We start from the raw sequence: 272763 nt of genomic DNA on the forward strand, positions 1-272763 counted from the left end.
ATAAAGTTAGGGTGAAGTCAAAAGATTTTGAAACCAGCAAACGGCTGCAGCTTTAGAAATCATAAACGGAAAATTCCTGGGATCAAAAAATTGCTGAATTTGATTTTATTTTGATAGCATCTCAATGCAGGCAAATGTTCTGGATACCAGCCACAAGATATTGCAGTCCTATTTTGGAATAATCAGTATGTCTTTGTCCTCTGCTGCTATTGGCTTTCTACAAATCTGGCCTGAGGCAAACATGTTCCCAGGTATTCATTCAACTGACTAAATCACTGCTTTATTTTTGTTAAGTTTCTACATCAGTTTAGGAAGATCTCAGGTAACCAATTTAATACCAAGTTCTACACCTCCTGTAGCAGCCTTTCCATAGTCCTGCAGCTCCAACAACACTCAAGAAGCTTGACACTATCCACCAAAGCAGCACACTTGGTCAACAACCCATCCATTGCCCTCAACATTCCCTTCACCGCTGATGCACAATGACAGCTGTGTGTACCACCTACAAGATGCACTGCAGCAACTCACCAAGGCTCCTTCAACAGCACCTTCTATAAACCTGTGACCTCTACCACCAAGAAGGACAAGGGCAGCAAATAAATGGGAACACCACCCCTACCTGCAAGTTCCTCTCCAAGCCACGCAGCAGCCTGACCTGGAAATATATCACTGTTCATTCACTGTCACTGGGTCAAAATCCTGGAACTCCCTCCCTAACAGTGCTGTGGATGTACATACACCACATGGACTGCAGCGGTTCAAGAAGGCAGCTCACCATCACCTTCTCATGGACAATTAAGGATGGATATTAAAGGCTGGTCGCGCCAGCAATGCCCACATATCCCATGTAAAAAATGTTTAAAATGCTACAGCAGCCTTTTCACATTGCAGGTGCACTGGTGACTAATTGATTTGAAATGTTATGTTGCCATAGAGCGTTTTGCCAGATTCTAGTTACACTTCATTCACAGCTGGGGTAATCCTCACCTCATAGAATCATAGAATCCCTACAGTGCAGAAGGACGCCATTCGGCCCATCGAGTCTGCACCGACCACAATCCCACCCAGCCCCACATATTTATCCTAGCTAGTCCCCCTGACACTAAGTAGCAATTTAGCATGGTCAATCAACCTGACCCACACATCTTTGGACTGTGGGAGGAAATCTGAGCACCCGGAGGAAACCCACACAGACATGGGGAGAAAGTGCAAACTCCACACAGTGACCCAAGCCGGGAATTGAACCCAGGTCCCTGGCACTGTGAAGCAGCAGTGTTAAACACTGTGCCACCCCCCTCAACTGCACGTTTGTGATTTCAGTCAGTTTTTTTTCCTAGTGTGCTCCAATCTTTATCATTCAACGTTGTGTGTCAGGTAGATATGATTTTCATGTTGAAGTTCCAATCATTAAGTTGCCCATTAACTTGTGGCACTGAGCCCAGGATACAGTCTAATCTGTTGAATTCTGTCAGGGCAACGCTGGCGACACATTCATCATCGTCAATGCTCCTGGACTAGGGAGAGGTAAGATCATTAACATTCCTGTTCCTGATTGCTATCCAGTGATTAATGCTGGAAGGCATGGCGGAGATCTTGTCAGGATGGTGGTGGCTATGATAACAAGCTGGAAAGCTGGGGTGGGGGGGGGGGGGCAACCCGGCCACAGCCACAAATGGGAGCCCCAAACAGATTTAACACCCATTGTGCTGCTGGTTGTGCTGCCATCAGAGCTCCTGCCATTCACTGACTCAGCTTGCACAGGAAGAAAGACCATTTTTTCACCAACTTCAATCATTGTTCGCAGGATAGGGAGGAGACATCTTTATTGTGATCATTGCACAAACCTAAGACGCAAATAATGGAATTAATTTTATTGACAATTAAAACAGCGCCACCCTAGGTTTCTGCTCAGAGTTCAGGAAATTTGAACTTGTTTATTTATCGACAAACACCACACATGCAAATGGCAGCTTCAGCAATAAGACCACCTTGAATAAGGCAACGGAAATTATCCGACATTAACTTACCCTCAATATTAATACTGTAGGAGTAATTGCTCCCTGTAAGACCACTCCATTAGGTGACATATTTGATATATGTGAATGTAAAACTCACACACGCTCAGGAAGGCACTAAATTATGCAGTTTTTGTAATGTGCAAATTTGATGCTTTAAATTAGGAGTTCTATTTGGAAGAAGAATTATCTTTGGGGAATACAAAGACTCTTCCACACTTGAATTTTAAAAAGAGTAATTTCAAAAACTGCTATAAATGAAAACGTTCTTTATAATTTTGTTGTCTTTACAATCGAGATGAGGGCATGGTTAATAGGGATAATAACTTACATTTTCTCAGGTACCTGTTGATTTCCAACACAGATAAATCAAATTGACGGACTTTGTTGCAATGAGATACTCATAGCTTTATTTCCTCAGTTATCTGATATTGAAATCAAATTTTTTTTTGTAATTGTAGTGCTAATTTTATTTTATATAGCATGTCGTATTAATCCCTGTTGCTGAACAAGTAAGCCTATAACACTTCAGAAATGTGTACTTTTAAGTTGAAAAAAAATCCATAAAAATAAAGCACAAAATTACATGGTTAAGTTTGTTTTGAAATCATTGGATTATTAATATTGCAATGAGCCAACATTATATTTATCTGAAATTCATTAACCACTGTCCATACTGTATTATTTAAGAATAATTTAGCTATTTTCAGTCTTCTCTTGCTGTGGTATTATGAAGTCGAGTTTTCAACTATAGAAACAAAAACTCTGAAATAAAATTGTAATGGTTACTAAGAAAGATAGAAATTATTGTGACAAGAAATCTGTTTTATGAAGATTTTAAAATGTCTGTTGGATGATGGTTGACGTGATTCTGTAGAAAATGCCATGAATGATTATTTTTGGGGTTTTTTTGCATTTTATTATGATATGGTTATGAGGAAAAATATCAAATCACAGCTTCTTAATATTCCTGAGATTCTACCAAAAATGACATTTCGAACTTCATTTAATGCAGTGAAAATATTTATTTGAAGAATCAGTTTCCACTTGGGAGACCACAATGTGATTAATCCCTGCCCCATTGCACAGATAGTTACCATTCATTTTTAAGACTGAAACATTGCATTCTATGGAAACTATGGGTGGAATTCTCCAGCCGCGCTGGTCCAAGAGCCGTAAATTCCCACCCGACTATCAATGGGGTTTCATATTGACCGCAACCAGGGGTTGCGGTCAATATGAGGGCTAAAATTCCAATGGTGGGTGGGATGGGAGAATTCCGGCCTATATGCTCCATGTATAAAAACAGCAGTCTTTATCTGTGTCTGTCTCTGTAAGAAACTTTATTGAACTGGCTGGAAATGGCAGCCTACAGTGCTTGCCTCGTGGCACAGTGATATGACTATGGCAGGCCAGCTAGTTGCATTTCCAATACCCAAACACCCCCCTTTCATAGAAAAATAAATACAAACATTCCTTTATCCTGGTGACCAAAATATACATTTGCATGTATGATCCTGTGTGACTGAGGGTTACTCAAGTTACCCACTATACACCCACTGTTCTTATGCATTAACCACTATTTGTTCCACCAGTCTCTGCACTTTAAACCATCCAAATCTCTTAATAGAATGCATGTGTGTTGACATTGGCTGTTCAAATCGCTGATGTTCCTTATCTGGAGAGTGTCATGTCATTCCTGTGGCCTTTGCTGCTTTGGTGACTTGTTCCATTGTGGTTGTTGGGGCCTCATGGACCTCTGAGATTGATAGTAATTCTGTACTCAGTCCAGGTGGTGAGATCCCTTCCTCCTGGCTGGCTGATTGCTGTGAGAGAGCAGCTTCACTAATTGTTCCGATATGTCTGTGCTTGCACTGGTATGTTTGGTCATTCCCTTCCACTGCGTACAATTGAAGTGATAATTTCTCCATGCATGTGCCACGTTTCCACATGGGGTGACTCCTGTTCAGTGTGTTGAAGGTTTGCATCCTCTCTGGCTCTCTAATACTCAGCTCTGGCAATGGGTTTGGCAGTCTTGTCAAACTGAAATCTGACTTTTTGTCATTCCATTTTGATCTTTTCACTCATGACTGTGACTATGTCTGGTTTCAGTAACTTCTTTGCTGTTGGAAGAGTAAGACATTAGTCTCTGGGCAGGATTACTTTCCGTGCATTCAATCATTGTGTTTTTCCACTCAATGATTGCCTTGTATACATATGACTGGATTTTCTCAATTTCTTGATGAGCCCTTTGGCAACTTTCATTGCTGTCCCAGCCTTTCCAGAGATTATGTGTAATGATTGATTTCACAATCCTTTGTGAGTCCTTTGTGACTTCTTCACTTGTGAACCGAGGGCCAATGTCACTCATTACAATATCTGGAATGCTGTACCATCTGATGTGTGCTTTCAGGTATCTAACTATTTCTCTTGTAGTCATTACGTCAGTTGGTCTAACTCCCATCAGTCAGAATAGTAGTCTACAGTGACAAGATACTTAGTTCCTAATATAATGAAGAGTTCTACTAGCTTTATCCATGGTCTATATGGAATGTCATGTGTCAACTGCTCTCTAGCTTGTTTAGCTTCTTACTCATTATATGCATCGCATTGGCCAAAGTGGTCTTTAATTTCATGTTTAGACAGTTGAGCACTTCTTTTGCCTTCCTCAGACTCGATTCAATTCCTTGATGGCTTGCATGGATGCATTTCGGCATCTTTCCTCTCATCTCCTATGGAATGGTGACTATTTCCTTTGTACAACATGTCATCTTGGCTGTTAATTCATCTTGGTGTGTCTAATCTCAGGACATCCTTTCATCACTAATTCTTGTCGTGCCTGTAGAGTTGCATCTTTTTGGGTAGATCACTTGATTTGAGCAAAGTGCTTGCCTGTCAGATTTAATGGCGGGGGGAGGAGGGGGGGGGGGGGGGCATTCTTACCAAAAAAATTCTAAGTCCAGAATGAGCGTTGAAAAGGGGAGAGTTTCAGATCCGTTTTTTTGGCAAGGCCACCAGTCGAATCTTATGGCATTGTGTGCAATAAGAAACCCTCAATCTATTTTCCACCAGTAGGGGAGTGGGTGGGGCTTAAGTCACCTGAAAGCTGGCTAATAGCAGCAGAGGGTGCCATTACGCATGTGCAGGTTTCTGTGCCCTGAGTATAACTAGATATGTCACTGCCTCTACTGCCATCAGCCGGCCTTCATGGCTGAAACCTGCATCCCCTGCTACTTTGGGGCCCTGCGGCCAATTGCGAGCTCCCCCGCCTGAATCGATCGCCACCCCCCCTCCACCTGGACCGATCGCAGCCGAAACCACCAAGCCTCCCCCACCCCCCCAAAGACCGATCGCTGTGTAGCGTGACTTCACTTCACAGGAAATTTCCATGTTCTTCTTCCGATAACCCCTCCTTTGTGTCTACCTGACCAGGCAGGAGGGGCTGCATTCTTATAACTCAGCTCAAAGATCTTGTTAATACAGTAGATTTTTCGTACAGCATTGAAGCATCCGTTTAACTTATATCCGCTGGGCTAGTGTTTGAACTCACAGCCCTTTGACTCAGAGGCATGAATATCACTACAGGGTCAAGTACAAAAATATAATTTAATCTCATTTTTATAGTATACATTAAAAACTTGATTAGTACTGAATTTACCAGAATACTATGCAAAATACTTCCTTTAAACTACATTTTTCCACATTACTTTTGTCACTGCATACTATCAGTCCAAGAAGCATTGGTCTGTAGGGGCTGCTCAATATTTAACCTGCTAACGTTTTACTACTATCAAAGATGATTCAGTAGCTATCAAAAAAGATGAACTTGCATGTTTTCATTCATGCTGAAAGCTCAAATAACTGTTTCTTTCAAAACACAGAATGCCCTGAATGATACAGTTACACAAGTTAAAGAAGATGAATGATTCCTGTCTCGCTGCAGAGAGATCAGATCACAATTGATATTAATACCCGGGAATATTTGTTTGAAATAAGAAACCTAGCCCTGTGAGTCCTTCACTTCGGAATTCCACTCGTACATCTCTGAAATATTTACAGTGGAACCTGCAAAATCGCTTCATGCTGCCAGTATGAACAAATAAACAGCACAATTAACTGAATTTAGCCGGATCAGCATCGTTGGGTTGCGAGAAACAAGTGGAGGTAGAGAGTGGGGATAGGGTGAGTTAAAAAGAGAACAGGCTGACTGAGGTATGCATTTCAATCCGATTATAGCAGTGCTGACCTGCTTGTAAAGGAAATCTTCACCGTCTCAGATTTATTGCCTCCCCCCTATTTTGTGATCTGCTTCCATAATGCGTTTTTAGACAAGTCGCTAGAAGCACTAACAACTTGAAATCTGGTTCCAAAACTATGCCAGGTCAAGCAGGTTAGCTACCCTGTGACAGAAGAAATTCCTCCATCATTGCTGATGATCCAAGGATAGGTAGAAAAGCAAATTGTGAAAGCAGGAAGGGCTGAATTCTACGGCCTCTGGGAGGCTGGAGAGCTGGTAGAATTGCTGGGAGCTGGGTTGGATTGGCTCTTGAATATGGACATGTTGTCAAATCACAAAGGGCAGTTCGGTGGCACAGTGGTTAGCAATGCTGCCTCACAGCATCAGGGACCCGGGTTTGATTCCCGGCTTGGGTCACTGTGTGGAGTCTGCACGTTCTCCCCATGTCTGTGTGGGTTTCCTCCGGGTGCTCCGGTTTCCTCCCACAGTCTGAAAGATGTGCTGGTTAGGTGCATTGACCCGAACAGGTGCCGGAGTGTGGCGACGAGGGGAATTTCACAGTAACTTAATTGCAGTGTTAATGTAAACCTTATTTGTGACTAATAAAATAGACTTTAAACTTTATTTTCGAGACAAGGAGACCTCTTATTTTGCACCTGTGCCCCCTAGTTCCAAATTCCAAACAAGGGGATACATCCTCTCAGCACTCATCCTGTCAAACCCCGTCAGAATCCTACATGTCCCAATAAGATGGCCTCATTCTTCTAAACACCAATGAGTATAGGCCCAACCTGCTCAAACTTTCCTCATAACCAACCTAGTGTACTTTTCCTGAACCGCCTCTAATGCAAGTATATCCCTCCTTAGGAGACCAAAACTATACACAGTGCTTCAGATGTGGTCTCACCAGTGTCCAGTTAGAGCAAGACTTCTCTTTTATATTTCCATCCCCTTCCAATAAAGACTAATGTTTAATTTGCCTTCCTAATTATTGCTGTACCTGCATGCTAACCCTTTATGATTCACATATGACGACACCCAGATCCCTCTGTGCCGTTGCACTCTGCCAACTCTCTCCAGTTAATTAACATTCTGCTTTTCTATTCATCCCACCAAAGTGGACAATCTCACATTTTCCCACATATATGTTCCATCTGTCAACTTTCTACCCACTCAACTTACCAATTTGCAGCCACTTTGGGCTGGATTTTATCAGCTTAGTGGGGACCCCAGAGTTGTGATGAGTCATTCTAAGTCCTTGCTGGCAGTGAGACTCACTCAGCAATTTTATCACAGACAGCCTCCAGTTAAGACTGGTTGACAGACTATCCATGCTGATGGCCCAGAGGGTCAGCAGATCTGAAAACCTAGCAACGTGAGAGGGTGCGGTAGTCACTGCGAGGAATGTCGAAGGCCTCAGAATCACTGACAGATCAGTGAATTTATTTTTAAGTATTCACGGGGCCAAAGGTTAGATGGGAAACCCCTTCATGGAAGTTGTTGGGACCGGAGATGCAGCTTTCCCTGCCTGCAGTCCCTTCTTCGGGCCATGAAGCCTTACCCCGGGAGTGCTGCTGGAAAGGTGGTCTCCTCACATGGCAGGAGGTCACTCCGCTGTTGATAAAATGCCAACGGCACAGTATTCGTTAGGAAAATTGGCTGCTCACCTCCTTGGGGAGAGCAGCCAGCCTGCATTCAATCTCTTGTCAGGAAAATACTGGAGAAGATTCTGAAGGAGAGAATCTATCTCCATTTGTAGAGGCAAGGTTTGTTCAGGGATAGTCAGCATGGTTTTGTCAGAGGGAAGTCATGTCTAACAAATTTGATTGAATTTTTTGAGCATGTAACCAAGTGTGTGGATGAGGGAGTGCGGTTGATGTAGTTTACATGGATTTCAGCAAAGCCTTTGACAAAGTCGCACATGGGAGACTTATTAAAAAGGCTAATGCACATGGGATACAGGGTGATCTGACAAGGTGGATACATAATTGGTTTAGTGGTAGGAACAGTAAGAAGTCTCACAACACCAGGTTAAAGTCCAACAGGTTTATTTGGTAGCAAATACCATAAGCTTTCGGAGCGCTGCCCCTTCATCAGATGGAGTGAAAATCTGTTCTCCAACAGTGCACAGAGACACAGAAATCAAGTTACAGAATACTAATTAGAATGCAAATCTCTACAGCCAGCCAGGTCTTAAAGGTACAGATAATGTGGGTGGAGGGAACATTAAACACAGGTTAAAGAGATGTGTATTGTCTCCAGACAGAACAGCTAGTAAGATTCTGCAAGATCAGGGGGAAAGCTGTGGGGGTTACTGATAATGTGACATAAATCCAACATCCCGGTTTAGGCCGTCCTCATGTGTGCGGAACTTGGCTATCAGTTTCTGCTCAGCGACTCTGCCCTGTCGTGTGTCGTGAAGGCCGCCTTGGAGAACGCTTACCTGAAGATCCAAGGCTGAATGCCCGTGAGAGGTAGGAGACAGAGGGTGGTGACAGATCGCTGGTTTAGTGACTAGAGGCCAGTGACCAGTGATGTACCACACGGATCCGTGCTGGGCCCCCTATTGTTCATAATTTATATATATGACATAGATGACTATGTGGAGGGTAGGATCAGTAAGTTTGCTGATGATACAAAGGTTGGCCAGGTGGTTAACAGTGAGGTTGAGTGTCTTGGGTTACAGGAAGATATAGAAGAGATGATCAAATGGGCGGATAAGTGGCAGATGGAATTTAACCCTGAAAAGTGTGAGACGATGCACTTTGGAAGGAGTAATTTGACAAGGAAGTATACTATCAAAGGTCTGACACTGGGAAGTTCCAAAGAACACAGGCATCTTGGCGTGTTTGTCTATAGATCTCTGAAAGCGGAAAGGTTAATAGGGTAGTGAGAAAGGCATATGGCACACTCGCCTTTATCAAATCGGGTCATAGATTACAAAAGCAGAAAAGTCATGATGGAGTTGTATAGAACTTTGGTGAGGCCACAGTTGGAGTCCTGGTAGCCACATTATAGGAAAGATGTGAACGCACTGGGGCGGGGGGGGGGGGGGGGGGGGTGCGGCTGCACAGAGGAGATTTACCAGGATGCTGCCTGGGACGGAACATTTAAGTTATGAAGAGACGTTGGATAGGCTAGCGTTGTTTTCATTGGAGCAGAGAAGACAGATCTGATTGAGATGTTCAAGATTATGAGGGGCATGGACAGGCTGGATAGGGAGCAGCTGTTCCCCTTAGTTGAAGGGTCAGTTATGAAGGGACAGAAGTTACAAGTGAAGAGTGGGAGGTTTAGGGGGGATTTGAGGAAAAGCTTTTTTACTCAGAGGGCGGTGACGGTCTGGAATGGACTGCCTGGACGGGTGGTGGAGGCGGGATGTCTCATATTCTTTGAAAATTACCTGGATGAGTACTTGGCACTCCATAACATTCAAGGCTATGGGCCAAGTGCTGGCAAGTGGGATTAGGTGGGCAGGTCAGGGCATTTCATGCGTCAATGCAGACTGATGGGCCGAAGGGCCTCTTCTGCACTGTGGTATTCTGTGAAAATGCAGACATGTCTATGTTAGAGTCAATCCAACACAGTTCCCAGCAAGTCTACCAGCTCTCCAATCTCCCAGAGGCCATAGAATTCAGCCCTTTCTGCCCTCCTCACAACTTGCTTTGCTACCTATCCTTGGATCACCAGAAAATTTGGATACAAAACACTCAGTTCCTTCATCAAAGTCATTAATATGGATTGTAAATAGTTGAGGCCTCAGCACCCAAGTGAAGTCATGAGGTTCGAGACAAGGCACATTCTACTGGGTCAATAATGGCTGTCATCAGAACAACAGCAATCATTGGCCAAGTAGCCTGTTAGCCTACACACCTGTTTGGCTCCTTTGAACACTGACCATCCTGAATGACAGGTTACATGGCTAAGGAGTGGCAGGCCCACTTTAAGAGCCCAGCCTCCCCCTGTCATTTGTTGGGCGCCAAACTGACAGCTGTCATTTTCCCATAACCTTGGCCCACAAACACTTCTGACATTTATAGATTTTTCCCACAAACCCTCTGAGAGTTAACGAACACCCCGCCCAAGGGCGTCGTGAACCACAGTTTGAGAAGCAATGTGTTTTGAGGACTGTAGTTTACAAAAGCAACACGGCTGTTGATGGCTGACTAAAGTTGGATTGGGAAACACTTAATGAACAGTTTTTCAAAACACTTTGAATGAGTGGAACTACTTCCAAGGCATTTCCACTACAGCTTCCAAAAGTTAGTGCGGTCATACTGCATGGAAGGTTTCATCAGCTACAGTTTAAATACGTCCACTTATATAAACACTTACCCAAGTTCTTCCTCCCTTCTCCATTACTCAGTTTTGGGACATTTTATTTCAACTGAAACATTCTGAATTGGGAAAAGATAAAACTTAGTCAATTGTCCAGGGAGATTGAAAAAGGATGGTTACGTAATTACACAATTTACCACATTAACAGTTCATTTCTACCATTGTTAAGGCAGACATTCAATACTACAGGACTGGAAAGGGTTCACTGCACAGGGAGCGCAGCAGAAGCTGCAATCACACTTATGTAAGTTATTCTTTAAAACTGTAGCCCATACACGGGTATGCAATTTAATCATAAGAAAATAAAGTTTATTTATTACTGTCACAAGTAGGCTTACATTCACACTGCAATGAAGTTACTGTGAAAATCCCCCTAGTCACCACACTCTGGCAACTGTTCAGGTACACTGAGGGAGAATTTAGCACGACCAATGCACATCTTTAGAATGTGAGAGGAAACCAGAACACCCAGAGGAAACCCACGCAGACACAGGGGGAACATGCAAACTCCACACAGACAGTGACCCAAGCCGGGAATTGAACCCGGGTCCCTGGTGCTGTGAGGCAGCAGTGCTAACCACTGTGCCGCCGCCCTTTCAGGTTGGAAGTCAATTGGATTTCAGTTTGTTACAATTTCAGCAATGACACTGCAAAGTTTCATTCTGTTCAAAATAAGCCTTAGAATCGGCGATGAAATCATCCTTAAAAGTGAAAATTAAAAACAATTTAGTACAGCCAGCTGATTTTCTGCAACACCCCACATGCACTTTCCAGTATAAATGTTGTCAATGTAAAAATATATATCTGACAGTTTTAGGAAGTAAACATGCAGGATAGAGCCAGTGGAATTGCAAAGTGCTTTGTTTCCCTTGGCTGGACAGTCCAGAACTGGGGGTGAGGGTGGGGGGGGTGGGGGCATAGAGTCAGGATAAGGGGATGATTATTTAAATCTGAGATGAGGAGAAATTTCTTCATTGAATCTTTGGGATTCTCTGATGGCTAATGAGGTTCAGTGGTTGAGTATATTCAAAGCGGAGATCAATAGACTTTCTCTAGAATATGGGAATTGGGCAGGAAAGGTGAATTGAGGTCAAAGGTCAGCCATGACCTTATTAAAACGGTGGATCGGGCTGGAGGAGCCCACTGCTGCTTATTAGTTTCTCCTTTGAATATATACTTTACAGCAATTTATGATTCTGAAATTTGCCTGCATTGTGTAGAAAGACCGACTAAAACTTTTTACGCAGCCTTTAAAATATGGTACATTACTTGACAGAGGCACCGGTTTGATAATCCACACACCTCAGCAGATTCTGGACCCATGCCACCAGCCTAAAGCAGTGTTTGGCTGAGTTTCCTACGGATAGAATTTATTGACCTGACAGGAACATTCAGTAAACCAACATCCAGAACCGACATCTTCCCCTCTTCAGCACACAATGCATGACAAAAAGCCGGTACGATGAATCTTTGTGTTGGATTAAATTGACAAACTTATCATAGTATTGATGTTAGGAGATCGTAACTTCTTCTGTGGCTGTATTCAATATGGTTTATCCTCTACAAAATCCAACAATGAACATGACAGAACTAAATATTAATACCTGATTTCCTAGCCACATGCATAGCAAGGACACACTACAGATTACTAACTATTCTTAAAAATTATGAAAGTAAATTTACTCATATTATGAAATACAATTTTAAAACATTTTCATTTTTACAAATCTTAGTTTTAGCTCTCAGCCACTAATAAAGTTTCATTGATAGTCAATAAAGTAAAGTTTATTTATTAGTCACAAGTAGGCTTACATTAACACTGCAATGAAGTTACTGTGAAAATCCCCTCATCGCCTCACTCCTTCGCCTGTTTGGGTACACTGAGGGAGAATTTAGCATGGCCAACGCACCTAACCAGCATGTCTTTCTGGAGGAAACTGGAGCACCCGGAGGAAACCCATGCAGCTACGGGGAGAACGTGCAGACTCTGCACAGTGATCCAAGCCGGGAATCGAACTTGGGTCCCTGGAGTTGTGAGGCAGCAGTGCTAACCACTGAGCCACCCAATGGTGATGCTACCTCACAGATCGAACTTTCAGATGGGACCGCTGTGTCCACTAAAGTAATAAGACAAAGATTTGTTGTGAGGCTCACCATCAAAGTTATTGATCTCAGCTGTACTATGAGAAGAGATTGTTCTGTTTCCCATCGGAATGAAGAAAATAACTGAAGGATAGAACGAGGCACCCCGATTCACCCTTCACGTCTGCTAGCAAGCTGATCAACAGTGTCATCCTGGGAGAGTAAGTGGCATAACAGGTTGGCACACCCAGACTGCTGTCTGCCAGCTGTTAAGAATTGCTACTTTGGAACGTAACCTGTTTCTAGTGATCATGGCTCCCATAAACCAAATCTCCCCTTAATTTCTACAAAATGCAGTCTTACTCAGAGAGAACATTCAGAATGCTGGTGTAGGGTAAATATATATATCGTGAGTAGAGATGGTGTGGTGAAAGTGGAGAGTTCTGTTTTGCACTTGGCCATGGAGATAATTAACACTAAAAACCAAAAATGAAATTTTTCCCCCTGCCCCATCCCATCTCCTTACTCTCCAAAATATAACCTCCCCGCCAAGAGATTAATTCAATGCATAAACTGGAGTTGGCAGAGTTCTGGAATGAGTGTCCATCCCACTGGATGGGAAATGGTATGTTACCTGTGGGGGGGGGGGGGGGGAGGGGAGAAAGCACAATAAATAAAAGAAAAATACAACGTTAAAGAAAAGGCCCAATCCTCTTGTATTACACAAAATTTAAACTTTATTTTTAGGGCCTTTTTTGTTTATTTTTTGTAGAATTTTGCTAACGGCAAAATGATAAAATAAAACAACAACAACTTTGTTTGGTACAACAGAAAAACATGTTCACATAAGAACAAAACATAGCATATAGAGTCTTAAAGTCACAGATTCTCATCCCTTTTTTCATGCTGTTCTGCACTCTGCAAGAGGCGAGCTTGGCACAGGTGTCATGGTGAGTCAGTCCATCACAGCTCCTTCCTTCTTAGATCCGTGTCAATTGATGCCACAGGCTAGAAGGTAAAATGCTTTCAACCTTCTCCATCACAAAATTTAATGGAGCAAACAGTGTGCTGAGAAACTGGAGAAACAAAAAGTGGGGAAAAGAAAAACGCTCACTTCAGGAGAGAATTTAGAATTAAGTACAGTACACAAATGTTCAACAGATGCAGTAAGTGAGCCTCAGAGACTCTGATTTAAAAGGATATTTTAGCAACTAGTCATTTTCAAATATAAAATCCCCACAGTGCAGGAGAAGGCCATTCAGCCCATCGAACTTGCACTGACAGCAATCCGACCCAGGCTCTATCCGTGTAACCCCACGCATTTACCCTGCTAATCCCCATGGCACTAAGGGGCAATTTGGCCAATCCACCTAACCTGCACCTCATTGGACAGTGGGAGGAAACCGGACCCCGAGGAAACCCACGAAGATACGGGGAGAACATGCAGACTCCACACAGTCACCCAAGGCTGGAATTGAACTCGGGTCCCTGGAGCTGAGGCAGCTGTGCTAATCACTGTGCCACCTGAACAATTACATGCTCTTCTCTGCTGCCATCAGACTTTTGAATGGGCCTATCATATATTAAGCTGATCTTTCTCTTCACCCCATCAGTAACTGCAATACTATATTCTGCACCCTATCCTTTCCTTCTCCTCCATGTCTGTATAGCATGCAAGAAACAATACTTTTCACTGTATGCCAATACATGCGACAATAATAAATCAAATCAAAATTGAAAGTTTGCTTTAACACACATTTAAAAAATGCAGAGCCTTTACAGATTTTTCTTTGACGTTGCCAAGTGCAATCTGTGCCAATGTTGCATGCTTGAGAGAACATTGCAGTTCCATGTACAATATTTCAATGGGATCCAGGTCACAAGGTCACATTTAATGATAGCCTGTCTTTGGTGCAATGGCGAGGGAGCTGTCAGCTCAGTTGGTAGTAAGTTTTGGTTGAGGTAGCGCTAATGGAAGAGGGGTATAGAGCTCTCTGGTATCCTGGCCAAACGTTCTCTCTTCAGCAACATTACCAAAATAAATAAACTGGTCACTCATTTAATTTGCTGTTTGCGTGACCTTGCTGCGCACAAAATGGCCTCCAATTATCTTCAAAAGCCAGAATGATGGCACCTCAGGTAATTTCCACTGGATGTGGAGGGCTTCAGGATGTCTGAGGATGTGATATGCTCCTACTTAAATGCAAATTCTTTTATTTCCCCTTCATCTGATGCATTAATGGGTAATCTCTAAAAGATTTAGTCACAATTGTCAATTCATAGAATCATAGAAACCCTACAGTGCAGAAAGAGGCCATTTGGCCCATCGAGTCTGCACCAACCACAATCCCGCCCAGGCCCCACCCCCATATCCCTTCACATTTACCCGCTAATCCCTCTAACTTACGCATCGCAGGACACACTAAGGGGCAATTTTAGCATGGCCAATCAACCTAACCCGCACATCTTTGGACTGTGGGAGGAAACCGGAGCACCCGGAGGAAACCCACGCAGACACGAGGAGAATGTGCAAACTCCACACAGACAATGACCCAAGCCGGGAATCGAATCCAGGTCCCTGGAGCTGTGAAGCAGCAGTGCTAACCACTGTGCTCCTGTGCCGCCCTTTTTGTGCTGCCTCCTCAATTCAACGAGATATTAGCTCATACTATTTCGAGTCACCAAATCGAATTCATAAATTCATTGTTTAATCAACGGATCTACCCTACTGGGAAAATACAAAGAAGAAATACAAAGTGTAAAAATTAAGGAAAGATTGCATGTGGGAATTAGTTTGTGCGATTGGGTACATTCATACAGTATTTGCAGATGTGGGCCACAATTCTCCTGAATTGGGACTAAGTGCCCACACCAGAGCTTTCCCGCTGGCGTTAACATAATCCATCAGGTGGGATTCTCCCAGCTGATAGATGTTAATTTATTCATAGTGGATAACCCATTGGCCAGTCCCACTGTTCAGAGACCGGGTCGCCATTTTAAAATGGTGACCTGATCTCCGTGCTCGGAGACAGGTCCCCTCCTCCCATAAAAACATAAATGGTGGCCCCATACTGACCAGGGGAGCACTGCCAACCCCTCATCAAAGAGGGGCATCCTATCCACCCCATCCACAAAAAATGGGCAATGCCCCCACCCCCACACCATGCAGGTATGAGGGCAACCTGATTGGACCTTGTCCCGCTCTCACCCCACTCAGGCCACCTCCTCCCACCCCCCAGACCACCGAGTCAGACCACCTTTCCTCTCAGACCCCCACTCAGGCCCACTCCCCCTCAGCCCCCCACTCAGTCTCCCTTCAATCCAAGCACCTTGGCAATGCCAAAAGTGCACTGTCCCCAGGCACCATGGCACTAACACCCTGGCCTGGTGCCTTGGTACCTGAGAGAGTTCAAGGATTTAGGTTCAGTGGCCATTTGCCCCTCTGTTGCTGCCAGGCTGCAGAGGAAGGGTCCCTCAAGAGTCCTGGGGGTTGGGTGGGCTTGGGCTGGGAGCAAGGAATTGGCCTCGCCACTCTCTGTCGGGATGGATGTGTGGTGGCTGGACTGCTTTCTAATGGAAATATTTCACCCATAGTCAGGCATACTGCTGGAAATGTGAATCAACTGCAGAAGAGGAAGAGAAGCAGCGTTATGGTCCTCTATACTTCATTCTCTGCTTCGCAATGTGTGCATGCATAAAGCAGAGGAAAATTGTCTCCATGTTTTTCCACTGAATTCTGTTCAGAATATCAGAGTAGAGTGGATGGAAACCAGCCCGGCAGGTCTGTATCTGATCTGTGAGCGAATTCTGGCGAATTAAACACCCACTGAGACACTGAAGCGGGAATGAGATCTCATGGAAAAAAATGTCTGATCTTATTCAAAGCGACTGTTGTTTCCTCAGTCGCAGGCTGGAAAGCTCCATATCTTTCAGACACCATTCAAAAATAGATTATCAGATAATTGCTGGACCAACAGTTTTCCAGCATGAACTGGCCACGGGCAACATTGACACTCATAGAATCCTACAGTGCACAAGGAGGCTATTCGGCCCATTGAATCTGCACCTGCCACAATCCCACTCAGGCCCTATCACCATGCATTTACCCTAGCTAATCACCCTGACACTAAGGGGCAATTTAGCATGGCCAATCCACCTAACCCGCACATCTCTGGACTGTGGGAGGAAATCGGAGCACCCGGAGGAAACCCACGCAGACACAGGGAGAATGTGCAGACTCCACACAGACAGTGACCCAAGCTGGGAATCAAACCCGGGTCCCTGGCACTGTGAGGTGCTAACCACTGTGTCACCGTGCTGCCCTTAATTCCACCCCTGCACTGTACAGCTAAACATACCCATTTTAAAAGTAGGTGCTAAATGACACACTGTGTGCCAGCATCATTCCTTTGCAGAAAGCAGCAAACCTAGTGTAATTAAATGCAAAAGGTGGTTAAGGATTTATTTTTAATGCTGAGGATAGATGAAGAGCTTTTACTCTTAACAGCTAATCCACAGTAGTGACGAAACTTCAAAAATATTTCATTGTCTGTAAAATACTTTGAGATACCCTGTGACTGTGAATGGCACGATACCAATGTGAATCTTTCATACAATCACACAGTGCATAAGAGGAGCTTTGGCCCATTGAGTCTGCACCCATAAAACTACCCGAATCTCACTTTCGAGCACTTGACCCATAGCTTTGAATGTTGTGATATTTCAAGTGCTAATCCATATACTTTTTCAAGGTTGTGAGGTTTCCTACCTCTACTACCCTCCCAGGCAGTGCATTCCAGACTACCACCACCCTCTGGGTTAAAACACCTTTCCTCAAATCCCCTCTAAACCTGCTGCCCCTCACCCTAAAAATATGTCCCTCGTTATCGGCCCTTCAACTAAGGGGGACAGCTGTTTCCTATCAATCCTGTCCATGCCCCTCATTTAGTGTTCACCCCAGTCCAACGCTGGCATCTCCACATCCTCATTATCTTATACAGCTCAAGCATGCCCCCCTCCCATAGTCTTCTCTGCTCTAAAGAAAACGACAGAAGCTTATCCAGCCTCTCTTGATAGCTCAAATGTTCCATCCTAGGCAACATCCTGGCGAGTCTCCTCTGCACCCTTTCCTGTGCAATCACATCCTTCCTATAGTGAGGCAACCAGAACTGCACACACTACTCCAGCTGTGGCCAAACCAAAATTTCGTACAGCTCCAAAATAATCTCCTTGGTCTTATAATCTATGCTGCAACTAATAAAGACTGTCCCACATGCCTTCTTAACCATCCTATTAACCTGTCCTGCTGCCTTCAAGGATCTGGGGACAAGCATCCCAAGATCCCTCTGTTCCTCTGAGTTGCCTGGTGTCCTGGCATTCATTTCTTTAGAAAAGTATCATGGCACATTTCAGTAGATGTGGAGAGAATCTGGAAACTCTGCGCAGTCACCCAACTCTGGAATTGAACCCGGGTCCCTGGCACTGTGAGGCAGCAGTGCTAACCACAGTGCCACCGTGCCGCCCATCAAGAACAACTTAAGTGTATCTCCTGCATTAACTCTAACCTAAGAATGACCCTCTAAACAATGTTTCTTAATTCTATCATGGCCTACTGAAACCGCTAGGCCCTCTGACCAGGCTCAATGTGACAGCTGCAGACTGACTAGTGAACTGAGGCCAAGCCGTCAAATCGAAACCTAGAAGTCAAAGCTCTTGAGTGCACAGCTGTCCATCAGAGAATCAAAAAGAAATCCCTGGAGTCAATCACACGGCATGTCTGAATTGAAGACTTCACTCACTGCCTGTGAACAGGCTATCCGGTCCTACTGGGGAGGGGAGGCGATGGCCAAGTGATATTATCGCGAGATTATTACTCCAGAAACTCAGCTAATGTTCTGGGGACCTGGGATCAAATCCCACCATGGCAGACAGGTGGAATTTGAATTTGATTTTTTTTTAAATTCTGGAATGAAGAATCTACTGATGACCATGAAACCATTGTTGACTGTCGGAAAAAACCCATCTGGTTCACTAATGTCCTTTCGGGAAGGAAATCTGCCGTCCTTACCTGGTCTGGCCAACATGTGACTCCAGAGTCACAGCAATGTGGTTGACTCTCAACTGCCCTCAGGCAACTAGGGATGGGCAATAAATGCTGGCCAGCTAGTGATGCCCAAACCCCACGAATGAATAAAAAAATACAATGCAGCAGAACAATTATTATTATCTGCTTTGAACAGATGTCAGGTACAAAACAATGTGCCGAATATAAATATCAAGGAGAGGGAGACAATCGTAAGGCATGATGAGAAAGCCTATTCTTGCTTTCTCTAAGCACAGCTTACTTTTAACCATGTGTTGTGGCTATTGAGGTAGAATCAATAACCAAGCAATCACAGATACAAGTGCTTTATTTTATCATAGGTTTCAGGTGAAAGGGGAGAGTTACAAAAGGGTCCAGAGGGGCATTTTTTCACACAGAGGGTGATGAGTGTCTGAAACAAGCTGCCAAAGGTAGTAGTAGAGGCGGGCACAATTTTGTCTTTTAAAAAGCATTTAGACAGTTACATGGGTAAGATGGGTAAAGAGGGATATGAGCCTAACACGGGCAATTGGGACTAGCTTAGTGGTTTAAAAAGAAAAAGGCGGCATGGACAAGTTGGGCCGAAGGGCCTGTTTCCATGCTGTAAACCTCGATGACTCTATAAGAAGCACACTGGAGAGAGAGGTAGATGGGCGAGGGAACTGATAAGAAAAGAGAAAGTCACTAAGGAATCATTTCTAAAATATTACGACTGACTTATGGTCTAATTATTCAATTCAGTCATTACTCAAACCCATTTTTAATTCTCGACCGGCAGTTGGAAATCTTATCAATAATGAAGAGCAGCTTGCACTTACATGGTGCCTTTAGTGCAGTAAAACTTTCCAAGGCGTTTCACCGGAGTATTCCAACTAACCTTGACACCAAGTCACAAAAACAGATATTAGGATTTTGCTTGGTCAGAGGTAGGGTTCAAGAAGTGACTTATAAAGGAGAGAGAGGGGTGAAGAGGTTTATTTACAGAGGGAATCCCTGAGTCCAGGGCCTAGACAGCTGAAGGCATTCTGACATTAAATCAGAGGATATGAAAGAATTGCAGGACCAAGAGAGTACAGAAGGTCATATAGAACCAAAGGAGATTACGTAGATAGGGAGGAGTGAAAACAATAAGAAAAGATCTGGAAGACAATGGTGAGAGTTTTAGAATTGATACGTTGCCAGGTTGGGAGCCAACGTAGATCGGCGAGCACAGGGACCACTTAGTGTCCATTAAAATCCAGGAAGCAGAGTACAGGATGTACTCAAGTTTATGGACGATGGAATTTGGATATTAACTATTAAACAAATTACCTGCGTTTTCTGCTTCTGTATTAAACAATCTGTGATATTTCTTCTAAAATGTCAAGCATGAAGTGTTTTTTTCAACACAATATTTTTTGCGCATGTGGGTGAGCGTGGAAATCGCTGTTTTTGGATTAGTAAACCAAATCAAAAAGAATATGGGAAAGCCCAGATCTAAAAGCACTTGCATCTTAAAAGGAATGTGTTCATGCAGGTTTGCTTCAAGAAGGACCTGGACAGAGCAAGGCACATGGAAGGCAAGAATGGTTTGGATGGTTTTTCAGGAGCCACGTCTCAGCTTGTCACCACTCAGGACCTGTGATAGAGATGAGAGGGGGGCGAGTGAAGATTGAAGGCAAAGAGGCCCAAGGCAGTCTGCTACTTTGGCCCAGAAGGAAACTATTTTTTTTTAAAAAGGAATTTAGCTTGCTGGATCTCTTTCTGCCCTTGATCAACTCTCAGCAGGTTTAGCCTAGCAGGCAAGCCACCACTGCCCCATTGCTCAGGCCTCAGGATAAAATATGGCAGTCAGACCTTGACTGCCATTCCCACCTGTGTATTTAATGGAGGACTCCACCAACTTCAGTACTCTTGCCAGCTCACAAGACAAGAAGCCAATGAATACGTCTCCAAATCCATTTTAACTGCTCCAAAGTCTGCTTTCCACAGGTTTGTGGGGGCAGCAAGTTAGGTGTCAGGCTGGAGAACATTTAAACTGGCATTAAGAATGGGCTACAAGGTATCTACACTTCACTGAAACTTGAACCTATGCTACTGAGAGTTAATAATCACTTGAACTGGGCATCTTATATCTTTAGTCATTTCCCTGAATTTGGGTACTTAAAAGCTATGCAAGAAAGTAGCAAAAAAAAACTGGCTCTCTCTGGCAACACCGCGTACATATTATATGGAGCACATGCCCCATGATTTTAAAGATAAGTGGGGTCTGGCACCCACAGAGCCAAAATAACCAGCTTGCATTATTGAGGCTTTGAACAATATTCTACTCAAAAATCAAAGCTCAATCTACCGACTGAGGATAACCATTGCGCACAGGTGAAAATCCTTTGATCTGAGTTCGCTTGACCTTTCCAACTGCCCCTTTGCATCCGGATTTCATGTAAAGAAAAATAAAAACAAAAATAGCAATTAAGCAGTCCCCGGATTGTTAAAAATCAGATGATTTTGTAGTATTTCCTTCCGACACCTTTTGCACATAAGGGTGACCTAACAAAGCCTCGCTTCATTCTTAGCAAAACCGATCAACAAGATAAGGGCAAGATCAAAAAGGACTTGCATCTTAAGGATACAAAAGTAATTCTGCATTGTTTGCTCATTCCATCTTCTAATACCATTGATCTGCAAAGGTATTAAATCACTCTTAAGGCCAGGTGCAAAAAGTGCACTTCAAAATAAATTTTGGAAAGTGAGTGTAATAATGTACATTAAGTGGTTAAAGGGTTCTGCCCATTTTTATACCAGAGCAATCCCATTACTCAAGCAGATGGTCAGTTTATCGCGTTGTGTACTACACAAGTGCTAGATAGATACATTCTTAACAACAGCAGTGGTGAGTCAACAGCCATCTTTCAATACTTGTCAATGTAAACTACCACTTCAGTCACACTGCTGCCAAATCAGATCTTAACTGTCGAACTCAAAAGAGGCATTTGTGCCTGAAACAAGTTTAGTTCTACTGGAACCCGTGCTATCAGCCAAGGTAAGGGTCAGAGAAAGATCAAAGAATTGCGATTTTGATATGTCTACAGTAGTCACAGGGGTCCTTTAGGCACCCACACACAAACATCATCACTTTGGAGTCAAGGGAACTTCTATCATTAGACTTATTGAGTAACACAATGGACGAACACTTCTCCGGACAAGAAAGTCAGAAACTATGCACCAGGGGCTCAGGTGGTTCAATGCGTTAAGGTCACAGACTTTCATGTTGTGACCTGGGTTCAGATCTTGACAAATCTTTGACATCAGAGCACAGCTGTTACCTGAAGCCGAAGACTTTGCAAAATAAGTTTGTCAGCTCAAGGTTCTCTGGCTCATACGATCTGTCCATATTACTAAAATTAAAGATCTGAAAGTTCCGGCAGTTCTTCGCAATACCTCAAAAGTGCGACGGATTTTATTGTTTTTTAAAATTTCCCTCCCAAGAGGCAATTTGCTGTAAGCACTCAACTCCAGTCAGTGTGCACAGAACTGTTATGACTGCAACACTGCGACTGACTGCCATGATTTGAAAATGTCATTTTCTACCTTAGTCTGCTCACCCGAGCACAAAAAGGTGCAGTGGGGCTTGCTTCCTTCATTTACTGGACCAACTGTAAATCTCTGCAAGTCATCCTCCGTTGGAAACACAGAATCTGCCATGCAATTTTGCAGCTTTCTGCTTGAAGTCATGGCTCTACTGAGTGAACTGCTACGCTCGCAATCAATGTTGGCTGGATTGTTCCTTCCCTTTAACATCAGTTGCAAAAGCATGGGTGGGATTCTACCAAAAAATTCTAAGTGTCGAATTCGCGTAAAAGCTGAAGCAAATTATGCTGGGTTTGTTTTCAGCGGGAGTTTCAGAATGAATCTCCCACAGTCTGTGCACTGCAGAATGCCCCAGTGGGATTCACTCCAGAAGTCAGTGGGCAGGGCCTAATCCTACTGGAGAGATCGCCAGCATAACGCTGGGCGGGCCACTGCGCATGCGCTGATCTGTCAGCGCCGAGATCTGCCCGTCTGCCAGCCTCCCGATTGCTGACCAGCGGCAACCCCCCACATCGCCCATCGTGCGCCCCCCAAACGACCCAATCGCTGGCCCCCGAACATGCCCGGGCCCAGCCCTGACCTCCACACCCCCCCCCCCCCAACACCCCCGCCCCCCACCCCCCCCCCCCCACCCCCCCCAACCTGGCCTGCCTCAATCTCTCTCCCCCCACCGGCAGCCCTGATCTCCCCATCCTCCCATCACCAGCAGTGTCGACCATCCCCATCCTCCGACCCCACTCCGATGGCCAGCCCCGATCACTGGCCTCCCACCCTCCCCCACCGATCCTGACTGCAGAGTGGCAGTGGGACACCTCACCCCCACCGATCTGCCTCCTCAGAGGCCCTGCCCCCCATCAGGTCCCCCCCCCCCCCAAACAGGCCCTTCCCCCCTTGGCACTACTTGATGCCCGATTGGCAGTGCCAAGGTGCCCCAGGGCATTGGCACTTTGCCCCTTGGGCAGTGCCAGGAGCCCAGGCTGGCAATGCCAGGCTGGCAATGCCCAGGGGGCACCACCCCACCATCACCCAACCCTCTGGGGGGGTCTCAATTGCCCCCCCTTCACTCCAGCAGGGTGGGATACCAGCTCTCCACAAGTGGGGAGCTATAGTAAACCTCACTGCAGTGAGCCACTCCTGGTGGGGAGTAGAGGCTAGCGGGCCTGGAGATTTCAGTCCCGGGCCTGCTAATGGGACGCTAACCGCGATTACCGTAATCCATACAGCTCCACGCCAATTTCCGACACGGAGCTTACGGTGCTGGAAATCCAGCGCTGGGAAATGCACGGAGGCCGTGGACCCAGCGGGGAGCCCGCGAAACGGCCTCCACTAGAGTCTCCCGGCCCAGTGCACTAAAGAAGCAGTGCAGCAGGATGGGAGAATCACCCCCCGCCCCATGTATTTCCATACTATTGGGACCTCTAAAGTAAAGTTCTACCTTGTAGAAAAAAGTGTTATAAACACAGAAAGAATTTCCCACCTTCAAAACGGGCAAATATAATGTGCAATGGGCAAGATTGTTCACTGATCCCCACTAAATATTAGAGAATTATGAGTTCCTGATTCACACTATTGTTCGAAATCTTCATGAAACTTTTTGATTTGGACAGAAGACTGAAGGTTGGCAGAGTTATCTTCGTCTTCTGCTTTTCGAAGTACTGTGCAGTTGCTGTGATCCAAGATTCAAACATGACTTCATGCTTGACTTCTTTGAGGAGGCAACGAAACATGTAAAAGACTTGTCTTACTTAATTGAAGAAATTATCTAATTTGTTTCTGGTTTTATTATAAAGTCAGATTAACCTGCATTTATATAATGCTTTTAGTGTTGCTAAAGGTGCATCACAGGAGCCTTCAACATTAGAACAGGTGACCAAAAGCTTGGTCAAAGAGATACATTTTAAGGAATATCTTAAAAAGAGTTGGTAAAGCAGAGCTTTAAGGAGGGATTTCCAGAATGTAGGGCCTAGGTGGCTGAAGTTTCAGCTGCCAGTGGTGGAGCTATTAAAATTGGCAATGAGCAAAAGGCCAGAATTGAAGGAGTGCAAAGATCTCAGAGGGTGGTAGGCCTGGGCAAGGTTACAGAGGTAGGAAGGGACAAGGCTGCGGAGACAACTGAAAACAAGAAATCTGAATTTTAAAATCGAGGCGTTACCAGACTGGGATGGGATTAGAGAGGCTATGTGAGATCTCAAGATCCATACTGGTAGCGGAGTTTGTACAAAGGGAAAGATTAAGGGAGGAGCTTGAACTCAGAGGAGAGAGAGCATACTGAACTATAATGGATCTTGAAGTCACTGAGAATGAGAAATCACTCGGTGCAGAGGTTGAGAAGGAAAGCAATGAAGATACTTCAGTTAGAAACTTGGCATGGTACTAACAAGTCTGCACAGAATGAGGATTTTAAATGACAGATGAGAGGGGTCAAAGAAGGTAAGACGTTCAAAAGAGGAAGGCTTGCCAGAGGACTAGGAAGGTAGACCAAAGTATAGGTTGGTAATAAGAGCCACACTGTTAATGTGTGACTTGAGTAGGACAACGGGTGGAAATATAGAAAAGGGGGCATCATTAAGAGTGATGGTGTTATTACCCCTTAGCCATGCTTCTGCCAAAAACATGATGTCAATATAATCATCCATAATAAGCTCAGGGATGACCAGGGCCTATTCACAAGTGGACAGGTATTGTGGAGGGTAATGCGGAGAGGGTGGTGATAACTGACCTTCTAGCATAGTCCTGGGAGATGTGAGAGGGATGGGAAAGACATTGGCCAGATTAGCCCCTGCTGGTACACTGGATGAAAAGGTCAGTGAGAGAGTATAATGTATGCTGCTCAAAAGGAGGTGGCTTTCAGAGAATGATTAAAGAGGTACAGAGAAAAGCTGTAGGCTTAGTTAGGAGGGAGTCAAGCCTGGGATAATGGCAGGAGAGTCAGAAGGTTGAAGAGTGTTGAAGGATTTGGGTAGGGATTTAGGTGCCTTGGCCGCCTGAACTAGCACTGATGATGTAGACATTTATTTCACTGCTCTGTATGATTGCCATGCACAATTTGACTGCTGCATTTGTCTACATTACAACAGTGATTACACTTTAAAACTACTTCGTTGGTTACCAAGCGCTTTTGACATCCTGAGGTTGTGAAAGGGCTTTTCCAATACAGGTAAGAGGTAAGTCAACCAAAATAACAGATACACTGTGGCACTGTGTTCCCAAATGTAAGATCTTGATAATTCTACTAATTTTTAGAATGATTTTGTAGTACTTCCGTCCAATACCTTTTGCACATAAGAGTGACCGAACAAAGGAGAGAAACACCAAGGCAACTTGGCAACAACAAGAACTCCCAGAATCCTGAAAGATGAGAGAAACCTTTGTGTTATCGTCACTGCTGCTTGTTAAAATACTTGTAAAATCATGCTTAATAAATCATACTTGATTCATAAATACTAGTTATTCATACCTCATAGATTAAGCACAACCGAGGACCCTAGTGTTATAAGTGAAGAATTCGGACCTTGGAGTTTTTTTTGAATTAGAAGGGTTTTATATATCGCAAAACCCTAAACCTTACGCAAAGGGGGTGATTTTCTGGCTCCTTTCACTATGAATGCAAATCCCATTATGGCTGCTAACTCTTGCAAAAGGGCCAGAACAAATTTTGCGCTGGAGAGATCTCAGAATGAGATCTTCTCCATGCCACCCCTCCACTGCCCCCCGCCAACAACATAAGCAATCTCATGCCCAGCAAAGGGACCCTGATGCCCCGATGCTGGCATTGATGGGGGACGGGGCGTCTTTAACTTGAGATCGATCTCTGTGGGGCCAGGATTGCTGGCATCTTTAGACCTCGCCCCTCAGACATGATGGTGCCATACCCCCAACCACCCCCCTGCTTTTTTTTTTGACAAGGTGTCAGAAGATCTGGAGAGAAAACCGGTTTTCTGTCAGAACCTGACACTGCCATTTTTTGGGAGAATTCTGCCCAAAGTAATCTCAGAGAAATAGGCAAATTGACTCCCTCCACAGAAGGAACAGAACTGAAGAACTGAATGGACTACTTATGTTCCTAATTTCAGAATATGAAAAGAACAACTGTATAAAATACTTAGAATATGATTCATGCTACAGATCTAATGAATGTCTAAACTTGTGCTGCCAATAACATGCAAGGAAAACATTCTTTATGTCTGCAGAACTGGCAAGGTGCAAGGGACAGGTGTGCTGTGTTGTAGTTAACCTGAAGAGGTACTTACAGCTTTTGCAAAGACGCCCATGAGCTCTGGAAACTGATGTGTGAGGAGAGCCAACATGGCGGTGAAGGAGCACAGGCCGGCTGTGAAGAGGATGAAGAATGGCAGCTCCTTCTTGGGATACACTGAAACTTCATGAAACGCTGGATATGAACAGATAGCATCAGATAGGTAGACAGAAAGAAACAGAGAGAAAATAAAGTGAAAAGGAACAAAAAATAAACAGATTGCCAGGAACAAAGTGAAAAAATAAAACAAGAGACGGAAAGAGAGGAGAAAGAAAAAGGGAGAAATAAGGGCATAGCAAGGCAGGACAGAGACAGAAAGGAAGACAGATATAAAAATACATCTTTACTAAATATGTGCATGTAACATACTGCCATAGAATCCTTCCTGTCCTTATAAATGCAGAGATAAATAAATGCCCATCTTTGGATCCAAGCCATACAATTCAGAAGGAAAAGATCAAGAGATTCAAAATGGATGCTCATGCAGATATAGTAGTCTAATGGTTTTGTTACTGCGCTAGTAACCCGAATGTCTGGAGATACAAATTCAAATCCCACTATGGGAATTGGGGGGATTTAAATTCAGTTAATTCAATAAATTCTGGAATTAAAAAGCGAGTCTAGCAGTAATGCTGACATTGAAACTACTGGGATTATTGTTCACTCGGGAAGGAAGTCTGCCATCTTTACCATGTCTGTCTTATATATGACTCCAGACCTACAACTATGTGGTTCACTCTGAATTGCCCTCTGAAGCCACCCAGTTTATTCAGAAGGCAGGGCATCGTCATTTTCTTAAGGGCAATTAGTGATGGGCAATAAATGTTGGCTTTAATGGTGACGTCTATATTCTGGAAATGAATAAAAATAATAAGGAAATGGCAGAAGTGCTAAAAGAAAGGAGACAGGGGAATTAGGCCAACATGGAAGCTGTGGAGCTGAAAAGTTGCAGGGGTTTAGTGATACAATGGGGATGGTAGCGGTGACAACAACAACTTTCATTATTCAGTGCCTTTAATTTGAAGAAAATTCATTCAAGGGATGCGGGTGTCACTGGCTGGGTCTATGTTTAAAGGCATTCAAAGAGGCTTATGAAAAACAGATGACGAGTTAATATAGGAGAGATTAGAACGGGTGACACAAGGCTATTGAGTAGATAGCTTTCATTTGATTTTGAAAGAAAAGAGGCAGAGCAGATCAGCGAATCAATTTCAAAGAGTGGGATAAGCAATCCTGCCACCAATGATGGGATGAAGGAAAAGGGAAAGTATAAAAAGCCAGAGATGGAACATTGGAATATTCGTTCAGTGGAGGTCTAATTGAGCTGAAGGAGATTGCAAATCTTGAAGCAAGGTCATGGAGAATTCAAAGGTGACAGAGATTTTAATTTAATGTGTTGGGAGATTATGGGATCATAGAATGCAGGAGGCCATTCAGCCCATTGTGCCTGTGCTGGCTTTTTGAAAAAGATATCAAATTAGTCACACTCACTTGCTCTTCTGCTATTGCCCTGCAATTTTCTCCCTTTCAAGTATTTATTCAATTTAATTTTTGGACGTTACCAAATAGGGAGCCTATGAAAATAAGGGTGATGGATAAGAAGCACAGAATATGTGCAACAAGATTTTGAACAACTGGGAAGTGTAGAATATTTGACAAAGATTTTGATGGACTATAGGCGAACATGAATAGTGGATGGGTAGATAGATGATGAGAACAAACAATGCAGAAGATATAAGACAGCACACATAAATAAAACAGGGAAAGGAAATACAAAATGGTAAAATGTTACATGGATTTTACATGCCCACATTAAAAGACTCCACACGCAGGTTCTTGCCATGGGATGTACTGTGTGACAAGCATCCTCTCACTTTGAGAAACTGTGAGATGCTGCTGATTGCGGACATCATTCACGTCTAGGTCTAATCACAATGCTTAAGTCAATCAGAAACAAATCTGATATAATGAAGAATGAGTTAACCCTTTGCCTAATAAGAAACCAGCTTGGTTCATGTTAATTCTAAACAGGAACTTAGAAATAATCAACAGAACTATGACAAAAAGTGAATATAAACGTGATTTTCTTCATGAACTTACATGGCAGCAATTCTCTGTCTGCAGTCTCTGTGCAGATTGGATATGGATAAAAAAGATGACCTTTTTCCAAGGGATAGGGGATCATTCGGAATGCTGAGGAAAGAATGTTTTATTCCATTTCTGTTCATTGCAGTTGTAAAAATTGACAAAATCCAGTCTTTAAAAAACTGCAGTATAACGCATAAATTCCCCTGGCTAAGTCAACATTTATAATTCCATACTACCCAGAAACTGATAGCTTCCTTGAAATACGAAAAGCTACAATAGAAGGAAAGTATGTGGGACATTTAAAAGACAGTTCATATTATTTGCATGTTAGACTTGTTTCTTGAACTGCATGTACATAGTTAAAACTTTAACACGGGCCTAATTTTTTATTTTGCTTTCAGCGGCCCAGTACTTCTGAGGTGCTCAATTTTCCAACTTTTTCTATTATATAATCTTTGCAAATTTCCATTTTGGTAGGAATAACAGCAAAATGGACTATTATTTAAATGGTAAAAAATAGCAGCATGCTGCTCTGCAGAGGGACCTGGGTGTCCTGGTGCATGAATCACAACAAGTTGGTTTGCAGGTGCAGCAGGTAATTAAGAAGGCAAATGGAATTTTGTCCTTCATTGCTAGAGCGATGGAGTTTAAAAACAGCGAGGTTATATTGCAGCTGTATAAGGTGCTGGTGAGGCCACACCTGGAGTACTGTGTACAGTTTTGGTCTCCTTACTTGAGAAATGAGTACTGGCACTGGAGGGGGTGCAGAGGAGATTCACTAGGTTGATTCCGGAGTTGAGAGGGTTGGCTTATGAGGAGAGACTGAGTAGACTGGGGCTATACTCATTGGAATTCAGAAGAATGAGGGGAGATCTTATAGAAACATATAAGATTATGAAGGGAATAGATAAGATAGAAGCAGGTAAGTTTTTCCACTGGCAGGTGAAACTAGAACTAGGGCGCATGGTCTCAAAATAAGGGGGAGCAGATTTAGGACTGAGTTGAGGAGGAACTTCTGCACCCAAAGGGTTGTGAATCTGTGGAATTCCCTGCCCAGTGAAGCAGTTGAGGCTACCTCACTGAATGTTTTTAAGGCAAGGACAGATAAATCTTTGAACAGTAAAGGAATTAAGGGTTATGGTGAGCGGGATGGTAAGTGGAGCTGAGTCCACGAAAAGATCAGCCATGATCTTATTGAATGGCGGAGCAGGCTCGAGGGGCCAGATGGCCTACTCCTGCTCCTAGTTCTTATGTTCTTGTGGAGTGCATTTGTTGTTACAAACATAAACTACCAACAAAATTGATATTTTGAAAAACAATTATAAAAATAAAGCTAAAATGATTGTCTTGAGGAACATGGTTTCACATTTACACTCTGGCTTACTATTGAAATGATGTGGAGATGCCGGCGTTGGACTGGGGTAAGCTTCTTACTGGGTAGACTTCTTACTATTGAAATGCACTGAGTAGTGTAAAGTCATTGTACTTGCATGGCAGACGCAAATTTAACTTGTCACAGAAAGTTGCAGCTGGACTGAAGTGGGGGAGGGAGCTTGTTTTGAAGCTATGTAAGGGCTGTGCATATTTAGTTAAACTGGGATTAATTGCTGGAGATTCATTTTAATGATGTGCCAATAGTTAATTATTGGTCAATGAGTCTTGCCCTTGTTTTGACAGTGCTATAGGCCAATATTGCAGAATAAACATGAACCACAGATACAACCAACCAAGCAACTACTGATTATGTGACTGGCACAGGCTGAAGACCGATTTAGTTACTGGGCTGAAGTAAAGTTTATTTATTGGTCACAAGTAGGCTTACATGCACACTGAAATGAAGTTACTGTGAAAATTCCCGAGTCGCCACACTACGGCGCCTGTTCGGGTACAGTGAGGGACAATTTAGCTTGGCCAATGTATCTAACCTGCACATCTTTGGACTGTGGGAGGAAACAGGAGCACCTGGAGGAAACCCATGCAGACACGGGGAGAATGTGCAAACTCCACAGTGACCCAAGCCGGGAATCGAACCCGGGTCCCTGGCACTGTGAGGCAGCAGTGCTAACCATTTGGTAACGAAAGGGAGTAACTAATAATTTGCTCATAATGTTGAGCAGAACAGTGGCTTGATTTATGATCAGAAATATTACTCCACCAATAGGTGCGAGGAAAGCAAAAACTAATTACTCTGATCTTCTCGAGACTAAAGTGTGTTTTTGTTAAAAATTAAATGTTCTCCAGGAACTGTCTGCCCTTCACTGAGTTTTGTTAAACTGACCATTGCTCTCTGAAACCATAAAGCACATTTACAATGCCACCAAGTGGCAAAGAGGGGGAAAAGCCACTGCTGCAGTATCTTTTATCTTGAGGCATATTTGGGAAGACAGTAAAGCTCTATGTTTGAGATACTGGCAAAACCGGTTCTACATTTAGCCATTGAATGGGTATGCCAACATCAGCAACTACACAGGGTTTGTTTCCTTGAATTTTGCAAGGCAAGACTTTTACATTATCTGAATAATCTACCTGATCATGGAAGTTAAGAGCAGGGGGTCAGACATAAAAGGTGGATAGGACATTGATTACAAAACTGTACAAGTCTGCAGCTACTACAGAGCTACTCGTGGTACTTAAAAAGGCCTTCAGTATATACCTTCAGTTTTTCTGGAGCCTGATGGGAGCAGCAAGTTCAAAAATTGGTTAATGTTCAAAATGACGGACATTCTGCAGATTGCCATCCAGTCCCTAATCTACCTTATTCTGTTCCTTTAGATGAATATGAGTTTCAGGTGCCTTATCATTTAACTACTCAGATACTGAAAGTTTGTAATAACACCTGTTTAAACTTGATGAATGGTCCGTAATAGTTTGACTGCCATGTTGGTGAACCACTGTCTTGTAATCACATCCTTTCCACTCTTTATAGCCCTTTCTTTTATAGTAGATGAAATCCTCAGGATTAAAATTTATCTTGGATGTTTTATACAATGCCTTGGAGCTCTCTGAATTTTTTCCAAGGCTTCAGCTTTGATGAATGCTCTTCTCTCTGCAAGCAAGGCATTCAGGTATACAGGAAAAAAGTGAACTAACTGTGGTCCCTTCTAGAGCAGAGAGATATTACTCAACACAGAAGGTAATTTGTGATTCTTCACATAGACCAATTGGTAAGAACTATCGCCCCAACCATCTGAAGTGAATTGATTGCATGGACCGTCCATATTGGGGCAGCTGTTAACCAGCAGTTTGGTTGATCAGCTAAGATCTTATGGAGCATGATCATCTCATTAATCACCATATGATTTATTGGGAAGTGTGAATGTACAAAGGGACCTGGGTGTCCTTGTACACCAGTCAATGAAAGTGGAGGGGCAGGTACACCAATCAATTAGGAAAGCAAATGGTATATTGGCCTTCAATTGCAAGAGGATTTGAGTTCAGAAGTCGGGATGTCTTACTGCAGTTATACAGGGCCTTGGTGAGACCACATCTGGAGTATTAGGTGCAGTTTTCGTCTCCCTATCTAAGAAAGGATATACTTGCCACAGAGGGAATGCAGTGGAGGCTTACTAGGCTGATACTAGGGACTGTGTTATGAGGAGAGATTAATTTGTCTGGGCTTGTGTTCACTAGAGTTTAGATGGATAGAGGAGATCTGATTGAAACATATAAAATTCTAACAAGGCTAGAGAGCCTAGGTGCAGGGAGAATGTTTTCCCTGGTTGGGGAATCTAGAACCAGGGGACACAGTCACAGGATACGGGGTAGACCATTTAGGACTGAGATGTGAAAACATTTCTTCACTCTAAGGGTAGTGAAACCTTTCCTCATCAAAATCATTGATATATATTGTGAATAGCTGGGACCCAAGCACTGATCCCTGCAGTACCCCACTAGTCACTGCCTGCCACTTCGAAAAAGACCCATTTATTTCTACTGTTTCCTGTCTGTTAACCAATTCTCAATCCACGCCAATATATTACCCCCAATCCCATGTGTTATCATTCTGCACACTAACCTCTTATGTGGGACTTCATTAAAAGTTTTCTGAAAAGCCAAATACATCCACTGGTTCACCCTTATCTATTCTGCCAGTTACCTCCTCAGAAACTCCAGTAGATTTGTCAAACATAATTTCCATATCATATAGGCATGTTGATTCTCATTTAGTCACTGATGTTTGTGGGACCTGACTGCGCGCAAATTAACTGCAATTTTTTCCCACATCACAAGTCACTTCAGTACTACTTCATTAGCTGTAAAGCGTTTCGTTATGTCCTGAGGTTTACAAAGAACAAAGAACAGTACAGCACAGGAACAGGCCCTTCAGCCCTCCAAGCCTGCGCCGATCACGTTTACCTATCTAGACCAACTGCTTATATCCCTCAATTCCCCGTTTGTTCATATGTCTATCAAGATAAGTCTTAAATGCGGCTAACGTAACTGCCTCAACCACCTCACTTGACAGTGCATTCCAGGCCCCCGCCACCCTCTATGTAAAAAACTTCCCTCGCACATCTCCACTGAACCTTCCCCCCTTATCGTGAACTTGTGCCCCCTTGTAATTGTCATTTCCCCCCTGGGAAAAAGCTTCCAACTGTTCACCCTATCGATACCTCTCATAATTTTATAAACTTTTATCAGGTCGCCCCTCAGCCTCCGTCTTTCCCGGGAGAACAAATCCCAGTTTATTCAATCTTGCCTCGTAGCTAATACCCTCCATACCAGGCAACATCCTGGTAAACCTTTTCTGCATTCTCTCCAAAGCCTCCACGTCCTTCTGGTAGTGTGGTGACCAGAATCAGACACATTATTCCAAATGTGGCCTAATCAATGTTTTATACATTTCTCTCAAGCAATGTAATTTCATGGAAATGCTGGAGATATTTTCAAAGGCAATAATTGATTTCCGATGTATTTCACTTAACAAGAACAATTTGATAAATTGGGAGTATTTCATTTCAATAGGTACAAGCCAATTAGCAAGGTGGTCATCAGGACTGTGAAAATGACTGGCAATTTTACTGGGAAAGGCATATATCAAAGAACTGGTGAAGCACTCTGTGGTTGGACTAAATAACTCAAGATAGCCAACTTCTAAAAGACACTTACTTCCCTCCCAGGTACAATGTAATAGGTTGAGAGCTCCTTCTACCCGTTTCCAGTGCTGAAGATGGAAGAATGCATATGCTATTGCTTCACTGTCTCCTCGCTTCAAAATATGTTCTGGTGGCAGTATTAAACTTTTCATTTCTAATAAATACTAAAAAAAACAGAAAGATAGCAATTTTTAAAAAGACATTGTTGTAAGACCAGGAATTGTAAATACAGCGGTTGACATTCCAAAACCTTAACATGTTTTGCATGAAATATCTTTTGTCATGTAACTGAGTAATAGCCTATTTGCTATTTGACTTGTCAGGCACCAAGGCTGGGATTTTCCGGCCGCGCTCGCCCCGAAACCGGAAAATCCCGGCCGAGGTCAACAGATCTTTCCATGTTCTGTCCCTTGCCCGCTCCAATTCCCGTGGCAGCCGGAACGGGAAAATTCCTCCCTCCCCCCCAAGAGTTTAACAACATTATTTCAGAATTAATTTAACTGTCAGTTTTAGACAGATATGTCAGTCACAGAGATTTCCCTCATTGCCTTCCACTCGGCCACATTTACAAACAACTCCAGTTTCATGCCTTCGCTGTTGACAAGCGGTCAGATATTGCAAGCCAATTACAGATCACAGAAAGATTAAAATGAGCAATTCCAGACAAAGCTTTTAGCTTGCGAACTAATGGAGAAAAGAGCAGCCACTCACTTTGGGTACATGTGGGTTAAATTCTACTGCCCTGTGTATTGCTTCTACAGCATTCATCTCTGCAGTACTCAGCCCTCGCCTGGAGGCAGCCTCTGGTGAGAATCTACAACAATAGCAAAACCATTCATCACAATTCACATCATGATACCACACAACTCAGTGGACCACTGAGGAACATGCAAAATGACACAGAGGGCTCCCGGATACCTAGTAGCCAGGACAGGGGCTCTGTACATCTCACTGCACTCTCTGGTGATTGCTCCACCCTGACAAAGGTCCAAAAAGTATCAAGAGACGCTGTTGCCCAAAATACTATATTATGAGCTAATTTTCAGTTGGAGCACTGTTGGCAAATTGACAGTCGCGGATTAGCCACCTGCTCTACTGCCCATTTAATTTTCCTTTCCATTAAACTGTGATTTTATTTCTTGTTTTTCTCTCTCTTCCCCCTCGTTTTAATCCATCCTATAAAGGGCCTATTTACCTTACGTTATCAGTTCTGAGGGAAAGTCTCTATTTGAACTGTTAATTATCAGATAATTTATGTGTAGAAGATTGGATATTTGGGAGACATGGATAGGTGTAATCTCATTCTTAAATTCAAATGTCACAAAATCAGGAGCACAATGTTTAATGAATTTATGGGAGCTAAATTTGATAGCCCGCAAAAACAGCTGTGGGGTTAACCCAGGTTTCTGCTGCTCGTAGCCTGCCACATGTTGCCTGCTAATTAACACGACTTTAGGGTGCAGCCAGAGACTAGCATCAGTTAAATTCAGCCTGCACCTCTTAAAGGGGAGGTGTGCTGTGGCTGAAGCAGGTACTGAAAGCAATTCTAAAACAGATTCTGACCTGAGAAAGACATGAGAATTATATAACATGTGAAAGAGTGGGCTGCAAGATTTGGAGATCTTAGTCAGGGGGTGCAGGGAAGGAGAGATATGTTCTTCCAGCAAGGGGCCGATCCAGACAAGCTCTGAGGAGGCAGAGCAGTGTGGTGGGCAATTCCAGGAGTCAGACCATGCGAATCTGGATGCATGGCTGCAAAATTTCAACAGCCTCAGACAAATAGATGCGGTAATCGATTTCATCTTCAAATGCTACACTCTGTGAACTACCCTCTGACACTGTTCAATGTCTCACACACCCATCACTCACCTCTCTCCAATTTCCATCAGCCAGGACTCGTACATTACATTCACAGATTCACCTCACCCTCACAGACTTAGAAGTGTTCCAAGCCTCATACCCATATCTCACAGTCTGCACACATTGCCAGCTAATCAATCATGACAGCCACATCAGGCAAACAGATGGCACCATACTGACACACCTCCCTCTCTCCCACATGACTACTTAGCACACAACTGGAGGCATCAGGAACTACCCAGAGAGGGAGAGGCACGGCTACATGTCATTATCCCTTTGGAGGAGACTGTGGTGGCGATCATTGGAGCAGCCATTGACAAGTCCATGGCCAGTGACAGAGCTGAAACAACTTAAAGTGACATTACACTAATACATACTAATCCTTCTCACACTCCAGTATACAGTAGTTGAGTGTATAATTGTGTTCAGGTGGTGGCCATTAACTGAGGATTCACTTGAATAAACTGTAAAAATTAGACTCCAATTCTATCCTTCACTACGTGGCTATCTGGAGTACAACACTCACATTCCCCTCATTCCACACTTCCTTCTGATTTACAAGCTGTTGATAGTGTAAGTCTACGTCTCTTACTTTCTCCCCATTCCCTCACTATAACCCGACCCTTGTGACGTTCGCTTTTCAGAAACCAATAAAGTACAACCTGGCCAGGCAGTGATGGAAGAGTAATAGGTGGGTGGGTAAGGAAACTGCAAAGATGAAGCAACACTATCACTCATTCTCACACTTGCAGCCACCAGCTGAAAGGGTATACAGTATGTACTTTGGAGGATAGCACACAGGCTGGATATGAGGCACCAGGCATGACTGGCTTCCAGCTAAAGCAAAGGGAAATAAAGCACATCTGTCAATTCACCAGCCCTTGCTGTTGCCAGCCAGCCCAGACTGTTGCCACCCATGTCAAATTGGTGCAGTCCCAGGCCATCTGCACTCTCCACCACAGAAAGTCATCAGCTTTCAACAAGCCATGCTGCAACTAGTGGGGCAGCACTGTATAAGAGCTCCAGAACAAGTACACGGGAGACACTAAGGGAATGTACATGGACAATTAGTTGACGTTTGTATGTAATATTTGTATGTTTTTGATTGATAAATTTGTTTGGAGTATTTATTCGATGTTGTTCAAAGCTACGTGAAGGATTGAGGTACGAGACTCAACTTCATTGCCACATCTGATTGTTTCACGTTTCCATGTTTTTAACCTGATTATGGCTCACAAATAAATTTTTAATGCAAGTTACACCGCAATTCAGCCTTTAGGCTGCAAATGTGTGGTTTGAATAAACTACCATTGCTATTGTGGCTAGGCGGATGCAGTCATGGTTAACAATAGAGGGAAAGTGAAGGGTTATTGGTGAATGGGAAATTAGGGTTGCATGATTTTTTAATTGCAGTTGGATAAGTTCTCCCTGCATAGCTCACTTAGCAAAAGGCTCTCATGGTTGCGTTCTCTCTTCCCCCTCCTACTCCTTAACTTGTTGAAGTATAGCTGCTGTCAAAGGCCATGCCCCTCATTTCGGTGAGGTTGTGCAACATACAGCAGGTCACCCACTAAGTACTGTAGGACTTTTCTAGAGCAGTCCAGGCAGGGGAAGCATTGTTTCCAACCTCCAAAGTCCTGTTCTATTACATTTTATATGGCAGCATGACTTTCATTGCATGCTTGCTGTACATGTGTGTATGGGTTGCACATCACAGTCAACAGCCTTGTGATTAGTGGATCATTCTTATCACTTAGTAGCCACTCTCTGGGTTGTTGCGATGACTCGAATGTCGATGATACAGCAGACTGCCAAAGAACACAGGGACCATGACAACTGCCAGGATACTGGGCACTGACCTGCATTGACCAGCTGATCACTGAGTGAGTGAAATCCCCTCCAATTCCAGTACACTCAGAGTAGACATTCAGGCCGGAACTTTCTGGCTGCTCACACCGGTGGGATCTTCTGGTCCCGCCAATGGTGCCCCCCCCCCGCCCCCCCCCCCCCCCCCCCCCTGCGGGTGTCCCGGTGGCATGGCATGGTGGCATGGAAATCCGCACCTCCTGCTTGGAAAAATACACTGCGGGAAGGCCAGAGAATCCTGCTCCCAGTGTCAGCAAGTGATGTGTATGAGGTCTATGACACCACAGGGAAGCCTGCTATCACTATAGAGTTGCATGCTCACTCTGCCTGTTGCTCTCTGGCAAGAGAGAATGCAGTATACTCAGCTCCCTTTGAATAAAGAGTATCAGTTACCTCCCTTATGGGCCAGTGAATGGGGAACTGCAAGATGCTTTAAATATCTAACACCAACCCAAAAGGACATGATGTATAAAAGCTCACAACCACAGTCATCTTCAAGGTCACTGGCAACGCAGTCCTTGTCATGTTCTGAGGCTATAGTTGTGGCTATAACAGGTAGCAAAGTTTAGTGAAAACACCCTTACTGAAGCACAGAGGTCTCGCATATAGTTCCTTGCTGAGGTTCAGATAGGAGATGCTCCCAGTGTTGCTGTATTCTAAGTGGAACACCTACGGGTCCACCCATGTCTGGGAGCAAGTAGTTTGTGCAGAAGCCTTGAAGTCAGGACCAAGTCCTTTAGTAGGTGCCACACCACTCGGTGCAGGCTTTAACAACTTTAAACAACTTCAAAAAGCACCAAAGATTTGCACAGTCATAGCAACAGCCAATAGAAATTAATCAGAAAATAACCTAAAAGTAGTTGATGATCCCTTTAAATAATAATAGTGTCAGTTTTCTCCTGCTGCTGAATGCATGTTTAGCTGTGCATAATTGAGAGAGAGCTTGGAACTCCAAGATGGCAGAAATGGCATCAATCAGTGTTGTGTTGATTGACATCATGATCTGCCAATCCTGCATACTTTGGTGGACACTCGCTGAGTGCGCACTAACACTTTGGTCAATATGGCGCCCAGTGTGATTCGCACCAGAAGTTAGCATACGGGTTCCGCTTTGGACCTCCAATGCTACTCTTAGTGTGTATTTTATTCTGTGCCACATATCTGAATATTGTGCCTCACATACTTAATCTTTCAGTCTTTTCGATCAATAATGTCATTCTTGGCATTATGCTAATATTAGCTACATTGAGAATACCTACTTGTCAGAGACTGCTCTTGCTTTAAGTAGTGCCGCTGTGTAACATATTGTTGCTGACTTTGGTAAGCTAATATCTGTCACAAAAAAGAGAAGAAATCACGATTAAATGACTTCGGTACACCACAAAAATCAAGGCACTCCACTTCCCTCTAGAGTGGAATGACAAAACATATGCTCATAGCTAAGACTTCCTTTCAGAAGTTCTCTTTCTATTTTTTCTCAAATGATCCAAATCAGTATATCTTGCAGGCAGAATCCAATAGCTCATCTATCACAGACAGAATTGTTCAAATTGTTATCTATTCATAGGGCCGAGATTACTTTACATGGGCTTGACTGTGTTAGCATTCACATTGATTCATTTTGCTCTGCCAGGTTTTGGAAATCGTAAAAGAATTAAAAGTAAAACAGTAACACACATCCAATCAAGATGGTGCATGGCTTGCGGGGAACTTGGAGAAGATGGTACTGTCATGGGGTTGGCAGGTGCTGGAAGTAAGGTTAAGACACGTACTGGAGAAATGGGGTAGGTTTATTGATGCAAACATGAAAGGCTTCCTGGTGGCTCAACTCCAAACTGTTTCAGGATGAGTTCAGATAGAGGACATGAGTTATAACCCTACAGTCCACATTTCGTTAAACTCAAACACGAACAAGTATCATGAAGCTAATAGTTCTCTGCAAATACGAATTGCTTGAGACTAAATGCTAAAGATTCTGGAATAAGTGATTACTCCTGCTGTTGTATAAACAAGGCACAGAATCTTCTGCTCTCTCTGGTGGCGAGCTTGGGGGCAGGAAGGGCATTTACTTAAATGGGGTGGTGGCGTACTTGAAACCCACCGCCTTTCGGCCTCCTCCAGAATTAAGATGGCCTTCCTGCCTCTGCCGCCGACTGAGGGGTAGGGGTGGCCCTTGAGTGCCATGATCAAAGGCAATCAGTACCTGATTGAGGGACCAGGAACTGGGCATTGGGGAGGGGGGTGCTGAGAGCCAGACCTCTTCCCTGGCTTCTGATCCCCTTGCTCCGCCCTCTCCCTCAAATCCCCCATCCAAGTAACCTCCAACCCCCCTCCCCCACATTACTTACCTGTAGCCTGGGTTCTCTGTGATCCTGGGACTGAGCGGGAGTGGGGGTCTTCCAACAGCAGCCACAGCCTCCTCAGCAATGCTGCTGAGCACAAGAGTTGCTTAGTAGGTGAGACTTCTGCCCCCAGTGTCTATATTCCAGGGGAAGGCCCGTTGGTAGTCTCACCAATGCCTGATTGGTATGGTGACCTGACTAGCCCTTATGACTCCATTCAGGACCTGATAACCCCTCCCAAACTGACCCACCCCTACCCACGCACCACCTATCACCCTACCCAGTTGCCACTGTATCTGATTACTACCCTGTCCACCCGCCACCCTAACCACCTGCCACCCGACCAAGCTGCCACCCCACCCCTTTGCATACTTCTCTCTGTGGTTTTTCAAAGAAGCTTTGGGACATTTAAACTCTACTTCCCAGGACATAGCAGCTAGTGCCATGAAAAGGGAACGTGGCTAGCCTTCTGCTGACAATCTATTGCTACAAATAAGTAGTTCCATTTCAGGAATGCTCCGCACTTCTGGAGAAGCCAGGATTGGAAGTCGTGGCCAGAAACACGGAGCTCTGGTGTGGCACAGAAAAGTAGGATGGCTTTTGCTCCTCCTCTGATGATTTGAGCCACTGAGGTAAACATTAATGAGTATATACTGCATGTTACTATGTTGATACATTGCTTGTTTTTGCTGGCATCTGAGGCGGCATTAGTCTTCATGCATTAAAATAAGGTCAGGTTGGAAAATAGTTTGGGAATCACTGGATTAAAGAAAAAAGTGGAGCAAAAGCAAAATGAGGTGAAGATTAGCTTATCGCCTTGGCAATTGGCCCATACCAGCACGACAACAACTAATTGGCCCAGCAAACAGCCTTACGGAAAATACTGGTATTACACTGAATGAACTATGACACAAAATACTGGAGATGTAATGCTTCCCAAAATACACCAACATTTAGGTGTTTTAAGTGAAGGATATGGAGATGCCGGTGTTGGACTGGGGTAAGCACAGTAAGAAGTCTCACAACGCCAGGTTAAAGTCCAACAGGTTTATTTGGTAGCACAAGTTTTCGGAGTGTCGCTCCTTCATCAGGTGAGTGAAGAGTTGTGTTCACAGACAGGGCATATATAGACACAAACTCAATTTGTGTCTATGTATGGTCTATGTATGGGTTTCCTCCGGGTGCTCAGGTTTCCTCCCACACTCCAAAGATGTGCAGGTTAGGTAGATTGGCCTTGCTAAATGCCCCTTAGTGTCCCAAAATGTATAGGTTTGTTAGATTAGCCATGGTAAACGTACGGGGTTACGGGAATAGGTTGGGGAAAGGGCCTGGATAAGGTACTCGGTGAGAGAATTGGTGCAGACTCAATGGGCCAAAAGGCCTCCTTCTGCACTGGAGGGATTCTATGATTCTAGGAGAACATGCGAGGGAAAATCCTCTGGAAATGAAGGCAGCAACGTAAAGTGGTACAGCAGACTCTGACTGGAGAAAAAGCTCAAAGTATCTTTGCATTTATTTGCTATCAGCAAAATCGTTAACACTTCAGTGAAGCTTCGTGGGGTGTTTTGCATTGCTCATAGGCACCATATAGATACAAGTTGTAATTGCTGCTGTTAAACAAAACTCTGCCAACTATTGTCCCACCTTTACTCCAGCACATAAAAATCTTCAAGGACTCACCGTCATATTTGGCTAAAACTGCTTGCACATCAGCATAGGCCTGTAGCTCTAAAAGTGCCTCCAGTAAATTTTCATGAATGTTGAACATACTGAGAAGAGGGAACTCCTTCATCAACTGTAAAACAATCAAACTCACAGTTAAACTGAGAAGAACAGTCAGTAATAAGTTTGGAATTTGTAAAGAAAAAGACATTCAGGACACCGCAAAGTAAATTGACCCATTTGGATTTTGTCTTAGAATCATAGAATCCTACAGTACGGAAGGAGGCCACTCGGCCCATCAAGTGTGCACCGACTACAATCCCACCCAGACCCTATCCACATAACCCCATAGCTTTAACCCAGCTACTCCCCCTGACACTAAAGGGCAATTTAGCACGGCCAATCCACCTAACCCGCACATCTTTAGACTGTGGGAGGAAACCGGAGCACCCGGAGGAAACCCATGCAGATGCAGGGAGAATGTGCAAACTCCACACAGACAGCGACCCAAGCCAGGAATCGAACCCAGGTCCCTGGCACTGTGAGGCAGTAGTGCTAACCACAGTGCCACTGTGCAACAGATTTCTGTCCATTTGGGCTAATAGTTCAAATTTTAAAATCAAAACATGCAAGTTTGATTTTGGATTCTTTGCCGACCTCGCAACATCTGAATTTTGTTATATAACTAGTACAGGCTGCACGGTGGTGCAGTGGTTAGCACTGCTGCCTCACAGTGCCAGGGACTCGGGTTCAATTCCAGCCTCAGGTCACTGTCTGTGTGGAGTTTGCACATTCTCCCCGTGTCTGTGTGGGTTTCCTCCAGGTGCTCCAGTTTCCTCTCACACTCCAAAGATGTGCGGGTTAGGTTGATTGGCCATGCTAATTTGACCTTAGTGTCAGGGGAATTAGCAGCGTAAATGAGGATTGCGGGAGCGGGGCCTGAGTGAGATTGTGGTCGGTGCAGACTCGATGGGCCGAATGGTCTCCTTCCGTACTGTAGGGATTCTATGATTAATTTCAGCTGGTTTGCTGAAGTTCTAGAACCTAACTTCAATGATTAAGAATGGTTACATCAGTCCTTTAAAGATACTTGTGTACAATATTGATGTAGCAAACCAATGGCATATTGAAGGAAACTGATGCAATATTTTGCAAAGTAGGGTGGCAATATTTCTTATATGCAAATTTATTGTTCTATGGAGGAGCATAACATGCCTTGAATATTATTCTGGAGGATAATTTTTTTTAAAATTTGAATTCAATATTATGCTCATTTTGATATATTTGTGTTCTTAAATGATAAATAGTGCAGATGGAGAGCATCAAGTGTCAACAATGTCACACTGACTTTGGCGTATGTGGGTAACATTTCTATTACTGGACACAATCTGGAGTGTCCCAGAGTTTACTTCAGCTCCACATGGCTGGTGGAACTGATCATGTAGGGCTGGATTTTAGTTCTGGGGTTAAGGTCCTGACATTGGGTGCATTTCTGGGTCCTGTTCCCCACAGTGCACCGGTACCTGATTCATCCCACATGATTTTTTCAAAAGCTGGTCCATTGATGGCCAGGATGCCCTCACTGTCCAATTGAGGAGGTGGCTGGGTGGCACAGCCTGACTTGGAGGCATAAAGTGGCATGGGAGTTTGTGTGAGGTGAGGGGGTGTGAGGACTGAAGGGCCTTTGTGGTTTTTTTTTCATTATAACAGGGATGGAGTCCCATAGCATCGAAGCAGGTCTTTTAAACAGCCTACTTCAATACCTGGCGAACCCTGTGGCTGCCTCTGACCTCTTTCCCTGGTTGGCTAGCCCAACTGCAGGCCATGCCCGCCAACCCCACCAGCAATGAAGATCCTGCATTTGCAGGCATGTTCTCCCGTGGTGGGTAGGGGATTTTCTCCCGAGGCGAGTAGGGGATTTTCACAGTAAATGTAAATCTACTTGTGACTAATAAATAAACTTTAACTTTAACTTCAGGCAGGCCGAGTTGGGAATTTCCTGACGCCAGCTATCCACCTTTGGTGTTGAAAACTCAGACCATCGTCTCCAGATTGCTGACTGAATAGGAATAATCCACCTTCCTAATGATCAGTTCAAGCATTTCAAGCCCTTTTAAACTGATCATTACATACAAGCAGCCACACCGGCACTGTTCTGAGTGTCCATTTTTACTCACGTCTCGCATCATTTTTACTGCTTCTCTTGTCCTCCCCAGTTTTCTCGAACACATTGCCAATCTTCTTTTAATGTAAACTAATACGTTTGTGTCCCTCCCTGAAAGACAGAACATCTCATCTACGTTTTCAGTGGTGAAGACAACGATTTACCTATGAACCTAGCCGCAGAAATTGACCATTCAACCCCACCAACCCGTTCCACTGGAAAGTTAGAGTGCATCTTAATGTAATAACAGAGATTGATCTACCTACTCCATCCTTCAATTAATTTCCTGAATTTAAAAAAGAAACCTTTTTAATTCAATTACAGAATGTTATAAATTACACCTTAGGATAGCTAGAGAATATTTTACACTTTCAAAGCATAGTTTTCTTTTAAAATAATGCAGTGCGACAAACATTCAGTACCTTTATAAAAGGATAAAGATTATGTTATCATGTTAGCTAAAGTGATAGCTACTGAGAACTTCACTCAAACCACATTTTAATTTTAAAAAAATAATGTGATCCCAAGAGGATAGTTGGATTCTGAACAAATAGGTGTAAGGAAGTGGAGTACTATAGCTGAGTGGATTCACAGAGTCTGTGCTTTCTTCGATTCCTTCTTTTTTGTATGTATCTTACAAATCGGTATAAACCAATGTCAAAATGAATACAAAAAATGTATTGTCTAGACAGCTGCAAAGGAATCATTCCATGTACACTCAAGTGGATGTATGGCTCAATGGCTTCTTATCCCTTGATCTGAATCAACGGGGATTTGTTCAATAACCAATCTGGTACTACAGAACCGCCGGGTTTAACAAAGTCTCCATTTAACAATCTCCCTCACCTAATTATTCAGCAAATTACTCATTTGACAACTTGCAGGGATTAGAAGTGGAAAGCAAAATAAATAAAGGTGGGCATTATCGCATTATCTCTCCGATACATCAGCATTACCCCTCGCAGCAATCACGGCCACCTTTTCTTGTGGGGCGGAGGAGTGGATCGGGAAAGTTAGAGTGCATCTTAATGTAATAATAGAGATTACGGCCAGAGACATCAGACAAACTCTCCGTCTTAGATTCTGTCACCATTTCTTTGTTTGGCATTTGGCCTTATTCACTTTCCTAATTTCGTTCCCGGTCATTTTCTGCTACAAACCATTACCTGGGTAAAGCAACTACAGGCATCCTACTCCCCAGACTCCTGTATTATGTTGCTTCTAATTTAGCTGCCGGAGCAGGGGAAGAAACAAATGATTTTAAATAGTGTAAAATAAATACATGACATGCTCGAGAAGAAAATGAAGTAGGGCATTAATTCCACAAGTGAGTTATGCCTTGACTTGTAAGTAGTGATAAAATACTTATCGCCATCTCCCTGCAGATTCAATTTAGAACACTCCAATGGTTTTAAATTAACATAAAGGTTATTTAATTGGGCAGCTTTATTTTTTTTAGTTTTAATTGGGCTGTTACAAGCACAGCAGGTGCTTTAATGTTCCACATTAGGTCATGTTTCTCACCTTCCAAAAGGAATGACCAATAGCTTCCTTGCAAATCTCCTAAATGACGATTAAATGAGTACAGCTACCTCAAACCAATCTGCTGCAAAATTAGAAGGAATATGTAGCTGAGATTCAATGTTTTTTTTTGAATGAAAGCATTCTTACATTTCTTTGGACTGAGCCCTTTAAAGATTCAACACACTTTGCTTGCTATCCAGTCTGATACATAGAAAATCAATGTCTCAAACCATGCCCCAGTAAACTCCAGTCTATACTCTGAAAGGTGCAGTGCCTCCATCATAGAACTTCTACATTCTCTGATCCCAAGAGGGATAGTTGGCTTCTGAACAAATATTCAGAAGGAAGTTATTTATCTAAGTGAAGGATCTCCACATTCCAAGCCTTTATTTTAGGAGACATTGTTATTTTTCCCCATCCACAACACAGGACTACTTACGTGCCAAACAGCAGAAGCAGTATGCAACAGAGAGAGCTAAGTGATCACAACCAAGGGATCAGATTAAAGCTCTGTAGGCCTGCACATTGATTCATGGATGGTGGTGACACCAAGTAACCAGAGGAGGAGGCTCCACAAATATCCCCACCCTCAATGGTGGGGGAGCCCAACAAATCAGTACAAAAGGCAAGGTTGAAGCATTTGCAACTATCTTCAAACAGAAGTAGTTAAGTGGAGGATCCTTCACGGACTCCTCCCGAGGTTGCCACCATCAAAATAGGCCAATCTTCAGCTAATTTGATTCACTCCATCTGCTATCAAAAATCAGATTAATTTATTGAATATTGCAAAGGTTACGGGCCCTGACAACTTTCTGTCAGTAGTACGGAATGAGCTGCACCCCTAGCCAAGCTGTTCCCGTACAGCTACCTGACAATGTGGAAAATTGTCCAGGTTTGTCCTATCCACGAAAAAAAGGGCAAAGCAGACAATCACTGCCCCATCAGTCTACTCTCAATCATCAGCGAAATAATGGAAAGTGTTGTTGACAGCATTATCAAGTGGCACTTACTCAGAATTAACCTGCTCACAGAGTTTGCATTCCACCATGATCACTTGGTTCCTGACCTTATTAAGGCCTTGATCCAAACATGGATAAAAGAGCTGAACTCAAGAGGTGAGGTGAGAGAGACAGACCTTGACATCAAGGCAGCATTTGACCAAGCGTGGCATCAAGGAGCCTTGGCAAAACTGGAGTCAATGGGAATCGGGTGCAAAACTCACCATTGGTTGGAGTCATACCGAACACAAAGAAAGATGGCTGTGGTTTTTGGAGGTCAAACATCTCAGTCCCAGGATATTGCTACAGGAGTTCCTCAAGATAATGACCAGGCTCAACTGCCTTCATCTGCTTCATTAATGAGCTTCCTTCCATCATAAGGTCAGAAGTGAGGATGTTTGCTCATGACTGCACAATGTTCAGTACCATTTGTAACTCCTCAGATAAAGAAGCAGTCTGTCTCCATATGGAGCAACATTCAGGCTTGGGCTGATAACATGCGTGCCACACAAATGCCAGGCAGTGTTACCTCCAACAAGAGAGAATCTAACCATCATTCCTTGGTGTACAGTGGCCGTTCCTGAATCCCCCACTATCAACATCCTGGTGGTTACCATAAACTAGAAACTAGAAACTAAATTGAACCAGCCATATAAACACTGTGGCTACATGAGTAGGTCCGAGACTGGGAATTCTGCAGTGAGTAACCCACTTCTTGACTCCCCAAAGTTTGTCCACCATCTACAAGGCAGAAGTCAGGAGTGCGATGGAATACTCTTGCCTGGATGAGCCGAGCTCCAACAACACTCAAGAAGCTTAACACCATCCAGGATAAAGAACTCCACTCGAATGGCACCTCATCCACCATCTTAAACATTCTTTCCCTCCACCATCTGCACACAGTAGCAGCAGTGTGTACCATCTGCAAGATGTACTGCAGCAACTCACCAAGATTCCTTTGACAGCACCTTTCAAATCCACAACTTCTATCATCTAGAAGGACAAAGGCAACAGACACATAGGAATACCACCATCAGCAAGTTCCCTCCAATCCACTTACCATCCTGACTTTGAAATATGTTGCCATTCCTCCACTGTTGCTGGGTCAAAATCCTTCCTAACAGTACTGTGGCTGTACCTACACCACACAGACCACAGCGCTTCAAGATGGTGGACCCCACCACCTTTTCAAGGATAATTAGGGATGGATACAAATGCTGGCTTTGCCAGTGATGTCCACATCCCTTGAAAGAATAAAAAAAGACTTGAAGATGGAGTCCCATTCTCTTCAAACTAGAAAATGCCAGTTTCTCTTGAAGTTCGTGTTTCCATAGCCTCTATTTAACCAAAATAAGTGCAGTAAAGTGCCTTAAAGTTTTCTTTGACTTGTATACATTTGGTCTTCTTCAACTTTATACAACAGCTGAAAGTGTAATACGTGTAAGCTTCTGAACGCAAATAACAAGCAATGAGACTGGCGAAGCATTTCCGCATAAAACATTTTGTGCAATTTTTCTTTCAGTGTTGCCTGCGTCCTGCTGACATTCACATCTGTGATGCCAAGAGATTTTTTGATCTGATTTATTATTGTCACATGTATTAGTATACAGTGAAAAGTATTGTTTCTTGCACGCTATACAGACAAAGCATACCATACATAAAGAAGGAAAGGAAAGGAGAGGGTGCAGAATGTAGTGTTACAGGCAGAGCTAGGGTGTTGAGAAAGATCAATTTAATACGAGGTAAGTCCATTCAGAAGTCTGATGGCAGCAGGGAGGAAGCTGTTCTTAAGTCGGTTGGTACGTGACCTCAGACTTTTGTATCTTTTTCCTGACGGAAGAAGGAAGAGAGAATGTCCGGGGTGCGTGAGGCCCTTGATTATGCTGGCTGCTTTGCCGAGGCAGCAAGACGTGTAGATAGAGTCAATGGATGGGAGGCTGGTGTGTGTGATGGACTGGGCTTCATTCACGACCCTTTGTAGTTTCGTGCGGTGTTGGACAGAGCAGGAGCCATACCAAGCTGTGATACAATCAGAAAGGATGCTTTCTATGGTACATCTGTAAAGGTTGGTGAGAGTCGTAGCGGTCATGCCAAATTTCCTTAGCCTCCTGAGAAAGTAGAGGTGTTGGTGGGCTTTCTTAACTATAGTGTCAGCATGGAGGGACCAGGACAGGTTGTTGGTGATCTGGACACCTAAAAACTTGAAGCTCGCGACCATTTCCACTTTGTCCCCATTGATGTAGACTGAAGCATCTTATCCACTACGCTTCCTGAAATCGATGACTATCGCCTTCATTTTGTTGATATTGAGGGAGATTATTGTCGTTGCACCAGTTCACCAGATTCTCCACCTCTTTCCTGCACTCCGTCTCATCATTGTTTGAGATCCAACCCACTACGGCGGTGTCATCAGCAAACTTGAAAATTGAGTTGGAGATTGGGCCAACGGTTTCCCCCATGACCACCAACAATAATCCCCAAGTCACCCTTGAGGTACGATCTACACTTCCTACTCTCTCCCTTCAAATGGTGACATTCTGCAACTTCCACTCAGCACCTTCAAGAAATGAAGCAAGTGAAGCAAACTAGAATTAAGATTTCTGGTCATCAGAATGAGTGGTTTTAACTTTCTACTTACTGTGCTGCGCTTCATACTGAGCCCCGTGGTGCTGCAGTTGTTGACTACGTCTGTAACAAACCTCCCCTGCTTTTAGTGCTTGTTTAAAAAGTCTTTCTGCTTCAACAATGGTAGTGGCTTCCTCTTCAGCCAAAAGAATGTAGGCAGTGGCACACCTGAAAAAGATTAATCTCTGATTAGTCTTGGCCTCACTTGATGCTATGGTGCTGATAAAATTATAAAGTAACATCCATAAGTAGATTTTCTTTCCTGAAGATAGAAATGCAGCCATCTTAGACCTCAAATAAAAATTGCATTTTCTGCATCTAAATAATGTGTTCTACTTCCCATGTGCATTGATCACCTTGGCAGATAAACCAGTGGAAATTCAGTGGGGCACTCCCTAAAAGACTATTCACCCTGGTGAAAAAAAATCATCTAATTTATTCATGGCCATAAATAAGAAACATATAATTTATGCAAATTGGTGCATAATTGCATGTTTGCAACTACATCCTTATCAGTCTTAGATTTGCTTTCAATTGCATATGAGCAAAAATCTGTGAGGTTCCATTCCAAGTCCATGCCAAGTTAGCTGATAAAATATAGTAGCTGGCTAGCTAGAAATAACCTCAGTGCCCATCGAATGCAGAAGGAAGGAAATTAAAACAGGAATAAATCCTATGCCCAATGATTATCTAGCCCCACTATTGGAAAATATAAAAAGTCCACGTTGATAATTACATACTGGCAGGGCCATACATTCCTGCAATTTTCTTGGTTGTAGCACAGTGGGTTGATATTTATTGTCTACACACCATATATAAAATGGCAACTTGAGCAAAGCATTAAAAGCCATGCCAGCTTTCAAGGAACTGTAACCCGGGCAAGGGGCCAGCAGCTTTAAGAAAGGACAAAGAAAAAAGAAAAGATACCCATGGCATTTAATAAGCTTTACATTTTAGGCTGGAGATTTTGAAAGACTGCAAATGTCTGAATGTTTATTTATTGATTTGATGAAAAGCCACATGAAGGCTTGTCTTCCATACAGTAACATGGCGCTGCTTGAAAAAAATCCATTCAGATTTATTAGATCCATGACTGTTCATAGATAAAACTGCAATAATGAAAGAAGTCAGGTTGGTTTTTGAGCCAATCAATTATCTCCATCTTTGCTTATAGCTACATGTTGGTAAATCCACTATATGATATTCATCAATGTTTGTTTTTAAATTCAGTTATAGTTATTATAAATTCACAAGAACTTAAGAGATGGGAGCAGGAATAGTCCATACTGCTCATTGAGCCAGCTCCACCATTTAGTATGATCGTTGCTGATCTTGGGTTTCAACTCCCCTTCCCAGCCACTCCCCATATCCCTCGAGAGGCCATAAATCTGCTGATTTCAGCCTTAAATGTAGTTAACAATGGAATATCCATAATCCTCTAGGGAAGAGGATTCCAAAGATAACCCGTTGAGTGAAGGAATTTCTTCTCATCTCAGTCCTAAATGATCAGCTCCTTATTCTGAGACTTGTGTTCTTTATTCCCCAGCCAGCAGAAACAATCTCTTAGCGTCGGCCCTTTAGATTCTTGTATGTTTAAAAAAAAATCACCTCTTATTCTTCTAAACTCTAGTGAATATACGCCCAATTTACTCAGCCTTACATCATGGCACAACCCTCTCATCCCAGCATACTATCTAGTGAACCTACATTGTATTGTTTCCAATGCAAGTATATCCTTCCTTAAAAGTGGAGACCAAAAAAAAAGAAAATAGTTCATCATAAATTGGTTTATAATTTAACTGCTTAAGAGGGGAAATCTTATCCCACAGGTCCACTTTAAAGTGATCTTCTTGTATTACACAAGTGTGACATTAGCCATTAACAGATGGATACTAAATCAATCTATACAACATCATAATGTACAGCTCAATCTAAGCTTTAGGTTAAATACATTGCAATTTCAAATGTTTAATCGATCCTGTTTAAGCAAAGCAGAATCACAGCATAGAAAAGTATATTCCACAAGGGTAAAAGAGGTGGCAGTGAGTTACAGTGCAGTGATTCAATTAAACGTCGCAGAACAGTGGCTGAATCCCAAGAATTACTTTATTAAATACAAGTAATTATTGTCAGGAGGTGGGCAATGCTGAAAAAAAAACTGCATTTGTTACCCAATTGTGGTCACTCTGAATGGCTTCACAAAGCACCATATTGTAGGATTGGGGTCATGTAGAGGGCAGACTGGACAGTGATTTCAGGTTCCCACTTTGAAGGGCATTAGATGAATTTAGACAGGTTTTCATGATTTTTCTGGTTCATTCATCATGTGTTCTCTGCCCAAAGGCAGGTCCTTAGCGCATTGTCTCCAAATGCTTCATTCCTGGCAGTGGTGGTTTTGCCAATGCCTTCTGCTCTCAGAGATTGGGCAAGGAGCCAGGTCCTAAGTCTACACAAGCCAGAACGGGAATCAAACCCACAATTATGGCATTAATCTGAATCACATGCTATCTATCTAGCAGACTTGAGCTAACTGGCCCCCATTTAATTTAATTGAGTTTTTTGAAAGGGCAACCAAGAAGGTAGATGAGGGCAGTGCAGTTGATGTTATCTATATGGACTTCAGCAAGGCCTTTGACAAGGTACCGCATGGTAGGTTGTTGCATAAAGTTAAATCTCACGGGATCCAGGGTCAGGTATCTAAATAATTACAAAATTGGCTTCTTGACAGAAGCCAGAGGGTGGTTGTAGAGAGTTGTTTTTCAAACTGGAGGCCTGTGACCAGCGGTGTGCCTCAGGGATCAGTGCTGGGCCCACTGTTATTTGTCATTTATATTAATGATTTGGATGAGAATATAGGGGGCATGGTTAGTAAGTTTGCAGATGATACCAAGATTGGTGGCATAATGGACAGTGAAGAAAGTTATCTCCAATTGCAATGCGATCTTGATCAATTGGGCCAGTGGGCTGACGAATGGCAGATGGAGTTTAATTTAGACAAATGCGAGGTGATGCATTTTGGTAGATTGAACCAGGGCAGGACTTATTCAGTTAATGGTAGGGCGTTGGGGAGAGTTACAGAACAAAGAGATTTAGGGGTACATGTTCATAGCTCCTTGAAAGTGGAGTCACAGGTAGACAGAGTGGTGAAGAAGGCATTCGGCATGCTTGGTTTCATCGGTCAGAACATTGAATACAGGAGTTGGGACGTCTTGTTGAAGTTGTACAAGACATTGGTACGGCCACACTTGGAATACTGTGTGCAATTCTGGTCACCCTATTATAGAAAGGATATTATTAAACTAGAAAGAGTGCAGAAAAGATTTACTAGGATGCTACCGGGACTTGACGCATTGAGTTATAAGGAGAGGCTGGATAGACTGGGACATTTTTCTCTGTAGCGTAGGAGGCTGAGGGGTGACCCTATACAGGTCTATAAAATAACGAGGGGCATAGACAAGGTAAATAGTCAATATCTTTTCCCAAAGGTAGGGGAGTCTAAAACTAGAGGGCATAGGTTTAAGGTGAGAGGGGAGAGATACAAAAGTGTCCGGAGGGGCAATTCTTTCACACAGAGGGTGGTGAGTGTCTGGAACAAGCTGCCAGAGGTAGTAGTAGAGGCGGGTACAATTTTATCTTTTAAAAAGCATTTAGATAGTTACATGGGTACGATGGGTATGGAGGGAATATGGGCCAAATGCGGGCAATTGGGATTAGCTTAGAGGTTTTTAAAAAAAAGGTGGCGTGGACAAGTTGGGCCGAAGGGCCTGTTTCCATGCTGTAAACCTCTATGACTCTATTTCGTGGTGTCACTCACAGATCATCAAATTTTACTGAATGAATTTCATACCCTGCGATGGTGAAATTTGAACTCATGACTTCTGAGTTGTTGACCGAGTGCCATGACTACTAGGCTACAGTCACCTCAGCACTGTACTGACTAATAACTCACTACCACTCTTTACAATATTTTCTCTAATTTAATTTGAGACTATTCGTAACTCTTATGAATGCCCAGCGTAATGCAGAGGCACTGTGACTTAGATAAAGGGTAATAAAAATGGCAGTGAAGAAGATATATATAAGCATATATTTATTTATATTATATAAAATTAGATACGAGATATATTGCACACGAGGCTAATTTTGTTTCCTGCAAAATATGAAGAAGCCAAAAAAAATTCAGATCGAGGACAATTCTTTATGAGTTGCTGCTCAAGGACCTGTATACACCGACAACTAACCCTATTTAGCAAGTCACAGGTCTAAGAGATAAGGAAGGAATGAACTTAGAGCAAAATGTCCTGAGTGCCTGGTGGGTAGCAGCACTGTTAGAAAATGTCAAATAGGCTGCTGGAACTCAGACTAGCTCAGGGCTAGATTTTCCATTTGCTGTTACTTCAACAGGTCCAACCTGAAACTCTTAGCTTAACTGTCCCAAGCTCGCACTTAAAGGATGGCAACTTTGTCATTTTAATGAGAAAAATGATCTGCTGAGCCAGTCGCCAGTGGATTGCTTGACCTACAGATTACAGGGTTACCAGCAGTGTTAAAGTTTTCATCTTAAAATACAATGTTGAATGGGTATTCAACAGTGGGACTGTATTAACTGCCAACTGGCGTGGTCAATGTATGTTTTTGTGAATATTGAAAAAGATTAATCAAATAGGGGGTTATAAGGATATTAATTATGTTACATGTGCACACAGGGGCATGTTGAGGTCATGCCAAACAAGCTTTACCTTGCTGCTAGTTCTTAATGTATACATGTTCATGAGCAGCTAAGAAACCAAACACTGAAACCTTTCTGTTACTGCATGATGTCAGAAGTCTTCTGTGGAACAGGATCTAAGTGAGTGAATTAAACATGAGTGCCAGATTGTACAACTCTCAGCCTGGCTGATGTGACGCTAAAGCAAATAAAGTGAAATGGGGAATAATGGACACCCAGGAGTGATTTAGACACAGTCATTTCTTTGAGTAGTTCAGATAATGTCACAAATCACAAGAGCAGAGCTCCAGCAGTTTCTAACCACCATCTGACTTCTGAACTAAAATCACAGCCTTGAAATCACTCCCAGGTGACTTTTTAAGAACATACATTGTGAAGTTTATTCCATTTTGGGTCCTTCTTTTTGCTTGCAGCGGCTGTAGCAGTGGACGCCAATGGTAAAATATCCTGGATGAAAAGCGGACACGGGTCTCGTCAGAACACAGCAGAAATGAGAAAACTGCACAAAAGTTGATCATACTACATCAGCATTAAAACAAACATCCGTCCTTATGGCATCGGTAAAATATATTGCTTCAAAAAAAAAATACGACTGAAATAGCAGGTAGAAAGGACATGTTTGGAATACAGACCAAATTTCTGGAAGTGCTGAAGTAAAAAGGGATTCGAGCCCACAATGCAAAAAAAAGTCACTCACTCATTTAATTCTAAGGCTTCATGCGCCGCTGAAATTCTTGCTTGCGGGTTCCTCTCTCTCCAAGCTTTCTGCATTACTGCTCAAACAAAATAAGAGCACTTTTTAAAACAAGATTAATGTCCAGGATGGAACATATCACTGGGATTCGAAAGCTTTCCTACCCTTTCCCTTGCACTACGCTACAAACAAATTCCAATTGAGATTCATCCAACATCATAAAAGCAAAATACTGTGGATGCTGGAACTGAAACAAAAAAAGAAAGTGCTGGAAATTCTCAGCAGGTCTGACTGCATCTGCGGAGAGAGAATAGAGCCAACGTTTCGAGGGACGACTCTTCGCCAGAGTCTTTGCCTCACAAAGTCATCCAGACTCAAAACATTGGCTTTATTCCCTCTCTCTCTCCACAGATGCTGTCAGACATGCTGAGATTTTCCAGCATTTTTTGTTTTTGTTTCATCCAACATGACTTACTTTCAAAGAACAATACAGCACAGGAACAGGCCCTTCGGCCCTCCAAGCCCGCGCCGCTCCCTGGTCCAAACTAGACCATTCTTTTGTACCCCTCCATTCCCACTCCGTTCACGTGGCTATCTAGATAAGTCTTAAACGTTCCCAGTGTGTCCGCCTCCACCACCTTGCCCGGCAGCGCATTCCAGGCCCCCACCATCCTCTGTGTAAAATATGTCCTCCTGATATCCATGTTAAACCTCCCCCCCCTCACCTTGAACCTATGACCCCTCGTGAACGTCACCACCGATCTGCGAAAATTGATAAAAGTTTTGATAGTATTCCACTGAATGAAAAACTAAGTGATAACGTAGACTGCAGCAAAATTCTCAAAATAACAATCTCTCAGGAAAAATAAAGATGTGCTGTCCTCAAAAACAAAACAAATTCAAACCAGCTCTATAAGCCTACTCCCAATTGGCAAAGTGAAAGAAGGGGATGTCAACAGTGCCATCAAGTGGCATATACTCAGCAATATCCTGTTCACTAATGCCTTGAGATTAGCTTCACTGCCCTGGCTATAGCATTTCACTGAATCCAGCCACCCAATGCTGAGATAAACCTGCATCACTTACAGAAGATAAAACACTGTCCTGTAGGATAGCAATCTGGAAGTTAAGCATGGTCATTTTTGAGAAATGTTATAAATCAGATTCCGTTGGACAGAACTGGTTTTCAAATTTATTTTAGATGATTTGGGTATATGCTGTCCTCAAAAACAAAACAAATTCAAACCAGCTCTATAAGCCTACTCCCAATTGGCAAAGTGAAAGAAGGGGATGTCAACAGTGCCATCAAGTGGCATATACTCAGCAATATCCTGTTCACTAATGCTCAGCTTGAGTTCTGCCTGGACCTCTTGACTCCGGGCCTCATTACAGCTTCGATCCAAATGTGCACACAAGAACTGAACTCGAGAGGTGAGGCAACTGTAATTGTTCTTGATGTTAGAATTGCATTCGACTAGATGTTGCTCCAAGGAGTCCTAGCCAAATTAAAGTGGAAATCTCTCCCATGGCTCACCATGCCTGGCACAAAGCAAAATAGTATGGTTGTTGGAGGCCAATCATCACAGCCCCAGGACATCTCTGCAGGACTTCCTTGGGGCAGTGTCGTAGGTCCAACCATCTTCAGTTGCTTATCAATTATCTTCCCTCCTTGTTAAGATCAGAATTATTTACTCATAGTTGCACATTGTGCAGTTCCATTTGCAGTTCCTCAGGTGGTGAAACTGTTCATTCCAAGCTTGGGCTGCTAAGTGGCAAGCAACATTTTTATGCCGCATAAATGCCAGGTAATAACCATCTCTAGAATCTCTGCAACTAAAGGAACGGTAGCAACATTGATACAAAATTGGCTGAATAATAGGAAACAGAGAGTAATGGTCAATGGATATTTTTCAGGCTGAAGGGAGGTTTGTGCTTGTGTTCCCCAGGGATCGGTATTAGGGAATATTGATCCCTTGCTTTTCCTGATATATATTAATGATCTAGAACTTGATGTGTTTGCAGATGACATGAAACTTGGAAGCTACGAGGAGGACAGTGCAGAACTTCAAAAGGACATAGATAAATTGATGGAGTGGGCAGATAGATGGCAGACAAAGTTCAATGTGCAGAAGTGTGTAGTGATGCATTCTGCGTAGGAAGAACACGAACAAATAATCTAAAATAAGGGGTAAAATTCTTGCTGAGGGATCTGGGTGCACATGTGCATAGACCATTGATCAGGTGAACAGAGCAATTAATAAAGCATACAGTAACCTGGTCTTTATTAAAAGGGGCACAGAGTACGAGAGCAAAGTGGTTATGCTTGAACTTATACAAGACACTAGTTAGAGCTCAGCTAGAATATTGTGTACAGTTCTGGGCGCCACACTATAGGAAGGGTGTGAATGCATTGGAGAGAGTGCAGAAGAGGTTTACAAGAATGGTTTCAATGATGAGAAACTTCAGTTATGAAAATAGACTGGAGAGGTTGGAACTGTTCTCCTTGGAAAGAATGTGGTTCAGAGGAATTTGATAGCGGTGTTCAAAATTATGAAGGGGCTGGATAGAGTGGATAAGAAGAAATTGTTCTTGCTCATAAAAGGATCGTGAATGAGATGGCACAGATTTCAAATCATTTCAAGATTTTCAAAGGAAGGAAATATGATGTGAGAAAAAGCTTTTTCACACTGAGTGGTTTGGGTCCAGAATGTACTACCTGGAGTATGGTGGAAACAGTTCAAACGAGGCATTCAAGAATGCATTAGATGATTATTTGAATGGAAATGATGTGCAAGGGTACAAGGAAAAGGCAGGAGGATGGCACAAAATCATAAAGCTCATTTGGAGAGCTGGTGCAGACATGATGGGCCAAATGGCCTCCTTCTGTACTGTAACAATTCTGTGTATCTGTGAAGAGAGCACCTGACCATTTCCCCAAGGTAGTCAACTGCACTGTCAACATGGTCACCTATCACCAGTGGCTTCACCACTGATCAGAAATTCAACTGCACTATCTGCACAATTGCTGATGCTATCAGGTTGGGGATTCTGCATCGAGTGACTCACCTCCCGTTCCCCAAAGTCTCGTCACCACTTACAAGGTACAACAAAGGATGTTTGGCTTGGTACAGCTGCAACAACACTCAAGAAACTCGACATCATCCAGGGCAAAGCAGTCCACTTGATGGGCTGATTATCTACTTGCCTGGACTACCATCTCCAATGTGCCATGCCTCCAGTTTTTCCTCTACAGGACATCTTTTGCAGCACCTCCCAAACCTGCAATCTTCACCGGCTAAATGGTCATTGGTTAACGGGTGGATGAAAACACCATCATCTCCAAGTAATACACCATCCTTACCTGGACACGATGGGCCCAATTCTATATGATCAATGGGTGAAAATTGGAATTTCCTACTCAACAGCACTGTGGGAGCACCATCACCCTCACAGACCATAGAGGTTTAAGCAGAAAGCCCATTATCAACGTCTTACTGGCAACTCAGGGTGGGCAACAAAGACTGGCCATGCCATTGACACCCATTACCTGAGAATGAATTAATAAAATAAATCCTGACCAAGAGGATCCCAATGTACTACCACTAACAAATGTTAGAAACACACTCAAATATTTATTTGGCAATGCAGATGGATGCTGCATATTGCTGAATAAAACAGCAGCTTTGGTGCAGGGACATGGTCAATAGAATCCATCCCTGTGGTTTCAATTTACAAGTTATTTCCCATCTGGCAACTTTCCCCATTTTCAGACCTCTGAGCCTCTTTAATTTTTTTTGGCTTAGATAGTTTAACGTTGGTTACAAGTAGCATTAAAAATATTGATTGTTTCAAATCCAGATGTCAGGGTTAGGGGAGATTACATTCCACTAACTTGTGCATATGGAATTAATGGTCCAAATCTTGAGGTATCAATGATGGCAAGACTGTCAACATTTGCCAGCATTACTTCCCTGAAACTGATTATTTCTGGAGACTACATATCACTGTTAAACACGGGAATCCAGAAGTTGCTATTAGTATTCTATGCTGCTCCAGAGCACTGTTGAGGTCCCCAAGGTCCCTATAGTCCATAACCAAGCGGTAAGCATTGGAACGATGAAAGTTTGCCCTATTAGCCTCACTGTAAAAATCCTTTAAAAAGTTACACCTTGTCACATGAGGTAGAACTGGATTTTTAAGGGTGTACTAAGTTCACTGGCCCTGAGAAATTAATTTTATGTTTGCAGAATGTCAATTTTTTCCATTATGATAAAAAAAACACATTATTAAAATAATACATGTTTAAAAATAATTGGTTATGATATTCCACCTTCTACCTTAATCGCATCCAATGCTCCAACAACGTCACACTGGGTAAAATTAATTAAGAGTGCAAGATAAAATCAGTGCATTTTACTTTCTGCTCTGCTGTCTGTGAGAATGCTTCAACGTGAATGGCTGCTTACCTGTTTGATAATGTCACTATTGTTGGACACCTGGAGATCCCCTTGGCTGATTCAAACTGATGTCAGGGAAGGGAAAATGCATGTCACAGCGATTGCTAGGTTTTTGTAAGCAGCTTTCCTGGAGGTCAGCAGTGAGCACCATCACTTTGCTGCTGACCATGAAATCTGGGCCAATGCTATTGATTTTCAAAAGTGGATTGTGGCTTGTTGCATTTTTCAGCTTTTGCAAAATTCCAAATCAACTTTATGCTTCACTGTGTGAAATATTCATTTTTAAAATGTAGAGGTGTGCATATAACAGGAATTACCACTCCTCATGGACTAAAAACTGCATGGGTAAGATAAACAGAGAGAAGTTCTGGATCTTGGTCAACTGGGCCAGTGGGCCAAGGAACGTCAGATGGAGTTTAATTCGGATAACTGCGAGGTGTTGCATTTTGTTAAGACTGACCAAGGCAGTACTTACACGGTTAACGGTAGGGCCCTGGGGAGTGTTGTTGAACAAAGAGACCTAGGGGTGCAGGTACATAGTTCCTTGAAAGTGACGTCACAGGTAGACAGGGTGGTGAAGAAGGCATTTGGCACACTTGCATTCATCGATCAGAGCATTGAGTACAGGAGTTGGGACGTGATGTTATGAGTGTACAAGACATTGGTATGGCCACATTTGGAGTACTGCATACAATTCTGTCGCTCTGCTTTGGGAAGGATGTTATTAAATTGGAAAGGGTGCAAAAAAGATGGACAAGGCTGTTACCAAGACTGGGAGGGTTGAATTATAAGGGGAAGCTGGATAGGCTGGGACTTTTTTCCCAGGAGCGTAGGAGGATGAGGGGTGACCTTATAAAGGTTTATAAAATCATGAGTGGCATAGAAATGGTGGATAGCCAAGGTCTTTTCCCCAGGTAAGGGAGTCCAAAACTAGAGGGCATAGGTTTAAGGTGAGAGGAGAAAGATTTAAAAGGGATCTGAGGGGCAACTTTTTCACACGGAGTGTGAGGCGTATGTGGAATGAGCTGCCAGAGGAGGTGGTAGAGACGAGTACAATTACAACATCAAAAAGACATTTGGACAGGTACATGGAGAGGAAAGGTTTGGAGGGATATGGGCCAAACACAGGCAAATGGAACGAGTTCAGTTTAGGACATCTGGTGGCATGGACAAGTTGGGCTGAAGGGCCTGTTTCCATGCTGTATATCCCTATGACTCTATTTAAAACATCCAATTAGTTAACAGAAATGCAACTACTGATATTTGTAAATTTAGAATCTAATCATCAGAATGCACAAGACGGATCAGCATTTCGCTCAATACAATATCTTTTCAGATCATCACACAGCAAAGCAAGATTACCATCAGTCACAAATAAGGAGTAAATATTTGCTGTAACTGTACAAGAATCAAAAGACATTTGGAGAATGTGTAACAAGTAGAAGTAACAGAATCATAAATTACATACTGTAGCACAATCCTATTTGACTTTCGCAATTTGTGAGACAGGCGGTTGTGGGGCAGGGAATTGTTCACAGATACTTTAGGCAATAACGAATCTCTGAGATGGCCAAGATGTGGTCTTAAGCTGTAACATTGGTTTAGTCTGCGTTTAGTGCAAGACACCATCTTAGTTAAGAAATTGAAGCTTGCATTAGGAATAGTTGTCATTTAGCAGTTGATTGCCATTTAAATTGTCTGCTTGTGCTCATTGACGATGCTGCATGGTATTTTAGTGGCTGGTGCTTAATAACACCTTCTCTTAACACCAACGAGCAGATTGGAAATCTAGTCACTGGAGAGGGTGGAGCATTACCTAAAGGCATGTCACATTTTCCGGTTCAATGCCGCACGAGGTTTGAAGAAGATTGTTGGAACACATTTGGAGCTAAGATTTTGCCAAGACTTTATCAAGATTTATTCTGGAAATTATGAGGACTTCATCTAAAAAGAGAGTTCTGTATTATTCTATCTTACTGGGTTTCACCCAGGGAGAAAGGGGCTGCTAGGTCATCGACATATTGCTAAGGTCCCCACAAGGCATGCAGCAGGGATGGGAGGAGAACAAGAAAAGGCACGAAAGTGAATATAGGGGGACTAAGGGGATTCTTTCCCTCAGGTCCATCCCCCAACAGGGCCTCCAGTGCTCCTTCTGAGAACTGGTGCACTTCTCAATCAGCTCCTGAGTAATTCTGAAACCTCATGTTGTGGTCAGCCAATGCATTTCACAACTTCAAGGGAAGTGGATGCGCAATGTTCACATTACTGCTCAATTAAAAATAATTGTGTCTAATCAGCACTTGGGGACTAACACTGCAGCCTTTTGATTTAGCACATCCAGGCAAGTTCAAATTATGGTGAACATTAATTAGGCCCAAAATTGCAAATTAAAACCAGACTTTCAAACAAGCATGTCTTATTAGCACAGAATACATTTGGCGCCTGTTTTTCCTCTTCCATCAAAATAACCCCATATATCTTTAAATGATTGCCTCTGTGATGGCAATATCAATATCACCTACACCCTATCTTAGATAAGTTCCATTGCTCAGTATTATTACACATCTAAGTTCCATTTTGTGAAAATTAACCTCCTCGTATAATGACCAATTATTAATGTGACAATAAAAAACTACTGTAGAAAGAGGAATTCTAACTCCTTGAAAGAAGGAAAACTTTTTTCCCCACTTTTGCAGTGTTGTCATTAGGAATTTGACTAATAATGATAAGGTGTTTCACCAATGGCAACTTGGGAAATGCACAAGACTAGTATGGTACTGACCTATACAGAACAATAACATGCCAGGTTTGCTCCCAGGTCTACACCAAGATTGGCAAGAAGGACAATGACTGATCTGAACCTTTCCCATCAAGGAAAAAGGAAGAACCCCCATCTGTCAAGGATTTCCACTCAAGAGTAAGATCTAGGGTGGGATTTTCCAGCCACGCTCGCCTTAAAACTGGAGAATCCATCTGAGGTCAATGGTTCTTTGCATGGTTCCTCCCCCTCGCTACAACTCCCGTGGCAGGCGGGACGGGACGGGACAATTCTGGCCCTGGTCTCCTTCAAATAAAAGTGCAGATATTTAGCTATCAGGTGATGACAGAAACAAGCTTGGCTGAGATCTCCCTCAGTTGATGTAACAGGTTTCCACTATTCATAGATTAAGTAAGAACTTCGGCCAGGTCCCAGAGGGAGCTCACAGCCTGTGGAAATGTGCACCAACACAAACCAACATGTCTCATGGATGAAGGGAAACAATACTGAAAAGAAAATCAGTAGGAGAAAACAAATCAAGATTTTTTAAAATGTAGGCAAGCTCCTTCTTCTAAAATTGGAGGGTGTGGTACCTACTAAGCTTAAATAAGGTTAAAAGATTAATTAGCAATACCTGAGGAGAAACTGTGTAGATTTTTAGGAGGTACAAAAATAATGCTGATTTTTGAAATACAAGTCAGACAGGCAAACAGTAAATCAAGAAGACAATATTCATAAATGTCTGAATTCTAGATCTTACAGTCCTTCTTACTAGCGTCTGCAGGCCGTAAGTGGTCGGTCTCACAAGTGAAGAAGGTTTGATGATCTTGTGCAGAAAGATTCATATCATAATATGTCAGAGGCTCTCTTCCTGTTACCCACGTATACCTTCAAAAGAATAAAGCAGAGTAAAAGAGACCACTGAACGAACATCCTATAAGCTAGAGCCAAGGTAAGCTGAATAGTGGCAATCAATGCGTCCTTTACCTCCCAATTCTAAAGAACAGATGCTGGTGCAATTAATAACATACAGAGGTGATCATTAGAAATTCTACTGCAACCGAAAACAAAATTGCAAGTTAACCACAGAATGTGAAGCACTTGTCCCAAACATGAAAGCTCAGTTACTCTCCCTCCTCTTGAAGAATGAAAGCCTGATTTTCTATAATACTGCACCAACGGAGGAAAAAAATCCACGGAGGAGGCAAATCCTAATTGCAAAATTACTTCCTAGACCAAAAAAGATGTGTTTGTCCAGTCAGTGCTTCGGTCAGTATCGCACTTCTGGGACTTTTTATAGGTGCACATATAGCAAATAGATTCCTTTGCAATATTAAATATGCTGGCCAAAAACTGAGGAACTCAGGATCATAGCTGAACATTATAGCTGCCTCTTGTAATGCCACATGTTACAAAGGTATTCATGCAGCTTAAGGTTAATAAAATGAGAATCATCCACATACGCTGTGGTGCCAACCACTCAATGCAAAATGACTCACCGATTGTATTCTGCTCCTCTAAATAAATTCAGTGGATTTCGCCACACTTTGCATTCTGTCGGGATAAATAGAAACCAGTTAACAGTATGCGTTTATTGTCTATTGCTCTGGAATGAACATAACATATTATTGTCGTACATAAAACTGCACTACGTGTCGGAAAGGCCATTCAGAGTTTCTTAACTGCAGAATTCCCAATGGTGGAAAATATAACAACAACGTATATTGATGTAGCTCTGACGAAGGGTCATCCAGACTCGAAACGTTGCCTCTATTCTCTCTCCACAGATGCTGTCAGACCTGCTGAGTTTCTCCAGCATTTTCTGTTTTTGTTTCGGATTCCAGCATCCGCAGAATGTTGCCCTTATATTTATGTAACGTCTTTAACATAATGAAACATCCCTATCACAGGAACATGACAAAATAAGGCACGGCATCGAGCCATAAGGAAATGTTACATCAGGCAACCAAAGCTTGGTCAAAGAGGCAAGTTTTAAGGAGTGCCTAAAACGAGGAAAGCCAGGTAGAGAAGCAGAGATGTAAGGAGGGTATTCCAGAGCTTGGGGGCTTAGGCAACGTGAAGGCACGGCCGCTAATGGAGGTGCGATTAAAATTGGGGGTACGCAAGAGGCCACAATTTGAGGAATGCAGATGTCACAGACGGTTTTAGGGATGGAGGAGATTACAGAGATAGGGAGGGGCAAGACCATGGAGGAATTTGAAAACAAGGATGAGAATTTTGCAATCCAGATATTGCTTTTTTTGTACTCTTTCACAGGAGGTGAGCATCACTGACTAGGCCAGCATATATTGCCCATCCTTAAAATGCAGGGATACGGGCGGGTTTTAGTGGCCAGGAAGGGGTGGGCAGAGATTAGCATGGAGAGTATGAGTGGCCGTGGGTGATGGGTGGAGGGCATAAGTTGGCATGGAGGGTATGAGAGGCCATGGAGAGAATGAAAATCATGGATGGGGCAAAGGTATTGTGTGGGCGGGGTGAGGACTGTGTTTAATTTTATTCCTTTTTAATATCGTTGACAAAGTGCCAGAGCACCAAGGCAGATCTTCCACTCACCCTGGCTCCACACTTGACAGCCTCTAAACTCTTTCCAGGGTCGTCCACCACAACTCCCATTTTCACCTGTGCCCAACCACCTCGGAGTGAAAATTGGAACTGTTGGGACACTTTTTCCTGAGCTGGGAATTATCCAAATCTGTGCTCCCCAACCCGGGAGTAGAAATTCAGGCCTATGTGTTTGAACTTGATTGATTGGCAGCTCTTTGTTTACAGGCCTCTGGGCTGTGATTTAGTGCAGGTCTTTCTTTACATTTTCACTTCCATCTTAATATAATCAATCTCAAACGGCGGACTCAATGCATTGGGCAGTACTGTCTCAACTCACATCACTGAAGAAGTCTACTGAAGATTGCTTCCTCTAAATGTCTTGCATACGATCAAGCAGTATAATAAATACTATGTGGAAGATGTTACATTTCTGAATGGATTTGTTTTGTTTCCTAAGTAATTGCACATCACTAACTTGCCGCGTTTTACTGCATCAGCACAATTATCCTGTAAAATAAATCTGACTATTGATTTAACCTGAATGCAACGGTCTATCAATGTATGCACTGGCATTTGGAATACACACTAATAAATGTAGTGATCATCACACATGGCCCCGTCAGCCATGGGAATCAGAGCGGGCAAGGGGCGGACAATGGAAAAGTCCGTTGACCTTGGGTGGGATTTTACGGTTGCGGGACAAGCGAGGCAGTAAAATCCTGCCCGTGGTCTCTGGTGCACTGCATCCAATTCATGGCATAACATTGCAGGTTCTGGTTAATAGGAGACTAGTTCTACCTTTAAAAACTACCTTTGCTTGGACAGTAGTTAAATCTATTGGGAGAAACTGAATTATGACATCTAGGGCAAAATTCTCCTATCTGGGATCAAGTCCTGTGGCAGGGTAGGGACTGTTTCCAGTGGAGGCCAACATGAAACCACACCATTAGTTTTGTCCCCGACATCATTAATTATGCATTTGGTGTTTTTGTGCCACCTTTTGTGGTGGGGCAGGCCTGATGGCATGTGTCCTGGCATAACACCCGGGTGCCATGTTTGTAAAGATGCCCTACATCACTGAATCACCATTGAAGATAGAAGATGGACCCCCTGGAGTGAGGCTGGTAGTGGGACCTCCTCAAAGATACTGAAGCGAGAAGATCCATCTGATAGATGCTCCCCCACCCACTGCTGGGGTGCTCCGGAGTCGCTGGCGGCCTCCATCCTGAAATCCTGAGACAGCTCCCAGCCTCCTTCAGCTACATGCCGACTTCTCCACACCACATTGTTCCAGACATGTTCAGGACCAGCTTATTTTCCTGCTGGTGTAACGGAGAATTGGACGTGGGGGGAGGTTTCTGGTCCAGCCTGCATCAATACCCCATCAGCAGGATGCAAATCAGTTTCACTCCGGCCTCAGGGCTATGGGCCAAGTGGCAGATGGGATTAGGTGGGAGGTCAGGTGTTTCTAATGTGTCGGTACAGACTCGATGGGCCGAAGGGCCTCTTCGGCACTGTATGATTCTATGATTCCAGTAGGATTCCCTGAGCCGCATCGGAAGATCCCACTGTAAATTCACACCAGCGTAAAACCAATTTTTTGGCTCCCTATCGAATTCTCCCCCGCCCACCAGTGAACCTGCTAGCGGGGCATGAGAGAACTCCAGCTCTAGTTTTAAGCTCCCATTGTCATTAGGTGATAAATTAAGAGGTGAATTTCCATGGAGAATCTCTCACTTGTCCACTTTTCCTGGAAAATTATGTAAACACCATTCCGCAATTTCTCGGAGACATCATCCACTCTTCTGATGAGATTCCAGCAAATGAGTCGGAGAATCTCAATGGAAATTCATCTCTTTGTCCAATTTAATCATTTATGATTCTAGGAATTTTTCCCCCCCCGAATATATGGTTTGTTGCTTTCTAGGTCCATGTGGATGGCACATTCCCTTTCCTGATCAATGTCCAATGACTAACAAACCAAAGCCAAGTAAAGGCCATTTTTGAGGACCTCCTGAAAGATTCTTATCCATTTCACTCTATGCAGAATGGAGAATGAACAATATTGATCATAGTTTACACACGGGGAGAACGCACACCCATTTCCAACACCCTCCCATCTGAAAAGAGTGTGCGGACAGAGAAGGAGTGAGAAGAAAGGAACGTTCAATGCTGATTCGAGAGCTGCAAGACATAAAACGCAGCTGCTGACTCTTTCTATGCTGAGTTGACTACAGTTACCCGAGAAAAATGGCTTTTTACAATCTCATAATCACCACCCTTATCATCAAAACCAATTGAACTCCTTCAGGGATAATCTCTTAACAATTAAAGCACAGAAAAACTAATTTTCTATTGTGCACATTCACTGTGCTTCAGATCACATGCATCGCTGACACATCAGAAGTAGTTATTCAGCTGGTATCTTCAGTATCCAAGCCTCACAGTTCAGTTACTGTTTAATACAAGCACCCAAGGCACTGAAACAGCCACATATAATCTTCATCTCAATCACTTAACCGTTATAACTTGAGTCCAAATCTTTTCCTTGACTCCAATTGCAAACAAATCTGGATTTAAAAGATTAAAACTGATCAATATGCAAATCATCGCTGAAGTAGCCGACAAAGCCCCCGGCTTCCCCCGGATCAGTCTAACAAAGCCCCCTGGATCAGGGCATTTTAGCTGACCTCACTCCCGTCACAAGAGTGCTTACAAAAGCCTGTTAAATTGACTGTTGAATTAAGTTGCAGTGGAACAATAAGCCTAGCTTTCAAAATCCCAAATTAAACAGAAAGAGTCTGCTCGTGTTGTACCTCAGAAGGAGAGGTCCCAAAAGCTAAACGTCAGTGCACTGTTTATCAAGGACATCAGGTAAAATTACACTTCCAATAGGAATCTGCAACAGCTACAGAACTGTCTAGAAGCATGAACTTTTCATTAAACAGCATTGGCCTGTGAAAGATAACTATATTTAATCGATTAGGCAGGTTTATCCTGCAAAGTAAATAATATATCAGATACACCACTAGCGTTGACAGGGCACCTACATTAACATTTCTCTTTCACAATCCTCTTGTGACAAAACAGGCATTTTGTAGATTTCTCAAAATAGTTTGGGAGGCAGTCTGCTGTGTTATCTTAATTGCTAAATGGAGCCGAAGTATAAACTTCCTGGTGTTAATTTCAAATATATTAAACATAGGAAGACATTGGTGTCGTGGTAATGTCGTTGGACGAGTAATCCAGAGGCCCACATTAATGACCTGGGGATGTGGGTTCAAATCCCACCATGGCAGCTGGTGGAATTGAAAGCTAGCCTCAGGAATAGCGACCGTGAAACTATCGATTGTCGGAAAAACCCACCTGGTTCACTAATGTCCTTCCGGGAAGGAAATCTGCCATTCTCACCCCACTCTGGTCCACGTGTGAATCCGGACTCACAGCAATGTGGTTTTCTCTTAGCTGCCCTCTGGAACAGTGGGGCAATTAGAGATGGGCAACAAATGCTGGTCTTGCCAGCAAATTCCCATGAAAGAATGAAAAAAAGACATACCCTGTAGATAATACTCTACAGGACAATACTCTTCCAGTATTTGTTCACTAAATGACTTTCCGGACAGAAAATTAGGACATTTATGATTCGCTTGGCTGCCTGTTAATTCTCTCTGAACATTACTTCACCCCAGTCCAACAATATATATTTCTATAATGCTTTCCCACGTGTAAGGGACTATCTCGGAGTTTCACAGGATGGTGGGCAAATAGTAGTCCCTAAGGAAAAGACAGGAAAAATGTTTTGGGGAGGAGGCTAAAGATAATGGCAAAGAGAAGCACGTCAAGGAGACTTTTAAAAGCAGGAAGATGCTGAGGAAGGAAACTCTGATGTGGAGATGCCGGCGCTGGACTGGGGTGGGCACAGTAAGAAGTCTCACAACACCAGGTTAAAGTCCACAGGTTTATTTGGTATCACAAGCTTTTGGAGCGCTGCTCCTTCATCAGGTGAGTCACTTGATGAAGGAGCAGCGCTCCGAAAGCTCGTGATTTCAAATAAACCTGTTGAAGGAAACTCTGGGGAAGAATTGCCTGAAAAAGAAGCCTTGATTGGTGGAGAAGATGGAGCTTCATGTTCAAATTTTACATCAATGCATGTTTTGACCTCAAATATGGTCCTGTTTGCTATTAGTAATGCAGGATAGCATTACTGATAGCAAATAGGTCTTTTAATGGGGGAAAAAAACATCTTAACCAGGAAAGTTAGGTGATACTGAAAGTGCCCACAGCATTTTAAAATTAAATTAGGAATATTCTCAAGGAATGGTCATGCTGTGGTTACCTGATACACTTTGTCTGTTGGAATCGGTATCTCCGTTATTGGAGGTGGAGTTGCTGGGGGCAGTGTTGTCCACTCCACCAAGCAATGGTCTTAAGTGGCTGACTGAAACTTGCTCAATAAACGATGTCCCATACTTTCGAAAATACCACCATTCAAATATCTGTGGATCAAAAAGAAATAAAATTCAATATAGTGATTAAACCTGAAAATCTGGCATAACCTTTAAGATTGCTTCTGTAATGGACACCTGCCCTAAGTATCTGGTCATTGATCTCACTGATGCTTGTGAATCCTACACTGATGCACAAATTGACTCCTGCACTCCAATAGAGACTAGATTCCAAATCAATGTAACCGGCTATAAAGTTCTGAGTCATGAAAGATGCTATATAATGCAAGTCTGCTCTTGCCTACTGGTGGATAATGGTCAAAATGAGAATTCTAATACTCCATCAAATAAAAATGTCCTTAGAAACGTCTTATGTTTTCTTCTGCCGAAATCAGCATCCTTGAGGCATGAGCGTTCATATATAAGTAATGGCACACCAACAGAAGCAATGGGGTAGAATTTCAATGGGGGTCCTCACAATTGCCGAGTGCAACCTCAGCAGAAACCCTGGAGGAACAGTGTAGATGGTGGCTTATGCAGCTTCCCAGGGATTTCTGCCCCAGTTAGAGCAGATGACTGGAAGAACAACTATATAAATCCTAGCCATGGACTTACCGTTGCATTTTTAAACACTTGATAAGGGATGAAAGGAGGAAGGATTGTTTAAAAATACTCATCTATGTTTAATACATCTCTTTTCAGTTTGTGAGAGTGTGCACATGCACACACACGTGTGTGAAATGTGAGGGGACAAACTTTACTGCCATGCCACAATGTGTTGGATACACCCAATAGTAAACACCAAACTTCCATCCTCCATAATTAAAAGTAAAGTAAAGTTTATTTATTAGTCACAATTAAGGCTTACATTAACACCGCAATTAAGTTACTGTGAAAATCCCCTAGTCGCCACACTCTGGCGCCTGTTGGGGTCAATGCACCTCACCAGCACGTCTTTCAGACTGTGGGAGGAAACTGGAGTGCCCGGAGGAAACCCACGCAGACAGGGGGAGAACGTGCAAACTCCACACAGACAGTGACCCAAGCGGGAATCGAACCCGGGTCCCTGGCGCTGTGAAGCAGCAGTGCTAACCACTGTGCTACTGTGCTGCCCAGAGTGTGGCCAGAGCAGGGGCTGTTCACATTGCGAGCATGTTATTGGATTTCAGAACACAATGTGGTCCTGCAATAAAACAGACATTTCAAAATCACTTGGAAAAGCATTTGTATTGAAAAGATTCATGTGCAATTTCCTGACAGATCCTTCATTTATCAAAGGTCATTGAGGGTGGTAAGTGGTAAATTATCTACAGGAAAGAACTCACAGCACCATCCATATGACATGCAGAGCTGAGAACACAAGTTATGAAGCCTATCAGGTGGCACCTTATTATCTTTGATCCATCGCTTATGGATATGAAGTTTTCGTCTCATTACTGATAAATGTGACATGCTCCATTTCTCATGCATTACTGCCTTGTCAGCTCACCTTATGATCTCTGAATACAGAGGCATGTACAGTGAGCTTAACCAATCACCTGTCCCAACAAATGTCTTTAAATTCAAAAATATTAAATAAAAAAAAACACTTGGCGCAAACTTAAGTCTTGCTCACCGCACATTCGGTGCAGTGAGATAGATACAAGCTTAGTGAAGAGGTGGCTGATCACTCTACAAAATAAAAGCAAAGCTCTTAAAACCAAAAGGCTCAAGTTATCTTCGTGCAGATCGATTCCAAATTAATAGAAAAAACAAGCACAAGCATGGCAGCATGGTGGCACAGTGGTCAGCACTGCTGCCTCAAAGCTCCAGAAACCTGGGCTCAATTCCGGCCTTAGGTGATTGTCTGCGTGGAGTTTGCACATTCTTGCCATGTCTGCGTGGGTTTCCTCCAGGTGCTCCGGTTTCCTCTCACAGTTCAAAGATGTGCAGGTTAGGTTGATTGGCCAGGCTAGAATTGCCCCTTCATGTCCCAAGATGTGTAAGTTAGGAAGATTAGTGGGGTAATTACATGGGGTTACAGGGATAGGATTATGGGGTGGGGGGGGCTGGGTGAGTTGGTGCACACTAGATGGATCGAATGGCCTCTTTTTGCACGGTAGAGATTCTATGAAGAATGCCATACCTTCACATTCCAGCCCAAATCCTACAACCCATTCAAACAAATGAGTACATCGCAGACCAACTAGACAAACTCAATGAGAACTCAAAAGGGAAAATCTGTGCAAGCTGGAAATCTGGAAATGTCGGAAATACTCAGCAGGTCTGGCAGCATCTGTGGAGAGAGAAGTAGTTCATGTTTCAAGTCAAACATGATTCATTCAGAACTTTTTTTCTTTTGAATGGGAGTCATATATGATTTGAAATATTGGCCACAATTTTAACAGCTCACTCACCCATCAATGGGCAGAGCAAGCCAGTAAAATCGCAGGAGAGCTGAGAAATCAGGATCGCACCCTATTTCTTGGCTCTCGTGATCTTATCAGCACCAGATTTCCAGCGCGGTCAGCCTCTCGCCCATTTCCGGCAAGAGGCTGAATATATTATTATTTAAATTTATTTAAATGATCATTTACATCTGTTTAGTGAGCCCGGCGCTCAATCGTCTGGCCTCACTTGCCTTTGTGGTCTCGATGGGAGAGGCGCAGCCTATTGGTGGCCTTGCCAGGCCGGGACGGCCCAATCAGGGAGGGAGGGAGGGCTCACTGTGCACTTTCCCTGCGATTGGTCGGGGTATGCGGGGTGCGATCGGTCTGGGCATCAGGTGGGGCCGACGGGGGCTATATTTTCAGGCGGTGGGGCTTGCGATTGGGCCGCGGGTCCCCATGATTGCCCACGGGCCCCCGTGATTGCAGGGGGGTGAGAGGAGGGCTGAGTTCAGGCTGGCTGCAACAGCAGAGGCCTGACAACTCTCTCTCTCTCTCTCTCTCCATCAGGCCTCTGCTGTTGGAATTGCGCATGTGCAGCCACAGAGGTCTGCACATGCAAAGTAGCTCCCTCTGTTGGTTGATCAAGCTGGCTGGAGAGTTACGCCCCACCCACTGCCTCCAGTACCTAGAAACAGTCTAGCTTAAATAAGTAATGGCACATCAACAGAGGCATTGGGGTAGAATTTCAATGGGGGGCCCTCTCAATTTATTCGTGCAACCTCAGCAGAAACCCTGAAGGAACAGTGTGAATGGTGGTTTATGCAGCTTCCCAAGGACTTCTGCCCAAGTTAAAGCAGATGATTGGGAGAACATCTGTATAAATTCTAGCTATGCAAAAACACCTGATAAGAGATGAAAGGAGGAAGGATTATTTTAAAATATTCAAGCAGTACCATCTACGTTTAGTACATCTCTTTTCAGTTTGTGAGAGTGTGTGTGAAACGTGAGGGGGAGAATTTTGCTGCCATGCCATAATGTGTTGAATACACCCAATAGTAAACACCAAACTTCCACCCTACGTAAACAATCCAGGGTGTTACCAGAAGAGGGGCTGTTCACATTGCGACCATATCACTGGATTTCAGAACACAATGTGATCCTGCAATAAAACAGACATTTCAAAATCACTTGGAAAAGTATTTATATTGAAAAGATTCATGTGCAATTTCCTTTCCCTCTGCTGGTGGATCAAGCTGGCTGGTGAGTTAAGCCCCGCCCACTGTCTCCAGTAGCTAAAAACAGTCTAGCCCATTTTTTCAAGCACCATGTGCATAGGATTGGGAATAAAAACTCACCCAAAAAACGGATCTGCAACTCTCCCATTTTCACGCTAGCTGGACACTTTTTTTCTTGTAAAACTCCGCCCATTGGGTGGGAAAAGCGAGTAGCTTGCCAGTAGCACTGCCAGGTTTTCCCGCCGTATTTTGAAATATGTTGCCAAACAAAATGTGAACGGACGGGTCTCATGATTTCATAGTAAGTTTGCAAGGGCACTTTGATTAAAAAAATAATAGAAATGGAAACACTATTCACCATGGAATTCCCCCTGAAACTGCCCCTTCACACTTCCCAGATAGTGCCAAGGTACTTCCCGGATATGGCTCTCTCCGGCCATGGAGCTGATATCACCTGTCCGCCTCCTGGGTGCGATCTGCTCGCCAGGTGCAGGTCATGGGGGAACCTATCATGATTCATGTCGATGTGACCAGACAATTTAATGTTGAGGCGAGGGGCTATCAGGTGTGAAGGTCTGATAATGATATGTAAATATATGCAAATGAGCAGCCCAAATTTTAAAGTCAGGATTCCCGTTATGCCACTGGCGGGGAACGGAGATGTTCAATTGAGGAAATTATTCCAGCGTAAAAGTTATTTTGGGATTCCTGTGCTATTCCCCACCCCGCCCCCCGTTCCTGGTCCCCCAAAAACGGGAGCGGAAAGTCCGAATTAACTCTGTTTCGATCTGCACGGATGAATATTTCCAGCACTTTTTCTCTCAATGAGAATTTAAACAGGAGTGAAGCAGCAGCTGAATACAGCTCAACATAACAGCTGCCACCTGACCATAAACACTGTTCTTTCAATGCAGGGGAACTAGACTATGACAAGTTAGCGAATGACTAGTACAAGCAAACCATCACACCAGGCAGCTAACAATGCCGCAGCAGAGGAGGGGATGACAATAAAGTCAATGCCAAACTCCAGAAAAAGCAATGAGACAAGTGTTTGAACTGTGTGAAGAATTACGAAAAGTTAAAGTTTATTTATTAGTCACAGAGTAAAGTTTATTTATTAGTCACAAGTAGGTTTACATTAACACTGCGACGAAGTTAGTGTGAAATCCCCTAGTCACTACATTCCAGCACCTGTTCGGGTACACTGAGAGAGAATTTACCATGGCCAATGCACCTAACCTGCACATCTTTGGACTGTGGGAGGAAACCGGAGCACCCGGAGGAAACCCCCGCAGACATAGAGACTACGTACAGACTCCGCACAGACAGTGACCCAAGCCGGGAATTGAATCCGGGTCCCTGGCGCTGCGAGGCAGCAGTGCGAACCACTGCGCCACTATGCCGCCCCTGACAAATGAGTAATAATGAATAAGCAGGTTACTATACGATCTGCAGAATGGCTCCAAAAACATTGAATGTTGCTGATTACAGCAAGACTGGACTTGTGCAGCAACATAAGCATATATCTCTGGCATTCGTGCTCATGTTCCCTTAGATTGATAGATGTTAACGAGGATGTTCAACGATATAACACAACCTTCACGAGGCTCAGCTTCAGTCTGGATAAAAGGCTTCAAAATCCATTAAAGGCTGACCTCAATTTCTGCCGAACAGACAGTATGATCTCAGATGAACTGCTGCATTGTTTGGAAATGCATCAAAATATTACATCATGTTTCAATAAGCTAAGGATGGAGTGATGTGAAATCAGCAGCAGATGTGTAAAGGAGTACAGTAAATGCAATAATGTGCCAGTAAATACACTGTATGCATAATTCTTCTGTGAACTACATTAAAAGAACGGAGTGCTCTCCACTGCTGTGTCTCCTCCGCTTCTAATTATTCAACATCCTAAAGATATTTAGTTCCTTGAAAAAGGGAGAGGGGCCCATCCTGTGGCACAAATGCAAACACCCAAAACTCACAATTGCCAGCTGCAGCTCAGCTTATAATACGCTCACCATCTGAATCAGAAAGTTGTCAGCTCAAGTCCCACTCCAGAGACTCGAGGACAGAAATGTAGGCTGACAATCCAGTGCGGCACTGAGGGAGTGCTGCACTGCTGGAGATGCAGTCTTTTGAGCGAAATGTTAAAAACAAAGCCCAGTCCGCTTTCTCTGGTAACAAATTCCATGGCACGATTGTGAAGATGAGCTGGGGGGAGCTATCCGTGTTGTCCTGGCCAATACCTATCCCTCAATCAAAACCACTGAAATGGCTGATCCAATCATCAGCACATTATTGTTTGTTAAAGTTAAAGTTTATTTATTAGTCACAATAAGGCTTACATTAACATTGCAATGAAGTTACTGTGAAACTCCCCGAGTCGCCACACTCTGGCGCCTGTTCAGGTCAATGCACCTAACCAACACGTCTTTCAGACTGTGGGAGGAAACCGGAGCAGATACGGGGAGAACGTACAAACTCCACACAGACAGTGACCCAAGCCGAGAATCGAACCCGGGTCCCTGGCGCTGTGAGGCAGCAGTGCTAACCACTGTGCTACCGTGCCGCCCCGTTTTGGGGCTTGCTGTGTGCAAATTTGCTGCTGCAATTTCTACATTGTAATGTTTCACCATCACTACATTTCAAAAGTATTTCATTGGCTGTACAGTGTTTTGAAATGTCCCACGGTAATGACAGGTGTTGCATAAAGGCAAGTTTTCATTTCTATGCAATTGATAAAGAAAGCATTCAGCTTGAATCCAGGGACCTTGCAGTTCCAGTCAAGAAGCAGTTCCAAGAAACCCATTTAGGAACCTTTCGAATTTCAGCAGTAGGTATGCTGTGGGTGGAATTTTCCATTCTGGACACCAAGTCCGGTGGCGGGCGGGTAAGTTGGTGTGATTCCTGCTGGGCAACGGCACGACAGAACACACACGATCTTCCGATCAGCCCATTAATTATGCAGCTGCGTGAAGAGCAGCAAATCTCATGGCGGGTGGCAGGAAGTCGGTCGCCCCACTGTCGCCTCATGGGATCAAAAGTCCTGACGCCATTTTCAAAAGACACCCAGACAGGCGTTCACTCATTGCAGGCCAGGAGCTCTGCATTACTCCTCCAGAGTTCTTACGGCTGTAGCTCACACTGAGAAGCCAGCAGATGTGTGCAACCACATCCCAGGAAATACAAGGGCACTCCTGCAATGCCTTCCGCTCATTTCTAGATAAGAGCACTACCAGCAGTTGCACCAATGCTCGCCAGTGCAGAGATGCAGGTCCGCTAGCCTTTTAACTCTACAGAAACTCCGCTGCCTCTTCTTGCTCAGGCCCTTGCTCCTCTTGGCCTTGTGCCAACCAGCGACGAGCCCTCCTCTCCTCTTCTGGATGGAACCATTACCAAGGTAGGTTGCCTGCAGCCTGTATCATCAATGTTTCAGTAGATGTGTGAACAGATTGAACTAATACATTTGGTTAGCATGACCTTTACAGGTTTCCCTCCATCTCAAAGCCAGCAGGTCAGTGCTAAGCCTTGCGCCTGGCCTCCATCTAGACACGGCAAACCCATCCCATTCCTTCCAGGTAAAGGACATTCTGGAAGACCAGAGATGAGTGTTCCTTCCGCTCATGCACATCTGCATGTGGAGACATTGCTCTGTGACCAGGATGATGAGAGCCAAGTGCAAGAAGCTTCACTCCAACACTATTCTGCTCATCTCCACTACCTTTGAGACTCTATTGAGAGACCATTGCGCTGGCAGGAAAGAAAGACAAACTGCATGAGTCAGCCAAAACCATTCATCCAGGAGGATGGAGATGTGGAGTCACGAGATGGCTGCCATCCAGCAGCTTCTTTCGGAGGTATCCAATTCCCTGCCTCCGAATGCAGAATGAACAGCAGCTCCAGACTTTGCTGGGATCTTGATGTCATGAGTCGGGAATAAATCTGCTGCAAAGTGTGAGAACACAACTGTGCGTGAACAACATCCAGTTGTCTTAATTATTAGGGTTTCTCTTTTGTTGGCCACTTGTGCTGACTGTGAACCCACCCAAAAAGATCCTCCCCCCACCTCGTGAGATCTCACTGACTAAATAACTGTGTGCTCAAGGTCAGAATGGAAAAATGGTGCTCTTCACCTTTCAAACTCACTACATCACCTTCTAGGTGACATCAGGTGACATCACCTGTCACCTATCAACTTCTTCCCATCACCATAGACCACCCAATATCACTATTTCTCTCCTTTCTGTCACCCTTGAACCTCCTCCCATTACCCTGGACCCTATCACAATCTATCTCCATTTGCCTTTCATTCCCTCAGAATCGACACACGTTACTGTTGTCATGCCCACCCTGCTCCCTCCCAGTATCCAAGCCATCTATCTAGCCCCCTTGTGACCCTCCCGATAACACCTTCACTTACCACTCCCACCCTGGACTTGCCACCCCACCCCACCCCACTCCCCCCTCTATCTGTAACTGTACCTCCTATCACTGGTATCCTGAGTTCACCCCAGAACACCACCATTCCACCCCCCACCTGAATACTCTCCTCCGCTTCCCCAGTAAGCCTGCCTCGCGTGTCCAGCCACCACTGCTCCACCCTTCCATCCTACCGCCATACCCCTTCCTCCTTCCAGCCTTCACATGCCTCCTCTCTCCAGCCTTGGCATTGCTGTTGCTACCAGCACTTGAGTGAAGTTGTGTGAGGTCCCCAAGAAGGCAAAAGTAACATCTTATAACCTCAAAGTGTGGAAGAGATGAAGCTCGCCATTTATATACACTCGTAAATCTGAACATTCTAAATTCTCACTGTGGGGGGAACTTAATCCGGAGGATATTCTGGCACGATAACCTTCTAATTAGCATACATGAGACGCTAATGATTGCAAATGGAGTTCCCAACTTTGTTCGCCGGGAAATTCGATCTGCCTTTAGCCCGCCATTGAAGTCGGGAGAACAAAATTTCAAACTAATTCTCCTCCAGTGGCAAACTGACTTTTTAAGAAAATCACGCCAAATTAAGTGCCCCACCTACCCCAAATCCTGCCGTTGGCGGGAGCCGAAAATTCCACCCCATAACTGAAACTGTGAGCCTTCTTGATTATTCTTGCCTGGATTAGGTGGCATGCCTTATGAGGATAGGTTGAGAGAGCTAGCTAGGTCTTTTCTCCTTGGAGAGGCGAAGGATGAGAGGTGACCTGATAGAGGTGTATAAGATGTTGAGGGGTATTGATAGAGTGGATTCTCAGAGGCTTTTACCCAGGGCTGAAATGGTTGCCACAAGAGGTCACAGGTTTAGGGTGCTGGGGAGTAGGTACAGAGGAGATGTTAGGGGTATGTTTTTCACTCAGAGGGTGGTGGGTGCGTGGAATCGGCTGCCGGTAGTGGTGGTGGAGGCGGATTCGATAGGGTCTTTTAAGAGACTTTTGGATAAGTTCATGGAAGTTAGTAAGATAGAGGGTTATAGGTAAGCCTAGTCGGTAGGGACATGTTCGGCGCAACTTGTGGGCTGAAGGGCCTGTTTGTGCTGTAGCTGTTCTATGTTCTATAATGGAAGGCAAATACATGTGTTTAGTAATAGAATCTATAGAAGCATTAGTATCAAAACGCTTACAGAAAAAAATCAAGAAATTACAAGGGGTGGAAGAACCAAAAAGGTGCAGTATGTTAGACAGGATCATCAGCAGACTGGACAATCCTCCACCTTTATTTATGCCCATATTATTATTAATATTATTAATGATGATGATAATGACTCACCAGAATAAGCCCGGAGATCAAAGATGATGTGCCTGTCAGAGCAACGTAGAATTTGGGAGTTAACGTATTCAAAAACATACTCACTGCAAAAGAAAGAAGGGAAAGATGTATTAACATTCATCTTCAAAAGGCAAAAGCACAGTTCTACAGGATTTAAAAGCACTAATAAAGAGTCTTGAATTTCAATTCTATCCAATTTTACGATCTGACCCGATAGAATATGTATGTATGAATTGCAGGTTTCAATATATGATCTCGCAATTTACAATTATGAATAGTTTTCAGAAATCAGTGTTTGTCTCAGAGTTTAACTACTGGGTACGGTCGCGTGCAGATTCTGTCACTGAGCTTTCTAAAGCAGAGGCAAGGACTAATTAGATCGTGTTTGAGAATTTGAATTTAGTTTTCGAAAAGAGAAGGCCTGGAAATTAAAAATAAATTAGTATCAATAGACATAAAGCGGTGGAGATTGTTGTAAAACCCCAATTAGTTCACTATTTCCTTCTCTGGAAGGAATGAAACCCGGCTTGTGCTGACTCCGAACTGCCCCCTGAAGCAGCCGAGCAAACAACTGCTGCCATTCATGAGGAAAACAAATCAAATCACCCATATCCAAAGAATCATAGAATCCTTGCAGTGCCATTCAACCCATCAAATCTGCATCCACTCTCTGACAGATATCTTACCCAGGCCCACCACTCCACCTTATCCCTTGGCTAATCCACTAACCTACACATCTTGGGAAACAAAGGGGCAATTTAGCTTGGCTAATCCACCTAACCTGCACATCTTTGGAGTGTGGGAGGAAACCGGGGCACAGGGAGGAAACCCACGCAGAAACGGGGAGAACGTGCAAACTCCACAGTCACCCAAGGCCGGAATTGAACCCGGGTCCCTGGCGCTGTGAGGCAGCAGTGCCAACCACTGTACCACTGAAAATAATTTTTCAAAAATATTCAGCTTTATATTTACTTTCTTGATTTATCCTGTGCGTGAGAGGAACAGGTGCAGAAAGGTACAGAACGGTGAGATGGAGAATCTTTCAAGCTGAGCCACAGAAATAGTGATGCACAAACGTGCAAACAATCGTCACCCTTGCAGAGTTCCCCCACCACCCCCCTCACCATCCCTGCAGATTTCCTCACTTCCCTTCCACCCCCCCCAAACTATGGAGCTTCCGATCCCACCGCCTCCCCCTGCTATTTCCCCACCCCCCCTCAAGCCCCAACCCCCTCAAGCCATGCCCCCTTGGCCCTGTCCCTGGCACTGCCAGTGTGCCCAGTATGCAGTGCCAAACAGGCACAGCCAGGTTGGCATTGTCTCATGGGCACTGTGTGGCCCTGCCCATGACTACCCGTGGGCTGCAATGGCCTCCGAACCCACGGCGAGGCTATTACGTCTGGTCTAGACCATATGTGGTTCTCGCCGGTGAGGGCCGTTAAGCGAGCAGGTACGTTCAACTGTCCCCGGAGGAGAGCGCCCGGGAGTCACTAGTGATATTTCAATGATGTCATTAATATTGAGATCAGCTTTGTGCCATTTCTGGTCACGAAGCTGGTTTCACCAGCAAAACAGTGCCAGCATAATTGGGAGAGGCGAGAAACTGGGTGCGAACCTAATTTTTAACCTCTCACTCTGTCTTACCAGCTCACCACGACATTGCATCCAAAATCTCAACATTCGGTTCAGAGTCAATTATTCCCATTTGGTAATGTATTGCAGACTGACTTCACACAATGGATTTAAAACCTGGTGTTGTTAAACTTCTTACTTTAAAATTTCCACCACCTCATTGCCAACACAAGGGGGCACTAATGATCCAAGAATTGGGCAAAATAATTCTCAGGCCATTCCTTCCAGGCAATTTATTAGAGTAAGACATCGCTCAAAAATGTGAAAGAAGCCAACAAACTTCCAGATCTTTTTAAACTCTAGTAATGCTCTGCACTCTAATACTAATGCACTCTAGGGCGGCACGGTAGCACAGTGGTTACGGACGGCACGGTAGCACAGTGGTTAGCACTGCTGCTTCACAGCTCCAGGGACCTGGGTTCAATTCCTGGCTTGGGTTACTGTCTGTGTGGAGTTTGCACATTCTCCTCGTGTCTGCGTGGGTTTCCTCCGGGTGCTCCGGTTTCCTCCCACAGTCCAAAGATGTGCGGGTTAGGTTGATTGGCTATGCTAAAAAAAAAAATTGCCCCTTAGTGTTCTGGGATGCGTAGATGAGAGGGATTAGCGGGTAAAATATGAAGGGATATGGGGGTTGGGCCTGGGTGGGATTGTGGTTGGTGCAGACTCGATGGGCCGAATGGCCTCTTTCTGCACTGTAGGGTTTCTCTGAAAAATTACCAGGCACAGTACCAAAGTGCATAACTAATTGTTTCAATAAAAAAATAGACAATTTTCCACATTAGTTTATACAGTAACCCGATTACGTAAAGTCTTGAACATTCAGAGTAACATGCACTCAGTTTCAGGTTGAAAATGCCTAATGGCAGTCTACCTAGAGATCAAGCTTGTCATAAGTGCCATAGTCAGTCCTCCGACAAGACTTACTGATGTAAGTTCAGAACAATATTTTCCTAATTAGTTTGTGTTGCAGTAGGCCTTTCATCTGTACATTTACATGAAATGCAAACTGCGCTGATCTTGTCTCTATTCCCAAATTTAAACAAAGACTGTGACATCCTTCTTCATGGACTATCTTGGTTGCCTCATATTAGTTCTGCCAGTTAATAATCTCCAAATACTTGGCGCTCACTTAGGTCTGGACTGTCACAACAGAAAGCGCCTCCAAAAATAGCGAACAAGCTAAAAATCAGATGTGCCCCCACCCCCCCCCCCACCCCTGGAAAACAGGGCACCTCCACATCCGCAGGGTCAGGAATGAAGTTGGGCCGTGTTTCGCGCAGCTGCCTCCACTCGTGATTTTGGTTGTCCGAGAAAGCTGTCCGACACCCAACACGTGTAGATTAGGCCTGGTAGAAGTAGGTTAGAACTTTGTAGGATTGTTTGGACAATCTGGGTACCCTTTAGGATCTGTTCCCAGGACCACAGAACATAGAAAATTACAGCTCAGAAACAGGCCTTTTGGCCCTTCTTGTCTGAGCCGAACCATTTTTTGCCTAGTCCCACTGACCTGCACTTGGACCATATCCCTCCACACCCCGCCCATCCATGAACCCGTCCCAAGTTTTTCTTAAATGTTAAAAGTGACCCCGCATTTACCACTTTATCCGGCAGCTCATTCCACACTCCCACCACTCTCTGCGTGAAGAAGCCCCCCCTAATATTCCCTTTAAACTTTTCTCCTTTCACCCTTAACCCATGCCCTCTCATTTTTTTCTCCCCTAGCCTCAGCAGAAAAAGCCTGCTTGCATTCACTCTATCTATGCCCATCAAAATCTTATACACCTCTATCAAATCTCCCCTCATTCTTCTACGCTCCAGGGAATAAAGTCCCAACCTATTCAATCTCTCTCTGTAACTCAGCTTCTCAAGTCCCGGCAACATCCTTGTGAACCTTCTCTGCACTCTTTCAACCTTATTTACATCCTTCCTGTAACTAGGTGACCAAAATTGTACACAATACTCTAAATTTGGCCTCACCAATGCCTTATACAACCTTACCATAACACTCTAACTTTTATACTCGATACTCCGATTTATAAATGCACCAAAGGCACTCTTTACGACCCTATCCACCTGTGACATCACTTTTAAGGAATTCTGTACCTGTATTCCCAGGTCCCTCTGTTCAACTGCACTCTTCAGAGTCCTACCATTTACCCTGTACGTTCTACTTTGGTTTGTCCTTCCAAAGTGCAATATCTCACACTTGTCGGAGTTAAATTCCATTTGCCATTTTTCAGCCCATTTTTCTAGTTGGTCTGTTTGAGGTTGCGTGGTTGTTTGAAGGCAAGAAGTGGGGGTGTGGGGATGGCCTTGGCGAGATGTTCGTCTTCATCAATGACATGTTGAAGGCTCTGGAGGAGATGCCGTAGCTTCTCCGTTCCGGGGAAGTACTGGACGACGAAGGGTACTCTGTCCACCGTGTCCCGTGTTTGTCTTCTGAGGAGGTCGGTGCGGTTTTTCGCTGTGGCGCGTCGGAACTGTTGATCGATGAGTCGAGCGCCATATCCTGTTCTTATGAGGGCATCTTTCAGCGTCTGGAGGTGTCTGTTGCGATCCTCCTCATCCGAGCAAATCCTGTGTATTCGGAGGGCTTGTCCGTAGGGGATAGCGTCTTTAACGTGTTTAGGGTGGAGGCATCTCCACATCATTCTTCCATTGAGCCAGTGTCTAATCCAATTTACTACCTCCCCATGTATGCCCAGCGACTGAACCTTCCTAACTAACCTCCCATGAGGGACCTTGTCAAAGGCCTTGCTGAAATCCAGGTAGACAACATCCACCGCCTTCCCTTCATCCACTTTCCTGGTTGACTCTCCCTAATAAGTCCCTGTCTATCCAAATATTTGTAGATCCTATCCCTTATCACACCTTCCAATAACTTGCTCACCACCGACGTCAAACTTACTGGCCTATAATTTCCCGGATTTCTTTTGGAACCCTTTTTTAAACAACTGAACAACATGAGCCACCCTCCAATCATCCAGCACCGCCCCCGTGAATACTGACATTTTAAATATGTCTGCCAGGACAATTTTGGGGAACATCTGGTGCCCTTTGGGGAATTCAGGTGCCCGTTGGGAGAGGCAGGGTGTCCTCTGAGATTTCTAAAATTTGGTATGAATGTGCATAAAAAGTGCATAAACTCATGGGAACTGCGAAATTCATTGGAATTTGGGCAGCACAGTGGTAAGCACTGCACGTTCTCCCCATGTCTGCGTGGGTTTCCTCTGGGTGCTCTGGTTTCCTCCCATATTCCAAAGATGTGTGGGTTAGGTTGATTGGCCATGCTAAATTGCCCCTTACTGTCAGGAGGACTAGCAGGGTAAAAACGTGGGGTTACGGTGATAGGGACCGGGTGGGATTATTGTCAGTGGAGGCTCGATGGGCTGAAAGGCCTCCTTCGATACTGTAGGGATTCAATGAACTGTCAAAAACGACTATCAAAAATGTCAGGATGAATTGTCAAGGGAGCTGCTAGAAACAATTATCAAAAGTATCAAGGTGAACTGTCAAAAGGGAGCTGTCAAGACATTTAAAACTGCTGCCCTTTAACTATGAAAAACTGGAGTGTTAAAAAAAGATTGCTCGCTATTTCACTCTGTACCTGTGGACAACCATTACTGAATCAGTCCTGCATGACTGATTTCATGACCACCCATTATTACAATAGGATACCTCCCATTTTGCAGCTTGATTGACAACACCCCAGTGGCTATAGATTCTCTGTCATGGGCACACGAATGCCAATGTTTGTTTTTAGAGGGGATTATGCAATTCAATGAAATATTTGTTGTTATAAAGGGCAATGTAGTTAAAAGAATGTAAATATATCAAACAGGTCTTTATGAATGAGAGCATTTTAAAAAAATAAAGTCTGTAATAGATACTTGGAACTTCATTTAATTTAATCTCAGCATGGGTTCTGAGATCTTCCCAAGGTGGATACCAGCTAAGTTAGCATGGTGAGTGTGAGGGCAAAAGGTGGTGGCTGGGAGGCATGGGTTGACATGAGTTTTTACTAAGTTGGCATTGGGGCTATGAAGGGCCATGAGGATGAGTGGGGGCCATAGATTGGCACGGAGGGTATGAGGGGCCATGGTGGTGGGCAGACGGATTGGGGTTCGCATGGAGGGTGAGGGGGCATGGAGGTGGGTAGGGAGCATGAGGTTATGAGGTTGCATGGGCTGGCATGGATGGGACATGGTGAGTGTGAGAGGGTGCAAGAGGTCTGGAGAGCTGTCTTTATGTTTCTCTGTTTCTTTTTGAAGCTTTGACACTCATCTCCCTATCCGGCAGCTTTCACACTCATTCGGGGTCGTCCGTAGAACCTCGTCACCCCAGATCGAAAGATCTGACATTCTGGGCCATGTTCTCTGGGTTTGCAGAATGGGGTAAAATGTCTTGACTTTGCATTCCCCACCTGAGAGCAAAAACCCAGGCTTTCCATTTGATAGCCAAAATCTTCCAATTGAATTAGTTGATTCAAGATTTCAGTATTTCCCTTTGATGAATCGAGCAAGTTAATAGAAGACTGCTAATGTAAATTTTAGAATATTCTGGACCCGTTAATATAAGATGGCTCACATAAGTCAAATTCAAGCCTTTAATACTCTACAGCATGTAGGCAGTATATTCCCAGCTGGATGTTTCATGCAGTGTTACGGTCGAGGGTTTAAGAATTAAACCAGTGTGCTTTAATTAATATTCCTTATAAGGCTAACCAATCCTGTGATCTTACATGGGGGTGGGATGGGCAATGAGAGCAAGGAAGTAGATGTAATGGGGAGAAGGTGGTCTAGTGGTATTATCACTGGACTAGTAATCCAGAGATTTAGTATCCCAGGTAATACTCTGGGGACTTGGGTTCAAATCCCACCATGGCAGATGGTGAAATTTGAATTCAATAAAAATCTGGAATTAAAAGCACAATTGTGGCCATGAAACCATTGTCAACTGCTGTAAAAACCCATCTTTAGAGAAGGAAATCTGCCATCCTTACCTGGTCTGGCCTACATGTGACTCCAGACCCACAGTAGTGTGGTTGACTCGTAAAATGCCCTCTGAAATGGGCTTAGCAAGCCACCTAGCTCAAGGGCAATTAGGGATGGGCAACAAATGCTGGCCCTGGCAGCGAGACTCACGTCCCATGAACAAATAGAAAAAAAGATGGGAAGGGGAGCTGCTGAGGACTGCAGGCCACATTTAACCCAGCTCCCCAACAGGAAGGTGCAGCACCCAGCCATTGGGGGCTCCTTTCCCTGTCACACACAGCACCCCACTCACCACCCGCAACCCAAAAGCAATGAAAAAATGTGCATGGACGCAGAGGAAGAGCAATGCAAATACATCAGGCTGGCAAGACGGACATAATAGTCGGAACTTATTTGACAAAACAATGACGTAGTGTTCAAAGTAAATATGAACATCAAAGCTACTAAGAGTAAACACTGTTTTTCCCTCTGATTTACACCACGGACAGCTGACATTCATGGCAGTTCTCAGAAGTCTGCATGAGATTATCATTTACGATCGCTGAGTTCCCTCGAACTACAAACTCATTCAAGTAAGTCAGCAGTTTAAAACCGATTTTAACTCAACCAGAAATCTATCTTACTGCACGACAGATGGCAAAGACTTTATCCAATAAATCTCATTCCTCATAGCTGAGATGCGACTTCTTCAAGCTGAACATATACTGGTTGGAAAATCTCGTGGACCTTTCGACGGCTGCAACTCACATGGAGTTACGCACCACTGTGTTGCACAGATTAAAAACAGCTGCAGTATTCAGTCCATTGCTTCCTCACACTGTACAACGGCTGTATGGGGGATATAGTCTGCTCAGATGAAAACTTTAGTTGTGGTGGGAGCCCTGAGAGCACCCCAATCAAGAATACCTCCAGATCGGTGTCAACTTGGAGGCCACCAGGAACCACTTGGACCCACACAGTCTTGCAGGAGGATCTAGAAAAAAAAAATCAACCTTGGCTTCCAAAGGGCCTGGCACAACATGCAAGACAGATATAGTGTGCAATATAGCACATCCACCAATAGGTTCTTAACTGGTGCAGTAGGTGACCCTAATTATGTTTCCTCCTCCAGTTGTGAGGGCAAGGCAAGATGAAAAATGAACAGTTGTCTGTCAGTTCTCAATGGCTCTCGCATGAAACTGAAGGGTGACAGGGCTTTTGAGCAAGGGACTAATTTTCATTTTACTATTTCACTCACCACACCATTAAAGACAACTAAATTCTGCTAAAATGCTCCCTACCCACAAATGCCAATACAGCAATTGCTTGTGTAATTTTATTCTTAACATCTGTGGGCCAGCAGTGCCCTCAGCATTCTTCCTTGCGCCCCTGCCCATTGGTTCGTGTAGAATCTGGTTAGAAGCTGATGAAAATGAATGGTGACAAAGTAGGTTAAAACACTGAACTCTCATCTACGAGCTTGATTTGATGCAAGTCCTTTCTCTTCCAATCATCCAGGGGAACCAGTCTCTTCGAAGCTGGCTCCTCAATTCTGTCAAATTGTATCCGTCATCCTCACAGATCTACATTGACATCCTGTCCTGCAAAGAACGGAATTTAATATCCACATCCGCATCTACAAATCCTTATACAGACTCACACCATCTTATCTTTAGTCTCCTTGAGACCCATATCTCCTGTATCTTCCAGCCCTCAGATTCAGGCCTTGTCAGTTTCTCCCCTTCTGCTGTCTAATCATTGTGGGCAGAGCCGTCACAGCTGACAAGAAACCTCCCATGAACTCCCCCCCCCTAAACTCCCCACATCTCCAGCTTTAAAAACGTTCCCAAAACCATCTATTTAACCAGATTTCAGACATTCTTCCTAATAGCTCCATTCATGAGTCAACATTCATTCTCTTATCTGCCTCCACTGAATGGCACCTTGAGAAGCTTATCATCAGAGGTGCTATATGTTTTCAAATTGTTGTTACTTTGCTGCAATAGGTGCACTGGGCTTGACTGTTACAGAGTCACACATCTCTTGTTCATTTTATTCAAAGTTGCTTCCTTAATCCAACAACGAGCTGAGGGCGGCACGGTGGCACAGTGGTTAGCACTGCTGCTTCACAGTGCCAGGGACCTGGGTTTGATGCCCGGCTTGGGCCACTGCCTGTGTAGAGTCTGCACATTCTCCCCATATCTGCATGGGTTTCCTCCAGGCGCTCCAATTTCCTCCCACAGTCCCAAGATGTGTAGGTTATGGGGATTAGCCATGGCAGATGTGTGGGATAATGGGAATAGGGTGGGGGGAAAAGGGCCTCGATAAGTTCCTCTCCTCCACCCCTCTCCCCACATTCCCAATTGGAGCCAGCTTTTCTCCTCCCTACCCCCACTTGGAATCAGCATTTCTCCCCCCCAACCTCTTCCTCCAGATCAGAGCCGTCATTTCTCCTCTAGGTAAACCTGTTGTAAACATTTTTGAATATATAGCGGGGAGAGGGAGAGCGGGGGGTAATTTCATGTAAATAAATTAAAATGTATTTAAAGCAGGTTCACACCCTCAGGATCAGGATCTCGCCAGCGAGAAATGCGACTTCCGAGATATCACCAAATCTTGAGCCCCCGCCGCCATTCCCGGGGACGGTGAGTGTGGGATCAAGATCGCCCCCATTATAGCATGACATGAAAATCCAGCAACCAAACTGCAAACAGTAAGGTTCTACAAACAGCAATGTGGTGAATCCTGAATCAGTTTGTTTGATGCTAGGAAAACTATTGCCCAGAGGGCAAGAACTACTACCCTGCCCTTCTTCCGACTGGGGTAAATATGCTTCTTCCGACTGGACAATGAATAATCTGTATCCACCTAAACAAGTAGATAGAAACTTGGTTTTAATATCTTATTGGAAAGACTGCATTTCCAACAAAGCCTGACCACCTCTACAAGGCACAAGTCAAAGTGTGATGGAATACTCTCCACTGCCTGGATGAGTGCAGCTTCAACAACACTTAAGAAGCCATCCAGGCACAAGCATCCACTCCCTCTACCACCGACGCACAGTAGCAGCAGTGTGTCCCATCTACAAGATGAACTGCAGAAACTCACCAAGGATCCTTTGACAGAACCTTCCAAACCCTGGAAGGACAAGGACAGCAGATTCATGGGAACACCATGACCTGGAAGTTACTCTCTAAGCCACTCACCATCCTGACTTTGAAATATATCGCTGTTCCATCACAGTCGCTGGGTCAAAATCCCTGGAGCTCCCTCCCTAGCAGCATCAAGGGTGCACCCAAGCCACATGGACTGCAGCAGTTCAAGAAGGCAGCACCTTCTCAAGGGCAATTAGGATTGGGCAATAAATGCCAGCCTAGCCAGTGACGTCCACACCCCATAAATGAATGAAAAAAAATGCAGCATTTCCTCAGTGCTTTATGAAGCGTTAGTTCGAACATATCATCAAATGATTAAAGCAGGGCTTGACCCATCAACCTGCCGACTACAAAACCAAGCTGACACTCAATAGTTACTTCTTTTATTCAAAAATGGAAACAGCAAATGTTGCTGACAGAGTTGAAAAAGAAGGCTGATCAATTTGCTCTGTAAATGATTGTGCCAAGTGCATGCAGGTGAGCATGCGGCACATCTCACACAGCAGTGGTAGTCCCAACCTATTCAAATACCATCACAGACTCTTCAGTATTTTGCCCTTGGTTTGATTTTACTTCACAGTACCCCAGGTTGTGTGCCAATGCATCTTGAATAAATTTATGGGGCATTCCTCGCTTTTAGAAGAATGCAGAAGAGGAATCCAACACACTGGTGCATGGAATTCTCCAGGATTAGGCAGACGGTTTTACTGCAGATTACAACTAGGTGAGTAGTTCCCCGCTCCTTTACAAAATGCTTAGTGCAGCTTGACAAACAGAAACAGTACCCAATTGAAGAAGTCCTTGTTTCAAGGATTTCACCGGGAGCGTGCAGGTTGATGCTGCAAATCCCCCTCGAGGTCCCTGGCCGAGCATGATTAAAAATGATTAGTGAGATTTCCAACCTGAACAAATCCAAGTTTTCTCCTGACAACCTGCATGTGGAAGAAGGGAAGAACTCTGAGAAAGCTTCTTTGTAATAATTTGGACGTTAAAGGTTGATTCCTATCCTTAGGCTATTTCACATTTGAAAATAAGATATTTGCTAGCACATACCGAACACAGGCATCTTTTTTCTCAATCTGAGTTTGGGCATGAGACATTTTCTTCACATAATTGGCAGCTGCATATTCATCGGTATAAATTAACACAAGTCAGGAGTGGCATCATTATTTAACTTCGGGATCAATTGGATTAATCTGTTTAATCGCCCGCAATAAACTAGAAGGAGGCCTTTGATGGAATGCAAAATATTGCTACTTCTCAGCAGATTTAGCCTTCAATCAACTTGCTGCTCTTTCCTCGTGCAGCCGTCAACAAATATGAATTTCGCAGCATCCCCTACAAACAATTTTTAAAAAAACACAAGACTGGTGCTGTCGAAAACAGTGTCATTCACTAATTTCAACAGTAATCAGACCAAAAGTAACAAAGTTAGTTTATCTGCTTTGCCAGGTTTCGTTTTGAAGAAATGTATTTCCCATGGGTAAAGGGGTTCAGAATACAAGGAGAAAAATGGATAGAATCATCATTTTTGTAGAGGGAGAGATTTTTTTTAAGAATGTGTTTATATAGTCCCGTCATATATTGTTAAAACTCCACAAAGCTTTTCATACTGTGAACTGCATTTGAGGTGCACTGACTCTCGAGTAGGTAAATTCAGCAACCAGTATGTGACTGCAATATCTTCCAAACATAGAAACTAATGTCCTGTTAATGTTTGAGAGGTTGGCAGTAGTAAAAATGCCAGAAGGACTTCAAGTTCTTCTCTGACTAATAAATGAGATCTTTTTCTACTACGTGGAGAAACAGACAAGATCTCAATCATGTTTCATTTAAAAGATGGCACCACTAACAATACAGCACTCACTGAATAATGTATTGTAGAGTTAAGTGACATGCCAATAAGACAGGAAAGAAATCAGAAACTGTTTTCAAAAAAAAAGAAATTAGCTGATCCAAAGTATGCTGCCACAAGTCACCTGATGTCTGGAATTGTAAAGTGACCACAAAGGCATTTTATGGATTGCACTAGATGCATGCCCTGCCATGTTGCTCACAGAATCTCACACCTGGAACCGTCAAGATACATTTCAAAAAGGAATTATTGAAAGGAAATGGACATAATTTACATCTTTATAAACTTACTCCTCTATCAGAGTCTGATGGTCTACCAAAATAATACCTACACAGAACAGGTTTCCAATGTGGGTAATTACTCTTTCAGCAGCTGATGAGTGGGACATTATAAGTCACAAAAGAAAAGCCAGATCCAGATAAACATCGCTTTATGAAATCATTGTGGAAAGAGGTCACATGACTCGAGCGACCATTTTGACATCTCTATGGACAGTTCAGAACTTAAGCACAGTCAGTCTACTGATTTACCTCCAACCTGCAAACATCCGACAGCAGGACTCCAGGCTGACCAAGCAGCCTGCAACAAGCCCTCTTTGAAAACGGTTTATCTGGAAGCTGCTAGCTACTGCCTGCCGAGCAGATCACGTCTATGAACAGCAACATAATCTCACTGCGTCGCCATCCAATTTAAAGGAATTCTGCACTTCCTGCCTTCAGCCAGGAATACACCTGAACTGGATCTTCTCCATGAAGTACCTCCCCCCTCCCGCCCCTCCTTTGGGTTTTGACTTCCTGGACTCGGGCAAACCCGTGAGCTGATATCCATTCTGTGTTTTTTACTGTTATTAATAGTTATAACACAACCTCTATTCTATCCCCTTACTGCATACTCCTGTGTGCCTGTATGTGAAATTGCAATTATCCCCACTACCATCCTACCCCACTCAGGTTTGAATGTGTGAATAAATTAAACTTGTGATTTAGTGCGGAGAGTTTGCTGTGAGCAACTTTAAAACTTTAATGCCCAATCAAAGGGTTGTTGGAATAAGCGCCACAGGCTACTTTTAAAACAAAAAACAGGGTTAAGTGTTGCCTCTCTCTCTTGTCCGCAACATAAGTTTAAATAAGCATTGATCAATGACAGACTTTAAGAAATAATTTTAAAACAAAGGCTGTTTTGCATTGCAAATTTACATCCGCTTATCCTATAATACCAGGTCCTTTATCCACTTATGAATTGCATTACGATATCCAGATCCATGTACTTACTCTAGATATCTGGCCAAAATTGAACAAGAAACATTAAGTCTCACTAGATACAGCATGGCCTATCTCTATTAAAATAACAAGGGCTGCTCAAAAATAAGTCATGATGTGGACATGCTGGCTTTGGACTGGGGTGGGCACAGTAAGTAGTCTCACAACACCAGGTTAAAGTCCAACAGGTTTATTTAGTATCATGAGCTTTCGGAGCGCTGCTCCTTCATCAGGTGAGTGTCGAAAATAAGTCCTCTTCTACTCACACTTCCTGCTATGTGTTTTAAACCATAGATAACATTGGCTTCCAGTATCTCCTGATGGGCATATAGTCAGGAACAAAGGAACACAATCAGATTCTGCACATCAGGTCAGGAACAGATTCTTATGAAAGAAGGATAATCAGATTCACAGCTTTCACTGAAAGATATGCCATTATCAATCCTATCATATATAGGGCTTGTTCCATTCCATCAATGTTGACAGCTCAATTTAGATCACATCCCTAATCATTTCAACATAATTTCTCTCAATTGGGAGAAATTCAATGGGCCAGAATTTGTTGTCAAGATAACAGTGCAGCTAACTATGCTCTCTGATACTTAAGTATAAATGGTATAGCATCTTGGGGAAGGAACAGGTGTGCAGGTAAATACTATTATCCAAAAGATGAGGTCCAAGTTGTGCTGTTCTGTTTTTAGCTTTACAAAATAAGCAATTCACTGCCTGCCTTACCGCTGATATGCATTAAATGGTGTGAAGTTGCTATATCTGCATGGTGGATACAACCAAACCCAGCTGCAGATATTTAATTACAAGAATAAGTACCCTTTTAACGATGTGATAAATGTTAATTACTTCTGATCGACATCCATTGCACTGAAAATTAACTATTATTAGAGCAATGTCTCATTCCTTCATGTTTCCAATTTTCTGAGATTTAAAACAAAGTCAAAAATGTTTTCTGGCTTTGTCTCTTTCTCTCTCTCAATCGTATCTTTCCCTCTTTATTTCTCTTTCTGTACCTGATTGTACATGGATTCGCCCACTCTGCCCATATCAATTCTTCTGTTTATTTCCCAATCATTAATCCTCACTGATAAATGAGATCCCCCACTGGCTGACCTGTTCACACAGGTCCCTGATGCCCTGTCTCCCCTGCGGTGCCACTACCAGCTCACACATTGAGCATGCTTGGTGGGGAATGATCTGAACTGAAGGGTGCAGGGGCAAATCTAGCTAATGACAGTGTGCCATTAGATTACCTATTGCAACAAAATCAGGCTCATTAACTCTGTAATCCAAACCCCCACCTCCTTCACATCCTGTACTGCTTCATCCCAGAAGAAAAGATTATCAAACCTCCGTCTACAGAAATAGAATTACCAGAACCTTTTAGGAAATGCAAAAGACTCAAAAGTTAAAAACACTAATTACTATAATGATGTGCCAGAGGTATATTGTTTTAAATATATGGCCTTTCTTATTTCTTGCATAATTGCCCTTAAACTGAGTGGCTTGCTAATGCATTTCAGTGGCCAGTTAAGAGTCACATTGCTGAGGATCAGGACTCACATATAGGCTAGACTGGGCAAGGATGGCAGAATTCCTTCCCTAAAGGACATCAGTGTCACAAGTAGGCTTACATTAACACTGCAATGAAGTTACTGTGAAAATCCCCAAGTTGCCACATTCTGGCGCCTGTTCGGATACACTGCGGGAGAATTTAGCATGGCCAATGCACCTAACCAGCACATCTTTCGGACTGTGGGAGGAAACGGGAGCGCCCAGAGGAAACCCATGCAGACACGGGGAGAACGTGCAGATTCCGCACCAACAGTGACCCAAGCCGGGAATCGAACCCAGCTCCCTGGCGCTGTGAGGCAGCAGTGCTAACCACTGCGCCACCCAACAATTGATGGGGCTCGTTTTACCGTCCGCATTTATTAATTGAATTTAAATTCCAGCAGTTATGTGGTGGGACTTGAACACATGTCTCTAGAACATTAGCCTGGGCCTCTGGATTACTGGTCTAGTCATGTTACCACACACCAATCTCTCCCCCTACTGTCTTCTACTCAAGCAACAGACACATCGAACAAACAGGGCCATCGTCATCCTAAGTGCCCTTGCAGTAATGCGCTTTCAAGTGAGCCAAATAGAAAGCTCATCTGGTCCGGCTGAACACACTGTAATTATCTGTGAATTGACGAAGCAAAACTGGCAACCCAAGACAAACATAATGCATAACGATTTAACAGATTAAAACTACAGACGGAGTTGGCACGAATGGAGTGATTTAATAAACTGGGTTCTGGACAAACAAATGCACCAGTTGTGTGTAATAAATGAAACAGTTTAGCTGGCTGCTGACAACAAAGCCTTTTGTTTGCCATTGGCCTGCTCTGATTTCGTCAACCTGCAGCTTGACAATTTACCACACTAATTTAGCCTTTGCAATAGGTGTCACTTCCACAAGGTCATACTATACCAAAGCTTCTGTAAATTTTGTTTTGGCTTTAGTTTCATGGAGAGGTAAAAATCTAGCTCTTCACATTATCTGAACTCACTCAGCAAAATTAAACCCGTAAGAGAAGTCGTGGCTACCACCCAGCAAATCCAGCCTCCACTACTCATTTTCCCAAGACAAGCTGGCAAGTATTATTGATGTGGAGATGCCGGCGTTGGACTGGGGTAAGCACAGTAAGAGTTTTAACAACACCAGGTTAAAGTCCAACAGGTTTATTTGGTAGCAAATGCCATTAGCTTTCGGAGTGCTGCTCCTTCGTCAGATGGAGTGGATATCTGCTCTCAAACAGGGCATACAGAGACACAAAATCAAGTTACAGAATACTGATTAGAATGCGAATCTCTACAGCCAACAAGGTCTTAAAGATACAGACAATGTGAGTAGAGGGAGCATTAAGCCCAGGTTAAAGAGATGTGTGTTGTCTCCAGACAGGATAGCCACATTGTCTCCACTCACATTGTCTGTATCTTTAAGACCTGGTTGGTTGTAGAGATTCACATTCTAATCAGTATTCTGTAACTTGATTTTGTGTCTCTGTACGCCCTGTTTGAGAGCAGATATCCACTCCATCTGACGAAGGGGCAGTGCTCCGAAAGCTAATGGCATTTGCTACCAAATAAACCTGTTGGACTTTAACCTGGTGTTGTTAAAAATATTATTGACACATATCATGCACAGATTTGAATTATTTTGTTTGCCAACAGCAATATATACTATGACTTCTGAAACTACACCTAAAACTAACATACTTTTGCTCTCACCCTTTGTTTAACATCAAAAATCTAAAAGGAAAATACAGAGCCAGGTTATTTGACCCAACAGTTTTTCTTCCCCAGCTAAAACATCTAAATGCCTCTTTAGTCACTATTATATTGTATTTGTGCCACCAGATTATTTTCTGTAAAAGGAATTAGCGCATTAACCATCAACATGTCTATGGGCTTGTGCTTACAAGCCTGCTAAACGCTCCAAAAGATGAACTTGTCAGATTCACTAACACAGAAGCTGTGAAGAGATTTTTTGAATCTATTCTGCTTGGTGTAAGGCACACACTGGAAGGGAAAGTGGCACCACAAGTATACTGTGATTGCTGAAGAAGTCGCTAAAGATGAAAATGAAAGGAATTAGTCAAACTAGATAAGTGAGAGGAGGAGGGCATGGAGGAAACAGAATCCCAGACAAGTCAGGTCATAAGGAAAGGTCTTAAGCCGGTCCTCAGTGTTCGGGGTCTGAGTTATAAGGAGGTAGTGGGGCGGCACGGAACCCAAGTTCGATTTGCAGCTTGGGTCACTGTGTGTGTGGAGTTTTCACGTTCTCCCCGTGGGTTTCCTCCGGGTGCTCCAGTTTCCTCCCACAGTCCGAGAAATGTGCTGGTTAGGTGGACTGGCCATGCTAAATTCTCCCTCAATGTACCCGAACAGGTGCCAGAGTGTGGCAACTGGGGGATTTTCACAGTAACTTCACTGTAATGTTAATGTAAGCCTACTTGTGACTAATAAATAAACTTTAACTTTTAGTGGAGAAACATGGGTCTTTCAGCCGAGGTAAGAGTTTAAATGAGGTATAGATAAGCCCAACATGGAATTTTACTTCAGGAGTGGATCAAAAAACACAAGTTCAAACTAATAAAGGGTAACTGTGGGACTGGTATAGGAAATTCTTCTTCACATGAAGTGTACACACATAGAACAGGCTCCCAGGTAGAGTAATGGAGCCCAAAATCTGGAACTACTTTAAAAAATAATTGGATGTTCCAGTGGCAGAAGACGGAGGGTGGAAGGAAGGGGAGCTGTCTCACAGGGATCTCTCCAGGTGGATGAATTAAGATGGGCTGAATGGCCTTCCTTTTGTGGAAGAAAAGAATGAAGTATTATTTGAAAGAGAATAGGGAACGTCTTTTTAATCTTCACTGCCTGGATGATAATCTGGCAGGGCATTTCAATGAAGCGAACATTAGGCAGGCCCTATGAATGGTGTGTGACTCATTTCGCTGTATTATGGACCAGGTAGTGAAGATGAAAATCTATCAGTTTTAAAGTTTATTTATTAGTGTCACAAGTAGGCTTACATTAACACTGCAATGAAGTTACTGTGAAAATCCCCTAGTCGCCACACTCCTGCACCTGTTCAGGTACAGTTTGGGAGAATTTAGCATGGCCAATGCACTTAACCAGCACATCTTTCGGACTGTGGGAGGAAACCGGAGCATCCCGGAGGAAACGTGCAGACTCCGCGCAGACAACAACCCAAGCCAGGAATTGAACCCGGGTCCCTGGCGCTGTGAGGCAGCAGTGCTAACCACTGTGCCACCGAGCTGCCAAGAAGTGCTCAAATGTTTTTGCTCAGGAAGTGAGAATGGCAAGAAGAACCATTAGTTATTTTCATTGGAATGATGGGATCATCAAGTGATATATTACAATGTAAACTAAATCCTCACATGAAAATAAAGAAAGGGTAACCAGATCACTTTCACCAAAAGTCCTGCTTTTGTGGAGGAAAAAAGGAGTCGTGATAATGCTTGAAAAACTGCTAAATGGCTATATATGCTGAATCTGCTAGTTATTTGTGAAGACCAGTAGACAAAGTGTGATCTGTGGCTCTGGGGGCAGATATACTCAATTTGAGAAACTTCTTTCTTGAAATGTTGATCAACAAAGAAGCAAATCTTCTGATGCACAATAGTTAAATGCAGCATATGGTGTTGTCAGGTCAAAAGACTATGAAGGTCTTAGATTCAATCAATAGCCTGTTCAATGAGTTGATCTCAGCTGGGGCAGCTTTGGGAGTATTACATCCGTATTTAGCAGCCAAAGCCCTGAACAGACCAAATCAGTCAGGGTTTTTGCTACTGATCGATAGCTAGTTGTCCCTGCTAATGTTCATGTGTGGACAGGGACAGTATGGAGCCTGGTGCCTCCCATGATGAAATAGCTTTCCAATAGAAGTTCAGATTGGTAACTGTGGAAGTAACTCCAAACCACATCATCACCTTTGTTCCTACCAGCTAGCTATCACTATCCTCAGCAACACCCGTAATGCGGAAGGATAAAGTAAACCAAAGAAGCTTCGAAGAGTGAAAGTAAAGGTTAAGAAAACTAACCAGAAATCAAATTTTTAAACAAATCACCAACCTCTCCCCCTTCCTGCACTGCAGTTTAATCACCCAATTTACGGTCAGCTGCCGTTAAAATGGTGAGTGAATGCCTGCCCATCTATTTGCACCTAAGAAATAGATGCACAAGTAGATGCAGCTTCTTCCCTGCTGCCATCAGACTTTTGAATGGACCTACCTTGCATTAAGTTGATCTTTCTCTACACCCTAGTTATGACTGTAACACTAACATTCTGCACTCTTTCATTTCCTTCTCTATGAATGGTATGCTTTGTATAGCATGCAAGAAACAATACTTTTCACTGCATACTAATACATGTGACAAGTATGAATCAAATCAAAATCAAATCAAGGACTGGACTGCCATCATATTTTATGGACAAATGCCCTGAAGAATAAATGTCTTTTTCAAATTGTGTTTCATCTTTTTGTGCTCCTGGCTTCTTTAATTTCTTCCCTATAAAGCCCCAGTACTTTTCATTAGATTTAAACGTACTTAATGAACTCTGGGAGGGAACAGCTCTGCTTTGGAATTTCTTGAAAACATCACATCACATTGGTTTAAAATTGGGATTGTGTCCTGCGGTACAAATGCCCAATTACAAGCTACAACTGCTGGCGTATTTGGTAACAACCAAATCTGTGGACATAAGGGGCTGGATTTCCAAAGCGGGGTTGGGAACCTGAAACCTGGATGTGAATCCAAGGTCTTGACGGCATGTGTCGCTGCAACAAAGCTATTTATAAATATAAACAGGATGGTCATGGTCGGTGTCCAATTATAGGTGCCCCTTGGAAGCAGGAGCAGCCTGTCTGCTGTCAGTGGCAAAGGTAGGAGGCAGCCATGGTGGGGGCTGCTGCTGGCTTGCTGAGGAGAGCAGGCAACTCACGAAAGGATCAGGAGGATAAAGATGGCACAAAGTGCCCATGGGCGCGCCATATCGAAATTCAGCACTCAACACAGTGCTAGTTTGACCTCTCAAATTTCACAAAAAAGCACTTCCTCTTGCCCCATGGCAACCCTGACAGTTATGCACTAACATGCACCAGGCAGCTTGGTTCTGTCCAGAAGAAAGAATGAAAATCCCATTCAGTTCCAGTTAATAAGCTCCTTGAGGAGCTTATGGCACCGTTTATTGATGGCAAATGAGTTTCTCGCTTCCTTCCACCTGAAGGCCTTTGAAAATTACATACAGCACTGGAAGCTGTGCGATCCAGTGCCACCAGGTCCCCCGGGCAATTTACAAATTCCACCAGAACCACTCAAGCCTCCACCAGCAAATGAAAATCCAGCCCATGTTATTTGTGGAAGACACAGTGTCCCAAGCAACATTCGGTTATGAGCTGAGGAAGGAAGTCGATGAGTATTCTCATCTGTTTCTGGTTAGTGGGCTGTCTGTAGATCAACATTTCAGGGTGTGGGAAAATGTTCTTCAGTATCTACTGTTCAAAAGTGTTTGTTGTTGTTGGACTGAGCTTCAAAAAACAAAATGCTGTACATCTCATTAGTAAGGAGTTTATCAACACCAGGTTAAAGTCCAACAGGTTTATTTGGTAGCAAAAGCCACACAAGCTTTCGGAGCTCTTAGCCCCTTCTTCAGGTGAGTGGGAATTCTGTTCAGAAACAGAGCTTATAAAGACACAGACTCAATTTACATGAATAATGGTTGGAATGCGAATACTTACAACTAATCAAGTCTTTAAGAAACAAAACAACGTGAGTGGAGAGAGCATCAAGACAGGCTAAAAAGATGTGTATTGTCTCCAGACAAGACAGCCAGTGAAACTCTGCAGGTCCACGCAACTGTGGGAGTTACAAATAGTGTGACATGAACCCAATATCCCGGTTGAGGCCGTCCTCGTGTGTGCGGAACTTGGCTATCAGTTTCTGCTCAGCGACTCTGCGCTGTCGTGTGTCGCGAAGGCCGCCTTGGAGAACGCTTACCCGAATATCAGAGGCCGAATGCCCGTGACCGCTGAAGTGCTCCCCAACAGGAAGAGAACAGTCTTGCCTGGTGATTGTCGAGCGGTGTTCATTGCCTCAACCGGGATATTGGGTTCATGTCACACTATTTGTAACTCCCACAGTTGCGTGGACCTGCAGAGTTTCACTGGCTGTCTTGTCTGGGGACAATACACATCTTTTTAGCCTGTCTTGATGCTCTCTCCACTCACATTGTTTCGTTTCTTAAAGACTTGATTAGTTGTAAGTATTCGCATTCCAACCATTATTCATGTAAATTGAGTCTGTGTCTTTATAAGCTCTGTTTCTGAACAGAATTCCCACTCACCTGAAGAAGGGGCTAAGAGCTCCGAAAGCTTGTGTGGCTTTTGCTACCAAATAAACCTGTTGGACTTTAACCTGGTGTTGTTAAACTTCTTACTGTGTTTACCCCAGTCCAACGCCGGCATCTCCACATCATCTCATTAGTGACAGACAGCATGGTTTTGTAAGAGGGAGGTCGTGCCTTACAAATTTGGTGGAGTTTTTTGAGGAAGTGACAAAAACGGTTGACGAAGGAAGGGCCGTGGATGTCGTCTATATGGATTTCAGTAAGGCATTTGACAAAGTCCCTCATGGCAGGTTGGTTAAGAAGGTTAAGGCTCATGGGATACAAGGAGAGGTGGCTAGATGGGTAGAAAACTGGCTTGGCCACAGGAGACAGAGGGTAACAGTCGAAGGGTCTTTTTCCGGCTGGAGGCCTGTGACCAATGGTGTTCCGCAGGGCTCTGTACTGGGACCTCTGCTATTTGTGATATATATAAATGATTTGGAAGAAGGTGTAACTGGTGATATCAGAAAGTTTGCGGATGACACGAAGATAGCTGGACTTGCGGATAGCGATGAACATTGTCGGACAATACAGCAGGATATAGATAGGCTGGAAAATTGGGCAGAGAAATGGCAGATGGAATTTAATCCAGATAAATGCGAAGTGATGCATTTTGGAAGAACTAATGTCAGGGGGAGTTATACAATAAATGGCAGAGCCATCAAGAGTATAGAAACACAGAGGGACCTAGGTGTGCAAGTCCACAAATCCTTGAAGGTGGCAGCACAGGTGGAGAAGGTGGTGAAGAAGGCATATGGTATGCTTGCCTTTATAGGATGGGGTATAGAGTATAAAAGCTGGAGTCTGATGTTGCAGCTGTATAGAACGCTGGTTAGGCCACATTTGGAGTACTGCGTCCAGTTCTGGTCGCCGCACTACCAGAAGGACGTGGAGGCTTTAGAGAGAGTGCAGTGAAGGTTTTACCAGGATGTTGCCTGCTATGGAGGGTCTTAGCTATGAGGAGAGATTGGGTAAACTGGGCTTGTTCTCCCTGGAAAGACGGAGAATGAGGGGAGACCTAATAGAGGTGTACAAAATTATGAAGGGTATGGATAGGGTGAACGGTGGGAAGCTTTTTCCCAGGTTGGAGGTGACGATCATGAGGGGTCATGGGCTCAAGGTGAGAGGGGCGAGGTATAACTCAGATATCAGAGGGATGTTTTTTACACAGAGAGTGGTGGGGGCCTGGAATGCGCTGCCAAGTAGGGTGGTGGAGGCAGACACGCTGGCATCGTTTAAGACTTACCTGGATGGTCACATGGGCAGTCTGGGAATGGAGGGATACAAACGAATGGTCTAGTTGGACCAATGAGCGGCACAGGCTTGGAGGGCCGAAGGGCCTGTTTCCTGTGCTGTAGTGTTCTTTGTTCTATCTACAGAACAGAATTCTCAGAAACACCAATTCCATGGTTGAGTGTTGCTCTTCCAATTAGTTCAATTTGATTCACAAATTTTGATATTCATAGCTACCTTATATATATTACTAAGCTCAGTCAACATTATGCAAAATCAAACAGTGCACTGCACTATTAATATTCAAGGAATGCTCACAGAACTTTTGTGCAAGTGCTGGCAGTTGTCAAAAGCAACATGCTAGCTCCCAAAAGTAATTGTTCAAATGCGCTTATTTGGAGTACAGAATAACTCTTTGCCAATTATATTAACAGTTTCCTACAATGGTCGTTCCATGATAACCTGACCAGGGGATTAACTTGACACATTTCATGTTTTTTTTATATCATACTTTGTGGATCCATAGACATAAGGAACTAGTTACACCTGAAACAAGATCTCAAAACACTCAGCAGGTCGAACAGAATATTTGGAGAGAACAGGTGGCTTAACATTTCAGATGTAGACATGTTGTCAGAATTTGATGAAGGATTTACACCTGAAACATGAACTTACCTGTTCTTTCCACAGAGGTTGTTTGACCTGTTTCTCGCGTTTTCTATTTTTGTTTCAGATTTCTGACATCTATATTATTTTACTTTTTACACCGCACAAGTGATGTGGTTTTGCTCCTGTCAACTTTGATACAGACTTCAAATCTAATCTAAAACACCTAGGGGGCAAGCTTACCTTCTTGTCCAGCCGGTCGATGGGCGTGGCAAGCCAGTAAGGTCACGTGAGAGACGCAAAATTGGATTTGCGCCCAATTTCTTGCCTCTTGTGATCTTACTGGATATCCGGCGAAACCAGCCTCGTGCCCCCCCCCCCCCCAACCCAGGTGGTCAGGGGAAGGAGGGGCACCTTGGCACTGCCAGCCTGGCACTAATCCAAAAGACAATAGTACCATTGCTAACCTAGCAAATTATACTTTTATTTACTGCATACTTCAAGAATAACTCAAGGTCTATTCCAAGAATAACTCAAGATGCTTCATATTAACATACAACTAATAACTTATTTGTTCAAAGAAAACCTGATATTGTATTGTGTGCTTGGCGTCTCGACAGGGGTTTCTGGGATTCTCCCAAAGTATGCTGCTCGAGTCTATAGTTTCTTAAAACCATTATTCTCTATTAAAGCATGTATTTACACATCTGGGGATCTCGTGATTGGAGCTTTGCATCCTTTCAGATCCCCCTTACTTCACAGTCTTGTAATCTGATTTATTATTACATCTACATCATATATGCTTCTGATGGTTACTCTTTACTCTATATCTCCCCCAAAGTCTATCATATTTACATCCTTCTGCATCCCCTCTGCAAAGTCTCACGCCAACACAGGAAGAACGTGCAAACTCCACACAGACGGTTACCCAAGGCCGGAATCGAACCCAGGTCCCTGGCGCTGTGAGGCAGCAGTGCTAACCACTGTGTAGCCGCAGTACTTATACCACTTGTCCAAGTGAGTTTATGGCCAATGGTAATCCCCATGATGTTGACAGTAGGGGATTCAAAGATGGTGATACCACTGAATGTGAAGGGGTGACATTTGCTGGAGATGGTCATTGCCTGGCACTTGGCTGGTGCGAATGTTACTCGCCACTTTTCAGCCCAAACCTTGATATCATCCAGGTCTTGCTCCATTTTGACATGGACTGCTGCAGTATCTGAGGAGTTGTGAATGGTGCCAAATATTATGCAATCATCAGCGAATATCCTCACTTCTCACCTTATGATGAAAGGAAGGTCAGTAGTAACCCCAAGTTTCTAGTAGCCTTTTCCCCAATGATTTAAAGGCACTGTGGTTTCTTTATATAACTGGTCTGTCTCAATCCTGTACAATCTTCGCTGTAGAGCTTATTCAATGATTGCAACTATCTGCTGGTCTCAGATGCAAACTCTCTCCTGAGGTGCAACACTAGTAACTCACATGCTCTGTGCATGTGATTAAAGTTCTAAAACTAGTTGTTTCTCTGTTCTTCCTCACTCTGTTTTACCCTCTTGCAGTTGTTCGTGATGATTCTAGAATTTGAATTTTTGTGCTAGAGATGAAAGCTGTGTTCTGAATCCCACTATCCATAAGTGACTCTAATGGCGAGAAGCCATTTTGTAGTGGTGAGGTTCAATAAATCAGAAGAGTGAGATAAAGGTCTTTGCTTTTCTTCAATAAATCTTTAATGGTTCGCACTCCTCTCTCAGCTTCTCCATTCACTTGAGCTTAGCAAGTGAAATGGTTACATGAACGACACCACACAACCCTGCCACAGCAACCTCTGCAAGACGTGCCGGATCATCGACACAGGTGCCATCATCTCACGTGAGAACACCATCCACCAGGTACACGGTACATACTCTTGCAACTCGGCCAACGTTGTCTACCTGATACGCTGCAGGAAAGGATGTCCCGAGGCATGGTACATTGGGGAAACTATGCAGACGCTGCGACAACGGATGAATGAACACCGCTCGACAATCACCAGGCAAGACTGTTCTCTTCCTGTTGGGGAGCACTTCAGCGGTCATGGGCATTCGGCCTCTGATATTCGGGTAAGCGTTCTTCAAGGCGGCCTTCACGACACACGACGGCGCAGAGTCGCTGAGCAGAAACTGATAGCCAAGTTCCGCACACACGAGGACGGCCTCAACCGGGATATTGGGTTCATGTCACACTATTTGTAACCCCCACAGTTGCCTGGACCTGCAGAGTTTCACTGGCTGTCTTGTCTGGAGACAATACACATCTTTTTAGCCTGTCTTGATGCTCTCTCCACTCACGTTGTTTTGTTTCTTAAAGACTTGATTAGTTGTAAGTATTCGCATTCCAACCATTATTCATGTAAATTGAGTTTGTGTCTTTATATGCCCTGTTTGTGAACAGAATTCCCACTCACCTGAAGAAGGGGCTTAGAGCTCCGAAAGCTTGTGTGGCTTTTGCTACCAAATAAACCTGTTGGACTTTAACCTGGTGTTGTTAAACTTCTTACATGAATGAAGCCATGTTCATCTGCGAAAGAAATTGTGGAATAGTTCATTAGCAAAGTTCGGCCCACTGTTGGACACTATGATGTCCAGGATGCCATGTGTTGTATAAATTCTCCTGAGGGATTGGAAAACTGCTTCTGCTGTACTACTATGCAATTATTCAAATAAATCCATTCCCAGGTATTGATATAAAAGTAGAAAGTGATAGTGGTTCTTTTTGTTTCTGGCTGTTTATGGCACAAGTAAAACAGTTGGAAATCATTTCTTCTATAGAGCAGGTAATGCCTCATTACCAGACTGATTGATGCATTCTTGCATAGCATTTTGCTATTTACAGATGGCCTTGCTGAAGGTTTTGAAGAATATCAAATCAAAGTGCTCGGGGTATCACTATTCTCTCGTTGAAAGCCAGTAAGTCATCAATGATGGTGAGATGCTTGCACTGTTCAAAGTACTGCTATAGTATTATATCAGTGGGGATACAGCCTGGGCATTTCCCCAGACAATATTCTCAGATTTAGAGACATTCTTCACCTTGTTGCTGGGCTTGTTTTATTTCCTGCAATTTCCATGCAATAGCTGTGGAGTGCTGAGTGATTATAGATGTATGTGCATCATATGATGAAGTGCAAATCGTCTTGCTTAATTCTTTCTGATGGTATGTGTGATAATGGCCAGAGTTTTACCGCCCCATTGCCACGGGAATCGGAGTGGGCGAGGGGTGGACCATGGACCTCAGGGGGGATTTTACAGTCTTGAGGCAAGCGAGACCATATAATCCCGCCCAATTGTTCGAGTCTGATACTTGCCTTGCACATACTCAATGATGGAGTCACATCTCATCGATCTTAGTCTGAACTGCCGGATTCTGGGTGGCATCTTAAAAATTACATTGATGTTCAGAAGAGTGACATGTGACTTATGGTCTGTTTCGATTTTGAAGCACAATCCCATAACTTGTGATAAATTTTTGCACACGCATATTATTGACAATGCTTCTTTTCTATTGCGGCAGAGCGTTATTCTGTTTCTGTTAGTGACCTGGAGACATAGTAGACTCGTCTATGCTTGATATCTCTTTGCACTTGAAATAAAACTGCCTTTAGACATGTAAAGGAAGCAACTGTTGCTACTATGGTCAGCAATTCTGAGTCATAGTGTGCTGATATGTCAGAAGAAATTAAGAGTTGTTTAATCCGTTTAAAAGCATTTTGCTGGTCCACATTCCAGCACCACTGTTGATCTCAACAACTGTCTCAAGTGCTCACTGATCACTGCTAAATTTGGTAGGAACATTCCAACTTGGTTAACCATCCTGAGGAATCTTTGAAGCTCAGTCATGTTCCTAGATTGTGGAAATTCTTGGATTTTTTCTGATCTTTGTGGATCAGATGTCATTGCAGTGGCTTGTACTATGTAACCTAGGTAAAGTAGGTTTGGTGAACTCACATTTTTCATTCCATGTTAGGTCTGTACCCTTTAAGATTTTCGGGACTGCTCTGACCCTGTGATCATGCTCTTCCCTCGTGGAGCCATGTACAAGTATGTCATCCATATGACATATTACTCCTTCCATGCCTTCTACAGAATGAGACGTTGTTCTCTGGAAAATTTCTGGAATGGGTGCTATTCCAAAGGGCAATCTATTGAAAAACTAAAGCTCCGAATGATGTTATAAATGTGGTCAGCAATCTGGATTCTTTGCCCAGAGACAATTGCCAAAATCCACAGTTCACATCTCGTTAGGTAAATAAAATATTCTTGGGCAAGTTTGGCAAGAATCTCATCCACTAAGGTTACTGGGTGGATCCCATGTTCCACTGATTTGTTTAGTTACATCTATGCAGATTCATATCGAGTTATTTTGGAGTGTAACCATTTCAGAACATAATTTTGTTACCATGGTGACCAGTGAGATAACCACTCGCTGCTGCATCTTTTCAATCTCACCCTTGACTTTGTGCAAGACTGGGTGAGGGACCTTCCCCAGTGTAAAAGTGGTAAACTGGATTAGCATCAACTCGAAGGGTGATCTGGTACTCGATCTTTATGGTCCCTACGTCTGGACACAATTCTGGAGGTTTATTTCAAAATGTATTGCTGTAGTTCTCATCTGCAACATTGTCCACTTTACAGAATAACTCAGCTTTAGGTATGCGTCTCTGCTTAGTAAAAAAACAATCTTGGGGGGTGATTCTCCCATCCCGCTGCACTGCTTGTTTAGTTGGAAGTCGGCAGAGCTGCATAATATATGCAGTGCCTAATTTGCATACTATTTAAATGTCATTAGCAGGCCCGGGACTGAAATCTCTGGGCCCGCTAGCATCTCCCGCCTCCCCGCCAGGAGTGTTTCACTCCAGCAGGATTTACAATAACTCCCCACTTGCGGTCTGACCCTCTTCATATCTCTACCTTTCTCTTTACTTTAAGGGTCTTCCTAAAATCTACCTCATGGACCAAGCTTTTGATCACTTGATCTAATATTTTCACATGTGGCTCAGTATCAAATATTGTCTGATATCCCTCCTGTAAAGTGTCTCGGGTCATTTTGCTAAGTTAAAGGCACTATATAAAGGCAAGCTGTTGTTTTTGCTGCATTGTAGTCATTTTTCAATCCTCATTTGATTGTCAAGAAATCCTAGCCTGACAGAGCTACTTCTTATACTGCTGAGAAAATTGTTCAATTAAGATGACGCCTACAAAATAGAAAAATAAGGCTGCCGTTCATGTGTAATTCTTCAAAGCGAATTCTGGATTGGCGTTTGTGAAAGCTAACTGTTCAGATTTCAACTACTCTTTACCCCCAAGCATAGTCAAGGTTAATCAGCAGAAATCTGATCCACATCAATCCAATTACACTATTAGATTAGCTCCTTTAGGCACATTAGGGGATTTGCAGAGAATTGGGTCCTTTAATGATCACATCAAAGTCTCAGAGCTACATCAAAAAATGCCACCTTTTAAAAAGAGGAACTTTACTCAGACGCACCACTGAGTATTCTCCAGGTGCCCTTCATTAACTAATGGGTGAAGAACTGTCTGGTGTATGTCTAAACAATACGGGTCAGATCATTCCCAGATCTGATTCTCCGTTCGTGCAGTTATCTCATCTCAGCCAGGATAACCGCAAGGTCAATACAGTTAACCACACGTCCATGAGTGGAGTGGGAGAAGAAATCATTAAGGGTTCCCGCTCCTGATTGATATCTAGTGGTTGTCACTAAAAAGGATTCACAAAAAGCCTCCAACTCGGTGAATTCTCACAAAAGCCTACAGTTCAGTGAATTGAACTGCCCTTTGGAAGGTGCTACAGCATATTGACGTCCAGCTATGTTCACAAACATATTTTGTCTCCTACATGACAAGAGAAAATAACAATACTCTGCAATGGCTCCACTATAGAACCCTTCAGGACAACGTCAGAAGGGTTGTAGTTCACCAAAACTGTAGTTCACCAAAACTATTCTCTCTCTCTCGCAGTAACTTATTGCTGACGAACTTACCCCAAAGTATGGTAATGACTCACTGCACTGATGGTAAACTCTTCAACCTCAACCAGCTGAAGGCCAAAAACAAGACAGCAACCACTTCTATAATATCATATAATATCTTAAAACTACAATAAGCTGATGATGCACAAGTTAGTACTGACTCTGACGAATAGCTACAACAGATAGCTCATGCATTCATCGAAGCCTACAAGAGCATGGCAACTACCCTGAGCACCAGGGAAACTAAAGTCCTCTCCCAACTCACACTAAACATATCAAATCCAACACCTTTAATTGCGATTCAGGGTGAAGTGTTGGGAAATGGTCCTCACTTCCCATGTCTTGGAAAGTATCTATGACATCGATGAAGAGGTAAACCACCAAATCCAGTCTGCTAGCTCAGACTATGGTCCGTTACATACTCAGGTTTTTGAGAATCACAATATCGGACCTGACACTAAACTCAAAGTCTATCGGGAAGTGATTGTCTGAAATATCGAAGCTTGAACAACTTATAGATGGCATATTAATGCCCTAGAGCAACACCATAAACACTGGCTTAGAAGGAACTTGCAAATCCAGTTGGAGGACAAAAGAACAAACACAAGCATCCCCCAAGGCACAGATATGCCAAGCATCGAGGTCATGATAATCCCACATCAGCTGAGATGAATGTTGTTGGAACGTCCAACTCAAGACTGCCCAAAAAGATGCTCTACTCAGAGCTACGCCAGGGACCAAAGGAAACATTTTGAAGACAAACTAAAAGCCTCCATGAAGGTTTATTCCATTAACACTTTCAGATGGGAAGTAGTCAACCAATCATAACCAAAAAGACAATTCTTTATCAAAAGCAGTGCCAGGGCTTTCCAATCAACAAGAGCAGCCACAGAGAAAGTACTGATACAGGTTAATGAGGCCATAAAAAAGCCAACAAAGCGCTTGGATTCATTCCAAAGGTATTGAAAAAGGAGAAATATTACTGCACTTATTTAAAAAAAGGATAAAGAGACATTGGAGAAGGAGCAAAAAGATTTAGTAGAATGTTAGCTGAACTAAGAGGTTTAAGGCAGCAGTAAAGATTGAGCAAGGTGGGACACTTTTCTATAGGAAACAGAAGACTGAGGGGTGGTCTGCTAACAGTCCATAAGGTTTTGGAAGGGTTTGAGAGGGTACATTTGCAGGCCAGACCCGATGGACAGGCAATAGATGCAAGACAGTCACAAAGAAATCCAATGAGAATTTAGGAGAACTTTCTTTAACCAGAAAGAATATAGAACATGCTACCATAAGGTGTAGTTGAGATGAAAAGGCTAGATGCTTCTGAGGGGAATATAAATTAGCACATGGGAGAAGACATGTGTGGGGCATAAATATTGGCATGGACCAGTTGGGTCAAATGGCCTGTTTTACTGCTGTAAATACCCTACCTTGCTTTGTAGTGACATGGCCTACAATGCAAAAGCTGGAAATCTGACCAAAATTGCTGGAAATACTCAGCAGATTGGACAGCACCTGTGGAGAGAAAAACAGAGTTAGCGTTTGATGAGGGGCCATCAACCTGAAACACTGGCTGGAATTTTGTCAGATCTATGGGGTGGTGGTCTCACCCACCAGTCAGAGAGCTGGTGGCGAGTGCCAGTCAATTCTGTGGGGGAGGCACAACAGAATCAAGTGCCTTTCAGACTGTTCTGTAATTGAGGACCCATCAGTGGAGGTCTCACCCGCTAAGATCTGCTGGTCAATCAAAGCCCAGCAGCTCCTCATGTCGACAGCACCAATAGGAGCGGTGGTAACTGGTGGCAATGTGCCCACCAGAAGCCCAGGATCAACATGGGACCCCTGGCGAAAGATGAGTGAAGGCAGGATGGCAGTCGTGGGCAGGGGGATTAGAAGCAAGGGAAAGGGGGTCGTTTTCAGCAGACAGGACCACGCTCTAAGAATGTAACTCCGTGGCATTGCCCCTGGTGTTTGTTGTATTTGTTGATGTGAACTAAGATAATGACCTTTATATGCCAGTAAGACTATTAAACTATTAGTCTTTCAGCCGGATGTTCAATCATTGGAACTCTTCACTTAGTTCTTCATTGGTCTTCCCAATGTCAGGTCCCTCGATCATGCATTGAACGCCTGATATCAAGCTGTCCCCACCACTCCACTGGCCACTGACAGGACTTGCTGGACAGCCTTCAGTGGCATGGGTAAGTCTTGTTGCTCTGCATTAATCCCTGAGCCACCATTGAATTGCGGTGAGTTCAGGGATTAATGAGCCAGAATGACATCCCTCTGCCGGTGGTGGGAATCCCGCATCAGCCCTTTCCACTCCCTGAATTAACTCGGGGGAGGTTTTGGTACTACCGCAAGACTGGAGCAGGGCCCTTCCTGCAATTATGTTGGCCCAGATGCCATGGTTACATTGGGCATTAAGGTAATTATGAGATATGGGGATAGTGCAGGAAGGTGGAATTGCTGTCGAAGATCAGCCATGATCTTGCTGATCAGCAAGGCAGGTTCAACGGGCCAAATAGACTACTCCAGCTCCTACTTCTTGCAATCTTTTGTTCTCTCTAAAAATGCTGCCTGACCTGCTGAGTATTTCCAGCATTTTATATTTTGGTTTACAGTGCAGTTTATCATAGGTGTAGAATTGAAGTAATGAACTGAAAGTTATTGAATACATTTGTGGAAATAGTGTCTCAAACCCATTTGCCTCACTCACTGATGACTCCCACAACTTTTCACTAACTAAATGAAGAATTCCAATGATTAAACATGCAGCTGAAAGACTAATAGTTAAATAGTCTCACTGACGTATAAAAGTCATTATCTTAGTTCACATCAATAAATTCAACAAACACCAGGGGCAATGCCATGGAGTTACATCCTCAGAGCTTGGTCCTCCTATAGGAAATCAAAGGAATAGATCCGATTGCTCAGCAAGTACTGTATTTGAAAGGGACCTTAGAAATACTGTCGCTTCAGACACTACTCGATAGCATTGAAACTGTGCCAACTCTAAATGTACTACTTGTAATTTAAGAACTACTAATGCAATGTAAAATTTTAGGTTTTATTTCATTCCAAGTAACACAGGAGTCATTCATCAGCTGAAGGTGCGTTGACAAACACGAACTGTGCTAATACCTGAAAGAAACAAAATTTTAGTTGGAGACAAGCCTTAAATGCAGAACTGAGAATTCACTGGCCCATAAATCAGGCCTTGTATATCTTGGAACAACAAAATTAAGGTACTTAAACTGGCACTCCCAAAAGATCCCCTTGCTTCCCATACTAAAAAGAGCCAGTAAGGTTCAAGGTCCACAACAGAATTTTTTCAAAAAGCAAAATTAGAATAGGTCTATTTTGTGCTGTTTCTCCAGTTAAAGTAACTCTGGCGCGCTATTCTTCGATTACAGCTCTGCAAACAGGATAGCAGTAATTTAGCTCTTACTTTCCCAACCGAAACACTGAGGATTACAATCTCTCAGCCTTAAATTTCTGTCAGCAATGCGAGTACAACTCTGAAATCATGCGAATCAGCAGTCAAAAATGTCAGAAGGGTCTGTGTCAGATATGTCAGATAGTCTCAACGCATCCACGGGATATATGAGACTACATTAACTGTGTGTTCTGGTTTGATACCTGGAATATTATTTATTTGTAGATAAATCAAATCTGTCATTTACCATTCTGTGCATGACTATTAGATTCCAAATATAACAAGACACTGATCTGCATGTTATAGACAATGAAAAGGACGTATTCTGCGTGGAAATAATCAAATTAAATATTACGTTTGCAACTGCAGTTCTAGAGTTAGAGTTTGCTATTAATATTTACAGTATATTTATTAGTAAAATTCCTTCAATCACTTAGCAACAAAATGGCTGAACTGCAGAGTCCAGGAGAATTATTTAGCGATAGGAGACCAAATGCAAAATGACAGATCTCAAGGTTTCCTCCTGTTTTTCAAAATTTGCTGAACTATTCAATCAGCATCGTAAACATCCAGGGGGGGATTAAATTGCATAGCCCCTGAAAACAGGGTTGAGAATCATGATGTGTAAATTATCCTGCACTTGTTCGATATAACGAAGACACGGCTGCATCTGCATTTTGGCCTCCCTGTCGATTGCTTGCACAAATCAACAGGGAGCCCTAAAACGTAAAGTGTTAGCGCCACTTAAGGCTTCTTAAAGTAGAGGTGCACTCTGGCTGCTGCTGCTGCTGCTGGAGGACTTTAAAAGCTGAATCTGACCTGAGAAAAAGGAGAAGAATGGTCAAATAGGAGAAAATGGGCAGCCAGGTTTTCCAGTGCTGCACAGGACGTCTTAGTGGAGGAAGTGAAAAGAGATACCCTGCATGCGCAGGAAGTCCTCCTGACATGGCGAAAAGGCACTCGGAGCAAATAGTCATGGAGGTCAATGCCACAAGTGAAGCCCCAAGCACCTAGATAAGTGTCGCAAGAAGTTTAATGTCCGCATGAGTGGTCAAAGTGAGCCAATGCATCTGCAAATGCCACAATACTGCCTGCAATACCACCAATCTCCGCCAGTGCTCAAATCACAAGTCTCCCATCAATCACCTTCCAGAAACCTGTCAGTCAGGATCATACTGACATTCATACACCTTGTCTCAAGTATGTATCACTGCGATCATACCCACATCTCACAACTTGTATCAACTGCCAGCTATTCAACCATGACAACCGCATCAGACAAACAGATAACACGACAGTAACTGATACGTACCCCTCAGTCTTGTAGGACGAGGTGGCAAACAACCGGAGACAGCAGAAGCTAACTAGAAAGGAGAAGCTACATGCTTTAATCCTTGTGAAGGAGACAGGGCACATGGGTCATTGTCGAGGCAGTCGCCAGAGGCGGGTCTGAATCCACTGAAGATGGGAGTTTCTCTTCATGCACCTAAAGATGCACAAGGCGGACTTTCATCTGATTCCATAAGGAGTTTTTACCTGGAACAGGTCGCTAACCTCTCACCAGAAGCTTATAGATTGAGAGACACCACTCCACACCAAGCATGGCTGACCAGGAGTCTCTCTCACTCTTACTGCCTGCCTGCCATTGGCATGTTTGAAGGATTTTGCAGGTCAATCTGTTGGCTGCACGATGAACGCACTTTTCTTGGCCATCAGTTCCTGGGGTGGAACGCGAACTCACTGCGTCACAAGACCTCCTCCAAGACAACTGTATAGCTATACCTAATCCTCCTTCTCAGATCTCATTCCCCCTCATCCTACAATCTCTTTAGATTCACCAGCTGCAGATGATGTCACCAAGCATCTTCCACTTTCTCCCTCATATCACCACAAAGTTTCTCTTCCATTCAGATACCCAAAAACTACAACCTTGCCAGGCAGTGTAGAAAGACTAAGAACGCAGTGACAATGAAGGCACACTCTCACTTGATTTCAAACTCGCAGCCATCAGTTGTTACTGACACTGCATGAAGCTTAGATGATTAGAGACAGAATCTGCACATTGTGAGACATGTAATGGAAATGCTCTATAGCCAGGAACGGGGTTAAAGACAACACAGTGTCAACTCAACAGAGGGCAACGTCACACAAGCTTCTGCGGCAGAGGACTCCTGTGGAGACCTTAACATGGAGCAGGCTACAGGAAATGGCAATGGGTCTCCATCACAAAATGCTCAGTGTATTGGAAAGCCTATCAAAAGCCTCTGGTCAATGTTTAGGAATAGGAAGGAGTCCACCACCCTGCAAACAACTTTGCACAATGTTTGAAGCCTGTCTTTTGCCAGTATGGGAGTGGTGACCAAGGCTATTTGTTACTTGTAGACATCTTATGGCCAGTGTCTCGGCTTCCAGCGCGCAAGTAACTTCCACCAGAAGTCTGGAGTGCTGCAGCCGAAGACATGTGAGTACAGAGTACAGCCATCATGGCTGTAGATTTCAGTTTCAAAGGGACCTGAAGGGGTGTCACAGCAGTCCAGCAATCTGTCCTCCAAAGGATTACTATGATAGCCAACACACTGTCCTTGGGAAGCGTCAATCTCTCCATGGCACACAACCTGCTGTCCTCTCTTGGGATGATAGCATTCATGTTACAATGGTCCAGTTTGGAAGATTGTTCTGTTTTGTGGCTGTGGCCTTAATTTAAAATAAAACGAAGGGGATCATGTGACCTGTTTTGATGTCTGCCTCTCAGCAAGCCTGGTCAATTTGATTGTTAGAATTTAAAGGGGGCTCAGACTGTCTTATTGGGAAGATGGTGCAAGGGGTTTACACTTGGGAGACAATGGCAGCAGTTTGCGTGCTAACAGTGGAGAGACCATGAGTCTCCAAAAGAAAAAGTGTTGAGAATGTCGTGTTATAAACAGTGCTTTAAGTGCCCATTTACCTCCAAGATAAATGAGAATTGGGGTCTCAAGGATGGTTAATCAGTATTTCTACCTGGACGCAAGACTCATGTGATTCACATTGTCATGGAGATGGGCTCAATGTGACAAAAACAGATTATGCTGTCGTTGTCACATTACTGTTTGTAGGAGCTAGTTGTGAGTTTCTACATTTCAGTGGCGACAACTCTTCAAAAATGTTAGAAAACTCTTTAGTCCTGATGCCCTGAGGTCATGAAAGGTGGCACATAAGCGTAAGTTATATGGAGAGGAAGATTATGAGATATCCCTGAGAACTTTTAGACAAGGTCACTTAGGCAGGATCCGGGAGAGGGAGAGCAGCTTTTGGAGGCAAGACATTGTGGTTTGCCACACAGGAATGTGGGTGGGAGCACGTGCTCTGATTGAAAAGCATGAATTCATGATCAGATAAAACATGGATGATATTTTCACCTAGCCTGGGCTGGAGAAAAGATCCGCAGGGGACAAAACAATCTCACAGTGAAATACAGTTCTGCGATTAAAAGACTGAGAAAGGGAAAAACAGAACTAAACCTCCAGGAGCTAAGAATCACCTTGTGGTGGCTTTGGGAGAGTTGGAGAGTATATCTGTGAAGTGTGTTTTTAATTGTGCTAAAAAATAGTTTGGATGGGGCAGTTTTTGTGCAGTGTGTGCAGGACGGTTTCCTGACACAATATGTGGATAGGCCGACAAGAGGTGAGGCCAAATTGGATTTGGTACTGGGAAATGAACCGGGCCAAGTGTTAGATTTGGTTGTAGGAGAGCACTTTGGAGATAGTGACCACAATTCGGTGTCTTTTGTTATTGCAATGGAGAGGGATAGGGCCGTACGGCAGGGCAAGGTTTACAATTGGGGGAGAGGTAATTATGATGTGATTAGGCAAGAATTAGGGGGCATAAGTTGGGAACAGAAACTGTCAGGGAAAGGCACCAATGAAAAGTGGAACTTTTTCAAGGAACAAATACTGGATGTCCTTGATAGGTATGTCCCTGTCAGGCAGGGAGGAAATGGCCGAGTGAGGGAACCATGGTTCACGAAAGAGGTGGAATGTCTTGTGAAAAGGAAGAGGGAAGCTTATGTAGGGATGAGGAAACAAGGTTCAGATGGCTCGATTGAGGGTTACAAGTTAGCAAGGAACGAGCTGAAAAAGGGGCTTAGGAGAGCTAGGAGGGGACATGAGAAGTCCTTGGCGGGTCGGATCAAGGAAAACCCCAAGGCTTTTTACTCTTATGTGAGGAATAAAAGAATGACCAGGGTGAGGTTAGGGCCGGTCAAGGACAGTAGTGGGAACTTGTGTATGGAGTCAGTAGAGATAGGCGAGGTGTTGAATGAATACTTTTCTTCAGTGTTCACCAAGGAGAGGGGCCATGTTTTTGAGGAAGAGACGGTGTTACAGGCTAATAGGCTGGGGGAAATAGATGTTCGGAGGGAGGATGTCCTGGCAGTTTTGAATAAACTGAAGGTCGATAAGTCCCCTGGGCCTGATGAAATGTATCCTAGGATTCTTTGGGAGGCAAGGGATGAGATTGCAGAGCCTTTGGCTTTGATCTTTGGGTCCTCGCTGTCCACGGGGATGGTGCCAGAGGACTGGAGAGTGGCGAATGTTGTTCCTCTGTTTAAGAAAGGGAATAGAAATGATCCTGGTAATTATAGACCGGTTAGTCTTGCTTCGGTGGTTGGTAAATTGATGGAAATGGTCCTTAGGGATGGGATTTATGACCACTTAGAAAGATGCGGATTAATCCGGGATAGTCAGCACGGATTCGTGAAGGGCAAGTCGTGCCTCACAAATTTGATTGAATTTTTTGAGGAGGTAACTAAGTGTGTTGATGAAGGTAGGGCAGTTGATGTCATATACATGGATTTTAGTAAGGTGTTTGATAAGGTCCTCCATGGTCGGCTTATGATGAAAGTGAGGAGGTGTGGGATAGAGGGAAAGTTGGCCAATTGGATAGGTAACTGGCTGTCAGATCGAAGACAGAGGGTGGTGGTGGATGGAAAATTTTCGGATTGGAGGCAGGTTGCTAGCGGAGTGCCGCAGGGATCAGTGCTTGGTCCTCTGCTCTTTGTAATTTTTTATTAATGACTTAGAGGAGGGGGCTGAAGGGTGGATCAGTAAATTTGCTGATGACACCAAGATTGGTGGAGTAGTGGATGAGATGGAGGGCTGTTGTAGGCTGCAAAGAGACATAGATAGGATGCAAAGCTGGGCTGAAAAATGGCAAATGGAGTTTAACCCTGATAAATATGAGGTGATTCATTTTGGTAGGACTAATTTAAATGTGGATTACAGGGTCAAAGGTAGGGTTCTGAAGACTGTGGAGGAACAGAGAGATCTTGGGGTCCATATCCACAGATCTCTAAAGGTTGCCACTCAAGTGGATAGAGCTGTGAAGAAGGCCTATAGTGTGTTAGCTTTTATTAACAGGGGGTTGGAGTTTAAGAGCGTGGGGTTATGCTGCAACTGTACAGGACCTTGGTGAGACCACATTTGGAATATTGTGTGCAGTTCTGGTCACCTCACTATAAGAAGGATGTGGAAGCGCTGGAAAGAGTGCAGAGGAGATTTACCAGGATGCTGCCTGGTTTGGAGGGTAGGTCTTATGAGGAAAGGTTGAGGGAGCTAGGGCTGTTCTCTCTGGAGCGGAGGAGGCTGAGGGGAGACTTAATAGAGGTTTATAAAATGATGAAGGGGATAGATAGAGTGAACGTTCAAAGACTATTTCCTCGGGTGGATGGAGCTATTACAAGGGGGCATAACTATAGGGTTCATGGTGGGAGATATAGGAAGGATATCAGAGGTAGGTTCTTTACGCAGAGAGTGGTTGGGGTGTGGAATGGACTGCCTGCAGTGATAGTGGAGTCAGACACTTTAGGAACATTTAAGCGGTTATTGGATAGGCACATGGAGCACACCAGGATGATAGGGAGTGGGATAGCTTGATCTTGGTTTCAGATAAAGCTCGGCACAACATCGTGGGCCGAAGGGCCTGTTCTGTGCTGTACTGTTCTCTGTTCTAGAAGAATTTATCCCAGTAAAGTTTTTGAAATTTATATTTGGAATCTATGCTCATCAGCTGAAAAGTTTCAAGATGTTGAATCATCCAATTTCTCATGATAGGTTCTAGTAATTTCCCAACAACAGATGTTAAGTTAACTGGTCTATAATTGCCTAGTTTCCACTGCTCATCTTTCTTAAATAGCGGAGTAAGAAATGCAATTTTTCAATCGAAATGAACAGCTTCCAAATCTAGGGAAATTTTAAGATTATAGTTCCAGCATCCGTAATATTCGCACCTGGTCCCTTTAAAATCCTGGGATAGAAACCATCTGGTCCTGGAGGTCTGTCACTCTTTCATGCCATTATTTTCTTCATCGTTGTTATTTTGTCTACATTACTTTTGGTGAGTCCCTGTCCCTGATCATAGAATCATAGAATCCTACAGTGCAGAAGGAGGCCATTCGGCCCATCGAATCTGCACCAACCACAATCCCACCCAGACCCTATCCCCATAACCCCATGCATTTACCCGAGCTAGTCCTCCTGACACTAAGGGGCAATTCAGCATGGCCAATCCACCTAACCTGCACTGTGAGAGGAAACTAGAGCACCCGGAGGAAACCCACGCAGACACGGGGAGAATGTGCAAACTTCACACAGACAGTGACCCAAGTCGGGAATCGAACCCGGGTCCCTGGCGCTGTGGGGCAGCAGTGCTAACCACTGTGCCGCCCGTGCTGATTCAATGTTAATTTTCATTTATCACTGTTATCAGTTAAAAGGGGGCCTACATTGCTCCTGACCAGCTTTTGTTTCCTTATTGATGTGTGAAGTAAAATTGTGATGATTTTTATATTCCTTGCAGGTTTCTTTTTTATACTTTATTTTTATTCCTCTTAATGTGCTTTGGATCTCTCCATTTTGCTAGGATTTGTGCTATTTTTGTATTTGTATATGCTTTTTCTTTTTAGTTACATGTTGGGACTGATTTTACCAAATCGGGACTAAGTGCCGGGTCCGGTCATCAAGTGGATCCGCGCCCGGCAGCCGCGCTCCAGCGCGCCCATACGCCTTTTTTCGGCGGCCGGAGTTCCAACTACGCATGCACAGTTCGGAACAGACCGCAGGCAGCGCGCCCGGGCACGAAAGGCAAAGCAGCACAGACAGCAGAGAGGATGAAAGGAATTCCTTTTGGAGGTTAATGTCCAAATCACAGGAACTAAAAACCTGACAGTCCAAAATCTGGGATAATATTTCAGGACAGGGATGGGGGGGATATACATTTTGAAATATTATCCCAGATTTTGGACTGTCAGGTTTTTAGTTCATGTGATCTGGACACTTTCCTCCAAAGGGAATTCCTTTCATCCTCTCTGCTGCCTGTGCTGCTTTGCCTTTCCCTCGGGGGGGGGGGGGGGGGGGGGGGGGAAATGGAGAAGGGGAGTGACATGTCTCCCCTGGGGGGGTTTGGGGGATGGAGAAGGGGAGTGACGGGGGGGGGGGCCTCCCAGGGGGGTCCGATCGGGGGGGCTGCCGGGGTGGTTCGCAGGGGGGGGCCCACAAAGAATGGTAGAGGGGAATTGGCTTTGGCGATTCCCCTGCTGAATTAGAGTCCCATTCGGACTTTTATTTAGCAAGTCGTTTAATGCGCGGACGCGAAATGGGCCACAACCTGGTAAAGTCGGATTTGTCGGTAAAGTTGGGCGCGAGCTTCATTAAGTCGATTTAAATGCATGCAAATGCATTTAAATCATGGCGCCGGCCGATTCGGGCGCGCGCCAGACCCGCGCCCGGTCGGGGCTCGGTAAAGCCGCGATGTGCCATGAGTCAGGTGCAGATTGCGTTTTAGGCCTGATGCCCAACTTTACCGCAATTTCTCGCCCGTTTTTGGGCGCGAAATATTGGTAAAATCGGGCCCGTTGTCTCTGTCGTCATCCAAAATTATTTATCTCACTTGTTGGTTCGGGACATACTGGGAGCAATTCTCCAAAAAGAATTCTAAGTGCCGAATTCGTGTAAAAACTGGAGTAACTTCCGCTTTGTTTTTTTTAGTGGGATTTTCAAAATGAATCTCCCACACTCCGCATCACAGAGAGTCTCAAAGAGATTCACGCTGAAAATCTGGGGGCAGGGCCTACTATCGCTGGAGAGGTTGGCAACATAGCACTGAGCGGGCCACTGCGCATGAACCGATCTGTCAGTGCCAAGATCAGCACATGCGCAGTGGCCCCACACTGCCAGCCTCCCGACCCCACATCGCTGGTCGTGAGACCCCCCCCCCCGATCGCTGGTCTCCCAGACCTCTCTGGTCAAGCCCCGATGTCTCCTCCCCACCCCCCTTTCAGTCCTGGGCCTGCTAATAATATGACGACGCCGGACGCCGGAAATGCTGTCCCAGGGATGCGCAGGAGTCATGGCGCCCAATAGGGAGCCTGCTAAACGGCCTCCGCTGATGTCTCCTGGCCCGTTGCGCTGTTAGAGCAGCGCAGAAGGCTGGGAGAATCGCCCCCATTGTTGTAGAAAGCTATCCTATACAACATTCATTAAGTTCACTGGCTTTCTGACATGTACTAATCTGCTCGTGCTAGGCTATGTGAAAGTTAAGATCCCCTATTAAACCAACACTGCCTTTGCCACACACTTGTTTAATCTTTGCTTTATGCAATCAACCACTTCACAGGGCAACAATACACAATCCCCAGTAACGTCTTAAGTGCTTTTACATTTTCTAGTTATACCCATACAGTTTCCACTGCCCACACACCTGTTGTTATATCTGCTCTTATCACTGAAGTGATTTCATTCTTAATCACTACTCCTCCCCTTCTACCATTTTTCTCATCATTCCTGTAATATATTTCCTTATAATCTGGTATGTTCAGTCCTCAGTTCTGACTGTCTTGCTGCTATGTCTTGCTAATGGCTACCATGTCATAGCCTCCATGTTAAATTTGAGCCTGCAATTCATTCCATTTGTTCCTTATACTTTGTGTGTTTGTATAAAGAATGCTTATTTGGGCCACACACCCTAAACTGTCCTTGTGTTCCAATATTTTACTCACTTGAGTCCCATTTCTCTCTCCTGATTTAATTGTTTTACAGCTTTGAGTTTTCCCTTTACTTGTTGTGCTTTCTGACTGTCACTCTACTTTTTTCCCATTGCATTGTTTCCTAAATATTATTTCCATCACCTCTGTTGTTATTATTATGACTTATTATTTTGTTACTTTATTCACCTGGGAAGTTACGCACATTGCAAAATCTAAATTCAGCTCACAGCATGACACATGGGAACATAAGACTTAGGAGCAGGAGTAGACCATTCAGCCCTTCGAGCCTGCTCTGCCATTCAATAAGTTCATGCAAATGTGACACCACTGTTTAAAAAAAGAGGTAGACAAAAGGCAGGTAACTATAGGCCGGTTATCTTAACTTCTGTAGTAGGGAAAATGCTTGAATCTATCATCAAGGAAGAAATAGCGAGACATCTGGATATAAATTGTCCCATTGGTAAGACGCAGCATGGATTCATGAAGGACAGGTCATGTTTGACTAATTTGGTGGAATTCTTTGAGAACATTACATGCACAGTGGACAATGGGGAACCTGTGGATGTGGTGTATCTGGATTTCCGGAAGGCATTTGACAAGGTGCCACACCAAAGATTGCTGCATAAGATAAAGGTGCACGGTGTTACAGGTAATATATTAGCATGGATAGAGGATTGGTTAACTAACAGGAAGGAAAGTGTGGGGGTAAATGGGTGTTTTTCTGGTTGGTGATCAGTGACTAGTGGTGTGCCTCAGAGATCAGTGTTGGGACCGCAATTGTTTACAATTTACATCGATGATTTGGAGTTGGAGACCAAGTATAGTGTATCAAAATTCGCAGATGACACTAAGATGAATGGCAGAGCAAAATGTGCAGAGGACGCTGGAAGTCTGCAAATGGATATAGATCGTCTAAGTGAGTGGGCGAGGGTCTGGCAGATGGAGTACATTGTTGGTAAATGTGAGGTCATCCATTTTGGTAGGAATAACAGCAAAATGGACTATTATTTAAATGATCAAAAATTGCAGCATGCTGCTGTGCAGAGGGACCTGGGTGTCCTTGTGCACGAATCACAATAAGTTGGTTTGCAGGTGCAGCAGGTAATTAAGAAGGCAAATGGAATTTTGTCCTTCATTGCTGGAGGGATAGAGTTTAAAAACAGTGAGGTTATGTTGCAGCTGTATAAGGAGCTGGTGATGCCACACCTGGAGTACTGTGTACAGTTTTGGTCTCCTTACTTGAGAAAGGATATACTGGCACTGGAGGGGGTGCTTGGTTGATTCCGGAGTTGAGAGGGTTGGCTCATGAGGAGAGACTGAGTAGACTGGGGATATTCTCATTGGAATTCAGAAGAATGAGGGGAGATCTTACAGAAACATATAAGATTATATAATTATAAGATTATATATTTCCCAACCATACAAGGCACTGGTGAGGCCGCAACTGGAGTACTGTGTGCAGTTTTGGTCCCCTTATTTGCGAAAGGATATATTGGCCTTGGAGGGAGTGCAGAGAAAGTTCACCAGGTTGATACCGGAGATGAGGGGTGTAGCTTATGAGGAGAGATTGAACAGGTTGGGTCTGTACTCATTGGAGTTTCGAAGGCTGAGGGGTGATCTTATAGAGACATATAAGATAATGAAGGGGCTGGATAGGGTAGAGGTAGAGAGATTCTTTCCACTTAGAAGGGAAACCAGAACTAGAGGGCATAGCCTCAAAATAAATGGGGGCCGGTTCAGAACAGAGTTGAGGGGGAACTTCTTCTCTCAGAGGGTAGTGAATCTCTGGAATTCTCTGCCCATTGAAGTGGTGGAGGCTACCTCGTTGAATATGTTTAAATCACGGGTAGACAGATTTCTGATCGATAAGGGAATTAAGGGATATGGGGAGCAGGCGGGTAAGTGGAACTGATTCGCTTCAGATCATCCATGATCTTGTTGAATGGTGAGGCAGGCTCGAGGGGCTAGATGGCCTACTCCTGCTCCTATTTCTTATGTTCTGATGTTCTTATTATGAAGTGAATAGATAAGATAGAAGCAGGGAAGTTGTTTCCACTGGCGGGTGAAACTAGAACTAGGGGGCATGGCCTCAAAATAAGGGGGAGCAGATTTAGGACTGAGTTGAGGAGCAACTTCTTCACCCAAAGGGTTGTGAATCTGTAGAATTCCCTGCCCAGTGAAGCAGTTGAGACTATCTCATTGAATGTTTTTAAGGCAAGGATAGTTAAATTTTTGAACAGTAAAAAAAATAAGGGTTATGGTGAGCGGGCGGGTAAGTGGAGCTGAGTCCATAAAAATATCTTATTGAATGGTGGAGCAGGCTCGAGGGGCCAGATGGCCTACTTCTGCTCCTAGTTCTTATGTTCTTATGGCTGATTTGGTTGTGTCTCACCTTCATTTTGCCATCTGCCCTCCATAACCCTCAATTCCCTGGTTTGTCTAATTCTGTCCTATATAAGTTCAATAATGATGTGGAGATGCCGGCGTTGGACTGGGGTGAACACAGTAAGAGTTTTAACAACACCAGGTTAAAGTCCAACAGGTTTATTTGGTAGCAAATACCATTAGCTTTCGGAGTGCTGCTCCTTTGTCAAATGGAGTGGAGTGGAAATTTCCACTCCATCTGACGAAGGAGCAGCGCTCCGAAAGCTAATGGTATTTGCTACCAAATAAACCTGTTGGACTTTAACCTGGTGTTGTTAAAACTCTTACTAAGTTCAATAATCCAGCCTCCTCTGTTTTCTGGGGAAGAGAATTCCACAGACTAATAGCTCTTTGAGAGAAAGAATTTCTCATCTCTGTCTTGAACGCTAGACCTCTTATTCTTAAACTGGTTCTAGTTGCACCCACAAGTGGAAACATCCTCCCGGCATCCACCCTATCAAATCCTCTCAGGATCTTATGTGATTCAATACAAATCAAATTTTTAAAAAGATAATTTCTCATTCTTCTAAACTCCAACAAGTATAGGTCCAACCTGTCCATTCTTTTTTCACAAGATAAACCCTCATCACAGACATGAGTTGACACATGACCAGCCCTTGACAAAATAAGACACTAACGATCACATTTTTTGGAGAGGCTAGGTCTTCAAATAGAAGCTTTAATAAAGATTTAAAATATAGAGAAATATTTCAATAGATAAATACAGTTCTTATTATGAATATTTTAGTTAAGTTCTTAGATTGGACTTTAAAAAATTCAGTCACTGACAAAAAATGCGCAAGTGGAAAAAAAACCACAGGAAAAATTTTGAGAGAATTACAATCCAAGTAATCAGAATCACAAGTTGCATAGGCATTTCCCATTATTAATGTGGACACAGGAATTTATTATAATAAAACAGATATACCCAGAGGCCCTTCCACTTTGCTCTAATCTATACTGTTGATCCCATTACCCTATGAGACCAAATCCAGTTCTTATTTCTCCATCCAAAGTATTCTTACTCCTCTCAGATGTCTCCCAGAAAGAATCAGCTTACAGCAAAAATCCCCAGTCCGTTTGCCGTAGTCAGTTAAAAGTCAGGATCAAAAGATGAGGATTTATTTCTCATTTCTAGTCAACTATGAATATAAATAAATCTACACTTTACATGCATTGCACTTTTAAAATTTAAAACAGCTATAAATTTGGAGCAAATTTCAAATCACTGAGCGATAGTTCTGTCTCTGTATGAAAACCAAAGCTCTTAAAACTATTGTTCTTTTAGCCAGGAATCTCTAACCACTGAAACAGGATAATATATTTCTGTGATTCCGAGCTCACTTGAAGACAGAAATGCAACATCTGCAGTTACAAATGTCTGTAACGCCCTCTAAGCCATGAATGCAAACGGGGAACGGTATTTTCACTGCAAAATACTGCCAGAATTCTTTAGAGGAAAACGTCTTAAAAGGGTGCAAAATGAGCACACGAGTTCCAGTTAATGAGAATCAACTGCCTGTCATTTTAATGCCATAACTGAATGAAAGGCATCAGCTGAGCCAGCCTGACGATGCTTTGACATCAATCATGCTTTGAGGTCACATTGGATTAAACCACATCCAAAAAAAGGAGGGGGGGAAGGGGGAGGGAGGGAAAGGGGGGGGGGGGGGGGAGGTGGTGGAAGAGATGGCTGGCTGTCTCAATTGCACAGCTTTTGGCTTTTATTTTCCTCCAAAGCTGCAAGTAGAATTTGGTACCATAAGGTCTTGAGAACAAAAATGAGAAAATAATGCTTCACGGTGTCTGTTAGGTTGATGAAGTTTAAACATTTTTGATTTTAAATAGGAATTTTTAAAAAATTAAACGTGAATGAATAGTTGAATGAATGTTCTGCGTGTGAAGTATCACGCCAAATGAAGATAAGGGAGTTCTCCATTGTTTGTTTGAAAAGAGTCTGCTCCAAATTAGACAAAACTGATAAGTGCTGGTATATTTGAACATTTTATATATATTGGGCCAATAAAAACATACCAATGTGACCAAGTCAAAAGGGTTAAACTCATAAAACTGACTGGTCTCGATGTCTGAGGCAGCTGTCAAATTGCTTTTGGCACTGAAGCGTATTGCGTGTGAATTTGTGTTGAAATAAGCTTTTCCTGAAGTAATTTTCCAACATCACAACTGTTATTGTTTTTTCAAGCTTGTCTCCACAATATTATTGCCATTTTTTTTGCTGGAAGAGAAGTTCTCCCTCTCGGGTTTGAGAAAATATATCATTACTTTTCTAATTTCACCAGTTTACAAATCAATGTCCACATTCGGAAGGCTTTTTTGACCTATTTTATGAGACCCAAAGTTAGCTTTGGGTCTCACGGGCAGAGGTGGGGAATTACAAATGCCGACCCAAGACCCCAGGAGTTTAGGCCCGTGCAGATGGTGGATGTGCAGTCCTGCATTTGGAGTTCTTCGGGCCAGGAACAAGGATGCCTGTGCGAAACGAGAAATGGCGCCAAGACCCCAATCATGTGACACAGGAGTGGGGCGCCACATCCAAGGAATCCCAGACAGTGGACAAGGAGAGGTCCCAGAGAAAGAGAGAACTGGGGAAGAAAACACTGGGAGGAAGAGACCACTGGTAGGAACCATTGGGAAGACAAACAAAGAAAGAGTCTCCAAGTAGTAAAAGTGCTGCCTTTAGCACGATTCAAGTAATGAGGGCTTGAGGGAAGTCCTGAAGATGAGAAGGCAGAAGAGTGTTCGTGATTCCGTGCTGCAGGCCACTGGAGCAAAGGTATTCCTTTGAAACAGCAGTGCTCTGCTCAACACAGCTGAAGAGCTGGAGCTGTGCTTGTAACTTGGTGCTGGAGTGCAGACTTGGGAATCCAAGGGAACAGTCTTGGTGAACACAGACGTAGCGGTGGGTCACGGAGAAATCCGTGGGATCTGTCTTGGTCGCATTTGCTATTTAATGTACAGTGAGGATATTTGTCTGTTATTCATTTGTACTGCATGTTAATCCTGAATGTTAGATTATTAAATAGATATAGTAAATTATTTTACTTTTCTGACCTTGCATAGTAAAATTTATTTTGTTTCTTCAGAAATCAAGGCATTTTGTGGCTTTATTCTCTTCGCAAGTGTCTTAGATCTCAAATGTGTCTACTCTGAACAAAAAGCTACTGGTCTCTGTCTACTTTAAACAAAAAGCTACTGGTCTCTAATTGGATCATACCAAAAACCTGGAGGGTCTGAACCAGATTCATATTCAGTCATCTGAAAACACAAAAAAATCTTAGTTTTATAATAGTCACACTAACATTGGAAAGCGAAGGCTGAATTAAACTTCCAAGCTGTCCATCAAATCAAGCTCACTCTTCCTGTATGGGTTTCCCAATAAGATTTTTGAAAACATTGAGATTTCTGGAGATAATATGACAACTGGAGTTCAAAACGCTCAATGTACAGTGTTCAAAATCTTCATTGGTTGATTTATTCTTCATATGGACAACCATCCTCATATCTGCCGGGTGTGAAGGCATTCAACAAGGTGCTGCACTAAAGGCTGCTGCATAAGACAAAGGCGCACGCCATTACAGACAATGTATTAGCATGGATAGAGGATTGGTTAACTCATAGAAAGCAAAGCGTGGGGACAAATAAGTGTTTTTCTGAATGGCGATCAGTGACTAGTAGTGTGCCTCAGGGAACAGTGTTGGGACTGCAATTGTTTACAATTTACACAGATGATTTGGAGTTGGGGACCAAATGTAGTGTGTCAAAGTTTGCAAATGACACTAAGATGAGTGGTAGAGCAAAACTGGCACAGAATATTGAAAGTCTGCAGAGGGATATAGATAGTTTAAGTGAGTGGGCAAGGATTTGGCAGATGGAGTATAATGTTGGTAAATGTGAGGTCATCCATTTTGGTAGGAATAACAGCAAAATGGATTGTTATTTAAATGTTAAAATTGCAGTATGCTGCTATGCAGAGGGACCTGGGTGTCCTTATGCATGAATCGCAAAATGTTGGTTTGCATGTGCAGCAGGTAATTAAGAAGCAAGAATAATAGAGGGATGGAGTTTAAAAACAGGGAGATTATGTTGCAGCTGTATAAGGTGCTGGTGAGGCCACACCTGGAGTACTGTGTACAGTTTTGGTCTCCTTACTTGAGAAAGGATGTATTGGCACTGGAGGGGGCGCAGAGGAGATTCACTGGGTTGATTCCGGAGTTGAGAGCGTTGGCTTATGAGGAGAGACTGAGTAGACTGGGACTATACTCATTGGAATTTAGAAGAATGAAGGGGGGATCTTATAGAAACATATAAAATTATGAAGAGAATAGTAAGTTAGAAGCAGAGAGGTTGTTTCCATTGGCAGGTGAAACTAGAACTAGGGAGCATAGCCTCAAAATAAGGTGGAGCAGATTTAGGGCTAAGTTGAGGAGGAACTTCTTCACCCAAAGGGTTGTGAATCTCTGGAATTCCCCGCCCACTGAAGCAGTTGAGGCTACCTCGTTGAATGTTTTTAAGGCAAAGATAGATAGATTTTTGAACAGTAAAGGAATTAAGGGTTATGGTGAGGGGGCGGGTAAGTGGAGCTGAATCCACAAAAAGATCAGCCATGATATTATTGAATGACGGAGCAGGCTCGAGGGGCCAGGCGGCCTACTCCTGCTCCTAGTTCTTATGTTCTTATGTGGCTGCTACTTCATTCTCTACAGCAATTTGTGTAGTGTACTCATGAACCATTAGCACCTAATTTGAAACAGCCTATTTTCGAAGGGAAAACTCAGCAGGTCAGGCAGCAACTGTGGAGAAAGAAACAGAATTAATGTTTCAAGTCCAACAGTCCCAAAGATGAGTCACATTGAATCATAGAATCATAGAAACCCTACAGTGCAGAAAGAGGCCATTTGGCCAATCGAGTTTGCACCGACCACAATCCCACCCAGGCCCTACCCCCATATCCCTACATACTTACCCGCTAATCCCTCTAACCTACGCATCTCAGGACTATAAGGGGCAATTTTTTAGCATGGCCAATCAACCTAACCCGCACATCTTTGGAGTGTGGGAGGAAATCGGAACATCCGGAGGAAACCCACGCAGACACGAGGAGAATGTGCAAACTCCACACAGACAGTGACCCAAGCCGGGAATCGAACCCAGGTCCTTGGAGCTGTGAAGCAGCAGTGCTAACCACTGTGCTACCGTGCCGCCCTAACTTGAAACACTAACTCTGTTTCTCTCTCCACAGATGCTGCCAGGTCTGCTGAGTTTTTCCAGCATTAATCTCCTTTCTCCCAATTAACTTTGATGGGATTCCTTTCATTAGATGGAAAATACCACATGATTAAGTTTCATGCCGTATCATGAAGGTCCCAGGTTCAAGTTAATACCAGTTAGGGTGATGGGATGCTGCAACAATTAGTGGCAGTATGCACAAGCTAAGGAGGAATAAAGAAAAACAAGCAATTGCTATCCAGTAATGCTATTAGAAAGTGGAATTGTGTGGATGCTTCAGTAAGGACAGGATCTGGCTTAGCTGTGATGTCCAGTATGGTCTTGTAGGTTGTGAACATTTACTGCCCCATTGGTGACATACGCTAGCAGCTAGTCAGCCTTGGCTTAGTTGCGGTGCATTTGTCTCTGAGCCAGAGGTCGTGGGTTCAAATTCCACTCCCGAGATTTGAGCATATAATTATAAACTCAAGTAATAGTCAATCTTGTGTAAAGACCAACTCCGACCTTTGGTCAAAAAATCCTTAATTTTTTAATATCCCAAATCATTATTCATTAAGAGTACTTGTAAATGTCAACTCAGTAAAACTTTGCTGCACTAAGGCTTAGGTCTGGGAGCTGTCAGCATCACATCTTCCAATGATGTGGCCCTTCTCTTCCCCCTGACCCCGAGCAACATTGAAACCACAGGCCCAGTCCTGCTGCTGCTTCTCCCAGTTCTGAGGGAGGCTCCTGTAGCCGGGGCACAGCCTGATGAAACCATATCAGGGAGTGGGCTCCAGTTGGATGCCTCTATCGGATTTTGATGAGAGCACCATGTTGACGATCGTTGCATTTACCTAATGAGTGCAACAAAAAGTAGATCAATCTGGAACTGAGTGCCATTCTACCTGAAAGACTGGGTAGCTCAAAGTTCATGGGACTGGAAAAAGAATCTTCATGATGACGAGTTAGTGGTCTGCCACATGAAGGACCATTGAAACACAGGTACCGTGTTTGTAGGCAAAGTTTCATGTGTTAGAAACCAAAAGAGAAAATGCTGGAAAATCTCAGCAGGTCTGGCAGCATCTGTAAGGAGAGAAAAGAGCTGACGTTTCGAGTCCAGGTGACCCTTCGTCAAAGCTTTGACTTCTTGAGCTTTGACAAAGGGTCATCTAGACTCGAAACGTCAGCTCTTTTCTCTCCTTACAGATGCTGCCAGACCTGCTGAGATTTTCCAGCATTTTCTCTTTTGGTTTCAGATTCCAGCATCCGCAGTAATTTGCTTTCATTTCATGTGTTAGAACTGTTCATAGACACATACCCAAATTATGAGAGCAGTGAATTGGTGTTCTCATACATGTCAATGATGGCTTTCCACATTACCTTTTAGTTGAAAGCAAACCTCTCAAAAACATTACTCATCTAAAAGTCGACCTCCTAACCTTTTGCCTAAAAAAATGGATCTCAGAAATTTGACTTTTACACGAGTACATATGATAATCTAGGCTGATTACTGCTACACTTCAGTGTTGCACTGTCGGTGTAGTACTGAGGGAGTGCTGCATTGTTGGAATTGCCATCTTTCAGGTAAGACATTAAACCGAGGCTCTGTTTTCACTCCCTAGGTGGATGTAAAAGATTCTATGTCCCATACTCACAGAGTAGGCAGTTCTCCTGGTGTCCTGGATGGTATTTATCCTTCAGCTAGTACCTAAACATAGATTGTCTGCTCATATATCTCATTACTTTTTGTCGGGCCCTCACTGTGCTCAAATGGGCTGCCACATTTCCCTACATTACCACAATGACTACACTTCAAAAGTATTTCATTAGCTGTAAAGCACTTTGGAACATCCAGAGGTCATGAAAGGTGCTTTATAAATACAATTTCCTTTCGTCACAAACTTCAGTAGAGGAAGGAAAGTCACAGATTCTTAAAAAAACTTTTCAAAGTACTTCAAACCCAACCTCCAGCGCAAAAACAGCAAAAAGGAAACTATTTCACTACTTTAATTACAGCTTAAACTCTCCTAAACCATGAGTGTTGAACAAAGCTGTTCCTGTTTATTTTTATCATTTCTGTTTTAAAACACACCAATGTCCCACCATTATTGAAAAGCACTTTCTTTTCTTCCCAGCACAAAGGTAGAGGCTGAGGAAGTCAGATCATTAAAATAAAGATCTTTCTTGCACCATGTTCATGTTTTAACCCTGGATATCAATTTCAAAACTGTGCTTTTGAAAATGACCTCTGTCCCTCGCCCCCAGGGTTCCTGTCAGTTACAGAGATGTAACCAAAAAGTCACCGCAAAGGTCAGCAGATGGCACAGGCAAGATATATTCAGATTGGAACATGTCCTCGAACCTCTACCTGCACAATGATGGAAAGGCAGCAAAGATTGCAAGGTGCTGTAACTTTAATTATTTCCCAAGGATCTAAATAAATTTGTGGGGCAAGCAGACATTTTCCATTCGAAATAATGAGACGGAAGAGTCCTTACTGATAAGACAATCAAAAAGTAAACAAAATGATTGGAAATATGATTTAGCTTCCTAAAGAAAATAGTATAAAGATAAAACAGCCAGGTATGTTGCCGTAGGTCTCAGGGTTTTAACTTTTAAAGTAATATTTTTCATATAATATTTATCTATAAATGCACTTATTACAAAGGAATACAACAGCTCAAAATGAATATTAAAAATCTACATTTAATAAAGCGATAGAAGCGAAGTGAGCCTACTTGTAGGTTTTACTAAAAAAATCCTCCATGGCGCAATCCATCATAAGATATTCATATTTTTGCAGTAGATGTTAATTTTAGGATTGTGCAATTCGTGTACTTAGATCTCATGTATGGTGAGGGGAAGGTTTTTTTTTCTAAAACCTACTTTGATGGTTTCTCCTTTCTGAAGCTGATTATGTTGCCTCTTGGCTCTCATAATATTCTGCAGGTAACATGTTGCCCTCCTACCAGCTGAGTAATGACCATCACTGCCGCCCATTGAAAATGTCCAGTGTCCCGACAGGCCCTTTCAAAATGAGGCAATGGATAGCAATCAGCCGCAGGATCGCTGATCGATTTGTCCCTTCCTGGGCTCTGGGACCAAATGTAGCGTCCAGTCACCATGCCTGCTGAGGATTAACTTAGCGGAGAACGGGGACTGAACCTGGGACCTACCTGATTTATGAAACAAAGCCAGCCAATGTATAAATTCTCTCTGCTGAGCTATCAGTGGGAACTCCATGTAATACTTTTAAAATACTAGTAATGGGAAGAGCACAAAAATCACAACCTGAATTTAAAAGCTGAGCTGCGCCAGTGGCTCCTGCAATTTGGTACTGAACAATATAACCAGCAAGATACACATTTAAACTCCTAATTTAGATGACTGTCTTCATAATTTCTGTATTGAGGCTAAGTTGGAAGTCGGAAAGGAAGCTACTCCTGACCTAAAAGAAAGTGCATTGTCGATGGATTTTGGAGTGAGGAGAGAACGGTGCTCGACTGTATATCCACACAGTCAGAAAGCCTGCTAACATTCAGGGGTGGATTTTTACAGTCTTTCTGACTCCTCACACCTTTAAAAATTGAAGGAGAAGTCCCATTCCCATTTCCAACAGATCCAACTTTTGGGCTGGGTGTGATTCACACAGGAGGGAAAGCCAAACTCAGCAGGGCCTTTGAACTTTGTGCTGAGTTCAAACGGACAATATTTTGGCTATCGCAAAGGCCTTAATTCACAGAGTGGAAGTCATGAATTAAATATTCTTGAAGGGTGGAAAAGGTCTGTATAAGTCATGATCTGAAGGTTTTTAAATCTCCTGCTGTTTAAATGTAAAAAAAAAGTCACAAACTTTCCAAAAACCTCTGCTGGACTGCTCTGATTGACAAGCCACCTGATGAAGTTTGAATAAACATGGTAACAGCTGGCCAGTTTCGGTAGAGTTCTTTGCTGAAATTCCCCCAAAGGCTGTGGCTGAACTGGCTGAGTTTCAAATACTACAATTATCTCAGCAGAGGGTTCCGAGTTCACAATTTGAATGACTGTTTAAATAGACTATTAAAGAATTACCTATCTTTGATGTGGTGTCTGAACAGAACTTTCTTTGTTTTTACAACAAATTAACCACTTGAGGGGATTTTAAAGATTCAAATGGGTTCTTTGAATAGGAGTTTTTTTCACTATCAAATCTTTCTGAGTGAGAACTGTATTAGATTGTTAGAAGTTTATCTTTTCTCATTTCCAGATGGCTCCTGAGGTCTGCCCATGGTGAATACTGGTGAGTGGCTATAGAGGTGGCAAGGAGGGTATGAGGAACCATGGGGGGGTGGGGCATGAGTTGGCATGCAGGGTATGAGGAACAATGGGGGTGGGGGGGAGCGCAGTGAGCTGGGGGCATAGGTTGTCATTGAGTTGATATGAAGGGTATGCAGGGCCATGGGGTGTGGGGTGTGGATGAGGGTGATGGCTAGAGTGCAAAACATCCTCTAAAAGAACTCAGGCAAAGTCCCAGAGAACCAAGGCTGGCCTTATAACCAGCCAACCTCAGTACTTAACCATCCCTGTGGCCACCTATACACTCTTTCCAGGGTCAGTGGGTCCAAATCTATGCTGCACCCGCCCTCCCCCAGCAAAAATTGCATGATTCGTGAGACTGAAAGTGGGTTGGGTAATCCAGGAAATTTCCTGACTCGAGTTCCCCGCCTTGGCAAAGAACATTCACCCCTAACATTCTAACATACTTGAGCTGCCTTTTGAACAAGAGATGGGAGGATTGGTGATGCACATGACAAAGTGCACTAACATGAATCACTGCCTTCAACAATCAAAAGAGGGAAAGATAAAGTCAGAGTTCTGTGCCTTTATTAAATTATTCTGCTCAGGAGGCAATGCAGTAATACCTCACTTAACAGCATGAATAAACACAGGCTCCCTGATAGCCAACTATATGCACATTCCATAAAGTCAACAGCAGAAGAACAAGCAAGTATAAGTCGACTGCATGTTTCTTAAACTGTTACACCATTGTTGGAGAACATAGCCATAGTATGTTCACAATATTAGTCTTTTAATATAGTTCAAATTAAAGCTCTTGCACAATCAAAGTGAAGAAGCATCTTTGAGATTCTTTGTCAGATCTTGTTTCATGACTGGATATTTAAATCTGAAGCATCCAGATATGTACCTGCTCCGATGCTAGGATTGTTGTAAGACAGCAGTCGCATCTCACCAGGGAGGAATACAGAAGTTGCATTTCCTTCGTAGCATCCTGCTTAATTTCCCCAGTGGCCCACATTATCTCTTTATTGTTTTACAAAGAGGGCTCCTTGAGATTTTTTTCATCAGCGCATGTTTGTAAACAGGCCTGACCAGCGCTCTACAATAATTTGCTGTCACGTCTATGCGTAGACATTCCTCGGTTCTTGTCACAACACCCCCTCCTCCTTTTTCACTCCACCTACCTCAATCCAACCCTCATCCCTGGATTTGTTTTCAATGAAAAGCTCCATGTGGAAAGCTAATTTCTCAGGAGCCGCTATTATGTAATGCCCTCTTACTGGGATTTTTCCAAGAGACAGTGGCCAGAATAGTGTTTCCAATATCTATAAGAAAAATCGAGCTGGAAGAAGTTAATATCACATTTTGTGTGTGACACAGTCACAGCCATTTTTGATATCTTTTTCTAATCAATTCTCTCATCATCTCCCTTGCTCCCTCTCCTGAAGCTGTTGACTCTTTGTTTGGATACAGTTCCATCAGCTCCACTGATCCTCCAGAATCTCACCCAAGTGGCCATTATCCTTTATGCGCCTTGGCAGAGTGTGTCAGGCCGCTATTGAGTATCACAGTTGACTGAGCCAATCCAATCCTCCCTTCACATCTAGACACACACACAGGTCACTAAATGGTAACCACAAGAGTAAATCCTGGCTTGTTTTTCCTCCCTCGCTCAAGTGGCTGAAGCAATTATAATGCAGGTGCTTCAGCTGAAGCTCACTAAGTCACTGGGCATTTCAGAATTTAATCCTCATCACCATATTTTAAGTTGATAAACTGAATCCGCGTCATTATTATATGCATTCCTCCAGTTTCGCAGCAGGAGGTTTAGGATTGATTTGTCACCATTTCATCCAATAATTCTGTCTAATTTACAGTGAGTCTTCTACACCATAAACATGGGTATTGTACACAAATTAAACTGCACTTTGACATATTGATATCCACCACAAAATAATAGCGCTTTCTCGGTTTAATTTATATTCTTAGTATTCATTGTGATCTTCATGAAATAAAGTTGGAGAACACGGATCAACGGCTGTTTGATCCCAATGACAGAACCGTTACTTAGATCATAGCCCATCGTGCCAGAAGTCACTTAATTAGTCTACGGTCAGAGCGACTGTTCAGTACAACCTAGGGAGAGCAACTATTTGCTCAACTGCCTAAGTTCAAACTGCCAAATTACATGAGATTCCACAAACAGATTGGTGGTACGGTGGCACAGTGGTTAGCACTGCTGCCTCACAGCGTCAGGGACCTGGGTTCAATTCCGGCTTGGATCACTGTCTATGCAGAGTCTGCACGTTCTCCTCGTGTCTACGTGGGTTTCCTCCGGGTGCTCCGCTTTCCTCCCACAGTCCGAAAGACGTGCTGGTTAGATGCATTGGCCATGCTAAATCGCCCCTCAGTGTACCCGAACAAGTGCCGGAGTGTGGCGACTAGGGGATTTTCATTGCAGCATTAATGTAAGCCTACTTGTGACACTCACAAATAAACTTTAAACTTTAGAATAGCTTCTAACTATTTTAATAATTATCCTTTGGCCTTCTGCACAGAGCTGGAGCAAATAAAAATCAAAGACCTCAAAAATGCACCAATCCAAATCACAGGTAATGCTCTCCTTTGATTCTATATTATTTTGCATTCTTTCAGAAGCAGTTCAAGTATCAAAGTGGAAATCACGTGCCAAGCCATAGATATGTACGAGGTACCATCTTATATGAGAGAAAGAACCTCAATCAGGAAGCATGAAAGTACAATAATTCATTAATTCAGAGTCGTTTTCATTCTATTAAAAAAAACAGGCTGAATGCAAAACTTACAAACACCCAATAAACTAGGTATTTTTTCCTCCCATCTCTGTTAAAATCCTTTCAACTGGACATCAGGCAAGAATTATATATTACATACAAGAATTATATGTAGAACAGACATTCTTACTGGCATTCGGGTTGTTTGAAAACGGATATAGCAGATTCCTATTTGGTAACAAAAGATTAAAGCCAGAAGTGTCAGTGCTCAGAACCATGTCTGACCACTCTGTCCAGAAACTGACACAACTTTAACACTTTAAGCGGAGTTCCTGTTACGTGTGTGAGGGTTCTCATCCTTTTTCTCAGAAGAGCAGGGAAGAGCCCTTTTTTTTCTGCAAAAGTCTGAAAAAATGAAACTTGACAGTGGAATTACGAAACGTATTAAAGTTCATTTACAGGACTAAAAGTGAAAGTGAACCACTGAAAACTGCCATTTTGTCATGCTGCTCCTTAAAGGGTGAAAGTGTGAAGCCAATATAAACATTTCTTCACATCCTTCTCATTCATTTAGGTTGTTAAAATTAACAGGAGAAAAATTATTACCTCTGGTCACAATATCAGCGCACCTCATGGGAAGAGTACAATCTATTTGCTTTGAACAGTATCTAAAACACTATTTTATGTGGCAACCAATTCCATTTTATTTTGAATGTGAGCCACATTGCCAATAAGCAGCTCTCCTCCTGCGTGAAAAGCTAGGGCCATTTAACACCCACAGATTTAATCAAAAAACCTCATACTTAGTATGGCAGCTTGCGAGAGATATCAATTTTCAGCCATCACAATCTGGTTACCACAGCAGCAAGTGACATCGGCAAACACCAGGGTGTACCGGGCAAACCGCGGATAGCTTTATCAAACAAGGGAGCGCTGTAAATAACAGTTCACTTCGTGATAACAGGCCCTCTCCAGCCTCACGCAAACAACGGTGTTCTTTCAAAAGACGGGCAACTCACAGCAGCACACACACATATTCATTTGCCCAGCTGCTCGACTGATTCCATGCAACTCAATGCTGTAGCATCTTATCAAACAGACAACTATGGCACCAAAACATTCAGGATTCAAGATCTTTACACAATGTCTCGATCTCCTGTCAATAACGGCAACAGTAAAAATAATACGGCGGGTGTTGGGGGTGGGGGTACAGCTTCTGTTTCCCAGCCACCAATTCTCTGCTGAGAATATGATCATTTATGGGTGCACTTACGGATCTCACAAGGAATATTTAGGGGTTTTCAACTTCATGAACTCTACCACTCAGTCCTGTCACTAGGCCTCGGATTACACAACAAAGCGTATCTTAATAAATTCACTGTATAATTTATGACTAATGAGTAGATACTATGCAATGCACTTCTGTAACAAAGTCAGCCATTCCACTATTTGCCCTGTGATTTACTGCTTTTTGCCAGAAAGGCCTTAATTTTATTATTTTGTGCATCGTGATCGCATTTGTGTCCTTAATACATGTTGTATAAAATCATCGTTAAAACCCAAAAAAACTATTCTCTCAAATTCTCAACAACAGAGAGAGCGACGTGAATCTTTCAGATCTGATTCACGCTGAATGAATTCTATTCTAAGAGAAGCTGTGAATTCATTGTTCGAAGTGGCCCTGACTGCAGCCTGCATTCTGTGTATTTAAACAAAGCTTTGGCACAATGCTAGAGATGCTACTAATCGTCGGACTGTTGCAGTACTGTACTTACATGAAGACTCCGTGCCGAACATGGCTGGTTCAGATGCTGCAAAAAGATGAGGCAGCTACACAGCAGGGGTCATGAGACTAGACAATGCAGCCCAGGCTCTGCGGCTGCCAGCTGCCTTGTTCCAGCCTGAAAGCTGATACAACACACAGCAGCCCTCAACAAAATGCTGTTTATGCTTCTCTCACAAGTGAAAGCCAAAAGCTTCTGCTGGAAATTCAACAGAAACGAAAGACCAAGTACTCCCTTGTCTTGCTGCAGTGAGTCTGAATGAAGAGCTGAGCCCAGACACTGCGATACACAGTACAGCTCAGAGTAAGACAATGGCACAGGCTGCATACATTGAGTGACGTCAAAGGCACTTACTGCAAAGACTGATTCCTGCTAACCGGGACCAGCGGCAGAGAGAGAATGAATGGAAGGCAGGCTTCAGGAGAGAGAGATTGATGTTACAATATCGAGACTATATATCCTCCTCTGGGAACATATATACCACTGGAAAGCGCTTTCTGTAGCTTATCAGTCATACAAAGCCATAAAATAATTAACTGTAATGGGAACATGTAAATTAATGGTTAAAATGGAAATAACTTAGAAGAAAGCTGCAGGTGTTGAGTGGTGTACACTACAATGGCACAGTGTAAGGGTAACAACATCTCAAAAACTCCCTTGTTATTTGTGAAGCAGATCTTCTCATTAATTCTACAAAACACAGGTAGTTAAAACGGATTAGCCTTTCTCTATTAAAACGACAAAAGAAATCCGACAAGTGACCAGTGATTTCTAAATAAATGCCATGACCGAAAAGAATAATAATTTCGGACTAAATTACTGAGCAATTATTAATGTAAGGCTTAAGAACACAATGTTAGAAGCTGGCAGTGAACTGTTAAGGGAAGATTATGTGTGACAGATATACACAGCTTTCTGAAGAAGTGGCAAACTGAATACAGATAAGGATACTTCGTCGATGCAGCGAATACGGGGTGCACATTATGGGGGGCACTGACAGCCTGCCCCACTGGAAGCAAAGTTGGCAAGAAGTTGATGTGCTTCACACAAGCCTGCTCTGCAGCCTGCCAGTGGGACTTAGGCCCCTCACCGGGGAGGAAGTCCTGCCCAATCGGATTGGCTGGCATCTCCAGTAGTCCGTGCAGTGCCAAGAACTATGTAGTGGGCACTGCCGGGACTGCAGTAAATCCTAAGAAGATGGCCCAATGGATCCCAGAGCAAGATACATCCAGGGTATTGGGCCGGGATGGTTTGGCCAGTTTAGGAAGGGGTAGATTTTGGCGAGCAGGCAGGTAGGAAGAAAGGGGTACTATTTTAGAGGGGGCTGCTCCCTCATGCGCAAAGTGCACTCCTCAAAGCCCTACCCTTCTAAAAACTGTTTCTGAAAAGGCCTACCCACCCCCACCTGACTGTCCAACAAACCATATAATGGCATGGGCATTATCGGGGTCAACTGGCTCATGAACAAGCTCAACTGACCCTTGATTATTTATTTAAATATGGTGGAGCAAGCATCGAAATGTTATGAGGGTGAGCTCGCTGGGAAAGCGGAGGTTGGAGGGAAGGTGGTGATGTGGGCATCCACCCTATTATACGTACCCCCCTTTGATTTGATTTATTATTGATTTGATTTATTATTGTCACATTTATTAGTATACAGTGAAAAGTATTGTTTCTTGCGCACTATACAGACAAAGTGTACCGTACATAGAGAAGGAAAGAAGAGAGTGCAGAATGTAATGTTACAGTCATAGGTAGGGTGCAGAGAAATATCAACTTAGTGGCTTGTCCTCTCTAGCCGTTCATGTCGGCGGGATTCTCCGGTCCCGCTGGCAGCGCATCCCCGCCCACGGGTTTGCCGCCGGCGTGGGGAATTCCCATTGACAGCTGCGGGGCCAGAGAATCCCGCCGCTAGCAAACAACGCGCCACCTCCTGACTGCGGGAAACACGTGACTGAGAGGTTGGAGAATCTTGCCCAACATTCCTGCATCCAGTCCGTTGAGCCCTGTCAGAATTTTATACATTTCAATTGGATCCACCCTCATTCTTCTAGATTCCAGTGAATACAGGCCCAGTCGACCATATCTCTCCTCATGCAACAATCCTGTCATCCGAGGAATCAGTCTGGTGAATCTTCACTGCACTCCTCTATGGCAAGTATATTCTTTCTTAGATAAGGAAACCAAAACTGCACACAATATTCCAGGTGTGGTCTCACCAAGGCTCTGTGCAGCTGCAGTAAGACATCCTTACTCCTGTACTCAAGTCCTCTTGCAATCAAGGTCAACATACCATTCGCCTTCCTAGCTGCTTGCTGTACCTGCATGCTTGCTTTCAGTGACTGGCGTACAAGGACACCCGGGTCCCTTTGAACGTCCGTATTTCCAAATCTATCGCTGTTTAAATAATACTCTGCCATCTGTTTCTTTGTCAGAAGTGGATAACTTCACACTTATCCACATTATACTGCATCTACCATGTGTTTGCCCACTCACTCAACTTGCCTAGATCACCTTGAAGTCCCTTAACATTATCCTCACTACTCATGTTCCCGCCAAGCTTCATGTCATTAGCAAACTTGGTAATATTACATTTGTTTCCTTCATCCAAATCATTGATGTATATTGTGAATAGCTGGCGCCCAAGCACTGATCTCTGCAAGCCCACAATAGATTGGAGCTATAACCGAGGCTAACAGTGTTTGAAGTTTTGTGAATAGGAGATTAAAAAATAAATAAGAATGAGAGATTAGGCCTCCAGTTAGAGGATTGTGTGCTTTTGCAGACACCCCATTATAAAAAGAGCCACAGAGAGTTTACAGCATGGAATTATAAAGATGCTGCTAGGATCGGGAAACCCATAAATATAAGTAAAACCTTGAGATACTGGAAATGTTGCACAGGTGCAGAGTAGTCCATGAGGAGATACAATATGGATTTTCATAATTATGAACTATTTTGACAATGTGAATACAGAAAGACTATTACATCCAGTTTGGAATAGTGACAAGTGGTCATCATTTTAAAATTGACACTCGGAGAAAGGAGGGAGGTTAAGACATTTCCTTCTTACACAGAGGCTTGTTGGAGCATGTATGTAATACTGTGCTATAGGGAGTGGTTGTGGCACACACCATTCCTTCTTTTTAATGAAACTCAGATAAGATCTGAAGCAAAGGTCCTGAACGCTGGTATGGTGGCACTTGGGGTGTCTTCTGTTTGGAGTTTGCACGTTCTCCCTGTCTCTGCGTGGGTTTCCTCCGGGTGCTCCGGTTTCCTCCCACACTTCAAAGAGTGTGGGAGGTTGATTGGCAATGGTAAATTGCCCCTTAATGTCAGGAGGACTAGCAGGGTAAATACGTGGGAATAGGGCATGGATGGAATTGTTGTCGGTGCAGGCTCGATAGGCTGAATGGCCTCTTTCAGTACTGTAGGGATTCTATGATTCTAACTATGGGGAGACAGGGGAACTATGAGGTTAGTTCTGAGTTTTCCTACCAGAGTTCAGTACAAACATAAAATAATAATAAAAGCAAAATACTACAGAAGCTGGAAATCTGAAATAAAACATTGTATTGAAGAAGAGTCACATTGGACTTGAAAAACGTTAATTTTGTTTTTTTCTCCACAGATGCTTTCAGGCCTGCTGCGACTTTCAGCATTTTCTGTTCATTTTTCGGTCGTATTTCTGGTCTCTAGTGTAACTAGCCTGCCCCTGTTCAAATTAATAATCTGGTTTGAGCGTTTCAAAGCTGTGTAATATTTTATATATTCTAATTTTCCTGTTCCTGTTGCGATCAACTTTGTTAACCTTTCCACATATCTCCCCACCTCAGCCTTACACTTTGAATCACTCTAGTTATTCTCTGAGTCTTCTGCAATATTTACACATCACTTCGATAAAGTGGTGACCAGGCCTACACATAGTACTCCAGTACATTGTACAGCCACGTTATCACTTCAGTAGATTTACATTCTGCTACTCCAACACCAGGTTTTATTGGTCATTTTAAGAGTTCACTGCAGCTTTAGAATCACGGTTGAAGCAGTTTCTGCTTTGAAGGGATTTCAAAATCACAATTTAACTTGCAGATAACACACTGCTCTGGAGCCCAACAGTGCAAGACCTATATACTCAGATTTGATTCTACTATTAATGGGCACTATTTTTGTTTATAGAGTATATCCGATTGGATTGAATCTCTTTCCTTTGTTGAAGACAACATTCAGCTGCTTGTACATCCCTTTGTTTTCATACCTTACATCAGAGACAAGCTATTTTGATATCAAGCTAATATAAACTTCAAACTGGTCTGCTGACTAAGATCAGACATCAGATATTAAGATAGCAAGCATCTGCTCCTATAATTTTGCATTAATACACAAAATCAGGTAGTTTACTGGGAAGCGGAAACTGGTGATGGGGTGCCAATCAAGCGGGCTGCTTTGTCCTGGATGGTGTCAAGCTTCTTGAGTGCTGCTGGAGCTACACTCATCCAGGCAAGTGCAAAGTATTCCATCACATTCCCGTTTGTGTCTTCTAGATGATGGACAGGTTATGGGGAATCAAGAGGTGAGTTACTTGCCACAGGATTCCTAGCCTCTGACCTGCTCTTGCAGCCACAGTATTTATATAGTTAGTCCAGTTGAGTTTCTGGTCAATTGTAACCCCCAGGATATTGATAATAGAGGATTCAGTGATAATAATGTCATTAAATCAATTGACGAGGAGATGGTTAGATTCTGTCTTGTTGGAGATGGTCATTACTTGGCACTTGTATAAGTTTATTTATTAGTCACAAGTAAGGCTTACATTAACACTGCAATGAAGTTACTGTGATTGTGTGATTGTTACTTGCTACTCATTAGCCCAAGCCTGAATGTCTTCCAGGTCTTTCTGCACTTGAACACTGCCTGCTTCAGTATCTGAGGAGTCACAAATGGTGCTGAAAATCGTGCAACCATCGGTGAACATCCCCAATTCTCATCTTATGACAGAGGGAAGGTCTTTGATGAAGCAGCTGAAGACGGTTCGATCTAGGACACTACCCTGAGGAACTCCTGCAGCAATGTCCTGGGACTGAGATGATTGGCCTCCAGCAATCACAACTATCTTCCTTTATGCTCAGTATGTCTCCAAGCAGTGAATAACATGGGTATAAGCTTCAGTGGGCGAGACTTTGCAGTGAGTCGCAAAGTAATGGCATTTTCCGCTGAACTCTGAAAAGATACCCTTAAAGATGTAGTGATCTCTGTGGCCTAAATTTCCTTCTTTCCAGTGGCAGAATAATTCTGGCATCAAGACAAGAGGATCTCCAGGCATTCCACAGCAATGATGTCAACAAGCAGGACAAGCACCAATCACAATGAAGTATCCTCACCAACAGCAAACCAGGAAACTAAAAGCACTCAGATCTAATAGAAATGTTTAAGATAGAAAAATATATGGTTATGATTGGATTTAGATAGAATCTAAAATATCGACATATGCAAACCTTCGTTAAAATTATTTCTTTAAAAATAAGTGGCTTTATTATAATGAAGAAATCTGATATTCTACAAATCTAAAAACAGTTCTCTAGGGTCACTGAGGGTGTTTAGCAGTAATTATGAACTTTGTATGCCATTAAAGCCTCAGTGACACCTCATTCAACAAAGCAAGACATTTCATTGCTATTTATATTTGAGATTTACAGCCTAGAAGTGGCAGTCCTCGTCAACTCACTGATTGCTCAGAACACAAGAGACGGGAGCAGCAGTACACCATACAGCCCGTCAAGCCAGCTCTGTCGTTCAATATGATTATGGTTGACCTTCAACTCCACCTTCCCAATCTTGGTTCCCTGAAAAGTCAAAAATCTGTCTTTCTCAGTCTTAAATATAGTAGACGATAGAGTATCCACAACCCTCTGTGGTAAAAAATTCCAAAGATACACAATTCTTTTTGAGTGAAGAAATTTCTCTTCATCTCTGATCTAAATGATCGACCCTTTTTCCTGAGACTGTGCTCCCCCATGTTCTCGATTTCCCCAGATACCTCACTGGGGGAATCTCGACAACGTATCACTGACCTCACCTTCTGGATTTCCATGTTATTCTGTGCATGTGCAAACTCCAGAAGTTGCTGCCAGTTTCAATGGAATAATGATGGCAAACTTTGACAGTTTCGCCATCACCATTCACCACAAAATCCAGGCCAACATATTAGGTTTCAGCTTTCAATGTTAAAAACCAACTGACACAACTGGATTCAAAACTCATAAAATAACCATATTTGTTCACTGATTAAAATTTAACAGCAAAGCTTAACCAGTATCACAGAAACCCTACAGTGCAGAAGGGGGCCACTTGGCCCATCGAGTCCACACCGACAACAATCCCACCCAGGCCCCATCCCCATAACCCCACATATTTGCCCCGCTAATCCCTCTAACCTGGGGCACTAAGGGGCAATTTAGCATGGCCAATGCACCTAACCCGTGCATCTTTGGACTGTGGGAGGAAACCGGAGCACTCGGAGGGAAACCACGCAAACACGAGGAGAACGTGCAAACTCCACACAGACAGTGACCCAAGCCGGGAATCGAACCCAGGTCCCTGGAGCTGTGAGGCAGCAGTGCTAACCACTGTGCCACCGTGCTGCCCAGTAGTCAAGAGAAAAATTGACAAACGTTCCTCTTAATTTACAAAGTGTAAATTTAATTTGCCCTTATTCCTCCTCAGCGTATATCTTATTTTTAAAAAAAATAAATTTAATGACTCAGTTCCCAGGCCTTAGCCAGACTTACAACCCTCTGGGTCAGTTCGTGTCACAATCGTGAAGTAAGCCCATTGTATCTGTGGCTGCACCACGAGCTGTCTGGGGAATGGGGTCAGGAATCTGTAGTGAAAAGCACTCAGTCATCCATCTGTTATATGACAACCCTTGGGAAACAGCTGCAGTGCTTTCATTGGGGAGATTGTTAGTTGTAGAAATATTAGCAGTTTTACTGACCACATGGCCAAATATTAAGGAATATAGAACAGAGCCCAAAGAATATAACCCAACTTTACTTAACAGTTACAGAATTTAGTGGTCTATACCCAAACAAAACCACTGTTGGATGTTCTAAAATGTGGGAGGGCTATTTAACTGGCAGTAAAAATATGGAGAGAAATATATGTGAAAGGAATCCAGTTTGTAAATCCACTGCCCCCCCATCCCCTCACCCACCCCACTGCCCCCCCACCCCTCACACCAACTTCTCTACAGCATACTTCCTCTTTAGTGTAATCTGGAGGTTCTCGTCCTTGTGTTATATTGCGTATCTGCGGTGAACTTGACAGTGTACTACAATTCTAACTTCTGAAACTGGAGATCTTTATGGACAGTGTTTTATAAGCATAATTTCTATGAAGGGTCTTACAGTACATTTATTCATTTGCAGGATGTTGGCATTGCTGGCAACACCAGCATTTATTGTCCATGCCTAATCATAGGGTCATAGAGATTTACAGCATGGAAACAGGCCCTTCGGCCCAACTTGTCCATGCTGCCCTTTTTTTAAAAATCGCCCTTGAGATGATGATGGTTCTTGAACACAACTGAGTGACTTGCTGGGCCATTTCAAAGTTACCATTCAGGCCAGACCAGGCAAAGACAGCAGATTTCCTTCCATTGATGGCATGGGGGGAATCAGATGGATTTTTATGACAATCTGATAGTTGTCTAGCTGGGGAACAGGGTCAAAGAAATTGAAGCAAAAACTTCTCAGCCACCCATCTATTTTCATTCCAAATTTTATGTAATTAACTGAGTTTAAATTCCCCAGTTGCATTCATGCAATTCAAACTGATATGTTCAGACCATTGGTCCAAGATTCGTGATTGCGAGTCCAGCACCATAACTAACATGCTGCCATCCAAAGATGTGCGGGTTAGGTTGATTGGCCAGGTTAAAAATTGCCCCTTAGAGTCCTGGGATGCGTAGGTTAGAGGGATTAGCGGGTAAAATATGTGGGGTGGGATTGTGGTCGGTGCAGACTCGATGGACCGAATGGCTTCCTTCTGCACTGTAGGGTTTCTATGATCCCCATAAAGATATTGAACAATATCCAAGCCAAGTCATACTATTCCTACTAGAGTGATGCCTTATCCTCGTAGTGAATATTATAAGCTGCACTTCTTCACAATGCTCACAAAATGGGGTTCGAGACTCTTTGTAAAATATTTACTTGGCAAGCAAGATTATTCAGAAAAATAGGGCAGAGTTGCTCAACAAAAATCAGCTCGATATAACAAGGAAAGGTGGTTTACATCAGGCTGAGTTTTTATACTATGTCATTTGTTATGTACTTTGTTTTTTACCTTTTGGTTCAAGGCTCAATGATAATGAGTTTATACAGTTTACGCAATTCACCTTGTATTTCTTTACGGACATTTATAGCAGGCAAGTATCTGAAATATAACTGAATATGGTTCATGCCATTTCTTCTTTCTTCATCGGTGATTCCTCACTAACAAATGTGATCATTCACTTAAGAAGCCCCATGTTATTGGTCGTGGGTTCTGTGGGTTCTTGCATGGCTGATGAGGCCAATGATTGAGCCACCTCTCCGATTACACACTTAGCAGGTGTTTCCAGGAGATGGAATTGGTCCTTGGACTCTAGATCGCTGGCATTCTTTTCTCAGGCTCCTTTTCCAGACTTCCTCTTGCCATCGGGTGTTTTCGAATCACGAGGTTCCTCCGGTAATTTTCTTCTGAGCAAGGGTATCCCAGGCGCTGACGTCCAGGTTACATTTCTTGAGGTGAGTCTTTATGGTGCCTTTGAAGTGCTTCCTTTATCTTCCTCTTGTTCAGGAGCCTTCCTTGAGCCGGGCAAAGAAGATTTGCTTTGGCAGTCGGGACTCTGGCATCCTAAGCATGTGACTGGCCCAGAGGAGTTGATTTCAGATGATCATGGCCGCGATATTGGTGCTCTTGGCTCCTTCAAGGATGCTGATGTTTGTATGCATGTCCTCCCAGCTGTCTCTAAGAGCATTGATGGTACCTCTCCAGGGCCTTGAGGCAGCGTCTGTACATAGTCCAAGATTCTGAGCCATACAGAAGAGGTGGGAAGACAACTGCCTTGTGCACAAAGATCTTGTTGTCAACATGGATGTCACAGTCGTCAAAGACTCTTATCCTTAGGCATTCGAAGGCGGCACTCGCAGATTGGATACAATGTTGGATCTCCGCATCAATGTCAATATTAGATGAGAGGTGGCCCCCCAGCTAGAGGAAATCCACGTTTGGGAGGGTTTCTCCATTGACCTTGATGGAAGGAGAGACCGGATCTTTTTCTGGGCAGGTTGGTAAAGGACTTGAGTCTTCTTGAGGTTGAATTTAATGCTGAGACTGATACTTCGGTGTGCTTCCACAAAGGTGTCAAGCATGGTTTGGAGATTCTCTTCCAAGAGAGCAGAGATAACAATGTTATCCACATACTGAAGTTCCATGAGCAATGTCACTGCCATTTTCTTCTTGGATTTCAATTGGCCGAGGTTGAAAAGTTCTTCGTCCATTCTATAGATGATGTCTGCTCCACTAGGAAGCTTGTTCTTGACAAGGTGAAGGATGGTGGTGATGAAGATGGAGAAAAGGATGGTTTTGAGCTCAAAGGTTTCTGTCATATTTTCGTCAGTGAGGACTGTCGTTGGCATCTTATGGAGGAGTAGGAGGATGTTGATGAATTTTCTCTGGCTTTTGACACGTCTTCCATTGTGCTTCCCAACTGCCTGAGTCAAAAGCCTTGGTCAGATCAATGAAGGCCATGTACAGTGATTGATGTTGCTACTGGCATTTCACCTGAAGTTGACGAGCAGTGTAAATCATGTCCATTGTTCCATGGTTTAGTTGGAAGCCACACTAGTTTTCCAGAAGGATTACTTCACAGGCTTGGAGAAGGTGGCTAGTGAGAATTTGGACGATGAGCTTCCCGGCAATGGAGAATAGGGAGGTTCCTTGCTGGTTCCCACAGTCCGCATTGTCTCCTTTCTTGAAAATGATTGTGATGACAGAATCCCTGAAGTCGGCAGAGATTTCTTTTCTGTCCTACTTCTTCTTTGTACCTTTGTCTTTGTTGTTTGATAAGTTCTCCTCTTTGCTTCGCTGGTAATGTAGTTTTGCCAGGCACATAGAGAGTTTTTCTCTTCTTGTCGATGAGGTATTGGGTGGTGTGGTTGTTCTTGTTGAACCAGTTTTGGTCTTTCCTGATCTTGTAGCCGATGATTTCTTCACAGCTTGTGATGATGGCTGTCTTCAGCTCTTTCCATTTTTCCTCTACTCCAGTAGAATGAATGCTATGGAGATTTTGGTGAAGACATTGTTGGAGGTTCAGTTGCATGCTTGGCTCTTGCAGCTGCTCATTGATGATCTTTTTTCTGAGCTGTTTCTCCAACTTCCACTGTTATTTTAAATTCATTTGTGGGACATGGCTAGCCAGCATTTATTGCCCATCCCTTGTTGTCCAAGGGCAGTTGAGAGTCAACCACATTGCTATGGCTCTGGAGTCACATGTAGGTCAGACCAGGCAAGGACGGCAGATTTCCTCCCCTAAACAACATTAGTGAACCAGATGGGTTTTTCTGACATTCGACAGTGGTTTCATGATAATCAGTAGATTCTTAATTCCAGGTATTATTTACTGAATTCAAATTCCACCATCTGCCGTGGAGTGATTCGAATCTGGGTCCCCAGAACATTGGCTGAGTTTCTGGATTAATAGTGTAGCAATAATACCATATTGTGCTTTCAATTCATCCAACTTCTGCTAATTGCCAAGAGCCTTCAAATAAAGTTTCCAATTCTATCCTTTTACCATTTTCCCTACTCAGACCTTATTTGCTGGTGCACAGTTACGATTGTACACTCTGTCCCTTCCTGTCACACTCTAGTTATCATTATCCATATCGGTACACTGCATTATTGCCTTGTCTTTTCTCTTTAAGTTTCCAAATCACCTTTCACATGAACCCTCCCCCTGCACTATTTAGTTTAAAGTCCTCTCTACAGCTCTAGTTATACAATTCACCAAGATACTGTCCCAGCACAGTTCAGATGAAGGCTGCCCAATGATACAGCTCCCTCTTTCCCCAGTACTGGTGTCACACCAATCTTTGAGTCACACGTACAACTCGCTGATCTTATGTATCCTATGCCAATTTGCTTGTGCCTTGGATCGTAATCCAAAAATGGTTACCTATGTGGTTCTGTCTTTTCACTTAGCTCCAAGTTGCTTATATCCCTTTAGCAAAATCTCTTTCATTGTCCTACCTATGTCATTGGTACCCATGTGGTCCACAGCAAATGGATCCTTCCCTCCCACTCCCACGTTCCTCTCCATCCCCAAGGGGATATCCTTAACCTAGCACTAAGCAGGCAACACAGCCTTCCGGACTCATGCTCTCAGCTTCAGAGAACAACAACTATCCCCCTCGCTATACTGTCCCCTACTACTGCTACATTACTTTTAACTCCCCTATCTTGAATGACTTCCGGCACCACGGTGATCAGTTTGCTCATCTTCCCTGCAGTCGGTGCTCTTGTCCACACAAGCTCCCAGAACATTGAACCTGTTGGAAAAGTGCAAGGGCTGTGGTTCCTTCATTGTAACCTTCTGGATCCCCATTCCTGCCTCACTTTCAGTCACTCCCTCCTGCCTCAGATCACGGACCAAATCAAAAGTACCTAAACCAAGTGGCATGACTACCTCCTGAAACAGTGTCCAGGTCACATTGCCCTTCCCTGAGGCACTGCATTGTCCAAAGCTCAGTCTCCAGCTCATCAGCTCTGAGTTGAAGTTCCTCGAGCTGCAAACGTTTGCCAATTCTATGTATCACACAGGTACCCACCAGCTCCCACATGCTACAGCTGCATCACATCACCTGTCTTGCCATGTTTATTGTGTTTCCGTTAACTAATTAGCTTTCAAGTTTAGAAATATTACTCAACAACAATTTGCAGTTATATTAAGTAGTTTCACTGGTTAAACTAATTATTAGATCAGGTGACCAAAAGCTTTGTCAAAGGTAAGTTTAAGGGCCAATTTTAAAGGAGGGAAGTGTGATAGAAAGACAGGAAGGGAATTCCAGACCTTAGGGTCAAGGCAACTGAAAGCTTGGCACTAATTGTGAAGCAAGGATTCACAAGAGACCTGTACGAGATGAACATTCTTGGAGGATATTGGGACTTGAGGAGATGACAAAGATAGGGAGGGGAGAGGCCATGGAGGAAGTTGAAAAGCGGGTAAGAATGTTAAAAAAGATTTTGCTTGACCAAGAGGCAGTGTGTGTCAGCGAGCACAGGGATGAAAGATAAACAGGACTTGGTGCAAATTAAACTGCAAGCAGCAGAGTTTCATACAAACCTCAAGTTTACAGAAGGAGGATGTGGGAGACCTGCCAGGAGTGCAACGGAGTAGTCAAGCTGAGATTTAACAAAGACATGAATGAAGGCTTCAGCAGCAGACGAACTGAGACGGGCAAAAGCTGGCAAAGTCGGGTGCTGTCACACCCCATCGTAGTAATGGCATGAATACGTGGGGCTGGAAACTCAACTCGGCGTCAAATATGACACCAAGGCTGTGAACAGTTTGACTTGGTCTCAGACTGTTGCCAGAGAGAGGAAGACAAAGGAGAAAAAGACGAGACAAAAACAGAAAGTACTGGAAAGCAGGTCTGACTGCATCTGTGGAGAGAGAATAGAGCCAACGCTTCGAGTCTGGATGACACTTTGTCAGAGCTGAGAGCAAAGAAAGGAAAAGATGAGATTGATACACGGGATTCCAAAATGCAAATTAAAGAGATACAAACATTTAGCTTTTAGCACAGAATGCTGTGGCTATCACTGCTGTGGGTTAGCACTGCTGCCTTACAGCGCCAGGGACCCAGGTTCAACTGATTCACACTGATTCACAAGAGACTTGAACTAGATGAACACTCTTGGAGGATTTTGGGACTTGAGCAGATTACAGAGATGGGGAGGGGAGAGGCCATAGAGGAAGTTGAAAACCCACGCAGACACGGGGAGAACGTGCAGACTCCGCACAGTCATTGTGTGTCAGCTAGCACACGGATGAAAGACAGGAGCCACAATTTCCCTTTTTGCATTATTATTTGATGATGCGTGTCCATCCGAAGTCTTTAGAAATGCTCTCTATTATAGCTGCAATGTTAAGCAGACTTGATGCACGTCACTCACTTACAAAGTAGCCAATTAATCCGACAAAAGAGTATGAACAACTGAGAGGGAACATTCAAATGAAGGCAACCTGTCTTTGTGAACTCTCAACTTGACTACTCCATTGCACTCCTGGCTGGTCTCCCACATCCTCCTTCTGTAAACTTGAGGTTGTATGAAACTCTGCTGCTTGCAGTTTACTTTGCACCAAGTCCTGTTTATCTTTCATCCCTGTGCTTGCTGACACACAATGACTGTGCAGAGTTTGCACGTTCTCCCCATGTCTGCATGAGTTTCCTCTGGGTGCTCCAGTTTCCTCCCACAGTCTGAAAGACGTGCTGGTTAGGTGCATTGGCTATGCTAAATTCTCTATCAGTGTACATGAACAGGTACCGGAGTGTGGCGATTAGGGGATTTTCACAGTAACGTCATTGTAGTGTTAATGTAAGCCTACTTGTGACACTAATAAATAAACTTTAACTTGTATCTTTTCATTTTAAATCTTGCAGACATGCCTCACCTCTGCACAAGAGCCATAATTTCCCTTTTTGAGTTAATATTGGGTGATGCGTCTTTCCAAAGTCTTTAGCAATGTTCCCTATTATAGCTGCAATGTTAAGCAGACTTTATGACATCACTCGCTTTCAAAGTAGCCAATTAATCCGACAAAAGAGTATGAATAACTGAGAGAGAACATTCAAATGAAGGCAATCTGTCCGTCACCAGTCCCAATTACAAAGCATGCATCCCTCCTTGTTAATCCTCTGAACTCTAGGCTTCTGAACTGGCACTTTGAAAATGAAGCAGCCAAGAGAATGAAAGAAATTCAGATTCAGTAGAACAGCACTGATGGCTATAAACCCACAGCAGCACAACATTACATTCAAAAATGAGCCAAGCACATTGCAAGGAATGGGTACTCATGGTTTTTCTATGGAACTGATGCAGCGATCCTCCCTAGAAAAAAGGAGTGCGGCAACAACCTTACAGGCAATGATAATGTCACTGCACCAATTGAGGGGACTTGCTCCAAATGGAACTGCACAAACATCTCATTAACAATAATTGTTGCCAGTTTTCAGCTGGTTCCAGTTGGCTGATTAGTTCAAATGGTTAGAATGTGGTGCTAATAGCACCAAATTCGCTGGTTTGATCCCTGTACTAATCAAATACACTCAACTGTGTTAAAACAATCATGGCTTCTGCTATGTTCAGTACCAATCGCTTCTTGATCTTTTGGTTAAGACCAAGCGCCAGATCAAGCACAAGATGGGGTGCAATGCCTTTTCTTGTTAGTTTGTCTCTTTTGTGGGGACCGTGAATTGGATTCAATTTGACTTTGGCTTTTGGAGCAAGCAAGGAGGTAGATTTCGATCTGCCTGATTTAATCTGAGCATTGCCATTGTAACTTTTAAGAAAGGAGTAAAAAATTTTTTAAAGTAGCTTCACCTCCCAAATCAAATTAATTCTCCTTTAACAGCATGCTAACATATTTGCATTCTTGCACAAAGAATTCCTCAAGACTTCCTGGTGTACCCAGAGCACAATGTTACTGTACTAAAAAATTAATTTCAGGCTATAAAATATTGGTCTTAACAACTATCAATGCATTTATTGAATGGCTCCTATATTTAATAAATCATAATTTCTTCTAATGGCATGCGTATTATCCTCTTGCAAATGATTTTTTCATAACCTATGAACTATAGTTCTTGGTATCAATCAACATATTTCTAATCAATTCCATTCAATGGCAAAGCAGGTTATACTTCAGTTTCTTAATAAAGTAAGAGCAGTTTTGATGGTTGCAATTTCCAATCAGAACCAAGGCTCTAATCTATGATTAATCAACTGACAGAAGCTCAACAAACTCCAATGCAGAGGGTACCAGTTAGTTAATACTCCAAATTTAAGCGTCCTTACAATGAACTCTTCAAGCAACACCTGTACCAAATATTTCCAAACCATTATGATTCTTCGCTCAATGACCACCACCATGTCAAATGATTTCTGTCACTGATTTCACGATTTATTAAAAACACAGGAGTATATCAGCCTTATTTTTCGAAGTGAGCTGAGTGCATGAACTAAGTTGCTGCACCATGAAAGGAAAAAATGATGCCCCTTTTAAGGTCTCAATTTAAAAGTTGGTGATTTATCAAGACCGATGGTATTTCCTGCTGCGTGACATTTTAGATTTTCCCACATTACGTTTAAGAGTGCTTTCCTTTGTATTAGTAGATGCATATTTTATGGGGGGGAAATGCAATTTGCTCAGTACAAGATAACAAGATCAGATGAAAAGCCTGAATAGGAGCTGCATTCACTGATAGGAATGATTCAACAAATTAACTCAAGAAATTAAATGTGATCCACTGCAACAATCTGGGTGCAAATAGTTCACAGATACACTCCTTTATGGCTCTCTTAATGGATCAGCTGATTAATGGAAGGAGTAGCTGAAACATACAGACAGGGAAAGGTCCCTGAACCTTAATTCACCAGGTCACCTGTAAATCACAGACCAAATGAAATACTACGACTTTCCAATCAGCTATTCAATTAACATCCAGACATATTTTACCACCCTTAGGCCTTTAGCTGTCAGTTCTCCAAAGACTCACTCTTGCGATCCCTATTAAACCAGCACCGGTCCCCACCCACATACTCTAAACCTCGCTGGATAATTTTTCAGATTTATTGCCCCAGGCAAATTTGTCTGTGAGCACGTTTCGGCGAATTGGAAGTAACAGGAGTTGACAGATTTGCCTCAGGAAGGGGAAGAAAGGAGACCGTAAGCAAATTCAGACAAGAAAAGCTGAGAGTCAGGTACCAAAAGCATCAATCACGCCTGCATTAGGGTCAGGCCATCTTGAGGCCTTTCATCCTTTACATTCCGGGAGGAATAAAACGAACATGAAATGTCGCCATGTTAACATTTTGTTTTGTAAAGGAATTGTGTACCTCGCTGAGGATTTCTTAGCATTGCTACAACTAATTGTATGAATCCAGCACAAGTCGTGGAAGGTTCTATTGGTTCACCCAGTTATGAGTTGGTACAATTTTCCAGGAAATACGCCAAGTGAAAATGAGATTATTCATCTTCTTTAAATGTAGCGTCTGAACATGACATGTGCTCTTTTAGAAAAAATACTGCCCTCAAAACGGATTCAGCCACTTTATGCTGAAAAATTGGTCATCTTCCATCATAGCGCAAAGGAACAAGACAAACTATTAACCAAAAAGCAAAACATTAAACTACAACAGAGAATGCTGGAAAGACTCTGGGGTAACTGGGGTGATCAGTAAGTTTGCGGACGACACAAAATTGGCAGGACTTGCAGATAGTGAGGAGCATTGTCAGAGGCTACAGAAGGATATAGATAGGCTGGAAATTTGGGCAAAGAAATGGCAGATGGAGTTCAATCCTGATAAATGCGAAGTGATGCATTTTGGTAGAAATAATGTAGGGAGGAGCTATACGATAAATGGCAGAACCATAAAGGGTGTAGATACACAGAGGGACCTGGGTGTGCAAGTCCACAGAACCCTGAAGGTGACGTCACAGGTGGAGAAGGTGGTGAAGAAGGCATATGGCATGCTTGCCTTTATAGGACGGGGCATAGAGTATAAAAGTTGGGGTCTGATGTTGCAGATGTATAGAACGTTGGTTCGGCCGCATTTGGAATACTGCGTCCAGTTCTGGTCGCCACACTACCAGAAGGACGTGGAGGCTTTGGAGAGAGTGCAGAGGAGGTTTACCAGGATGTTGCTTGGTATGGAGGGGCTTAGTTATGAGGAGAGATTGGGTAAACTGGGGTTGTCCTCCCTGGAAAGACGGAGGATGAGGGGAGACTTAATAGAGGTGTATAAAATTATGAAAGGCATAGATAGGGTGAACGGTGGGAAGCTTTTCCCCAGGTCGGTGGTGACGTTCACGAGGGGTCATAGGTTCAAGGTGAAGGGGGGAAGGTTTAACACAGATATCAGAAGGACATATTTTACACAGAGGGTGGTGGGGGCCTGGAATGCGCTGCTAGGCAAGGTGGTGGAGGCAGACACACTGGGAACGTTTAAGACTTATCTAGATAGCCACATGAACGGAGTGGGAATGGAGGGATACAAAAGAATGGTCTAGTTTGGACCAGGGAGCGGCACGGGCTTGGAGGGCCGAAGGGCCTGTTCCTGTGCTTTGTTCTTTGTTTGTTGACTCAACAGGTCAATCAGCACCCAGGGAGGGTAGAGTCAAGTTAATGGGCTAAAATGTTAAACTTCCAATCGCCGCACAATTTGGGAGGGGGGAGTCAAGCAGTTTATTGGGAGCTCATTGGGAGCTCGGAAGTTTCAGCCTCATGTTTGCCAATGACTTTTTAACTCAGTCATTGCAATTGCATCTGGCTTTCGGATTTCCCGACCAGAGAGAACTACCATAAAAATAACCTCTAACTTTCTATTTCAGCTAATTATTTAAAGGCACTGTGCTAGGATCAGAGTTAATGTGTGGTAGAGATCTTCAGGCAGAGCGAGTAGCCACAGGAATGGAGACACAAAGAAACAAGGCAGCACCATATTTCAGCAACACATCTCTGGACATGATGCTGCCTTCTACATGTTCCTGTGGGAGATTTTTCTCACTGCACACAGGAGGGAGAAGCCTGCCTCTGAAAACAGGCACGATCAAGAATGCCAGATGAGGTGGGTAGATGCTGGATGCAGTGCATCAGTTCAATGATCTAATCAAGGCAGAAAAATGAGTGGTATGGTACATTCCACCACATCCTTGGGACCTTACTTTGCCTTCCACAGCCTTCTCCTACACATCACTGCACATCAACCAACACACTTTGCTGATACACCCATTCTCTGTCTAGTTACCTTCTCAAATCTCTATCTGACCAAGCCCTATCACAATTACTCTTATCCTCCTATGGGGAGACGATGGCCTAGTGGCATTATCGCTGAACTATTAATCCAGAAACTCAGCTAATGTTCTGGGGACCAGGGTTCGAATCTGACCACGGCAGATGGTGGAATTTGAATTCAATAAAAAATGTCTGGAATTAAGAATCTACTGTAGACTATGAAACCATTGTCGATTGTTGGAAAAGCCCACCTGGTTCACTAATGCCCTTTAGGGAAGGAAATCACAGCAATGGTTGACTTTCAACTACCCTCGGGCAACTAGGGTTGGGCAATAAATGCTGGCCAGCCAGCAACGCCCATGCGGTGGGATTCAAACCTGGGTCCCCAGAACATTAGCTGAGTTTCTGGATGAATAGTCTAGCGATAATACCACTGGGCCATTGCTTCCACATATATCACCTGCAGATGACGTCTCAGGATTCAAAGTACTTCCTGTCAGTCAACAGTTCAACACACTACCTCCTGCCATCCGCTGATCTCATTTTCCCTGATGGATTCCAGGAAGCTCTGGAAACTTGTGCACACAAGGTTCTAGTCAGAATTCAGGGTGAGAAAACAGATACTGAACAGTATCAAACATATCCAAGTGACCAACTCTATTCCATGGGGCCTTCCTGGGTACTGGACATTGTACTCAGGTTAAAGTTGGAAATCGGTGTATTCCTGTCAGCTTCCTGATCCATCAGCAAACTCTGCTCCCTCAATTCACTCATCAACCCGCCCGCCTTGTTGGGTTAAAATTTCCACCTTGCGTTTCAGACATGCAGCAGTTTGCAGGAAAATGATTTTTTTTCCAAATGTTTTACAAAGTGTGTCCACATTTCTTCAAAACGTACGCTGTGGGGAATGTGAAAAGTTATTGTGAAAGGTGGAGGGGATCAGCAGTAATCACAAGGCTGTTTTTTTTTGCAAAAGGAGCCCAGTGCGACTATTATGAATGCTGCACCCAATTGTCATTTGATTCTTGAATGTTCATTCTGTGTACGACACTGAATAAAACATGACAAGCACACTTTGTACATACAGTCATTTGAAACAGTTCTTAATTGGAATAGGAGTGAGGCCAGTAGCTCTTGTTCCCTTTCCCCTTTGACACATCATTCTTCAGTCCAACATCTCTGAGCCAGACCCCTAAATGAGGGTCATGCATTTTCTCGAATTCATCTGATTCGAGAAGTGGCTGCTAATTTGCCAGCGAGCTGTGCCAGGAAGGTAACATGACCAGGGCTATTTATGAGTCAATACGTACTTTGAGATGTAGTTCAAAATAAATTTAAACTGCAGATACAATAATAATGGAGACAGGTAGTAACAGTTGGGGATGTTCTGCCTTTATTGCTTTCTAAATTGTCACAGAATTAAAAATAAATGTTAAAACTGACATTATTATGGACGGCATGGTTAGCGCAGCTGCCTCACAGCTCCAGGCACCTGCGTTCAATTCCAGCCTCAGGTCACTGTCTGTATGGAGTTCGCACCTTCTCCCCGTGTCTGCATGGGTTTCCTCCGGGTGCTCTGGTTTCCTCCCACAGTCCAAAGATGTGCGGGTTAGGTTGATTGGCCATGCTAAATTGACCCTAGTGTCAGGGGGATTAGCAGGGTAAATATGTGGGGTTACAAGTATAGGGCCTGGATGGGACTATGGTTGGTGCAGACCCATGGGCCAAACGGCTTCCTTCTGCACTGTCGGGATTCTATGATTATATATAAAGCAATGCAGTTTAGGAGGAATAAAATGCAAAGACTGGCCCAATTTTGAAACGTAGAGGGAGCAGAGAGGCCTTGTCAACGTCCATGTAGACAAAATCTTTTTTTTCCCGTGGGACAGGGGCATCACTGGCTGGCCAGCACTTATTGCCCATCCCTAGTTGCCCTTGGAGGGCATTTGAGAGTCATAGAACCATAGAAAATTACAGCTCAGAAACAGGCCTTTTGGCCCTTCTTGTCTGTGCCAAACCATTTTTTGCCTAGTCCCACTGACCTGCACTTGGACCATATCCCTCCACACCCCTCTCATCCATGAACCCGTCCCAAGTTTTTCTTAAATGTTAAAAGTGACCCCGCATTTACCACTTTATCCGGCAGCTCATTCCACACTCCCACCACTCTCTGCGTGAAGAAGCCCCCCTTAATATTCCCTTTAAACTTTTCTCCTTTCACCCTTAACCCATGCCCTCTCGTTTTTTTCTCCCCTAGCCTCAGCAGAAAAAGCCTGCTTGCATTCACTCTATCTATGCCCATCAAAATCTTATACACCTCTATCAAATCTCCCCTCAATCTTCTACGCTCCAGGGAATAAAGTCCCAACCTATTCAATCTCTCTCTGTAACTCAGCTTCTCAAGTCCCGGCAACATCCTTGTGAACCTTCTCTGCACTCTTTCAACCTTATTTACATCCTTCCTGCAACTAGGTGACCAAAACTGTACACAATACTCCAAATCCGGCCTCACCAATGCCTTATATAACCTTACCATAACACTCCAACTTTAATACTCGATACTTCGATTTATAAAGGCCAATGTACCAAAGGCACTCTTTACGACCCTATCCACCTGTGACGTCACTTTTAGGGAATTCTGTACCCGTATTCCCAGATCCCTCTGTTCAACTGCACTCTTCAGAGTCCTACCATTTACCCTGTACGTTCTACTTTGGTTTGTCAACCATATTGATGTGGCTCTGGAGTCACATGTAGGCCAGACCAGGTAAGGACAGCAGATTTCCTTTCCGACAGGACATTAGTTAACCAGATGGGTTTTTCCAACAATCGGCAATGGTTTCATGGTCATCAGTAGATTCTTAATTCAGATATTTATTTTTATTGAATTCAAATTCCATCATCCACTACCATGGCGGGATTCGAACCCGGGTCCCCAGAACATTAGCTGAGTTTACGGATTAATAATCTAGCGATAATACCATTAAGGCTATCGCCTCCCCTCCTTTTCAATATGGCAAGTAGATAACAGCTGGTTAAAAAAGTATGTTGGTTAAAGATAGGAATAGATTACAAAAGTAGAGTTCATGCTGGAGTGTTATAAATTGCTGGTTAAGCCTCAGCAGTAACATTCTGGGCATCACACTTCAGGTACAAGGTTGACGGGATAGAAGAAGTTTCACAGAATGTTCCAAGGATGGGAAGACTTCAGTTATGAGGGGAGGATATAATGAGATGAATTATAAGAAGTGGAGACCATTTGACCTCTTAAGACTGCTCCACCATTCAATACGATCACGGCTGATCCCCTGCCACAACACGACTTACCTCCCCGTTCCCCATACACCTCAGTCCCCCGAGTGACCAAAAATCTATCTATCTCATCCTTATTAGATGAGCATCCATCCTTAGAATGGACATCACTGAAGCAATCCTTAGAGCATCCACAGCCCTCTGAGGCAGAGAATTCCCAAGATTCACAACCCTCTGAATGAAGAAACTTCTCCTCATCTTAGACCTAAGTGATCAACCCCTTATCCTGAAACTATTTTAGATTCCCCAGCCAGGGAAAGCAGCCTCTGTGTCCATCCTGTCAAGCCCTTTTTAGAATCTTGAATGTTTCAATGAGATCATCTCCAATTTCGGAAAGAAGAGACCCAATTTATTCAACTTCTCATCACAGGACAACCCTCTCATTCCAGGAATCAATCTAGTGAACCTTCATTGTATTGTCTCCAATGCAGATCTATCCTTTCTTAGATATGGAGCCAAAACATCACACAGCACTCCTGGTGTGGTCCCACTAAAACTCTGTAAAATTGCAACAAGATTTCCTTATTCTTCTACAGGAAGTCCCTGTTCAATGTTGCCCCATTTGCAGTTGTTTTGCTTCAATGTTGCTCAGTTAATGGGCCTGTATTCTCATTTAGCATCACAGGATCCTTTCGAAAGTCATTTCCTCCAGTCTGACCTAGAGGTGTTTGGCTCAATTGGCGCCGTTTTGGAGAGGTCTCTCCCACTCCATGACCTTTTCTCTTGCTGTGACCTTCAGCTTGTGGCCTCTCCCACTCACTAGCCCACCCTCTTGTGGCTCGCTGCCACTCCCGTTCCTCAGTCCATTCTCTTGCTGCTGACCCTACAGCTTGCGGCTGCAGTGGTGCAAAAGGTTCAACAGTGGTTAGCATTGCTGCCTCATGGCGTCATGGACCCACTGTCAATTGCAGCCTCGGTTGCCTACCTGTCTGGCGTTTGCACATTCTCCCAGTGTCTGCATGGGTTTCCTCCGGGTGCTCCAGTTTCCTCTCACAGTCCAAAGATATGCTGGTTAGGTGCACTGGTCATGCTAAATTGCCCCTTAGTGTCCCAAGATGTGTAGGTTAGATGGATTAGCCATGGTGAGTGTGTGGGTTTATGGGGATAGAGCAGGGGAGAAGGCCTGGTTAACACACTCTGTCAGAGATTCAGTGAAGACTCAGTGAGCCAAACGGCCTCCTTCTGCACTGTAGGGATTCTATGAATCATCTGCAGTCAGCAAGAGATAGCATAAAGGTGTGTGGAAAGGTGTAGCCGGCTATCCATTCCCTAGGGTACTCAGGGATCTGTGTGTTCAGGAATCTGATGTTTGCCAACTACTGTCAGCATAATAGTCTGCAGTCCAGTGGAGAGGAGAGGTGTGCCACAGTGAAAAGGTAAATGCCCAGTTGGCGGGGGGGGGGGCTTTTGGAATGGTCCTCAAGAGGGATGGAACACTAATGAGGCTTTCTATTGTCCCATCAGAAGACAACTCACAATACCGTGGAGCACCACCAAACTGGTAACGAATTTGCTGGTGCTTACTTGGACCAAGAGAGATGCTCTAGAGTTGGAGTGCCACTGGCCAGCTCACTCTCACAGTCTGGGTGAGACAGGGTCTGTGATGAAAGTAGGTTGCAGGTCCCAGATGCGTATGCCACGAGTATGGGAGCGTTCACAGACTCCTCTGATCAGAAAGTGAGCTGTCCCAGCCAGAATGCCCATTGAAGCTCCAATATAGATGGCACCATGCAGCATCTCTCCATTGTCTCAGCAGGCCACCCAGCATGTATAGTGATGATGATGATGATTGAATTCGCTGATGTTGTGCCTTCCTTCTGGAGATGAACCAACCACACCAGCCTCAGATGACTCCAAAGATCCCCCTCAGGCACCCAAGAAGACATCACTCCTGCACCTGTGTCACACTGTCTCTCAGAACCAGCGCAGGTACTCATACGTCAGTGGGCATTGGGTTGTCGTCTCTGCGCTACTGCACAGTGATGCGGGGACATCACACTCATGTGAGGAGATGGCAGAGGCAGAGAGGGCACTGACAGTGGGGGCACTGCTGGAGACCAGGACCATGGTGAGAGTGAAAAGGATGATGAGCTTCTGGAGATGTCCAGCAGACAGCAGATGATTTATGTCCAGCGGGATGCACGGGGAGATCTGGCAGAGTGTCTGCGTGCCACTGAGTCCACATTGAGGAGTCCATGTGAAACGTGAGTGTTGCGTTGGCCCTGAGCACTGAGGGCAAAGCCTCTTCCAGTGAGAGTGATGATTCTCATGGAGAGGTTGCTTCAGGGACACCCACACAGACACCCCCCCCACTGGACAATGAAATGACCTGGAGGTGTGGACGTTGAGGGCCACTGTGACCTTCAACGTCACCGGCATGGGATGGGTGCCCACACAGTCGGTGGCGATTTTGGGACTTATCATGTTGCGAAGAGATGTCACCTTGAAGAGAGGTACATATTGGAGATATGCCAGACGTACCTCAAGCAATTTGATAACCCCAAAGGTGAATCCCTTGATTTGGGAAAACTCAAATCACTTGGTCTGCAGTTTGGACATGAACCTCCAGAGGTGCGAAAGGCCCCTTGTGAAGGGGGTCACAGCTTTCTTAGAATCCACAAACAATACCCTGCGTGAAATTCAACAGGGTGCTATTGCTCTGCTAACCAATGGCAGCTTCGAGCTGAATCAGCTCAGGAAAGACCTAGAAGAGCCGGATCGCAACTCACGATATACACATCTGTGAAAACCGAGCGCAAAGACAACACAATGGCTGTTCAGAGATGCTTTCCATAGGCTTGTGAAAGAAATTGATGAAGAACAAAAGACAGCAGGTCTGATGAGAAGCTACATTCAGCTTAGAGCACGCTACAATCTGTACTGCAGTCCAATGGCAGACAGTGCAATCAGACTTGTTCTGTCTCGGAACCATCAGGATGCTGGGTGGCATCCAAGGGGAAAGTCCCTCAGCCTTTTTCAGTGGTCAAACACCATTTAAACCACCCAGAGAATCTTCAAAACAGACATGGACAAGGACAAAAACTCCCAAGGCACAAGCGTGGGAAACCACCTGCTACCCATCAGCTGTCTGACAGAGGTCAGTTGAGCCAGAATTAGCCTGTACTAATGCATCTCAAGTAAATGAAAGTGTACAGCCTTATTTTCCTACCACAACTGAAAATAAGCACGGTAAGAAGTCTCAAAATACCAGGTTAAAGTCCAACGGGTGTATTTGGTTTATTCCACATCATCGAAAATAAGCATATCAAAGGTCGACTGAGGAGCCATGAAGCTGCTTGGGAAGCTATTACATCGGATCAAACCATTCTGAACATTGTTTCTGGAAAATGATTGGAATTTGAAATTAATAACCTAGCCAAGAAAGCTTTTATACCTCAACCAAAGAAGAACTTAAAGAAATTAAAGATTGGTGAGGAAATTTGTAAACATCAAAGCAAAGGTGTGACTAAAAAGGTTATGCCGCAAACATGGAAACTTTATTTCAAATATTTTTACTCAACAGAAAAAAGATGGCGGAGAGCACATGGTTCTAGATTTATCAAACCTGAATAAACATAGAAAATAACGTCATTTTGAATGGATACTTTAGGCGTTGCTGTACAATTCTTCACCAAAGGCCGCTTTATAGCTTCAACTGACCTCAGAGATGCATATTGTTATAAAGGGGAGGTTTATCCCCTTTTTGAGAACTAACACCTAACCACTCAAAGAGGAGTACTTCGCCTCATAATCTGTTAAAAGTGTGTGAGAAATAGTACAATCTGCTCTTCAGCAACTTTTTGTGGTTAAATCAAAAATAACTACCTGAGACTCTCTTTAAAATCAACAAATAATACTTTATTTATCTAACTAACAGTTAGCAGGTTAAGTATACAAACCAAACAAAATACTATTCTAATGGAATGCTGTTTAGATAAATACAATTTCTACTTCTTAACAAAAAAGTAGAATTTTTAGTCACTCTCTAAAATACAACCAAGTCTGGCGTCTTCCAGAATCTTCTGTCTTCTTTCTGGAACCTCTGTCTTCTTTTGCTATCTTCACTATCGAGATGAGGCTTTCTTTTAAGACATAAATGCAGCTATGAGAGCCAGCAAGTCTCTCCCTCTAGAGCTGTGAGCGGTGACAGGTGGCAGGCGCTCTTCCCGTTTGTCTCACTGCCCCGTCTCTTATACCCCTGATGACATCTCAATATTTCCTACAATCTGATTGGGGTTCTCAGGTTACCAAAACATTAATTTCAAATCTAATAGGTTGTTGGTAGCTAAGTGCCTAATTTAAACTGATTGGCTAAAATTCAAAAACAACCTGTTGTCTTGGCAACACTATTGCCTGGCCTGTGATACAATGTTTCAGTCTGTGTACTGGCACCATATGCACCTGCATCGTTTTTTAAAACTTTCTAAGCACATCAGAAATATTACCTTTTTAAAGGGACCGTGCAATACTTTCACTTCTTAGCATTTTACAATTTTTTTATAATTTTACAAACACCAACTTCGCAACAATACTATACTGCACCAATCGCAAGACAACATAGAAAATATCTAGAATTCACATAGAAAGGGGAACTATGACAGTTTGGAGCATTATCAAATCGTCTGATCTCAGGATCTTGTGTTTTCACAAAGTTGTTGAAACCAACCATTTGCAACGATGAGGAGCAAAGGTCGTCCTGTCGTGGCAGACGGCGATGATATCTCACTGGTCACCAAAATGAAATGTGAAGTAATGGATGCAGTCAGAGAAAATGCCCAAATGCTATCTAACCTTGGTTTTCTCATTAACCCACACAAATCATTCCTTGACTCAGTGGGGTGAAAGGTTATCGGGGGGCAGGCAGGGAGGCGAAGTTGAGGTTACAACCAGATCAGCCATGATCTTATTGAATGGCAGAGCAGGCTCAAAAGGGCTGAATGGTCTACCGCTGTTCCTAATTACTATGTTCTTAAGTATGGACACAAAATAACCTTTCTAGGATTTGTACTGAACTCCTCCACAATGCAAGTCAGTCTCACTGAAGCAGAAACAGAGGAAACACGTTGTCTCTGAAAACATTTAGTGGCCTCACATTCATCATCAATATGATTTATTTCCCCTGTGACTGACAAATTAGTGGCTGCTATCCTTGCTGTTCAATATGGGCCACTGCATTACAGAGAGATTGCAAAGGAAAAAGCATGGGCTTTGAAAGAAAAGGGCATTTTGACAGAACATGTCTCTTGAAACTCGTGAAGAACTAGCTTGGTGGGATGACAACTGATAAGGGGACACCAACAACACACAGCACAAACAATGCCCCAGTTTTAGGATGAGGTGCATTCAAAGGTACTGCACCAATTTGGAGGAAGATCTAATGCTGAAAAGAAAGCATGTGCAGAAAGAAATGAAATTAATTACTTGGAATTGAAGCCAGCTTTCATTGCTCTTTACAAGCTATTTGGACACAAAACAGTCATGTACGTATTGCTATGCAGCTGGATAACACAACTACAGTGGCACACATAAACAACATGGGAGGAACAAAATCGCAGGCACAGAGAAACATAAAAACTAGAAGCAGGAGTAGGCCCTTCGAGCCTGCACTGCCATTCATTTTGATCATCAAATTCAATATCCTGATCCCTCCTTCCCCCCAATATCCCTCGATCCCTTTAGTCCCAAGAGATATATCTAATTTCTTACTGAAATCAGACAACGTTTTGGCCTCAACTACATTCTGTGGTAGTGAATTCCACACATTCACCACCATCAGTTCTGAAGGGTTTACCCCTTATCCTCAAACTCTGACCCCTTAGTTCTGGACTCCCTCACCATTGGGAACATTTTTTCTGAATTTACCCTGTCTCACCCTGTTAGAATTTTATAAGTTTCTAGAGATCCCCTCTCGCTCTTCTAAAGTCCAGTAAATATAATCCTAACTGCGACTCAATCTCGCCTCATTTCATATGACAGACATGCCATCCCAGGAATCAGCCTGGTAAACCTTCGCTGTACTCCCACTATAGCCAGGACAAATTTTCCTCAGATAAGGACACCAAAACTGCACACACAGTACTCCAGGTGTGGCCTCACCAACACCCTCTACAACTGAAGCAAAACATCCCTATCCCAATTCTCAAATCCTCTCGCTATGAAGGCCAACATACCATTTGCCTTCTTTGCTGCCTGTTGTACCTGCGCACTTACTTTCAGCGACTGATGCACGAGAATTCCAAGATCTCGTTGAGTATCCACCTCTCAATTTACACCTATTCAAGTAATAATCTGTCTTCTTGTTATTGCTACCAAAGTGGATAACCTCACATTTATCCACATTATACTGCATCTGCCATGCAGATGCCCACATACCCAGCCTGTCCAAATCACAGTGAAGCATCTCTGCATCTTCCTCACAGCTGACCCTCCCACCCAACTTTGTATCATCTGCAAATTTGGAGATAATACATTCAGTTCCCTCTTCCAAATCATTAATATATAATGTGAACAGTTGGGGTCCTAGCACAGATCCCTGCGAAACCCCACTAGTCACTGACTGCTAATCAGAAAAAGACCCATTTATGCCAATGCTTTGCTTCCCATCTGCTAGCCAGCTTTCTGACCATCTCATGATGGACTAGCCAAGATTTTCTGGAAATGGTCCATACCTGGAGATATTTGGGTCACTGCAAAACAATTGCCTGGTGTCTTGAATCAAGGATTTTCAATAGCTAGCTTGAATGAAAGCTGGATAGGACTGTTTCCCTCCAGTTGTGTAAAGCTGAATAAGAAACTAGATGTTGATTTGTTTCCATCCCATTCAAATGCACACAGGTGGAAAACTATGTTCCTTGGCTACCAGATCCGGGCGCCATAGCAACAGATGCTTTTTCAATCACCTGGCAAAATTATTTTTTTTTCTGCGGGGATTTTCCCCCTTCAGCCTGATAGGTAGATGCTTACCAGAAAACTGAAATGTAGGAAACTGATGGTTTTATGATCATACTTAGAAAGACAACACAGCATGCTTTGCAAGGTGATTACATTTACTAGTGCAAGAACCAGTGATACTCCCTACAACAAAGAATGTTCCCAATGGTTGGGTGGGAGGGCGGGGGGGGGGGGGGGGGGGGGTTCAGCTCTAGGGGTCATGGTTTGAGGATAAGGAGTAAACCTTTTAGGACTGAGGTGAAGAGACATTTCTTCACTCAGAGAGTGAAGGGCTGCAGGAAAAAGGCCTGGGAGCTACAGGCCGGTGAGCCTAACATCTGTAGTGAGTAAGTTGTTGGAAGGTATTCTGAGAGACAGGATCCACAGGCATTTAGAGAGGCAAGGACTGATTAGGGACAGCCAGCATGGCTTTGTGAGTGGAAAATCATGTTTCACGAATTTGACTGAGTTTTTTGAAGGGGTAACCAAGAAAGTAGATGAGGGCAGTGCAGTTGATGTTGTCTACATGGCCTTTGACAAGGTACTGCATGGTAGGTTGTTGCATAAGAAATCATAGAAATCATAGAAACCCTACAGTGCAGAAGGAGGCCATTCAGCCCATCGAGTCCGCACCGACCACAATCCCATCCAGGCCCCACCCCCACATATTTTACCCGCTAATCCCTCCAACCTACACATCCCAGGACTCTAAGGGGCAATTTTTTAACCTGGCCAATCAACCTAACCCGCACATCTTTGGACTGTGGGAGGAAACTGGAGCAGCCGGAGAAAACCCACGCAGACACGAGGAGAATGTGCAAACTCCACACAGACAGTGACCCGAGCCGGGAATCGAACCCGGGACCCTGGAGCTGTGAAGCAGCAGTGCCAACCACTGTGCTACCGTGCCGCCCTCTACTTAAGGTTAAATCTCACAGGACCCAGGGTGAGGTAGCTAATTGGATACAAAATTGGCTTGATGACAGAAGTCAGAGGGCAGTTGTAGACGGTTGTTTTTGAAACTGGAGGCCTGTGACCAGTGGTGTGCCTCAGGGATCAGTGCTGGGTCCATTGTTGTTTGTCATTTATATTAATGATTTGGATGAGAATTTAGGAGGTATGGTTAGCAAGTTTGCAGATGACACCAAGATTAGTGGCATAGTGGACAGTGAAGAAGGCAATGGGATCTTGATCAATTGGACCAGTGGACTGATGAATGGCAGAAGCAGTTTAATTTAGATAAATGCGAGGTGATGCATTTTGGTAGATCGAACTAGGGCAGGACTTAATTAATGGTAGGGCATTGGGGAGTGTTATAGAACAAAGAGATCTAGGGGTACAGGTTCATAGCTCCTTGAAAGTAGAGTCACAGGTGGACAGAGTGGTGAAGAAGGCATTCGGCATGCTTGGTTTCACTGGTCAAAACATTGAATACAGGAGTTGGGACGTCTTGTTGAACTTGGAATACTGTGTACAGTTCTGGTCAACCTATTATAGAAAGGATATTATTAAACTAAAAAGAATGCAGAAAAGATTTACTAGGATGCTACCGGGACTTGATGGTTTGAGTTACAAAGAGAGGCTGGATAGACTCGGACTTTTTTCCTTAGAGCGTAAGAGGCTTAGGGGTGATCTTATATAAGTCTATATAATAATGAGGGGTATAGATAAGGTAGATAGTCAATATCTTTTCCCAAAGGTAGGGAAGTCTAAAACTTTAGGGCACAGGTTTAAGGTGAGAGGGAGATACACAAAAGGGTCCAGAGGGACAATTGTTTCATACAGAGGGTGGTGAGTGTCTGGAATGAACTGCCAGAGGTAGTAGTAGAGGCAGGTACAATTTGTAAAAAGCATTTAGACAGTTACATGGGTAAGATGGGTATAGAGGGATATGGGTCAAACGCAGGCAATTGGGACTAGCTTAGTGGTAAAAAAAAAGGCGGCATGGACAAGTTGGGCCAAAGGGCCTGTTTCCATGCTGTAAACCTCCACGATCTATGGTGAATCTGTGGAATTCACTACCACAGAAAGTGGCTGAGGCCAAAACACTGTGATTTCAAGAAGGAATTAGATATAGCTCTTGGGGCTAAAGGATCAAGGGATATGGGGGGGAAGGTGGGATCAGGATATTGAATTTGACTATCAGCCATGATAATAGTGAATGGCGGAGTAGGCTCGAAGGGCCGAATGGCCTACTCTTGCTTCTATTTTCTAAGTATGTTTCTATGTATGAAGAAGTTTATTACTCAACCTATGCTGACAATATGCACGGTCTTTATGACTGTTTTAACTTTAAATCCTACAGCTTATCAGGCAAAACCTACAGGACGAGGACCTTTCAGCAGAAAATGTCAGTATAATTTTTGCCTGCCCACCATCGACCAGGAAACAGTACACTACTTCACTACTTCCATCAAACAGCAGACAACAAGTGAATCCACTGAAAACATCTGTGGAAGCTGTTTTGAAGTTTTTGACCTCATTATTTCACAGACTGGGCTACAGGACACATGGACACGGCAAAGTCAGCTTTGTCTTCTTTGTTTGTGTTGCCGGAGGGGCACACTTTGGGCTCACCGCCACTGGTTACTCGTTTTATGAGGTGTGTGTTTAACCTTGAACCACCAGTGGCAAGATAATACCACGTGGGACGTGAAGCCTTTGCTAGACTACCTCCGAGAGCTTTCACCTGTTCCATCACTTACTCTCGAGAATTGTCATTTAAAACAGGCACGTTAATTGCCTTGGTGCTTTCACAGCATCAGCAGACTGTACAGCTACTCGTTACAAGTATTACTTGAAAAAAACTCTTACATGGTTTGTTTTTTCTTTTGAAGCAAAGCAGACCAAGGAAAACTGATTGCCAACCTATGCTGAGAGCGTACCCGTCAGATCCATGTTTATCTGTTAACGAACATGTGTGAGAATATTTGCTCTGTACTGAACACCTTTGAAACGGAGAGAAATACCTTTTTCATGAGTTTCAGAAGACCACACGAAAGGGTGACCAGGGACGCTATAGCCAGATGGATAGGTCACATCATGATCGAAGCTGGAATCGATATCAATGTGTTCAAACTCATTCTATAAAAGCTGCAGCCACTTCTAACACACCCACCCCGCAGTGTTGGATCTTATTGTCTGTTTTTTAACACCTGTCAATGGATTGTATCGAAAGTGTTACAGAAACTGAAAATTTAACTAGATTTGTTATCCATGTGTAGTGTGTGGATATTAAGTGTAATATTTTTTCCCTCCTTCTCCTTGCAGACAACTCTCTTTCTATTGAGTACAATTTCAAGTGATTGGTTGGTTGGTGCATTGTGCTGGTGTATTAATTTCCCACACCAAGGTACAAGTCTTTTTCCCTCCCACATGCACCCTGAGGTGTATGGGGTAGGTTCAGTGGAGCAGCATTTTGCTTCAGTGGGAATGAATTGAATCATGGTGTTGCATCAGAACCATTCTTGCCTATCGAATTAAGCATAGCACGGGCCTGAGCAGTAGCACAACCCATCAGTGCTCATGTTGAATGACAAGTGTGTGTTGCTAGGCTACCTGAAGAGAGTCAGTAGAAGACCAGCTAATTTTACAGATAACATGTCTCTGTTAATATCAATGCCAACCAACATATAAAAACTGTATCTCTGAATCGCAGGTTGCTGTAAGCTGCTCAGCCTAAGAGACAGAAAGCTAGAGTATCCCTAATGGCAATGCTTTACGTTTGCCACCTAGCACACTTATAGTTCCTCGAATGCAACTTCACTTGCTACTGGAGAACCCCTTCAGTATAGTACAACACTGCTACTGGCAGTAGTGCTATTGCACAAGGGAGGAATTAAATCATTCTGCATCAGCTGTATTTTGATACGAGTGGAGAAAGGTTCTGGAGAAATGCTGTGTGTGTTAAATACAAGTTGACTGGAGCTTGCAGTGTTCCCTCTCGCTGCATCCTATTAATGGCTGAAAAAAGGTTGAAGCTATTAACGTCTTGTAACACAGCTCTGCTGGTGATTTAACAACTCGTGATGTCAAAAGGATTCATCCATTGACGGAGTTATATCCCTTCTGCCCATGAAAGCACTTGGATCTGTTGTTCTTTTGCAAAACATCACCCGCCATTTTTATTCTCTCACATCATCGGAGGATTTCAAAGTAGCACTTTTCTAGAGATTGATTGAGCCAAACTGGATCCCTTATGGTGTAAATCTAATAAGGTCTTCCCAGCAGATGAGTTCTATCATAGGTGCTGTTGTCTCTGACAGATCAATGACACTATAAAGAGAAACAGCACACAATTTAAAGACAGGGGTAGCAGACGTAAAATGGCCAATGAATTCAGTCCTATTTCCAAGTTTGCAAAATGTGGAAAGGGGCTTGGGGGAACTAAACGAAACGTCCAAATCAGAAGGAAAAGTTCCCAGTAAGTCGCCATACCACATAAACACAATTTGACCTGTTTAGTTACTAGAAATGAATGACCCTAATTAGAAACAGACAGAATTGCAAGAATTCAATTCCAAAAACAACCCGAAAAGAATCCCATTTTCTACACCCAAAATTTTAACTTCTTCAATGACAGGCAGCCGATTGCCTGTGAAAATTTAATACTTCTTCTAACCAGCAGCACGCAACCAAATCAGTGCAGATCACGAGTACTTTCACATTCTTTATTAAAGTCTTTTTTCTTTTGTTTAGATAACTGTCCCTCGTGACTGAGAAAGATCGGTACAGAGGCAGGGGAGACAACCCCTACAGGAGGGTCTATACAACATCAGAAGTGGCAATATCTGTAGTGGAAAACATTTACTAACACAGGAGTTGTTAGTGTTTAAAGACTAGTCATTCAGGTACACACACCTTCGCTGTGAACAGGAAAGCTGCTCCTGCTGTACAATGTACAGTGCCAATACAAAAAAGAAATCTGCACAGAACATCAGTGCTTTTCAGTGAGATTTTATCACATGTAGTAAATTGCCTTTGGCATTTCCCATGGTCACTTGATAAATGCAAGTTCATTATGTACAAAAATGGCAATGGCGCAACGATGACTTCAGAAATTCTTTCCACACCACCATCTGTCGATGGGAACATGTAATTACAGCAATACAGGCAACAGCTTGGAACATGAGATTTGGATGCTTGCATCGGCAGTCTGAATATTAAGTGTTTCCCAAAGTGAATGTCCAAAGTTATGTCAGCAAATAGCTGGACAGTAACCGCAAATAGCACATAGAGGATTTTACAGCCGTATAGATGATGCGCTTACAAAAAAGGTAAGATTAATTTGCTTTCTCCTGGAGGTGGTGACACACAGATCTCAGCTCAGATAGTAAGTACGGGTAGACTATTTAACCGTGAAGTGCAACACACATGTCTGCAAGTTATTACTGACATCAAATCAATTCCTTTTCCATTGTGCCACTGGCAAGGTTCCCTGGAAGCTGTGCAGGCGGCCACATAAGAACCTGAAAGTTTCCAAGTGGGCCACGCACACATCGCCTTCTTTCGGTGACCGTGCATGCAAAGATATTTAAAAGGATCCACACAAAATAGATGAATTGACTATGAACTAAAAAAAAATAGAGGGTACATTGGTCATTGGAAAGCAATAAGAGCAAGGGACCCTTACTAATTCTACTCTCCCTCGCAAGCATGGGAAAACAGAAACCAGCCAAAACACCACTAATACTGTCCCAGCTGAGATCAGCAAACTCATAACAGAGATCTTCCTGCTGTATATGGCTCAGCATAATACCACACAGAACTTTGGGTTGTTGTGGGGAAGGGGGAAACTCTCCAAAAAATTAAATAGCTAAAACAGAAAAAATGTAATATTCATCAACTCTGTGGATTTTCACAATTAAAAATGTCTCCTTTTTTGTGGAAGTTAGTGTAATCCTCGGGTAGTTAAGTATGACTTCCCAGTGCAACAAGGCTGAACATGCCTGAATCTGCTGCTGCTGTCAAGATGGACTGCCCAGGATTAATTCTGGGACAGCCAGGAAATCCATTAGCCGAGAGAGCCATAGTCTGACCAGTATGTGCTTTTATATTAAAAAAAACAAGTATGTACAAGCAATTTGACCACAAATATCCCAGCTATGTCGGTGGTGGTGTATTCAAATGTAATGGCAGATTTCCAGCAATCTCAAGGGAAGGGCTGAATCCATGTTGAGTGCAGCGAGACAACATGAACAAACAGGCGCTTGATACAATGTTGCTGTCTTTATTATTTTAGTTTTAAAACTTTTATTCCTTTCCCCTATCAGAGGCGTTCCTTTAATTCACAAAACCTGACCTCAACAGAAGACCCTAAAAGCCTGGCAGCAATTCCACCATCCACAACACGGAGTGGAGAGAAAATGATCTCACTGTGGATTGACCACTTCCACATTTCAAGATGGCACCAGGGTGCGGCGACTCTTTATTAGCTGTGTACGTATGGTATGATTTGTATGGATAGCACACAAAACAATACTTTTCACTGTATCTCGGTACATGTGACAATAATAGATCAAATCAAAACAAAATAATCATCAGTATCTCACAAGGAAAAAGTGTTAATCAAGAAATTAGGTTGGATTTTTATGGGGCCCCCCAGTTCCTCGCTCCCCCCACCCACACATCACCCTGCCACCGCCATCCTCCCTCTCCACAAAACCCCTAATCTCCCACCAACTAAAATGTTGGTCTGGAGCCTGCCCATCAAAAAACTGGCTGTCCCGCAGCCAATTTACTTGGGCAGGGCATTAACTGGCTGAGGGTAGGACTGTAAGACGTCTCACAACACCAGGTTAAAGTCCAACAGGTTTATTTGGTAGCACAAGCCACAAGCTTTCGGAGAGCTGCCCCTTCACACCTGATGAAGGAGCAGCGCTCCAAAAGCTTGTGGCTTGTGCTACCAAATAAACCTGTTGGACTTTAACCTGGTGTTGTGAGACGTCTTACTGTGCCTACCCCAGCCCAACGCCAGCATCTCCACATCATTGAGGGTAGGCCTGCCATTGCCTCCTAGGAAGGAAGCCTTAGAGAGCTGCCTGTTAATCCAACTGATCAGCACCTCTGTAGATCCCAGCAGCAACCAGGTTCCAGCAGTGGTCACTGCTGGGAATAAAGCCAATCCCCACAGAGGAGGACGTTACTGAGGTTGGACTGACAGTAAATCTGTTGTATTGGCAGAACGTGGCTGACAGGCCTCAGTGAGAGGGGAGAGGGGTGGCTGAGGGAAGTGGGATGTCACTTTGAGAGGCTTGGGGAAGGGTTAAACAGGGGATTAGGCTTTAGGGAAATGCTGTCGGTCATGCATGGAAACCCCAAAGAGGCACATTCCCACTGTTTGCCCAACTCCAGCCCATCCAGTAAAAGCTACTGGGCTAGCAGCTTGGCGCAAACCCACACCTCCACCATCACAGGGAAAACAGCAGCTATGGGACATGGCACTGAAACGGCCATTAATTGGCAACTTAAAGGCCTCAATAGGCCCGAGGTTGCCAGGCTATCCAACACCTCCACCTCCCACCAATCCTTCCCCCACCCCAGTAAAATGGGTAACAGATCGGGACGGGCAGAAAGGCCACATGCTGCAATTTACGTGGCCTCCTGCCTTCAAACACCAGCAGGGAAAGGCAATATCCAGCTCATTGTTTTTGCAACACACTTGTCTTATAATGTCTCACCAATAATTCATGTGTAACAGCAATTCTGCACTGAGGCATTAAAATGTGATTGAGGTTTTTACAGCACCTGCACATGTTCAGAGCCAGGTTTGAGATAAACAATAAGACTGGTCATGTCTGAAGCCAACCCCACACTAGCAGCGAAATTCCACCATTCACTGTCAGCACAGTATAAATTCTACAACGGAAAGACTTTGCTGCAGGAGTTCCTCAGGATAGTGTACACATTCCAGCCAGCTTTAGCTTAATCAATGACCTTCCCTCCATCATAAGGTCAGAAGTGGGGATGTAAGGTCAAATCCTGGTACATCCTCCCTAACAGCACTGTGGGCGTACTTACACCAAATGGATCTCAGTGGTTCAAAATAGCGATTCATCACCTTCTCAAGCGCAATAAGCACCGGCCTCACATTCCATGATTGAATGTAATTAAAACTGTACAGAAATGCTACTGATTAGTAATTCACATGGAACAGGGCACATAATGAAAGCAGTGTGTGAAGAAGCCTGTTTCAAATCACTAAGTTAAGAATAGGTTGTATTTATTAATAATCCTCATTCACTCCGCACAGCATGTTCCGACTGACTGGGTGAACTCTGCTCTTACTGTTACCTTACTTCTGCAGCGCCGTAAAATCACACAAAAAACTGATGAAGCCCTCTTAAATCTCTACTTAGCCAACTCCGTTTCCAATGGAAACGGGTTCAGTATCTAAAGACTCTCCTTGGAACTCTCCTTATTCCTGGCATCCCCCTGATGAATTGATGCTGTACACTCTCTGCAGCTTCAGTGCCCTTTTATAATGGGTGCCCAAAATGGCACACAATAACCCAAATGTGGCCTAGCCAATCTTTTGTAAAAATGCAACCACTTTTTGACTCTTGTACTCCATGTTCACATTTGTGAACAACAATTTGCGATCATACTTTATAAGCCTTCAACATAGAAATAGGTGCCAAGGAACTCACTCCACAGAGGAATAATGAGAAAAATAAAACAAAACACTGCGACCTTTGTAGACCTTTATCTGCTTTCAAAAAATTGCATATTTGAACTATGGGCTGTACTTATGGGGCGGCACAGTAGTTAGCACTGCTGCCTCACAGCGCCAGGGGCCCGGGTTCAGTTCCAGCTTCAGGTCACTGTCTGTGTGGAGTTTGCACATTCTCCCCGTGTCTGCGTGGGTTTCCTCCGGACGCTCCGGTTTCCTCCCACAGTCCAAAGATGTGCGGGTTAGGTTGATTGGCCATGCTAAATTAATTCTAGTGTCAGGGGGATTAGCAGGGTAAATATGAGGGGTTACGGGAATAGGGCCTGGGTGGGATTGTGGTTGGTGCAGACTCGATGGGCTGAATGGCCTCCTTCTGCACTGTAGGGATTCTATGGATTCTATGAACTTTCCTAGGTTTGGGAACAGCAGGGGGTAGGGGAGGCACGCAGGTTGGGTGTGTGTTTAAAACCAGGGAAACTGACAGTGTGTCAGGAAGCCAGCTCCAACCCCTTGTGTGTGAGGAACTCTCTCAGGAGAGACAGGTTATCATGTTCAAGTTGTTAATTGCTCTGTTACACAGGTATTAACAAGGTTTTTACAATTTAACTGTGTGCTCACAGGTTCCCCTGACATCGTGGACTGTTGTCAATGAAAACGGGACAAGGGCACTGTGCCAACTGACGAGCTGAAGGCATGACTGGGAACTGTGCCGATGGGTACTAAAACTTCACCGCTGCTTTCTTGCAGATTACGTGCAAGACTTTGGTCAAAGTGCTTGCGATCAGAGGTTATTTTACACACTTTGGAGATTGGTAGGTCTGTTCTCCACTTTGTTGATCTATCAGATCACCATGGATGCAGATTATGTTGTTTTGCTTTGGATCTCAGATGAGAACCAAGTTGACCAGAACCAGCACCCAGCAGCAGCAGCCGCAGGAACAGCAGCAGGAGCTCCAGTAAAGTTAAAATTTATTTATTACTCACAAGTAGGCTTACATTCACACTACAATGAAGTTACTGTGAAAATCCCCTAGTCGCCACACTCCAGTGCCCTATTTGTGTACACTGAGGCAAAATTTAGCATGGCCAATTTGCCTAACCAGCACATCTTTTAGACTGTGGAAGGAAACCCGGAGCAACCCACGCAGACACGGGAAGAACATGTAAACTCCACACAGACAATGACCCAAGCCAGGAATTGAATCCGGGTCTCTGGCACTGTGAGGCAGCAGTGCTAACCACTGTGTCACCGTGCCACCCCAGCAGGAACAGACAGCAGAAGTACCAGCAACAGCCTACTGCTCAGAATTAAAGCTCCACTGGAGAGAGCGGATTGACAGAGATGTGCTGCCTGCAGGAAGCCGGAACCGGCAGGAAGGGTGTACAGGCTGAAGATAAGCTTCTTAAACATTTCGATACTCGTGTCCCAGGAGGATCACAGTCTCAAGTCAGGCATTTGCCGACATTTGAAACCTTTACCTGTTGCCAACTGGACCTGGCTAACAGTGGTTGTAAAGGTCACCATCACGTTTTGGCCTCAGTATTCTATCGGGGCTCTGCTGGAGACATGTGCAGGATCTCACAGTTGGCAGCGTACATATGCATGACTGATGCCGTTTGCTAGGGTCAGCAACTATGTCAACCAATGATGCCATCAGAATGAGTTGGCATTCATATCTCCAGCTCGAGCTGGTTTCCCACAATCAAAAATGGGCATCACTAGAAAAGGGCAAAAATAAATAATATTTACGTGGCTTAAAAATAAACCTGAAACTGAACAATCTAACATTGTGCAACACACCTCTATGCAATTACAAATCTGCACTCTTTCTCTTCACAACGCCTGTAAGTTTCCGCCGAGTTAGAGGCAGGCTGCTCAGATCCCGGCTCCAGTTGCTGAGATGCTCTTGGCCAGCATCCTCTGGGTTTTGGAGCTGAGGGCCCCGCCAAAGACTGCTCCACCTGCAACTGTGCAGGATCCAACTTGGTCATCACAATACAGACAGCATGTGGGGCACCAACTGAGCTAAAGGGGAGTGGCAGTGGATGAAAAGTCAAAACACTTTGAGTCGAATCCCCGTTATCCATGTCCCCTTTCACCATTATCCCTCCCATGGCCCAGTCACACCTACCTCGAAGCAATAAGGTCTGGAACACTTTGCAGCAGATCAGTTGGGTGATGAATGGTAAAGTCTAGGGCATAATGTATCCTATTTAAGATGGGATTCAGAGTGTGCCAGTCGTTGGTGAGACCCTGCATGCATCTGTTTCATTTCAGCATCTGATGCTCCTGGCGCAGGCCACTCTTTCCATGGATAAATACATCACTGCAAAGGCCAGGGACATCATGTAACTTCTACTTGAGACAGAATCTTCCAACCTCTCTATAAATATGTACAGTGACACTGCAATACCGAGCAGTACGTCACACATTCTTCATTGCTGCTTCAGAAACACCCTTTTCAATGATGAAGCCCAAGGTACAGAATCTGTGTCCAGCTGAGCAGAGCTTGGACAGACCCTGTGGCCTCCCATGCAGACTTTATGTGACCTACTCTTGCTTACTTGTGACGTTAAAGTCACCAGATTAGAACCCAGCCATCTGCCTTACTGAACCCTCCGAAGTGCGAATATCTGAGTGGCTGCATGGTGTGCATGAGTCCCATAATGGTGTACCCTCAGAGTGAATGACTTCCTCTGAGGAGTCCTCCTATGGGAGGCTTGAAAGCCCTGTGGAACACTAAAGACATGAATTGGAAACATCAAAGTGAGAATGTTTCAAGTAATCATTGTGGGCATGATCATATTTCACTTGCTGCGGACATCAAGTCATGATGAGTGAGTGCTGTCTGCCACCTGGCTGTCTGATATTTAATTTTCACACCAGTGGCTGGGAGGCCTCCATTCATGTCGTTGTTTATGCTCCATTGCAACCTTCCCACAGCTTTCCTCATCTAACTTTATCATTGTAAGCCTCTATTCCCTTCTCCCTCATATGCTTTTCTAGCTTCCCCTTAAATATAACAATTCTATTCATTTCAATCATTCCCTGTGGCAGTGAGTTCCATATTCTCAGCACTCTATGGATAAAGTTGTTTCTTCTGAATTACCCCACTGCAGTTCTTGAGTGCCTTATATTAATGGCTTCTAGTCATGCTCTTCCCCACCAAGAAAACATTCTCTCTATATCCACTCTGTCAAAAAACCCTCATAACCTTATGGACCTCTATTCGGTCATGCCTCAGTGTTCTTTCTTCAAGAGCAATGAGACCCAGCCTGTCAATCCTTTCACAATATGCATAGGCACTTCTGGTATCAATCTAGGAAATCTTCTCTGCACCCTCTCCAGTCCCTCTATATCCTTCTGATAAAAAGGCAAGCAGCACTACATGCAGTACTCTAAGTGTGGTTTAACCAAATTTCACTACAATTTGAGCGTAAACTTCAGTACTTTTCAAATCTATGCCTCTAGTTTGGACAGGGATCTTGTGGCGCAGTACATAGCTTCCCTGCTTCTGAGCTAGATGCTCCAGGTTTGAGTCCAATTCCAGAGCTTGATAGCCATGGAAGGTGCATTATTAGTGCAGCCGAACATATTGATTATCAACCTGCAAATCCTTCCAATACACTTAAGGCAAATAGTAAGAGAGGGAGAGATTCCTGGTTAGCCATGCTTGAGGTGAAGTGATGCCCCTCAAGCTATGGCCTCTGGCTTCAGGCTAACAACCTGTTCAAGATTTAAAAAATAAACTGCGAAAACATGTACCTTGTTCACAGAATCCCTACAGTGCAGAAGGAGGCCATTTGGCCCATCAAGTCCGCATCAACCACAATCCCACCCAGGCCCTATCTTCATAACCCCATGCATTTATCCTAGCTAGTCCCCCTGACACTAAGAGAAAATTTAGCACGGCCAATCCACCTAACCTGCACATCTTTGGACTGTGGGAAGAAACCGGAGTACCCGGAGGAAACCCACGCAGACACGGAGAGAACATGCAGACTCCGCACAGACAATGACCCAAACCGGGAATCGAACCCGGGTCCCTGACACTGTGAGGCAGCAGTGCTAACCACTGTGCTACCGAGCCGCCCAAGGTTGGTTAAGTAAGATTTTCCTTTTTGAAATCCATGCTGATTGTTCATTATACTTTTAATTTCTCAATTTTTTAACAGACAGAATCAGTTGGTTAGATGGCTAGAATAACAGTGGTTCTTGGGGAATACATCCTTGTCTTGTCATATATTATCTGGAGTTTAGAAGAATGAGAGGTGATCTCATTGAAACCTACAAAATTCTGAAGGGCTTGGTAGTGTGAATACTGAGATTGCCCGACCAGTGGAAACAATCTAGGACATGGGGGCACAGTGCCCGGATAATCACACTGGACTGAGATGAGGTGAAATTACTTCGCTCAAAGAGTTATGATGAATCTTTGGAATTCTCTACATCAGAGAGTTGTGGATGCTCCATCGTTGAATACATTTAAGGCTGGGATAGACAGATTTATGGTCACTCAGGGAATTAAAGGATATGAGGAGCAAGCAGGAAATGGAGTTGAAGCCCAAGATCAGCTATGATCATATTTAATGGTAGAGCAGGCTGTGTGATCTATTCCTGCTCCTATTTATGGTGTTCCTGGGTTTTTCATCTATGGAGTCTCACTGGTGTTTAGTTTGTTATTTTAGTTTAGTGGAAGGGGTTTGAACTTACTTTTCCTGCACTATGCTGAATACTATTTTAAATGTTTCCCATTGATGTTCTATACTGTTGTTTATTGTTGCCCATTTTATTTTTCCAAGTTCTATTTTCAGCCCCATCATACTTACCAGTATGTTCTTCTCTATCACCATCTTAAAGCATACTACATTAAGGTCACTATTGCTTAGGTCAGTGGTTCCCAAACTTTTTTCACTGGGCCGCACTTTCGGAATAAAAATTTGTTCGCGCCACACTGAATTTTTTATTGATAAGAAATACATTCAAAAACAAAAAAAAACAACTCCTAGCAGTGCTTCATTCATAACATAGAACACAACTACTTTATAATATGATCATGGGACATCCAGAAAGTATAAAACTATCACTTTGGAAAAATAACTAATCCATGTTTCAATGTTTCTTTGATTATCCTTGAATCTTCCCACCACACTTGCCATCCTCTCTTGCCGCACCAGTGTGGCGCGCCGCACCCTTTGGGAACCACTGGCTCAGGTGTTCCTCTACTTTTACTTCTCTTATGTCCTCTGGTTCATTTCCTATTTCTAGGTCCAATAGAGAATCTCCCTTGTTGGGATTTTTTATACTTGGGTTAGAAAGGAATCCTGGGCATTGTAGGAACTCTATTCCCTTATCCACTTTACCCATCTGTTCAGTTAAATTAATATTAGAGTACAGTGTAGTTGAAATCCCTCATGATTATTATTCTATGTTATTAATTTCAATTTCTTAATTTGCCTGCATAATTTTCCCTCCACCCCTTTCTACTATTCAAAACTAACATGATTTGCCTCTATTAAATCCATGCTGACTTGTATCCATACATCTATGTACTTCTAAATGTTCACTAGATTTACATTATCGATTCTGAAGGTGGGATTTTCTGGTCCCACCGCAAAATACCCGCCCGAAGTCAACAGACCGATGGCTGGTCCATCAAACTTTCCGTCCCTCCCATGACGATTCCTGTCACAGGCAGGGCCAGAAAATCTCAGCCTCAGAGTTTCTCCACAATTGACATTAGACTGACTGGTCTTTTGTTACCCCTTTAATCTTTCTCTTCCTTCTTGAATGAAGGTGTTGTATTACCTACTCTCCCTGGCATAATTTACAAATTTAAAAGATTTTTAAAAACAGTGACCTCTGGTATCTCCATATTGATTTCTTTCAGCAGCCTTGGCCTCAGGACCCAGTGACACATCCAACAAGTCCCATTCGCCCACCACCTTTTTGCTCCTATTCACCTGTCCTGTCCAAGTCATAGGCTGCAAATCAGCGACTACAACCATTGAGGTATTGTTTGTCAACTATACTGCATGATATCAAAAATAAGTCTATCTTTGTCATTGATTTGAACATGGATGTCATTTTTGGCTCCTTTCCCTTTCTTTCTGAATGTTTTTCTACCCATTCCATATTATCTTTCACCCTGGCACAAGAACATAAGAACTAGGAGCAGGAGTAGGCCATCTGGCCCTTCAAGCCTGCACCACCACTCAATAAGATCATGGCTGATCTTTTCATGGACTCAGCTCAACTTATCTGCCCGCTCACCATAACAAGTGAGCAACCACGTATGAAACGCCACAGTTTTGCTCAGAGCCTCACTGCCCACCTCGCACTGCTCCAACACCATGTATTTATTTTAATTCAGGTGATTCCAGCAACCGAGAGCCCCTTCCACCAGGATGTTTAAGCAACAAGTAATGGAATTTCTGGATACCCTGACCCCAATTCTATATTTAATCCATGTGGTTCAAACCGCCCCTTTCCGAGGGAAATAAAATTAGTCACTGAATAAACTAGTCACTGAAGACCTCTCATCGAAACGATTTTTTGAATTACGTGTAGGCAAGTTCTTGGCAATGAAAATACTCCTGTTTGGCTTTCCTCTTTCTCCTTACATAATGGCTGCTATGTAAGGAGAAGGAGGAAAACCTGTCCGCAAATTAATTCCTGAAGGGGAGAAGTGGTATCCTTACGATTGTAAACCACATATTATAAGTGAGTCACCATTTCCACGCATCTGAAAACTGGCCAGAAGATTCTGCTTGTAAATGAGTAAACATGGTCAGCATGTCCAAACAGGGCTAAGTTTCCATTATTAAATGCACATATCAACTGAGAAACTGTGATATAATGAGGTTCGATTTTATTCAAAATGCTCAGCTTGATTGAAGTAGAAAGGAGCACAATTTTCAGTGAACCACAGAAGGTATTTAATTCCCAGGTGTACCAACTCACGATGCCACAGAGTGCCTGTAAAAGAATCACAAAATTGCCTCAATCTTTCTGAAAGAAAGAGGTACAGAATGGAAACAAGTTGGGGGAAAAAAGGAAGGCAGTGAACTGCTTTCAAATAACTAAAAGAAGAGGTCAACTTCTCGCAACCTTGTTGGGATCGGTTCAAGAACAGCACTGATGAAGGTATTCGAAGAGGGACTAAGAGAGGCTATGGAAAATAGGTATACCAGTTACACAGATACAGGGCTTAGTCAAGAATTTAATTAACACTGTATTCAAATTATTTTCTGCTTCTATTTCAACATGATTGTGCAGCTTTCTTTAAAAAAGAGAGCAAACAGAATAAAGATGTGCAGTAAAATGGTAAAATATGCGCCCATATTAGCCGTGAGCGCAAATGGCAACGTGGGCGCAAAATCTCATCAGAATCGGAAAATGAGATTCTCTCTGGCAAGATTTTGTTTCCTGATTTTCCCCATCCCTTCCCGTGGTGTAATGGTCACTTCAATATATTTTTTAAATGTTATTATAATTAGAGGGCTACCAGACATATATTCCTTCCATACCGACATGACATGGCATCAGCAAGGTTTACCACTGCTTTTTGAAAACGTGGAAGAATCAAGGAGAACCTGCCAGGGACGCATGGGTGGCACTACCAGGATGATGCTGCCAAGGGGGCAGTGCCAGAGGCAGGACATCTGGGGAGCTTCATTGGAGGGGAATGGGTGTTTGTGGGTGGTGGTGGGGGGGGGGGGGGGGGGGGGGATGGGGGGAGTTGTCCGGTACTTGTAAGGGGTGGGCGTTCCTCTTATTTATGGAGGTGGGGGGAGGAGGTTTCCTGATGTGTGGTGGTTTGGGGGGGGGGGGGGGGGGGGGGGGGCAGGAGGGGGAGCTGGGGTTCTCCAAATCTGTGGTTGGCGGGGGTGGTGTAATTCCTTTAGCACAAATTGGGGCGCCCTTTAAGAATGGTTCTATCAGGCCCCACCCACCACTGTGATGGTGAAGACCACACCTCCTGATTTTTTGTGTACAGAGTACCATACGTCTGGAGAGAAAACTTGGCTGCCGCACATCAGTTTTATCGCATCAGCCAGCACTGCATAGATGTGGAAAACTCAATCAATAATCTGTTTGGTCTTGTATTCACTATTACGGCACAAATCAAATACAGGTTAGGTGACTGCTTTGTCAAACACGTCCATTCTGTCCACAATTGAAACTCTGAGCATCATTGTTTGCCCCTCCAATTCCCCGCTCTACGCCCATTCTGATCTCTCTTGACTTTGGCCATGTACATTATTCCAACAGAGCTCAATACAACATTAAGGATCAGCATCTCATTTTTCTGCTATGCACTTTGTAGCCTTCTTAAACCTTAATTATAATATGCACCTTCTGTCCAGACAGAATGGCTGTCCATTTGGGATGGGCACGCTGGTATTTTGGTGGAGGACAGGAATGGGTTGGTGCATGGGTTGTGGGAACCTTAATATCTTGAGACTGGCTGCTGCGTTTCATTTTTGATTAGATGCAGATTAAGTCTAAAAGCAATAGGAGAAGGTTTGACAGAAACAATGTCCCGATTAATCAAAAGTATTGAACCTCAAATTGTATTTCCAGGTCTTTCTTCCCTCCAACCCCCACATTCTACCTTTGATTCCTAACCAAGACTAACTAACCCACTCCATGACAGCTGCGATTTGACTCATTCTTCACTTGCCCTCCCATTCAGAAGTGTTTGGCAGTCAGTCAGCTCAGCACCTTCCAAACAAAAGAAGAACTCACTATCAGAGAAACAGCAACAGCAAATCCCACTCCCTATGGGGCAGCACGGCGGCACAGTGGTTAGCACCACTGCCCCACAGCGCCAGGGACCCGGGTTCGATTCCCGGCTTGGGTCACTGTCTGTGTGGAGTTTGCACGTTCTCTCTGTGTCTGCGTGGGTTTCCTCCGGGTGTTCCGGTTTCTTCCCACAGTCCAAAAGACATAAACTCACTCCACGACAGCAGCTATTCGACTCATTCTCCAATTGCCCTCCAAAAGTGTTTGGCAATCAGTCAGCTCAGCACCTTCCACACAAAAGAAGAACTCACTATCAAAAAAACAGCAGCAGCAAACCCCACTCCCTATCAATCTATGGTGTAGCTGGTTACTACTTATTTGCACAATGCTCAGGGCATAGACTGCTGCTACAATGATCAATAGAGAAAGATTAGCAAGGTAACCAATGTTTTCTAGATGTCCTGTAGTGCCTCTTTCCCCAAAGCAGCATCTCACTAGTCCTTGAACACTTCAAGTTTCTGTCTCAGAGTACCATTCCAGGATCAAAATTAGTCTTTGCTTGAAAAAAATGCTTCCCAATGTCAAGCCAGAATCTGCCTTTTTACAAGCTTGTACCTATGTCCCAGTGTCCTGCCATTGTGTGGTGATCGAAAATAGTGTTTGGATTCAGCCTTTTCTTTTCTATTATTTTATAGTCCTCTGCAAAAGATCTCCTCTCATGCTAATGTTCTCTGAAACACTTCACACAAAGTGGATGTTTCTTTTGCATCGTGGGTGGCACGGTGGCACAGTGGTTAGCGGAGTCTGCACGTTCTCCCCATGTCTGCGTGGGTTTCCTCCAGGTGTTCCGGTTTCCTCCCACAGTCCAAAGATGTGCGGGTTAGGTGAATTGGTAATACCAAATTGCCCCTTTGTGTCAGGGACTAGCTAGGGTAAATACATGGGGTTATGGAGATAAGGGCTGGGTGGGATTGTGGTCGGTGCAATCTCAATGGGCTGAATGGCCTCCTTCTGCACTGTAGGATTCTATGATCTAGGATCTATGATCTCCGTGACCAGAACTGAATGCAGAACTCAAGATATAACCTGATCAGTGCACCAGACAGCCTTAGGGTGGAATTTTCCCATCCTGCCTGCCACGAGAATCGTAGTGGGCGGGACACAGACCATGCAAAGGTCCACTGACCTTGGGGTAAGCGCAGCTGGAAAATTCCATCCTTAGACTTTTATTCTATTGTTTTGTCGGGATAATCCAGCCTGTATTTCCTTTGTTCATAGACAGCGCCCGTTAAATTTAGAATTTTTCCAACATCTCTCCTCGCCAGTTCAATATGATTCACTCCCATACACATATATAAAAGCAAATTAATGCAGATGTTGGAATCTGAAAGAAAAATGCTGGAAAATCTCAGCAGATCTGACAGCATCTGTGGAGAGAGAACAGCTAACGATTAAACTCTGGATGACTCTTTGTCTGAGCTCAAAGAGGCTGGTGAGCGTGTGAAATTCTCTACCCATAAGGCTGTGGAGGCCAAGTCACTGAATGTACTTAAGAAAGAAATAGATTTCTAGACACACAAGGTGTCAACGGATATGGGGAGCGAATAGGAATATGGCGTGAAGATTGAGAATCAACCATGATAACACTGAATGGTGGAGCAGCCTCGATGGCCCGGATGCCTTACTCCTGCTCCTATTTTCCATATTTTTTTGTCTCCAAGTCAGCTTAAAATTTAAAATATTTAAAGTATTCATAATATTTAAAATATTAAATAATTAAAAAAATATATTCAATACTGACTAGACTAAGCCTTTCTCTGCAGAAGATAAACTATTACAATACCATTGGTAGCTGCTTTTACAAATGGTATTCAACAGGGTCTGAAGACCACATTATCGCAGTGAATAACAGGCTTTACAAATTCTTCCAAACATAATCCAGATAACAACTGTACACGCAACAGAGTTTGTTTAAGAAATAAACATGGGCAAGGCCAACGACGGGATATAAAAACACGGACAAATATTTTAATTTTGACATGCCGGGGTGTCCACAATCCAAAGCAGATTGGCAAGGGCGGGGTGACGGGTAAGCAGGGCTAGGATACAAGTGGCAGAAGTTTGAATGAGCCAATAATGGTCATGGAGAGTGGAGGATGAAACTGTGAGAGAGCAATGGAGTTGAAAGGTGACAAAAGAATAGACGAGGGTTTCAGAAGCATACAGGCTAAGGCAAGCAATGTTATGGAGATGGAAGTAGGCAGTCTTTGTGACATACGGAGAGCGTATAGCGATGGAACTCTACCTCAGAGTTGAATACGTTCAAGCTGAGGAAGTGACTGGGGGGCTTGGGGAGATGGAATCTATGGTGGGGAGATAGAGTTTATGGCGGGGGAACAACCATGATGACTAGTCTTTCCAACCTTTAACTGGTGAAAGCTGGATATTGGACAAGCAGCCTAACAGCACAAGGTAGCATCTAATTAACACAAGTGGAGGGATGAGATCATTGTGGTGAGTCATCTGTGGTTGCCAGCCAGCTTTTTACAAACTGAAAGCAAACAGGCAACAGCTCAGTTTGGAATCAACTGGACTTTTGGACCTATAAAAAAACTAAATGGAGTTACTTCCCCTACCCCACCTCATAATTAGGAAAAAGACTTTTAAATATAATTATATTTAAAGGAACACACCGTTCTCAGAAAAAAAATTACCTGACTCCATAGATTCAGTGCTCGGGAATGAATTGGAAAAAAAACTTCACAGATAATGGGCAGAATTCTCTCATTTTGAAACTAAGTGCCGTGGCAGGGGCAGGAACATGAAGTGTTTCCCACTGTGGTGATCAACGAGGAAACACGCCAAATTCTCCAGCCCCCATCTCATAAATTATACACCCAATGTTCCACATCATATTCAGTGGCGAGGCCTGGATGGCATGTAGCCTGCAGTCTTGTCCAGGTGCCATACTGAGAAGGTGTCCAACATCACTGACCCACTGTTGAAGAAAGAAGGTGCACCTTCTGAAAATTAAGATGGATCTGCAGGAGCACTCTGAGACCAGAAGATGGACCTCTTAAGAGCGAAGATGGATCTCCTGGAACATTCTGAGGTTGGAAGATGGACACCTAACCTCGAAGGTCCACCTGCAGATTTTGCCCCCACCCTCACCTGTGGTGCTCCAAGGTCCAGGGTTACGGGAGGCCTTCATCCTGAACTTTGGAGGCAGCCCAGATGAGTGCCGACATCTGCACGCCACATTGCTCCTAAGGTGTTTCCACTGGCATCGCGGAGAATCTGGAGTGAGGCAGTTGGGACTTCATCTGCATCTCATTAATGGGATGCTAATGAGGTTCACACCGGCCTCTGGAGGGTTTTCTGACTTGCCACGGTGGGCACCAGCAAAATATCCCGCTGTAAATTCACAGCGGCGTGAAACCGATTTCTGGGCCTTCCGTCATATTCTCCCACTGGGCCCACCATTGGTCATGTCAGTGGGGGCTTGGGAGGATTCTGCCCACTGTATTATCAGGCCCTGTATATAGTTAAAGTGGCTAAAACATCTCCAGAATTCAATGAGTTGAACGGCTAAAACATTTTTAACTGTATTGGACTGAACGAAATATGTTAGTTTGCCATGACCTCCCCAACAGGAGTAAAGCATACTGCTGCTGAAACATTGGAAACCCAGAGTTTCGCAAAACACACAATTGGCAATAATTACTGATCAGATCCATGAAAACCGAAAATCAGAGAGTTCTTCGTAAAACAAAGATGCACTCTATGCATAATATAAGTATACACACATAGTCACACACACATAACAAATGCATAGAGAGCAACATAGATCATATCAAGATAAGTAGAGATTTGTGTTTTACATTACAAAGTAGGAGTTCATGCCATATGAACTAATGGTCTCACTCCAATGCAAAGCAAGATATGGCACTATTTTTCACCCTCCAGTGGAAGAGGAACTTTGAATTGTCAGGAATTTCTCACGTCAGCATCAATATACACCAATAAACCCATGCAAAATTTAATGTTGACGTACTTGAAACAAGCATTTTAAAATAAATGGTCCAAAATCCTGCCATGAGTGAAGATTAAAACGAAGAACTGAAGAAAAAAGCAAGCGCCAGCCCTACCATAACCGCCGTAGAAAATTCCAATAACATAGACCACCTAAGCTATTTTTAACTCACATTCTTGAATTTCACCACTCGGAAGCCCTTAGTATGTTATTATCTCTCGGTGTGCTGCCTCATTGGAGTTCGCAAGTTGATGAATTTGTGAGCCAATTTAGGCATCTGTTTTGGAATTGATTGTTCTTCAACTTGCAAACTCTAAATTGATGCTTACATGGAAACAAAAGTAGGTAGTTCAGCTCCTCACAATATTGCCATCATTTCTTTGAACATTGTCCAAAGATGTGCGGGTTAGGTTGATTGGCCAGGTTAAAAATTGCCCCTTAGAGCCCTGTGATGCGTAGGTTAGTGGGATTAGCGGGTAAATATGTGGGGGTAGGGCCTGGGTGGGATTGTGGTCGGTGCAGACTCGATGGGCCGAATGGCCTCCTTCTGCACTGTAGGGTTTCTATGGTTTCTATGATTTCTATGATTGGAAAATCTGTACTTCAATTCTATTCATCCACATTTGTTTCTACCCCTTGATGGCCTTAGCCATCAAAATTCGATCAGTTTCATCTCACCCAAAACCCACGATCATTTGGGTGAGAAAGTTTCCAATTTCTATTACACTTTATACAAAAACGTGCTTCCTGGTGACACACATAAATGGCTTAGCTGTAATTTTAAGATTTTGTACACTCTCATTCTAGATTTCCCCACCGAAGAACATGATTTTTTTCTCTGTATCTATCATATCCAATCTGGTATAATTGGTCCCATACAAAATCTTTGAATGCCTCATCCTTCAGCGTATATCGCCAATCTTTAGCACCAACCAAACTGGTTTCCTCAAAGACCACAGCAAAGGGGAACAGGTACCAACCTTCACCACTTACATTGAAAACGGCTTTCAGAAAAATTCAAAGACAGGTGCTGTGTTCCTCGACATCACACGACACCGTTTGGCACACTGGCCTCCACCTCAAGCTGTCATAGGCCTCCCCATTTAGCATTCGCTAAATAAATAAATATAATTTTAAATGCCTTGCTCAGGTGACCTTCTAAACTCAAGGGAATACAAAGTAAGTTTATGGAACTGTCCTCATAGTTTAACCGAAAGTTTAAGCCCGAGTATCATACCCAGTGAATGTGCATGGTACCCAAAGGCAAATACAGCATTCCTGTGGTTGAATGGGCAAAACTGAAGATATAGTAATACTGTACTCCAGTTGAAGCCTAACCAAGGCTCTGTGCAACTGAAGCATCACTTCTTCACTGTTATATTTCAACCCCTTTGAGATAAAGACCAATATTCTTTAGACATTTAGATTCATTTGGTAGCTCTGCACTGGTTTTTAGGATTTATATACATGGGCATCTAAATCTCTGTTTCTGCTCACAGCCTCTGGTCCCTCAACATTAGAAAATATTCTGATTCTTCTTTATAACATCCAAAGTAAAGACATCACAGCTCCCTACATTAACCTGTATCTGCCATAGTTTTTTACCCACTCACCTGTTCTGTCTATGTTCCTTTATAGGTTCCTGCTCCCATAACTGTGCCTCCTGGCTTATATGATGAAAAGCTGAGATATCCTTGTCGCATTCAGCCAGATAATGAGCCCACTTCTCTCTCCTCTTTCCATCCCATTTGCTATCTAATAGACTTCCAAGATCACTTCTCAGGGACTGCATTTCGTGGTCAACAAGTCCAGGTTTCATCTTCTTTCCTCATAGCTCTGACACCTGTCACTAGACTTTAGCTCCAAGGCTGTTTCTTGCTCTTGCCTCCAGTGACTGGGTGTCCATCTTTGTGACTATGGGATCAGACCCAAACGCAGTGCTCGAGGTGGGTCTGACCAGAACTGGACACAGTGCCCAAGATGGGTCTGGGCAGAAATGGACACAGTGCTAGAGGTGGGTCTTACCAGAATTGGACACAGTTCTCATAGTGGGTCTGACCAGAACTGGACACAGTGCCCGAGGTGGGTCTGACCAGAACTGGACGCAGTGCTCGAGGTAGGTCTGACTACAAATATCAGATTGGCAAAACAGTTTTAAATTGAACTGTAACTATTTCAGTATAGTTCATCTTTGAATGCTGTATATTTAAAAGGGAGCACTTGAGGTGCAGTGGGTTGCATCCCCACCTTTGGGCCAGAAGACCTGGGTTCAAATCCCACGATGTGGAGATGCCGGCGTTAGACTGGGGTAAACATAGTAAGAAGTTTAACAACACCAGGTTAAAGTCCAACAGGTTTATTTGGTATGTGTATTGTCTCCAGACAAGACAGCCAGTGAAACTTTGCAGGTCCAGGCAAGCTGTGGGAGTTACAAATAGTCCGGTTCATTGGCTGTCTCATTGTGTTCGCTGTTGGCCTCTTGGGGTTTGTGGAAGAACTCCCTCAGCCTCATTCGCCTGATGAATTCAAATAATGAATTCAAATGAATAAACCTGTTGGACTTTAACCTGGTGTTGTTAAACTTCTTACTGTGTTCAAATCCCACCCCAGGACTGGATGGCCAAGAAAGGTATGGTCAAAACTCGGGCAGATAGGTTGAATTTCAGCTCATAACTCTTTCCAACATACACTAATAGCAGGCAGTAAGAGCAGAAGAGAGTCTCGATCAGTCATGTGATTAAACAAATTGGAGCCTTTTCACATGACTATCCATAACTCCAGGCTACAACATGCATGTAAAATTGCATGTTGCTACAGCAACTCGGACTCATCGGGGAGCTGGTTCACGCAGTTGGCTTGGGCAGCTGGTGTGGACCAGATTGGCACCAATGGGGTTTGATTGCTGTTCTGGTTGGGGTGTATTCGAGACCTTCCTCCTGCCCTACTCATGGTGAAGATCGTGAACTCAAGAAGAGTATAAATGTAAAAAAAAAGAATTTTATTTCTATCACTATTTTTATATATTATTGCTTTACCAAGGCATGGTGGATTCTTAGCAACAATACATTCCATGCTGCACCGACCAGGCAGGTTTGCCTTTTAGGTTTGCATTTGTTTAAATACAACCCCATTTTTTCCCCTCTTTTTCCCTTCCCTTTTACTCCTCTGTTCTTTCCCCACTTATATCACAAGTCAGAGGACAGGCAACCTGATCCAAAGCCTTTTGCACCTCACCATCCATAACTAGCTGTTCGGAAGTACATGAGAGTAAACCAGAGTGATTCTCTTAACTTGCTCTCTCTCCTTCTCAAAGTCATGCATCTTTGTTAAATATCACTTCACAATGTACTAGCTGAGATCTAAAAATTAGTTTCTGGCAAAAATTGGGAGCTTAAAGAAGTGTCCAAATACAGGGTTAGGATGATTCGCCATGCTAAATTGACCCTAATGTCAGGGGCTTTAGCAGTGTAAATGAGGGTTGCGGGAATAAGGCCTGGGTGGGATTGTGGTCAGTACAAACTCAATGAGCCAAACGACCTCCTTCTGTACTGTAGGGATTCTATGATTCTACAATTCAGTGCTATTTGGTAGCACAGCAACACCATTGCATCTTCTCAAGCAGAAGAATCTAACTTTTTACCACCCTTTCCCCTTCATCACTGCACATTACAAGCATAATTATACAAAACAGTTGCCGTAATGTGCACAACATGCTTTTGATAAGGACAATCAGTGGTGAGGCGATTAACACAACTGTTACAAGCGAAAATACCACGATTCGTAATATTCAGCGCATGATACAATATCTCAACACTTTCATTGAAATATTTCAGGCATTCCATACAGGACAAACTGTACTTAAAACACCTGGCAGATTGTACTTTTAATTTATATACAGTCGTTTAGATATGTCTTGCAACTTGCATGTCCGTCACATTTCATAGAAAAACTACAGCACAAAACAGGCCCTTCGGCCCCACAAGTTGTGCCGAACATTTCAGCAGTCACATTTCAAAATTTTTCACCTTATCTCCCAATGTAAACCCAGAAACTTACAAGCAGCAGCTAGTGCAGATTTCCATCCTGAACAATTGGCATTTACAGCAATTAAACATTGGAGCAGTAGTGCATCAGGACACTAAATGCAGCCCGCAAAACATTTTGTAAACCGTTGCCCGCACACAAGGTTGCCAGACTCTGCTGGTTTCTGTCCGCATCGCTTTTTTGTCCCCTATGGTATTACTAATGTAATGCACACGCAAAGCAAGAGCACATGAAGTGAGATGCGTGTTGATTACACACCAACATTGACTGCGAGAGCTGTGCAATCCCTCTGCATCCAATCAAAGCTTTGCTACAGTTCCATGTGTTACTTTTGTACTCCAAGTAAGGTGAGCATAAATATTTATTTTGTTTTTTGACCATTTGAAGTTGATGACAGTTCTATTAATGTATGAATGATTAAGCATTTCCTGTAACTTGTTATGAAATATTCAGCAAGTATTAAGTGTATTTATCTTATTCATGGTTAGTGCTGGTGCCTGGTTTCAGTCTTGCGGCCCACTCACTAGCCTAGGCTGCCTCTCACCGTTTGGAAGCTTTTAAAAGGACAAGTTAGTTTAAGCACTGCTCCGTTTTAGCAGCCATAAGCTATCAGTTAAAGAGTGCACCTTTTGCATAGAAATCAACCCCAAGATGATTCACAGAGGAGAAACAGATGTTGTATAAAACCTATTTGTATAAAAAGCTAAGATACCCGAGCGCATGGTTGAAAATAGAATGATTTGGAACTGGTGAGAGAAGTAAGATGGCAGAGGACCACGGAGGGAATCCCAGAAAGTAGAGCTGGGAAGGCTGAAAGTTTTCCAATGAATGGAGGAGTAGCAGCGGCTCAGAACGGGGCAGCAGGGAGTTGTGAGGAAGATACTCAGGAAGCTGCAATGTAGGGTTGGAAGGCAGGCATGAAGGAGATGAGGCCGTGGGGGAGGGATCTGTGAATGGGGACAAGTGTTTAGAATTTAACGCATCAAGGACAGAGAGGTCTGCAAGGATTAAATGATGAGTGAACAGACTTTACTTCGGGACAACACATAGGCAGCAGAGGTTTAGATGAATTAGGGTTGGTGTATGTCAAAACCTGGGGAGAGAGCCCAGCATTGCCTGTTACTATATAACGTTCCTCTTCAAAAAGTGTATAATTTGACTTTCCATGTATAACTCACAGGAAATCCACTAATCTATATAATTACATGTTTTGTGATCAGTGCAATCTATGTGGCAAAGTAGCTGTGGGGCATGAGGTACACTTAATACTTTCTTGTAAATGTGAAATTCAGGCCAATCACAACTCTTTCACTCACCCAGGCCCCTTCTTCCTTTCTGCTGCATTCTCAGAGCTACAATATTTCTGCTGGGGCTTTTGGTCCTGATGTTCCACAATTCTAACTGTGTGAAATCGCAGTGGCCCACAGCACCAGCTGCTCGCACATAAACATATGAACGCAGCAACAGTCAAACACACACGACCTCAAGCTTATATCTGAGAGAGCGAATAAGGTTTAACCAGGGAAAAAAAAGTATCAGAGGAAGTAACAATAAATATGCCTGACGAGAATGGAACAAAAGAAAATATGCCGGGGGCAAAGGAAATTAAGTTTGAGGGAGAAAAGACGAAACATGTGAAAATGCGAAAGAAACAGCAAAGGACAACAAATTGAGAAGCAATGAATTCCAGAAAGTGAAGGAAGAAAAACAAACAGCAAAAACCAAATTCCAGTGAACAAGGCTAAAATCAAGCTGGTTGTTTAAAAATCTACTCAAGAGAAGCCCACCATCACATAAATCAAGCTTCATGAAAGTTGTATGCAATCCACCACATTAACTGACCAAAGAAACCGCCATTCACATCTGGAGAGCAAATTCGCTCAGATCAGGTTCCAGAGAGGCCTGGGCTGAAGCGGCAAGATAGAATCATTGAATCCCGACAGTGCAGAAAGAAGCCATTTGGCCCAGCAAGCCTGCACCGACAACAATCCCACCCGTAACCCCAAGTATTTACCCTATTAATCCCCCTGACACTAAGGGACAATTTAGCCTGGCCAATCAACCTAACCCACACATCTTTGGAGTGCGGGCGTAAACTATAGCACCCGGACGAAACCCATGCAGACACGGGGAGAACGTGCAAACTCAGCAACGGAGAGTGACCCGAGGCTGGAATCGAACCCGGGTCCCTGGTGCCGTGAGGCAGCCGTGCTAACCACTGTGTCAAAAGTAGAAGTTTTTTTAAAGTTAATTTCTTGGTCACAAGCAGGCTTACATCAACACTGCCATGAAGCTACTGTGAAAATCCCCTAGTTGCCACACTCCAGCGACTGTTCGGGTACACTGAGGGAGAATTTAGCATGGCCAATGCACCTAACCAGCACGTCTTTCGGACTGTGAGAGGAGGCCGGAGCACCCAGAAGAAACTCAGGCAGACACGGGGAGAACGTGCAGACTCCGCAACGGAGAGTGACCAGAGGCGGGAATCGAACCCGGGGTCCTCTTGGCACTGTGAGGCAGCCGCGCTAACCACTGTGCCACCCTGAGATTTAGAACAGAAATGTAATAATCAAAATCTGTCTAACCGCACACCAGCCCATCTGCAGAAAAATAAAAGCGAATGGAGGGAGGGGTAGTTCAGCCCTTCTGTATAACATCAGGATGAGATATAGAGAGTGTGGGGGTTTTAGGTGGAGGCGGGCGCTAGGACCCTGCGGAAGAGTTGCAGTCTGCGATCTTGTAGGGCTCTTTACCACAGTTTAATTTTTGTCAAGCCCGATGGTTTTGGGGTGAAAGTGTGTAGTTGGAGAGGGGGTGATTTGGCGGATTGCATGACCAGGGGGGTGGTTAACAGTGGCTTCTGGCAGTTTCCAGGCTCCCCTTCCCCTCTCCCAAGGAAAAAAAACACCAACAACAGAAACTTGTTGAACTTTTCCTCCCCTCACCCCTTCACCTGTACTCAGATTGTCGTTGATTTTCAGGGGGACCCTCAGGATGTAAACCAGGAAGAGCATCAGGAAGAACCACAGCGTCCACAAGTAGGTCCAGGACCAGACGATGCAGGATTTGAGCTGCTCCAGCAGGCTGCTGCTCACTTCAGCCATTTCCAGCTGCTGTCAGCTCAGCACTCTCAGTGTATTCTGGGATCTATCCTGCCTTTCCAGCCCAGTGACTCAACCCCTGGAACACCAGCACTGCAGGCAGGGTGGGCAAGGGGAGACAGACCAGCAAAAATAGTGCAAAATGCACCTATGCACTGCAAAGAGAGAGAGAGTGTGTATCCAGGAAAATTATGCAATTGCACCTATAGATTGCAAAGGTGCAAACAGAGAGAGAATCCAGGAAAATGGTGCGAATGCACCGATGCATGCAGACAGTGAGAGTATCCAGGAAAATTGTGCAAATGCACCTATAGACTGCAAAAGGTGCAGACAGAGAGAACACTCAGGAAAATTGTGCAACTGCACCTATAGGATTGTAAAGGTGCGTGCAAACAGAGAGAGAATTCAGGAACATTGTGCAACTGCACGTATAAACTGCAAAGGTGCAAACAGCCAGAGAATTCAGGAAAATAGTGCAACTGCACCCATAAACTGCAAAGGTGCAGAGAGGGAGATTTCAAGAAAATAGTACAAATGCACCAATAGACTACAAAGGTGCAAACAGAGAGAGGATCCAGGGAAATTGTGCAACTGCACCTATAGACTGCCAAGGTGCAGACAGAATTCAGGGAAATTGTGCAACTGCAGCTATAGACCGCAGAGCTGCAGACAGAGAGGGGATTCAGGAACATTGTGCAACTGCACGTATAGACTGCAAAGGTGCAAACAGCAAGAGAATTCAGGAAAATAGAGCAACTGCACCCATAAACTGCAAAGGTGCAGAGAGGGAGACTTCAGGAAAATAGTACAAATGCACCAATAGACTACAAAGATGCAGACAGAGGGAGAATTCAGGGAAATAGTGCAGCTGCCCCTATAGACTGCAAAGGTGCAGAAAGAATTCAGGATTTGTGTAACTGGACCTATAGACTGTAAAGGTGCAGACAGAGAATTCAGGAAGGTAGTGGAACTGCAAAGGTGCAGGTAGAGAGAAAATTGAGGAAAATTGCGCAACTGCACCTATAGGCTACAAAGATGCAGACAGAGGGAGAATTCAGGGAAATAGTGCAACTGCACCCATTGACTGCAAAGGTGCAGCGAGGGAGATTTCAGGAAAATAGTTCAAATGCACCTATAAACTGCAAAGGTGCAGACAGGAGAATTCAGGAAAATAGTGCAACTGCACCCATTGACTGCAAAGGTGCAGAGTGGAACCTGGAAAACCATGTACTCTATAGACTGTTATTGGATCTAGGGAATACTAGAAAGTCAGAAACTACACATCTACGCAGCCAGATCTTTTAAAACTCTAGCATGCAGGTCATCATGTTCAGTGTATTGTCAGCTTTTAGCCCTATTAATTTCTCCAACACCTTCACTAATAATTATTATTTTCTATTCCCCTTAGTTCCTGTAATTTTTTGTACATTCTTTACATTTTCTACTGTGGAGACAGACACAAAGTATTTGTTGAATATCTCAGCCACTTCTTTATATGTCATTATAATTACACCTGTTTCAGTCTCAAGGGATATTTACTTCCATTAAATTTTTCTTTTTTACATACTTGTATAAGCTGTCACAATCTGTTAATATATTTCTTGTTAATTTACTCATTTTATTTTCTCCCTTTTTATCAATTTCATGTTCATCTTACACTGATTCTTTTTAAACTCAATCCTCAGGCCACCTGCATTTTGGCGACACTTTAAAGCCACTTTTAAAAATCTAATACTATTTTAACTTCCCTAGTTTAGTGGTTGTAACACTTTTCTCTCAAGGGAAAACATATGCATTGAGAATTATGAATTGTTTCTTTAAATGTTTGCATTGATAATCTACCATTGTCTCTTTTAATCTAATTTCTCAATCCACCTCAGCCAACCCACTCCCCATTGTTCCATAATTGGAAAGGTCACTTGAGGCACTGAAGTAAAAGTAAGTCATTGCATCCAAAACTGGATCCCTGTCTTATCAAGTGGATATAGAAGGAAGGATCGTCCGGAAACACAAAGACCATTTGAGAGAGCGAGAGTTGACTCAGCAGCCGGTACCGCCATCAGGAGTTGTATTGCTTTCAGGGTACCTGGTTGTTGGCAGGTACAACAGACGTCTCCATGGAAACAGATGGAACTGAACTGCCTGTGCCTGAAGAGGCACCTGTCATTGTGGTTTCGGCTGACAGCAGTCCTGTGGAAGCACCCCAGAGGGAAGAGTTACTCTACTCCACAAGGGTTTGGAAAACCCTTGAAAGGCTAATTTATAATTGTCTAAATTCATGTACTAAATGTTTAATTATCTTGGACTGTGTAAATTGATCATTGACATTTGTATAAAAGGACTTAGAGGGGGGAGGGAGGTGGTGATTGTCCCTTTAAGGATCCATCTGCAGAGTAAGGGTCACATCACCCGGGGAACCAATTGGAGGGTGAGCCGGTGAGCTCGGGTTTCTGTTTTAGAACCTCTCAGGAGCTGACTGTCAGCCACGAGGCTGTCAGCCTCTATTATAGTTCCATGTAAATAAACAATGCAGTTAATATTTACCTAACTGGTGAACTGGAATTATTACACCACCCACCCCTGCCTCACATGCTGCATCAGGGCCTAGCTCAAGACCCGATAGGTCCAATGGTATGGCGGGTTGGATTAAACATTCTGGCTGGCCACATTCGGCCAGCGGATAAGCCTAATCTATATCCTCCAGAGGTTATGACTCCAATAGACATGTCACCATAGAAACCTAGACTGAAGAAAGGAACAGTTAGGAAGCTGAAATTATAAACCAGCAGATTTCAAGGACGTCAAGTGTTCATTCCTCGAATAATATTGAGCCCATCAGATGTAAACCTGCCTTTTCAAGTCAGGGGAACACAGATCCAGTTACATTTTCATATATTCTATGATTATAAACAAGTCACAAAGCCAGGCTCTCAACAACATTTGTATTTATACTCCTGGGCCTGTTTGTACACTTGGACAGCTTTATGTAGGTTTTTCAAGAGCAAGGTGTTTTGACTCTGTTAAAATCCGTGGTGATAGAATAATTAGAAATCCTGCATTTAAAGAAATACTGTTGCAATAAAGATACTAATTTGACTGCAATTTTTTTCTCTACTGGCTAACCAGATTATAATCATTCTTTTCCATGGGATCCTTTACCACAAGATTACTGATTGACACTGTCTCATTCCTAATGTGGGCGGCACAGTGGTTAGCATTGCTCCCTCACAGCGCCAGGGACCCGGGTTCAATTCCAGCCTTGGGTGACGGTCTGTGTGGAGTTTGCATGTTCTCTCCATGTATTTGTGCGTTTCCTCCAGGTACTCTGGTTTCCTCCCACAATCTAAAGATGTGCAGGTTAGATGGATTGGCCATGCTAAATTGCCCCTGAGTGTACAAAGATGCATAAATTACATGGATTAGCCATGGTAAATGCATGGGGCTACGGGAATAGGGCAGAGGGGAGGGTGGGATGCTCTTTCGGAGAGTCAGTGCGGACACGATGGGCCGAATGGCCTTTTTTTTTGCACTGTAGGAATTCTATGCGATACTAGATCTAAAATATTTAGTTTCCTAGGTGGATCTGGAGTCACATGTAGGCCAGATCAGGTAAGGATGGCAGATTTCTTTCCCCTAAAGGACATAGTGAACCAGATGGGTTTTTACGACAACTGACAATGGTTTCATGATCATCATTAGACTTTTAATTCCAGATGTTAACTGAATTTAAATTTCACCATCTGCCCTGGTGGGATTCAAACCCAGATCCCCAGAGCATTAACCAGGGTCTCTGGACTATTAGTCCAGTGACAATACAACTATGCCATTTCCTCCCTTATATTGTGAGCAAATCGATACTCAATATACTATCATCATATAGAATTTGTAAAATAAAACTGTGCATGTAATAGCAGTAAAAGGCCAGCAAAGCCTGGATAAAAGGTGATCAACCCGAAATGTTAACTGTCTTTCTCTCCACAGATGCTGCCTGAATGGCTCTCAAAGGTTAAATTTGAGGACCTTGTGAAAGTGTTTTCCCTTCCTACGTATGGAATCTTACGACTCCTCCAAAGATTGGTGAATAAAATTGGTTTTCTTGAAGATTTTCTGAAACTCAGTTTGACAATTATTTGCATCTTTGTCCTTATTGCAAGATAGATAGATAGATAGATAGATAGAACAGTACAGCACAGAACAGGCCCTTCGGCCCACGATGTTGTGCCGAGCTTTATCTGAAACCAAGATCAAGCTATCCCACTCCCTATCATCCTGGTGTGCTCCATGTGCCTATCCAATAACCGCTTAAATGTTCCTAAAGTGTCTGACTCCACTATCACTGCCGGCAGTCCATTCCACACCCCAACCACTCTCTGCGTAAAGAACCTACCTCTGATATCCTTCCTGTATCTCCCACCACGAACCCTATAGTCATGCCCCCTTGTAATAGCTCCATCCACCCGAGGAAATAGTCTTTGAACGTTCACTCTATCTATCCCCTTCATCATTTTATAAACCTCTATTAAGTCTCCCCTCAGCCTCCTCCGCTCCAGAGAGAGCAGCCCTAGCTCCCTCAACCTTTCCTCATAAGACCTACCCTCCAAACCAGGCAGCATCCTGGTAAATCTCCTCTGCACTCTTTCCAGCGCTTCCACATCCTTCCTATAGTGAGGTGACCAGAACTGCACACAATACTCCAAATGTGGTCTCACCAAGGTCCTGTACAGTTGCAGCATAACCCCACGCTCTTAAACTCCAACCCCCTGTTAATAAAAGCTAACACACTATAGGCCTTCTTCACAGCTCTATCCACTTGAGTGGCAACCTTAAGAGATCTGTGGATATGAACCCCAAGATCTCTCTGTTCCTCCACAGTCTTCAGAACCCTACCTTTGACCCTATAATCCACATTTAAATTAGTCCTACCAAAATGAATCACCTCACATTTATCAGGGTTAAACTCCATTTGCCATTTTACAGCCCAGCTTTGCATCCTAACTATGTCTCTTTGCAGCCTACAACAGCCCTCCACCTCATCCACTACTCCACCAATCTTGGTGTCATCAGCAAATTTACTGATCCACCCTTCAGCCCCCTCCTTTAAGTCATTAATAAAAATCACAAAGAGCAGAGGACCAAGCACTGATCCCTGCGGCACTCCGCTAGCAACCTGCCTCCAATCCGAAAATTTTCCATCGACCACCACCCTCTGTCTTCGATCAGACAGCCAGTTACCTATCCAATCGGCCAACTTTTCCTCTATCCCACACCTCCTCACTTTCATCATAAGCCGGCCATGGGGGACCTTATCAAACGCCTTACTAAAATCCATGTATATGACATCAACTGCCCTACCTTCATCAACACACTTAGTTACCTCCTCAAAAAATTCAATCAAATTTGTGAGGCACGACTTGCCCTTCACGAATCCGTGCTGACTATCCCGGATTAATCCGCATCTTTCTAAATGGTCATAAATCCCATCTCTAAGGACCTTTTCCATCAATTTACCAACGACCGAAGTAAGACTAACCGGTCTATAATTACCAGGGTCATTTCTATTCCCTTTCTTAAACAGAGGAACAACATTCGCCATTCTCCAGTCCTCTGGCACCATCCCCGTGGACAGCGAGGACCCAAAGATCAAAGCCAAAGGCTCTGCAATCTCATCCCTTGCCTCCCAAAGAATCCTAGGATACATTTCATCAGGCCCAGGGGACATATCGACCTTCAGTTTATTCAAAACTGACAGTACATCCTCCCTCCAAACATCTATTTCCTCCTGCCTATTCGCCTGTAACACCTTGTCTTCCTCAAAAACATGGCCCCTCTCCTTGGTGAACACTGAAGAAAGGTATTCATTCAGCACATCGCCTATCTCTACTGACTCCATACACAAGTTCCCACTACTGTCCTTGACCGGCCCTAACCTCACCCTGGTCATTCTTTTATTCCTCACATAAGACTAATTGCCTTGGGGTTTTCCTTGATCCGACCCACCAAGGACTTCTCGTGTCCCCTCCTAGCTCTCCTAAGCCCCTTTTTCAGCTCATTCCTTGCTAACTTGTGACCCTCAATCGAGCCATCTGAACCTTGTTTCCTCATCCCTACATAAGCTTCCCTCTTCCTTTTCACAAGACATTCCACCTCTTTCGTGAGCCATGGTTCCCTCACTCGGCCATTTCCTCCCTGCCTGACAGGGACATACCTATCAAGGACGTCCAGTATTTGTTCCTTGAAAAAGTTCCACTTTTCATTAGTTCCTTTCCCTGACAGTTTCTGTTCCCAACTTATGCCCCCTAATTCTTGCCTAATCGCATCATAATTACCTCTCCCCCAATTGTAAACCTTGCCCTGCCGTACGGCCCTATCCTTCTCCATCGCAATAACAAAAGACACTGAATTGTGGTCACTATCTCCAAAGTGCTCTCCCACAACCAAATCTAACACTTGGCCCGGTTCATTTCCCAGTACCAAATCCAATGTGGCCTCACCTCTTGTCGGCCTATCCACATATTGTGTCAGGAAACCCTCCTGCACACACTGCACAAAAACTGCCCCATCTGAACTATTTGACCTACAAAGGTTCCAATCAATATTTGGAAAGTTAAAGTCCCCCATGACAACTACCCTGTGACCCCTACATATATCCATAATCTGCTTAGCAATTTCTTCCTCCACATCTCTATTACTATTTGGGGGCCTATAGTAAACTCCTAACAACGTGACCGCTCCTTTCCTATTTCTAACCTCAGCCCATATTACCTCAGTGTGCAGATCCCCCTCGAAGTGCCTTTCCACAGCCGTTAAACTATCCTTGATTAACAATGCCACTCCTCCACCTCTTTTACCAGCTTCCCTACACTTAGTGAAACATCTATACCCCGGAACGTCCAACAACCATTCCTGTCCTTGTTCTACCCACGTCTCCGTAATGGCCACAACATCGTAGTCCCAAGTACCAATCCACGCCCCAAGTTCATCTACCTTGTTCCGGATGCTCCTTGCATTGAAGTAGACACACTTCAACCCACCTTCCTGTCTACAGGTACCCACCCTTGACCCTGATACCTTCCCCAATACCTCACCACCCTCACTGACTTCTGGACTACAACTCCTTTTCCCACTCCCCTGACAAATTAGTTTAAACCCCCCTGAAGAGCCGTAACAAATTTCCCTCCTAGGATATTGGTGCCCCTCTGGTTCAGGTGCACCCCGTCCTGTTTGTACAGGTCCCAGCTTCCCCAGAATGTGTTCCAATTATCCACGTATCTGAAACCCTCCCTCCTACACCATCCCTGCAACCACATGTTTAACTGCACTCTCTCCCTGTTCCTCAACTCGCTATCACGTGGCACCGGCAACGTACCAGAGATGACCACATGTTTCGTCTTGGCTCTCAGCTTTCAGCCCAGCTCCAGAAATTCCTGCTTTACATCCCCGTCCCTTCTCTTACCTATGTCATTGGTACCAATGTGTACCACGACTTGTGACTGTTTCTCCTCCCCCTTCAGAATCTGGATAACACGGTCCGAGACGTCATGGACCTTGGCATCCGGTAGGCAACATACCATCCGTGAGTCTCTTTTGCTGCCACAGAACCTCCTATCTATCCCTCTAACTAACGAGTCCCCAATAACTATTGCCCTCCCGCTCTGCCCCTTACCCTCCCGAGCCACAGAGATGGACACAGTGCTGGAGATCCTCTCACTGCGGCTCACCACTGGTATGTCATCCCCCTCAACCGTATCCAAAGCGGAATACTTGTTGCTAAGGGGAACGACCACCGGGGATCCCTGCACGGACTGCTTCCTCCCAGCCCCTCTCACCGTCACCCATCTGTTTTCATTCCTTGGAGTAACTGTATCCCTAAAGCTTCTGTCTATGGCCACCTCTGCGTCCCTAATGATCCTAAGTTCATCCAACTCCAGCTCCAGTTCCCTAACACGGTTTTGGAGGAGCTGCAGATGGGTGCACTTCCCACAGATGTAATCAGCAGGGACACTGTCGTCTTCCCTCACCTCAAACATAGTGCAAGAGGAACATAGCACTGCCTGCACACCCATCCTCTCTAGATACCTTGCCAGTACCAGGTTGAAACAGCAAGAATGAATTAAACTCACCCCTGCCTCGCCCTTTCTGCCTAAGCCCTGTGAGCCAAAGCCTTATAGCTCACACTCTGCTTCCCACGCACTCCACTGCCCGCTCCCGACGCTGCCCGCTGTATACTGCAGCCTACCTTTTATACTTCATGCGCTTAAAAAACCCTCCCCAGACTCCTTAGCAGCCCACTTCCAGTTTTCACTTTAAACTTAAAATACAACTGCAAAAGTAAAGGCCAAAAAAAAAACACACACTAGCTGACTAATTAAATAAATAAACAATTCAATTAATCTCTCACCAGCACTGCTGCCTCCAATCACTCCCTCTCAGCTTGCTCCAGTGGAACAATGAGCAAGGTATCATCTCATTACTGTACTTAATAATGCCTTAGAAAAGTAAGGTTTTTAATCAAGCTAGTATCTGGCTTAGAAGGCTGGGGAAGAAGCCATGAGATCAAATGGAAACTTGTAAATTAATTGCTTTCTGGAAATTCAAAGCAAAAAAATCAAAATGTGTTTTAACTTTATCTGAGATTACTTGCTGGTTTGCAATTTGATGCCTAGATCCTAGTCAGATGTGACAGACTGCACGTTACAAATTGAAAAGCTAAAGGAGTTTTGTCAGTACAGCATTGGAACTGTGTCTTTGCTGGACCCTTTAGTAACATTGCCAACTAAGTGTGAAAGATATGATCAAGGACATACCACAACCTTTTGTCTGTTCCATTTGATTCTAACAATTAAAACAAGCCAAACTTTGTTAAAGTTTCACATTGACCGATATAGTGCTGTCATCTGCAACACAAAGTTACCTTTGTCAGCCAAAGTAACAGATTTCTACTCGTTGAAAGAACAAACTGTTCCAGTGTTTTTAACCTGCCTGAGAACTCCACAACTGCGTTCATTTTAATAGAGCTCTTACATAAAAGATTGATGATCCTGGTAATTTTCAGAATCTGCTGTCACCAGTGGAATCGGTTGAACCTTCTGTAGGTAATAGTAACCCTACAGTGAAGAAGGCCATTCGGTCCATTGAGTCTGCACTGACCACAATCCCACCCAGGCTCTATTCCAGTAACCACACACGTTTACCCTGCTAATCCTCCTGACGTTAGGGTCAATTTAGCATGGTGAATCAACCTAACCTGCACATTTTTGGACTGTGGGAGGAAACCAGAGCACCCAGAGGAAACCCACTCAGACACAGGGAGAATGTGCAAACTAACACAGAGAGTGACCCGAGGCTGGAATTGAACCTGGGTCCCTGGTGCTGTGACGCAGCAGTGCTAACCACTGTGCCATCATGCCACCAAGATTACTGAGGGTAACGCAGTGCATTCCTTCATAGAACTTTTTAACATAGAGGGTTTTTTAAAATCATGTTATGCAGTCGATTCTCAAAGCAGAGAATTACATACTTACTGCTCAGCTGGTTATTTTCAAACCTCTATATCTGGATCCAACTTTTGTTATCAATATGGAAACCTGGAATTGTTCCATTTTTAGATCACCTTTAGCTTCCACAACACTCTCCTCACCCACCCCTGCACCTCCAACCAGTCGCATTGTGTATTTTTTTTATTTAACAGACGTTATACCGATCAATTGTCACAATGGCTTCATCGTTTGACTTTGGTGTTTAATATGGAGGTGCTCCCTCTCTTGGCCTCGCCAACCTTTTAGTGCCATTACTTATGCTGTTTTTTCAAAATTCTCCAATAATGGCATTTTGAGTCCAGACTTTCTCGTAATAACCATGGCAAATTGGGGTCACCCCATCTCCATTGAGACAGTTTATTGACATTCAGGAAAGCAACCGTGATCTTATTACTTGCAGTAATTAATTACAGAATAGTGTGAACCTTTGAATTCACAAATATAGATGGAAATCCTGTGGAAAACATAATTAAATGACAGCACAGTGGTTCGCACTGCTGCCTCACAGCGCCAGGGACCCGGGTTCGATTCCGGCTTCGGGTCACTGTCTGTGTGGAGTTTGCATGTTCTCCCCTGTCTGTGTGGTTTCTTCCGGGTGCTCCGGTTTCCTCCCACAGTCCAAAGATCTGTGGGTTAGATTGATTGGCAATGCTAAATTGACCCTCGTGTCAGGGGGATTAGCAGGGTAAATGTGTGGGGTTGCAGGAATAGGGCCTGGATGGGATTGTGGTCGGTGCAGACTTGATGGGCTGAATGGCCTCTTTCTGCACAGTAGAGATTTATGATTCTATGAATAGAGTGCTGGTTGTTCTGGCTTATTAATGGCGTAAAGGAATTATGTTCCTATTTGGGCATGCTCAGTTGTATCTCAAACCACTTGCATTTCTGTGTATCCATGGGTAATTTTACCAGAAATCACTACCTGACAATAAGTTGGCCTATTTCTTCCATGAACAAATGTACACCTGTAAGGATATGAGCAAAGTATTTACAGTAGTGTCACTCTCCAATACGTTAATAGTTGCCATTTAATCTGTTGAATATTTGCCAAATTCAACTACTTATTATTTACTAAGCTTCATTACACCTTTATTTCTGTCTGCAAAGAACAGTGCCTTGTGCATTAATATATGTAGCTTCCAGTACACTCAAATGCGCACTTATTGTGAGTCTGACTGATAATCTTAAATTGGTTGTCAGCATTATTTTTAGCAGAGCATTATTTAACAAATGTCCAATGACAGAATCATATCTAATGTTGGACATTGTTTTAAGTTTTGCAAGCACAGGCTGGTTGCATATGGTCTGTACCTTGCCCGTTGCGAACACTGGAAGGGATATGCTGTTTGATATGATCCGCCAGACTTTGGGAGGTATGGCCTACATAACTGGCATCACATTGGCACTGAAATTCAAACATACCATTACTTATTTGTGTGACAGGCAGGATATCTTTTTGGCTTGACGGCAGCATCCTGTTGGTCAGAAAGAACAAGTATGCACATTGTGCCTGTTTCAGCTAAACAAAATAAGTGATAGCCATTCACTGGTTCATTCCTCAGGGGAATGCCTTGACCAGAGTCAAGAATTAGCCATAATTCTGTCAGCTTCTAACTTTTTTAATGCCTACCTTGCCAACCACCCAAGGTCCATTCTCCAATATTCCACGAGATGCATCCTTCCTGCACAAAGTCCAAGTTGCCAATCCTTAATTCTTGCAAATCTGCACAAGTACCCGATCGCCAATGTATTAACTTCAACATCCAAATCCTCAAGTGCGAATCTGTCTACAGCTTTATTTATATTAGTCAGTGTCCATACTGAATCCTTCATTCTATCTAACACTGACCTCTTGACTATCATCCATTTTACTCTCATTCAACTCTCCGTCCTTCCCAAATCTCCTACCCCACTTCACCTCTTTCCATTTGAAACCACCTCAAAACCTACAGATCCAACCATCTCCCAATTCCTTCAATTATCCCGTGCCTGTTTCCCTCCACATATTTTTATATTGAATACATAAATATAATTTTGTCACTGTGGCACAGCACAAAGTCCATCCACAAATTAGGACAAGGCACAAACTGATCCTTCCAGAAACTAGCAAAGAGATTATAATATCTGGATTCTCTGCATACCCTTTTGACCAACAGCTCCTCCATTCTAGTTATTTCAAACCCATCGGCCAAGGTCAATGTGCCCTTAACCACAGCTAATGTCTTTTTACAAGGTTTCTAGAGCAATCCAAGCAAGTCAATCTGAACAGCCTGAGACAATATAAGGCAAAGAAACATAAAATATTGTGGCTGCATAAGTTGATGTGTCTTTGTTTTCTGGAAGAACTCTATTACAATCATTTTATTGATCGATCATAGCAAAGTTCTTTGGTCTGAAAACATGACAAAATGCCCTGTGTGGAACACAGTGACAGAGTCAGTTTTGTGATCAACATTGCAAAAATCACATCAGGGCAGCTTCCTTAAAACATGGAGAGAGGAAGAGAGTTGACATTTTAAATTGATGACTTATTGTGAGAACTTCAGAGTTTTGACTTGAAACGTTAACTCTGTTTCTCGCTCCACAGATGCTGCCAAATCTGCAGAGTATTTCCAGCACTTTGTTTTTATTTCAGATTTTCAGCATTAGTAGTATTTTGCTTTTTCCTAGAGATGTCTTCGCCCGTGCATTTACATCAAGACAGGTGAGTGTTTCGTGGGAGGTCCATTATTGGGAGGAACAATCCTAAACAATTAGCTTTATTTCCTTCTGAGGGCAGATGCTCCTATCATTTGGCAATTAGCAGAGTAGTCCAACAGCATGGAGGTGACGCACCTAATTATTGATGTGGCTTTAGCACATAAATCATTTGGAGTTATATAGCACCTTTCATGACCTCAGGACATTCCAAAGCACTTTACAGCCAATGAAGTACTTTTTTTAAAAAAAGTGTGGTCATCATGACAATTTAGGGACACAAAGCAACCAAATTGCACACAGCAAAGGTCCCACTCAAAGTAATGATTTTTTTTTGATTAAAATAAACTAAATAAACATGCTTTAATGATTTGGTTGAGGAATGGTGCTAGATAAATGGATAAATGACCTCATATGTGTTTCTGACAAAGGTAAATTGTCCCTTCTTGACCTATCTGCAGTCTTTCACACAATTGACTACACTGTCCTCCCCTCCAATACCTCTCCATTCTCACCCAGCTGGGTGGGACTAGTTCCATTCTTATCGAATCTGAGCCAGCGTATCACTTGCAATGGCTTCTCTTCTCGCTCCCATACCATTATTTCTTTTGCCCTTTCCCACCCACACCTACCCCATTTCTCTCCTACATGTTGTCCTGTGGTAACATACTTGCAAGCATAGTTATTTTCACACGTGCGCTGTCTATATCCAGCTCTGGATTACCACCAACTCTCTTGACTCCTCCACTGCTGTTAAATCCAGCAGTCTGTTTGTCTGATATTCAGTACTGGATGAGCAGAAAAATTTCAACTGATTAGGAAGGTCGAAGCCATAGTCTTCAGTCGCAACTATGACCAGAGATTTTCATGGGGCAGCGGTGGCCCCACCAAGGCCCAGGGGGTTTCGGGTGCTGATGGTGCTAATCATTGGTGCATATGCTCTAGGGGGCCCTGGGCCGATTGGCCAAGTAACCTAACATTCTGGATGATGTGTCCAAAACAGCCAATCTGGTATGTGCATTCCAACTAATAGGCTACATGGTCAATGATTGTGATTATCTGAACAGCAGCAACTGTTGGCCATGTAGGGCATGCCAGATTCCTCAGTCCTTCCTTTTGTTGCCTAGCTCTCAATGGATTTCTATTTGGGTCTGGTCAGACTCGTGCTGTTGTGACGATACTGTGCCTTTAAGAAATGTATTTCTGTCATGTTATGGCAGTTTGTTTTTAATTATTGGAGCCATTTTGTCTGGATCCAGAAGCACTGTATTGTTACTGCAGCAACATAATTGATGCAGTGTTTGTTTTGATTAAGTTAGTGCAGGGTTCTGTTGTTTTGTGTTTTCACTTGGCTCGATTGACAAGTAAGGTCATATGAGTAGGTGCAGCCAGTTTTTCACAGAGAACTCAAGGCAATCTGCTATTGGGATCTTTAGAGAGGTGTTACTTTCGCTCTTTGAAGTGGAAACTGGAATCTGCCAACAAATAAGTATTTTTCTCTGCGATTCTACTGTTCAGGGGTAGAGATTTCTCTAAGTTGTTGCATGAAAATTAGACAGACAGGTGTCAGTCTAGATCAGTCTCCAGAAGAGTCAAAAGGCTGCAAATCTAGTGACCACATAAGCATCTTTGTTTTTTTGTACTAACTGGTCTACAGCAGGGTTTTATGTCTATTGGGGATATTGCCGAATTGGAACAATAGAGATACCTAACTGTTAAACATGACAAAGTATAATTCTTAAGTATTTTAATTGGCAAAAGTTATGCTAATTCTTTTTGTTATATTCTGTGTTCTTAAATAAAGTTTGTTTTGATAGAAGCTTCCTAGTGGGCCACTTGAATCATACATACTACATACAGAGTAAAACCCCTTATGCTCACCATTGCCAAAATCAAATGTAAAAGTTAGGGTCTAGGCTAACTTCATAAAATACCTATGAGTTTGAGCTGGTTCTTCTTCCTGGCTGCAGCACGAGGTAAGTGCCTCTACACTTACTTTACCTTTACCACCACGACCACCCCCCACCCTCTCCAAGACTGAGATCTTTTGGTCTAGGCACTCCAACCAGAAAAACAACCTCCCTGCATCTAGTGTGTCCAGCCCTATCAGGATTTTATACGTTTCAATTAGATTCCCTCTCATTCTTCTAAATTCCAGTGAACAAAGGCCCAGTCAACACAATTTCTCCTCATACGATGATCCTGCCATCCAAGGAATCAGTCTGGTGAACCTTCGCTGCACTCCCTCTATGGCAAATATATCCTTTCTTAGATGAGAACAAATCTGAACACAATACTCCAGGTTAGGTCTCACCAAGGCCCTGTACAGCTGCAGTAAGACATCCTTGCTCCCGCACTCAAGTCCTCTTGCCTTCCTAGCTACTTGCTGTAACCTGCCTGCTTGCTTTCAGTGAGTGGTGTACAAAGACACCCAAGTCATTTTGTAGGTCAGCGTTTCCCAATTTATCGCAGTTTACATAATATCCTGCCATTGTGTTTCTCTATCCTAAGTGCATAACTTCACATCCACATTATACTGCATCTGTCATGTATTTGCCCATTCACTTAACTTGTCTAAATCACCTTGAATCTTTTACCATCCTCCTCACTATGAGTCCCACCAAGTTTTCTGTTGTCGGCAAACTTGGAAATATTACATTTGGTTCCCTCATCCAATCATTTGATGTATATTGTGAATAGTTGGGGCCTAAGCACTGATCTTTACAGGACACACTAGTGATCACTTGCCATATCAAAAAAGACCTATTTATTCCTTTCTCCATTTCCTGTCTGCTAAATCAATTTTCAATCCATGCCAATATATTACCCCAATCCCATGTGCTTTAATTTTGCACATTAACCTTTTATGTGGTACTTCATCAAAAGCCTTCTGAAAATCCAAATACTGTGTCACCTTTATCTCTACTAGTTATTTTGGCGCCTGGTCAAGTAATGCCTTGATTTTAAAATTCTCATCCTTGTTTTCAAGTTTGCCCATGATCTCACCGCTCATCCTTCCCCCTCTAATTTCCTCCAGCCTCCCACTCCTCAGATGTTATTTACATTCCTCCAATTCTGCTCATTTACTCCTATGTAATGCCTCAGGAAATTTTACCACATCAAAGGCACTCTATAAATCTAGGTGGTTGTTGTTGCTGCTGGTCAGGATTTCAAAAAGCAAATTTCTCGAATTATGCCATTGGATCTTATATGGCCAGCAGTCCTGTAACAGTACAGCCATGAATCGATAGTCTCGGCTCTGGAGTCAAGTTGAATAATCTTCTGACTCAGAGGCAAATGTGCTACCACTGAGGCAAGTCTGACCCTGTGACACAAAATACATATTTCATGCACACGTTACCTTCAACAAGTGATCTGCTATCAAAACCCATAAAGAGAGAATTTTAGTCTTTCATGACTTGAAACAAAACAGATTTTGATCCATAAATATCAATTACTCCTTGGTTCTGGCTAACCTCTGGAGAGTGACTTATAGGTCAAGATATTTCTGGTTTAAGGTTTTTAATATTGATCATGAAATGAATTATAATGGGTTCCTTGCAGAGTATCTGTTCACACACAAATTGAAGTAATGTGCTCTAATGTGACAATGGAACTATTAAAGTTCTTCCATAAAAATACATTAAATTATCCAGCAATACTTAAATATGCTTCCTCATCACCATGTGTGCTCAGCCCAAAAGCAGGTCCTCAGCCTCACTCTTCTCCATGCCCTCACTGCTCTGCCATTTCATTTTCCAATAACTTCCAATTTTTAAACCATGAAGCAATGATATTCTTGTTCCTTCTTGAAATCTACTCTCCCTAACATCTTAGTCTGTATCCTCTGTCCTCACCTAGTCTCTCTGCCCTTTCCAAATTACATTCAGCAAATCTCTGTTCGTTCAGTCTCTTCAGCACTTCATCTCCTACATAAAGTTTTTAAAGTTAAAGTTTATTGGTGTCACAAATAGGCTTACATTAACACTGCAGTTAAGTTACTGCAAAAATTCCTTAGTCGCTACACTCTGGTGACTGTTTGGGTACCTTGAAGGAGAATTTAGCATGGTCAATGCACCTAACCAGCACATCTTTCGGGACTGTGGGAGGAAACCAGAACACCTGGAGGAAACTCATGCAGACATGGGGAGAACGTTCAGATTCCACAGTGATTCAAGCCGGGAATCAAATCTGGGTCCCTGGTGCTGTGAGGCAGCAGTGCTAACCACTGTGCCACCCATATATTTGTTGGGTATGTTGCTGGAAAAATTGTAAATCAGGTACAGCACACGGGCCAAAAGCTATGCTGATATGTTGGTCTAGAAATTGGTTTCACCTTCAGGTAAAAATATTACTTTTTTTTGTGGAAGCCTCCAGCAATCCCACTAGTCTAGCTACTTTTTACATAGCACATGCTGTGGTCAATCACAATCAAATTTCCAAAAAAGACCTGAAATAGGTATCATTTCTGTTATGCTGGTTAATCCCAGAGTTACACAAGAGAAACTGTAATATTTCCAGGGTTGGTATCCAGGCAAGTCCTGCATATCTAGGCTAGGTCTCTGCTCAATCTGTGTTGTAGAGGCACTTGCATAGAGTCCAGGCAGTGCAAATTAGCCCAATGGAAAATTAAACTTCCCAGATAATTTCAGCACATATACAAGTTTAGCATAACCTGGACAATAAGAAACCAGCACTAGGATAGGAAAAAAACAACTATGATCAACTTTTTGCAAATGTTGGAATAGTTGCATTTTATCAATGAAAGATTTGAGTTTCTAAAACACACTTGTAATTCTAAAAATGAACTGTCAAGGTCAATTCAAGTAAAATGGGGGCTGAAGGCATTGTTTCATGGAAAATTAATTTTAGAAATTGTAAATGGAAAATGGCTGTGTTCCATATGAAGAATGTATTTATTTAGCCAGGTTCAATTAACTTGTGCAAAATAACCAATACAAACCATAAGGTGGAGCTGTACCCTCAGGAAGAACTTAGCCCATCGAGCCTGTTCCAAAATTCTATCGCATCATGGCCGATATGTACCTCAACTCCATTTACCCACTCTTTCTCCATATCCATCAATACTCTTATCAATCTATCAGTCTTTCAATTTTAAATTTGTCTCAGCATTCAGTTTTTTGTGGGAAATAGTTTCAGATTTCCACTTATCCATGTGCAAAAAATCAGGACTTCACTTCATGCCTAAATGGCCTAATTCTAATTTTAAGATCATGTCCTCTTGGCTGGAATTCCCCCTCACCATGTAAACTCAATTTCCTATCATAGAGAATTTGAAGTCTAGATTGCTAGCCTAGTACCAGAATCATAAGGCACCCCAAGGCCAATAACCTAGACCCTTTCATAGAACATTTCCAAAGGCTAACACACAGGGCCACTGTATTTACTGGCAGACCTGCCTGACTTAAGTGGTTGCAGCTTTCTGGTCATCTTTCTTACATCTTTCCTCAGTAGCCCGACTTGCCAAGATATTTGAGCAGGCCACTAAAGTGTAAATGTACTGTTGTCAGTTTGAAATACAAAATACGCTACTTTGAAATTATTTACACGTAGAGGAAACTGTAGTACTTCATTTGGAACTAATCTACACTAATCCAAGTTCTATGCATCTTTTTATAGTCTCCAAGTACTTGAGATTCCACTTCAGTAGCTATTTGTAATTACTTGTGCATGTCTACTGAATGACTTATGGCATCTATAAGCTAACAATTTCAATTAAATTATCGCTTGTTTAATCTGAAGCTGGGTAGCACACCATTCAGGGTAGAGAGAGAAAAAAGTACTGGGAAAGAGCAGCAAAAGGTTGCCTTGTGTTGAAATTTCTGTAACTTTTTTTGTAGCTTTCATGGGAATTTTTTTGCTGGGCCAAGGACCATTTAAGATGAGTTTGCTTTTTAAACATTTTTCATTTCCAGTGATAATTTGAGTCAGGATGGAAGGATCTGAACATATGTTTTAACGTTCATTTATTAACATCCCAAATAGGCATACATTATTAACACTGCAAAGTAGTTAGTGAAAACCCCTTAGTCACCACACTCCGGCGCCTGTTTGGGTGCACTGAGGGAGAATTTAGCATGGCCGATGCATCTAACCAGCAAGTCTTTTGGACTATGGGAGGAAACCCATGCAGACACGGGGAGAATGTGCAGATTCCGCACAGACAGTGACTCAAGCCGGGAATCGAACCCGGGTCCCAGGCGCTGTAAAGCAGCAGTGCTAACCACTGCCACCATGGGACAATATTTTTAAAGCTACAAAAGTTGGCCTGGATTTTTGTGCATGTTTTTGTCCTACTTAACCGATTTTTGTATATACACTAATTAACAAGATCCCCAGGGAGTGGCTAACATAACTCATTTTATTTAAAGTGTAAAGAAATGTACTCAAAACTATTAAGTTTTAACAACTGCTGTACATAATATCTCCAAAGAGTTAGACCTAGGTGGAAATGACCTAGAAAAGAATGAATATTTGAAAACATAGCTTGTTAAATGTCAACATGTATAGACATGGAATATCAAATTTATTTGCAAATTAGTTTCAGACAGCATGCAGTTTACTTTGTTGAGGTGGAGGACAGCAAGGGGTGGAGAAGGGATAGGTATATTTGGACCTAGCCTCATGTCTTTGTAGACAGAGATAGATTGTCATGATTAACCAACACCATTATTGTTACAACTTATTTTCAGGATGGTAGAATGTTAGAAACAGAAATCACTGGAACGAAGGTGGCTAGGATCTATGTTCTCACATAGGTGTCCCTCAGTATAACTACTTTTGAGAATTAAAAATAATCAGGATTGGTGATTCCAAAATTATGGCTGGAACATTTTCATGCCTACACACTCATACACAGGGTAAACATTTCAGTCAGGTGATTCTAAGTTTGTGTGCACTTCTATACATAATCTTGAGGTCAAACTGACCCCACAGGACAGTAAATACAGTGCTCACTCTGGAAATTTTAAATCCAACATTCCAGTCAAATAGTTTTTGGCAACTTTCATTTAAAAAAAAAAAGGTCACATAATGCAGTTAGTAAGCCTCGGGAGACTGAATGGATTGCCCCTGTTGTTGTATGTTCCAAGTCTTTTGGGGGGGGGGGGGGGGAAGGAGGGAAGAGGGAGGCAATGAAATAGTCCAATCTGTCCTGATGAGAGGGGTTCCTCAGCCTCTGCTGAAGAAACCTCCCACAGTCCGTAAGACGTGCTGCTTAGGTGCACTGGCCATGCTAAATTTTCCCTCAGTGTACCCGAACAGGTGCTGGAGATTTTCCACAGTAACTTCATTGCAGTGTCAATGTAAGTCTACTTGCAACACTAATAAATAAACTTAAAACAAACTTTAAAGAATACCCACAGCCAAGTTAATCAGCAGATCTATATCTTGGAGAACCCATTAGTCGATCACATGATCCACTCCAATAGACTTCATAATTAAATCACAATTAAGGTAGGTATAGCGTTGAGCTTCTAATTAAACTTACTACATGGTAATCCAGGAAACAGTCAAGAGGATATGGCATAAGATATGAAAAGCCACGGAAAATTGTACAATCCAAAATACAATAACACGGAATTAAAGGGCAAATTTACTGTGTCAAACAAGGCTTCACCATCAACCATTAATAACTAAGGAGGCATAGTACAGGAGATAGAATGGAGAGCTGGATAGAAAATTGAAGGGTAGCTGTAAATAGGAACAGGGTGGAAAGAGATTGCCAAAATATCCAAGTTTGAGTCTGAGCCCTTCATATTTTATGCATACATTCATGTAGCAAGCAGAATTCTAAGTTTGCAAGAAATACCAAACTGAGTGTAAACTATGAGAAATATGGCAAATGAGATACATTGAAGGATTTTGACTTTCGATAATTGGTTCACCAGGTGGTAAATGCAATTCGATATGGATAAGAAAATAAATGTGTAGTTATATAGTACCTTTTATGTTGCCAGAACTTCTCAAGTGCTTCCAAGTCAATGAATAACTTTGGTGTGTTATCACTTATGTTTCCAAATAATTCTTACAATTTACACACAGCAAGGTCTCACAAACAACAGAGAGATGACCAGTTAATCTATTTTGCGTTGATTGAGAGATAAATCTTGTTCAGTACCTCCCTCTTTCAACAGTGGCAGGACATCTTTTGTACCAATTGAACAGCCATAATTTGATGTTTCATCCAAATAGGACCCAAGTGTTGGCCAAGATTATGTGCTTAAATCCTGGAGTAAGAGTCACATTTCAAGAAAAACAGCTGACCAAGTAAAACATAACCAAACATTCTTCAAATTACAGTAGTCCCCCTTATGAAAGTTCCCTTATGGAAACCATTCTCGACAAGCACTAGCAACTCTATTATCAGTTTAGCGCAGTTGGTGAACCTCAAGAGACTGAATGGACTGCTCCTGTTATTGTAAGGCTATGTTCCAGTACATCTAGGTGGGACAATGAAATATTTCAACCTGATCCAGTGAGAGGTGACTCATCCCTAGCCTCTACTGTCGAGACTAAAATGTATTCTCAATCTCTGCTGGTGGAACAAAAACAATTCCTGAACTTTTCTGATGAGATAGGGTCCAATTCCCACTCTTCTTCTGTTTGTCTCCCTGCTCAGGCTGTTTGCCTGTAGCTGCACCGGGTACTCCTGATGATAATTCTGGCCACAGCCATGCATATGCCCATCCAGGGGCCCAACCCACCAACAGCTGGTAAAGGTGCGAGGTTTCTGGGCAGAGTGTTCATTCCTTACCTCCTGTGTGTTGTCACTAGCCAGCAATGTTACTGGGGCTGGGATATAGGCTGAAATCTGGTAACTTCTCCATTTTCCACTCTCCCCCATCAAGTGAACAGACAGCAAATTCCTGTGACTGATAGGAGGTGCAGTCAGTCAGCTCACACCCCAGAATCAGTTTACAACTTAATCTTAAAAATTACAGACCAGGATTGTAATCCACCATTATTCCATGGTTTCCTTTGGGAAAAGTTTCATTTAGTGTGCCATTTTTAGGAAAGACATTAGTTATGCTAGTAATATTAAAGGAGCTTGTATCATGTATTTCCAAAATGGTCATTGGTGTAAACCAAATTAATCAAATAGCCCCAGTTTGACTGTAGCTCTGTTTTTTCACCACTCCCCTCACTTTAATGTGAATGCAATGCACTGCCTCAAGAAATCTGAATTGCTCATGTCCCAGTGTTGAGCATAGGAACATATTTCTATGCAGATTGAGAAGTATATGAAAGTACATGTAGAAGTTCCTGTTTTTTGCAGAATGGTGAATTCTTTATCCAGCATCCATAGTGGGATAGACAGAACCATGTAAGCATTAAAGTCATGAGATAGAGATTTCTTTCACACTATGGATTCCATGTAAAGTAATCCCCATTCTACGAGACACATTTCATCTACTGCCACCCCATACTTAACTGCATATCTCATGTTTTAAGTTAGAAATGAACTTGGTGGATTGCAAGCAGTTCATAGTTTGTAATTTGTAAGTTTCCATGGTTTCAAGGTGCACAACGCAAGTTATTTGGAACCATTTTCCCAGTTGACCTAGACAACAATTTCAACTGTCATTTACAAATTGATCATATATAGAAAAGGGATTTCAATGCTGAAAGTTACTGAGGAGGAGGAAAACAAAACAGGCTGACACACAAATTAATGAATACAGGTTTATATTACAATGTGTCTTGTTCTGGTACAGTTGTGTCTGCTTCATAAAAAATAACTCATGGGTAACTTTTAATACACAGCTCATTGAAGGAGGAGTTTATGTGGGCACAAAGCAGTAACTGCATTTTATGTATATTTTTGCAGGAAATAGTAACTACATCTGAGACAGTGCCATGTCAGTAAAGCATAAACATTACTAACCACATTGAATTATTTACCCATTAACTCAATATTTTCTGTCCCATGCCATTTACCCCTGAACAGAATACTTCTTTATCGAGAACAAAGGCAAGTTCAGAAATTAATGTGGAAGTGACTGCAATCTATGAAGGGATATATTTCAGATATAAATGATTAGTAACTGTCAACCGTTCATCAAAATAAAGGTACTGGGAAGAAACAGGCCCATTCTGTTAAGTTTAAAATTTGCTTGGATCCTCAGCAACTTAATTGTACTAAGCAGGAACCAAAAAAAAAAACCTAAAAAAGGCATGGTCTCACCATGGTACTGTAAACACAAGTATGGCAACTAAACATAATGGCTGCAGTGACTGCTTCAGAAAGTGAAAATACATTAAAATGAAAATCACATTAATGAGTAAACCAAGGAGTCAAACTATTTTAACATTGTTAGAAAGGGAAATGCTGCATTGAAAGCCATGTGCTTTGTGCACAGTAAATCTATCATGAGCGCTAATGGTATTCAACTGAAAGTGTATTAAAAAAGGTTATGAGGCAATTTCCCAAATTATTTATAAATGTAATTCAACAATTTCACACTTGTGAGACCAGACCTTTTTAAAACAGACACGAAAATTATCCAGTCATGCAAAACTTCCTCTTAAAGATTTTGCATTTCTTTGCCAATCTTGTAGCTCAGGATTTTGTTCCAATCGATCTTGGTGCGAGTGACTGGCAGCTGCCTACGCAAGGCTTTAAATGTAGTGTCCGACATGGTCTGATAGTTTTCATTGATAGCAGTCTGGAGAAAGTAAACATTTGGATTGTGAGAACAGGAAACACAAAAAATCATTTGCTACAAGTTCTATAAAAAAAAGGAAAGGACAAACAACAATGACTAATTGGTGCTTGCCTACGAGTTCCTCTCAAGCTGACAAATCAAGTTAAGATTTGCTATTTTATTAAGCACTGGCTAATATTTTGAGGGTGGTGCAGTAATAAAAAAGCCTCAGTTTACTGCACCAATACAGATTTCCACCATCAACCAGCACACAATGCCCACAGACTTAGATATTAAAATTCTATCCAAAAATTAAAACTGGAGAAACAGAGAATCAATATATATCAATGGTGATAACTAACGCCAGATTTAACTTTACTGAATGTGTCAGATTTATCAATACACCATTCACAGTAATCTGGAATATACACTTTTGAAGGTCAGAAACATTTCCTGCACAATATATTGTTTGCTGCTAAAGTACAGATGCGCGGAACTTAGTAGTCTTCAGTTCAATGAGGGGTCATACTAGCTTCCTTTATGTACTTTTAAGTGCGACTCCTGAAATCAGTTCAGACCTATATTCAGCTGCTGGGGGGTGGGGGGCTTTTTCTCGATATATCTATTTGCTTTTTAAGCATGTTTTACGAAAGTGTTGGCAATCTGCTAAACTAATTCATGTGGTCCTCACCTGATGCCTCAAACACTGCTCAATGAGGCACTTGTGACAACTGGGGTAGATATCTTACTTACCGTACAAGAACAAAATAATATGAAAATCCTGAGGGGCAAACACATAAAAGGCGTTGATGTAAAAATAATGCAAAGAAACATTTCGGCCAAACGACTGCTGAATTGCTACAATGTTCATTTTTTTGCTTCAGCTGTTAGAATGGCACCTGACTGAGGGCAGCTATAACTGTGTACCAGCCAGACTTACACAAGCTCACAAACATAGATCTTGGAATATTAGAAACAGTCCAATTATTTCATCAAGATAATCATACCTGGTATTCATTTTCTACTGCTTCTACAAGTTTTGAGAATTCTTTTGCCATCTGGGCTTCATTCTGTAAAAGAAAGCAGAGCAATCTTGATGCAAAAATATAAAAAGTCCGATTTAGAATGCAGACTAACCTAGGGCACATTATGTTCACATGGATACAAGTGAAAACAATTAACCTGAGCTTCATTAAAGTTTCAGAGTCAAAGACTCCCACGATAGCCAAGATGGTATAGATACCACCTAGTGTACTATTAGGCAAAATGGACTTGATTTGTCTATGCTGAATTAGCTGATCTAAGCATCATCTCGGTACTCTTCAACAAAAGGTGGTGGGGAGGGGCAAAAAAAAATAAAACTACTCCAATTTCTGTTTGCTAATCAGAAAAACTGAATATGGACAGGAAGATTGAGGGGGGGTTTGATGCCTCACTCAGTGGAGTAGTCAGCCAATGCTCCATTCAGGTTGACAAATGACAATCAGCTACTTGGGTTTGGTCCCAGAACTGATAACACCTATGAAACAGTGCAACAAGATTCAGTGTTTTCAAGAAAGACGTGGTATGGAAGAGAGAAAACAGAAGTGGACTGGGGGGAATAAAATTGTAAAAATCATTCATTAATATATAAAAGATGGTGCAATAAAAAAACATACAACACAATATTTAAATAAAAAACAATTTGCAGTTACCCCAAAGAATGTTGTCATAAACAAGAGAAAGAAATTATGATTAGTTTTCTTAGAATGTAGCACAATAGTTTTACTTACAGTGACAGACATAGTTTCCTGTACATCTTTATGGCTGACCAGTTGGACATTGCCATCTTCATAATAGTGAACCTAAAAAATAAACTTGTGAAAAGGTTTGGATTTGCAATTTATTACATTTATTAAAATCTAATTTGACCTAAAAGGATTTTAAAATTTATCTTAAAAATTACAGCATTCTAGCAATCCAGACTCCCATTTACAATATTTTAGATTTGTACTCAGATGTTTTGAAAAAACCGTACACAACTTTTGAACAAAAAATTATAACTACAGCATGAGGTATAAAGAGAGTCTTCAATTTGTTCCTTTGAAAAAAGTCGACAAAATATTTATAGTTGACAATCACAAGCACACTAACCAAATTATGGAATATGTTCAGCAATTTTGATTGTGATTGCACCAAATAGTACTAGAAAATCAGTCACAAGAAATTAAATACATCTTATGCATTTCTAAAATCTATAAACTGTTTGTAAAATGGTCATTAATTTCTATAATTAGTATCATAGGTTAAAATTGCCAATGAAAAATATCCATTGTTGGTGATTTAATAGCGATATTATTAAAGCATGAGGTTTTCATTCAGGAGTACAGTATCTGAATTTTGGTCTAGACAGTATGGTCATTTGCCACCTGGGTGTTAAAATTGCTGTCCAACACACTTCACCCTGACATGCAGAGCCCACTGTAACTTGAGTGAGTTGGAAAACAGATCCCATGTTCTCCTGTAACAACCCAAAGTGCCAAATCATTGGTTCTCAAAAGGGCAACTGGAGACTACTCAAAATGCTTCAGGTTAAATTTTTTCAATTGTTTTTGTAGGGCTAGGACAAGCACTAATGCTCCTCTTAGCCCCACAGAAAGCTACTCAAACATCTCGTCTTCAAGTGGTCCCAGCCTGGGTCTTCCCTTTAAGGGGAAGGTTGCTGGCTTGCTTTGCGAAGGAATTGGTAAGATTTCTGCTCTAAATGTGTAGGTATTGTATGGATAATATTTGATTAAAGGTTTGACATTAAAATGGGTGGAGCCTCAGCACAGTTCATCGGGTGGATGGAAGACACATTTTGCCCACTCAGTTGCCGTCAAGAAAATCAAAAAAGTGGATGACACATGAAATACACTCATTGAAACAGTTAAACCTGACATTATAAACAAATTTGCACAAGTATCTACGTAGAAACACAACTGATGCAGAGAGATTTATATAAACGATCTGGAAGAAGGTGTAACTGGGGTGATCAGTAAGTTTGCGGATGACACGAAAATGGCTGGACTTGCAGATAGTGAGGAACATTGTCAGAGGCTACAGAAGGATATAGATAGGCTGGAAATTTGGGCAAAGAAATGGCAGATGGAGTTCAATCCAGATAAATGCGAAGTGATGCATTTTGGTAGAACTAACGTAGGGGGGAGCTATACGATAAATGGCAGAACCATAAAGGGTGTAGATACGCAGAGGGACCTGGGTGTGCAAGTCCACAGATCCTTGAAGGTGACGGCACAGGTGGAGAAGGTGGTGAAGAAGGCATATGGCATGCTTGCCTTTATAGGACGGGACATAGAGTATAAAAGTTGGGGTCTGATGTTGCGGTTGTATAGAACATTGGTTCGGCCGCATTTGGAATACTGCACCCAGTTCTGGTCGCCACACTACCAGGACGTGGAGGCTTTGGAGAGAGTGCAGAGGAGGTTTACCAGGATGCTGCCTGGTATGGAAGGGCTTAGTTATGAGGAGAGATTGGGTAAACTGGGGTTGTTCTCATTGGAAAGACGGAGGATGAGGGGGTGACCTAATAGAGGCGTATAAAATTATGAAAGGCATAGATAGGGTGAACGGTGGGAAGCTTTTCCCCGGGTCGGTGGTGACGTTCACGAGGGGTCATAGGTTCAAGGTGAGGGAGAAGGACGTATTTTACACAGAGGGTGGTGGGGGCCTGGAATGCGCTGCCGGGCAAGGTGGAGGAGGCGAACACACTGGGAACGTTTAAGACTTATCTAGATAGCCACATGAACGGAGTGGGAATGGAGGGATACAAAAGAATGGTCTAGTTTGGACCAGGGAGCAGCGTGGGCTTGGAGGGCCAAAGGGCCTGGTTCCTGTGCTGTATTGTTCTTTGTTTTGTTCTTTGATTCAGGTATTGGAATGTTGTAAAAAACATAATAGTCTGAACTCCAAGTACCACAGATATTTCCTCAAGGGAGGAAAATTGATCTAGAGTGTAATGCACTAATTCAAGATTAGAGTTCATATACTAAAGTATTGTTTTGGCAGATACAGTTTAGATGGAAGGAGTTTCGCATAACCTCTTTCAAAAAACATTTGGTGGAGCCTTTGATGGGAGCAGATGGTGCATAATCTGAGTAAGGGACAGGTTTAGAGAAACACACGATTTTGATTCCTGCTTTATTTCTTAACATTGGGAGAATCAACAAGAACAAACGATCTTTAAAAGCTCTTTGGATAGATGTGGTTATGGATTGAGAGATTCACAGCTATCGTACAAACCTGAATCTTCAAAATGCCTTCCACCTGAGTTGAAGAAGAAGTGATAGTAAACTTCCATTCTGATCGCCAACGTCCATTCCTTCATTCAATTAACAGAAAATGAAATTGGTCAAACAAAAGTGTGTTTATATACATGTAATTTGTCATTACAATTGATATTTCTCTTGCAAATAAATAAGGTAGCTTGGATCCAATTTTGATGAAATCAACATGGAATTTGTTTTAAAAATACATACATTCGAGTGCAACATTGACTACTTGGGTTCCATTAGAAAAGTTTAGCTTACTGGGTAATGAATGTTAAAGTCCTTTGCGTTTTTGCAAAGAATTGGAGATCTAATATAGCCAAGTCTGGATGAAAACCTGGCAGAAGGAATAAGTGTACAGATATGCCTAAATGTACATGGACTATATACAAATCAAAATATATCAATAGCTCAATTAGTCAATATGATAATTAAAGTACCTAAACAAATCAGTCTCTCCGTCAATAATGTAAACTGCATGCTAATCTCAAATTGGAAATATTGCAATCTTGGTCAAATGAGACAAAAAGATGTGTCCAACCGAACTAAGAATTTTATCTTCTACTTCCCTCGATTTTGATTTGTCCTCATTTAACCAACTGTTTTCATTTTGTCTGGCACAAAGCAAATTCTCAGAATATTTACTGTTGTTTTAGGATTGAGATTTTTGATCAAATAGCTAGCTCAACCTTAAAGGTAAGGTGGGCCCCAATTTCAACTCCCAGTCTGCCAAGTTAGTTGACTGTCTGGAAGAAGATAGCGTGCTACAATTGGCCTCAGCGATTCATGGATTAAAATTAGAGCTCAAGTCACGATTACCAAATGTAATTGCCACACAGCAGGAAGTGTGTGCATGCATGCATGGAACGGACATTGGGCAAGGACAAATCTGGGCTAGGTGCAACGATGCATGCAGTCCATGAACCTTCCAAAATGCACTGTCCTAGATAGATAAATAGCATCCACTTGAGAGAGTGACCAACAACTGCAAAATCATATTGCAGCAAAAAGGTTATCCCTGTTCAAAAGGGAGCCAGGGGTGATAGAGGAAAAAATTGGCAAAAACAGAAAAAAGTTGTGGGAATGTCAGAGATCCTAGCAAAATAGCTGAGCTAGGATGGTTTGAAATCAGAATATAGTCTACATAAAAATCAATGACAGTTATATTTCACAATCACAAGGTTTTCAAATAGTGTACAATCAAGATTTTGCTCAAGTACCTCTTACCCTGCATAAATAACAATTATGCATTTTTTGAAAAAGATGTACAGAACATGTTTATATTACAACTGTGGTCATACATCAAAAAGTAATGACTATAAAGTCTGTGGTGTCTTCAGATCATGAAAAGAGTTGAGTATTTCTAAAAATTCATTCATGAGGTGAGCATTGCTGGCAAGGCCAGCATAACCCATCCCTAAATGTCCTCAAGGTGGTCAATGGTGAGCTGCGTTCTTGAACCGGTTGTTGCAGATACAACCATAGCCCTGTTGAGGAGTTTCAGGGTTTTAACCTGGTGACTGAAAGAACAACAATATATTTCCAATTCAAGAGAGCATATAACCAGCAGGAGTAGGCAATTCAGCCCCTTGAGCCTGCTCCACCATTCAATACAATCATGGCTGATCTCAATTCGGCCTCAACTCCACTTTCCTGCTCTCTCTCTATAACCCTTCAACTCATTAATTAAAAATCTGTCTATCTCCTTTAATTTACTCAATGCATCCACTGCACTCTGAGGTAGTAAATTTCACAACCCTTTGAGGAGAATCTACTTCTCTCATCGGTTTTAAATCTGCTACTCCCTTATCCTAAAATTATGACCTCTTGTCCTAGATTGCCCCACAAGAAGCAGCATCCACTCTACATCTAATTTGTCAATACCATTTATCATTTTATATACCTCAATTAGATCTCTTATTCTTCTAAACTCTAGATAGAATAGGTCTAAATTGCTCAATCTCTCTTCATAACACAAACCCCATATCTCTGGAATCAATCTAGTGAACCTCCTCGGAACTGGGGATGGCACGGTGACACAGTGGTTAGCACTGCTGCCTCGCAGTGCCATGGACCTGGGTTCGATTCCCGGCTTGGGTCACTGTCTGTGCGGAGTTTGCACATTCTCCCGGTGTCTGCATGGGTTCCCTCCGGTTTCCTCCCAGACTGAACGTGGTTAGGTGCATTGGCCTGAACAGATGGCAGACTGTGGCAATTAGGGGAATTTCACAGCAACTTAATTGCGTTAATGTAAGCCTTACATGTGACTAATAAATAAACTAACTGCCTCAAATGCCACTACATCCTTGTGGGACTTGGGAGAGAACTTGCAGTGGTGTACCCATGCTTCTGCTGTCATTGTCCTTCCAAGTGGTAAATGCCACAGCTTTGGAAAGTGCAGTCAAAAGGAGGGTTGACAAGTTTCTGTACTGCATTTTGTAGATGGTACATAGTTTTGCCACTGTGTAACAGTGGTGGAGGGAGCATATGGTTAAGGTAGTGGAAGGGGTGTTGATGAAACAGCTGCTTGATCGTGGATGGTGTTGAGCATAGAGTGTTGTTTGGAGCTCCACTCAGCCAGGAAAGTGGAGTATTCTATCACATTCTTGACTTGTGCCTTGTAGACGATATACAGACTTTGAGGGATCAAGAGGTGTGTTATCACTGCAGAATTCCCAGCCACTGATTTGCTTCGCTCCTGTAGCCACAGTATTTAGATGGCTGGACCAGTTAGGCTTTTCAATCCACGATAACCCTCAGGATGTTGATAGTGGGAGATTCAGCAGCAGTAATGCCATTGAATGTTAAGGAGTGATGGTTAAGATTCTTGCTTACTGGAGATGGTCATTGCCTGGCACTTGTACAGCACAAAAATCATTCAGCTTGAGCTCGAAATGTTGTCCAAGTTTCACTGCATCCAGATATGGATTGCCTCAGTATCTGAGGAATTGCAAGAGATACGGAACACTATAATAATCAGTAAAAGCGTTTATTTTTTCCAGCGATCCTCCTTTTGATTTGCTTTACACTTTATATGCATCAAATCAGATGGAATGATAGTTTTGACACCACATTTTATTGTGCTGTTTATGACAAATTGCCACAAGTACCAATCTTAACAATGCAGGCTACTTTTCCTCCTCGGGGGTTTCATCTGAAAAATACCTTCCAAAATGTTACAAGAAAATTTCAACATACCAGAAATTTTTGGGTTGAAACTGATGGCTCTCAATGCATACTATGATGGTTTGATGTCCTTCAATGGTTTTCCCATATACCTGGAGAAAGATTTTAAAAATTAAGATAGGATGCTTAAAACAGAATTTGAATACTGGATGAAGCAAGCTTTTTACAGAGCATAAAACATATATGATTTAATGAGTTTCAAAATCTTGCATTAATCTAAATCTGGTGTATCTAGAGTAAATTCTCAAGTTGCAATGAAAAAAATTTACAACTGGATGCTCCCCAAGCAAACTTTCCTTCGAGGACAGGGAAAGCAGCTGCTGGAACACATGCCCCAAAGGAATGAGCTTCATTGACATAGTTGGCAGATTAAAAGGACTTCGCTATCCCAGAGTTCTAAGTACCCCATGAGATAATACTTTCACCTGGTGGCATAAATTCAATACAGAATTCCGCCACACATGGCAAAACCCCCAAGCACAGATTTTGCCTACTTCCAGAACCCCCAAGTGTTGTTGCCCTTTACAACCCAGCAGCTTCTCAACCTTGCCACCAAATGGAAGATTTACATTTTAGATTGTTTCATTTCCCACCATTGCTCTTTCTGCCAAGCCTTTGACCTTGCTACAGTTGTTTCCTATAAAAGACCTGGAAGAAAGAAGAGTGTGAAATGAAACAATCTGAAATGGGGATCTTCCAAGTACATTTTGTCATACAGTAACAGAGGTCTGTCAACCAGCACTAACTAGACTGACATTAGTCTTCTGATACTATAGGCCAGGCTAACAAGTAGAATTTGATGAGAATCAATGATCAGTTATCTAACAAATGGTCAGAAAAAAGCAGAGGAATGCACTCAATATAATGCCTCATGGACACCAGTTCCTGTGTTCATAATGGCAAAGACAGTCATCGTTTTAGCAGGTACACTATACACACACTTTTGGAAGACATATAGGTATGAGGCTAGTACTCCAAAAAAATCCCAAACATTATATAGCATAATATACTTGGACTGCAATAATTGTTAGCAATGGGATTGACCACCCTGCTACCCTCAAAAGGACCAACTGAATTTAGTTGTAATGCTTGACAGCCTTATTTTAAAAAATAATAAGCTGACAAAATTTAAGAAAATGTATCTGCACAATCGCGAAGTGTAATAAGAGCATTCAAGTTGAGAGAGATTTAAAAGGTCAGCCCTGAGGAAAGGTACTTTATTTGGAATGGAGCAGAATAGTAACTCAGGCATTACCTTACAATGAAAACAGCAGTTTTAGATGCAGCATATGTAAAGTAGACCATCTTAACAATCTTGGCTGATATGCGGCGACAAAACCAAGTGAGATGAACATTAGCAAATGGGCACCCTCACTACAGAAAACCATACTGAATGTTTCAGACAGCTGAGTTTCAAAACACTGGTAGAAAAATGACATTCTGTAATGCACATGAACAACTGTGTTGGCCACTATTACTTTGGAATGAAATACTTACAGTGCAGACACCATTTGCATAATGTTCTTTTACATATGCTCTCATAGCATTATCCACAGCACTTCTCCAAGATTCCAATGCATTCTCGACATCATGGGGCTTGGGATCACTTGCTTCTTTTCGTAAATGGTCAAATTTGAATGAAATCTTGTTTCTTGGATCCAAAAATCTACCATTGCCAAGATCGCCATGCTCTGTTATTAAGACCTGTATTATAGCAATACCAAACAGCATGACTTAAAGCATCTTACTCTTCAACTATGTAAAATTGATTTCATTGTGAAAACATACCCACCCATCAGCAAGATCTTGCATTTTCAAAACTCATTGAATAAGCCAATATTATTCAAAATTAATTTCATTGCTAGTTATGACACTATTTGAAAAACTTTGCAACATACTTGTGCATAAATTGACACCTGATTCAATAAAGTCAATAGAATTAGGTTTACTTTTTAAATAATGCAAATTGGCCACTTTATCTGCCATGAGCCTGAGTCGAGTTAGTAATCAAAACAAATTAGCACCACTGTGATCAGAAAATAATCAGATTAATCTATTTCAACTTTATTGAAAAATTGGACAATGGAATAGGATACGTTTTAAATAGCTATGTCATTCACTTCTAGTTAAGCAATAGCAGGTGGCAGCTAAATTATCCTCTCTGTAGGAATACAGAATCAGCAGGCTGCTGCAGGAATGAGATCACCATAAAAATACAATATGTTCAAATTGCCTGGTCACAGCCTAGAAAAATTATGAAAAGATTTTAGCTCATCTCAAGTTGATTTGCTGATGGCATTAGAAAATTCACAAGAAAGAATCAAAATAAATATTCTGTTGAAACACTTAACTGGCTAACCAAATATTAGGTCAGAAGCTCACCATCTGCGAACTGGAGGTTCAAAAATCACAAACAGGCCATCAGTGACCATAGCTCTAATTCTGTTGCCAACACAGACATCGGAGCTTGCTCACCCACAGACCTCTTCTACCCTCCCCACAAGAGAGGAATTAGAATACTTGGATTGGAAAGTACAGCACACATATGCAATAAAATTACAGTACATGTGACATTAAACATGTTCATGTCAATTTTATATATTAGCAGTTTCAAGATAACCAACAAATTATTTCATACCTGATCATCATATCCATCAATTTTTGCTGGAGTAAACTGGTCCACGTTATATTGTGCAAAGGCACTAAAATTACATAATGAATAAAACTATTAGATTACAAGGTACAGAATTGCAAGAATTTCAAAGTATATATAGCTATAATAGTCAGTTCCTAAATATGCGAATTTTAAAAAGCTCTATTGGAAAGTTTTATACAATAAAAGCAATTTAGAGCATTTAATACATCATAAAAAGGAGGATTTTAATTTTCAATTTTATAACCCTAAAATGGTCATCTCCATTGCACAGTAAAATACTTTCATTTTAAATACAAAAGCTGCACATAAGCAAAGATCAGGTGGGGGCAGGATCAGGCTGCGATGTGATACCTTATACTAAACTGCCTATCGACATTCACAATTCGTCAATGCCCTCTAGGACATAGTATCCAGCAACAAGGCAATGCCTTGATGGGGAGCAAAGTGCTGAGAAAGCTACATTATTCATATTTTTGCTGGCTTTCATGGACACTTCAAACAGTAATCATGTAACGGGTACTGCATTCTGTTCCAAGAACTTTGCAGTATTCTGGCAGTGAATAATCTTGTTACCAGGACCTTGTTCTGGGCAGAGAATTTACTGCAATGTCATGGGGTCCCCAAGATTTCTGTGGATCATATAGAAATTGGCCAAAAGCCAAAGGCTTGTGAGCAAGACACCTGACCGACCCATCTCATTGCAGGCAGAACTAAAGCACTGGTGCAGAGCAGAATGCAACTATTACTGAAAAACAAAATCTCACATTTAAGATAATGTTCTACATAATTTGTTTTTGATGGATCACATTATTAGCAAATAATTGTAAGAAACATTTATTTAGCAATAATAAGATTGAGTATTTGTATAGTTAAGCCACGTCTCTACTTACTGTGCTGTACCCTCCCTGAGTAGATTATCCTCATTGAGCAGCAACCGCACATCTGATAGAAAGTTTAACAGAATAGTGCTGAGTTAGTCATGGCTACATAAAGCACAATTCAGGTATGAGAGAGTTATGCTAACAGGCTATATATAATGGCAGTAATGAACCTTCAAATTAGTGCTGCACAACTTTATTTTTTATATGAGTGTTACTATCTAGGCTAGCATTTGTTACCCATCCCTAATTGCCCTTAAGGTGGTTGTGATCCCATTTTAAAGGAATATAGTTTCAAGTCAAAATGGCGTGATTGAAGACAATTTATTCGACACAGAATCCTCAACCACTGACCTACTTTTGCAGCTACATTGTGTGTGTGGCTGGTCAAGTTAAACTTCTGGTCAATGATACTCCCCTGAATGTTGATGGTGGGGGATTCAGCAGTGTTAATGCTGTTGATCGTCAAGGGAAGATGGTCATTACCTGCCACTTATGCGGTGGTGTTACTCGTTATTTATCAGCCTTTTCCTGAATGTTATCCTGGTCTTGCTGGATGTGGGAAGACTGCCTCAGTATCTGAGCTGTGACAGTACTGAACACTATACAATCAGCAGCAAACACACTTTTCTGACTTTATGAAGGGAAGATCATTAATGAAGCAGCTGATGTTTGGGCCTAGGCCACTAATCTGAAGAACTCCTGCAAGCGATGCCCCGGGGCTGAAATGATTGGTCTCTAATAACCCCAACCATCTGTCTTTATGCTAGGTATGACTCCAACCAATGGAGAGTTTTGCTCCTGATTCCCAAAGACTTCAATTGTGCAGGGTTCATTAATTTTACAGTCAAATGCTGCCTACGTGTCAATGACACTCACTCACTTTACCTTGCTTTAAAAATTAGTTCATAGGATGTGGGCATCACTGACTAGGCCAGCATTTAAGTGCCCATCCCTAATTGCTACTGGGAAGGTGGTGTGAGCTGCCTTCTTGAATCGCTGCAGTTAGTGATGTGTAGATACATTCACTATTAGGGAGAGATTTTGACCCAGTTACTGAGAAGGAACAGATACAGTTTGGAAGGAACTTGCAGGTGGTGATGTTCCCATGCAGCTGCCACCCTTTTTGTTCTAGGCAGAAGTTGCGGATTTGATGAAGCAGCCTTGATGAGTTAATTCATGGGATATGGGCATCACTGGGTAGATTAACATCTATTGCCCATCCTAATTGCTAACAAGGTGGTGGTAGGCTATCTTCTTGAACCACTGCAGTCCATGTGGTGTTAGGGAGCACCAAGATTTTGATCCAGCAACAGTGAAGGAATTGTGCGATACATTTCCAAGTCAGGATGTGCGCGCCTTGGAGAGGGACTTCCAGGTGGTGGGCGTTTCCTTGTGTCTACAAGTCCCCTTCTAAATGGTGGTGGTCATGGGTTTGGAAGGTGCCAAGGAAATTGGTGAGTTCCTGCAATGCGTCTTGCAGATGGCATACACTGCTGCCACTGCCTGTTGATGGAGGTAGTGAGTGTTGGTGGATGGGATGTGAATTAAGCAGGTTGTTTTGTCCTGGATGGTGTGGAGCTTAAGTGTTGTCGGAACTGCACTCATCCAGGAACGTGGCAAATATTCCCCTGACCTATGCCTTGTAGATTGTGGACAGGCTTTGGGGAGTCAGGAGGCAAAATAGTCCTGCAGGATCTCTAGCCTTTGACCTACTCTCACAGCCACAGTACTTATATGGCTAGTTTAGATACTGGTCAACGGTAAACCCCAGGATGTTACAGTGATGGTCATGCCATTGAACGTCAAGTAGTAATGGTTAGATTCTCTCTTGGAGTCATTACTTGGTGGTTGTGTGACACGAGTGTTACTTGCCACTTGTCAGTCCAAGCCTGGATATTGTCCAGGCCTTGCTGCATTTGGACAGACAGCTTCAGTATCCGAGCAGTCACGAATGGTGCTAAACATTATGCAGTCACCAGCAAACATGGCCACCTCTAACAAAGGAAGGTCACAGATGAAGCAGCTGGACCTTAGGAACCCCTGCAGTCATGTCCGCCCTCCAATGAGCACAACCATCTTCCTTTGTGCTAGGTATGTCTCCAACCAGCAGAGATTTGTTCTCCAATCCCCCAATTCCCATCGATTCCAGTTTTTGTAGGGCTCTCTGTTGTCACACTTAGTCAAATGCTGCCTTGATGTCAAGAGCAGTGAAGCTCACCTTACATCTAGAGTTCAGCTCTTTTGCCTATGTCAAACAAAGGCTGTAATGAGGTCAGGGAGCCAAGTGACTGAGAAACCAAACCGAGCAGCAAACAGGTTATTCCTGAGCAAGTGCTGCTTCATAGCACTGTTGATGACCCTTATTACAATGGAATACAATGTGGAAAAGTCAGAGGTTATGCACTTTGGAAGGAGAAATGAAGGCATAGACTATTTTCTAAATGGGGAAATGCTCAGGAAGTCAGAAGCACAAATGGACTTGGGAGTCCTTGCTCAAGATTCTCTTAAGGTGAACGTGCAGGTTCAGTCGGCAGTTAGGAAAGCAAATGAATGTTAGCATTCATGCCGAGAGGGCTAGAATACAAGAGCAGGGATGTACTTCTGGGGCTGTATAAGGCTCTGGTCAGACCCCATTTGGAGTATTGTGAGCAGTTTTGGGCCCCATATCTAAGGAATGATGTGCTGGCCTTGGAAAGGGTCCAGAGGAGGTTCACAAGAATGATCCCTGGAATGAAGAGCTCGTCGTATGAGGAACAGTTCAGGACTCTGGGTCTGTATTCAGTGAAGTTTAGAAGGATGAAGGGGGGTGGGGGACACTTATTGAAAATTACAGGATACTGCGAGGTCTGGATAGAGTGGACGTGGAGAGGATGTTTCCACTAGTAGGAAAAACTAGAACCTCAGGCTAAAGGGACAATCTTTTGAAACAGAGATTAGGAGGAATTTCTTCAGCCAGAGAGTGGTGAATCTGTGGAACTCTTTGCCACAGAAGGCTGTGGAGGTCAGGTCATTGAGTGTCTTTAAGAGAGAGAAAGATAGGTTCTTGATTAACAAGGGGATCAGGTTATGGGGAAAAATAAAAATATCAGCTATGATTGAATGGCGGAGCAGACAATGGGCTGAGTGGCCTAATTCTACTCCAATGTCTTATGGTCTACGGTCTTATTACAAGTAGTACGGTGGCATGGTGGTTAGCACTGCTGCCTCTCAGCACAAGGGACCTGGGGTGGATTCCAGCCTCAGGTGACTGTGGGGTTTGCACATTTCTCCTCGTCTCTATTGGTTTCCTTCCATAGTCCAAGATGTGTAGGTTAGGGGGACTAGCCATGGTAAATGCATGGGTTTACTGGACAAGATGCTCTGACAAATACTTGGTTCAGATTCAAAAGGCCGAATGGCCTCCTTCTGCACTGTAGGCATTCTATGGTACTTTGCTGACGATCAAGAGTAGAATGATGGGACAATAATTGGCAGGGTAGGGTTTGTGCTGCTTTTTGTATGCAGGACATCCCTGGGTAATTTTCCTCATTGCTGGGTGGATATCAGTGTTGTAGCTGTACTGGAATTTGGCTAGGGGCATGACAAGTTTTGGAGCACGTCATCAGTACTACTGCTGAAATATTCTCAGGGCTGGTAGCCTTTGCGGTCTCCCAGTTCCTTCAGCCATTCCTTGATAATGAGGAGTGAATCATATTAGCTGAAGACTGGCACCTGTGATGCTGGGGACCTCCAGGGTAGGCCATAATGGATCACTCACTCGACACTTCTGGCTGAAGATAGTTTGCTTCATATTTTGCACTGATGTGATGGACTCCCCCATCATTGAGAACGGAGATATTTATGGAGCCCTCTTCTCCAGTGAGTTGTTTAGTTGCCCAGCAACATTCATGACTGGATGTGGCACGACTGCAGAGCTTAGATGTGGTCCATTGAATGGCGAAGTCGCTTACTGCTTATGCTGGTCGGCAGGTTAGTCATGTGTAGTACCATCACCAGATGATACCTTATTTTTAGATAAAGCTGGTGCTGCTCCTGGCATGCCCTCCAGCTTTCTTCAATGAACCAGCACTGACCGAGACTTGGTGGCAATGGTAGAATGGGGGATATGCTGGGTCATAAGGTTACAAATTGTGGTTTCAGTACAATTCTGCTGCTGCTGCCCTACAGCGAACAATGTATTCCCGGTGTTGAGTTAGCATATCTGTTCGAAATTGATCCCATTTAGCTCTGTTAGTGCCACACAACACAATGGAGGGTTTCCTCAATGTGAAGTCAAGGACAGTCTCCACGAGAACTGTGCGATGGTCACTCCAACTGATATTGGCATGGGCAGATGCATCTGCAGCAGACAGGTTGGTAGATGGTACACTGCTGTCACTGTGCGTCAGTGGAGGGATTGAATATTTATGGTCGGGGATGAGGTGCCAGTTAAGTGGGCTGTGTCCTGGATGGTGCCTAGCTTAGAGTTGTTGGTGCTGCACTTATCCAGGCAAGTGGAGTGTATTCCATCACACTCCTGACTTGCAGGTGGCAGTCAGGTGGTGAGTTACTCGCCTCAGAATTCCTTTGGAATTCAGCTCTTTTGTCCATGTTTGGACCAAGGCTGTAATGACATGTGGAGCCTAGTAGCCCTGATTGATGCTCAGTTTGGGTTCTATGAAGTTATTCATGAATACATGACACCCGAGAACACAAAAGATGCTATCCATCACTTTACTGATGGTGACAGGAGACAGTCGGGGCAATAATTGGCTGAATTTGTCCTTGAGAACAGGATATAACTGGGCAATTTACAACATTGTTGGGTAGATGTTAGCATTGCAGCTGTATTGGAACAGCCTGGCTCCAAGCAGAATTAGCTCTGGACCGCAAAACCTTAGTGCTACACCAAAGATGTTGTCAGGACCATGGCCTTTGCTCTCTCCTTCAGCTGTTTCTTGATATCACAGTAAATTGAATTGGCTGAAGACCTCTGAAGATGTTGGGGAATTCAGCAGGTGGCAGGGGATAGATTATCCACTTGGCACTCCTGGCTTAAAAAAAGGCTACAAATGCTTGCTTCAACCTCATCTTCTGCATTGAAATCATTGAGGATGGGGATGTTGTGGAGCCTTTTCTTCTGGTTAGCTAAATTATCCACCACCACTCATGACTAGATGTAGGACTGCAAATATTTGATTTGATCTGATCCCTTGGTTGTAGGATAGTTGAGATCTGTCAGCTGCATACTGCTCACACTGATATAATTCATGAAAGTCCCGTGTTGAAGCTTCACCAGGTTGGCACTTCATTTTTAGATTCATCTTGTGCTGCTCTAGCATACCCAGTTGCACTCCTCACTGAACCAGGATTGGTAGTTTGATGGATATATCAAGACATGAAGTTACAGATAATGGTCAAATACAATTCTGCTGCTGATGGCTCACAGCACCTCATGGATGCCCAGATTTCAGCTGCCAAATTTGTTCTGAACCTATCCCATCCAACACAATGGTGGTACCACACATGGAGGGCACATCCTCGGTGCGAAGACAGGACTTTGTTTCCAAGCATTGTGCTGTAGTCAATCATTTCAATATTGGCAACAGGTAGATTGGTGAGGGAGAGGTCAAGTAAGTTTTTGCCTCTTGTTCATTCTCTCACCATCTGTTGCTGGCTGAGTCCATCAGATATGTTCCTTCAGAGCTCAGCCAATAGTGATATTACTAAGCCACTCTTGGTGATGCACGTTGATGTCCCACAGCCTGGGTATGTTCTATGCCCTGTTGTCCTCAGTGATTTTTCCAAGTGATGTTCAACATGGAAGTGAAGTGGTCAGTGGAGAGGCCATTAGTATGGCAGCATTCAGCAGGCATCCTTGCCCATGTTTGACCCAATGCCATGACATGGGGCCTAGAATTAATGTAGAGGACTCCCAGGACCATTCTTTCCTGATTGCGTACTGTGCCAGTGGATCAGAATGTACCCAAGGAATAGTGTTAGAGAAGTCAAGGACATTGTCTGCTGGGGTTGATTCCCCAAGTACGGCTATGTCAGGCTGTTTCTTGACAAGTCAGTTGGACAGCTCTCCAAATTTTCATGTTCCCAGATGATAGTGTGGAGGACTTTGCAGGGTTGACTGGACTGTGTGCTTTGTCATTTCCAGTCCACTTGGGTTTTTTATTCTTTCCAATGATTTGACACAATGGGTTTGTTAGGCCATTTCAGAGTACAGTTCCAAGTCAACTGTACTGGATGACATATCTAGACCAGTTTGGGAAAGGACAAGTTTTCCTTTGTTACAAGGCCCAAGACGACCGATAACTTCTACATACATTTCCCAATGACCGACACAAAATCACACGACAAGTTTTCATGTTTTAAGACTTTAATTGTAACAAAGTAAAATGAACAATCGGCTAAACATTAAGTAGGCAAGTACACTGAACCACTTAAAAGGTACTCCCAATTGACAACTGAAAATCCCATTCCACATTTATACAGTACACCACACTCTTATCAGAGATGTAGTCTTGTAAATCCCACCAGGGGACTCTTCCAGTGTCCTTTTAAACTTTGTCCCTCCACTCAATCTTTTGAACATAACCAAATGGACTTCAAGTAGCAAGGCACTCTCTGGCGACTCCCTCGGTTCTTAATTCTCCACAAAGTCTTCTCTTCAAAACAGTGAAACTTTTCTCACCAGCACTCTGCTTGGTGGTCAACTCAAAAACAACTCTTTTCATTTGCTGGGCATAGCAGCATTTTTGTTTGGTTGTGAATAAGAGCCAGAGTCTAGGCACAGCAAGACCAGCTTGGCACCTCCTTTGCATCCAAGTGTTAAAACTTGCACCGTACTTTATTTCAATAAGTCTTGACCTTGGCCTCTGGTCCCATGACAATCAGGTCACATGGGCTTAACCTTGGCAGATTTTGTAGGAGATCATATCTTCCAAATTGCTCCATTTCACTTTTAATTAAAGGAATCAATTTAAAACACTCGTCTTAGAAAGTCCAGTGGATGTAACACCTTCCAAGAAAGCCATCAGTGAATCAGCTGGGTTTTTATGACAAACTGGTAATTTCATGACCATCATTACTGATACAAGCTTTAATTCCACATTTAATTAGTCTAATTAAAATTCCACTTGCTGCCCTCGTGGGATTTGAACTCTTCTCTAGAGTATCAGTCTGGGTCTCTTGATAACAAACTATGTAACATTATCACGATCCTACTATATCCATATTATACACAAGAAAAAAGAAATATTTCACGTTTTAAAAAGTACTTAAAATTAATGACAGTTGCCACACTAAGTCAAGAAAAATAAATCTGAAAGCAGTATCTTACTAAAAGAACAAGTATCTTACGTGGTCAATATGTCCATCTGGTACTTGTAGTGAACAGAACAGAACATCTCATTATTCAAATAATATAGGAGTAGGAATACAAGTATCACGACTTTGTCTTTCTGCATGCCCCTCTCAACTGTCATGGGCATAAAGACAACATGGGAGGTAGAAAAGATTGGAGAAAGAGGAAGAAAAAATGAGATATGTACAATACTCAAACGGTTACACCATTGTGGAGGAAGAGATGGTCCCAGGAAATTATTCACTGGAAAGGAACTCTCCACCAACCAATGACATGTTTGTGCAAATTTGGCAGTTGGAGTTTACTTTGTTTACATGTAAATTAGTCACAAAGCTTCAAGTCTCCTGCTCTGGCTTTTGTCTTCATACTTCATCTACATTTGCTCTCCTTTAACTGCTAGAAATGCCTAATAATCTCTGTACAAATAGACAAAAGCTTTAAATGGTCAATTCCACAATACCTTCTGATACATCAATTGCCATGTGGTATTAATTGGGTAAGTAAGCACAGTAAGAAGTCTCACAACACCAGGTTAAAGTCCAACATGTTTATTTGGTAGCACAAGCCACAAGCTTTCGGAGCGCTGCTCCTTCATCAGGTGAGTGGGAGTTGTGTTCACAAACAGGATATAAAAAGACAGATAAAGATATAATTGGGTATCCAGAGGTCAGTAACTGATTCCAGATTAGTAACTTGTAAAACAAAAATCAGTAAAGTTACAAAGCCAATGCGCAGAGTGAACCAGGCAAGTCCTTAATCCATCTCCTTGCTTGCTCCAAAAACCAAGACAAAAATTGAATTAATTCATGGTCCCCACAAGAGAGACATACAAGATCCAAGCAGACAAGAAAAGGCATTATACCTGATCTTGGGCTCGATCTGACACTTGATCTTAGCCAATAGTCATTCATCTTTTCACTGTTCTATGCATTTGTTGGTAAACTAGTAAGACAAGAGTGCACAAATGTTTTGATAGTTGAGGGCTTGTTATCCTTGTTAAATCAATTATTGCAATGGCTGTGAGACTGGACAAATAATCCAGAGACTTGGACTAATAAATCAAAGAATAGGAGTTCAAATCCCAAAATAGGCTTGAGAATTTGAATGGAGTTTTTAAAAAACTGAAAATATAAAGAAGGTAACAGTACAAGTGATGAAACCATCGAACTTAGTCTGCTCACTAATTCTCTTTAGGGAATGAAACCAGCTGCCATGCCCTGTATGGGTTGACACACAAATTTAACACCAACATAGTTGACTCGTATCTGCCCAGGAGAGTCTAGCAAGCCACATCAGTTGCATAAAACCGCTCCAAAAGTTTGAACACCGTGGCAACCCCTCTGGTCCTGACAATTATATCTTCTAAATCACATACTCTCATTTCTACAAAAGTAATTAGTATTGGAGATTTAATTAGTTAAATCCTTCTCATTTCTCCTCCTTAATCCCATTTATCACTCCCAACCTTTGTGTCACTTTATCTACATGACTTGAATCTAATTTAAACTTTCAGTTTTGCACATCCTAGTTTAGACACCACACATCTCAGAGAACCTTTCAATCTGATGTTTTAAAGAACTGTAATGTTTCCTGCCCTACTCACTGGCCACAGATGTCCTCCAAAGGGGGCTGGCTGTATTAAAAGTTATTAGATCAAATTTCTATTCAAAAGCCTGCAAATACTTTATGGGCAGCAGTCAGCATAGAATGGCAAGCACCAATCCTGACTGACAGCAACATCTGGACCAATGAGTAATAATGGCACCCATACTAACACTCCACTACAAGGAGTTTCTGTTGAAGCACAATCCATTTAAAGTGGTGCAAAACAGACTGCTTCAGATACTTGTGTATCAATGAGTCTAGTTGCTCAGATTGCATAAATAACCAGACACATGAACAAGTAGACAGGATGCTGATCAGGAGAGCAGAAAACATATTCCCAGACATGTAATATTGATGAACTACCACCCAGACAAGAGTAGCACAGTTCACGTTCCACCCCTCTTTGAAAGGTTATACCTTTTTGTTTTACCCAGATTGACAGGGACTTTAAACTCATTCTGGCATGCAAATATACAAGGTTACCATGCTCTATTTCCACAATCTTATATGATAACTACTGTAAATACAGAACAGTCATCTCATAACTTCTGGCAGGCTTGGACTGGTTAACTTGCAACCATAATTAAGAGTTAATTCTCAACCATAATTAAGAGTTAACAATTAGACTCTCGAGTTGTAGCCTTACAAATAAAACGAAAAGGCAGAGTCACGTTATAAGCAATTTAACAGAACTTACCATTAAAAACTTCATTGAATTCTCCTGGTGGAGCATGAATAATGAAGTTTGCTGCTATGCGCACCTGTAATTAAAAGAGACTTTAATTAATTTTCATCCATAACTTACACTCGAGTTTAAAATAGCTCAAGTTTTACATTGCTACAATTTTTTTATTTAAAAAAAAAGAACAATTTTGGCAGGAAAAACGTAGCAATTTTTTCAAAACAACTCTTTATTAGGGCAGCACAGAGACACAGTGGTTAGCACTGCTTCCTCATAGCGCCAGGGTCCCGGGTTCGATTCCTGGCTTGGGTCATTGTCTGTATGGCATCTGCACCTTCTCCATGTCTGCGTGGGTTTCCTCCCACAGTCTGAAAGACGTGCTGGTTAGCATTGGCCATGCTAAATTCTTCCTCAGTGTAGCCGAACAGGCGCTGGAGCGTGGTGACTCAGAGATTTTCACAGTAACTTCATTGCAGTGTTAATGCAAACCTACTTTTGATACTGATAAGTAGACTTTAAATTTAAGCTTTGAATGAAATGGTTTGTCTTTTTTTTTTAAACCTTCCACACATTGACTGTTTGTAAAATAGCAAAATGAAGAGGAAAATTAATCAGCTTCCATTAACAGCAACTGTATTCTTCTGTCTTGCAACAATATTGAAAATGTCTGGTATTTGTGATTTACTGCATATGTTCATAAAAGTCAAATTTTTGAGAGCAACTTTTTCGGACAAAAAGTCATAGGGCTAGCTTGTACATTGATAATGTTTGAGGGCTGGCAGGCATGCTTGACTTGGATCCTAGTGAAACTCAAGACGGAAGAAGTCCAACAACACTAACAACCTGATACAATTCATAATCTGATCACTTAAAAAATTCAAACAGAAGCATGTGTTTTACTTACCAGTACGGATTTTCATTAATATTCATACATTTACAATGAAATCATGAACATCTCCAAGATTATATTTGGTTCTGAAATCTTTGGACTTTTCTCAAAATACCAGCTTTGCATTTTACATGTGAACGAAAGATTATGGTTTTAAGCCAAAAATGATGGGGTTGACATTTACATGAGATTGACATTTATACTAGTATATGCAGTACCACTGCAGTGCATCACAACACTACCTTAAATATACTTGTTCCCTTTGTTCTGTTTTGCTTTTTCAGTCTGATTCATAAACTCAGTATGGTTTGTTGCCACTTTTGTCACCACATAGGCATAACACAAACTTGCCACAATTCCATCTAAATAAACACTCTGGTAAGGGGTAAACATTGCTCATTTGCACTTGATATTGGTTAGCATTCACAAAATTTTCCTTAACGCTTTTCATTTCAACCAATCCATTAATTCATATTGTTCCTCCCCTTACATTACTGGTTGCAACTCTTGAACAAAGAACAGTACAGCACACCAACAGGCCCTTCGGCCCACCAAGTCTGGGCCAAAACAGATGCCACTCTAATCTAATATTTTCTTGCCTCTTCGTGGTCCATATCCCTCTATTCCCTGCCTATTCATGTATTTATCCAGATGCCTCTCGAATGTTGTTATAGAATCTGCTTCCACCACCTCCTCTGGCAGCACTTTCCAGGCATTCACCACCCTCTGAAAAACTTGCCCCTTCCCCCTCTCACTTTCAACCTATGCCGCTAATTAATTGACCCTTCGACCCTGGGAAAAAGACTCTGACTCTCCAGTCTATCCAAGCCTGTTATAATCTTGTAAACTTCTATCAGGTCCCCCCTCATCTTCCGATGCTCCAATGAAAACAATCCAAGTTTATGCAACCTTTCTTAGTCCATATCCTCCAAACCGGTCAACATCCTGGTAAGCCTCTTCTGCACCCTTTCCAATACATCAACATCTTTCCGGTAGTGTGGCAACCAGAATTGCACACAATACTCCAAATGCAACCTAACCAAAGTCTTATACAGCTGCAACATGATTTTCCAATTCTTGTACTCAACACCCCGACCAATGAAGGCCAGCATGCCTTGACCACTTTGTCCATCTGAGTTGCCACCTTCAGGGAACTGTGGATCTGCACGCCTAGATCCCTCTGTATGCTAATATTTCTATGACTATTTACTGTATACTTTCCTTCTGCAGTAGACCTTCCAAATCGCAACACCTCACATTTGTCTGGGTTAAATTCCATCTACAGTTGGAGCTTGGACGGAAATCAAGGAGCAAGTTGCCAATTAAATAACATAATTCAGAGGAGTGGAGGAGAACAACTTCTGACCTCTCTAGTTAAGAAGAATGCACTATGTTGCTACTGCTGGGTTCTGTCTGTGGCAATATCACATCGAAGTGGACGAAAAGAGAATTTTCATATATACAGCATCTTATAGTCAATAAATTACTTTTGCAGGTACGGTTGTGAAGTAGGAAGTGCAACAGCCAATTTACAAAAAACAATTGTAATTCAAGAACAAAAATAGAAAATGCTAGAAAATCTCAGCAGATCTGGCAGCATCTGAGGAGAGAGAACAGAGCTAACCTTCGAGAATCTTGTTTTAAGTCATGCTGATTGTTTCTTGGCCAATATGTATCTTTCAAAGACGACTCCCTGCACTTTTTTAACCAGTGCCGTGGAATATTTTATACCCACCTGACTGGACAGACTCAGTCTTGTTTTAATATCTCATCTGAAAGGTGGCCCTCAGTTGTGCACTGAAATATCAGTCTAATTGATGCGGTCAATCTTCAAACCCACAATCTTCTAACTACAACTGAGCCACGGTTGAAAACCATGTTGCTATAGGGGTACCTGAGCGAGGGTAAGACTAAGATAACCCATACAAACATAAGAATTAGGAGGACTAGGCTACTCAGTTCCTCGAGGCTGCTCCACCATTCAATAAAATCATGGCTGATGATTGCAACCCGAGCCCCACATTCCTGCCAACCCCTGATAACCTTGTAAGTCAAGAATCTATCTAGCTGTGTTCCACAGACTCATGACCCTCAAAAAAATTTTCATCCTCGTCTTAAATGAATGACCCCCCTATTTTTAAACAGTGACCCCTAGTTCGGGATTCTTGGACAAGAGAAAGCATCTCTTCACCTCCACCCTGTCAATACCCCTCAGGATCTTAAAGGTTTCAATCAAGTCATCTTTTCCTCTTCTAAACTCTAGTGGATATAAGCCTACCTTTCCTCATAAGAGGACCCGCTCACCCCATTAGTCCAGTAAACCTCCTCCGAACTGTTTCTAACATATTTACAGATTTCCTTAGTTGTGGAGACCAGTGCAGTACACAATATTCCAGATGTGGTCTCACTAATGCCCTGTACAACTAAATGCCCTGTACAACTGAATCTTAACCTCAGTTATTAATTCCCCTCATTCTAACATTCTATTAGCTTTCCCAATTACTTGTAGTACCTGTATACTAGCCTTTTGTGATTCATGCACCAGGACATCCAGATGTCTCTGCAATCTCTCACCATTTAGATAATAAGCTTTTTATTTTTTCTGCCAAAATGGACAATTTCACATCTGCCAACACTACATTTCATTTGCCAGAGTTTTGTCCACTCACAATCTACCTTTGTCTTTGTAGCATCCTCAAGTCCTTTTCATAATTTATTTTCCTACCTATCTGTCGTCAGCAAATTTAGCAAACATACCGTCAGTCCCTTCATCCAAGCCATTTATATAGATTGTATAATGTTGAAGCCCCATACCTCTGATCACATCCTGCCAATCAGAAAAGGATCCATTTATGCCAACTCTTTCCTGTTAGCTAGCTAATCTTTAATCCATGCCAATATGTTGCCCCCACACCATGAGCTTTTATTTTCCACAATAACCTTTGATGCGACACCTTATCAACTGCCTTCTGGAAATCAGGTTCCCCTTTATCCCTCAGCACGTGACTCCTTGAAAGAAATCCCATAAATTGGTTAAACATGATTTCCATTTTACAAAACCTCCCATCTCATTCTTAATTTTGGTCCCAAAGGGAAATGAAAAATTTAGAGTCTCAAGAATGAAAAATGCATTTATGATTTGTGAATTCTCACTCAATCTTCAAAATGAATTGATGAATTACACTTTCACAGGTATTCTAATCTTTTGAAACCAGGTCAACTATAAAACTAAAGCTCTTCAGTCGCACTGCTTTTAACTTTAAAATGTAGTTCATTGACCACCTTTATAATGAAATATTAGAAAAGCTGAAGCTTACTGGCCTGCAGTAAACTCTGCTGAGTGTTTCAATTATGTATTTCCAGAGCCCTGCTTTCCCTTTATCACAGATCAATGCTGGGCAGCTTGGTGCACAGTGGTTGGCACTGCTGCCTCACAGCGCCAGGGACCCGGGTTCAATCCCGGCCTCAGGTCACTGTCTATGTGGAGTTTGCACATTCTCCCAATGTCTGCGTGGGTTTCCTCTGGGTGCTCCGGTTTCCTCCCACTGTACAAAAATGTTCGAGTTAGGTTGATTGGCCATGCTAAATTGCCCGTTAGTGTCAGGGGTGCCTAACTAGGATAAATACATGGGGTTATGGGGATAGGGCCTGGATGGGGTTGTAGTCGGTGCAGACTCGATGGGCTGAATGGCTTCCTTCTGCATTGTAGGATTCTATGGTTCTAATGTTTTGCCAGCAGTACAACATGATGCATCATTCAAAACAGAAAATGGCCCTGCATGGCACCTGGGTTATAACTAAAGCATAATACACACATTTAGAAACTCAAGACAGCTTGATGAACCTGTGTCAAAACATGCATATTATCTTTGGTTAAAGCTACTTTCGGAAATATTCTCAAACGGAACAAGCAAGTCCCAAATCTCATTTGTGACAGTTACTAATTGCAGCCAGGATGGCAGCAAAGATGTGTTAATCAGCCTCAACAATTTGGGTTAGAATAGGCGGTAACTGATCAGGTGAACAGTAGCCAACTGTAACCTACATCGCTCTATGAATTTATAGATTTCCATCAAGTACGGGTTCAGGCTCATTTACAATACTCCTTGTTAAATTAGTGAACTGATGCACAAGATGCCTTGGTTGAAAGCACTGAAATGCACAATGCCAATAGTGATATGAATGACAGAACTTCTCTGTACCATACTCACCATTGCCCTTTTCAGATAAAGTAAATTGCCTGCCCCCACCTTGGTTAAAAACTGAGGCAAAGAAAATTTAGCATCTGGCCAGTACAGCCTGGTAAACCTTTGCTGTACTCCCTCTATAGCAAGGACATCCTTCCTCAGATAAGAACCTAATCTGCACACAATATTTCAGTTGTGGCCTCACCAATGCCCTATACAATTGCTGCAAAACATCCCTATACTTAAACCCTTTCGCTATGAAGGCCAACATACTATTTGCCTTCTTTACTGCCTGCTGCACCTGCGCACTTACATTCGGAAAATTAAAATGTAGCTTTATGGATAGTTTCACTTTAAATATAAAGAAAACTTGAAGAATTTCAAGGTAAAACAGGGTTCCTTCTAGTACATACGACAGCAGTGAAATGACTCCCCCCTCCAACATCGCTGAAGTAAAAACATATAAAACAACAAAAGAAAATTGTCTAGGGGATATGTTCACTCAAGCCTGATTTAAAGTTGGCAAATCTTGTCAAAGGAAACTATTCCAAAAAGGGGGAAACTCCTAATGCAGATTTTCTTTCGCGAACATATCCAACTGCAGCATATTCATTACCAGTTATAATGTTGTAATGATCACTGAAGCTACAACACCCCACTATCTTTACCTTAAGCTAAAATTCAATTAGGGTTCTTAAATATGCATTCATAGTGTATTTAAGAACCTCAAATGTTCAAAAGTAGCTGGCTGCATGTGTTTTAGAGGTGTAGTCATATTGCAATATTGGGAAACAGGACAATTTGCACGGAGCAAGGTTCCAAAAACAGCAATGAGACAACAAATAATTTAAATTAATGTGTTGTCTGAGGGATAAATATTAGCCAGGACACAGGAAGAACCCCTCTGTTCTTTGAATAGTGCCATGGGATCTTTTACGTCAATATGTGTTGCAAACACCATCTGTTTAACATTTAAAGGAAAATCCAAACACCAAAACACTTTCTGTAATCACTTCCAATATTTAGAGTAGATGCTAATTATGGATCATTTAACCATTATAAATCGGACCAAAATCAAAAAACTTAGTAGCATAGACTTCATATTCTGCAGACTGCTAGCCAGGTTAGCCATGGCCAAGTCCATAGATACCCATCATTAACTGAGGCATAATTACTGGCTCAAGTGGTAATTCCTTCTCCCTCACTGAAGCCTCCCTATCTCACTCTTCCCATTATCCCAAATAGCTGTGGTGTAGCCTCAATCACCAAAACACACTTCAATTTTTTCCTTAATTCCTCTGCTCATCCTACCTCATCTTTTCCAACTCAAAAATCCATTTTCTATCTTTCCAAAGCCCAAGACAGCATGTTCTCAATGAATCTTCTTTTGTCTTTGTACTGATTAACTCCTGATCCTTTGTGACCTAACCCGAATTCCTCCCTCCCACAGACCTGTCAGCCCAAACCATGGATTTGTACACTAAGCACCTTTGAGAGAGACCAGGTACTTCTGTGAATAGGCCTCTTGATCTGAAGTACATTCTTTGCTACCTGATGTCGATATAAATGATAGCAAGATGCCCAGAATCAAACAGAAAATCTTTACCCTGTACTTCAGCTCCTGGATTCTCATGTGGGATTGGATACATCAGTAAACAAAATAATTGTCAAATATTATATTGCTTACCTTCCACCCTTGTGTTTTGCAAATTTCAGAGATCAATGACTGATCAAAAATAAATACATCCCAGCATCTAGCCAAATACATTTTCATATTTTATACCAAACTCCCTTCCAGTGCTTCCATTCATATGGAGCCCAAGTAACCTCTTCAGCCAAATAATTTCTAGCCCCTTTATTATTTTAAAAAACCTTAAAATCTACACATTCAACGGACAAATGTTACTTTTCAGAGCCTGACAACAAGCAAGAATTCTAAATTTAATCATTTGTCTGGGTTTAGCATTCTGGAAGCTTCTCCCAAGAAGCCTACCTTCTAGAATTTCCTCTTGAAACTTCCATTTTTCTCTTATTCAAAATCCTGAACAAAACCCATCTTTACTCTCAAGTCTTCCTTTATCTTAGTTTCTCTTCCTTGCCCAAATCTCATTCTCTGCACCAAGTGTTGTAGAGCAATTTGAATGTCAACAACACTAATTTGTTTTTTATTCATGGGACATGGGCGTCGCTGGCCAGCATTTATTGTCCATCCCTAGTTGCCCTTGAAACTGGGTGTCTTGTTAGGCCACTTGAGGGCAATTGAGAGTCAACCTCATTGCTGTGGCTCTGGAGTCACACGTAGGCCAGACCAGGTGAAGATGACAGATTTCCTTCCCTAAAGGACATTGGTAAACCAGGTGGGTTTTTCCAACAATTGAAATGGTTTCATAGTCATCAGAAGATTCTTAATTCCTGATTTTTTTAAAAATCGAATTCAAATTCCACCATCTGCTGTGGCGGGATTCAAACCCGGGTCCCCAAAACATAAACGGAGTTTCTGGATTAACAGTCTAGCGATAATACCACTAGGCCATCGCCTCTTCATACTAATACACACCATTGGTCCATTATTCTATTGTCTCACTACTTCGGGTGGCAGAACAAACAACTTGGAAGCAATTGTGAAGCCAAATACATAAATGAGGGAGGGAGAAAGAAATAGAAGGATATGTTCAAAGAATTAAAAAAGGTGGAGATGGTTCAGGTGAAGAAAGCATGGACCTTAAAAGCAAAATGTAATTTATATCAGTAAACAAAATTACTTAAAAGCTTCCCAGCATCTAGCCAAATATATTTTCATATTTTATTCCAAACCCTCAGTAATGTATTACAACATATTTACAGCACAGAAACAGGTCATGCTAGTGGTTATGCTCCACACATACCTCCCCTCTTCCTCCCTCGTGTAATTATTTAGTTTCCCCTTGAACGCATCTATGCTATTTACCTCAACTACTCATTATGGCAGGGAATTCTATATTTTCACCACTTTCTGGGTAAAGAAGTTTCTCCTGAATTCCCTACAGGTTTCATGGCTATTTATTGCGCATAGCTCTGGTTTTGCCCGCAAGTAGAAACATCTTCTATAGGTCTATGGTTCCAGCATCATTCTCACCATTTTCTGAGTAAATGTTTTTAACTCTTACTTTCCCTGCTGATTTTTGTTTTGTAGCCAGCTTGCTACACATTTTGCTGCTGCTGCCCCATACCGCCACAGCACCTGCAGTTCTACCTCAGTCATGAACCTTACCTTATAAATGATTTTTAGAAATCCAATTATGTCCACTATATTATCCTGATTTAATCCTCTGGTTAATTCTTCATTCAATCAGGCTGGCAAGCATAACACTGCCCACCTGCCATCCCCCCCCCCCCAAACAGGGATCAGTGCTGACTGTTATATTTTTCATTTTTCTAATACATCATAGAAATCATAGAAACCCTACAGTACAGAAAGAGGCCATTCGGCCCATCGAGTCTGCACCGACCACAATCCCACCCAGGCCCTACCCCCATATCCCTATATATTTACCCACTAATCCCTCTAACCTACACATCTCAGTTCACTAAGGGCAATTTTTAGCATGGCCAATCAACCTAACCCGCACATCTTTGGACTGTGGGAGGAAACCGGAGCACCCGGAGGAAACCCACACAGACACAAGGAGAATGTGCAAACTCCACACAGACAGTGACCCAAGCCAGGAATCGAACCCGGGTCCCTGGAGCTGTGAAGCAGCAGTGCTAACCACTGAGCTACCGTGCCGCCCTAACCACTGTGCTACCGTGCCGCCCCGTGCGAGTAAGGGTTTCATTATCTTTCCTGTCACCAACCTTAAGCTAATTGGCCTAATATCCACTAGATTGGCTCTATATCCTTTTTAAGCACAGGAATCACATTCACTATCTGCCAGTCTTCTGGCATTACTCCCTTTTCTAATTTTTTTTTTACATATACATGGCATAGTGTCCCTGTTTTCTCTTCCTAACTTCTAATATGTTCAGATATAAACCATCCTGACCATGAATTTCATTTCAAGATTTATTAATTGATTATCTCCCTTCTACAAACAAACCAATTATCGCTACTAATATCAGAAAGGGTGCGGTCTCCACGTAACAATGTCTGAACTTTCTGGATGTTGGAGATGGAAACGGATTACTGATCAATAAAAAAATGACTCAGTGTGCATGTGTCAACATTAGATAAAACTATGGTGAGCTTGCCGCAACAATCAAAACAACTTGTCATGGTTCATAACATAAGAACGGACATTTAAATAAGATGTCAGAGAGTGGGGCCATAACTGAACACAAGTTACTTTTTATTTGCTAACTTAATTTGTCACCTCAAAATCTTGACATAGCACAACATATGACAGGCTAGAATATCACCTCAGCATTAAATATTGGTACACTCTGCATCTGGAAAGACATCAAACATGTCTATGTGGTTCAACATGTTTCATGTGCGCATATGAAATTTCACACATGCACCATTGGTTTCACTGAACTCCAATGCTTCAAACTCCATATTCAGTCCATCACTATGACAGCTTACTGCGTTGTCACTTTCTCATTGCTACCGAAACTGTAATCTACATATTTGTCATCTCCAGACTTTACCCAATACTCTCCCTGCTGGCATCTCAAGTTCTGACGTGCATTAACTCTGACTCAGTCGTTTCATCCTATCCCACTTATCGGTCATCCAAATCTTCTTGATCTCCTTTGCCTACTCATTAAATCTGTAAATTCCCCACATAGCTTCCCTAACTTCTCTAGTCCGATTTTGTTTTTAATGGTAGTTGAGCCTTCAACCATCTTACTGGAAATAAAATTTGCCTACATCACCTTTTAAAATCTGCTTTAAAAGATACCTTCTCAACAGCACCAAGCACAACCTCCCCAATCACCCCACCAGATTCCAAACCAGTCATTTTTATGCATTGAGAAAAATACAATGTAGCACTGACTCAACTTAAAGCTTTCAAAATGCTTATACTGCGCAAGAATCCACCAAAAAAAGCATCAACTCCTACTTTGTTTACCCCTTTCTAACCAACGTTTACATCCAGTTTGCTATCGCTCCCCTAATTCTATACCCCTTAATTTTCTCTGATGATCTTTCATGACCCCCTTGTCAAAGATTTTTCCAAGGTCCATGCATAGTACATTCAATGCATTCCTCCCATCTACGGTATGTAAGGTCAGGAATTCTCCAAGGTTTGTCAAGCACTATTGTCCCTTCATGCTGGCTACTTCTATCTTCTCCAATCAAATATATGGTAATTTTGTTAATTTTCTCTACCACAAACGTCAAGTTAACTAGTCTGCAATTACCTGGATTATATCTATCTCCCTTTAAAATATTGAGCTACGTTGTCTGTCAGAAGACCAGGGAGTGGCCAATCACTCTACCTTGAAATAATTTTAAAGTACTGCAATTTCCTCCCTCAAGGTCCTCAGATGCAGCCCATGGGATCTTAGTGCTTTGTTTTCTTTTAGCTTAACTAAAGCATCTATATTCCTTTTTATCATAGTACGGCTCATCTCACTCAACCACTTTTAGACTTCATTTCACCAATATCATTCTCTAAAGACCAATATGTACTCAAATACATAACATTTTCATAATTTACAACAATCTTCTCTTTGGGATCACACCTCACTGACGTTTGTCAAATACTTATTCCTTTAGATGTTTTCTGAAAGTTCTCCCTATTCCCGCTCAATGTAAAATAACCAATAATTTTTTCATTCTACCTTGGCAATTTTCATTATTCTTGAGAGCCATCAATGGCCCGCTTCTTTAACTTTTAGCAGGTTCCTAACCTCCATTTATCCATTGTAATGGAATATACTTAACATGTAACCTGGCAATCCCCATTTAAAAACATTCCACTGTTGCTTTGGAGTCCTGCGTGCCAATTTCTCCTTCCATCTTACCTCAGCTAATGTGCTCAACTTTCTAAAATCTGCCTTGATCCAGACCAGTGATCTAATCTTTGTTCTAACTTTGCCCTTCCTAGTAAGACCTCAAACCTCATTCAATTATGGTCACCAATCTAGGATGCTCACCCTTACGTCATCTAATTGACCTATTTGTTACTCATAACCAGATCTAGCAATGTTTTTCCTTTTTGGCTGCTAATGTAATTCTATCCACATCTGAGGAATTTCATTACCTTTTCACCATTTCCTCTCTCGCAATTAAAATCTTTCAGATTAATTTTGCTATACCTCTCATCTCCCTAATCTGACTTTCCTTTTTCATTTCATTCTATCTGTATGTCATACATCCCTAATAATGCAACAAGATCCTTTCCAAAATCCTTGAGCTGTAACCTTATTAACCATCATGCTTCATTATAAATAACTGCCTCTGGTTCTCTCAGTCCTTGCACTCTACGTATTTCGAAACATGTATTTGAACTTTTTTTTTTATATTTTCCATGCTTTTCTGCCTAAGATGCCCTTTGCCTGTCACTTATGTGACCATATGATACAAAGCTAGGTAGGAATGTATATTGTGAGGAGAATGTAAAACGGCTACAGGGGAATTTGGTCAGACTCCTATGAGTGGGCAAAAGCATGACAGATGGAATATGTGGAAAATTGAGAGTTAATTCACTTTGGTGGAAGGAACAGATGTACACAGAGTATTTCCTAAATGGTAAGAAATTAGAAAGAGTAGATGTACAAAGGGACCTGGGTGTCCTTGTACATAAGTCACCGAAGGTGACAGCAGGTGCAGCAAGCTGTTAGGGAAACTAATGGAATGTTAACCTTTAATGCAACAAGATTTGACTACAGGAGTAATGAGGTCCTGCTTCAATTGTATAGGAGCTTGGTTAGATTGCACCTGGAATACTGCATGCAGTTTTGGTTCCCTTGTCTCAAAGGATATTATTGTCACCGAGGGAGTGCAACTAAGGTTCACCAAATTTGTTTGGGGAACGACGGGACTGTCTTAAGAGGAGAGATTGGGCAAACAGGGCATGTATTCTCTGTAGTTAGGAAGAATGAGAAGTGATCTCATTGAAACCTACAAAATACTTAAATGAATAGACAATGTAGATGCACGCAAGATGTTTCCCTTGGTTGGGGAGTCTAGAAACAGCGGCAGAACTTAGATGAGGATTAATTTCTTTACACAGGTGGTTGTAAATCTTTGCAATTCTCTACCCCAGAAGGCTATGGAATCTCAGACATTGTCTATGTTTAAACCGGATATTGATAAAATATCTGATCAACAATGTAAAGGGTTATGGGGATGGTGTGTAAAAAGAATTGAAGTGTCTGAAAGCCATGATCGTATTAAATGCTGGATAAGGTTCAGTGGGCTGAGTGGCCTACTCCCGTTCCTATGTTCCTAACACGTTCATTTAATTTTATTCCTCTACTCCACATTCTTCTGGTAAATTGTTTTCTGCACTATCTTTCTTTACTTCGTGATTAGCTGATTTCGTTTTACTTTCCTAGCTGAGTTTAAATTATTTAACCATGGTGCCAATACATTAGCACCCTACCTTATAATCTGTAAGTGTGAGAGAAGTGGTGTGACCTGCGCCTCAGCAACTTCTGGTGGTTAGATACAAAATAAATCCCTGACACTCACTCTAAAATCAACACGTAACAATTTATTTCACTAACAATGAACAAATTAATTAAACTATTAACAAACCAAATAAATCCCTAACTATTAACTATTCCCGAATAAAACAAGATTCTAATGGTATGCTGTTCCAGTAAATACAATTCCCACTTATTAATAAAAAAAATAGAATTTAGTCACTCTCTAAACTCCAACCAGGTTTTGTCTCTTCTGGGTCTTGCTATTGAGATGGTGCTTTCTCCAAGGCATAGGTGAAGCTATGAGAGCCAGAGATTCAGTCTCGCTGAGAGCTGTTATTTCTGGCAGGTGGCAGTTGCTCTTTCTGTCCCGCTGCCCCCTACTTTTACACCTATGACATATTAATATTTCCCACAATAGGATTGGTCCTAGGTTGTCAAAACTATCTGATTTAAATTTAATAGGTTCTTGGTATCCAAGTGCCTGATTCAAATTAATTGGTTAAATTCAAAAGACTGTTGTCTTGGTAAAAACTACTGCTTGGCCTTTTGATACAAATGTTTCAGTTTGGGGCTCCCAATGTGCTTGCATTTTTAAAAAAAAACTCTAAAGCACAGAAAAAGCACCAGCCTTTAAAAGGAGCATGCAATATTTTCTCCCTCCCATTTTACAATTTTAGAAACACCAATCTACAATTACTGTCCCCAACTTCACAACAAATCCTTTGCCCTGGCACAATTTAGCCAAATGCTTATTTTTCTTGTTTTCTTGTCCCATTTTACTACATGGCTGGGGCAATAAAATGAAGGCTACCACTCTAAGATTCTGCTCCTAAACTTGCTTATCTAAATTTACCTTCATATCTTTCCTTACCTACATGTGCCACGATAACTAGTGGTATGTTATCTCACATCTTACACAATCTTTTCCAGTCTACTTAATGTTCCCTTTATATTGGGATAGGACACAATGAAATATCTGGGACAGTTGGTCTGGACTGCAATAGACTATCAGACCCCTCGTAGCGACTGAATTCTCTACACTACCGCATTTCTAGCCGTGCTGCTGCTAATCTCTCTCCTTTAAGCCTCTTGTTTGTCGGTGTTATTGATATCAATTGAAAGTCCATAATGGATTCAAATACCAATTTCCCAAATCATATTTAATATTAAAAACTGAACATCTATAATAAATGAATGCCAATGAATATTGCAACATAAAATCTGCTAGAATGTGTTTTTCTGAAATTGGGTCAGCAATGCTCAGAAGGACCATAAATGTCACATGATGCATACCAGACCAGACACCGAATATTGCTCCATTATTACAAATCTGATAACTGTAATTATTTGAGAATTGCTAACAAGAAGGATTCCTAATTAATCTTTATAAAGAGAACATAAAAGCCAGGATGGAGAAAAGAGAACATAATTGGTCAGACTGACTTCTATTAAACACCAGAGTTTGCTAATAAAAAGTGACGGGACGTGTTTACACTGCGAGCTCAACTACCCGGCTCCCTGCAATCTCCTTTAACTTGGTTAGGACACTTTAGGGAATAGAAATACGGTATAGCTTAGATGTAGTTAGCTGATTTATCCCCTAGTCATCACGCTCCATTCTAGTGAAAACACATCTGATTGCCTTTGGGACAATGTGGCTAAAACGTTGCTCAAAATTGGCCAATGACGATTTTTTTTCTTATTGCCTTGAGTGTGCACGCAGGCATGTATGTTCAGGGTGGGGGAGAGGGCAGCACAGAGGGCAAGTAGGAATGGTGTCTAGAGGTTGTACCATGTCAGGATGGGATAGGATCAGTGAACTGGTTGATCTTTCTTTACCTTATATCGTGTAAAAATTGGTTCAGCATTTTGTTCTAAGCAATATATTTTTCAAGCATAAAGTATTTTGCTGGAATTTTGTAAAATATGTAGAAGTTTGGAGAAGCTTTTTCCACCATTAGCACTAAGTCAATTTTAAAAAACAGGGGAAGTTGTGTTTGCAGTAAATTTAAAATAGATTTCGACAAGGAGCAGGATACACGGCAATTTACAAAGCTATATTTTCTTCTCAAAATGAACAGCAACTGATAGATCATAAATTAAGTCCATCAATCAATGCTTGTGATTTCAGCATATAGTTCCAAGACCTAAATCAGCAAAGGCAGCAGTCAGAGACAAGTTGGCAATTTTAGACCTGGAGGAAGTCGTTTTATAATCTCAGACACACTTTTCTAATTTGATGGAATATAAATGAATTTTAGCGAGTTTCCAAAAAAGTTTTTTTTTAAATAAGCATAGAAAACATTCTAACTAAAAAGATTACTGTAACATGACTACATTTACCATAATGTTCATTAAACTTAGCACACTACAAATTACAAATGGTTTGACATGCTTTAAAAGTAGTACGGTATTTCATTGTTTTTCTCTGGATAAGTTTATTGAAATGATCCATGTCACTCAGAAATGAAACTCCTTTACAACTTAAAAAACTTGACTAAAGCTCTTTGTTCTTGCCAAAGAATGTAAGTGAACTATCATGTGCATAAAGCAATATTTCAAAGACTGAAAAGACTTCCAGAAAAGGAAGAAAATGTGAGATGCGTATTTGACATAAAGAACAAAGAACAATACAGCACAGGAACAGGCCCTTCGGCCCTCCAAGCCCGCGCCGCTCCCCGGTCCAGGATTGAATCCTGAATCCAGGATCCCCGCCCAATTTTCCAGCCTATCTACATACCAATATCCTATCCACCGAGCTGTCCCTCACAGCTACGATGCTTTGTTCATTACAACCTATTAACTCACCCCCACCCCCCCATTCCAGACCATGTGATCTCCAGGGAGAGGCGAAAACCCAGAGTGAAAAACCCCAGGGCCAATATGGGGAAAAAAAATCTGGGAAATTCCTCTCCGACCCCCTGAGGCGATCGAAACGAGTCCAGGAGATCACAATGGCCCCGATCGGAAAATGCTTCCCAACCCTAGTCATTTCCACTTCCACGAACACCATATGAATTCCCTGCCCCCGAGACAGGTTCCCAACTATCCGCAGTCTCACTCTGTACTGGCACCAGCAAGATGATCATAGAATGAAGCCTTGAAACGAGAAACCAGGAACAATTAGCCCGCGCCGCTCCCTGGTCCAAACTAGACCACTCTTTTGTATCCCTCCATTCCCACTCCGTTCATATAGCTGTCTAGATAAGTCTTAAACGTTCCCAGTGTGTCCGCCTCCACCACCTTGCCCGGCAACACATTCCAGGCCCCCACGACCCTCTGTGTGAAATATGTCCTTCTGATATCTGTGTTAAACCTCCCCCCCTTCACCTTGAACCTATGACCCCTCGTGAACGTCACCACCGACCCGGGGAAAAGCTTCCCACCGTTCACCCTATCTATGCCTTTCATAATTTTATACACCTCTATTAAGTCTCCCCTCATCCTCCGTCTTTCCAAGGAGAACAACCCCAGTTTCCCCAATCTCTCCTCATAACCAAGCCCCTCCATACCAAGCAACATCCTGGTAAACCTCCTCTGTACTCTCTCCAAAGCCTCCACGTCCTTCTGGTAGTGTGGCGACCAGAACTGGACGCAGTATTCCAAATGCGGCCGAACCAACGTTCTATACATCTGCAACATCAGACCCCAACTTTTATACTCTATGCCCCGTCCTATAAAGGCAAGCATGCCATATGCCTTCTTCACCACCTTCTCCACCTGTGACGTCACCTTCAAAGATCTGTGGACTTGCACACCCAGGTCCCTCTGCGTCTCTACACCCTTTATGGTTCTTCCATTTATCGTGTAGCTCCTCCCTACATTATTCCCACCAAAATGCATCACTTCGCATTTATCAGGATTGAACTCCATCTGCCATTTCCTTGCCCAAATTTCCAGCCTATCTATATCCTTCTGTAGCCTCTGACAATGTTCCTCACTATCTGCAAGTCCTGCCAGTTTTGTGTCGTCCGCAAACTTACTGATCACCCCAGTTACTCCTTCTTCCAAACAGCAGAGGTCCCAATACAGAGCCCTGTGGTACACCACTAGTCACAGGCCTCCAGCCGGAAAAAGACCCTTCCACTACCACCCTCTGTCTTCTATGACCAAGCCAGTTCTCCACCCATCTAGCCACCTCCCCCTTTATCCCATGGGATCCAACCTTTTTCACTAGCCTACCATGAGGGACTTTGTCAAATGCTTTACTAAAGTCCATATAGACAACATCCACGGCCCTTCCTTCGTCAACCATTTTGGTCACTTCTTCAAAATTTTGGTCACTTCTTCAAAATACCTGGTAGCAAATCCACAATTTCAGTTTACTAACCACTGCTACACAAAATATAATCTCTTGCTCCAGAACTAACAAAAACAATAGTTATAGGAGCATCAGCTTATAACTGGACTTTGAAATTTCAATATTGACATTTCACAAATCAAATATCATAAATGGTTGAATGTTCACTTAAGAAACAAACTTCATTTAAGACTTCAGATTGCTACATGACAGTCCCAAATTTACAGGTGCAATGAAGAACGCCAACTTCATATTGCAATGCATTAAAACAATCTAAAACTATACTGAGACATTTAAAGAATTAAACAATTCAGCTTCAATAAACAGCCCTTATGCCAATCTTAGTTAACAAGTTAATCACAAACGCTCCTTCATCCATTTCAGGCAATTCTTAATGTTAAATGCTCTTGTTCCTCACCTAACCGTAACAGATTGAATTAGATTTGCTACAATCCTACTTTGCATAATGTCACAAAACTCTACGCAGCTTATTAAACCCATTAGAGGAAAATACCTTAAGTACAGCAAAACTACTTTGAACAAACTGGAACACCACAGATCTACAGTTTTGTCCTTTGTGTGAAAGCCACCATTCTATTTACATCATGTGACAGGAACAAAAGTGTACAAGACTCTGATGAAGACCAAGTGACAAGAACAAAGTGTTACTAGGGAAACTAAAGTTAGCCGCCTTGATATTCACTCTTGTAAGTCTTAAAAATAATTTATGACAGGCATCAAGTTGCAAATGGAGTTAAGTGCCTAATGACATCCGAAACAGTGAGATAAAGCTCAGAGAATTTCTGATCCAAAGTAAAATCTGACATAGTTTACGGCCTGCAGTTCTAATTTTGCAGCGTTTGGCACTGAACTCCTTCAGATGCTATGATTCTGATTGTATGTGCCTGGTTGGCGGCGGCGGCGGCGGGGGGGGGGGGGGGTGCGGTGCAAAAGAGCGTTCATGAAAGCTGCCACTTCTGGTAACTGGGAACAATAGGCGGCGAAGCCAGTTAAACAAATCACAGTTTTGTCATCTTAGCTGGTGGGAAATGTATTAAAACGTGATAAAATGGGAGGAAAACTATGTGCAGTACCATACAGCCCGAGCATTTCTCTCAGTACTTGCTGACTGTTGTTACCCTAAAAGCAGCTACTTCAGCTTCCTCGCTGGCTCAATCGGGTGGGTTTTGGGATTGACAATTTGTGAAGAAGAGATCAGAAACAGGCGGGCACCCGGCTTCTGATCCACACCACGCCCCGGTCACTGGACCCAAAGCCAGCCACCCCTGGAGCTAACCTCCAGCAGGCCGGCTATCGCCGTCTGGGAGCGGCCACCCCACACAGTTTTATCCGCCCCCAGCCCAGACATTGGGGGGGAGGGGGAGGTTTGACAGGTCAGGGACCCCGCCCCGAGCGCCCAACCCTGCTTCCCGGGCCCTAACCCAGGCCCTGCCCCTCTCCGCTTTATTTTTGAAAAGGGAAAGGGAGGACTGACCAGACGGGTCAGCATGAGAGGACCGTACAAGGACTGCGGCCGGCGGCGGCCGCCGAGCTAAAAATAAAGTGGCTCCGGCCCAAAAAAAAGCAACCGCCCTGGGCTGGGTAGGGCCGGGACCCCCCTCCACACACACCCCCCCACCCACCCACCCTAACCTCGCTAACAGCCGCTGCGGCCCGGCGATCCTCACACCTTTCTAAAGGGGTGCAGAGAGAGAGGGAGTGAGCAGAGCGGCTCACTCACTCCCTCTCTGAGCCGTTCGCAGCCGCTGCCGCTCTCACCTTCTCCTCCTCCGATACCTGCTCCTCATGATCCGCCATCTTGGCCCGGCCTGTAAATAACTGACGCGCAGCCCCGCGCCCGCCCGCCGCATGCTGGGTAAGGTGCCGGCGTGCACGCACGCAAACACGCGCGCGCGCCACGCCCCCCCCCCCCCGGCGCGCGAGCGTGCACCCCGGGCGCGCGCGCCCTCCTCGCTGTCCCCTCCAGTACGCGTGCGCGCGCGCCCACAGCCACGCCCACACGCGCGAGCGAGCTAGCTCACACCCTTCCGCAGGCGCAGCCAGATGCTTAGGTAACTTCATTGCAGTGTTAATGTAAGGCCTACTGATGACACCACGGTTGACGCCTTCCGCGACCGCTGGGTGCCGCAGGGGCTGGGGTGTATTATCGACCCCGATAATCACCTTTTGGTTTGACGTTTTAAGTTTCCTTTCGACTTTGTTTTTGGTTCGGGCTGTTCCCCCCTTCCTTTTGGGGAGCTGCCCCTTTTACTTTGTCCCTAAGTTAATTTGAGTTCGTTTACTTGATTGGTATCAAAAGAAATACTGATGACACCGAATTGTGGCCTCCTTCTGCACTGCAGGGATTCTATGATTCTAACTTTTTCAACCTTGATCAATACATTTTTAAAACTTTACTTTCCGTCCCACCCGTCGCATTTTCAAAGAAGGGTTTTTAAAATTTTATTAGTGTCACAAGTAGACTTATGTTATTTAACACTGCAATGAAGTTAATGTGAAAAATGGGCAGCGTGATGGCACAGTGGATAGCACTGCTCACACTGCTCCTCCTGACGAAGGAACAGCCTGTTCCGAAAGCAAGTGGCTTTTGCTACCAAATAAACCTGTTGGACTTTAACCTGGTGTTGTTAGACTCCTTACTGCATTTACCCCAGTCCAACGCCGGCATCTCCACATCATGCCTCACAGTGCCACAGACCTGGGTTTGATTCCAGCCTCGGGTGACTGTGTCTGCATGTGTTTTCTCCGGGTGCCCTGGTTTAGAACATTAGGAGTAGGCCATTTGGCCCTTTGAGCCTGCTCTGCCATTCAATAAGATCATGGCTGATCTTTTCGTGGACGCAGCTCCACTCACCCGCCCGCTCGCCATAACCCTTAATTCCTTTACTGTTCAAAAGTCTATCTATCTTTGCCTTAGAAACATTCAACGAGGTAGCTCAACTGCTTCACTGGGCAGGGAATTCCACAGATTCACAACCCTTTGGGTGAAGACAGTTCCTCCCACAATCCGAAAGACGTGCTGTTGAGGTGCATTGGCCATGCTAGATTCTCCCTCAGTGTATCCAAACAGTTGCTGGAGTGTGGCGACTAGGGGATTTTCACAGTAACTTCATTGCAGTCTTAATGTAAGTTTACTTGTGACACTGATAAATAAACTTTAAAGATCTCTCCGTCCTGCCTGTTGCTTTATAAAGAGGGATTTTGTTTGTTTGTTTATTTATTTGTGTCACAAGTAGGCTCACATTAACGCTGCAGTGAAGTTGTTGAGTGGTACGGTGGCACAGTGGTTAGCATTGCTGCCTCACAGTGCCAGGGTTCAATTCCGGCCTCGCGTCACTGTCTGTGTGGTGTTTGCACGTTCTCCCTGTGTCTGCGTGGGTTTACTCCGGGTGCTCCAGTTTCCTCCCACACTCCAAAGATGTGCAGGTTAGGTTGTACACTTGTTTGGCCCTGCTAAATTGCCCCTTAGTATTAGGGGTTACTAGCAGGGTAAATAAATGGGATTATGGGGATAGGGCGTGGGTGGGATTGTGGTCGGTGCAGACCTAATGGGTCAAATAGCCTCCTGCGCTGTAGGGATTCTATGATTCTATTCTATGATTCTAAGTCACTGTGAAAATCCCCTGGTCACCACATTCCGGTACCTGTTTGGGTACACTGAGGGAGAATTTAGCATGGCCAATGCATCAAACTAGCTTGTCTTTTGGACTGGAGGGAGGAAACTGGAGCGCCTGGAGGAAACCCACACAGACACAGGGAGAACGTGTGAACTCTGCACAGACAGTGATCCAGCTGGAAATTGAACCCGGGTCCCTGGCGCTGTGAGGCAATGGAGAAATCATACGCTGAAATAATAAGTTCCGGGTGCTGGAAATCTCAAACAAAACTACAAACAGGAGTGTTGGATACACTCTTTCGCAGCATCTATGGAGAGGAAAACAGGTAACTTTCAGAGTGGTGAATGATTCTTCAGATCTAGAATTGCACTGCTCGACTTGTTGCCAGAATGCATTTGCACAATCGTAGAATCCCTACAGTGCATAAGGAGGCCTTTCGGCCCATTGAGCCTACACCAACAACAATCCTACCCAGGCTCTATTGCCATAACCCTATGTATTTATCCTGACACTAAGGGGCAATTGAGCATAGCCAATCAACCTAACCCATACATCTTTGGGCTGTGGGAGGAAACCGGAGCTCCTGGAGGAAGCTCACATAGATATGGGGAGAAGACGCATACTCCACACAGTCACCCAAGGCTAGAATTGAACCCGGATCCCTGGCGCTGAGAGGCAGCAGTGCTAACTACCGTGATGTTCCCTCTCTAACCCAGTGACATTGTGCCATCAAAGAGCATAACACTTGAATAATAGCACATAGTTGTGCCCTTTGCTTTGTATTAACAACTATTCATTGATGCACTTGAGAAAATAACCCAGTGCAGTACTATAAGAGACCGCAGGGGTATCATAAGTATTTATAAGTACTGCTGAAAATGGACTTATTGCAAGAAACTACTCAGAGTCCTCCATCTGCGAGTAAATGATTTTAGATGATTCAACATGAGTTGTTAAAAATATACCAAACCATTTTTACTAGTTTGATTGCTGTACATTGGTCAGTTTCTTGGTAAATTAAATATTTTTCTTTGAGTTTTAAAATGTGTCTATGAATAACTGGGCAATGAAGAAAAGGAGCACAATTTGAAGCAAGATCTTTCTATAACCAAAGGAAACTTTCAATGATGATCTGGAGGATGTGGCCAGTTTGGGTGGGGCCTGATTCAGAGCGATTGACTCAATCACAGAGAACATATCTTTTGTGCTGGAATCTGGGTCTAAAACTAACAGAATGAAGCAGAAACTCTACCCTGCTTTTTCTAATAAACTTGTTTGGAGACACTGGGCTGCCTCAGTGTGATTGGAGAGCATAGAGTCATGGACGTATACAGCACAGAAAAAGGCCCTTCGGCCCATCATACCTGCACCAATCAAAGACCCTTCATAGCGAAAAGATTTGAGTATAGGGAAAGGGATATTCTGCTGCAATTGTATAGGGCATTGGTGAGGCCACACCTGTAGTATTGTGTGCAGTTTTGGTGTCCTTATCTGAGGAAGGATGTCCTTGCTATAGAGGGAGTACAGTGAAGGTTCACCGGGCTGATTCCTGGGATGGCAGGTCTGTTTTAGGGGAGACTAAGTAGGTTAGGATTATATTCACTGGAGTTTAGAAAAGTGAGATAGCACCTCATAGAAACTTATAAAATCCCAACAGGGTTAGACAGGGTAGATTCAGAAAGAATGTTCCTAATGGTGGGGGAGTCCAGAACTAGGGGTCATAGTTTGAGGAAAAGGGATAAATCTTTAGAACTGAGGCGAGGAGAAATTTCTTCAGCCAGAGGGTGGTGAATGTGTGAAACTCATTACTACAGAATGTAGTTGAGGCCTAAATGTTGTCTGATTACAAGAAGAAATTAGATATAGCTTTAGGGGCTAAAGGGATCAAGTGATTTGGGGGGAAGGGGGAATCAGGATATTGAATTTAATGATCAGTCATGATCACAATGAATGGCGGAGCACGCTTGAAGGGCTGAATGGCCTTCTCCTGCTTCTAGTTTCTATGTCTCCCAACCACCCAACTATTCTAATCCCATTTTCCAGCACTTGACCCATAGCCTTGTATGCTTTGGCATTACTAATGCGCATCAAAATTCTTCCACCACCCTTTCAGGTAGTGAGTTCCAGTCCACCACCCTTTGGGTGAAAATGTTTTCCTCACATCCCCTCTAAACCTCCTGCCCCTTATCTTAAATCTATGTAATTGATCCCTCCACCAAGGGGAAACGTTTCTTCCTGTCTTCTCTATCTACGTACTTCATAATTTTATACATCTCAATCATGTCTTCCCTCAGTCTCCTCTGCTCCAAGGAAAACAGCCCCAGTCTGTCCAATTTTTCTTCATAATAAAACTCTCCAGCCCAGGCAACAATATTCATATATTCATGTGGCATTTTTATTAAAATTACGTTATGGGATTTAAGAAACAAAATCACAATTAGATTCTCATTAACAATATAGCCACATTTCTTTGTTTTTGTTCTATTTCACCCATCCGCATCCAACAATTTCATTAATTGGACTTGCAGTCCATCATTAACAACTAATCGTGTCTTAGACGTGCCTGCATAGCATGGGGTTTATGTTTCACACTATCACCTATTTTTCTATTCAAACGAATAGTTTTGATTTTAAATTACCAACAGTGCAGTAGTTAACAATCATGTTGGCTGAATCTTGCAGTACACAGAATGGTGAATTTTAAACTGGTGAAACTGCCCTATAAGCTTATAGAACTCTTTCATCTGTTGCCTATTCAGTGAGACGGTGAAGAGTTGTCCTGCTTTGATTTGTGTAACAATGTGTCCCTTCACAGAATTCAAATGTTAAGTTTGAACTTGAAATCCAAACACTTGGCATTCTTGAACAGTGCTTTAAAAGTTGCTTTTCAAAATGTTCTACATTCCGGAGGGCAATGCAGGCATAGTAAATGCCAGCATCCTTTTAAAATTGCATTTCGCTGTGTTTATACAGAACAATGATTTTTGAGGTAGCGTTCAATCATGGAGCTGAAATAATTTTACAAACAGCCATGTGATAATACAGAACCTTTTCATCTTGTACTCATCAGGACAATTGCAAAAATACCAAATTTCAAGTAGTCACTACAACATACACTACAGCAGAAAAGGATGCTGATTGATTGGCAAGCTGACTCTGATTGGTCAAGGCATTGCCATGGAGAAAGTAACAGGGAATGAACGATAAACTCCCCAACCTCCTGGGTAGTTCAAATATAGCACAAGGCTTGAACATATTCCTTTTATTTGCAGCGACCAAGTTCCTGCATATGAATGTGGCTCACTTTGAGCAAGCATAATTGAGCCAGTTGCAAGTTTAACTGATTATCTTACAATGATTGTTGGGGTGGCTATTAGAACATTCAGGATTGTTCAGGATTGCTGCCCCTTTGTGGAATCACATCTAACAGGAGATGTTTTGTTTTGAGTTTTGCAAGCGAGAGCTGGTTGTGTATAGTCTGTACTCTGCCTAATACGAACAACCGAAGGAACAATAATTTGCTGTTGTTCAAATTGTTTGTGATCAATGAATTTGCAGCCATGTGAAAGAATGTCCGTTTTGCATCTTAATACAGTACATCACACATTCCAACTCATTTTTGAGGTGGAGCAGTCTACATGCCCCCTTTTCTCAATGTGTTAATGGGTTCTCCACTTTTGTCTTCCTCAGGCTTACCACTGCTCAATATACATGATGGGATTCATATAGATCCTTGATTGACTTTATCATCAATCTTGTAAGTAGGGTCCTAACCATTTGCTCATCTTGCAAGCTTGATGCGGAAATAAAGTGCATCAAAGCTATCTTGTAGGATAATGCCTTTATTGATCAGATCACTGATCACTGTGCATCGTGCCAACTCGAAAATGGCCCGAAGGCCACCAATTTTGGACTTGCAAAGTGCCAGGTCTACCTTAAATTGACCTGGAAAGGTGGAATCGCAAAAGATTTGCATAACAGTGCAAGCAAGCTGTTTCTTGCTGCTGCTATGCTGTGGTTATTGCAGTCGTATTTCCCACCAATAAAATGCTGTCGTCGGTCCAAAAAGATGCTCATCCTACCACACAATTAAACAATGTTGTGTACGAATTTCAATGTCAGTGCGACGCCTTGTTCCGAGGCTGTAAATCCTAACAATTGCATGTTCCTTTGGTTATTCATAATGGGCAAAGTACCTGCAACATGTCTCTATTTTCAGAGACATGAAAAGACACTGATTTGAAAGATTTGTATTCCATGAGCATTTTGATCCTTGGTAACATTATCCTGTGCTCCCAATTGTTTCCTTTTTTCTCTCTCACAAGCTGTACTCATGCTGGGTACCAACAATTCTGACACTTCTTCGAGTGAGTCATCCTTTATGACAACCTAGAGCAGACTATTCAGTTATGGAGGGCAGTGGAACTTTTTATAAATTGCTGCCTCACTGAATTCCGTAGTGTTTGGTCTGAGTTATTACAGAGGAACTCTTATCACAGTATTCAGTGCAGTCCACATGCTGAGTCTCCTATGCTGTCTATCAATACCATAGGCCAACACAACAACATTTTTATCTGACTTACAAAACCTGGAAGATTTAATTCACCCAAGGGACGTGGGTGTCGCCGACTAGGCCAGCATTCATTGCCCATCCCTAATTGCCCTTGATGAAGTGGTGGTGAGCTGCCTTCTTGAGCCATTTTAGTGCATGTGGTGTAAGTACACCCACAGTGCTGCTAGGGAGGAAGTTCCAGGATTTTGACCCAGCCACAGTGAAGGGACTGCAATGTATTTCTAAGTCAGAATGGTGAGTGGCTTGGAAGGAATCTTCCAGGCGGTGGTGCCCTTGTCCTTCGAGATGGTAGTAGTCATGGAGGTGCTGTCTAAGAAGCCTTGGTTAGTTCCTGCAATGCATCTTGTAGATGGTACACACTACTGCTACTGTGTGTCAGTGGTGGAGGGAGTGAATGTTTGTGGAAGGGATGCCAATCACCGCGCTGCTTTGTCTTGGATGTTGTAAGGTTGTTATTAGAGCCATGCTCATCTAGGCAAGGGGAGAATAGTCCATCATACTCCTAACTTGTACCTTGTAGATTGTGGACAGGCTTCGGTGAGTCAGAAGATGAATCATTCGCCGCAGCATTCCTAGCCTCTGGCTTGTTCTTGTAGTCACAGTATTTATATGGCTAATTCAGTTCTGTTTCTGGTCAATTGTAACCTCCAGGACGTTGATAGTGGGTGATTCAGTGATGGTAATGCCGTTGAATGTCATTGTTAGATTCTCTCTTGATGGTCATTGCCTGGCACTTCTGTGATGTGAATGTTACTTGCCACTTGTCAGCCCAAGCTTGGATAATGTCATGGAGTTGGTGCATTGGGACATGGACTGCTTCAGTATCTGAGGATTCATGAATGGTGCTGAACATTGTGTAATCGTCAGCGAACATCCTCATATCAGACCTTATACAACCACAGAATCCCTACAGTTCAGAAAAAGACCATCCCACTCATCAAGTTTGCAGAGATTCTTGAAAGAACATCCCACCCAGGCCCTCCCCTCCACCCAATCCCTGTAACCCCGAACATTTACCATGGCTAATCCACCTAACCTATGCATCTTTGGACACCAAGGGGCAATTTAGCATGACTAATCCATCTGGCCTGCACACCTGTTGGAGGAAACTGGAGCACCTGGAGAAAACCCACGCAGAAACGGGGAGAATGTGAAAACTCCACACAGTCACCCAAAGCCTTAATCAAACCTAAGTCCCCGGTGCTGTGAGACAGCAGTGTTAACCACTTGCCACCGTGATGGATGGAAGATCATTGATGAAGCAGCTGAAGATGGTTGGGAACTCCTGCAATGACGTTCCAACTATCTTCCTTTATGCTAGGTATGAGTCCAACCAGCGGAGGGATTTTCCCATGATTCCCATTGGATGGAATCGTACCAAAAAATGGCCAAGTGTCAGGATCTAACAGAAAACCAGCATGTTTTTCTCCAGATTTCCTCCCAAGTTCTTATGTGATTTTGTTAAAAAAAAGGGGGTGGGGGCATGTTTCATGCCGTCATTTTGAGAAGTGGGGCCTAAACACACCGGCAAAGCCGGCTGCACTGAGATCGGGGTGCCTTTTTAAAGACGCTCCAGTCAGACCAAAAATAACCTCCCTCCTCCCCACCATGGTGGTCTCAGGTCTCCCCCAACCGTCATCGTTGGCATCGACTCCCTTCCAACCTCTCCTCAAACAGTCATCGCTGGCATCCCCCCAAGCCCTGTAATCATTGCCGGCTTTGGCCCCCTTTCCCTCCCCTCCAAAACAGTCATTGCTCTCATGTCCGCTCTCCACCGGGCACTGCCTCGCCATGTCCCTCTCCCCTGGGGGCTATACGCACCACACAGGTGCACGTCTGGGTGAACCTGTTGTCAACTGTGCTGATGTGACGTCACATCAGCAAGGTCCAAAAATTTAGTGAAGGGGAAAGATCTGGTGAGGGCATTGTATAATTATACTTAAATTTTTAAAAGGGGACTAAAATCAGGTTTTTGCCCATTATGGGCACAAACCTGATTACAGTGCTGGCAAGGAGCTGTGATAATCGGAAATTGTGATCTCGCCATCAAGATTTGTGATTTTCGGGTTTTACCAAATCTTGAGCCCTGCTGCTGATCCCACGGACGGAGGGTAAAGGCTCAGAGCCCATCTATTGACTTCAGTTTTGCTAGGGCTCCTTGATTCACACTCAGTAGCCTTAATACTAAAAGTTGCCACTCTCAAAAGGAATTAAACCAGACAAACCACCCAGCATTGGCCTAGGCACTGGAAATGACAGCACCAAACCCAACCCTGTTGACCCCGCAAAGTCCTCCTTCCTAACATCTAGGAGCTTGTGCCAAAATTGGGAGAGCTGTCTCACAGACTAGTCAAGCAACAGTGTGACATAGTCACACTCTTGGAATCATAGCTTAGAGACAATGTCCTAGACACCACCACCACAATTGCTGGGTATGTCTTATCCCACCGGCAGGACAGACCCAGCAGAGATGGCGGCAACACACTGGTTATTGGCCAGGTTGGATTTGTCCTGCTTTTTATGTATAGGACATCGCTGGACAATTTTCTACATTGCCGGGTAGATCCGTTGTTGTAACTGTACTGGAAGAGCTTGGCTAGAGGGATGTGGCAAGTTCTGGAACACAAATCTTCAGCACTATTGCCAGAATATTGTCAGAGCCCATAGCTTTTGCAATATCCAGTGCCCTCAGCGGTTCCTTGGTATCACATGGAGCGAATCGTATTGGCTGGATGCTAACATCTGTGATGCTGGGGACCTCCAAAGGAGGCCGAGATAGATAATTCACTCGGCACTTCTTGTTGTGAATATTTCACCCTTTCCTTTTGCAATGATGTGCTGAGCTCCTCCATCATTAAGTTTGGGGATATTTGTAGAGCCTCCTGCTCTGGTGAGTTGTTTAACTCTTGAATTTGCAAGAATAACTCAATTGAATAACTCAGTGATGTTCCAACATGAACACTTTACATCAAGATCACTGGATAGCCATCAGAAATGGGTGGTCTGATCAATTTTTCTCTATTAGAGTTTGTGCCCAAGAGTTGCTGCCAGCAGTTCTGACGCTTAGCTGTTTAAATGCAGACCAAAATTCAAAACTGAGACTCTTGTGATATAAATAGCTTTTGAATACCCTGGAGATAATTTTGGTCTTTGAGTGACTTTAATAGAAATGAAAATCAGGAGAAGTGTTTTTTAGTAACACCTGTTTCACACTATCGTCAAAAGGCAGAATTACCCCCCACTAACCTCAAAGCATTGGGTTGCAGGATTGGTTGCAGCTCAGAGGAAAGCATTCCAGTCTTAGTAACAGATCCACCCTGCTAAAACTCATTAGCCAGCACGGCTGGTTTGTAAATCAACAGCATTTTGGCATGCAGTAGTCTGGTCTGAAGCACAAAGTGGATGATTGAATCTGTCATAGATGGCGGCCTTGGTTCTGGACTATGATCAGAAGGTGAGTCAACTTGGCATGAAAGGAACCCCTCCAAGGAGGACAGTCACTAGCTGGCCAGGAAATGATACAATCGCCCACTCTGCTGATATGAACACTGTGCAAAAGTGCTGGTCCAACAAAGTGACAGAATGAGCAAAAATGCCAACATATTTCAGAACAGTAATCATTAAGCAAATTAAGACTTAAAAAAGGAGAGCATACAGGAGGATTTTGTGGATAGATAACAGTGGTGTATTTTTTAATGGATGTTCACCAGCCCCTGTGGGTGTGGGGAGGGGAGGCAGATGTAATCTGTTCTGACAAAAGTACATAGTTTGAGTTCTAAAATTACCAGCAAAGTTCCCAATATTAGAGAAATTGACTGAACCTGAAACTGTGTGCAATTTAGCTGCCTCATTTGCCTACTTAACTACAGTATGTTACAAAAGTAATTAACTGGCTGTCAAACACCTTTAAGATGTCTCGTGTTCGAAAATGCATTATGCAAATACAAGTTGATTCCTATTTGCACTTGAGTATGGGTGGAGGGGTTTGGGGGGTGGAGGGGTTTGGGGTGGGGAGGGGGTTTGTGGAGCTGAGTGTTTGCACTGACCTGATTGGAGACCTCCCTCCAGACAGCTGAAAGCTATCTTGGTGTACCTCCTGCAGCAGGATTTAAATCTCTGCAGAACAAAGAAAGATGCTTTTCTCATATTTCCCCACTGTAATCACCGTGAACAATGAGCAGATTACTTTTCTCTGATTACCACAGTTTTATCCCTTACAGGGAGCTGCAATTCTTTATGAATTGCTGCAGCATTGCTGCAACCCAAATGGACGACAGTTTCTCTGCGGAGAGGACCTCCCATCACAATATTCAATGTGGTCTATTTGCTGAGTGCTGTTTATCTGTGTTGTTGGCCAGTTCAATTTAAAGCATATTTATCAGTATCATAAGTAGGCTTACATTAACACTGCAATGAAGTTACTGTGAAAATCCCCTAGTTGCCACACTCCGGCGCCTGTTCGGATACATTGAGGAATAATTCAGCATGGCCAATGCACCTAACCTGCACGTCTTTTGGACTGTGGGAGGAAACCAGAGCACCTGGAGGAAACCCACGCAGACATGGGGGAGAATGTGCAAACTCCACACAGACAGTGACCCAAGCCGGGAATTGAACCCGGGTCCCTGGCGCTGTGAGGCAGCAGTGCTAACCACCGTGCCACAATGACACCCGACTCACAATGCCTGACTCACAAAATCTGGACCATGGATTTGCCAGAATAACTCCATCAAATGCAGCTGAAGGTGTGTCAGTATTTTTGATATACCCTTAAATACAATTAGCTTTATCACACATGGACAGAAATATCATCAAAATCTGAAACAAGAGGGGATATTTTTGTTGGGAAGTTATTTTTTGTGCATTGTCCTCCCAAGCAGTGTTCCGTGTGCTTTCCTTTCTGAGAGGGTGAGTTAAACCTTGTTGTCATATCTCTGCAAGGTGAAACAGTAATTCAATGGTAGGTTGTTCAGGATGATTGGGAATCTGCGCTTCTTATTTGCTTTTTTGGGCAGACGGAATAAAGTGTGTTCTCTGCTTGGAAACATGACAGCATAAGGGGCAAAACATAAGAACATAAGAAATAGGAGCAGGAGTAGGCCATCTAGCCCCTCGAGCCTGCCCCGCCATTCAATAAGATCATGGCTGATCTGACGTGGATCAGTACCACTTACCCGCCTGATCCCCATAACCCTTAATTCCCTTACCGATCAGGAATCCATCCATCCGCGCTTTAAACATATTCAGCGAGGTAGCCTCCACCACCTCAGTGGGCAGAGAATTCCAGAGATTCACCACCCTCTGGGAGAAGAAGTTCCTCCTCAACTCTGTCTTAAACCGACCCCCCTTTATTTTGAGGCTGTGTCCTCTAGTTTTAACTTCCTTACTAAGTGGAAAGAATCTCTCCGCCTCCACCCTATCCAGCCCCCGCATTATCTTATAAGTCTCCATAAGATCCCCCCTCATCCTTCTAAACTCCAACGAGTACAAACCCAATCTCCTCAGCCTCTCCTCATAATCCAAACCCCTCATCTCCGGTATCAACCTGGTGAACCTTCTCTGCACTCCCTCCAATGCCAATATATCCTTCCTCATATAAGGGGACCAATACTGCACACAGTATTCCAGCTGTGGCCTCACCAATGCCCTGTACAGGTGCATCAAGACATCCCTGCTTTTATATTCTATCCCCTTCGCAATATAGGCCAACATCCCATTTGCCTTCTTGATCACCTGTTGTACCTGCAGACTGGGCTTTTGCGTCTCATGCACAAGGACCCCCAGGTCCCTTTGCACGGTAGCATGTTTTAATTTGTTTCCATTGAGATAGTAATCCCATTTGTTATTATTTCCTCCAAAGTGTATAACCTCGCATTTCTCAACGTTATACTCCATTTGCCATATCCTCGCCCACTCACTCAGCCTGTCCAAATCTCTCTGCAGATCTTCTCCGTCCTCCACACGATTCACTTTTCCACTTATCTTTGTGTCGTCTGCAAACTTCGTTACCCTACACTCCGTCCCCTCCTCCAGATCATCTATATAAATGGTAAATAGTTGCGGCCCGAGTACCGATCCCTGCGGCACGCCACTAGTTACCTTCCTCCAACCGGAAAAACACCCATTTATTCCGACTCTTTGCTTCCTGTCGGATAGCCAGTCCCCAATCCACTTTAACACACTACCCCCAACTCCGTGTGCCCTAATCTTCTTCAGTAGCCTTTTATGGGGCACCTTATCAAACGCCTTTTGGAAATCCAAAAACACCGCATAAGACCATAAGACCATAAGGCATAGGAGCGGAAGTAAGGCCATTCGGCCCATCGAGTCCACTCCACCATTCAATCATGGTTGATTTCAACTCCATTTACCCGCTCTCTCCCCATAGCCCTTAATTCCTCGAGAAATCAAGAATTTATCAATTTCTGTCTTGAAGACGCTCAACGTCTCGGCCTCCACAGCCCTCTGTGGCAATGAATTCCACAGACCCACCACTCTCTGGCTGAAGAAATTTCTCCTCATCTCTGTTCTAAAGTGACTCCCTTTTATTCTAAGGCTGTGCCCCCGCGTCCTAGTCTCCCCTGTTAATGGAAACAACTTCCCTACGTCCATCCTATCTAAGCCGTTCATTATCTTGTAAGTTTCTATCAGATCTCCCCTCAACCTCCTAAACTCCAATGAATATAATCCCACGATCCTCAGACGTTCATCGTATGTCAGGCCTACCATTCCTGGGATCATCCGTGTGAATCTCCGCTGGACCCGCTCCAGTGCCAGTATGTCCTTCCTGAGGTGTGGGGCCCAAAATTGCTCACAGTACTCCAAATGGGGCCTAACCAGTGCTTTATAAAGCCTCAGAAGTACATCCCTGCTTTTGTATTCCAAGCCTCTTGAGATAAATGACAACATTACATTTGCTTTCCTAATTACGGACTCAACCTGCAAGTTTACCTTTAGAGAATCCTGGACTAGGACTCCCAAGTCCCTTTGCACTTTAGCATTATGAATTTTGTCACCGTTTAGAAAATAGTCCATGCCTCTATTCTTTTTTCCAAAGTGTACGACCTCGCACTTGCCCACGTTGAATTTCATCAGCCACTTCTTGGACCACTCTCCTAAACTGTCTAAATCTTTCTGCAGCCTCCACCGGTTCTCCTCCATCAACCGCCCTAGTCACATCTTCATAAAAATCCAACATGTTCGTCAAGCACGACTTTCCCCTCATGAATCCATGCTGCGTCTGATTGATCGAACCATTTCTATCCAGATGCCCTGCTATCTCCTCTTTAATAATGGATTCCAGCATTTTCCCTACTACAGACGTTAAGCTGACCGGCCTATAGTTACCCGCCTTTTGTCTCCTTCCTTTTTTAAACAGCGGCGTAACATTAGCCGTTTTCCAATCAACCGGCACTACCCCAGAATGCAACGAGTTTTGATAAATAATCACTAACGCATCCACTATTACCTCTGACATTTCTTTCAATACCCTGGGATGCATTCCATCCGGACCCGGGGACTTATCCACCTTCAGTCCCATTAGTCTACCCAGCACTGCCTCTCTGGTAACATTAATTGTATTAAGTATTTCTCCTGCTGCCAACCCTCTATCGTTAATATTTAGCAAACTATTTGTGTCCTCCACCGTGAAGACCGACACAAAAAACTTATTTAAAGACTCAGCCATATCCTCATTTCCCACTATTAACTCCCCCCTCTCGTCCTCCAAGGGTCCAACATTCACTCTAGCCACTCTATTCCTTTTTATATATTTATAAAAACTTTTACTATCATTTTTTATATTAATTGCTAGCCTAGCTTCATAGTCTATCCTTCCTTTCTTTATCGCTTTCTTAGTCTCTCTTTGTTGTTTCTTAAATTTTTCCCAATCACTTCCCAAAAACATGAGGTGGCACATTGGTTAGCACTGCTACCTCACAGCGCCAGGGACATGGGTTTGATTCCAGCTTTGGGTCACTATCTGTGTGGAGTTTGTACGTTCTCTCCGTGTCTGCGTGGGTTTCCTCCGGGTGCTCCGGTTTCCTCCCACAGTCCAAAAATGTGCGGGTTAGGTTGACTGGCCGTGCTAAATTGCCCCTTAGTGTCAAGGGGACAGGCAGGGTAAATATGTGGGGCTACGGGGCTAGGTAGGATTATTGTCAGTGCGAATTTGATGGGCTGAATGGCCTCCTGCTGCATTGTTTAAGGTATTTATTAGTGTCACAAGTAGGCTTAAGTTAACACTGCAATGAAGTTACTGTGAAAATCCCCTAGTAGGAATTCTATGACTTCTATTCTATTTTATGAGAATTCAGAGAATCATTGAAGTTCATCTGTGAAAATAATCACTTATATACAAAGGGTGGGATTTTCTGGCCACGCTCGCCCCAAAACCCGAAAATCCTGCCTGAGGTCAATGGACTTTTGCATGGTCCCCCTTCCCCCGCCCGCTATGATTCCCGTGGCAGGCGGGACGGAAAAATTCACGCCTAGGTAACAGAGGGCACTCAGTAATGTGGGCACCAACTGTGAAACAGTGAGGAGTCCCCAAAAAGGTGACAATTGGTGAGAATGTTTTTTTTTTACATTGAATAAATTGTTTTTTACAGATTGTGCACATCATGGATTTAATCCGGTCCATTCAATATCCTAAAATAAGGTTCTGCAAAGATTCTCCATGTCCTGTAATGGCAAAGCAAGTGAAACTGTGGGATACATTACATTCAACATGATACTGTATATTTAAAACCTGCAGCATGACACTTCTGTATTTCTAATAGCTTAAGTGTTGCTATGCTCCAACAGTATTTCATGAAGCCTCTCTTTGCTGATCCTTGTATCTCGTGTCTGAAGTCTAGAAAGCAGTAGATTAAATAATTCATCACACAGCGATTTAGGCAATCTACTCTCAAGCTGATTTCCAACCAGTAAATGGATAGTGGACAAAAAACAACACACTAGATTTATAGCATTTACACATTATTTTCATAGAATCCCTACAGTGCAGAAGGAGGCCATTCAGCCCATCAAGTCTTAACCGACTCTCCAGCAGAGCTTCCTACCCAGGCCCTATCCCCTTGACCCCACTAATCCCCCTAACCGACACTAAAGGGCAATTTAGCATGGCCAATCAACCTAACCTGCACATCTTTGGAGCATGGGAGGAAACCAGAGCGCCCGGAGGATGCCCACACAGACACGGGGAGAATGTGCAAACTCCACACAAACAGTGACCCGAGGCCGGAATTGAACCTGTGTTCCTGGCGCTGTGAGGCAGCAGTGATAACCACTGTGCTTCTTAATGGCCTCCTGCTGCATTGTTTAAGGTTTATTTATTAGTGTCACAAGTAGGCTTAAGTTAACACTGCAATGAAGTTACTGTGAAAATCCCCTAGTAGGAATTCTATGACTTCTATTCTATTTTATGAGAATTCAGAGAATCATTGAAGTTCATCTGTGAAAATAATCACTTATATACAAAGGGTGGGATTTTCTGGCCAAATCGATGAGATCAATAGTTGAGCAATGGAAATATACTCTTAATGATGCATAATCATTGGTTCATCAAGAGTTGCATATTTGCCAAATATCAACTCCGTAAGGTTATGCTTTTAATTTTCAGTACACAAAATCAAAAAATTTGAAAATATTCCAGATATAATGACATGGACTCCATCTAGTGGCTGTTGTGTGCAGGGCGGTTTCTATTTCCTGCACTGCAACTTCACAACAAAAGTTTAATGGGGCCCATCACTGGCGATTCAATATTGAAGTACACTAGATAAATGTGATATATTGTTTAGCAGCAAAAGTGTCATTGCTGTGAGGCAGCAGTGCTAACCACTGTGCCACCCCATGTTATGCCCCTTATGCCGTCATGGGATGTTTCCAAGCAGAGGCCAGACACTTTACTCCGTCTCCCAAAAAAAAGCAAGAAGAACAGGTTCCCAATCATCCCTGAACCACCTACCTTTGAATTACTGTTTCACGTTGCAGAGATATGGCAGCAATATAAGTGTCATTATTGCACATTTAATATTATTACTAAGTTCCAGGCTGCGTTCTGCATTGTGTGTGTGTATGGCATAATGAAGTCACCTGAGACAGGACACCGAAAAGATACAAGCAAAAGAATTGTTCACTGGTGTTGTGTTAACCAGAGGCCAAGACTGGAAAGGAGACAACCTATAGTTTGTTTTTTGTCTCTCACAGGATGTGAGTGTTGCTGGCCAGGACTGCATTTATTGCCCGCAGTATATCCTTCTCTTAGACGGGACAGACTTAATTCTCACAGAAATACCCAAATTCATGTGATATTTATTCAGTAAAATCTAGTAAAGCAAACTGACAAAATACCCAGTGTGAGGACTGGCAGCAGCTCATCAAAGATGCAGCTTTCTATTAATTTCCGCTTTGCAAGTCAGAAATTCTTGTAGGTAAGAAGGAGCGGTAACCTGAGATGTGAAAAAGCACTGCAGAAGTGCAACTTTTTGCTGTTGCTCACTGTTCCTCTTGTAAAGTTCCTGTGATATTTTGTATTGAAATTATTTTCTCAGTTACATTTCATTTCTCTGAGGCGCTTATACTGCATATAGTGCATTGGTTCACTGTATCCTTATGATAATTACTAATACGTTGAAATCAAAGGAAAAAAACAGGATAGAATTTTCAGAGGAGGTTTTCAGGTTACGCGGTTTTAGATGATGCAGTATGCAAGAAATAGTCCGTCGTACCTGGACTTATAATTCATTAACTTGTGTGACAATATAACTACTTACTTCGCTAAATATTCTGTACATTGACATAATCCCCCCAGGGTGGAAAGGTCAACTACAGGGGGGCACAGGTTTAAGATAAGAGGGGGTAAGTTTAGGGGAGATGTGCAGGGAAAGCTTTTAATACAGTGGGTGGTGGGTGCCTGGCTCGCACTGCCAGTGGAGGTGGTGGAAGCAGGCACGTTAGCAACGTTCAAGGCGTATCTTGATAAGACACATGAACAGGAGGCGAACAGAGGGATAGAAACTGCGTAGACTTGGTGGGCCTAAGGGCCTATTCCTGTGCTCTATTGTTCTTTGTTCTGAATTATAATTAGCAATCAAAGAACGTGTGAGAACTGTGTTGCTAGTAAAGGGTTCTGTGCGACCTACCCCCATCTCTTATTCAGCACCTCCTGGGAAGGAAGGGAAGAGTAAAGGGTAAAAAATAACAATCAGTTCATTCAGGTCACTTTTCAGTCCATCTCCTTCCTCAGCTGTCTTTATGGTCTTCCTAAATCACTGATTTAAACTAACAATTATGTTCATATCTTTACAATCCTGAATCCTTATTAGGAACAGGTTCAGATTCAGTTTCTTTACAAAGGAGTGAACGGTGTGGAGCACTCCCAGCGACATCACCCGCTGATAACAAGCATTTGTGTGAAAAATAATATTGCATTGTAGTTTTGTAAAGCTGTATGATTTTATGAATCCCACCTTCATCAAAATACATTAAACTCAAGAGGCAGGGATTTACAGATTGCTCTGATCGTATGTGATTGATGTCCAATATTAGTAACTTTGGCACCTGCTTTGAGCCTGAGAGATGGATGAAACAAGCCAGAGAGATGAGCTGAAGTTCAGGGAGGGTAAAGGATGGCAAGTTGGGCAGGTGTGCATTGTAATCGTTGAC

General features: G+C 43.0%; 2 protein-coding genes across 10 annotated transcripts; both read right to left on the reverse strand.

Annotated features, from left to right (window-relative positions):
• Positions 1-13356: 13356 nt before the first annotated feature.
• Positions 13357-192397, reverse strand: LOC144498566 (suppressor of tumorigenicity 7 protein homolog). 9 transcript variants are annotated; one of them, XM_078219866.1, is made up of 16 exons: positions 192210-192397; positions 77817-77899; positions 68341-68500; positions 62939-62993; positions 62200-62327; positions 54228-54303; positions 53900-53977; positions 48815-48969; positions 43668-43765; positions 41509-41623; positions 38746-38818; positions 34472-34574; positions 33774-33924; positions 28677-28769; positions 26572-26711; positions 13357-13745 (listed from the first exon to the last, which is right to left on the reverse strand). In XM_078219866.1, exons 1-16 carry the CDS (start codon positions 192358-192360, stop codon positions 13650-13652), a joined length of 1755 nt encoding a protein of 584 aa, XP_078075992.1. In that variant the 5' UTR covers positions 192361-192397; the 3' UTR covers positions 13357-13649. The 9 variants fall into 9 exon arrangements, with proteins under 9 accessions (XP_078075992.1, XP_078075993.1, XP_078075998.1 ...); XM_078219867.1 differs by having other exon boundaries at positions 62212-62327; positions 192210-192388; XM_078219875.1 differs by lacking the exon at positions 192210-192397 and adding an exon at positions 85066-85163 and having other exon boundaries at positions 13358-13745.
• Positions 192398-214281: 21884 nt separating this feature from the next.
• On the reverse strand, positions 214282-254896 carry LOC144498568 (F-actin-capping protein subunit alpha-2). Its single transcript, XM_078219877.1, has 10 exons — positions 254662-254896; positions 235944-236007; positions 226297-226348; positions 225389-225452; positions 224248-224454; positions 222763-222842; positions 219539-219617; positions 217030-217101; positions 216265-216327; positions 214282-215278 (listed from the first exon to the last, which is right to left on the reverse strand). Exons 1-10 carry the CDS (start codon positions 254698-254700, stop codon positions 215138-215140), a joined length of 861 nt encoding a protein of 286 aa, XP_078076003.1. The 5' UTR covers positions 254701-254896; the 3' UTR covers positions 214282-215137.
• Between the last annotated feature and the right edge of the window lie 17867 nt (positions 254897-272763).

Source organism: Mustelus asterias, chromosome 9 (genome assembly GCF_964213995.1).
Source record: "Mustelus asterias chromosome 9, sMusAst1.hap1.1, whole genome shotgun sequence".
In the NCBI taxonomy this organism is placed as follows: domain Eukaryota; kingdom Metazoa; phylum Chordata; class Chondrichthyes; order Carcharhiniformes; family Triakidae; genus Mustelus; species Mustelus asterias.

Excerpts from the sequence above, each read along its gene's own strand:
- LOC144498566 (XM_078219866.1), bottom strand. The coding sequence starts at position 192,360 with ATGGCTGAAGTGAGCAGCAGCCTGCTGGAGCAGCTCAAATCCTGCATC. Across the intron at positions 48,970-53,899 it reads AATGGAATAAACTTCACAAT|GTGTGCCACTGCCTACATTC; the intron begins GTATGTTCTTAA and ends AATCTTTTTCAG. Across the intron at positions 26,712-28,676 it reads AGACAGAGAATTGCTGCCAT|CGTTTCATGAAGTTTCAGTG; the intron begins GTAAGTTCATGA and ends GTTCATATCCAG.
- LOC144498568 (XM_078219877.1), bottom strand. The coding sequence starts at position 254,700 with ATGGCGGATCATGAGGAGCAGGTATCGGAGGAGGAGAAG. Across the intron at positions 236,008-254,661 it reads AGGTATCGGAGGAGGAGAAG|GTGCGCATAGCAGCAAACTT; the intron begins GTGAGAGCGGCA and ends TTTTAATTACAG. Across the intron at positions 224,455-225,388 it reads TTGATGGATATGATGATCAG|GTCTTAATAACAGAGCATGG; the intron begins GTATGAAATAAT and ends GCTATAATACAG.